General features: G+C 44.4%; 6 protein-coding genes and 1 long non-coding RNA gene across 13 annotated transcripts; 3 read left to right on the top strand and 4 right to left on the bottom strand.

Annotated features, from left to right (window-relative positions):
• Positions 1-2,741: 2,741 nt before the first annotated feature.
• Positions 2,742-30,779, bottom strand: LOC129861130 (transketolase-like). 2 transcript variants are annotated; one of them, XM_055932280.1, is made up of 14 exons: positions 30,428-30,776; positions 28,561-28,678; positions 26,263-26,376; positions 24,724-24,821; positions 13,269-13,460; positions 13,029-13,147; positions 12,051-12,247; positions 11,682-11,846; positions 8,619-8,775; positions 7,873-8,003; positions 5,316-5,399; positions 5,070-5,163; positions 4,497-4,619; positions 2,742-3,359 (listed from the first exon to the last, which is right to left on the bottom strand). In XM_055932280.1, the coding sequence occupies exons 1-14, from the start codon at positions 30,532-30,534 to the stop codon at positions 3,172-3,174; spliced, it is 1,887 nt and encodes a 628-aa protein (XP_055788255.1). In that variant the 5' UTR covers positions 30,535-30,776; the 3' UTR covers positions 2,742-3,171. The 2 variants fall into 2 exon arrangements, 1 of the variants encoding a protein (XP_055788255.1); XR_008760512.1 differs by lacking the exon at positions 2,742-3,359 and adding an exon at positions 8,151-8,287 and having other exon boundaries at positions 4,530-4,619; positions 30,428-30,779.
• Positions 30,780-32,211: 1,432 nt separating this feature from the next.
• LOC129861129 (mRNA-decapping enzyme 1A-like) lies at positions 32,212-50,759 on the bottom strand. 2 transcript variants are annotated; one of them, XM_055932278.1, is made up of 10 exons: positions 50,570-50,759; positions 46,449-46,489; positions 46,046-46,173; positions 37,755-37,821; positions 37,440-37,569; positions 37,010-37,126; positions 36,285-36,857; positions 36,137-36,196; positions 35,798-36,034; positions 32,212-35,509 (listed from the first exon to the last, which is right to left on the bottom strand). In XM_055932278.1, exons 1-10 carry the CDS (start codon positions 50,690-50,692, stop codon positions 35,429-35,431), a joined length of 1,557 nt encoding a protein of 518 aa, XP_055788253.1. In that variant the 5' UTR covers positions 50,693-50,759; the 3' UTR covers positions 32,212-35,428. The 2 variants fall into 2 exon arrangements, with proteins under 2 accessions (XP_055788253.1, XP_055788254.1); XM_055932279.1 differs by lacking the exon at positions 46,449-46,489 and having other exon boundaries at positions 50,570-50,663.
• Positions 50,760-58,843: 8,084 nt separating this feature from the next.
• On the top strand, positions 58,844-197,829 carry LOC129861127 (voltage-dependent L-type calcium channel subunit alpha-1D-like). The gene is made up of 48 exons (XM_055932277.1): positions 58,844-59,121; positions 61,876-61,981; positions 100,093-100,232; positions 103,477-103,616; positions 104,598-104,750; positions 106,821-107,017; positions 117,146-117,249; positions 117,433-117,605; positions 156,256-156,343; positions 156,484-156,510; positions 156,868-157,028; positions 157,326-157,551; positions 157,791-157,998; positions 158,265-158,385; positions 158,717-158,831; positions 158,939-158,996; positions 159,189-159,243; positions 159,338-159,482; positions 163,131-163,260; positions 163,693-163,752; positions 165,020-165,126; positions 165,245-165,332; positions 165,514-165,621; positions 165,783-165,835; positions 165,971-166,117; positions 166,515-166,716; positions 168,208-168,366; positions 169,053-169,163; positions 170,027-170,110; positions 171,131-171,166; positions 171,745-171,873; positions 176,676-176,741; positions 176,830-176,921; positions 177,180-177,339; positions 177,700-177,827; positions 178,311-178,407; positions 178,528-178,630; positions 179,062-179,163; positions 182,319-182,455; positions 183,112-183,228; positions 183,970-184,331; positions 185,099-185,125; positions 185,264-185,404; positions 190,559-190,719; positions 191,210-191,334; positions 191,531-191,665; positions 191,752-191,937; positions 192,020-197,829. The coding sequence occupies exons 1-48, from the start codon at positions 58,931-58,933 to the stop codon at positions 192,314-192,316; spliced, it is 6,258 nt and encodes a 2,085-aa protein (XP_055788252.1). The 5' UTR covers positions 58,844-58,930; the 3' UTR covers positions 192,317-197,829.
• A 14,148-nt stretch (positions 197,830-211,977) lies between these two features.
• On the top strand, positions 211,978-225,544 carry LOC129861125 (uncharacterized). Of its 3 annotated transcripts, none has more exons than XM_055932273.1 (9): positions 211,978-212,140; positions 212,218-212,245; positions 212,574-212,702; positions 212,823-212,908; positions 213,070-213,190; positions 222,754-222,774; positions 222,866-222,913; positions 224,450-224,554; positions 224,648-225,544. In XM_055932273.1, the coding sequence occupies exons 1-9, from the start codon at positions 212,078-212,080 to the stop codon at positions 225,322-225,324; spliced, it is 1,278 nt and encodes a 425-aa protein (XP_055788248.1). In that variant the 5' UTR covers positions 211,978-212,077; the 3' UTR covers positions 225,325-225,544. The 3 variants fall into 3 exon arrangements, with proteins under 3 accessions (XP_055788248.1, XP_055788247.1, XP_055788249.1); XM_055932272.1 differs by having other exon boundaries at positions 212,802-212,908; positions 224,648-225,543; XM_055932274.1 differs by lacking the exon at positions 222,754-222,774 and having other exon boundaries at positions 212,802-212,908; positions 224,648-225,543.
• A 2,357-nt stretch (positions 225,545-227,901) lies between these two features.
• LOC129861126 (putative nuclease HARBI1) lies at positions 227,902-228,902 on the bottom strand. The gene is made up of 2 exons (XM_055932275.1): positions 228,738-228,902; positions 227,902-228,643 (listed from the first exon to the last, which is right to left on the bottom strand). Exons 1-2 carry the CDS (start codon positions 228,847-228,849, stop codon positions 228,273-228,275), a joined length of 483 nt encoding a protein of 160 aa, XP_055788250.1. The 5' UTR covers positions 228,850-228,902; the 3' UTR covers positions 227,902-228,272.
• Positions 228,903-245,508: 16,606 nt separating this feature from the next.
• Positions 245,509-264,938, top strand: actr8 (actin related protein 8). 2 transcript variants are annotated; one of them, XM_055932270.1, is made up of 13 exons: positions 245,511-245,765; positions 246,100-246,270; positions 249,990-250,100; positions 251,251-251,355; positions 251,514-251,687; positions 256,792-256,885; positions 258,046-258,178; positions 260,187-260,340; positions 263,101-263,196; positions 263,338-263,478; positions 263,610-263,883; positions 264,128-264,291; positions 264,460-264,938. In XM_055932270.1, exons 1-13 carry the CDS (start codon positions 245,622-245,624, stop codon positions 264,601-264,603), a joined length of 1,905 nt encoding a protein of 634 aa, XP_055788245.1. In that variant the 5' UTR covers positions 245,511-245,621; the 3' UTR covers positions 264,604-264,938. The 2 variants fall into 2 exon arrangements, with proteins under 2 accessions (XP_055788246.1, XP_055788245.1); XM_055932271.1 differs by lacking the exons at positions 246,100-246,270; positions 249,990-250,100 and having other exon boundaries at positions 245,509-245,765.
• Positions 264,939-266,321: 1,383 nt separating this feature from the next.
• On the bottom strand, positions 266,322-269,748 carry LOC129861128 (uncharacterized). 2 transcript variants are annotated; one of them, XR_008760510.1, is made up of 3 exons: positions 267,109-269,748; positions 266,740-266,857; positions 266,322-266,615 (listed from the first exon to the last, which is right to left on the bottom strand). It is a non-coding gene; the product is annotated as an uncharacterized LOC129861128 (long non-coding RNA). The 2 variants fall into 2 exon arrangements; XR_008760511.1 differs by having other exon boundaries at positions 266,740-267,306; positions 269,402-269,748.
• Between the last annotated feature and the right edge of the window lie 6,458 nt (positions 269,749-276,206).

Here is a 276,206-nt window from a genome sequence, read left to right as displayed (position 1 = left end):
GGCCGCACAGCCCTCCATGTGCTCACCAGAGGTAGCCTGACTGCCATTAGGTACCGAGATGAGATCCTCAGACCCCTTGTGAGACCATATGCTGACACATGCACATTTGTGGCCTGCTGGAGGTCATTTTGCAGGGCTCTGGCAGTGCACCTCCTTGCACAAAGGCGGAGGTAGCGGTCCTGCTGCTGGGTTGTTGCCCTCCTACGGCCTCCTCCACGTCTCCTGATGTACTGGCCTGTCTCCTGGTAGCGCCTGCATGCTCTGGACACTACGCTGACAGACACAGCAAACCTTTTTGCCACAGTTCGCATTGATGTGCCATCCTGGATGAACTGCACTACCTGAGCCACTTGTGTGGGTTGTAGACTCCGTCTCATGCTACCATTAGAGTGAGAGCACCGCCAGCATTCAAAAGTGACCAAAACATCAGCCAGGAAGCATAGGAACTGAGAAGGGGTCTGTGGTCACCACCTGCAGAATCACTCCTGTTTTGGGGGGTGTCTTGCTAATTGCCTATAATTTCCACCTTTTGTCTATTCCATTTGCACAACAGCATGTGAAATTTATTGTCAATCAGTGTTGCTTCCTAAGTGGACAGTTTGATTTCACAGAAGTGTGATTGACTTGGAGTTACATTGTGTTGTTTAAGTGTTCCCTTTATTTTTTTGAGCAGTGTATATTTTGTGATATGAATACCAATTATGTCTACTTCACCATCAGCCCATTTTATAGGTAAACTGCAGGGTAATGTAAAAGTTGTATTTTCTAAAGATCCAATACATAATTAGGTTCAAATTCAGAGAGGTCAGAAAAGTGAACTAGATCTTCAATGAGACATTGCAGGGATCTCGCTTGCGGACTAGTTACATGGATACTTATGTTTTTACGCCTTGGATTTATAATCATCTAATGTTGTTATTTGATCTGATTTTAATACCTCTTTAGGATCTGACCCTTTTTTTCAATTTTCGCCTTAAATGACATACCCAAATTTAACTGCCCGTAGCTCAGGACCTGTAGCAAGTATATACATATTCTTGATACCATTTGAATGGAAACACTTAAGTTTGTGGAAATGCGAAATTAATGTAGGAGAATACAACACATTAGATCTGGTAAAAGATAATACAAATATTATTTTTTTTGTACCATCATTTTGAAACGCAGGAGAAAGGCCATAATGCATTATTCCAGCCCAGGCACAATTTACATTTTGACCACTAAATGGCAGCAGTGTATGTGCAAAGTTTTAGACTGATCCAACTAACCATATCTGTTCAAAATGTTCTATCAAGACTGCCCAAATGTTCCTAATTGGTTTATCAGTACATTTTCAAGTTCATAATTGTGCTGAAACAATAGCATGGTATTATTTCACTGTAACAGCTACTGTATATTGGACAGTGCAGTTAGATGAACACGAATGTAAGCTTTCTGCCCATATCATATATGTCATATATGTAGCGCAACTGGCCCACGGGGGGACACGGATCCCGTAGAGGTTTTGATAGCTAACATTTCGATGGCCATAATGAATAGATATGATGAGTGTGGACGCTGTTGTTTAACTCCAACAGTTAAAACTCTCTGAGAAGAAACCGCTATTGCACCTGGGGTTGCTACACATTACTTTTATCCATTGAATAAGAGACTCACCGAAATAAAACAAATCCAGGCATTTATAAATAAAATCTAGTCTTACTTTATCAAAGGCTTTTACAAAATCTGATATTATTACCAAGCCTGACTTCTTAGATGTTTCATGGTGTTCTATTATTTCTAGTAGTTGTCGTATATTATCTCCAAAGTATTGTCCATGTAAAAAACGGTCTGATCAGGATGAACAATACCTGGTAAAACCTTTATAATTCTGAGTGCTATGCATTTCGCTAGTATTTTTGCATCACAACATTGAAGTGTAAGGGGCCTCCAGTTTTTTAGATAGACTGGATCTTTATATTTGCCATGTGGGTCTTGTTTTAATAATAGAGAAATCAGACCTTCCTGCTGAGTACCTGACAGACTACCATTTCTAAAGGAGTAGTAAAACAAGCTAATGATTAAGCTTTGAGAATATACAAAAAGGCTTGATTTACCGGTTTGCCATCAAGCCCTGAGGTTATTCCAGACAAAGGACTTAATAGCCTCAAACCGTTATTCCTCTGTAATTTGGCCTTCACGCTGATCTTTTTGTGCATTTGTTAATTTTTCATTTTTTGTATTATTTGAAAATAATTCCTTAAAGTAATCGTCATTCAGAGGGTGAGAATGAGATGGAAAAGAGAACATCTGCTTAAAATATTAAGCTTCCTCTTTTAAAATATAATTCGGAGAATCATGGATGACTCTCTTTAGTAACGAGTTTCTGCTAATTATTTTTGGTAGCGTTCCTGTGTTGGAGATTCAGGAAGATTTTGGTGCATTTTTCTCCATATTCCATCTAGTTTTCTTTATTTTTGTAATAGATTAATTCAGCTATAAATTATTTTGGCTTAGTTAAGAATAAATTGTCCTCCAGTAGACTTTGACTACATTTCCAATATCCCCGTCCATGTGGAAATTCTGTTAGAGTTATGTGAAGGTTATATAGATGATGGTCCGATCGCATTCTGTCTCTTTTCTTTGTCTGTGTGTTGCCATGTAGGCTATGCTGTGTAGGTGTCTGTATGGTGGTATTTGATTATGGACATGAAATCATGAAAGAACAAGTCAATACGTATGAAACAACTATCAGACTGGAGGGGTGTGAAGAAACCATTCCTTTATTGGTGTGAAGTCCCAGTCAGGATGAGGGGTTAAAAACAGTGCTCTACGCCAGACCCATGTCCACTTACACACTCGCTCACGCGGGGTACAGGGTGTGTCGCATCAAAATGTGAGAGAATCAGACATTTTTTTTCTTAAAAAAAACATTCACCTCACTCAAACTATAGCAGTTCTCATTACTTTCTCTAGGATGGGGTCTATTGTGGGGGAGTGGAGTACTGAACTTACAAGGGGCCAACTCAGTGGGTGAAGGGTCAAAACCACATCAATGACAGTTAACACAAATACCATATTTGCTTTTTTAGAATCCTTTGATTCTTATTCTCGGAGAGCAGGTGTTGCCAGAAGTGTTTTCGGGTTGACATTTCCATGACAACGGCATGTTGCAGTGGCGCTGGTAGTGGTCTATTTGGCGTTGGCGGAGCTGCTGAGCATCTTGCGGACAGCCTGCGCAATGGCGTCACGGTCGATGCCGAAGATCTTGAGGAGCTCAGTGGGTTTGCCGCTGCGGGGGACGTGGGCCACGGCCATACGGTGCACGTTGAAGCCGGTCTCATTCACCACGGCAGAACACACCGCCTCCCCCAGGCCACCTAAAGAATTACAACCACATGTCAGACAATCACATCTATACAGCCTTTTTACAACTAAATAAAACCTAAAATGCAAGAGTGCAGAGCTCTATTTTCTGGGTCTTAGTATTTGTGCAGAAGTTTGTCCTAAGATTTCATATGTCACATCCACTCTCCTCTAACTCCTTTGAGCCCGTCTTGCTGAGCTGTCTTTGTTTGTGCAGTTTAGCCCCACTATGCTGTACAGAATGTACAGTAGCTGGCCAGTCAGTCCGATCTATACATCATCTTTGTCTTCCACCTCACTGACACTAACACTGTCACCTCCACAGCCCACTGAGTCTTGATGCTCCCTGACAGGCCAGCCACCACCTTCTCATTGACTGACCATCAGGCCGGCGGTGGCGAAGGGGGGCCGGGTGCAAGAGAGGGCGTTCCTCCACTCTACTTTAGTAGTCATCTGCACAATGGGGGTTCTTGAAGCCTGGGCCTCTCCATATAGCCCCCTCTAAGCCCCCTATCACAGCCTCCCCCCTTCCTCTCCCTCACACACCGTCTTCCCACCCCCTATGACTTTGAGTGGACGCCCAGCCCGCCCACGTCGCCCGTGCATGCACACCTGTCATAATGCACTATTCATGCTCATGTGTAGACAGGGAATGGGGGTGGGGGTTGGAGGTTGTCAGGGCATGGCTTCTGCTGGTTGGGGGTTAGTTAATGTTAAGATGCTGACTGTGGCATGGCTGTGCTTATTCTTTTCTTTGTTTAGTTCCTTCAACAGACAGTATAAATACCAAGGGACAAATAAGGCAACTGTGCCAAAATAAACACCCACACATTTTTGGACTTGCTGTTATCTAGGTCAGTGAATGCCCAATGGCCAGAGCAGAGCTGAAATTAAAAAAACATTGAGGGTTGATAGTCTCTTCTCCTCCTCCTGCACATGCTCAAATACTGCAGTCTTGACACTTCGCAATTTCAGAGAAATAATGAGTCTGCAGGCTTAGAGATTTAACAACTGATACAAATCACATGAATGTCTCGCAACTGCATAACTATCTAAAACTGCATACCTCAGTGCCCAGTGCTATATATTGTATTCCACTGGAATAAGATAACCTGAGTTCAGAAAGCAGCCTGTGTGTGCAGAGTACCCACCCTCGTAGTAGTGGTCCTCTACTGTGACTATGCGGCCCCTGGTGGCCTTGGCATGCTCGATGATGGTCTTGGAGTCCAGAGGCTTGATGGTGAAAGGATCAATCACTCGAATGTTGATCCTCTCTGAGAGAGAAACAGAGCATGTTATACAATACTCATAGTACAAATTTCTTCAGTTCGAACTATGGTGTTTCATCTATTCAGCCAACACCAGATAAACAGTAGAGATGAATCAACAGACTTCTACAGTGCTAGAGACAGATGCAAGAAGTACTCTGAATCTGTTGTTGGGGTGCACATGCTTATTAATAGAGTGCCACCATCAGCCACCACGGTTGACATTTAACCCCAGATCATGATGAATGGTCCAATGCCTTAGTGGGACAAGTCTCACAACAAAGTCTCAGTATGCGTGTGCATGTGTGTGTGTGTGTGTGCGTGCATTACTCGGATGACGTTGATGTCCATCAGTCCCTGGGTGACGAGCACATTTCCTGACAGCTAATGTAGAATATAGAATATTGAGTTCCAGTGAAGGATCTATGTAACTTTCCCGAAATGACTGTTCTGTACCTTTCTTTAGCATTTCAGCAGCTGCCAGTGCCTCATGTAGGGTCACGCCTGCTCCGATCACTGTCACATGATCATCGTTGGTCTTGTACACAACCTGACGGACATGGGATGGAGGTTTCTATTATCTAGGCATATTTCTATTTAAAATCATTTAGCATGGATGTTAGTACTATAAGAAAGTGATGTACTGTAAGACTTTCATTAGACATTGTGTATAGTACATCTCATATATCATTGTCTCCATACCTTCGCCTGTCCCACATGGAAGGCTTCGTTGCTGTTGTAAAGAACAGTGTTCTCTGGGCGACTGGTTCTGATGAAACACACACCCTGAAACAGAAATGAAACATGTCAATCAGCCTCTGGACTTTCATTACCTTGTCATTTATCAGACAGGTTTATTAAACAGCGACTCAGCCATACTCAGCAGCTGTGTGAACCAAAGATATTGTAAAGTGAGCACATAGCATGAGGCAGATGTGATAGAGAGGGTTCTGGGTGCAGGTTAGTATATTTTGTTACGAATATTGTTCTGAAGGCAACTCTGCAGAGTGGTTACTAGCTGGCACAGTCACGAAGTCACAGCTACAGGACTGTTTTGCTAGTACAGACTGGAATATGTTCCGGGATTCATACGATAGTGTTGAGGAGTATACAACATCAGTCACCAGCTTCATTAATAAGTGCATCGACGACGTCGTCCCCACAGTGACCTACGTACAGTACAAGTCCCAACCAGAAGCCATGGATTACAGGAAACATCTGCACTGAGCTAAAAGCTAGAGCTGCCGCTTTCAAGGAGCGGGACACTAATCCGGACGCTTATAAGAAATCCTGATAAACCCTCGGACAAATCATCAAACAGGCAAAGCGTCAATACAGGACTAAGATTGAATCCTACTACACCAGCTCTGATGCTCGTAGGATGGGGAAGGGCTTGCAAACTTCACAAATTATAAATGGAAACCCAGGAAAGCTAAATGCCTTCTATGCTAGCTTCTGTGCAAGCAACACGAAACCATGCATGAGAGCACCAGCTGTTCTGGAAGACTGTGTGATCATAACTGTATGTAGCCGATGTGAGTAAGACCATTAAGCAGGTGTAACAGTTTAACTTTACTACGTCCCTTCGCCCCGACCTCGGGCGCGAACCAGGGACCTTCTGCACACATCAACAACAGTCACCCACGAAGTATCGTTACCCATCGCTCCACAAAAGCCGCGGCCCTTGCAGAGCAAGGGGAAACCCTACTTCAAGTCTCAGAGCAAGTGACGTAACCGATTGAAACGCTATTAGCGCGTACCCGCTAACTAGCTAGCTATTTCACATCCGTTACACTCACCCCCCTTTCGACCTCCTCCTTTTCCGCAGCAACCAGTGATCTGGGTCAACAGCATCAATGTAACAGTTTAACTTTAGTACGTCCCTTCGCCCCGACCTCGGGCGCGAACCAGGGACCTTCTGCACACATCAACAACAGTCACCCACGAAGCATCGTTACCCATCGCTCCACAAAAGCCGCGGCCCTTGCAGAGCAAGGGGAAACCCTACTTCAAGTCTCAGAGCAAGTGATGTAACCGATTGAAACGCTATTAGCGCGTACCCGCTAACTAGCTAGCCATTTCACATCCGTTACACAGGTTCGAAGGGCTAGACAGATTACTAGGATGTGTACTCAGCGCATGCGCTGACCAGCTGTGTTCTTAGTCCCCTTCTGCACTCCCTGTTCATCCATGACTGAGTGGCCACGCACGTCTCCGACACCATCATTAAGTTTGTCAATGACAAAACGGTGGTAGGCCTGATCACCGACGACGATGAGACAGCCTATAGGGAGGAGGTCAGAGACTTGGCAGTGTGGTGCCAGGACAACAACAACAACCTCTCTTTCAACATGAGCAAGACAAATGAGCTGATCGTGAACTATAGGAAAAGGAGGGCTGAGCACACCCCCATTCACATTGACAGGGCTGTAGTGGATCGGGTAGAGAGCTTCAAGTTCCTTGGTGTCCACATCATTAAGGAACTATCATGGTCCAAACACACCAACACAGTTATGAAGAGGGCACGACAACACCTATTCCCCCTCAAAAAGTTATACAGCTGCACCATCGAGAGCATCCTGACTGGTTGCGTCACCGCTTGGTATGGCAACTGCTTGGCATCCGACTGTAAGATGCTATAGAGGGTAGTGCGCACGGCCCAGTACATCACTGGGGCCAAGCTTCCTGCCATCCAGGACCTCTATACCAGGCCCTAACAATTTCCACATACACACACTCTCGCTGCTGCTAATCTCTGTTTATTATCTATGCATAGTCACTTTACCCCTATCTACATGTACATATTATCTCAATTATCTTGACTAATCCGTACCCCTGCACATTGACTCAGTACCGGTACTCCTGGTATATAGCCTTGTTGTTGTTATTTTAATGTGTTACTATATTTCCTAGAGGTTTTTTTGCATATTTTTCTTACTTACTTTTTCAAAAACTCTGCATTGTTGGTTTAGGGCTCATAATTAAGTATTTATATTCAACACGTGACAAATAAAATTGTAATTGATCAAATCAGATTTTAAATCAAACCATAACCACACTGCTAACTCTGTTTAACCATAACCTTAAATTAAAACCAAAAAGCACATGTTTGTTTTCATTAATTTTTACAATATAGCAATTTACAATATAACTACAATATGGTTTAGGTTTTGCTGCCGGCCTATCTAAGGGGAAATCACTCAGTTCTGCCTCCAGGACAAAACTCATGACAATAAATGTCAACCTGTGTGCTGGGTACCTTTGTGTTGGCAGCCAGCTCCACAGCTTTCTCAGTGGAGACACCGTCGCTAGGGTAGAAAACAGTTGCCGTGGGAATGGCTCTGAACATGGCAATGTCTTCAAGGCCCATCTGAGAAGGTCCATCCTCTCCTAGAACACACACACATGCACACATACACACAAACACGCATGCAAGTCACACACAATAGCATTTGGGGTGTATGGGGCGGCTAAAAGTAAAATCTACAGGACTGGCATGCGTTCAGTGGGGTGAGTCGGCGTGGGCATGCAATGTACCTGAGGAACCAAAAGGAAACCTGGCCGCCCCGCCACCACCACGACACAGAGAGAGAGAGGGGGAGGGAGGAAACGAGTGCTGGCCGGAGCCACACTGATACAGTAGTAGATGGACGGAAGATGTGAAGAAACAAAATCTAAATTCAGGATTCAGGAAATAATACAGGATTACAAGACGTGAGGCCAACTACAAGGAAACGATTCAACCCACTGCAAGAGTGTTACAAACATTTGCAATCAAAACCAACTGAAGGCAAAGACCTTCCTCGACTAAACAGTGTTAGGGGAAGCACTGTGTTAACACTGTGTGACAGTGAGATAAGTCTTCTGCAGTGGGCTGAATCAGTCCAAGAGGAACAAGCGCTGAGAGCTACGTCAGGTTAGGATCACAGTGAGGAAGTCACGGGTTACTACACAGACAGGTCACCGGGGGTGGGGGGGTGGTCAAAGGTCAGTGGGCGGACTGACCGATGGACACGCCACAGTGGGAGCCACACAGATTGATGTTGCTCTCAGAGATGGCAGCCATCCGGAGCTGGTCGTAGGCACGTGTGAAGAAGGTGGCGAAGGTGCTGGCAAACACCACGTTACGATCCCGCGTGGCGCAGCCCACCGCAATGCTCACCTGACAGAAGAGGAGAGAGAGGATAGGCAAAGGAGAGTAAAAGCCTGAGTAACTTGTGTCTCACATTCCTTAGACACAAAAGGAGGGAGCCATCATCTTACAATTCATATGGGAGAAATGTGATGTTTGAGCCATTTCATTTCCTGTTAGCCCTGAGAAAGCCCTTTCCCCTGTTCCCCATGAGGCCCTGCTAAGGGGATGGGGCCCGTGTGAGTAGTTAACAACAATCATTGTCAGTGAGAGTTTTTACTCAATAAAATACACTTGTTTAAACAATACCATCTACAATAAGTACAGCTAGCATAGAGCATCATTGTTGTCGCTGACCAACAAGATACTTGAAAGCCAACAGAGCATTAAATGCCCCAATCCCTTAAAAACATATTGTGAATAGGGGAGCGCTGTTTTCACTTTGGAAAGAATCGTGCCCAAATTAAACGGCCTCGTACTCAGTTCTAGATCATAAAATATGCATATTATTATTACTATTGGATAGAAAACACTCTGAAGTTTCTAAAACTGTTTGAATTATATCTGTGAGTAAAACAGAACTCATTTGGCAGCAAACTTCCATACAGGAAGTGAAAAATCTGAAAACGAGGCTCTGTGTCAGGGCCTGCTTATTCAACTGGCTTTTATTTATCGATATGTATGCACTTCATACGCCTTCCACTAGATGTCAACAGGCAGTAGAAGGTTGAATGGGGTGTCTAGCTTGATCTGAGGCCGAATAAGAGCTTTTGGAGTGACAGGTCTGCCCTTTTGTCAGTTTTCGACGGCGCGCGGGCGAACTCGACATTGTCTTCTGAAAAGCGTTCGGTATACACGCCGAATTGCTCCGGCTCTGATTTTATTTGATACATATGAGAAAAACATCCTAAAGTAGGATTTTTCAACCGAGTTTGATCAGTTTATTCAACGTTTATTGGGAATTTTGGAATTTTTCGTTCCATGCGTCAAGAGATGATGGACACGTGAGCTCGACATGGCTAGCCAAAGTTGCTAATTCGACAGAAGAAATGGACATTCTAAAACCAAACAACAATTTATTCTGGACCTAGGACTCCTTGCACAACATTCTGATGGAAGAACAGCAAAAGTAAGACAACATTTATGATGTTATTTCGTATTTCTGTGTAATATGTTGACTCCAACACCGCGGAGAATAGCTGAGCGCTGTCTCACAATGCCTTATGTTGTGGTAAATTAATTAAGAACCAGTGTATCTTTCATTTGCCATACAACAAGTATTTTTATGTAAAGTTTATGATGAGTTCTTTGGTCAGATTAGGTGAGTGTCCAAAATATCTCTGGACATTCTGGTGAATTGTTGCTACGTATTCACAATGTATAATCACGATTTGCAGCTCTAAATATGCACACTTTCGAACAAAATATAAATGTATTGTATAACATGATGTTATAAGACTGTCATCTGATGAAGTTGTTCAAGGTTAGTGATTAATTTTATCTCTATTTTGTCGGTTTTGTGAAAGCTATTTTGGCGGGGAGTAAATGGCGTTGTGTGTTTGGCTATTGTAGTGAGCTAATAGAAATATATATTGTGTTTTCGCTGTAAAACACTTAAAAAAATCGGAAATATTGGCTGGATTCACAAGATGTTTATCTTTCATTTGCTGTACACCATGTATTTTTCATAAATGTTTTATGATGAGTATATATGTATTTCACGTTGCTCTCTGTAATTATTCTGGCTGCTTTGGTGCTATTTGTGACGGTGGCTGCAATGTAAAACTATGATTTATACCTCAAATATGCACATTTTTGAACAAAACAGAAATGTATTGTATAACATGATGTTATAAGACTGTCATGTGATGAAGTTGTTCAAGGTTAGTGATTCATTTTATCTCTATTTCTGGGTTTTGTGAAAGCTACCTATGCGGTGGAAACATGGTGAAAACATGGCGTTGTGTGTTTGGCTATTGTGGTTAGCTAATATAAATACATATTGTGTTTTCGCTGTAAAACATTTTTAAAATCGGAAATGATGGCTGGATTCACAAGATGTTTATCTTTCATTTGCTGTTATGGACTTGTGATTTCATGAAATTATATTATATGATATCCCTGTTCCGTTATGCTAGGCTATGCTAGTCAGCTTTTTTGATGAGGATGCTCCCGGATCTGGGATGGGTATCACTGAAAGGTTAACAATATTCATATCTGATGTGACAGCATGACTTGGGTAATTAATTCATCTAAATAACATCAGAACTATATTTGACTCCACTATTGTCTGTGTGGGAGTCACATTGAGACACAGGCCACAACACGGCTTCATTAAACCTGCTAATGATGCCTCAAAGAACTTCTACTGGAAACCTGCAGAGACATTACTAATGATGAGGAGGTCATGGCCCATATCCACAAAGCGTCTCAGAGTAGATGCTGATCTAGGATTTGTCCAATCTTATTCATTATGATCTAAAAGGCCAAAATGATCCTAAATCAGCACTCCTACTCTGAGACACTTTGTGGATACGGGACCTGGTCTCTTAGGCAACCAGGCAGGAGGAGTAGAAGGATTCATGCCCTAGAACTGAGGGGGTATCAGAGGTGTGTGATACTGTATGTGTCAGAGGTGAATAATTTAGATATAAGGGTGGAAAGAAGCAGAAAAAGCCGCTTTAGACTATAGTGATGGATAAAGTGGAATTAAATGTTTGTCATTCTACAGTGGTTCAAATACAAAGATGTAGGCCTACAGTATGAATGGAACTTTGATGGTCATTTTGGGTTGACGTCACATAGTGCTATCAACAACAGCTTATCATTGTTCTTTAGTACTTTTTTAAAAGATTTTGTGATCAGTACACTTTTGTTCACCCTACTAGACCTAGACTCAGGTCAGATATGTGGCACTGGGTGTCAGCTGAGCTTACCATGTTCTGCTCAGCGATGAAGCACTCAACGTAGCGTTCGGGGTGCTCGTTCTTAAAGAGCTCAGAGAAGGTGGAGTTCTTGGTGTCTCCATCCAGAGCCACCACATGCTCATTGTAGCGGCCCAGCTTAGCAAGAGCCATGCCATAGGCCTTCCGCGTGGCAATCTGCAGCCAAACACAACCAATGGGTTAGTTCATTTAAAACACAGTTCAATATAGCAGCCCACCACCATTCATGCTATCTGTCTTGGTCATGAGCAAGTCTATATACATTTTCCGTGTCTTGTTCCAGGACTTAAAGGATCTCTCTCAAACACTCTTGCTCTTTCTGTCAAGTACACAGATGAACGCGCACGTACACACACACACCTTCTCTCCGAGTTTGTAGTTGGGTGCATTGGGCATGCGGACGTTGCGCAGGCTGATTGGCGGTGAGTCCTCGGTGGGCGCTGCAGGGTACAGGCGCTTGGTGGTGTTCATGATGCGCGCCTGGATGTCCTTCATCACCCCCTCAGCCATCTCCTTGGGCAGGGGCTTCCCATGCCAGCCCATCTTGTCCTCTGCAGCTACAACACACACACAAAGAACATGATGAAATACATACACAGACAGAGACACACACACAGACATTTATCAGAGATGGCACACTTCCTCACGCATAGCAAATATACCTTTAGTATATCAACAATTAAAAAATTGGAGGAAATCTGCTTTTGTTTTATATCTAGTTGACATGATATCAGTATCAAAATGTCATAAGTTACATATTGCTCAACATTCCTCTCTCTCATCACAAAGCCTTACACGTGTGGTCATCAAATACCATTCTATAGGTCAGGGTTCCACTTCAAAAGCCATATGCTTATGACAATAGGCAGACAAAGGCCAGTGATCTGAGTATATACTACACATTCTGAGTGATTACTAGGCTGCTGCAGCAGAAGCTCTAAAACACTGCCTAGATTACCATAGGTTTAGGTGCCCTTCATAGAAAAGACAGGAGGGCTGAGTTGGGTCTATTAGACTTTACCCATTTTAAGGGACAGGCACAGACTAAACCTTTGTGATTTTAGGATTAGTGTGGTCTGGTAGTAGGTATTCATGACAAAGCAGCTCCGGAGCACCACAGATATGTTTGAATGTGAAGAGTAGAGGGGAGTCTGTCAGTATCACAATGAAGCTGTGCTGGTACATTTGTGTATGCATGAAAGGCGCTGCTGCTGGCATAGTATTAGGGCTTGGTTAGTCTCTGGGTGTACCTGTCTGTACTAGTGTATCAGTACATGTACCTATAGAGGAGCATGGGGTTGGGTACCTGTAGAAATGTGTGTGTGTTTCTGTAGGTACCTGAGATTCCCTTGCCCTTGATGGTTTTGGCAATGATGGCGGTGGGCTGGTGACGGGGTTGGCTCAGAACCTTGGTCAGCTCCTCCACACTGTGCCCGTCCACAATGATGGCATTCCACCTACACACACACACACACTTAATTTACTGGTGCCAATACCTAGTGGGAGTAATTTACACGCTCAGGCCCATAATCATGGTCTCTAGGCCACACATTTTCTAGGCTTTCTCCCAGTACCCACCCAAAGGCCTCGCAGCGTTTCTGGTACTTCTCCACATGGTGCTGCAGGGGAGCTGGGTCACTCTGACCCAGACGGTTGATGTCCAGGATGGCCACTAGGTTGTCCAGCTGGTAGTAAGAGGCGAAGGACATGGCCTCCCACACAGAGCCCTCAGACATCTCCCCATCACCCAGCAGGCAGTACACATTGTAGCTACAGAAGGACAAACAGACAGAGGGAAAAACAGACTGATAATTAGAGGCTTGCAACATCACAGCAGCTAAGCTTTCATAAAAAGTAATAAACAAGTTATGACTAATATAAATGACTAACCCACAACTTTCAATTCATTGCCACTTGATTGCCACCTAATGGCTAATGGGATGAAACGCAACACAACAGAGCAGAACAATAATAATAATAATCTCTCCCTCAAAATTGCCTCCCCTCGCAGAATAACATTTTCCACACAACCCCCTCCCTTCATCTTAAAAATGAGCCTCCCTCCCCGCACAGAAACAGTTGACCCCACCCTTGGCTCGGAGCTCCAATCATCCTGCATGGTAACAGGGTCTGACAGCTTTCCACTCAAATAGACACATTGTCATTAAAGCGAGAAGATAGACTGAGACATGGCGCATTATGGCACGGATTCCGAGCCAGACCGCTCGGGGAAAAAAGCATTCCAGAGCCCAGAGAGGGACCCACAAAACACCTGGTCCAGATCCCGCTTAACATCCCCTCTCCCGGTTATTCTCGCCGCAGCACCTCACACTACACAAAGACAGACTTCCCTGGACCAAAACACTGTTTAAACCTCTGAGCTGCAATTCAATTTGAATCAAATCAACACAATCTAATTGGCTACATGATGTTATTTGATACAATATCAGTGTGTTGACTGACTGCTTGCTATAAACATGAGTTGATGATAATGGTGATTATATAACTCATTAATTATATGGTAATGAAGGGCAAAAGTAGAAATCTAAATATGAATGGATAAATGACTGTTGTTCTATTGCTGTGGAGGAATGACACTGTTTAAAGAGATATTTATTAAGTCAAAAGCTGTGACGGAGGGGATCTGAGGTAACCCTTCAAATGTGCATACCGGTGAGTGTGTGTGTGGCTTAAAACAACACACACTGGGGAACGGATCCTACACATTCTGAGGGATTACTGGGCTGCTGCAGGTCTAAAGCACTGGCCGGATAAGGCCGGGTTTTGAGTGCCCTTTGTAACATGTGCCAGGATAACCATGCAGTTTAACCTATAATTTAAGCTTCTATTTAAAAAACAGGTACATACTTGAGATTAACCAATATTCATTCATTCACTCTCTCCTCTCCTTCATTCACTCTCTCCTCTCGCCAGGTGAGAATATTAGAGGTGAGAAGAGAACACATCATACTGACACCTCACACTGAGCCCTCATGCTCGTCTGGCTTACATAGAACCAATGAATGGGAAATGTCTTAAAAACACCCTCCTGAACCTGCGCCAAATTGTTTTACGTTCTGCTTTGATTTTGTTTAGCTAAAGCATGGATAATCATATTCAAACTCTCCATTTACTAAATCAAATAAACACAGTGAATTAAACAGGGTACTGTAAGCGTGAGGCTTTAAAGCTGTAATGATGTGGCATTTTCACTTGCTAATCCTCCTGCTAAGTGTATCTGACACATTCACTCATTTGATTCATAGAACACTCTCTTTATCTGGGACCCTGGCCTATGCATGTAGGGCTGTGGATTTTGGGGTCACGGACTGTAATAGGAAGATTGCTTTAATTAAAACAGTCATACATACAGACAAGTCACGGTTGGGGCTGGATGCTACAATAGCTCACTTTGACAAGCTGTTCTGAGCACTGGAGCACACTCACTCACTAATTACTCATTCCCAGAGAGAGACGCACTCAATTCAATTCAATTCAATTCAAGGAGCTTTATTGGCATGGGAAACATATGTTAACATTGCCAAAGCAAGTGAAGTAGATAACATACAAAAGTGAAATAAACAATAACAATGACCAGTAAACATTACACACAGAAGTTCCAAAAGAATAAAGACATTACAAATGTCATTATGTATATATACAGTGTTGTAACGATGTGCAAATGGTTAAAGTACAAAAGGGAAAATAAACAGAAATATGGGTTGTATTTATAATGGTGTTTGTTCTTCACTGGTTGCCCTTTTCCTGTGGCAACAGGTCACAAAATCAGGTTTGTTTTCAAATTCGTTGTGGATCTGTGTAATCTCTAATATGGTCATACATTTGGCAGGAGGTTAGGAAGTGCAGCTCAGTTTCCACCTCATTTTGTGGGCAGTGTGCACATAGCCTGTCTTCTCTTGAGAGCCAGGTCTGCCCACGGTGGCCTTTCTCAATAGCAAGGCTATGCCCACTGAGTCTGTACATAGTCAAAGCTGTCCTTAAGTGTGGGTCAGTCACAGTGGTCAGGTATTCTGCCACTGTGTACTCTCTGTTAAGGGCTAAATAGCATTCTAGTTTGCTCTGTTATTTTGTTAATTCTTTCCAATGTGTCAAGTAATTATCTTTTTGTTTTCTCATGATTTGGTTGGGTATAATTGTGTTGCTGTCCTGGGGCTCTGTGGGGTCTGTTTGTGTTTGTGAACAGAGCACAAGGACCAGCTTGCTTAGGAGACTCTTCTCCAGGTTTATCTCTCTGTAGGTGATGGCTTTGTTATGGAAGGTTTGGGAATCGCTTCTTTTGAGGTGGTTGTAGAATTGAATGTCTCTTTTCTGGATTTTGATAATTAGTGGGTATCGGCCGAATTCTGCTCTGCATGCATTATTTGGTGTTTTACGTTGTACACGGAGGACATATTTGCAGAATTCTGCATGCAGAGTCTCAATTTGGTGTTTGTCCCATTTTGTGAATTCTTGGTTGGTGAACGGTCCCCAAACCTCACAACCATAAAGGGCAATGGGTTCTATAACTGATTGAAGTATTTTTTGCCAGATCCTAATTGGTATGTCAAATTTTAATGTTCCTTTTGATGGCATAGAATGCCCTTCTTGCCTTGTCTCTCAGATCGCTCATAGCTTTGTGGAAGTTACCTGTGGCGCTGATGTTAAGGCCAAAGTATGTATAGTTTTTTGTGTGCTCTAGGGCAATGGTGTCTAGATGGAACTTGTATTTGTGGTTCTGGCGACTGGATCTTTTTTGGAACACCATTATTTTGGTCTTAATGAGATTTACTGTCAGGGCCCAGGTCGGATAAAATCTGTGCAGACGATCTAAGTGCTGCTGTAGGCCCTCCTTGATTGGTGACAGAAGCACCAGATCATCGGGTGCTGCAGCCTGTTCTAGTGCCCTCGCCAATTCGTTGATATATATGTTGAAGAGGGTGGGGCTTAAGCTGCATCCCTGTCTCACCCCACAGTCCTGTGGGAAGAAATGTGTTTTTTTGCCAATTTTACTGCACACTTGTTTGTATACATGGATTTTATAACGTTGTATGTTTTTCCCCCAACACCACTTTCCATCAATTTGTATAGCAGACCCTCATGCCAAATTTAGTCAAAGGCTTTTTTGAAATCAACAAAGCATGAGAAGACTTTGCCTTTGTTTTGGTTTGTTTGTTTGTCAAGTAGTTTGTGCAGGGTGAATACGTGGCGTGTCGTACGATAATTTGGTAAAAAGACAATTTGACATTTGCTCAGTACATTGTTTTCACTGAGGACATGTATGTGTCTGTTAATGATAATGCAGAGGATTTGATCAAGGTTGCTGTTGACGCATATCCCACGGTAGTTACTGGGGGCAAATTTGTCTCCACTTTTGTGGATTGGTGTGATCAGTCCTTGGTTTCAAACATTGAGGAAGAGGCCAGAGCTAAGGATGATGTTAAAGAGTTTTAGAATAGCCAATTGGAATTTGTTGTCTGTATATTTTATTATTTCATTGAGGATACCATCAACACCACAGGCCTTTTTGGGTTGGAGGGTTTTTATTTTGTCCTGTAGTTCATTCAAGGTAATTGGAGAATCCAGTGGGTTCCGGTAGTCTTTAATAGTTGATTCTAAGATTTGTATTTGATCATGTATATGTTTTTGCTGTTTGTTCTTTGTTATAGAACCAAAAAGATTGGAGAAGTGGTTTACCCATACATCTCCATTTTGGATAGATCATTCTTTGTGTTGTTGTTTGTTAAGTGTTTTCCAATTTTCCCAAAAGTGGTTAGAGTCTATGGATTCTTCAATTACATTGAGCTGATTTCTGACATGCTGTTCCTTCTTTTTTCCGTAGTGTATTTCTGTATTGTTTTAGTGATTCACCATAGTGAAGGCGTAGACTCAGGTTTTCTGGGTCTCTATGTTTTTGGTTGGATAGGTTCTCAATTACTTTCTTAGGTTTTTGCATTCTTCTTCAAACCATACAGCGGGTGAATGCAAGCATTTCGCGAGACCGGGCCTCAAAACCTAATGTCTACCTGGCCCACCACTCCACCCTGGACTTGAACAGCCTTTACAACCAGGTCCAACTCTACAAGGTAGCAATCACAAATTAAGCCAGAACGTTACCCTCAACCATAGCCCCAGCACCTCACAGAGGAGCAACAGAGTAATGGACACTCCTTCCAGACCTGCAAGACCCCTCCTGAAGGACCAGCACTGAGAGAACCCACGCCAAGGACCTACACCCAGACTACAGCATCACCAGCCACACACTAACCAGCTAAGACCATCCCAAGCAAACCCTGGCCACACCTTATATAGGCGCCTTCATATCAGACCTATGCCCCTTCTGCACACCCCATGCCCTCCACCCCTGCGGCAAGGAACTCAACAAAACAGAAGGACATACGGCCTGGCAGTGAGCAGAGCAACAGCCCCAACCCCCAGTATTACACCCGCCCAAGTCCCATCCTGCAACCTAAGAGGTATGTATCAGATGCTCAACATGCTCCGCTCACACCTACTGTGATGGTCAGGGCCTAAACCACACAAAACCAACACTAGACACTATGGAACACAATGATTTTACTATTTCATCCTGGAATATACAAGGTCTGAGGTCATCTGCCTTTCACCTAAATAGCAGGAACCCAGACTTCATCAAAGAAATTGGAAATAGAGACATTGTTATCCTACAAGAAACATGGTATAAAGGAGACGGACCCACTGATTGCCCTCTAGGTACAGAGAGGTGGTAGTCCCATCCACCAAACTACCAGGTGTGAAACAGGGAAGAAACTCAGGGGGTATGCTAATTTGGTATAGAGCAGACCTAACCCATTCTATTAAATTAGTCAAAACAGGAACATTTTACATCTGGCTAGAAATTAATACGGAAATGATCAACAGAAAATTGTCCTCATGTGTGCTACCTACATTGGGGAGAACAAGTATTTGATACACTGCCGATTTTGCAGGTTTTCCTACTTACATAACATGTAGAGGTCTGTAATTTGTTATCATAGGTACACTTCAACTGTGAGAGACGGAATCTAAAACAAAAATCCAGAAAATCACATTGTATGATCTTTAAGTAATTTAAGCCCATTCCTCCTGACAGAGCAGATGTAACAGAGTCTGTAGGTTTGTAGGCATCCTTGCTCGCACACACTTTTTCAGTTCTGCCCACAACATTTCTATAGGATTGAGGTCAGGGCTTTGTGATGGCCACTCCAATACCTTGACTTTGTTGTCCTTGAGCCATTTTGCCACAACGTTGGAAGAATGCTTGGGGTCATTGAAGAACAATTGCGACCAAGCTTTAACTTTGTGACTGATGTCTTGAGATGTTGCTTCAATATATCCACATAATTTTCCATCCTCATGATTCCATCTATTTTGTGAAGTGCACCAGTCCCTCCTGCAGCAAAGCACCCCCACAACATGACGCTGCCACCCCGTGCTTCATGGTTGGGATGGTGTTCTTTGGCTTGCAAGCCACCCCCTTTTTCCTCCAAACATAGCAATGGTCATTATGGCCAAACAGTTCTATTTTGTTTCATCAGACCAGAGGACATTTGTCCAAAAAGTACGATCTTTGTCCCCATGTGCATTTGCAAACTGTAGTCAGGCTTTTTTGGGCGGTTTTGGAACAGTGGCTTCTTACTTGCTAAGCGGCCTTTCAGGTTATGTCAATATAGGACTTGTTTTACTGTGGATATTATAGATACTTTTGTTCCAGTTTCCTCCAGCTTCTTCACAAGGTCCTTTGTTGTTGTTCTGGGATTGATTTGCACTTCTCGCACCAAAGTACGTTCATCTCTAGGAGACAGAACGCGTCTTCTTCCTGAGCGGAAGGCATGTGGGAGACTCCCCAAACATATGGAAGAAGGTACTCTGGTCAGATGAGACAAAAATGTAGCTTTTTGTCCATCAAGGAAAACGCTATGTCTGGCACAAATCCAACACCTTTCATTACTCCGAGAACACCATCCCCACAGTGAAGCATGGTGGTGGCAGCATCATGCTGTGGTGATGTTTTTCATCGGCAGGGACTGGGAAACTGGTCAGAATTGAAGGAATGATGGATGGCGCTAAATAGAGGGAAATACTTGAGGAAAACCTGTTTCAGTCTTCCAGAGATTTGAGACTGGGACGGATGTTCACCTTCCAGCAGGACAATGACCCTAAGCATACTGCTAAAGCAACACTTGAGTGTATATTAATATATTATTTTATTATTATTAATATAATAATTATTTTAGCAAAAATGTTTATTTTTAGTTTACAATCCGTGGAAGCTATGAGAATAGGAAGATTCAAATCTTTTGTGAAGCATCACAGCACAGTTGAAAAATATATGGCAAATAAAAATCCGAAATGGATGATGTTGGAAGATAGATGGGAAGGGTTGAGTGGAGCTGAAGGGTGGGACTAATAACAAGATAAACAATGTAGGGCATACGGGATCTGTGAAATGTGTATAGGTGCGGAGCTTTTGTGAAATAGCACAGTTACAAGTGGAAATCAAACTGGATGGACAACAGAAATAGAGGAAGGACTAAGAACAAACAAGAGAGAACTATTATAAAGTAGACTGTCTGTAAAATGTGTATAAGATGTATAAATTGAAGGTAAAAACAGAAATGTTTATCAGTTTACTCCAATTGGGGGATCGGTGGTAGGGTTTGCGGGGAATAATAATAAAGGTATACTCTTTAAAAAAGTATGTATGTCTATATAGGTATGTGTATGTATATATGTGTATATGTGTATATGTATGCATACGTGTATGGATATATATATTTACCCCCAAAAATATGGGGGATTGGAAATGATGCAGACAATTACATTGGAAGCAACATTCTTTCTGCAATATTAAGCTGATCCACCCCTAAAAAAATAATAAAAAATAAATTTAAAAAAAGCAACACTTGAGTGGTTTAAGGGGAAACATTTCAAATGTCTTGGAATGGCCTAGTCAAAGCCCAGACCTTAATCCAATTGAGGATCTGTGGTATGACTTAAAGATTACTGTACACCAGCAGGAACCCATCTAACTTGAAGAAGCTGGAGCAGTTTTGCCTTGAAGAATGGGCAAAAATCCCAGTGGCTAGATGTGCCAAGCTTATAGAGACATACCCCAAGAGACTTGCAGCTGTAATTGCTGCAAAAGGTGTCTCTACAAAGTATTGACTTTGGGGGGGGGTGAATAGTTATGCACGCTCAAGTTTTCCGTTTTTGTCTTATTTCTTGTTTGTTTCACAATAAAAAATTATTTGCATCTTCAAAGTGGTAGGCATGTTGTGCAAATCAAATGATACAAATCCCCCCAAAATCTATTTTTATTTCAGTTTAAGGCAATAAAATAGGAAAAATGCCAAGGGGGGTGAATACTTTCGCAAGGCACTGTACATGGAGGTGACAGCAAAAGGGCAAGTAATAATATGGGGAAGAGGTAGTCGGGTGTGCTATTTACAGATTGGCTGTGTACAGGTACAGTGATTGGTAAGCTGCTCAGACAACTGATGCTTAATGTTAGAGTGAGATATTCCGAGATGTTTTGCAATCCGTTCCAGTCATTGGCAGCAGAGAGCTGGAAGGAAAGGCGGCCAAAGGAAGTGTTGGCTCTGGGGATGGCAGCAATTAGTTGAAGAGCATGCACTTAGTTTTACTAGCATTTAAAAGAAGTTGGAGGCCACGGAAGGAGTGTTGTATAGCATTGAAGCTCGTTTTGAGGTTTGTTAGCACAGTGTCCAAAGAAGGGCCAGATGTATACAGAATGGTGTCGTCTGAGTAGAGGTTGATCAGAGAATCACCCGCAGTAAGAGCGACATCATTGATATATACAGAGAAAAGAGTCGGCCCGAGAATTGAACCCTGTGGCACCCCCATAGAGACTGCCAGAGGTCCGGACAACAGACCCTCCGATTTGACACACTGAACTCTATCTGAGAAGTAGTTGGTGAACCAGGCGAGGCAATCATTTGAGAAGCCAAGGCTATTGAGTCTGCCGATAAGAATGCGGTGATTGACAGTCGAAAGCCTTGGTCAGGTCGATGAAGACGGCTACACAGTACTATCTTTTATCGATTTCGGTTATGATATCGTTTATAACCTTAAGCGTGACTCAGGTGCACCCATGACCAGCTCGGAAACCATATTGCATAGTGGAGAAGGTACGGTGGCATTCTAAATGGTCTGTAACAGTTTGGATCTAGAGTGTCACCACCTTTGAAGAGGGGGTGACCGCGGCAGCTTTCCAATCTTTGGGGATCTCAAACGGTACGAAAGAGAGGTTGAATAGGCTAGTAATAGGGGTTGCAACAATTTAGGCGGATCATTTTAGAAAGAGGGTCCAGATTGTCTAGCCCAGCTGATTTGCAGGGATCCAGATTTTGCAGTTCTTTCAGAACATCAGCTCTCTGGGTTTGGGTGAAGGAGAAGCAGGGGGGGGGGCAGGTTGCTGCAGGGGGTGCTGAGATGTTGGCCAGGGTAGAGGTAGCCAGGTGGAAGGCATGGCCAGCCGGGAAAAATGCTTATTGAAATTATCGATTAGCGTAGATTTATCGGTGGTGACAGTGTTTCCTATCCTCAGTGCAGTGGGCAGCTGGGAAGAGGTGCTCTTATTCTCCATGGACTTTACAGTGCCCAAAACGTTTTGGAATTAGTGCAACAGGAAGCAAATTTCTGTTTAAAAAAGCTAGCCTAAGCTTTCCTAACTGACTGAGTATTACGCTCTCAGAGAGTTCACAGTCAGTCCACTGACACCCCTATCAGATCACAGCAAAAGCACACTACTTGAACAGAGTTTTTCTCAATCCTGAGGCATCAAAGCCAAAGTAACTGAATAATATTAAGAAATGCTATAGATGGAAGGAAAGTAGTGTGGAAATCTATCAAAAAAAAATTAGGCAACAACAAATTCAATCCCTTCTAGACAATTTCCTGGACAAAATGTTCCACTGTAATAGTGAAGGTGTAAACTTGGCAGTAGAAATCCTAAACAGTATATTTGACCTTTCAGCTTCCCTATCAAATCAAAAAATTGCAAGCAGACAACCTAAGAAAATTAACAACAATGACAAATGGTTTGATGACGCAAACACCATTGTAAATACAACCGATATTTATGTTGATTTACTTTCCCTTTTGTACTTTAACTATTTGCACATCATTACAACACTGTATATAAACCTAATAGGACATTTGAAATGTCTTTATTATTTTGGAACTTCTGTGAGTGTAATGTTTACTGTTAATTTTGATTGTTTATTTCACTTGCTTTGGCAAATGTAAACGTGTTTCCCATGCCAATAAAGCCCCTTAAATTGAATTGATATTTAATTGAGAGAGAGCGAGAGAGAGAGCGGGATATGGTGAGAGAGCGTGCGAGCGTGAGAGAGAAAGCGAGGGCGAGAGAGTGAGCGGGAGAGAGTGAGCGCGAGCGGGAGAGAGTGAGCGCGAGCGGGAGAGAGTGAGCGCGAGCGGGAGAGAGTGAGCGCGAGCGGGAGAGAGTGAGCGCAAGCGGGAGAGAGCGCGAGCGGGAGAGAGCGCGAGCGGGAGAGAGCGCGAGCGGGAGAGAGCGCGAGCGGGAGAGAGCGCGAGCGGGAGAGAGCGCGTGCGGGAGAGAGCACGTGCGGGAGAGAGCACGAGCGGGAGAGAGCACGTGCGGGAGAGAGCACGAGCGGGAGAGAGCACGTGCGGGAGAGAGCACGAGCGGGAGAGAGCACGTGCGGGAGAGAGCACATGCGAGAGCAGGCGAGAACGTGCGAGAGCAGGCGAGAACGTGCGAGAGCAGGCGAGAACGTACGAGAGCAGGCGAGAACGTGCGAGAGCAGGCGAGAACGTGCGAGAGCAGGCGAGAACGTGCGAGAGCAGGCGAGAACGTGCGAGAGCAGGCGAGAACGTGCGAGTGAGAGAGAGAGTGCAAGGAGGAGAGCAAGGGGATGTAGTGAGAGAAAAGAAGAGAGGTGGGGTTAAGAGCAAGAGAGGGAGAAGATGGCGGCTCTCTCGCAGCCCTGATTATTAGAGCAGAAAAATGGACTGAACACAAAATGCAGAGAAGGCGCAACCAACCCATCACACGTATACATTATACGTCAGACTGCTCTGTTATACGGACAAAAAATGAAACCAGAGAATAGCAACAACAACAAAAAATCCCAGTTTCTCTAATAAACCATTTTAAAGTATTTCCCTAACCCCAAAGTACAGCCCAGCTATCCTACTGTTATAGATTTGTATATGGATTCAGATATGAAGGTGAATCTGCTTGTCATATGCAGATTGCCATAGACAGCATTCCAGGCTCCATTGTTTGCCAGTGTTGCCACGTGGCCGTTCTAGAACAGACCTCGTTTCTCACAACAAAGACGCTGGCTTCCAAACCATATTCAGTGATGAAACAGCCAGCCAGCCTGTCTCCACGACATCACATACAAGATCAGCTATGGCTGTCAGCCTGCGTCTACTCTCCTGACAGGAGGTGAAACGTCAGATCTTCTTATTGTTTGCAACATGAGTATAGATGTGTGTATTGTGTACACGGTCCCGTGTGGCTCAGTTGGTAGAGCATGGCGCTTGCAACGCCAGGGTTGTGGGTTCATTTCCCACGGGGGGACCAGGGTTCAATTCCCACGGGGGGACCAGGATGAATATGTATGAACTTTCCAATTTGTAAGTCGCTCTGGATAAGAGCGTCTGCTAAATGACTTAAATGTAAATGTAAATGCAAGCTTTGTCTATGAATGGGTCTCTTTATGCCTATGTGTTGGAAAGTATCACTGTGCATGTTCATAGTAGGTGTGTCTGATTTATCTAATTGCACATATTTCCTTGTGCATACTCCCCTTTGTATATTCCCAATGCATGTCATTATTTGTGTTTGTGTGTTGGTCGATCTGTCTGTGTTCTGGTTTAGCCAGACAGCGTACGATCACACAACTAAAGCATGAACTTAGAAGGGTGTTAAGCATCTAATGGAGTCATGTGCTAAATTCCATATTATGTGCCGAGGTGTGTGTGTGGGAGAATGGTATTTCACCTGGCCTTGTCAAAGTATTTCCCAGTGTAGGCCATCCCACAGGCAGCACCCAGACCCTGTCCAAGAGAGCCGGTGGCCACATCCACAAACTGCTGCTTCTGTTAACACACGTAAACATACACAAATCTTAAGACACTACACAAACACGTGGCAGCACACACAACATGCATAAACATGCATTACACCATCAAAGACACATTACACAAACATTGCAGAAATTATGCCGTTAAACATTGCACAGACATCTATTTGCAAACAAAGATGAGCTACTCAGTCATAACACACCCACATTCAGTCTCTGGCACGCACATGATCATATACAAATCAAATGTTATTTGTCACATGCACCGAATACAGCTGGTGTAGACTTTACTGTGAAATGCTTAATACAATACAATTAAATCCACAAGAATGGAGCTACAGTATATAGAGGGAGTACAGTACCAGATCAATGTGGGGCTATATACAGGGAGTACCAGTACCAGATCAATGTGGAGCTATATACAGGGAGTACCAGTACCAGATCAATGTGGGGCTATATACAGGGAGTACCAGTACCAGATCAATGTGGAGCTATATAGAGGGAGTACCAAATCAATGTGGAGCTATATATAGGGAGTACCAGTACCAGATCAATGTGGAGCTATATACAGGGAGTACCAGTACCAGATCAATGTGGGGCTATATACAGGGAGTACCAGTACCAGATCAATGTGGAGCTATATAGAGGGAGTACCAAATCAATGTGGAGCTATATATAGGGAGTACCAGTACCAGATCAATGTGGAGCTATATACAGGGAGTACCAGTACCAGATCAATGTGGAGCTATATAGAGGGAGTACCAGTACCAGATCAATGTGGAGCTATATAGAGGGAGTACCAGTACCAGATCAATGTGGAGCTATATAGAGGGAGTACCAGTACCAGATCTATGTGTAGAAGTGGAAGGTATTTGAGGTAGATACTTTTCACAAAACACACACTTCCTCTCAAACACACTTCCTAAACATACATATTCATTCAGTGCTCATGGTAACTGCTCAACAGGGCAAATCAATGTGTAAGTATTAGGTGAATAGGCACTGAATCTTAGTTGAGGGAATCAGTGGGCTACTCGTGTGTGTGAACAGAGCATGGCATTACTGTGAAATTACTGTGCATTCAGACACAGGGCCTGGGACCGCATGTCTCTGTCACACAAACACATCTTTGTGACATACAGTCTACACCACAGTACATAGTGGGTCTTGTGTGCTCAGACTTCCTCTCTCCAACAAGGGAATTACCAGTGCCCTGAAAAAGGGACATGTCTGGCTTTGGAAATGAGGACAAATTTGACCCTGTTAGTTGTAGTTCATAAGAGACCACAGGTAACAAGCGGTAGCGGATGGACGGGTTTGTGAGGAACAAAGGGCTAAAGATAAACCAGGCTTGTGGAAGAGTGACACTCTGCGTTAATAGAGTTAAGAGGTTATTTGTGAACCAAACAGGCTTGTGTCTTGTGGATTGATAGGTCACTTCCTATTCCTGTTCTTACCGGCACAGGATGTCCCTCCAGGATGGAGTCGACCTTACGGAGGTTGAGCAGCTCGCTGTCCTTCAGGTAGCCTGCCTCAGCCCACACTGCATACAGCACCGGGGCCGCATGACCCTGGAGGAGAGAGAGAAAGAGCGAGAGGGACACAGTTAGAGAGAGAGAACGGTCTCACAGATAAAAGTCACTCTTAGACTTCATTGAGTAGTAGAAAGAGACTTTGTTACCATCACACAGACATGACCACATTCAGACAGAACATACACAATGGTGCCTTAGCTAATGCAAGCACACTTCAATCATTTACTACAACCACCTTTCATAGCAGAGCTGTTATTCCCTGTTACACTCTTACATACAGTATCACACTTTGTGCCTGGACCACTTTCAGTTCTGGGATTGGGAACATTATCCCAAACCTTCTTCCCTCCAAATGAATTAAACTCCAGTAGTCTGAATAGGATTACGTCCACGCCTCCCGGTCTGTCTCCTAAAGCAGTGGTTCCCAAACTGTGGAACTCAGTCAGGCTTTGAATTTACTCTTGAAAGTTGTAATAATATAATGCACAAGGTGCAATTTCAAAAGTGGTTAGTGCAACAGCAATATTCCTCGTCATGTCAATGATAGAGAGCTATTTATAACTTGTCAGAAATGTCCAGTTGACCATCTAGCTCATGTCAGCTAACGTTGATGCGGGATATTCCCCAATGATGAAAGGGGGACATGAGTGAAAAGGTTTGGGAAGCGTGTTCCCAAAGGATCCCAGATTACAGGCTTACTCTACATTGGGCCTTTAAGAACTGTAATCATATGGCTCGCTCTTCCCAGCACAGACTAGCCAAAGCAACCTGATTGGTTAAAATCCTATGAATATACAACTGTCCATCCATTCATCAGGTTTTTTTTTGAAAATGGGATTAGTTTGATACAATGCCCTAGTGCTTGCTAAGGGCCCTAACCACTCTCTCAAACTACTGAACGATCTGGCCTTAATGGCCATGTACTCTTATAATCTCCAGCCGACATAGCCAGAAGAGGACAGGCCACCCCTCTAGGTTTCTTCCTAAGTTCCAGCCTTTCTAGGGAGTTTTTCCAAGCCACTGTGCTTCTGCGTCACTTGCTCTCTGGGGTTTTAGGCTGGGTTTCTGTATAATCACTTTGTGACAACTGCTGACGTAAAAAGGGATTTTGATTGATTGACTGACAAACTTGATTAAACTGTATCTGAGGCCATTAGGGAAGAGGCAGGGCTGCTACAGTAGGTCTGACCTTAGAGGTGAACATGGATTTGGCTGACAGGACTGATTAAGGCAGGGGAATGAGACTGGTACGTCTAGACCCCTCAAACTCAACTTCGGACCTCAAAGCCAGTTCCACTGCATTTTTTAATTGTTCCCCTCTAATCAGGGACAGATTTAGACGTGGGACACCAGGTGTGTACAATTCATTATCAGGTAGAACAAAACAACAGCATGCTCCAGATCCTGAATACCCCTGGTCTCTAGACCATAGAAATATAATCCCCATTCAAGTCAATAATAATTATACACTGCTCAAAAAAATAAAGGGAACACTTAAACAACACAATGTAACTCCAAGTCAATCACACACAAGTGGGCTGTGGCAAGAAGGTTTGCTGTGTCTGTCAGCGTAGTGTCCACAGCAGGCCACAAATGTGCATGTGTCAGCATATGGTCTCACAAGGGGTCTGAGGATCTCATCTCGGTACCTAATGCCTGTCCTGCTGGAGGTCATTTTGCAGGGCTCTGGCAGTGCTCCTCCTTGCACAAAGGCGGAGGTAGCGGTCCTGCTGCTGGGTTGTTGCCCTCCTACGGCCTCCTCCACGTCTCCTGATGTACTGGCCTGTCTCCTGGTAGCGCCTCCATGCTCTGGACACTACGCTGACAGACACAGCAAACCTTCTTGCCACAGCTCGCATTGATGTGCCATCCTGGATGAGCTGCACTACCTGAGCCACTTGTGTGGGTTGTAGACTCCGTCTCATGCTACCACTAGAGTGAAAGTACCGCCAGCATTCAAAAGTGACCAAAACATCAGCCAGGAAGCATAGGAACTGAGAAGTGGTCTGTGGTCACCACCTGTGGTCACCACCACCATTTCCACCTTTTGTCTATTCCATTTGCACAACAGCATGTGAAATTTATTGTCAATCAGTGTTGCTTCCTAAGTGGACAGTTTGATTTCACAGAAGTGTGATTGACTTGGAGTTACATTGTGTTGTTTAAGTGTTCCCTTTATTTTTTTGAGCAGTGTATTTCTAGACAGGGTTAGAGTGGTACCTTGGAGAGGACGAAGCGGTCATTGTTGATGTTGCGGGGGTCCTCAGGGCGGTACTTCATGGTGTTGAAGAAGAGCACAGACATGATCTCTGCCACACTGCAGCATGATGTGGGGTGTCTGGAGGGCAGAGGACAGGCTGTCAGACCAGGGCTCGGACTGACACATACACACACATACCTCCATGCTCTCAGGACAATGCAGTGTAGAGCAAGAAAGTATAAACACACACACTCCCCATAAATTACCTACAATCAGTTTACTATAGACTATTTCATTGCCCTCCCATATATTCAGTAGACACACACACACAAAGTACTGAACAGACACTGTCCTGTGATGTCATTAGAGGAAACAAATCCATCTTCAATGGAACTTGATCATACAGACCTGAACGCTGATATTCATTCTTCATTTAGTGCAGGGGCTAGCCTATATTAGTCTGTCTGCCAACTGTAACCTTTATGTTGTGATAAAGCTTTAACACTCAATGCATGTGAAACGTGTTATTTTCGCTCTTTTGCCTTTGACTTCACATTAGTGAATTAATTCACAACAATCAATCTGCTGTCTGTTAGATAAGGCAGATCCTCTTCCATACATTCAGTCAGGGTTAGACAGTTCCTCAAGCAAAGAGCTGGAGAACAGCATTGTGATCATTTCATTGCACTTTAAAGTTGTATTATAGCAGACCACAAATACACTCCTTTCTTCTTTATTGCCAAAACTCCATGCTTGATGTTAAATGCAAAAGACATCAATATTTAAACAGTTTTTTAAAGAATCTATAACATATGAGATTCCAAACAGAGCATGCCTGTTGTAATATGTCACTATAACACAGGTGCCTGGTACCCACCAGAAACGGAAACGTTTTAAATCAACCTGAAACGGAAAGGTGGTCAAAATAGACAAAAAAAATAAATGAAATGTTGATTGGATGAAATAAACATTGAACAGATGAAAGAATGAACACATAAAAAGGTATAGTTTAATTGTGCCTTGGACTTATTTGTTGAGGTGGAAGTATACACATTTATTAAAAGGTTGTATCCTCAGACATTGTGGTTATTATGCGTCAATAGGATATTTTATTTGAGTGTTAACTATACTGTAATAAAAAAGAAATAAGAAAAAGAAATAAATTAATCTCTCAAAATATAAAGAACATTTATTCTACCCCTATACCAAGGACAAGCCTGAAAAATATTAATAAAAAGGGGAGCGCATTGGCCGGGGAGTGATTGTCCTGGTCGCGGTGGCCTGACGTATCATCAGCCCGTCGCAAATCGTTTCGCTCTGCGAAGAGGATGGAGGCTGAATTTACTCAGGAGCACCAGGAACGAGCGCGGTCTCTTCAGTTGCGGCGGACGCGGAGCCATTCCACATACTCAAAAGCCCACGTCGCCACCACGCGTAACGACCCATTCTCTACGGAATCATAATGAATGGGTTTGCTCTCAAAAAATGCATTCAAAAATAAATGGACATTAAGATACTGTACAATCGAAAATAATGCACCTGCTTCGAGTAGCCTAGTCTATTAGAACGTAAGAGGCTACGACATTATTAACAAAAGTTCACAATGTTATCTCTGCATATTTTATCTATATGGTATCTGCATGGTTTACATCCCATATTTAAGACGTGTCAATGATTAATGCCAAATGGATGACATTGAAAGGGCAGAATTAAGAATAGTAGTAGCCTGTTCTGGAACAATGCGTAATATGCGCATAAAATGGGCATACAATGTCCGAGCCATGGCTATTACGCATGTAAACCCATCACATAGCCTGCACGGATGGACACCTCATATTACAAATGTATTTTTCTTTTGAATTTAAAGCATTGAAGCATGGCGCTTACCCGCTGCCTGCAGCAGTTGTAGCCTTTATAGAGTTGATCCTGAGCCGGTTGGCTACGTTCCGAAGTGCCTGCAGAGTCTGCTGGTCGGGTTTGTGATAGTCCTCCATCTGTGCGCAATTATGTAAAAATTACACTTAAAAAATAAAATACTGTACAAACAATGTCAGGGTCAAGACTAGGAAATGTGTGCGGGGGATAGAGGCAGAGAGAATGACAGAGAGAGGGGCGTGTTAGTAAACCTATGATTGAATATGGCTAATCTAGAGCAAAAAGGAGATTGACAGCACACGGGCTCAACGAACAGAGAGGGAGGGTGCGTATGTAGGAGTGCAAAGTATGCTACATCCCAAACAGTTACGCATGGACGAAATGGGGGAGGCGGAGTTGCACAGGCCAAGTGGATTGGATTTTAACTGCCACGCCCCCGTCGCCACTACGCGTCACAGGCCTCCCCACAATGTCGCTCTTACGGCAGGGCCAGGGGACAGCAGGGGGCCGGCCATGTTGAGATGTAGGCTACTCTCTGCTAGTGCAGTCAAAGATCAGGGGAAAGTGGATGATTGCATACAGGTCTACTGTAGGTAATTACCTATAATATGGTCTCCATTGGTACAGTAGTAGTCAGATATTGTTGTTGATTTTGTTGTTGTAGGGGAAACAGTCAACTTCCTACAACTCTACACATTTTGACAAGGGGCAAAGAAAAACATTTTATAATCTCATGCTATTCTAAACATTTTGCCATGAGGCTGAGAGAAAATGTTCCACGTTTAAAGCAAATTTCCTGCAATTGTATACATATTGCCATTCGGCAGAGAGAAAATTGTGCAATTAAAAAAAAATCTGCAGTTTTAATGCTAATTTCCTGCTATTCTACACATTCTTGTCATTCTATTTTTATGACATGTTTGATACCATCTGGGGATAAGGGGGTGTTTTTTAAAATGGAATATTTTTGTATTTTTTTCCCCAGGGCTGTGTGGTATATAAAGTCCATTAGGTGTAGTCTATCATGGGATTGTAGAACTGCAGTGCTGAGGCTGTTAAGGATGGATAGGGGAGGGTTCACAAATTACACTGTACTAATCTAAAATAATTATTATCTATGCTCCCACAGCATTGACCTGACTCATTCAAATACACTACACAACTGTCCCAGCCATAACCAAAATCTGCCAACTGGCACCCCGGATGTCCATGCTCACTCTCTTCAGTCTTTCTGCTATGCGAAATGGGGAAGAACCTGTCAACAAAAGTGGCACCATATGCTGATTGAAAATGTGGCCACTACTATACAGTATAAAACAAAGGCTGGAAGAATGGGGCGTACCCTGTGTAGTGCGGTAAAGAACACTGGCATCTGGCGACTGGGACAGACATTGCAGTAGAAATGTAATTTTCTGAAGAAAAACAAAAAAAAGTAACCTTGCTGCCCTCTAGTGGCTTATTCAAGATATGCCTTGAGCTGCATCTCAATCATGCAAAATGGCCACCTCTCCTTGTCTCCACCTCTCCAAATGCTATGACACCCGGGGTGCATCTCAATAGTCCAAGGTGGTTTCTTCTCGTTTCCTTTCCTTCATTCTCACTGACATGAAAAACTGGTTAGGTTAAAGCGGATGGAGAGGAAACGAGGAGAAGAAACCACCTTGGAATACTGAAATGCACCCCTGGTGAAATAGCGTTTGCCTTTCAGTTTGACATTGCTGGGTGTAATGACTGCAATAGCCAAAACAGAAAATAATTAAAGAAAAGTAACTTATTTCAGCAAGAAATTGAAATCGTTTGAGAGAACTTCACTTAATCTTTAATATCACAAAATATATATAATAAACAAAAGCACAGTGACAGAAAAAAACTAAAAAATGACGTGGTTCATTAGACAAGTTAACTCATTAAACTGACACTGACAAATAAGAGGCATACTTTAACACAGTGTAAAATAACCTTAAAGACATTCTTTTTTTCCCTTCTTTTTTTATCTCTGGGCCTCATCTATTCTCTCATCCAGTATTGAGCCTGTGACTAAATAATATGTACACAGGGGAGTAAACGTTGATATGCTGTCTGAAAACACACCTATCAAACAACATGTATCATTGAGCCAATTAAACAGTGTTATAGAAGAAGAAAAAATATTATTGAGGAACCAAATTGACACAAACTACTCATGACCTGCTTTTTACTGACTGGGGTTTACTGACTGGGGTTTTACGTGAAAACAATGTGCATGAAGTAAGAGGTTCTCTTCTTACACTACGAAGAAACTTACATATACTTTCTGGCTGAAAGAAATCAAGAGACGAGGCCAAAAACAAAAATTCCTTTGACAACAATGTGTTGATCAGTTATTTGTTTAGATGAGGTTCTCAATTTCCTCCGTTGTCTATAGCTGAACTCCACCATTCTTGAAGTCTGTCAATCGAAATTAAATGTGTGATTGAGTGTAGCCAAACTGAAATACATACTGTGCGTGATCAAATCATGTGAACATGCACTGAGAACACAAAATATTGACACCTGCTCGTCCATCAGTGGTGTAAAGTACTTAAGTAAAAATACTTTAAAGTACTGTTTCTTTGGGGGTATCTGTACCGTACCATATATATTTTTGACAATTTCTACTTCTACTTCACTACATTCCTAAAGAAAATAATGTACTTTTTACTCCATACACTTTCCCTGAATGGGCAAGACAAAAGATTTAAGTGCCTTTGAACCGGGTATGGTAGTAGGTGCCAGTCACACCGGTTTGTGTCAAGAACTGCAATGCTGCTGTGTTTTTCCACACACAAAAAGTTCCCATCTGTATCCAGAATGGTCCACCACCCAAAGGGCATCCAGCCAACTTGACACAACTGTAGGAAGTACTGGAGTCAACATGGGCTAGCATCCCTGTGGAACGCTTTCCATGCACTGACTAATTGAGGCTGTTCTGAGGGCAAAAGGGGGGGTGCAACTCAATATTAGGAAGCTGTCCTTAATGTTATGTACACTCAGTGTAGATTGGCAGTGTGGCACATGGTCAGATGGGAGCGTGACGTTATCAAAAATATTAAAAACTGACTGACTGACCTACAAGATCAAAGATATACACATTGACTCAACCTGTCATGACATACTAGTCCCTTTCAGCTGTTGATTGCAGAGTGGAGAACAGAGAACGTGAGAGAGTATACTGTGTCTAATATACAGGTCCCTAAGCTGGGGGGGGGGGGGGGGGGGGGGGGGGATCTACTAAGCTATATGGAATTGTTTTAAGAAGGTCATACCAAGGATAATTTAACTATTTGATTAGAATTTAAAGACCCATTGAAGTATCAAAAACTAAATAAATACCCAAATTCTTTGATGAACATTTTTTGGGGTCTTACTGCTATTAGCCCATACAAACACATTGAATAACAGATTCACAACACGGAACAGATAGGCCCCCAAAATATCAAACGAAGTTTGTTTTGAAGTGTCTCTCCTATATCTGAGAGATATAAGAAATATCTTATTTAACTCCATATATTTGGTTAAACAGTCTCCATATATACTTCCATTCACACTAATATGACCAGGTGAAGCTGGTTGAGAGAATGCCAAGAATGTGCAAAGCTGTCATCAAGGCAAAGGGTGCATACTTTGCAGAAACTCAAATATAAAATATATTTTGATTTGTTTAACACTTTTGGTTACTACATGATTCCATATGTGATATTTAATAGATTAGATGTCTTCACTATTATTCTACAATGTAAAAAATAGTAAAAATAAAGAAAAATCCTTGAATAATTAGGTGTGTCCAAATCTTTGACTGGTACTGTATATGTTCGTGACAGTCTCACCTTTGCATAGAGGGGTCATATTAGTGTGTAGCCCAAACTGTTGGGACGCTACAGACAGAAGTTGTCAAATCATCTGTACCGACTTCAGACAAGTCTCCTGACACGTGTGGCGGGCAAAACGGAGAACACTATGGTGTTGGTGAGAGTATCCTTCCTTCATAGAGGGGTCACTGTTCGGACACTGCAGACCATTTTGTGAGAAGAACGATTTTCGGGATGTCTCATGATCTGACAAACACCGCTCTATCTCTGTCACCATTCACCAGACGCGGAAGTGCGATCTAGGCCGATGCAGTGGATCTCTAGCTTAAACTGACTGGTTTCTATGGTTTTTTAAAATTCAATTGGATTTCCACGGGGGCGTGGACATCAACCTTATTAAACAAGATTATGCTTTTGATGAATGCAGTTAGCTCAGGTACAGTCTTGCAGTAGCTTTTACTGCCTCACCCCACATAATAGGGCCTAAATGAATACAACAATTCTCTGTCTAAACCCTTGGGAAAAACACACTAAAGCCTGGTTATATAAAAAAACTATAATCTCCCAAAAGGCATTGCAATCTATTGCACACATCCCTCAACAGGCATAGTGACAGAGGCTGGTGGTCATGAATGGGGTGAGGGAATGACAGAAAAAAGGATCAAGAGAGATTGAGAAAGAGAGAGGGGAGAGAGCATGTGTGTAGAATCCCAGCTGTACTGAGGAAGAACAGGGAAGTGGACCTGGAGTTGAATGACGTTTGGCTTGCACAGCAAGTCCCTAAGCACTGACCCCACCAGAGAGGGCCGGAGGCTCTTTCCCAAGACATATGAGGGTTTATGGTTTACCCTAATCATCCTTCCCCAGGGGTTTATTTCTAATCAACAATATTTCTTAGAGTGCGTACTTGATTTGGCACTACTGTGACGTGTAACATCTCCCCATTCACCTTCTCCTCCACAAATGGTAGGAGAACCATGTGAGCCTCCTACATTCGAGTCCTGTCCTCCTCCTGCAGTCCCATAGCTGCTCCAGAGGTACAGAGCCAGTTTGTGCCTCAAGTTAGGAGTGTTTGTGTCTCTGCACATGGCCAGCAGTAACCCCCAGTGGTCCAGTACCTGTAGGTTAAGTTGGCTGGTGCCCCTGTCCAGGCGTGTCCAGGACCAGCCTCAGGTTTGGACTGAGACTATAGCTTGACGTGGCTCAGGTCCTTGGAAAGACTGTGGAGGTAGGCCTCATGGATGGCACTGAGAAACACTGGGTCATTCTGCACAAACACAGGAGAGAGAGGAGTTATCCTCCAGTCGTTTTGGATAACAGTAGCAAACAAGTTTCCAGACTTCACACAATTTCTTCAGTTCTCTTTTAAGTAAATACGTTTGGGTAACATTTAATTTGAAGGGCACATAGAGAAGGACTTCATAACCAGTTCATGAGCATTTTATAAATGTCAACAACCGCAAGTTGAAGTCTGCAGTATAAAACCCTGAACTTGACGAAGACTTCAAACACAAGGCTAGGGTCTGGGGCGAAAAGGCTTCAGCTCTCTCTCTACCTTGATGAGGTGGATGAGTGTGTCTTGTAACTGGATCTTGTTGTAGGAGGGTTGGGGGAGCTCCACCACCCCTGTGGCTGCGGGCGGAGGGGAGGGAGGGGCAGCTTTCCTCTGCAGTTCCGTTGTCTTGGCAACAGAATGCTGAAAGGCGCTTGGTGAGAGCAGAATGGAGTGCTTTGTCCCCGTAAGTGAAGTGCCCGCCACCGGTACCACAAGACCCACCTTCATAGGGACAGCCTTGGATGGTCGAGAGAAAGAGAGAGGGCAGGAAGATGACATAGTAAGATTTAATTTCAACTATCAAAGCCATCTATATCGTGATAACAAAATCATACTTACTGGCTGGGTTTTTGACAGTTTCTGAGATTGAGCGAACACATCCATTTCTTTACTCTGCAGCTGAGAAAGAAGAGAGTCCTTCAGACATGACAGATTACACTAAATACGCATCACAAAAAAATAACAGAAAAAAATAACAGCTGGTTACCTGCACACGGCCTGTGGGCATGCTGCCGAGGGCAGCGGGCTTGGTGATTGGCTCTCTGAAGCTCTGGGGTGTGGCCAGCGGGCTGGGCAAGACGCTAGGTGCGAGGGCGGGTTTGTGGAGATCAGAGGGGCTGGGTTTCAGGTAGGCCGGTTCCTTCCCCAAGTAGGCCGACAGAGGGCCAGGGGGAGGACCGCAAGCCTCAACCCCAGATGGCGTCACCAACAGCGGGGACACAGAGTGCTGGGGTTGGGGGTCCCCTGAAGGTCCACCGGGGAACACGGGGTAGAGGGCGTAGCCTGGGCCAGGGCCCCCTCTGGCCTCCATAAGGGAGATCAGACCAGGGGTGACGTGCCGGTTGTTTCTCACTGGGTCTGCTGTGAGGCAGGGGGTCAGTAAGGGCTGGAAGGGAATGGGTGGAGCGTAGCGCTGGGCCTGGTGGAAGCTGACGGGGGCCGTGGCAGCAGGGTCTGTGGAACTCTGGGTGGGCATGGCTGGCAGCAGGCTGGCCTCCTTCGGTAGAGAACTTCCAAACAGCTCCTCCACAGTGATCTGCCTCTGGCCAGAGTGGGAGCTCTGCAAATACAGTTACCACAGTCAATATGAAACATACTTATACAGTAAACATTCAATGACAAGTAACAGTCATTTCAGTCATGTGAGAGAACACTTGTTACAGGCAGCGTGTTATCAGACAGTGCAGTCATTTCAACTAGAGTGGTACGTACCTGTTCAGGCTGTGAGGCGCTGTGAGCGTGCTCTGTAGTGTCGCCGGCTGATTTCAGCGTCTCGGTGTTCATCCTCTGCTCAGCAGTAACAGACATCTCCGTTTTCCCCGCCTGAGTCTAGTTAACACAGACATATTTATTATTTTGACATTCCTACTAGTGTGTTCAGATGAATGGAAATTGGGAGGGGTGTGTGCAATCTCAGCAATTCAAACCAAGGAAAATCACTGTGCAGCAGGACTAAGATCTAAGGAAAGAGAGTGACATAAATAGAGAGTAACTAAGACAGACAGTGAGATGTTAACCGAGTAAGAGAAACACTCTTGTCCCTTATGTGTGTGTGGTTTTTTCTGGACTGTGGTCACGTGTCCGTGTGTGGCCAGATTTCCTGGGCGATGACTTGACTGTGAAGACTGCTCCCGTCTCTCACCCTGTGGAACTCATCCTTGGCCTTGCTGAGGAGCTCCAGGATGTCAATGGAGCAGCCATTGGTCCTCCCAGGGACGTCAGCCCTCTCTGGGCAGCCCCGGTGGGTTTGCAAGGCTTCCTGCTTCACAATCCTGGAGGACAGAGACACACCAAAAGAAACACATAATGAAGATACAAACACACTAGCAAATAGTGGGAAAACACAAATACACAACACAATCTCATGTCTGTAAAGTGATAAATGGCTCCCCCAGTGGTGTGGGTGATAAGTTTTCTTATCTGGGTTATAGGTTGTGTGTCACCGGGACATACTCACTTCACCATGAGCTGAGCGATGCGCTGGCAGTCCTTCTTATCGTAAAACCAGATGCTGTATATGCCCACTGTAGGAGGGACACCAAGACGAGAAGGAAATATGACTGACTAGAAGAGATAATGGGCAGTAGAAGGGATCACTGGAGCAGCATCCCTTAGGAAGAGGGATATTTAGTTGAAGAAAAAGTTCAGCAACTATTTTCTATGTATTATTTTGTCATTTAGCAGACACTCTTATCCAGAGCGACTTACAGTAGTGAGTGCATACATTTTCAGACTTTTTTCAAACTGGTCCAATGTGGGAATTGAACCCACCACCCTGGCGGGTTCAACACTTTCTGAAGATGCAGTGTGTGACAGGAGTTTCCCTCAGAGGCTAGTAACCTAGCAACAGTAGTGTTTCGTGCGCTACCTGGGGATCCCTGGGACGTATAAATGGGTATCTCTCTCTAAACAGGCCACATTCACATTCTCTAACCTGTTGAAGCACTGATACAACCCTCCACTAAGGGAAGGCAGGACACAAACCTTGGAATCATGGTAAACCGAATAAGTCACCATCCCTTCACGAGTCTCAAAGACAGCCAAGAACGCCATTTTCCAGGATAGTCTTGCATTCCCCCCCAGGGGCCTGCAGGCACTAGACGACTGAGGAGGAGTCACAGGGTTCCAGATAACGCTGCTCCTCTGGATGACTGGATCAGACACCTACAGAACTACCACTGAGAGCAGACGTGCTGTATCCATCCCATCCATGAGGTGGTTTCCAGGCAGCTCCGGGCCATAGAGACCCTTGGGCCTGGGAGACATACTTTCCCTCAGACTGAGCTCCTGTGCTGGGAAGAACCGCGTTAGCGTGAGGCCATGGGCGGAGGAGACCTATCAGAGGAGATGTTCCTGCTCACCATCAGCCTCAGCGTGACCTCCGGCACAAGGGGAAGGCCATCTTCCAGAGAACCCTGGGATGTTGTCTGCCGAGTACATTCAGAGGCAAGTCTGACTGGAGGGGTAGTGTGTGTGTCAATGTCTGTTTGGTAAATTTGTATGCATGTATATCTTTGCAGGGGTCAGCCTGGAAGGCGATTGAAGTGGTGAAATTATGGTTTAGGGGGCATGTGTAAATGTATGTTATTTTCCTGTATTTCTTTTTTGAATTCCACACAGTTTGACAGATTTTTATACATTTTTGTGGGGGAGGGTTCTATTTACCCCCTTTTATCCCCAATTTCGTGAAAGCCAATTGGTGGTTACAGTCTTGTCCCATCGCTGCAACTCCCGTATGAACTCAGGAGAGGCGAAGGTTGAGAGCCATGCGTCCTCCGAAACACAACCCTGCCTACTTCTTGACACACTGCTCACTTAACCCGGATGGCAGCTGCACAAATGTGTCGGAGGAAACACTGTACAACTGGCGACCGTGTCAGCGTGCATGCACCCGGCCCGCCACAGGAGTCGATAGAGCGTGATGGGACAAGGACATCCCGGCCGGGCAAACCCTCCCCTAACCCGGATGTGCCCCTAACCCTGTGCCGCCTCATGGGTCTCGAACCCGGATCTGTATTGACACCTCTAGCACTGCGATGCAGAGCTCCTGTGCTAGGTAGAATCGCATTAGCGTGAGGCCATGGGCGGAGGAGACCTATCAGAGGAGATGTGCCACTTCGGGAGGCCTGACAGATCTTTAATGCTTGTGTGCAAGCAGTGCTTTGCAACTTAATTCCAAAAATGTGCTTAGAAAACGTTGACAAACTTCCTTATTTATCTGGGGGAAAGTTACATAAATAGCACATTCAATGCTAAATTTAGCCTAGTAATACATAAGATGTACACCCGCAGCTCTTTTAATGGAAATATAGTTATGGGCAGTCTCACTTTAAAATGTATTCCAAACAAAAAACATTTATTTATACGTTTAACAAACCATACAATGACTACTTTGAACAATTCACACAGTAAAAATAAAATAAAAATCCCTGGAAAAAATGTGCAGGATTTTAGTTTCATTCCTATCAAACTTTGTATGTGTACAGTTCTTCCTGTAAATGTTTTTATTTTTTTATTTTTTTAGGTTTCAGTGGAAATTGTTAAAAATATTCCTTGTGCATAGAGTTGTATGGTTTGCTAAACTTTGAAATCAATGGCTTTTGTTTGGTGCACATTTTAAAGTGAAAAATGTGAGTCTCAGCATTCTTCTGTCACAATGGAATTGCCCTTATGTTTAGATAACCAACATTTTATGCTTTTATGGGTTAACTACTAATCTAAAAAGGAATTTTAACATGACCCTTCTTATTCCAACACTTTCTTCTCATCATTCCTGTAGATTAAATGCTGGATATAGAATATTATCTTCTAGATGTGCAAGCTAGTGGCGCGCGAGGGGCAGCTAGTGGCGTGCGAGGGGCAGCTTTGTTCATTCGAATCAGCGCGCAATTGTTAATAACCCATCCGCAACCTGCCGATATATACACTACCGGTCAAAAGTTTAAGAACACCTACTCATTCAAGGATTTCTCTTCGTTTTTACTATTTTCTACATTGTAGAATAATAGTGAAGACATCAAAACTATGAAATAACACATATGGAATCATGTAGTAACCAAAAAAGTATTAAACAAAACAAAATATTTCTTATATTTGATATTCTTCAAATAGCCATCCTTTGCCTAAATGACAGCTTTGCATACTCTTGGCATTCTCTCAATCAGCTTCATGAGGTGGACACCTAGAACACATTTCAATGAACAGGTGTGCCTTCTTAAAAGTTAATTTTGTGGAATTTCTTTCCTTCTTAATGCGTTTGAGCCAATCAATTATGTTGTGACAAGATAGGGGGGGTATACAGAAGATAGTCCTATTTGTTAAGACCAAGTCCATATTATGGCAAGAACAGCTCAAATAAGCTAAGGGAAACAACAGTCCATCATTACTTTAAGACATGAAGGTCAGTCAATACAGAACATGAAGAACTTTGAACGCTTCTTCAAGTGCAGTCGCAAAAATCATCAAGCGCTATGATGATACTGTCTATCATGATGACCGCCACAGGAAAGGAAGACTCAGTTACCTCTGCTGCAGAGGATAAGTTCATTAGAGTTACCAGCCTCAGAGATTGCAGCCCAAATAAATGCTTCAGAGTTCAAGTAACAGACACATCTCAACATCAACTGTTCAGAAAAGGTCGACTGATTAATCGGAATGGCCGATTAATTAGGGCCGATTTCAAGTTTTCATAACAATCGGAAATCGGTATTTTTGGATACTGATTTGGCCGTTTTTTTTACACCTTTATTTAACTAGGCAAGTCAGTTAAGAACACGTTCTTATTTTCAATGACGGCCTAGGAACGGTGGGTTAACTGCCTTGTTCAGGGGCAGAACGACAGACTTATACCTTGTCAGCTCGGGGACTCGTTTTTGCAACCTTCCGGTTACTAGTCCAACGCTCTAACCACCTGCCTTACATTGCACTCCATGAGGAGCCTGCGAGGCAGCTGACTACCTGTTACGCGAGGGCAGCAAGAAGCCACGGTAAGTTGCTAGCTAGCATTAAACTTATAAAAAAACAAATCAATCAATCTTCACCTAATCACTAGTTAACTACACATGGTTGATGATATTACTAGTTTATCTAGCGTGTCCTGCGTTGCATATAATCGATGCGGTACCTGTTCATTTCTCATCGAATCACAGCCTACTTCGCCAAACGGGTGATGATTTAGCACTGTCGTTGCACCAAACCTAACGATAAACATCAATGCCTTTCTTTAAATCAATACACAAGTATATATTTTTATACCTGCATATTTAGTTAATATTGCCTGCTAACATGAATTTCTTATAATTAGGGAAAATGTGTCACTTCTCTTTCGTTCCGTGCAAGCAGTCAGGGTATATGCAGCAGTTTGGGCCGCCTGGCTCGTTGCGAACTGTGTGAAATCCATTTATTCCTAACACAGACCGTAATTAATTTGCCAGAATTGTACATAATTATGACATAACATTGAAGGTTGTACAATGAAACAGCAATATTTAGACTTAGGGATGCCACCCGTTAGATAAAATACGGAACGGTTCCGTATTTCACTAAAAGAATAAACGTTTTGTTTTCGAAATTATAGTTTCCGGATTCGACCATATTAATGACCAAAGGCTCGTATTTCTGTGTGTTATTATGTTATAATTAAGTCTATGATTTGATAGAGCAGTCTGACTGAGCGATGGTAGGCAGCAGGCTCGTAAGCATTCATTCAAACAGCACTTTCGTGCGTTTGCCAGCAGCTCTTCGCAATGCTTCAAGCATTGAGCTGTTTATGACTTCAAGCCTATCAACTCCCGAGATTAGGCTGGTGTAACCGATGTGAAATGGCTAGCTACTTAGTGGGGTGCGTGCTAATAGCGTTTCAATCGGTGACGTCACTCGCTCTGAGACTTGGAGTAGCTGTTCCCCTTGCTCTGCAAGGGCCGCGGCTTTTGTGGAGCGATGGGTAACGATGCTTCGAGGGTGGCTGCTGTCGATGTGTTCCTGGTTCGAGCCCAGGTAGGGGCGAGGAGAGGGACGGAAGCTATACTGTTACACTGGCAATACTAAAGTGCCTATAAGAACATCCAATAGTCAAAGGTATATGAAATACAAATGGTATAGAGAGAAATAGTCCTATAATTCCTATAATAACTACAACCTAAAACTTCTTACCTGGGAATATTGAAGACTCATGTTAAAAGGAACCACCAGCTTTCATATGTTCTCATGTTCTGAGCAAGGAACTTAAACGTTAGCTTTTTTACATGGCACATATTGCACTTTTACTTTCTCCAACAGTTTGTTTTTGCATTATTTAAACCAAATTGAACATGTTTGAGGCTAAATTGATTTTATTGATGTATTATATTAAGTTAAAATAAGTGTTCATTCAGTATTGTTGTAATTGTCATTATTATTGCTTTTTTTGGTCCTCCAATAAATCGGGATCGGCATTGAAAAATCCTAAACAGTCGACTTCTAGTTCAGAGGAGACTGTGAATCAGGCCTTCAGGGTCGAAATGCTGCAAAGAAACAACTACTAAAGGACACCAATAATAAGACACATGCTTGGGCCAAGAAACACGAGCAATGGACAATAAACCGGTGGAAATTTGACCTTTGGTCTGGAGTCCAAATAGGAGATTTTTGGTTCCAACCGCCGTGTCTTTGTGAGACACGGTGTGGGTGAACGGATGATCTCCACATGTGTATTTCCAACTGTAAATCATGGAGGAGGTGGTGATATGGTGTGGGGTGCTTTGCTGGTGACACTGATTTATTTAGAATTCAAGGCATTCCGCAGCGATACGCCATTCCATCTGGTTTGGGCTTAGTGGGACTAAAAGTGTTTTTCAACAGGACAATCACCCAACACACCTCCAGGCTGTGTAAGGGCTATTTTACCAAGGAGAGTGATGGAGTACTGCATCAGATAACCTGGCCTCCACAATCCCCCGACCTCAACCAAATTGAGATGGTTTGGGATGAGCCAGACCGCGAGTGAAGGAAAAGCAGCCAGTGCTCAGCATATGTGGGAACTCCTTCAAGCTTGTTGGAAAATAATTCCAGGTAAAGCTGATTGAGAGAATGCCAAGAGTGTCCAAAGCTGTCATCAAGGCAAAGGGTGGCTATTTGAAGAATCTCAAATATAAAATGTATTTTGATTAGTTTAACCCTCTTTGGGTTACTACATGATTCCATATGTGTTATTTCATAGTTTTGAGGTCTTCACTATTATTCTACAATGTAGAAAATAGTAAAATAAAGAAAAACCCTTGAATGAGTAGGTGTTAACTTTTGACCAGGTAGTGTATGTGATAAAGTGAACATCTGAGGCCTGTACCCAACCCTAGCCCAATTTTTGGACAGGTGGTCATGGATTTTTTGTTGTTGTCTGATTTAGATATGTTTCGTCTTATAATTTCTGACATTTTGGTAATCCATTTGTAAGTCAACTTGTCTATAATTAGATACATGTAGCTTCTCTTTTGTCATTATATGTTACCCAAGAAGACTAAATAAACCCTTACTCAACCAAATAATGTAATTCATCGACAGAATGAATGCTTCAATATAGTTGACATCGGTGAGGGTCTCTCTTTCATCTTTCACGGAGCAAAGCCATTTTACGGACTGGGGAAAAAATACAATAAAAGCAACAAAAACAAACAAAAAGAAATTGTTCAAAATGTCCAAAAGAAAGCTGTGAAAACAACCCAACGTGTTTCTGATAAGATTTCAGTTTGGCTTCGGTGCATATATTTGATGTGGTTGAAACACTATAAGATTTTATGATGAAGACAGCACCTCCACAGATGGTATCTAACTGAGCATTGCATTCTCTCAAGATGCAGAAATAAATAAATCACATTTCTCCACTCCTGTTCCCAAGTCCAAATTTAGCCTACATTTGGTATATAAATTGACTGCAAGAAATGCTGTTATTCCAGATGAGCAATATTTTTTCATGATGCATTTGCCGATGTTCAAAACGTATAAATAATAGCATCCACTGGGAAAGTCAACACAAGTAGGCCCTTCATATATACATTTGTTACTCATTTCAGGAAACTAGGTGTATGTCACCCTTCACAAGAGCCATTTGAACATAAAAAAAATATTTTTTATCAAAATGCGTTTTTTGGCAGAAATGCCTTCTGGAACATGTGAACTTTCATGTGTCTTAATAACAAACTTGTACGCCATCTGTAAATACGAAGCCACTCCTCATTAAAAAGGCACATGACAGCCCGCTTGGAGTTCGCCAAAAGGCACCTAAAGACTCTCTGACCATGAGAAACAAGATTCTCTGGTCTGATGAAACCAAGATTGAACTCTTTTGCCTGAATGTCAAGAGTCATGACTAGAGGAAACCTGGAACCATCCCCACAGAAAAAGCATGGTCGTGGCAGCAACATGCTTTGGGGATGTTTTTCAGCGACAGGGACTGGGAGACTAGTCAGGATCGAGGGAAATATGAACGGAGAAAAGTACAGAGAGATCCTTGATGAAAACCTGCTCCAGAGCGCTCAGGTCCTCAGACTGGGGCGAAGGTTCACCTTCCAACAACGACCCTAAGCACACAGCCAAGACAACACAGGAATGGCTTCGAGACAAGTCTCTGGAATGTCCTTGAGTGGCCCAGCCAGAGCCCAGACTTGAATCCGATCGAACATCTCTGGCGAGATCTGAAAATAGCTGTGCATTAACACTAAAGAAGAATGGGAGAAAATCACCAAATACAGGTGTGCCAAAATTCAAAATCCTGGTTTAGCTTTGTCATTATGAGGTATTGTATGTGGATTGATGAGGGGGAAAAAACAATTTAATCAATTGTAGAATAAGTCTGCATTGTAACAAAATGTGGAAAAAGTCAAGGGGTCTGAATACTTTCTGAATGCACTGTAAGCTATGCGCAGGACTTCGTTCAATTTATCGAATCAGTTATTGTTTTATTGCTCAAGCTGCGAGCAACACCTGTCAAACTCAGACATTTCTCTCAAAACACAGGGATGTCGATTCGCACGGGACTAGTATTAACAGAGGACTTTGCAAAAAAAAAACAGTAGGTTATTCTGGTTAGTCAATGTCCAGACTTCAGTTTCGCTTTAACTCATCTAAACAGTAGGCTACAGTTCCCTTGACATGCCATAGGCCTATTTCAAGTCCCGTCTTGTCAAATTTGCATAGCGCCTCACAATCATCACACATAACATCGCTGACACTGCTATCATCCTCTTTTACCACTTCAACAAATCTTTCCTACACATGACTTTACTGGCCCTCCCTTGTCATTATTTTCATCTTTCCATTCACAGATTTTGTCTTAATGAATTAAAGTTAGACAATATCGTTTTTGCGTACCTTTTTTATGCCCTTCCCAAAAGCATTATTTGGCGATTGGCTTTGCAGGCTATTTGGCACATGTACAGTTAAACCCTAAAGTTTAGGTTCATGCAGTAATACGAGATAGCCTAAAAAAATTACAATAAATAAATGCAATGTAGCCTATATAAATTGCACAATAATTATACATTTAAGTTATTGTTTCTCTTTATTCAACACGCCTGCCACCCACCCGCCCTCCAGCCACACGATATAACCACGTGGACTGCGGATTATGAGTCAACCCGCACATCACTAGTGCAGGCTACATGGTATGGACAGTAACAAGAAAAAAATTTGCTCTATCTTTAAGTTATTGCAAAGCAGCCAATGGGGTAGAAATCTCAGACTGACTAGTGGACTATTATGGAATAGCCTACTCACAGTTAGCATTCCTGTACAGCAGGAAGGGGTCTTGGAGCTGAAACTCAAGGTCTTTGTTGATGGGCTCCACCAGATTCTCTGTGCTCAGGCGATTCATGATGGTGAAGCCATGATGAGGGGACGCACACCTGTGGACAGGTTATTGGAGAGCAATGGAGAAAGACTATTAGGCTAAATGTGTTTGTCACAAAAAAGAAAGAAATAAAAGCAAAAGAGTGTTGAAGTTGAAAAGAGCAACAGGGAGGGTGGAGGTGAGAGGAAGAGCTCAATTAGGGAAGCTTAGACATGAGAACAGGTGGTGAGACAACAACCACAGGTTAAGAAGGGGGTTAGGCTCTAGTTAGCTAGCTAAGTATCGTTGCAAGTGTCCCCTTCAAAAAAGGTCACCATAAAAATAAATTACCTGGCATAAACAAATAAGGTGCCTTCAATTTCGGTCTTTTCCTGAAATGGAAATAATGCAGAAAAATTACAACTTGAACTTGCTGAACACGAATCGATCATCATGTAAAAGAAGAAGAATCACAACAAGCAAAATTTAGTTGATATTTGGTCTGGGTGCTTTCAGTTCATTAAACGTTCTATGAGCTGAAAGGGTGCAAGCTGCCACCAGGAAGGTGTTGTTTAAACAGGTATAAAGAAAAGTTTGCCGATTTACTGCCACATGCAATTATGGAATGCTTGCTCAGGAGTATATTTCATTGGCTGATCCCTCCAGATGACCTGGATGGAATTATGTGATCCTTCCTTAACCAATAAGAAGTCCCACCCAGTTGATTACTTCAAAAAGGTAAAGTCCTCATTGGCGCTGCCCATGCTAAAACAGGCTTTTGGGCACTATCATTGGTCGTGTCCCCCTGCTCAGACATTACATGCATCAACCAATGGTTGCGTGCCACGTCATTGACTGACAGATTGCTATAACATATGTGGTTAGCTGATGCGTTAAATACCTATCCAGGCGTTGTAAGATCCGGCAGGCATCAGCAACGCCTGGGCAGAGGAACGTGCCCCTGCTCTTGGGTTGTGACCATTTGTATTTGAGACCACACAAACTGGTTGTTCAGAACAGCACAGTTTCCGTGGAATCAAACTTTGCACACCGTTGTGGCCTTCTGAACGTGGCCCTGATGTCTAGCTGGCTAGTTTACAGCGTTAGTACTAGTGGTACCCAGGGCTCTAAAAGATGTTGCTATGCACCCAGGAGTTTTATTTTGGGGGCACTGTGCAACTAGGATAACAACCTCCGAGATAATAATCGTTGTCATGTTGATAAGGCTTTGCTGTACCGTTGTTTGAGTGCCCTAGAGAAAAAAACGAGTGCAGATTCGATAGTGTCATGGTTGCACCATTACTACAGCGAAAACGGCTTGATTGTAGCCCAACCAGGTTGTAAAAAACTCTGTTCCTTTCAATTGGACTGGCTTTCAGACCTATCAATCACTTATGCCAACCAATCAGGGAACTTGGACACGCTCCAACCCTACACACCTTATTTTAAAGCGTGTTTTTCCGTCTTTAGAAAGAAGAACTGTTTGATGCTGACAGACTTCACATGCTGCCTTTCTACTGAAGTGCTCTTCGTCCATTGGCAATTGAGTGTTGGGAAAGTTAATGTGCTAATAGGGGGTGCAATAGTAGTGAGTTATGGTTACCTTATTGTGCAAAGTAACTGTGTAGATACGTTTGCAAGTAAGAAGTTAGTATTGTTTGCTAGTGCTCGGCTAATGTTAACTCTACTGTTTATTTAAATGTACCCCAACCAAGTAAGAAGTTAGAGTTCTCCCTCTCTGGCTGTATATTCTTCATGTAGATGCTATACTATTGTATTCATTGATATGTTTATATTATGACCGTTTTCTTATCTGCTTATTGTTGTATTGCATGCATATTTATTTCGTGTACTCTGAATCTTAATGATTGGCGACAGGCATCCTAGTGGTTAGAGCGTTGGGCCAGTAACCCGAAAGGTTGCTAGATCAAATCCCTGAGCTGACAAGGTGGTGACAAAGTGTAGTGAAGTTCTGATAGGACAACACTATAGTGTGCAGATTTTAGTGAATCAGCATTCGGTACTAGCGGGTGAGGGCATTCAAAGCTGACCACTCAGACAAGTTCCGGATAGACATTTTTACATGGTCCTTCGTATCTCCCGGATTCTGGCCTGCTATAGCTGAGATGTTGAGGTACCCCACCTCAGCCCACAACTCCACACAAAGCCGCCACGCACCCGAGGATGAGCTGCGAGGGCTTACACCCCTCTCTCATCCAAGATATTTCAAGCCCTGCTCCAGGCTTCCTCAGTGGCCATGGAGTGACCACACCCTCTCTAGTTGGGAGCTGCAGAGGGACTACGAGGAGCTGCTCTCTGAAAGGGAAGAGATCAGGAGGGCGTACTCTAGGCCCTCCAGGCAATAGGCACAGGAGCGCCAGGTCCGCTTCTGCTCTCCAGAGAGGCCCAGCTCCCCATCAGATGAAGACAACTCCAGAGAGCACAGACCAGAACACAAAGGTCTGCACCCCCCTCAGCAAGAGCTTTGACTAGCCATTGTTAAGGAGACCCCCACTCCAATCGTGGAGCCACAGCCAGCCGCTGCCATGGGGCCCATTCTGGTGGCGGGGTCATCCTGTCCTACCAGTGGGGATCCCCGACTGTCTGCTGCCCTGGAACCTTCTACAACCAAGGCAGCAGTTGATTCTTTGACCACTCCTAGGTTCATCACCTAGGAGCATCAGCCTGCAGATAACGTGGATGTCAAGTGCAGCCAGGACGTTGGGGCTTCTCCAGCCCTGCCTGCCAGTACCGTGCTAGTTCTGGGTCAGAGTCTCGTCCCCTTCCCGGTAAGGTCAGAGTCCCCTTTGAGTGTCCAGGCTTTGAGTGTCCTGCCCCTCAAGTAGGTCCAGTGTATCCAGCCCCCCGCGGTATGTCTAGAGTTCCCTGCCTTTCTGGAAGGTCCAGACTATCCTGGGTTGTTAGCTGCCCCGTTTGCAAGTCTGCAGTCTCCTGCCCATCTTCTTAGTCAAAAGGCTATAGCCTGTTATTGAACATGCAACTCCTTTAATGAAGCAGCTAATAAAACATAATTTTCAAACATTTGCCAAAATGCAATTTGTGGTAAACACTGTTCTAAACAGCACACCTAATACAAGCAGTTCCATATGTGACAGAGATGAACACTGTTAGAAACTCAGAAAGAGGGGGAATCTAATAGCAACAACTATGTTGGGTTGCTAATATGACTAGAATTGCCTTTGGATTCTGGACAAAGTTGATATGAAAACCAATAGAACAGGAGAAAAATGCTGGTTAATTGCATGAGGAAGTTTTTATAAAAGAATTGCCTCCAAGTTTCTATGGATGGATTTTCACAAAGTTAGTTTGAAGCAAGGTAAGACATGCCTCATTATTTGAAGTAAAGTAAAACTTTCAGGTTTCAAACACTTCTACTGCCTCAAGCTCACATTGCAAAGTAGTCAAGTGGTGGGTGACGTGCTGATAGTTAACGGTAGGCAGGCTAAGGGTGCAACCCTATGCAGCCGAATGGGAGGCGCGCCTTAATTTACCAGTCGAGATTGATAAATAAAAATAGCTCCTTTTAAATCGTTGCCACCAACGTTTGTAACACTATAGGGAGCAGATCTTAGTACTAGCGGGTGAGGGCATTCAAAGCCGACCGCTCAGACGAGCTCCAGCTAGCCGTTTTTACACAGATCTGAACCATATTGCCGGCGCACTTTTTTTTCTTCCTATAACGGATCACCGCGACAGCATTTTACATTCATAAAACATTATTATTATTTTTTTTAGGTATTTCAACTTTACCAGTATATGCAAACATTTGGGGGCATAGAAAGAAAGGAAAAGGGATAGCTTCTTCAGGAGATCAATGATCACATGGTGCTTTCAAGGCAACTGGTAACTCGGAAAAGTATGAGGTCAAATCATGACGTCAGTTATCTTCTGGTAGGAGCTCTACATGTGTAATGATCAAGCTGTTTAATCATCTTATTGATATCTCACCCGTCAGGTGGATGGATTATCTTGGCAAAAGAGAAATACTCACAAATTTGTGCACACATTGAGAAATAAGCTTTTTGTGCTTATGGAACATTTCTGGGATCTTTTATTTCAGCTCATGAAACTAACACTTTACCTGTTGCGTTTATATTATTGGTCAGTGTTGCTAGTATAACATGACTAGCTGAAGTGGCATAATAACGACGTAACGAACTAGCCCAGATAGCTAGTTAAGTTGCTAAGTGTTAGTTAGTTAAATAGCGAAGTTAGTAGCCCAACTAACGTTACAACAAAAGACTCGCATACTGTTTTATGACTCGCAAACTATCTTTGTTACACAATCCCACAGGGACACGCTTGATATAGCTCGCTAACTAGTATGCTACTGTACTAGATTGGTAATAATAAACTAAATCAGATATGGTAAAGTTAGCTCGCTAGTTAACGTTACGTTGCTGCTATCGCGCTAACTACCTTCAATAAACAGAAGAAACCGGCGAGCTTACCCATTCATTTGCTTTGGAATTAAAGGTGTACAGTGCTACCTGTCCGGTAACATCGAGGAGTTTGTTGATATACGGATCTTGTTGTTGTAGAGCTGCTAGGCTCATTTTACTGGCGGTCTCCATCTTGAATACAATGCTTACCGCACGGACCAACTTCTATGAACACTCCATTTCCAGTGTCCGCGGGTGGTGCACGTCGGTAGTCATGGACCGAATGCCTTATAGTTCCGCCTCACTTTTTGTTTCACAATTATTTGGAGTGAATAATTATTGCTTGTTCACGAGTAGGTTACAATGAATTTTAGAGGTTGCTATTTTGCTATGGCCTGTCTATCCATGTAGGCCAGGGATGGGAAACTGGCGGTCCGTGGCCCCCCTTCAGTCGGGGGCCCCAATTTACTATTGAGTTGGAATAATAGAATACACAAGGTGTAATTTCAAAATTTGGTTGTGCATCAGCCCATGTCAGCAAAATGTTGGGGGATTGCAAAATGAGTCTAGCAGCCAGCTATCTAAACTTGTAGTAAGCATGGTCGAATTACCAACCAGGGTGGGCCCATTGATCATTAGTTATCATATTAAAAACTGCCAACATTTGCCTCCACCCTATGGAAAAATGTGTTGAATTTTTGGAAATTAGTTATACAATTGCAAAATATATTCTTTCCGCCCCATGGCAAACAACGTAATGAATAAAAATATATTCCATTTTTTTTGTGATCAAATTGTGTTTCAATCAGTGGTGTAAAGTACAAAAAAATACTTGAAAGTACTACTAAAGTAGTTTTTTTGGCATACTTTGCTTTACTGTTTATATTTTTGACAACTTTTTACTTCACTACATTCCTAAAGAAAACGATGTAGTTTTTACTCCATACATTTTCCCTGACACACAAAAGTACTCATTACATTTTGAATGCAAAGCAGGACAGGAAAACTGTCTAATTCACACACTTATCAAGAGAAAATCGCAGGTCATCACTACTGGGGGCCGGAGAGGATGGCTGCCGTTTTATTGGCTCTTAACCAACCTGGCTATTTTGTTCGTTTTTTTGCATTGTGTGTAACTTATTTTGTACATAAAGTTTCTGCTACCGTCTCGTGTGACCGAAAAAAGCTTCTGGACAGCAGAACAGCAATTACTCACTTTGAATTGGATGAATCATTTTTCTTTAATAATTCGAATGAGAGGAATTTACTCCAGACACCCATTTACAAGAGAAAGAGACGGAAGAGGTATCGCGGAAGGAGAACGGGGTACCTTGTGAGGATCCGACGACTAGTGGCTAATCTGCCTTTGACATTGGTCCTATTGGCCAACGTACAATCTCTGGATAATAAATTGGAAGAACTAAAAGCACGTATGTTCTACCAACGGGACATTTATTTTTATATCTTATGTTTCACTGAGTCGTGGCTGAACGACGACATGAATAACACACAGCTGGCGGGTTATACACTGTATCGGCAGGATAGAACAGCAGCCTCTGGTAAGATAAGGGGTGAGGGTCTATGTATATTTGTAAACAACAGCTGGTGCATGATACTTAAGTACGTCTCAAGGTTTTACTCTACCTCAGGCAAGCATCTCATGATAAGCTGTAGACCACACTATCTACCTAGAGAGTTTTCATCTGTATTTTTCGTAGCTTTCTACATACCACCACAGACCGATGCTGGCACTAAGACCACACTCAATGAGCTGTATACCGCCATAAGCAAACAGGAAAACTCTCATCCAGAGGCGGCGCTCCTAGTGGCCAGGGACTTTAATGCAGGGAAACTTAAATCTGTTTTACCTCATTTCCACCAGCATGTTAAATGTGCAACCAGAGGGAAAACACTCTAGACCACCTTTACTCCACACACAGAGACGCGTACAAAGCTCTCCCTCGCCCTCCATTTGACAAATCTGATCATAATTCTATTCTCCTCATTCCTGCTAACAAGCAAAAATTAAAGCAGGAAGCACCAGTGACTTGGTCATTAAAGTGGTCAGATGAAGCAGATGCTAAGCCACTGCTAGCACAGACTGGAATATGTTCCAGGATTCTTCCGATGGCATTGAGGAGAACACCACATCAGTCAATGGCTTCATCAATAAGTGCATTGATGACGTTATACCCACAGTGACGTACGTACATACCCCAACTAGATGGAATGGATTACAGGCAACTGAGCTAAAGGGTAGAGCTGCCGATTTCAAGGAGTGGGACTCTATTCCAGAATCTTATAAGAAATCCTGCTATGCCGAACCATCCAACAGGCAAAGAATCAATACAGGACTAAGATCAAATTGTACTACACCGGCTCTGATGATCGTCGGACGTGGCAGGGCTTGCAAACTATTACAGACTATAAAGAGAAGCACGGCCGAGAGCTGCCCAGTGACACGAGCCTACCAGAGGAGCTAAATTACTTCTATGCTCGCTTCGAGGCAAGTAACACTGAAACATGCATGAGAGCATCAGCTGTTCCGGACGACTGTGTAATCACGCTCTCTGCAGCCGATGTGAATAACTTTCACAAGGCCAGGATGTATACTCTGAGCATGCGCTGACCAACTGGCAAGTGTCTTCACTGACATTTTCAACCTCTCCCGGTCTGAGTCTGTAATACCAACATGTTTCAAGCAGACCACCATAGTCTCTGTGCCCAAGAACACTAAGATAACCTGCCTAAATGACTACCGACCCATGGCACTCACATCTGTAGCCATGTAGCTCACATCTGTAGCATTGAAAGGCTGGTCATGGCTCACATCCAACACCATTATCCCAGAAACCCTAGACCCACTCCAATTTGCATACCGCCCCAACAGATCCAAAGATGATGCAATCTCTATTGCACTCCACACTCCCCTTTCACACTAGGACAAAAGGAACACCTACATGTGAATGCTAGTTATTGACTACAGCTCAGTGTTCAACACCATAGTTCCCTCAAAGCTCATCACTAAGCTAAGGACCCTGGGACTAAACACCTCCATCTGCAACTGGATCCTGGACTTCCTGACGGGCCCCCCCCAGGTGGTAAGGGTAGGTAACAACACATCCGCCACACTGATCCTCAATACGGGGCCCCTCAGGGGTGCGTGCTCAGTCCCCTCCTGTACTCCCTGTTCACTCATGACTGCACCATCATTAAGTTTGCAGATGACACAACAGTGGTAGGCCTGATCACCGACAACGATGAGACAGTCTACAGGGAGGAAGTCAGAGACCTGACCGTGTGATGCAAGGACAACAACCTCTCCCTCAACGTGATCAAGACAAAGGAGATGATTGTGGGCTACAGGAAAAGGAGGACCGAGCACGCCCCAATTCTCATCGACAGGGTTGTAGTGGAGCAGGTTGAGAGCTTCAAGTTCCTTGGCATCCACATCACCAACAAACTAACATGGTCCAAGCACACCAAGACAGTTGTGAAGAGGGCATGATAAAACATATTCCCCCTCAGGAGACTGAAAAGACTTGGCATGGGTCCTCAGATCCTCAAAAGGTTCTACAGCTGCACCATCAAGAGCATCCTAACGGGTTACATCACTGCCTGGTAGGGAAACTGCTTGGCCTCCGACAGCACTAGAGAGGGTAGTGCGTACGGCCCAGTGCATCACTGGGGCCAAGCTTCCTGCCATCCAGGACCTCTATACCAGGCGGTGTCAGAGGAAGGCCCTAAATTGTCAGAGTCCAGCCACCCTAGTCATAGACTGTTCTCTCTGCTACCGCACGGCAAGCGGTACCTGAGCGCCAAGTCTAGGTCCAAGAGGCTTCTAAACAGCTTCTACCCCCAAAACATAAGACTCCTGATCATCTAATCAAATGGCTACCCAGACTATTTGCACTTTTAGCAATTACATTTACTTTTGATACTTAAGTATATTTAAAACCACATACTTTGAGACTAGTAGTAGTATTTTACTGGGTGACTTAAATTTTTTTTTTGTCATTTTCTAATACGGTATCTTTACTTTTACTCAAGTATAAAAATTAGGTACTTTTAACACCACTGGTTTTAATTAGAAATAATAATTGTCAGCAAACATACATACATACATACATACATACATACATACATACATACATACATACAAAATGAAGTTACACCCCAATCCCACCCCACCCGAGGACCTAAGGGATCAAATTAAATAAACATAATTCAAAATAATAAAATAAATAACAACAAAACAAAGCAACATTGACGGATAGTGAGTGTTGAGGCATCATACTGCAATCATTTTTCACAAACAATGATTAAAAAACACCACCTATCCTGCTGTCAGATGAAAAGAATGACTACACCAACCAAATTCATACATTTCTTTCAGATCTCGGAAAAGTGTTAGGGTGGAAGTGTTTATTTGGGACAGCGGCGGCAGGTAGCCTAGTGGTTAGAGTTTTGGGCCAGTAACCAAAAGGTTGCTGGGTCGAATTCCCCAGCTGACAAGGTACAAATCTGTCCTGCCACTGTTCCAAATAACAATTTGTTCTTCAAATTAAAAATGTTATTTTTCCCTCAGGGCCAAGTCCTATGAAGACTGTATTATTTACTAATCACCACACGGTGGCATTGCTGCAATATATTTCAACGACACCCATAATCCGTGTGGCGACACTTTTGTAATTTGGAGCTACAGGTGACACTCAACCATGTGAAATCTAACGCCTCTTTTAGCATAGGGAAGACAGTTTAAAAAAATAAACTAAACACCAATGCGAGGTTGGGCAAAGGCTACTCTCAGTAAAATAGATAGGCCTACCTGATCTGTAAATAGGTATACCGCTATTAGTGATAAATGAGTGACATGGGCGTCCAAAACCATAAACCATATACTAGGCCAGCATATGAAATTGATATTGAAACTATTTCATTAGTTTGCTGAAGTAGTCTATAATGCCAGTTAGGCCAACAACATCATTTGCTTCAGTGAGGAACATAGGGATTATAATTGAGGGATTATAGCTGCTGTGAAACAGTTATCCGGCTGCAGGTAGATGTAGGCTAATCCAATAACCGGTAACCTTCCAACATAGGCCCTGCGAAAGGCTAGCGTCCTGTCCAGGGGGTGTACCTGTACATCAAACTGCCTCACGCTACATACATTGAAACGGGAGATAGGCTCTTGCTCCTATGAGCAATTCCGGCTCACACAAACCAAGGCTCGTGCAAGGCAATTTACTTACTACTTACTTTCTTACTGTCGTACTTTCAATACACATACACTACCTGTTGATTGGTTGTAGAATGTGTACACTAAACGGCGTCGAGTGGCCTCAAAGAAGAGAGAGATGATATGGCGTTCACTGTCGGGGTTCGAAGACACCGGGGTAAGTCATGGGAAAGGGAAACAATCTTTTCACGCCACTTCGATAACAAAGTGACTTTTTAGTAGCAGGTTATGAGAATTTACGCAGCAGGTTAGGATAATTAGCGTATCAGGTTAGGAGGTTACGGTTAGGAAAGGGTTTAGGGTTAGCGAAAATTACTATCGAAGTGACGTGAAAAGAGTGTGTCCCTCATGGGGATAGACGTTTACGCAATGTATGTTGCCTAACGACCTCTTGCTGACGTCCGGCACCGTTAGAGAAAACAGCCAACAATGCATGAGTAAAGTGTACGTCTAACCTACGAGCTAATTTAAAGTCATATAGGGCTACTGTGTATGTGCATAAAGCTGATGTCCTCCCCACGAGCGTGCGTTACTATATTTATGTTATTTTAGAATGGAATAGATGTGACAGATTTATGTCACCCCAGGCCTATTTGGAGGAGGATTTTAAGAGCCAGCTGTGTATAATAATACTTTTTAGTTTTTTTAGGCTGAAAAGTATTGAGTTTATATTACCTTTAAGTTTTACAATGCTATAGCCTCTTGAAAGACAACTCTTGAAAACCAAGTGATTGAACGAGAGTGACAGAATGGTGAAATGTAACCTGTTAAATGTGAACTTTGAAAGGTGTGAACAGCAGCTCTTCATGTCTGACATATCCATGCAGGGAATTGAATTATGTGAGAGAGAGAAATAATAATTTAATTTTAGAGCGTCATAGAGTTGCCTTAAGCTATAGCCTAAACACGAGGAAAAGGTGATTCGTTTTTGGGTTATAGAAATACATTTGTATCAAGCTCATTACACATTTATTGTCAGTTAGTGACTCTTATTAATCCTAAATCATGCATGTTTCATAATCGTGTGTGTGTGTGTTCGTGTGTGCATGTGGGTGTACGTGTCTGTGTGTGTGGTGCGACGACTTGTGTGTGTGCGTAATTTACGTTACCACAGGCACATTTGCCTCTGTGATTGCCCTGGGAAGTTATTGAGCAACAAATTGATTAACCTTAAACCTACACATGTTTAACAAAGTTATTACATCGCTGTCACAGTAATGTTAGTGCCATCATTTATTAGTTAGACTTATTCGTTTGAAATATTAGGGTTAATTGTATATGTTATTAGGCTATGGATGGCTTATATTGGATTGTTCGTCTCGAGACAGTCGCCCTAGTTGGAAAGGAAAGTCAGGTCGGTCAATGGTGACTATGTCATTTTAATTAATTGGCATTGGCCCAACTCCGAATCCGATTTATTTACAGCACACATCCCTGGCAGAGTACAGTAGAAGGCTATTCTATAGTATAAATGCTGTCTTTAAACGGATTACCATGGGATGCCAATCGTGCCCATGAGAGAGTGAACAGTGCCACTTTGCACACCTTGGACACAAGGTCCAAAATCACATCTTCGCTTCGTTCTTGAGAGAATGCTGTTGCCACGTTGCTTCAGTAGGCTAAACAAAAAACAATCAACAATCAAATGGACTTGTATGGACCACTGATCCAGGAAAGAATGTAGGCGTCTGTATTTTAGCCAGCTACGATCCATCATGTGAAACACCCGGATGTTGCATTTCGAGAATGTTTGTGGTAGGCTAAATCTCGGAGGTTCTGTGTACTTTATTAAATGTAGTAAAATAATTTTGATTTAACGTTTAGGCTATTATTCCACTTCTATTGTGTTGGGTTTAGAACGGAGTTTCAATGTGGATAAGATAATGCAAAAATCAGAGCAACAGCCCGAAGGTAAATACATCCCTATGATGCTTTTGACTAATTCGTCTCTGGAGCGCTGCGCTGTTGGGAAGAAGCTCGTGCGCTTTTCTATAGTCGTCTATCGGTGTTATCGCATGTGTCTGGTGTGACCTGGAGTCCTATGCTTTCCATTTGTTTTGTGCTGAGAACGTCTCAAATGTTCTTGTTTTTTATTAGCAGTATACTTCACTGATGTCTCAGTAATATATTTGAAAAATCAGCTGTACCTTAAACTTAGTCGTAAGAAAAGGTAGGTTTATTTGTGGATTCATTTGATGGATATTTGGACTATGAATTCTAGTCTAGTTGAGAGGAAACGGTGGAATTCTGTAGATGAAGTTGTATTTGTCAGTACATTTGATATTTTGTTATTTTAATCTTTATCTTTACTCTGCATTGTTGGAAAGGGACCCGTATTTAAGAATTTCACTGTTAGTCTACAGCAGTTTTCTACGATTGAATGTTATTTAAAATAATCTAGACTGACTCAGTTTTGCATCAACAGTTTGTGTACATGCATCCACGACAGACAATAAACAATAACAACATCACTATCCTGTCCAAGGATTTCATTGCTTTGATTACAGCTTGCCATTCTGATTAGCTCACCTCAAAATTCATGTTTGGGGATATAAATAACATTTAGTGGTTTTCTGAGATTTAAATTTTTTTTAAATGAAGAATTAGATACAACAATAACTAGGCGTACATACTAAATTAAGCACAATCGCTACACTTGTGGGCATTGTAATGTTTCTCTGTGATCTGCATGAAAACAAATGGCGTTAAATGGTTCATTTCGATATTTATGTGTCACATGGCGACTTGTTGGTTTAAAGCATGGCTAGAGGAGGGTTCTGCAGGTTTGGAGCTCTGAAATTCACTGCATAGACAGATCGACTGGTGAGGTCACTGTCACTGAATGTCACACAGTTTGTATTGATGCCTCTCTCCCTTCCTCTCTCTTTCCCCTGGTTCTCTCACCATTCTCTCACCTTCACCTTCCCCTTACTCTCTGGCTTACACCTTTCTCTGCTCACCGCCCCCCCCCCACCCCCTCCCCCACCCCTCTCTCTCTCACTCTCCCCCTTGTCATTCTCTCCTCAGGGGCACAATATGCCAGCAGCACCAGAGCCCCTCCCTCTGGTGATACGCCGGCCCTCTGGTCAGAAAACCCCTCCCAGCCCGAGTCCTGCCCTCAGACTGGCACTATCTCCTGGCAGGCCGAGATCCATGCTGCTCGTAACTCCCAGGGCGACGTCTCCCAGAGCATGAGCGCCCGCAACTCTGTCCCTGGGGCCACGCCTGCACCGGTAGGCTCGTTGTCACAGAGGAAGAGGCAACAGTACGCCAAGAGCAAGAAGCAGGGCGGCTCCACCAACAGCAGGCCGCCCAGGGCCCTGTTCTGCCTCACCCTCAACAATCCCATCCGCAGAGCCTGCATCAGCCTCGTGGAGTGGAAGTATCCTTTCTGGGGCTCTCAATGGAGATATACAGGGACTCTGTGTCCACACATGGAAAACACCTGTTGATGTCGGTCTATTAGTTTACAGGCGAAAGCAGTTCATAATAGTAATTATGGCACGTTTCATCACCCGATAGTTAGCGTCAGGCCCCCTTCCAAGCAACAAACAAACAAATTCAGTAACAAAATCATTTAGGTTGCAGTCTCCATAGTAAGTATTTTCTCTTCTTCAGCTGAAAACACTCTATCAGACCAGATCCCATCTGAAAAAACTCTATCAGACCAGACCCCAGGTGAAAACACTCTATCAGACCAGACCCCAGGTGAAAACACTCTATCAGACCAGACCCCAGGTGGAAACACTCTATCAGACCAGACCCCAGCTGAAAACACTCTATCAGACCAGACCCCAGCTTAAAACACTCCCAGCTGAAAACACTCTATCAGACCAGACCCCATCTGAAAACACTCCATCAGACCAGACCCCAGGTGGAAACACTCTATCAGACCAGACCCCAGCTTAAAACACTCCCAGCTGAAAACACTCTATTAGACCAGACCCCAGGTGAAAACACTCTATCAGACCAGACCCCAGCTGAAAACACTCTATCAGACCAGACCCCAGGTGGAAACACTCTGTCAGACCAGACCCCAGGTGGAAACACTCTATCAGACCAGACCCCAGCTGAAAACACTCTATCAGACCAGACCCCAGCTTAAAACACTCCCAGCTGAAAACACTCTATCAGACCAGACCCCAGCTGAAAACACTCTATCAGACCAGACCCCAGGTGAAAACACTGTCAGACCAGACCCCAGGTGAAAACACTCTATCAGACCAGACCCCAGGTGAAAACACTCTATCAGACCAGACCCCAGGTGAAAACACTCTATCAGACCAGACCCCAGGTGAAAACACTGTCAGACCAGACCCCAGGTGGAAACACTCTATCAGACCAGACCCCAGGTGAAAACACTCTATCAGACCAGACCCCAGGTGGAAACACTCTATCAGACCAGACCCCAGGTGGAAACACTCTATCAGACCAGACCCCAGGTGGAAACACTCTATCAGACCAGACCCCAGGTGGAAACACTCTATCAGACCAGACCCCAGCTGAAAACACTCTATCAGACCAGACCCCATGTGAAAACACTCTATCAGACCAGACCCCAGGTGGAAACACTCTATCAGACCAGACCCCAGGTGGAAACACTCTATCAGACCAGACCCCAGGTGGAAACACTCTATCAGACCAGACCCCAGGTGGAAACACTCTGTCAGAACAGACCCCAGGTGGAAACACTCTGTCAGACCAGACCCCAGGTGAAAACACTCTATCAGACCAGACCCCAGCTGAAAACACTCTATCAGACCAGACCCCATGTGAAAACACTCTATCAGACCAGACCCCAGGTGGAAACACTCTATCAGTCCAGACCCCAGGTGGAAACACTCTATCAGACCAGACCCCAGGTGGAAACACTCTATCAGACCAGACCCCAGGTGGAAACACTCTGTCAGAACAGACCCCAGGTGGAAACACTCTATCAGACCAGACCCCAGGTGAAAACACTCTGTCAGAACAGACCCCAAGTAGAAACACTATTTCAGACCAGACCCCAGGTGAAAACACTCGATCAGACCAGACCCCAGGTGGAAACACTCTGTCAGAACAGACCCCAGGTGGAAACACTCTATCAGAACAGACCCCAGGTGGAAACACTCTATCAGAACAGACCCCAGGTGGAAACACTCTATCAGACCAGACCCCAGGTGAAAACACTCTGTCAGAACAGACCCCAAGTAGAAACACTATTTCAGACCAGACCCCAGGTGAAAACACTCGATCAGACCAGACCCCAGGTGGAAACACTCTGTCAGAACAGACCCCAGGTGGAAACACTCTATCAGAACAGACCCCAGGTGGAAACACTCTATCAGAACAGACCCCAGGTGAAAACACTCTGTCAGAACAGACCCCAAGTAGAAACACTATTTCAGACCAGACCCCAGGTGAAAACACTCTATCAGACCAGACCCCAGGTGGAAACACTCTATCAGACCAGACCCCAGGTGGAAACACTCTGTCAGAACAGACCCCAGGTGGAAACACTCTATCAGAACAGACCCCAGGTGAAAACACTCTATCAGAACAGACCCCAGGTGGAAACACTCTGTCAGAACAGACCCCAAGTAGAAACACTATTTCAGACCAGACCCCAGGTGAAAACACTCTATCAGACCAGACCCCAGGTGGAAACACTCTATCAGACCAGACCCCAGGTGAAAACAGTCTATCAGAACAAACCCCAGGTGGAAACACTCTGTCAGACCAGACCCCAGGTGGAAACACTATTTCAGACCAGACCCCAGGTGGAAACACTCTATCAGAACAGACCCCAGGTGGAAACACTCTGTCAGACCAGACCCCAGGTGGAAACAGTCTAAAGAGTTCATTTGAGTTTAGTTCTGAAAGCAGCCATCACAGAACGTATCCAGTGTGTTTTCTAAAGATGATTAATTAAGACAATCCCATGATAAGGAGTCATTTCTCTACCATATATCAAAATTATGATGTTGCTGTATTTAAACATGTTTGCTTTGATCATTGTTTTTTTAATTTCATAAGATCCAAGATAATTTCTGGATTTCCCCCCTGCCTTTACATGACTGCAATGTGCTCTATCTATTTATGCTCACGTATTGACTGTGTACTTTGAACATTGTTCCTTGACCGTGTGCCTCAGACCCTTTGATATCTTTATACTGCTCTCTATTTTTGCCAACTGTGTGGCCTTAGCTGTTTACATCCCCTTCCCTGAGGACGACTCCAACTCCACCAACCACGACCTGGTGAGTAGTCTATTCAATCCTACAGTATAGCTGGGCTTCAGGAAGTGAAAATGGTCTATTGTATTTCTGTGATTCTTTTTTTCTTCTACTGAATACTGAATTGACCATGGCATGGATGGACCATGTTACACCTTCATCAGAGTACGTCTGTGGAATCAGGGTACATTCAGGAATTGCACTGTTTTATGGCTGAAACGCGTTGGTTCTACTTTTAATAATAAAGAAGCTTTTCATTTAATTCCATTGTCCTCCAAGAGTTTCTGAATCTCTTCTCTACTTCTGTACCCTGTATGGCATCAGGGGTTTCCTGACACCATATGGTAATGTGTCATGCTTCTTTTGTTGACATAAACGGTATGCTATGCTAGTCTGTTCTGGAGGTCATCTGTCCTATGTGTCACACCCAGTCTCTTCCACATACAGTAGTGACGGCTTGGAGATGAGAAACCCTGTTAGTTTGTTTATGGTGTTGATATAATCATACACACAGACTGTGTGTGCAGTGCAGCATAACAGCAACGAGTAATTTAAAATGATGAAATAGAATCATTTACAATGAGCAGTTATAATTATAATTAAAATTATAGTTCTATGACCATTTATATGTCAATCAACAGTCTTTAACAGTGATCAGAAAACAGATTATAATTATCTAGATGTAACAGGTGCCTGTCAAATGTCTTGTTCAATTCCATTTTGACACACAGAGCTGTATACTTGTGTGATAGATTGACCATCTATCTCAGTTCTATTCCATCTCCCAGCATGCACTGTATATCCAATGGCGTGCCAGTCTCTAGAAATAAACTACAAATCAATTTGATTGTCAGGCCTCTAACTGTTAGAATGTGAAAAGATGGCCGTCCTCTTTAGATGATTTATACTGGAAGACACATGCCCAGACACATCCCCATGATCCCTAAACAGATGGAGGAAACAGAGTATTAACGCTCACCAAGTCTCTAGTCAGCAGCATCTCATGTCCAACCTTTATTTGATGGAGTTCTCGTCAGAATAAGCAATAGCAGGAAGGAAATCATATAATTTAATGATGTTGTAAATTTCTTGTGGTATAAGTCTGTTTTGAACACATTTTGAGAGAGAAATGTACAGCGTCACCTCCTCTTGTTTCTTGTGTATGACTTGTATAGAAGCAGTAGGCAGTATTGTGTCGACAGTGGAAGACGCTGATTCCGCCATCAGGGTTATTATTGAAGTGAAAGCTAGAGTGAACTGAGTCACTGATTGGTTTTCCCTTAGTACAGTAGTTAGGTCAAATATTTCTAAAATTATATTATCATCATCTGAGGATTTCTACTGTGAAACCGTAGAGATTCAGGTGATTGGGACATGTTAACTTCCTGTCTTTGTTAAAGCAGATAGTTTATGGTATCTAAAGTCTTTCTGGGAAATGTGGTTTTAGATTTCTTTGAACCTGTTGTGTGAGTTGGCGTGAGTTAGCTACTTTCCAGTGTCTTTGCACGACAGACAGACAGACAGACAGACAGTTGCATCAAGACAGAGGAGCCTGCGTCATATGGCCTTTCCTTGTCTGCTCTCACAATAACATTACTGAACAGGGAGGGGTGTGTCTGTGTGTGATTAATATGCTAGCATGAATTAAACCTAAACTAACAGGTGTGTGTGTGTGTGTCTGTGAAAGGTCCTAATCTGTCAAAACCTTGAATACACTCTCTCTTAGGGGGTAATCGACATTGGAACACTGTAATGGATCAGTAAAAGTTCCGATCGGGAGCATGAATGAGTGTGTGTCTTGAGGAGGATTGAGTGTCCTGCTGTGTGATGGTCTCTTAGGGGCTTGAGACCTTCTCCCTCTCAGTGTGTATCATTGAGCATGACTACTCACGCCAGTGTGGCTCTTTATCTGTGGGAATATGTGCTAGGAATATCCTAGTTTGTGTGTGTGTGTGTGTGTGTGTGTGTGTGTGTGTGTGTGTGTGCGTGCATGCGTGCTCACACGTGTGATTGTGTGTGTGGCCAGGTTTGGAGGATTAAGCTGTGCTGTGGATTAGTGGGCAGTAGATGAGGATGGGGAGGGGGAGAGAAGGAGAGGTAAAAGGAGAAGGAGAGGGAGAGAGAGGGCAGGGTGTAGGCCGGGAGAGGGAGAGTGGGCAGGGTGTAGGCCGGGAGAGGGAGAAGGGGCAGGGTGTAGGCCAGGAGAGGCAGAGGGGGCAGGGTGTAGGCCGGAAGAGGCAGGCGGCAGGGTGTAGGCTGGGGCAGGGTGTAGGCCAGGAGAGGGGGCAGGGTGTAGGCCAGGAGAGGGAGAGGGGGAAGGGTGTAGGCCGGGAGAGGGAGAGTGGGCAGGGTGTAGGCCGGGAGAGGCAGAGGGGGCAGGGTGTAGGCCGGAAGAGGCAGAGGGGGCAGGGTGTAGGCTGGGGCAGGGTGTAGGCCAGGAGAGGGGGCAGGGTGTAGGCCAGGAGAGGGAGAGGGAGCAGGGTGTAGGCCAGGAGAGGGAGAGGGGGCAGGGTATAGGCCGGGGCAGGGTGTAGGCCAGGAGAGGTGGCAGGGTGTAGGCCAGGAGAGGGGGCAAGGTGTAGGCCGAGGCAGGGAGCAGGGTGTAGGCCAGGGCAGGGTGTAGGCCAGGAGAGACAGAGGGAGAGGGGGCAGGGTGTAGGCCAGGAGAGGGAGAGGGAGAGGGGGCAGGGTGTAGGCCAGGAGAGGGAGAGGGGGCAGGGTGTAGGCCGGGGCACGGTGTAGGCCGCGCGGGGGAGGTGGATCTGTGAAATGAAGGAGGGTTTAACAGTGGATAATGTGACTGTCTCTGTTTGGGTCTGACCCCTGCTGTGGCTCTGGCTGTGGCTGAATGATGATTAGGATCATATTGAGCTTGGCTATGATTTGGTGGGTACTTATACTTATGACATCTCCTTTGACCACTAGCATACTGCTTGGCCAATTCATATAATTCATAATCCAATGAGCGTGCCAGGAGCCAACAGTTACAGCATAAACAAACAGTATATGTATGTGTATATGTATGTACTGTATGTATGTGTATATGTACGTATATTTTTTACTGCTCTAGGGATATAATTATTGTTTGGCTAACCATATTTATTATTATGTATTGATTTTTATCAATTTAAAAACTTTTTATGCGATGCGCACTGCAGAGAACACCGGAAGAAGAATTATTATTGAATTATTCAGTTATCAGTGATTAATGTAATGTTTGGTTATTTGTCAATTAATCCCGTAAGGGATGTTTTGCCAACTGGCGATTTGACACAAAAATAAAATGTAATTCATTCATTTTTAAATAAACATTTAATTCAACAGTTCAATAACACTGGAAAGACAATCCAAATAAAACACCAGGGACTGATGTTTACTGTCCTTTGTGTTACTTTGTTTGGGGATTTTATTCCCCAGAGATACTTTTATGTAGAGAACAATTGTTTATGGGTGGTTTATTTGATTATGTGTTGTCAAGGTCTCAGTTTAGATGGGATAGGATGGCTGAATCCGTCCAATCACCAAATATTTATACCATATGTTAGTTGGGATCTGAGATAAAGCTTTTTTTAATGTTATTGTTACTCAATGAGTTGAAAGGGAGAGTGGCCCAGCAGTCTAAGGCACTGCATCTCAGTGCAAGAGGCTTCACTACAATCCCTGGTTCGAATCCAGGCTGTATCACATCCGGCCGTGATTGGGAGTCCCATAGGGTGGCGCACAATTGGCTCAGTGTTGTCCGGGGTAGGCCGTCATTGTAAATAAGAATTTGTTCTTATCTGACTTGCCGAGGTAAATAAATAAAAAGTAGGGGGTTTTGGGCTGCATTCCATTCTGAGCCTAACAGACATTGTCGTGGAGAAAAAGGCGTAAAGCCATGTTAGTGTTTTAAAAGGTTGTCCTGTCTTGCTTTTAGAACCAATTGTGTATATGTGTGTGTGTATATATGTATGTGTGTGTGTGTGTGTGTGTGTGTGTGTTTCCGTATAATATGTGTGTGTTATTCATGACATATTCAACAAACAGCATTCTGTGCAGACAAAATGTATTGTGTGTGTGTGTGTGTGTGTGTGTGTGTGTGTCTTTTTCCTGAAGAAAATGTCAGGTTGCGTCTTACTCTCTGTCAGGGATTAAAGGTTTTGCCACAAAGGAGAGTAAATGAGACTCAGGCTAAACAGCATACTGGCCATGTGCGTGTGTGTGTGCGTGTGTGTGTGCGTGTGTGTGTGCGTGTGTGTGTGCGTGTGTGTGTGCGTGTGTGTGTGTGCGTGTGTGTGTGTGTGCGTGTGTGTGTGTGTGTGTGCGTGTGTGTGTGCGTGTGTGCGTGTGTGTGTGCGCGTGTGTGTGTGCGTGTGTGTGACAGCGAGAGCGAGATAGAAAGATAGAGGCAGACTTTTTGTGAATGTGTTAAGAGGATTTCTTTATTCCACTGTAAGACTCTCTGTCTCCCAGTCTCACTGTTTATTTCTTTCTCTTGAAGTCTGATAGGTTGACTACCTACTAAAAACTTTAGTACTGGGTTGTAAAATCTATCTAATTTGAAAAATGGAAATGTTGGCTGAGAGAGTGGCCAGCTTGTGTACGAACACTACTTCCCCAGGATGGTGAGTTCTATTATTTTGGTGGGGTTCCCACTTTCCACTGTTTGGGTTGTGTTACTCAAATCAAATCAAAGTTTATTTGTCAAACTCACAGGTTACAGAATAGTATACTCAGTACAATGAAATGCTTACTTGTCAGCTCTCCTCTCATTAGTGCAACAGTTACAAAAGAAGTACAGTATAGTTGAGTGCATGGTTATAATGCTACTCTAAGAACACAGGTGTTAGTATGAAAGGTCTTATCCCCATTTGAGACCACGTACACGGAGTGTACAAAACATTAGGAACACCTGCTCTTTCCAGGACAGACTGACCAGGTGAATCCAGGTGAAAGCTATGATCCCTTATTGATGTCCCCTGTTACATTCACTTCAATCACTGTAGCTGAAGGGGAGGAGAAAGGTTAGAGAAGGATGTTTAAGCCGTGAGATAATTGCGACAAGGATTGTGTATGTGTGCCGTTCAGAGGGTGAATGGGCAAGACAAAAGATTGAAGTGCCTTTGAACAGGGTATGGTAGTAGGTGCTAGGCGCACCAGTTTGAGTGTGTCAAGAACTGCAATGCTGCTGGGTTTTTTCACACTCAACAGTTTCCCGTCTGTATCAAGAATGGTCCACCACTTGACACAACTGAGGGAAGTATTGGAGTCAACAGAGCCAGCATCCCTCTGTAACGATTTCAACACCTTGTAGAGTCCATGTCCTAACAAAGTGAGGCTCTTCTGAGGGCAAAAAGGGGTGCAACTCAATATTAGGAAGCTTGATGTTCATTGTTGTTCACTATAATAGCACAGTACAGTTTAAACTGTGGCTTGGGAGGGTGGCAGTGCTGAGAGCAGATATCCATTGATCGTATCATGCTCCCAGAGCTGTGTGGTGCGTGACAGGGTATGAGGCTGGGCGAGGCGTTGCACCCCAGGCAGCATTATTACAGCCTCATTTCAGCTTGCGCCTCATTACAAACAGGAAGTGCTCTGCTGTCCTGGGGGGAGCCGGCCGCTTCGAGACCAACACACTGAGCCTGGATGCTGGGCTTTAAAATTAGACACACACACACACGTAGTACACGTGCACCATGCAGACACACACACATGTAGTACACGTGCACCATGTAGACACACACGTAGTACACGTGCACCATGCGGACACACACACATGTAGTACACGTGCACCATGTAGACACACACGTAGTACACGTGCACCATGCGGACACAAACACGTACACAAATCCTAAATCTTAAGCACACGTGCACGTACACACACTTTGACACTATATTAATAGTTTAGGGAATGCTATAAATTTACCCTCACGCCAGAGGAAAACACTGTTCTCAGTCCCCTCACTAGATAACCTAAATGTTACCACAGCAGAGTATGTGGGCAGGCATCTTACAGCCGACTGGTCAGGGCTCAGAGCCAGCAGTCAGCAGTCAGAGACATGAATGGCAACAACAAAATGAAAACAACACACTGTGCAACACAATACAAAGACAGCCTCTCTCTTCCCCGGGTCTGTGGAGAACAGAAACAAATGTTTGCATGCAGAACTTGTTTACATTATCATTCATTTCAACTTAATGGTGTGAGAATGTTCTCCTTTTTCCAGTGTGGCTTTTGACGCTCTAAATAATTACAAGGTCAACACATATCCTTGTGTGTATCTGGATGAAATCGAGAGGAGGAGGAGGACCAGCACTTCCCTCCTGTTTTCCACAGTATTACCCTCACACTGTGATCACGCATGCAGTGTGTGTGTGTGTGTGTGTGTGTGTGTGTGTGTGTGTGTGTGTGTGTGTGTGTGTGTGTGTGTGTGTGTGTGGATTGTCAACAGAATTTTGTCCCGCAGAGTGGGTCTTGGGTCTGGGTGAGGTGTCAACAATTTTTCGTCACTGGTGCTTTTAGGTCTTGTGAAATGTCAACAGCAGTTGGCTTCACGCGTGTTAGTCTCATGTCACTTCTTTTGTTTTGTGAAATGTCAACAGAGGATCTGTAGCAGTCACTGTATGTCTAGGCCCTAAAGTGGTTTGTGTTTTAGATGTTTTATTGTCACATACGTGTGTGTGTGTGTGTGTATTCTATCCTATTGTTGCCTAAGAGTAAAAAAAAATACTTGTCAGATCCATCACATGACCATGTGGTCAAGCTGCCCTCATGGCTTTAGTTCCTCTGACAATAGTCATGTTCTGGTGGATGGGGATGTAGTGGCCCTGGTTCGGTCATTTTATCTCTGGTGGATGGGGATGTAGTGGCCCTGGTTCGGTCATTTTATCTCTCTGGTGGATGGGGATGTAGTGGCCCTGGTTCGGTCATTTTATCTCTCTGGTGGATGGGGATGTAGTGGCCCTGGTTCGGTCATTTTATCTCTCTGGTGGATGGGGATGTAGTGGCCCTGGTTCGGTCATTTTATCTCTCTGGTGGATGGGGATGTAGTGGCCCTGGTTCGGTCATTTTATCTCTCTGGTGGATGGGGATGTAGTGGCCCTGGTTCGGTCATTTTATCTCTCTGGTGGATGGGGATGTAGTGGCCCTGGTTCGGTCATTTTATCTCTCTGGTGGATGGGATGTAGTGGCCCTGGTTCGGTCATTTTATCTCTCTGGTGGATGGGATGTAGTGGCCCTGGTTCGGTCATTTTATCTCTCTGGTGGATGGGGATGTAGTGGCCCTGGTTCGGTCATTTTATCTCTCTGGTGGATGGGATGTAGTGGCCCTGGTTCGGTCATTTTATCTCTCTGGTGGATGGGGATGTAGTGGCCTTGGTTCGGTCATTTTATCTCTCTGGTGGATGGGATGTAGTGGCCTTGGTTCGGTCATTTTATCTCTCTGGTGGATGGGATGTAGTGGCCCTGGTTCGGTCATTTTATCTCTGGTGGATGGGGATGTAGTGGCCCTGGTTCGGTCATTTTATAATTTTATCTCTCTGGTGGATGAGGATGTAGTGGCCCTGGTTCGGTTATTTTATCTCTTTGTGAGATGGGGATGGGGGATAATGATAGGGATGATGAGGATGATGATGAAGACAGAGATGTTGAGTGATGATGATGTGGATGAGAATTCTGCTGCTGCTGCTGATGGTGACGATGATGATGATGATGGAATGGAAGGATCGTAAACAGTGTGCTAGCTGTGAGAGAGCTCGTTTGTTTTAATCCTGCCTTCTAAAGCCCAGTGAGAGCGGATTACTGCAGCCATGCCTGTGCAGCTGGAACGTGCCTGTCTGCCTGCAGCCTGATGCTTGTTACACCATTTTGTCATCAAATGTCCTCTGTCATCAATCTCTCTCTGTTGTCAGAGAATCATCCTCTCATTTCCTTTCTCAGCTGTTTCCTCACTCACTCAATCACAAAGTCACTTTTCTGGACCCATGATGATGGGTTATGGGGATAGAGAGATGGAGGGAGCAGTGATTAGGTTGGAATGGGTTTGACATGAGGATCGGGAGGGTTGATTTGATTTATTAGGATCCACATTAGCCGACGCTAATGGAGACAGCTAGTCTTACTGGGGTCCCATATTTAATGAAAAATACATTACAGACAAAATACTTTACAATTTACATACACACACTACATGTTCATGTTTTTAAATGTATCTATTAGTTCCACATACATGTCAGTACATACACACAACAAGTAGGTCACATGGGGGAGAGGCATTGTGCCGTGAGGTGTTGCTTTATTTGTTTTTTGAAACCAGGTTTTCTGTTCACTTGCGCAATATAACATGGAAGGGAGTTCCATTCAATCATGGTGCTGTATAATACCAAATGTTTCCTTGAATTTGTTCTGGATCTGGGGACTGTGAAAAGACCCCTGGTGGCATGTCTGGTAGGATAAGTGTGTGTATCAGTGCTGTGTGTAAGTTCACTACGCAAACAATTTGGAATATCTAACACATGAATGTTTCTTATAATAACAACAAGTAACGTAGTCAGTCTTTCCTCAACTCTTAGCCAAGAGAGACTGGAATGCAGAGGTTTATATCTGCCCTCTGATTACAATGTAGAGCAAGATGTTCTGCTCTGTTCTGGACCAGCTGCAGCTTAACTAGGTCTTTCTTTGTAGCACTTGACCATGTGATGACAATAATCAAGATAATTTAAACTAGAGCCTGCAGGACTTGCTTTGTGGTGTGGTGTCAAAAAAGCAGATAATCTCTTCATTACGGACAGACCATCTCCCCAACCATTGAATCTATATGTTTTGACCATGACAGTTTACAATCTAAGGTAATGGCAAGTAATTTAATCTCCTCACCTTGTTCATTACCAGATACAGCTGAGGTTTAGAACTTAGGGAATGATTTGTACCAAATGCAATGCTCTTAGTTTTAGAGATGTTCAGGACCAGTTTTTTACTGGCGACCCATTGCAAAACAGACTGCAACTCTTTGTTAAGGGTTTCCGTGACATCATTAGCTGTGGTTGCTGATGCATATATGGTTGAATCATCAGCATACATGGACACACATGCTTTGTTTAATGCCAGTGGCAGGTAATTGGTAAAAATAGAAAAGAGTAGAGGGCCTAGAGAGCTGCCCTGCGGTACACCACACTTTACATGTTTGACATTAGAGAAGCTTCCATTAAAGAACACTCTCTGAGTTGCATTAGATAGATAGTTCTGAATCCACGATATGGCAGACGTTGAAAAGCCATAACACATACGTTTTCTCAACAACATGTTATGGTCAATAATATCAAAGGCTGCAATGAAATCTAACAGTACATCTCCCACAATATTATTATTATGAATTTCTTTCAACCAATCATCAGTCATTTGTGTCAGTGCAGTACATGTTGAGTGCCCTTCTCTATAAGCATGCCAAAAGTCTGTTATTTTGTTTACAGAGAAATATCATTGTATTTGGTCAAACACATTTTTTTCCAAGTTTGCTAAGAGCTTGCAACAAGCTGATAGGTCTGTTGTTAGAACCAGTAAAGGCCGCTTTACCACTCTTGGGTTCCCTCCAGGCCTGAGGACAAAGACTTTCCTCTAGGCTCAGATTAAAGATATGACAGATAGGAGTGGCTACCAGATAGGAGTCAGCTGCCATCCTCAGTAGATTTCCATCTAAGTTGTCAATGCCAGGAGGTGTGTCATTATTGATCGATAACAATAATTTTCCCAGCTCTCCTACACTAACTTTACAAAATTCTAACTTGCAGTGCTTTTTTTCATTATTAGTTTTTTTATACACGAGTGACGATGGCTCACTGTTCGTTGCTGGAATTTCCTGCCTAAGTTTGCCCACGTTGCCAATGAAGTAATCATTAAAATAACTGGCAACATCAAATGGTTTTGTGATGAATAAGCCATCTGATTCAATGTAAGATGGAGTTGAATTTGTCTTTCTGAAGATAGCTTTTGTTTTTCCTCCTCTCTGGTCGTTAACCACATAAGGCCATCCACACAGGGTCAGTCACAGTCACGTGCTCCTCTCCTTCAGTCTTAAACCAGCTCCCCAATCCCCTGTGTTACTGATCCCATCGCCAAACGCACCCAGTGACCAGCCAAACTGATGTAATGTTGTGACATTAGGTGGCCTTGGGTCTGGGACTAAAACACCAGAATGTGACTTTAATAAGAGCAGGGCTTAACCCCTGTGTCACGAACGTCGTAGAGAGGAGACCAAGGCGCAGCGTGATTATAATACTGGATGCCCATTCTAGCCCGGCAAACGCGAGGAGCTGGAATAGAGCGCACCGGGCTAAGAATGCGAACTGGAGACACCGTGCGCATCTCTGCATAACACGGTGCCTGACCAGTTACACGCTCCCCACGGTAAGCAGGAGGAGTTGGCTCAGGTCTCCTACCTGACTCAGCCAATCTCCTCGTGTGCCCCCCCCCCCCCCCCCCCCCCCCCCCCCCCAATCTTGGGGCTCCCTCTCGGGCTTCCGCGCAAGCCGTGTTTCCTCATCTCGTCGCCGTTCCTCTATTCTCCGGCACTTCTCCTCGTAGTATCGCCTTTCTGCTTTCGCTGCCTCTATCTCTTCTTCAGAAAGGCGATACTCCCCCGGCTGTGTCCAGGGTCCTGCTCCATCTAATATCTCCTCCCAGGTCCATTTCCCCATTAAGCGCTGTTCATTTTTTTCACGCTGCTTGGTCCTTGTTTGGTGGGTTATTCTGTCACGAATGTCATAGAGAGGAGACCAAGGCACAGCGTGATTATAATACATACTTCTTTTAATAAAGAAATATACTGAACAAACTAATACAAAACAACAAATGAACGTGACCACTATAAACACTGAGTGCAGACATGCAACATCACATAGACAATAACCCACAAACCAAACTGGAAAATGGCAACCTAAATAGGATCCCCAATCAGAGACAACGATAAACAGCTGCCTCTGATTGGGAACCAATCTAGGCCACCATAGACCTAGATATGCCTAGACTACACACACACACCTAGACATACAAAAACCCTAGACAATACAAAACAATCATATCCACCCTTGTCACACCCTGACCTGACAAAAATAATACAGAAAACATAGAATACTAAGGTCAGCGCGTGACACCCTGTCCTCGCAGGCCGGCCAGGAAGCAGATGCCACGACCAGGTTGTCCAGCCTGTCCCTGTTGTCACGCCCGAGCAACAGAGGTTTAGGGTTAAACTGCAACAGCAAGTCAGTAGGCATTCTTTGGGACCTGGCTGGCACATTTCTCAGAGGTGTTATTTAACCTGTATTTTCCCCGTAACGTCAACAATTGAAAATAGTACATAAACGTTATTTAGACGAGGGAATTACATGTCAAAAGACAATTTACATTTGTCAAAAAGTTTGGTACGTACTTCTTTGTTTTTACATTTACTGATCATTTCAATCATTTCAGCTCTATGTTAAACAATTTAAAGAGGGTTATGAATAAATTATTTTCAGAGAAAAATAATAAAATTAACAATTAAATCATGGTCCATATCAGTTGGGTCAAAATCAAACTTAATATCAGTCTTCCAAATATACATTAACACTAATAACATTAACATTAAAGTCCGTATTTACGGCAATGTGATTTAAGTAAATGCAGTGGTTTAGTTACTGTGGTTAAGGATCAGAATGGAGTTTTGTAACGGGCGCTTGTATTGGTTGATATCTGCCCTTGCTTGTAGTATTTTATCTCTGTGATGAAGGGCTCAATGTCATAGGATCATACTGTAAAATGAGAAGTAGCTACAGATTAATAAACACACAGTACACAGACATACATAAACACACACAAACACACCGCACACACCACACAGACACAGAGCTTATTCCTCAATATACATGTGTTGGTTTTGAGCTTCTGTGTGTGTGTCTGTGTCTGTGTGGTGTGTGCGGTGTGTTTGTGTGTATGCGCGTCTGTGTTTATGTAAGTGTGTGTACTGTGTGTTTATTCATCTGTTGCTTCTTCTCATTTTACATAAAGTGTCCTGCTACCATGACAACTGTGTCCATGGAGACTTGAGGGTGTCTGGGAGGAAGTGCTTGCCTCTGAGACCCTCTTTAACCAGGAAGAGCGATGAAGTGAAGCTGCTCTATCTGCTGCTTGCCTGCCTGCACACTCACTCCACTCTGTCTTCTCCACAACATAACCTGGCTGTGCCGGTGCATAAATATATCAATCAATGAATCAATCAAATGTCACAAAGTGCTTTACAGAAACCAAGCCTAAAACCCCAAAGAGCAAGCAATGCAGATGCAGAAGTACAGTGGCTAGGAAAAACTCCCTAGAAGGAAGCAACCTAGGAAAAAAACCTAGAGAGGAACCAGGCTCCGAGGGGTGGCCAGTCCTCTTCTGCTCTTCTGACTGTATTGGATAGAGATTTAAAACCCATTTACGTCCTTATACTATATTTAGTACAATATCAAAATGCGCCACTGAACAAATTATGTTTGGTGTAATTGCATGCAATTTGGTGTCAAAGAGGACAGGCCACATTGAAATTGTAACATTGTTATTATCTATCATACTTTCAGTGTCAAACAAAATTGGGATTTTGAGAACATTTGAAAAAATCTTGAAATTTACATCAGCATATAAATTTTGAAATACATTTCATAATTAAATTGTTTAAAAACAACATGTTCGATTCTTAATAATTGTTTGGGCCAATATACAGTACCAGTCAAAGGTTTGGACACACTGTAACGGTTTTCCTCCTCCTCTTCATCCGATGAGGAGGAGCAGGGATTGAACCAAAATGCAGCGGAGTTTGAAGACATGATTTATTAAACAATACGGAAAAAACACGAACTTGACTAATAAACTAACAACACAACAAACGGTGTAGACAGACCTGGACGACGGACTCACATAACACGAATAACGCACGAACAGGGAAAATAGCCTACACATAAAAATGACGATGAACAAAACAAACCGAACAGTCCCGTATGGTGCGACAAACACTGACACAGGAGACAACCACCCACAACGAACACTGTGAAACAACCTACCTAAATATGACTCTTAATTAGAGGAACGCCAAACACCTGCCTCTAATTAAGAGCCATACCAGGCAACTCATAAACCAACATAGAAACAGAAAACATAGAATGCCCACCCAAACTCACGTCCTGACCAACTAACACATACAACAAACTAACAGAAATAGGTCAGGAACGTGACATAACCCCCCCCATAAGGTGCGAACTCCGGGCGCACCAGCACAAAGTCTAGGGGAATGTCTGGGTGGGCATCTGACCACGGTGGTGGCTCAGGCTCCGGGCGAGGTCCCCACCCCACCATAGTCAATCCCAGCTTACATTTCCCCCTATGAATGACCACCCTCATCTTACCCCCACTAAATCCTTTTGGTAACATCGACACCAGGGGCAGCACCGGGACAGAGGGATAGCTCAGGACAGAGGGATAGCTCAGAACAGAGGGATAGCTCAGGATAGCGAGGTAACTCAGGATAGAGAGGTAGCTCAGGATAGAGGGGCAACTCCGGACTGAAAGGCAGCTCCGGACAGAGAGACAGCTCTGGACGGAGGGGCAGTTCTGAATAAATAGCCGCTCTGGGCTAAGGGACAGCTCATGACTGGCTGACGGCTCTGGACGCTCATGGCTGGCTGACGGCTCTGGACGCTCATGGCTGGCTGACGGCTCTGGACGCTCATGGTTGGCTGACGGCTCTGGACGCTCATGGCTGGCTGATGGCTCTGGACGCTCATGGCTCACTGACGGCTCTGGCAGATCCTGTCTGGTTGGCGGCTCTGGCAGATCCTGTCTGGTTGGCGGCTCTGGCAGATCCTGTCTGGTTGGTGGCTCTGGCAGATCCTGTCTGGTTGGCGGCTCTGGCAGATCCTGACTGACGACTGGCTCTAGCGGCTCCTGACTGACTATCGACTCTAATGGCTCGGGACAGACGGATGGCTCAGACGGCGCTGGGGAGACGGATGGCTCAGACGGCGCTGGGGAGACGGATGGCTCAGATGGCGCTGCGGAGACGGATGGCTCAGACTGCTCCTGTCTGGCGGAAGGCTCTGGCTGCTCCTGTCTGGCGGAAGGCTCTGTAGGCTCATGGCAGACAGGCAGTTCATGCGCCGTTGGGCAGACGGCAGACTCTGGCCGGCTGAGACGCACTGTAGGCTTGGTGCGTGGTGCCGGAACTGGAGGCACCTGACTGGGGACACGCACTTCAAGCCTAGTGCGGGGAGCAGGGACAGGGCACACTGACCTCTCGAAGCGCACTATATGCCTGGTGCGTGGTACCGGACTGAGGGCACGCACCTCAGGACGAGTGCGGGGAGAAACAACAGTGTGCACAGGACTTAGGAGGCGCACATGTGGCTTATTGCGCGGTGCCGGAACTGGAGGCACTAGGCTGGAGACACGCACCATAGGGAGAGTGCGTGGAGGAGGAACAGAGCTCTGAAAACGCACTGGAAGCCTGGTGCGTAGTGTAGGCACTGGTGGTACTGGGCTGGGGCGGGGAGGTAGTGCCGGAAATACCGGACCGTGCAGGCGTACTGGCTCCCTTGAGCACCGAGCCTGCCCAACCTTACCTGGTTGAATGCTCCCCGTCGCCCGACCAGTGCGGGGAGGTGGAATAACCCGCACCGGGCTATGTAGGCGAACCGGGGACACCATGCGTAAGGCTGGTGCCATGTAAGCCGGCCCGAGGAGACGCACTAGAGACCAGACGCGTTGAGCCGGCCTCATGACACCTGGCTCAATGCCCAATCTAGCCCTACCAGTGCGGGGAGGTGGAATAACCCGCACTGGGCTATGCACTCGTACAGGAGACACCGTGCGCTCTACTGCGTAACACGGCGCCTGCCCGTACTCCCGCTCTCCACGGTAAGCCTGGGAAGTGGGCGCAGGTCTCCTACCTGCCCTCGGCCCACTACCTCTTAGCCGCCCCCCCCCAAGAAATTTTTGGGGTCTCCTCTCGGGCTTCCAGCCACGTCTCCTTGCTGCCTCCTCATACCACCGCTCTTGGGCTCTCGCTGCCTCCATCTCCTCACGAGCGCGGCGATATTCCCCAATGTGAGCCCAGTGTCCTTTACCCTCCAATACTTCCTCCCAAGTCCGTGATTCCTGTGTAGCAGGCCACTGCTCGACTTCACGCCGCTTGGTTCTGGATCGGTGGGTGGTTCTGTAACGGTTTTCCTCCTCCTCTTCATCCGATGAGGAGGAGCAGGGATTGAACCAAAATGCAGCGGAGTTTGAAGACATGATTTATTAAACAATACGGAAAAAACACGAACTTGACTAATAAACTAACAACACAACAAACGGTGTAGACAGACCTGGACGACGGACTCACATAACACAAATAACGCACGAACAGGGAAAATAGCCTACACATAAAAATGACGATGAACAAAACAAACCGAACAGTCCCGTATGGTGCGACAAACACTGACACAGGAGACAACCACCCACAACGAACACTGTGAAACAACCTACCTAAATATGACTCTTAATTAGAGGAACGCCAAACACCTGCCTCTAATTAAGAGCCATACCAGGCAACCCATAAACCAACATAGAAACAGAAAAAATAGAATGCCCACCCAAACTCACGTCCTGACCAACTAACACATACAACAAACTACCTGAAATAGTTTAGGAACGTGACATAACCCCCCCCATAAGGTGCGAACTCCGGGCGCACCAGCACAAAGTCTAGGGGAGGGTCTGGGTGGGCATCTGACCACGGTGGTGGCTCAGGCTCCGGGCGAGGTCCCCACCCCACCATAGTCAATCCCAGCTTACATTTCCCCCTATGAATGACCACCCTCATCTTACCCCCACTAAATCCTTTTGGTAACATCGACACCAGGGGCAGCACCGGGACAGAGGGATAGCTCAGGACAGAGGGATAGCTCAGAACAGAGGGATAGCTCAGGATAGCGAGGTAACTCAGGATAGAGAGGTAGCTCAGGATAGAGGGGCAACTCCGGACTGAAAGGCAGCTCCGGACAGAGAGACAGCTCTGGACGGAGGGGCAGTTCTGAATAAATAGCCGCTCTGGGCTAAGGGACAGCTCATGACTGGCTGACGGCTCTGGACGCTCATGGCTGGCTGACGGCTCTGGACGCTCATGGCTGGCTGACGGCTCTGGACGCTCATGGCTGGCTGACGGCTCTGGACGCTCATGGCTGGCTGACGGCTCTGGACGCTCATGGCTGGCTGACGGCTCTGGACGCTCATGGCTCACTGACGGCTCTGGCAGATCCTGTCTGGTTGGCGGCTCTGGCAGATCCTGTCTGGTTGGCGGCTCTGGCAGATCCTGTCTGGTTGGTGGCTCTGGCAGATCCTGTCTGGTTGGCGGCTATGGCAGATGCCCACCCAAACTCACGTCCTGACCAACTAACACATACAACAAACTAACAGAAATAGGTCAGGAACGTGACACACACCTACTCATTCAAGGGTTTTTTACTATTTTCTACATTGTAAAATAATAGTGAAGACATCAAAACTATGAAATAACACATATGGAATCATGTAGTAACCAAAAACGTGCTAAGCAAATCAAAATATATTTTTATTTTATTCAAAGTTGCCACCCTTTGCCTTGATGACAGCTTTGCACACTCTTGGCATTCTCTCAACCAGCTTCATGAGGTAGTCAATTAACAGGTGTGCCTTGTTAAAAGTTCATTTGTGGGAATTTCTTTCCTTCTTAATTGAGCCAATCAGTTGTGTTGTGACAAGCTAGGGGTGGTATACAGAAGATATCCCTATTTGGTAAAGACCAAGTCCATATTATGGCAAGAACAGCTCAAATAAGCTAAGCGGAACGACAGTCCATCATTACTTTAAAACATGAATGTCAGTCAATCCAGAACATTTCAAGAACTTTGAAAGTTTCTTCAAGTGCAGTTGCAAAAACCATCAAGCGCTATGATGAAACTGGCTCTCGTGAGGACCTCCACAGGAAAGGAAGACCCAGAGTTACCTCTGCTGAATAAACTGTGTAGTGCCAGTGCAAAAAACAGGGGGGGGGGGGGGGTCTTCCGTTCTTATGGATTGATTGAGGAGATTCAGCTATACCGTTTCTGTAATTTTTTTAATTGAAAGTTTATTTTCTGGGGTCATTTGAATTGGGTCAACCTCCCTCCCTTTTCACATTTTTCTGTTTCTTTCTTTCTCTCTCACACATACACACACACACACACACACACACACACACACACACACACACACACACACACACACACACACACACACACACACACACACACACACACACACACACACACACACACACACACACACACACACACACTCGTGACAATAGATGGATCTTCAGTTCTGCCTCAGGATTGGTTAACCCTCAGTGACTGCACTTCACAGCACATCACCATAACTCTGACCCACTCATCTCTCTGCCTGTTCTCTTTCATTATATGATATAATCAAACTATCTGTTATTAGTAATCATAATATAATCAAGCCTGTTATTCACTGTAAAGGACCATGTTCACAATCACTGCAAGGGTTTGTTAGCAGAAAAAATGTAATCTTTATCTGTTTTATTTCATTTTAATACCTTATTTATCTTTTGTCACTGTGCTTAATAATTCAGATGAATCCAAGTGAACAAATTATTGCATTATTAGTCTTGATCCATTTGGATGAATGGATCAAATAGCCCAGTTCATTAATACAATCACCCAGATCTGAGCTGGATGATGTTCAGTCATAATACTGGTTCTTCTCCTCATCTCAGGGCTCTGTTAGAACCCCTCTCAGCTGATATCACTAGTCAGCTCACTGCACACCTGGGTTCAAATACTATTTGAAATCAGTTTTAATACTTTATCTGTGCTTGGCTGAGCTTGGCTGGTTTAATCGATCAATTGAATAGTCCCAAATCTTGCACTCCAGGGAGGCTAGAGCGAACGCTCAAAGTATTTGAAAGATTTCAAATAGTATTTGAACCCTGGTGTGGCTCATTGTAGCTGAACCACAGAGAAGAGACTCAAACCAAACCATATCCTCTCATCACTTCTGGGTGTCACCGGAAAACAGAACAATCAATAAATGGGTACATAACCCGACGCACACCAGACAATAAGTACAAGCATTTACAATAAACAGTTCCGGACAAGGACATGGGGGGAACAGAGGGTTAAATACACAACATGTAGTTGATGGAATTGAAACCAGGTGTGAGGGAAGACAAGGCAAAACCAATGGAAAATGAAAGGTGGATCGGCGATGGCTAGAAGGCCGGTGACGTCGACCACCGAACGCTGCCCGAACTAGGAGAGGGACCGACTTCGGCGGAAGTCGTGACACTGGGCTGATGTACAGTATTGTAGATGGTAGAGAATAGGTTAAGAAGTTTACTGTGCAGAGTGCTTAGCCAATGAGGGGGAGGAAAGCAGAGTCCTTGACGATGTCAGATTCTTTATCTAATGCATATCTACTCCATCTCAGTCTTTTCCAAGGACCGGAGCATTGTTGACAAACAACAATAAGTCTCATTTGGAGGTAACAGAAATCCTGAACCTTCTTTTCAGAAGAGATCCTTTGCTTCTTGTCTGAGCTTCCATAGAACATTCATGTGGTAGTGTTGTAACTGTGGTTTAGTGTCATATCTGCCTGTATTGAGGTTTAGATAACTCTCTAGACTTGCCGTTTTTATAGCAAGTAGGAGGTAAATGGCTATGGGAGTGGTGTTAATGGTGGAGCTGTGGGGCTTCTCTGTTCAGCAGTCACTCTCTTCCTACTCTGTTCTGCTGTAATCTGCAGCACACTGTCCACCATTCTGGCTCTTATTTATTTCATGAGGGCAGTCAGTGGAGACCTAATAAGGCCTGATTACCCCCACGGCCTGTTAATGGACTACATCAGGTTCACTCTCTCTCTCTCTCTCTCTCTGTCTCTGTCTATTATTTATCATCCTCAGAGCAAATGTCCACAATGACCCATAAACGAGATGCTATCACCATAAGCCTATTGACTACTTGATCTAATAGTGAGTGTCTCCCCAACAAATCAAAATTGGTTCTGTGAACGTTCCCAGAACATTCGTTAGGTTGCGGCAAATGTTCTCATAACACAAAAACTGTCCAGTCATGCAGATGATTATACATATATACATTATACATTGTATAAAACATTCAACTGATGTTGCAAGAATATTCCCAGAACACATTTTGTCTGTTCTTTAAAGGTTCCCAGCAGCTGAAAATCTTTGCCAGTGTGTGTGCGGTGTAGGCTACCTGCCTGCTCCTCCGTGGGTACTGTTTCATTCTGTTGGCCTAATTCAAATGTCCTGCGCTTCAAGCCTCCTCCTCCAACCTCTCTCACTCTCTCCCCACCCGCAAAATTTCAGTCTCATCTCGCGCCCTACATTTGTCTGTCAAATGCATGTAACCAACTATAGCTTGCTCGCTCCTTGGCAAGCTGCTCTATCCGCACTGATTGGTGAAGTAATTGAATGTCCAGCTAAATGTAAAAAAAATGCAAGAATTTTGTGGGCACTATGGTGTTGAACGTTGAGCTGTAGTCAATGAACAGCATTCTCACATAGGTGTACCTTCTGTCCAGGTGTAAAAGGGCAGTGTGGAGTGTGATTGAGGTTGCGTCACCTGTGGATCTGTTGGGGTGGTATGTGAATTGAAGTGGGTCTATGGTATCCGGGATGATGCTGTTGATGTGAGCCAGGACCAGCCTTTCAAAGCACTTCATGGCTACCGACGTGAGTGCTACGGGTCGGTAGTCATTTAGGCAGGTTACCTTCTCTTTCTTGGGCACAGGGACTATGGTGGTCTGCTTGAAACATGTAGGTTTTTCAGACTCGGTCAGAGAGAGGTTGAAAATGTCAATGAAGACACTTGCCAGTTGGTCCATGCATGCTCTGGTGTTGTAGAATTCAATCTTTATGAGTTAGCATAGCGATTTAGCCGCTAGCCTGTTAGGTAGCTACTTGTGAACACTGTGTAGATGGCTGAGCTTGTGGCTGCTCCACTGCGCGCGTGCGGATCTCTCTCCTCTCACCCACATCTCCACTACAGTTAATTTGATTTGACATTGTTCAAATATGTTATTTTGATAAACACATGTATTGAGCTAGCTAGCTAGCTGCCATTCCGTGCATCACATGATACGCTAGCTACGTGAACACATCTAGCCCCAACATTCCTTCTGCAGTCAAGAGCTTGTGACCACAACCCACCATCTCTGAGAGTCAACAGTAGCCTCTCCGCTGGACCAATCCTGGAGTGGAAAGTAAATGCAAATAAGTTAGATATTAATTTGTGGTGAAGCAAAGTAATCAACTATCAACCACTGAGGTATATAGCTTGCTATGTATCAACGCTACTGTGATTGCCATGGTAGTACAATTTCACCAAATTAATCTGTTAAATTGCTGTCATTTATGTGATGAATTATCTCTATTGGCGTAATGTGGAACTGAAGACTCAACTTAGTTTCTTCCAGGTTTTTCTAGATAATGCCAAGGAGAAAAAAATACCTTCCTTGGTGTCCTTTGTCAGTTAATGGCCATATGCTTAATTCGTAGGTTGATGACAACAGAAATGAAATAGTGAAATATTTGGGTTAACAGATATTATTTCAGGTTATGTGGAAGAGACATTACAGGCTATCTGAAAGAAAACTATTAATTTTCCCCCTGGCAGGTATCAGAACAAAAGCTACAATTAATATAATCAATTCCCATGCCTCATAGTGATCTGGTGTATCAGTACACCCAGTCACTACAAAGATGCAGGCGTCCTTCCTAACTCAGTTGACAGAGTAAGGAAGCTGCTCAGGGATTTCACCATGAGGCCAATGGTGATTTGAAACAGTTACAGAGTTAAATGGCTGTAATAGGAGAAAACTGAGGATGGATGAACAACATTGTAGTTACTCCACAATACTAACCTAAATGTACAGAATACAAATATTCCAAATCATGCATTGTGTTTGAAACAAGGCACTAAAGTAATACTGCAATACAAAGCATTATGTTTGCGGCAAATCCAACACAACACATCCACTGGCGATTTTAGCATGTCATCAAGTCTGGCATTCTCTGGATTTATCACTTCATTGAATAGCAGGCTAATGTTAATGGTTGCTTTGCAATGCTTGCAGTTAGCCACGGATTCCTTACAAACCACTCATTGTTGAATTTGCGATTTCCAACTTGTTGTGTAATATTCATGGCCGATGAGCACCGATACATTTTTATCTATAATTTCTCTTCATTATTTCTCTTCATATGACAAGGATTAAAAAGGATTTGCTAGTAGATTGTCGACTTGATTCATGATGATGACTGCTAGCTAAGACTTTGAAAGTAAGATGTTGACATGATCAGTCCAATCAAAGCTACTGTACATATTACGTGATTTGACGTCATTTTATCTGTGGCCAATGACCTTGAGCCTTCTTGGAAGGGCACTTGTATTATAACTCTATGGCAGGACCCAAAGGGCTGACATTTTGGATGTCTACCCTTACTAAGGACTTAAACTTGGCAATGACGCAGTGTCCCCATGACTGACAGAACACTGAGCCAATCACGGCGCCATGCTCCTATTTTCTGCTGGCTCGACCCACCACCACAGAAAGCACTGAGCTAGGCTGAAACACCTGCATTTTAGAGCAGCTTTACTCAAGAAAACAAAAAAGGGACCATGTTTGTATGCGGCTTTATTAACTCAATGATATATATATTTATTTTTATTGTTTGCAAACTGATATGTGACACGTATTAATGCCAAAATAACATGCAAAACAGGCAAGCCCAAAAACATTTATTTATATATGTATTTTTAATTAATTATTTTTTTTTGCTAAAAATGTGGGGCTCAAAACAGGTGGGGCTCTGCCCCACGAGCCCTGAATGACGGGTCGCCACTGAACACATCACCGTGCCTACACTCTTCATATTTTCAAGCATGGTGGTTGCATCATGTTTTTGGGTATGCTTGTTATCGGCAAGGACTAGGGAGTTTTTTTTAATAAAAAGGAAAAGAATAGAGCTATGCACAGCTTAGAATGAAGGTCCAAATATACACTGGAGTTACACTATATATACCAAAGCATGTGGACACTCCTTCAAATTAGACAATTCGGCTATTTCAGCCACACCAGTTGCTGAAGTGTATAAAATCGAGTACACAGCTATGCAATCTCCATAGACAAACATTGGCAGTAGAATGACCTTACGGAAGAGCTCAGGGACTTTCAATGTGGCACCGTCATAGGAAGCTACCTTTCCTACAAGTCAGTTCGTACAATTTCTGCCCTGCTAGAGCTGCCCTGGTTACCTGTAAGTGCTGTTATTGTGAAGTGGAAACGTCTATGAGCCATATCAGCTCAGCCACGAAGTGGTAGGTCACAAAAGCTCCCAGAATGGGACCATCAAGCGCTGAAGCACGTAGCACGTAAAAATCGTCTGTCCTCTGTTGCAACACTCACTACCGAGTTCCAAACTGCCTCTGAAACCAACGTTAGCACAAGAACTGTTCGCCGGGAAGTTCATGAAAGGGGTTTCCATGGCCGAGCAGTTGCACACAAGCCTAAGATCACCATGCGCAATGCCAAGCGTCGGCTGGAGTGGTGTAAAGTTCGCCGCCAGTGGACTCTGGAGCAGTGGAAACGTGTTCTCTGTCCGACAGACAAATCTGGGTTTGGCGGATGCCAGGAGAACACTACCTGTCCCAATGCATAGTGGCAACTGTAAAGTTTGGTGGAGGATGAATAATGGTCTGGGCTGTTTTTCATGGTTCGAGTTAGGCCCCTTAGTTCCACTAAAGGGAAATCTTAATGCGAAAGTATACAATGACATTCTAGACGATGATTCTGTGCTTCCAACTTTGCGGCAACAGTTCGGGGAAGTCCCTTTCCTGTTTCAGTATGACAATGATTAATTGGAGCGCTGACTGCGAGCCAGGCCTAATTGCACAACATCAGTGCTCAAACTCACTAATGCTCTTGTGGATGAATGGAAGCAAGTCCCCGCAGGAATGTTGCAACATCTAGTGGAAATCCTTCCCAGAAGAGTTGAGTCCACAGGTGTTCACATACCTTTGGTCACGTAGTGTACTTATCAAGACATTGAATGTTCCTGAGTGGCCTAGATACAGTTTTGATCAACATCCAACTTGACAGAGCTTGAATATTTTTTTAAGAATAATGGGAAAATATTGTACTATCCAGGTTTGCAAAGCTCTTAGAGATTTACCAAGAATGACTCTCAGCTGTTATCGCTGCCAAAGGTAATTCTGCCATGTATGGACTCATAGGGTTGAATAACTATCTAATCAAAATAAATTTGTGATTTATTTTCCATTTAAAAAAAGTAACATTTTCTTTCCACTTTGACATTACAGCGAATTTTGTGTATGTGGAAAAAAGAGTGTGAATACTTTCTGAAGGCACTGAATCTCTTGTAATGTACCCACACTGTTTCCACAACCTATTGAAATGTTCTGACAACCTTTAATGAACTCTTATGCTTTAAGGAACTAGACATTTGCATGCTGAGAAAGTTCTTGAAATGTTCTGAGGACCTCCAAGACAAGGTCAAATGTATATTGTGTGAACATCAATGGAAAATTATGTTACACCTAAAATAAATATGTGACAGATGTAGGATCTTAATTTGAGTCAGTTTGCCTTTTTAAACCTCGAATACACAACAAGTTTGCATTTCCTACTGTGCAGGAAAGTTCTCAGCAACAAAATAGTGATCAAATTAAGATCGTACATCTGGATGAATGTCCATATAAACTGACTTTTTTGGAAATTGTGGAACATTGTACAACATTGTGAGAATGTTCTCTGCAACCTCTTAAGTACAATATGTGAATATCACAAGAATACGCTTGCAACATCCCAGACAACTCCCATTTTTGTGTTTTGGGAACCTATCTCTTGTCATATCGCCACAATGTTCTCAAAACCTAAAGTAATGTTTTAGGAACTTTTAAAGAACAGAAAAATGTGTTCTGCGAACGTTCTTGTAACAGGTGAATGTTTTTAGCACCCTAAAAGAAACATTGTATAATCATCTGCACAACTGGACAGTTCACCACCAGACTGTTCCCACAACCCAGTGAAGCATTACGGTAACCTTTAAAGAACAGACTAAAAGTATTATGGGAATGGTTTTGCAACATCAGGCAAATGTTGTATACAAACATTGTATAATTATCAGCATGACTGGACAGTTTTTGTGTTATGAGACAATTTGCCGCAACTTAACAAACGTTCTGGGAACTTTCACAGTACCAATTTTGGTTTGCTGGGAACATTTTAGTAAATGTTGGATGAACATTTTCCCGTTTTGCTGGGTCTGTTACTAACGTCATGTTGTCATCATGTGACACCGTCTCTCTGCCATTGTGACAACACCTAGCCCTGGTCACACAGAGTGCATGCTGGGAAGATAGGAACTCGGGAGGTAGGGACCATGTGACCCAAGGTGGGGGTTGTTGTGGTTTGTGTTCATCCAAACGGCATTGAGTCTGTCCACTCTGATCAGCGTCAGCTGCTCTGGTGGCATGTCATGAACCCTCTCTGGTACACCAACCACTCCACTGCTGTTCCCAGCTGATCCATCTAGCAGGACATGCGTGAGGCTGCCCACCCAACCCTGCCAACCGATCAATCCGAAACACACAGAAAAGTAGAGAGAGGGAGGGAAAGAGAGAGAGACCGACTGAGTAGAAAGCACAGCGACCTGTCCCCCCCAGCGATAGGTACCATGCAGGCTGCACAGCAGAAGTAGCAGCACAGCACATACAACTGATTATACTGTACACAGTATCTCTCTATGTCCGATTAACATGAATCAATTTGACTGGCTCGCCCCTGTGTAGTTGGTTTATACAGTGTGATCTCCCCCATGCTCTCTCTCGCTCTGTCCTCTCTATTTCTCTTTCTCTCTTCTACCGCTTTCTCTACCGCCCCTATCTCTCTGTACAGTGAGAATATAACATGAATGGCAGAACTGGGTTAGATCTGTACATTTGCAGTGGTTGTTTGGGCCAGTGAGCAGCAGCAGTTGTGTGCTGTATGGAGTCAGGCCTTAATCCGGCAGTAATGTCCTCACTCCTTTTTCATGCTATCTCACTAAGCACCATGCCCCTACAGAGCATGCACACTCGTGTGTGTGTGTGTGTGTGTGTGTGTGTGTGTGTGTGTGTGTGTGTGTGTGTGTGTGTGTGTGTGTGTGTGTGTGTGTGTGTGTGTGTGTGTGTGTGTGTGTGTGTGGATGTGTCTTACATGTAAGTGTGTGTATGCATTTGTGGGCATGCGTATGTGGTCCTTCTAAGCCTGTGAAGCCGTGGCTAAGCCTTGCTGACTCATGGTCTATACCTCAGGCTAATGCTAACACGAGCGTAGCTAGCTAGCGTCTCAGCCCAAGCACCGAGGAGAGAAGAAGGCCAGTGGCGGGGAGGCAGCAGACGTCTGAAATAAAGACTGTCTAATTGATTGGCTTCATCCCATGTGAATGCCTTGATAAACAGATTTGCCTCTATTCACAGCCATCACAGCTTCTTAAAATGAACATAGACTAATGGGAGTTACTTCATCCCTTCAGGCTAGATTTGGCTGAAAGAACAAAGAAATTAATAAAAGATTGCACAGACATTTGTCTGCCTCTAGCCCACACACCCACAGTTTAACAGAGGATACCTCAGATACACTGAGGAAACTGAAATCTTTCCAATCCAGACTTCCTGTCAGGATTTGGGTCAATTCAGTTTTCAATTCAATCCATTCTTAGGTTGAATTTCAATTCACTTTCTGGATTGATTCCTGGGATCGAAGGGGGCTCCACCTCTGTCCACCTGAATAGACAGACAGGGTAGCAGGTAGCCTAGCGGTTAGAGCGTTGGGCAAGTATCCCGAAAGTTCATAAATTCGAATTCCTGAGCCGACAAGGTGAAAGATCTGGCTGTGCCCTTAGGAGCAATTTGACGCTTAGACCTAATTTCTCCAGTGTCAAAGGGGATTATGGGAGACCCTGGCCATGACCCAACTCTCCGAGGTTGGATTTGGGATATGCAAAAAACACATTTTTAATTCACTCGTGTACATGTGTGAAATTGGACAAATATACGCACCCACCACATTATTATTATTATTATTACGAATCATCAATCTGTCAACTCCATGTTGCCATGTTGAGTTATTGGTTTATTTGGTGGGATGATAGATTGTTCTGTGTACATAGCTAGATTATGATGAGTGATCTGAGCAGCTCAGGCCTTGGGGGCTAGGGCAGGGGAAGTGGGTGACAGACAGGATTACAGTGAAGAGAGGAGCACACTCTCTGTCTCACACAGCTGCTCTCTCTCCTCCAGTGTCTTTCCTCCAGTGTCTCTCCTCCAGTCTTTCTCCTCCATCTCTTATTCACTTTCGCTTTTTCTATCTCTTTCTCTATCTCTCTTTCTCACACAAATATTTATCTCGCACTTTCTCCCTCAGTCTCTCACTTGCCCTTGAAAGATGACACTTGTGACAGCCATTTATTGATGGAGAGATACCTTTTCCTGTATTGGTCACTGGGTATTGGCTGTACATTAGGAGAGTGACGTTCTCCTGTACTGGTCACTGGGCTATGGACTGTACATTAGGAGAGCTCCCTCTCCTTCCCTGTCAAAAGACAAACACTCTACACTAAACACTACAAGACTAAAGAGATAAAGAACATTGTCCTAGCGGTGTAAATAAATTGGTTACAGCAACAATCATTCATTTGTTGTAGAAAGGACTGGATGTTTTATTTGAGTTCTCAATTCAATTTAGATTGGTTCATTTAGATGCCTCAGAAAAATAGAGGGTTTGGGTTCAGAAAGAGTTCACTGAGAGAGTCGTGCTCTATGTTCCTTTTCCATGTCCTATGGGTTCAACCCTCAGGACTCTACCTGTGTCTGTTTACCTGGGAATGTTGAAAACAAAAACTCTCATTTCTATATGCAGGAAATCCTTTTTTAATAATGGGCATGGTAAGAATTGACGACCAAAGTGCGAGTCATAATTCCCATGACACCTTCTAGCAAAATCTGAAAAGCGGTTCCTTCATTTATTCCATAGGATATTTTTAGATTCACTTAGAATAAGGTCTGTGTTTCGTGTAGGCTTACACCGCCTTGCCAATTTTATAACTGTGTAGATATCCATAGGACAAGGTAACTCTGATCAATATTGGCTAAATATAAGCAAAGATACTTTTTTTTGTAGAGTGTATTTATGAAAATATGTTGACAAACGTTACCTTATCCTAGTGAGATTTACACAGGTATCAAAACGTTGAGGCGGTTAAAGCCTGCACGAAACACAGACCTTATTTGAAGTAGATCAAGACATTCTCTATGGAAGACATGAACGGTAAAATAACGAAGGAATCCCTGTCAAGTTCAGCCGCAAGTTATTACAGGAATTATAACGCGTCGACTATTTCTCTCTAAACCATATACCTTTGACTAATCCGGAAACTATCACCTCAAAAACAAAACGTTTATTCCATTCCGTATTTTATCTAACGGGTGGCATCCATGAGTCTAAATATTCCTGTTACATTGCACAACCTTTAATGTTATGTCATAATTACGTAAAATTCTGGCAAATTAGTTCGCAAAGAGCCAGGCGGCCCAAACTGTTGCATATACCCTGACTCTGCGTGCAATGAACGCAAGAGGAATGACACAATTTCACCTGGTTAATATTGCCTGCTAACCTGGATTTCTTTTAGCTAAATATGCAGGTTTAAAAATATATACTTGTGTATTGATTTTAAGAAAGGCATTGATGTTTATGGTTAAGTACACATTGGAGCAATGACAGTCATTGATTGATTGTTTTTTATAAGATAAGTTTAATGCTAGCTAGCAACTTACCTTAGCTTACTGCATTCACAGGCAGGCTCCTCGTGGAGTGCAATGTAATCAGTGTTAGAGCGTTGGACTAGTTAACTGTAAGGTTGCAAGATTGGATCCCCCGAGCTGACAAGGTTAAAAATCTGTCTTTCTGCCCCTGAACGAGGCAGAACGTTCCTAGGCTGTCATTGAAAATAAGAATGTGTTCTTAACTGACTTGCCTAGTTAAATAAAGATTAAATAAAGGTGAAAAAAATAAATAAATACGATTTCCGATTGTTATGAAAACTTGAAATCGGCCCCGATTCATTGGCCATTCCAATTAACCGGCCGACCTCTATATAGAAGTGGCCATCACAAAGCTCTGACCTCAATCCCATAGAAAATTTGTGGGCAGAACTGAAAAAGCGTGTGCGAGCAAGGAGGCCTACAAACCTGACTCAGTACACCAGCTCTGTCAGGAGGAATGGGCCAAAATTCACCCAACTTATTGTGGGAAGCTTGTGGAAGCCTACCCGAAACGTTTGACCCAAGTTAAACAATTTAAAGTCAATGCTACCAAATACTATTTGAGTGTATGTAAACTTCCGACTTCAAATGTATGTACTCAATAAATGAATGTTTACGTTGTGAGACAAAACTGAAACATAAGTCCATTTAGAGTCTTCTCTATGCAAACACATAATGCCAACCCTCAGTGAGTTTAGTATATTCCTTAATAAGGAGAACGTAGCCTACCATGTATTAAGACAGATGACGACCAGACTAGTCAAAAGGACCACAAAGATGTTGATTAGTGGACTGAATCCAAAAACGTCACTTTAGGGTTGGACCCAAATGTGGGGATTTAATCTTATGGTCTAGTAGTCCAAAGTCAATGGGGCGGCAGGTAGCCTAGTGGTTAGAGCGTTGCTATATCGAATCCCCGAGCTGACAAGGTAAAAGTCTGTTGTTCTGCCCCTGTTCCTAGGCTGTCATTGTAAGTAACAATTTGTTCTTAACTGACTTGCCTAGCTAAATAACGGTTACCATTTTTTTTTTGAATTAAGCAATCCTTTGACAGTGATTTGGGTCATGCCTCACTCTCATCCTGTGATTTGGCCAGTCACAGTGGCTACCAGGGACCTGTTTCGGAAGGAATTTTAGGATACTATTCCACTCTACTGAATGATGTGCTTAAAGTGCTTTACATTAGGGGAAACATCTCATCCACTACCAACGGATGAAGAGTTCAACCTCTTGGCACCCCTTCATCATCACTTGGCTCTCTCACACTGGAGCTGTTCTCACCCTAGAGCTGTTTTCACACTGGATCTGTTCTCATACTGGAGCTGTTCTCACACTGGATCTGGTCTCACACTGGAGCTTTTTTCACACTGGAGCTGTTTTCACACTGGAGCTGTTCTCACACTGGATCTGTTCTCACACTGGAGCTGTTCTCACACTGGAGCTCTTCTCTTCTCAGTATTATTAACTGATGTTCCATAAATCTCAGCAGTACTATAATTTTTTATGTATATACTGAATATTTGAAACATACAATATACTTGCAGTGAAGCCGCTCAACAACTACATCACATTAGTAATCTAACAGACTCACATCCAGAGCGACACACAGACGCAACCAGGGTCAATGCCCTGCTCAAGGGCACGTCAACAGATCTCCCACAAGGTCAAAAACGGGGACCCGAACCAGCGATCCTTCAGCCACTGGTCCGAGCCCCCAACCGCCAGGCCACCAGCCCTCCAAGATCCCACCCACAGTTCCCCAAGAGCTGCCCCTCAACCATCCAAGACCTCTCCCCCCACAGCCCCCCGTACAGATAAAAAATATATATATATATATATTATAACAATTCCATTCCCCACCCCCAAGACCCCCTCATGCACCAACAACCAACTAAATGAACAAAATAGAAAGACAAAGGAAAACAGAAAAGAACAATGCAAAAAACAAAAGACATCAAGGGCAGCTAAAATCATAACCGCAAGACCAAGTGAATATGTTTGAGTGCATGTATTGCACTATTTACATGTATGTGTGTCCGTGTATGTGCACATGTGTGAATTTGAATGAGATTGTGTGTATATACATGTGTACAAACACCTGCACGGCATCAGCCCCAAGCAAACCGGCATTAGCTGTAAAAACACTGGCCCTCAGTGTCATTCAAACATACTTTTTATTATGTTTTATTTTGACTTTTATCTTTGACCATCTTTCTATCTCCCGCCCAGCAACTCCACTCCCACTTGTCTCCCATTCCACATCCCAACCCTCAGCTTCCCTCAGCCCATCCCACCTATCTCTGCTGGCCACCCTCTTCGGATTTCTACGCAGTGGTACTATAAAACTGATGTTCTATAAATCTCAGTGGTACTATTAACTGATGTTCTATAAATCTCAGTGGTACTATATAACTGATGTTCTATAAATCTCAGTGGTACTATTAACTGATGTTCTATAAATCTCAGTGGTACTATAAAACTGATGTTCTATAGATCTCAGTGGTAGTATTAACTGATGTTCTATAAATCTCAGTGGTACTATTAACTGATGTTCTATAAATCTCAGTGGTACTATTAACTGATGTTCTATAAATCTCAGTGGTACTATAAAACTGATGTTCTATAAATCTCAGCGGTACTATTAACTGATGTTCTATAAATCTCAGTGGTACTATAAAACTGATGTTCTATAAATCTCAGTGGTACTATTAACTGATGTTCTATAAATCTCAGTGGTACTATAAAACTGATGTTCTATAAATCTCAGTGGTACTATTAACTGATGTTCTATAAATCTCAGTGGTACTATAAAACTGATGTTCTATAAATCTCAGTGGTACTATTAACTGATGCTCTATAAATCTCAGTGGTACTATTAAATGATGTTCTATAAATCTCAGTGGTACTATTAACTGATGTTCTATAAATCTCAGTGGTACTATAAAACTGATGTTCTATAAATCTCAGTGGTACTATTAACTGATGTTCTATAAATCTCAGTGGTACTATTAACTGATGTTCTATAAATCTCAGTGGTACTATAAAACTGATGTTCTATAAATCTCAGTGGTACTATTAACTGATGTTCTATAAATCTCAGTGGTACTATAAAACTGATGTTCTATAAATCTCAGTGGTACTATTAACTGATGTTTCATAGATCTCAGCGGTACTATAAAACTGATGTTCTATAAATCTCAGTGGTACTATTAACTGATGTTTCATAGATCTCAGCGGTACTATAAAACTGATGTTCTATAAATCTCAGTGGTACTATTAACTGATGTTTCATAGATCTCAGTGGTACTATTAACTGATGTTCTATAAATCTCAGCGGTACTATTAACTGATGTTCTATAAATCTCAGTGGTACTATTAAACTGATGTTCTATAAATCTCAGTGGTACTATTAACTGATGTTCTATAAATCTCAGCGGTACTATTAACTGATGTTCTATAAATCTCAGTGGTACTATTAACTGATGTTCTATAAATCTCAGTGGTACTATTAACTGATGTTCCATCTGTTGGCTGGCTGTTCACAATGGCTTTCTAGTGAGAGATGCTGCTCCCCTCCTCCCACTCCTGATTACACCTTCTGTCTCTTTTGTCACCTGTAATATCTCCTCTTCAGGCCCTTCCCCTTCCATGTCTGTTCTGTTACAAAGCAGGTGGTTGTAGGAGGGAGGCACGCAGGTGCACACAAACACACACACGCACGCACGCACGCACGCACGCACGCACGCACGCACGCACGCACGCACGCACGCACGCACACACACACACACACACACACACACACACACACACACACACACACACACACACACACACACACACACACACACACACACACACACAGTGACTTAAGGCCACAAAGGCAGCAGCAGGGTGGATTTGGCCTACGTGGCTGCCACAGCGTCAGAGCTCTACTAAGTGCCTTCATTCAGACGTGATTATTAAAGAGGTAGTCGGCAGGTCTGCTTTGTCAGCTGTTGACAGAGCACAAAAGGGGACATTTCAGACCAAAATAAACACAGGGGACAGGGGTGAGGGAGGGGACACACATTCAAGCAGTTACATATTTTTTTAATCGCTCTGGTACTATTTTCACCAGTATGTAGTAAATTTCACAACTCTTAGTACAAAACTCAAAACAGATCATCAAAAAGGCATTTCTTTTTCAAACTTTAAGCAGATTTTCAATTTACTAAGTACAACACACAAAATCACACAGTAACTTTTTCACCAAACCTAATCAGTGTTTTATCTAGAAATACCTTTCATATAAAGTAATTGCCTTTCACAATGCAATGCTTACAATACTTTTCATATGATTCTCTTCTCATTTGTTTAAATACATTTGACCATCACTTAATCCAACTGCACTTAACGGTTAATCACTTAACCGTTTGGTAAACCTATAGATTTTAAACTGCCTTGTCAACTATATATAGATTTTAAACTGGTTTGTATACTATATATGGATTTTAAACTGGTTTGTCTACTATATATAGATTTCAATCAAATCAAATTGTATTTGTCAGATCACATGGTTAGCAGATGTTAATGCGAGTGTAGCGAAATGCTTGTGCTTCTAGTTCCGACAATGCAGTAATAATCAACTAGTAATCTAACCTAACAATTCCACAACTACTACCTTATACACACAAGTGTAAAGGGATAAAGAATATGTACATAAAGATATATGAATGAGTGATGGTACAGAACGGCATAGGCAAGATGCAGTAGATGGTATAGAGTACAGTATATACATATGAGATGAGTAATGTAGGGTATGTAAACATAAAAGTGCATAGTTTAAAGTGGCTAGTGGTACATGTATTACATAAAGATGGCAAGATGCAGTAGATGATATAGAGTACAGTATATATATATACATTATATTAAGTGGCATTGTTCTACTATATATGGATTTTAAACTGGTTTGTCTACTATATATAGTTTTTAAACTGGTTTGTCTACTATATATGGATTTTATACTGGTTTGTCTACTATATATGTGTCACGACCGTCTATGGGTGAGAGAGAGGACCAAGGCGCAGCGTGTGAGAAATACATCTTCTTTTATTAAAGATGACGAAACACGAAACAAACACTTTTACAAAACATAACAACAAACGATCGTGAAGCTATAGACGTAAGTGCACACACAAGCTACAAACGTACAACATAGACAATTACCCACATTAACCTGTAATTTACAGTACTGTAGCATATTACTTTCAGCACTTCTAAGGGTGATTTGAAACACGTAACTTGCATTGTTTGCTATTCGATTAACTGGTAGTTAAAACAACTAAATTGAAAAGTGATTAAACCAATGTTCTCATTACATTTTACAATAAACATATATTTTGAATCAATGGTTGTGTGGTGAGAGATGTTTACAATCCAAATGAATGCACAATGACAGAGCTCTTATGAGTGTGAAGCAGCTAGCGCTGACTCAATCTCTGACCCCACAAGGTCTTCACTTGGAGATGCATCAGCTGCCCACTTCAAAGACTACTGTGTGTCTGTTGAAAACCTATGGCCTGGATGTGTGGTGGCTGAGGTTTACTTTTAAGCACTTGTTAGGTTTCTCACCTCTTCCAGACTTCTGTAATCTCACCCACCAGCCGGCTCTCTCTTGGGGACGAGGATAATACTTATGTAGCTGGTTGTCTATTTTCTAATTTTCTCCATGTCCTTTGTCATTCCTCTTTTGTTTCCTCTGTGAAGCATGCTTGTTTTGTTATAAAGCAGCTTCCTCTAGCCATCCAGTTATTTCTTTATTTTATTTATTGAACCTTTATTTAACCAGGCAAGTCAGTTAAGAACAAATTCTTATTTTCAATGACGGCCTAGGAACAGCCATTTAGCCATTCATCGTATGAATAGATTATTTACCCACATTGTTGTCATCCTATCAGCCTCACAGGTTAATTTGCTCTATCTCTGTATTACTCTGCATTAGCTAATCCCTGTGTGAAAATGTCTGCTGTCTGGCTGCCTGCCTTTTATTGCTCTGTGAATATCAGTAGCATTACGTCCTGTACTGTACTGAATCAACATTGAGGCAGAGAAGCAGAGGCTGCCTGGCTGGCTTTATGTCTCTTTAAAATCTGCTGTTGAATTATAAGAACATACGGGTTGAATGATGTGGACATCTCTCCCAGATAAAGGGATATGCTCTCTGACCACTATTACTGTGTACGTGTAAAACTCATGCTGTTACCCAGGTAACATTTGAATTACGCAACAAACGGGAGATAGCATTTCCTGATGTTGACTTTGTGCACGACGTTGTATGACAGTCATTTCTGTCCGGTGTCTTGTGCAAGCCATCCTGCTTTGTTGAGTATATTGTTACCGAGCCCAAGTCCAGACATCATGTCCTGTCACCCGACAATCATCTGTCTGTGTGGCGCTGCACCATCATCATCGATCATCGTATAAATTACATTAATGTTGTTTTCACAGACCTTTTATCTGTCTATCTGGATTAACAACCTGTTCTCTCTCTCTCTCTCTTCCCCAGTACAGTTTAAACCTGTTCTCTCTCTCTTCCCCAGTACAGTTTAAACCTGTCCTCTCTCTCTCTCTTCCCCAGTACAGTTTAAACCTGTCGTCTCTCTCTCTCTCTCTCTTCCCCAGTACAGTTTAAACCTGTTCTCTCTCTCTTCCCCAGTACAGTTTAAAGCTGTTCTCTCTCTCTCTCTCTTCCCCAGTACAGTTTAAACCTGTTCTCTCTCTCTTCCCCAGTACAGTTTAAACCTGTCCTCTCTCTCTCTCTCTCTTCCCCAGTACAGTTTAAACCTGTCCTCTCTCTCTCCCTCTCTCTTCCCCAGTACAGTTTAAACCTGTCCTCTCTCTCTCTCTCTTCCCCAGTACAGTTTAAACCTGTTCTCTCTCTCTCTCTTCCCCAGTACAGTTTAAACCTGTCGTCTCTCTCTCTCTCTCTCTTCCCCAGTACAGTTTAAACCTGTTCTCTCTCTCTTCCCCAGTACAGTTTAAAGCTGTTCTCTCTCTCTCTCTCTTCCCCAGTACAGTTTAAACCTGTTCTATCTCTCTTCCCCAGTACAGTTTAAACCTGTTCTCTCTCTCTCTCTTCCCCAGTACAGTTTAAAGCTGTTCTCTCTCTCTTCCCCAGTACAGTTTAAAGCTGTTCTCGCTCTCTCTCTCTCTCTCTTCCCCAGTACAGTTTAAACATGTTCTCTCTCTCTTCCCCAGTACAGTTTAAATCTGTTCTCTCTCTCTCTCTCTTCCCCAGTACAGTTTAAAGCTGTTCTCGCTCTCTCTCTCTCTCTCTCTCTTCCCCAGTACAGTTTAAACATGTTCTCTCTCTCTTCCCCAGTACAGTTTAAACCTGTTCTCTCTCTCTCTCTCTCTCTTCCCCAGTACAGTTTAAACCTGTTCTCTCTCTCTTCCCCAGTACAGTTTAAACCTGTTCTCTCTCTCTTCCCCAGTACAGTTTAAACCTGTTCTCTCTCTCTCTCTTCCCCAGTACAGTTTAAACCTGTTCTCTCTCTCTTCCCCAGTACAGTTTAAACCTGTTCTCTCTCTCTTCCCCAGTACAGTTTAAACCTGTTCTCTCTCTCTTCCCCAGTACAGTTTAAACCTGTTCTCTCTCTCTCTCTTCCCCAGTACAGTTTAAACCTGTTCTCTCTCTCTTCCCCAGTACAGTTTAAACCTGTTCTCTCTCTCTTCCCCAGTACAGTTTAAACCTGTTCTCTCTCTCTTCCCCAGTACAGTTTAAACCTGTTCTCTCTCTCTCTCTTCCCCAGTACAGTTTAAACCTGTTCTCTCTCTCTCTCTTCCCCAGTACAGTTTAAACCTGTTCTCTCTCTCTCTATTCCCCAGTACAGTTAAAACCTGTTCTCTCTCTCTCTCTCTCTCTCTCTCTCTCTCTCTCTCTCTCTCTCTCTCTCTCTCTCTTCCCCAGTACAGTTTAAACCTGTTCTCTCTCTCTTCCCCAGTACAGTTTAAACCTGTTCTCTCTCTCTCTCTCTACCCCAGTACAGTTTAAACCTGTTCTCTCTCTCTCTCTCTTCCCCAGTACAGTTTAAACCTGTCCTCTCTCTCTCTTCCCCAGTACAGTTTAAACCTGTTCTCTCTCTTCCCCAGTACAGTTTAAACCTGTTCTCTCTCTCTCTCTCTTCCCCAGTACAGTTTAAACCTGTTCTCTCTCTCTCTTCCCCAGTACAGTTTAAACCTGTTCTCTCTCTCTCTCTCTCACTTCCCCAGTACAGTTTAAACCTGTTCTCTCTCTCTCTCTCTCTTCCCCAGTACAGTTTAAAGCTGTTCTTTCTCTCTCTTCCCCAGTACAGTTTAAACCTGTCCTCTCTCTTTCTCTCTCTTCCCCAGTACAGTTTAAACCTGTTCTCTCTCTCTTCCCCAGTACAGTTTAAACCTGTTCTCTCTCTCTCTCTTCCCCAGTACAGTTTAAACCTGTTCTCTCTCTCTTCCCCAGTACAGTTTAAACCTGTTCTCTCTCTCTCTCTCTTCCCCAGTACAGTTTAAACCTGTTCTCTCTCTCTTCCCCAGTACAGTTTAAACCTGTTCTCTATCTCTCTCTCTTCCCCAGTACAGTTTAAACCCGTTCTCTCTCTCTTCCCCAGTACAGTTTAAACCTGTTCTCTCTCTCTTCCCCAGTACAGTTTAAACTTGTTATCTCTCTCTTCCCCAGTACAGTTTAAACCTGTTCTCTCTCTCTCTCTCTCTCTCTTCCCCAGTACAGTTTAAACCTGTTATCTCTCTCTCTCTCTCTCTCTTCCCCAGTACAGTTTAAACCTGTTCTCTCTCTCTCTCTCTCTCTCTCTTCCCCAGTACAGTTTAAACATGTTCTCTCTCTCTTCCCCAGTACAGTTTAAACCTGTTATCTCTCTCTCTTCCCCAGTACAGTTTAAACCTGTTATCTCTCTCTCTTCCCCAGTACAGTTTAAACCTGTTCTCTCTCTCTTCCCCAGTACAGTTTAAACCTGTTATCTCTCTCTCTTCCCCAGTACAGTTTAAACCTGTTCTCTCTCTCTTCCCCAGTACAGTTTAAACCTGTTATCTCTCTCTTCCCCAGTACAGTTTAAACCTGTTCTCTCTCTCTCTCTCTTCCCCAGTACAGTTTAAACCTGTTATCTCTCTCTCTTCCCCAGTACAGTTTAAACCTGTTCTCTCTCTCTTCCCCAGTACAGTTTAAACTTGTTCTCTCTCTCACTTCCCCAGTACAGTTTAAACCTGTTCTCTCTCTCTTCCCCAGTACAGTTTAAACCTGTTCTCTCTCTCTTCCCCAGTACAGTTTAAACCTGTCCTCTCTCTCTCTCTCTCTCTCTCTCTTCCCCAGTACAGTTTAAAGCTGTTCTTTCTCTCTCTTCCCCAGTACAGTTTAAACCTGTTCTCTCTCTCTCTCTCTCTTCCCCAGTACAGTTTAACCTGTTCTCTCTCTCTTCCCCAGTACAGTTTAAACCTGTTCTCTCTCTCACTTCCCCAGTACAGTTTAAACCTGTTCTCTCTCTCTCTTCCCCAGTACAGTTTAAACCTGTTCTCTCTCTCTTCCCCAGTACAGTTTAAATCTGTTCTCTCTCTCTCTCTCTTCCCCAGTACAGTTTAAATATGTTCTCTCTCTCTCTCTCTCCCTCTCTCTTCCCCAGTACAGTTTAACCTGTTCTCTCTCTCTTCCCCAGTACAGTTTAAACCTGTTCTCTCTCTCTTCCCGAGTACAGTTTAAACCTGTTCTCTCTCTCTCTTCCCCAGTACAGTTTAAACCTGTTCTCTCTCTCTTCCCCAGTACAGTTTAAACCTGTTCTCTCTCTCTTCCCCAGTACAGTTTAAATCTGTTCTCTCTCTCTCTCTCTTCCCCAGTACAGTTTAAATCTGTTCTCTCTCTCTCTCTCTTCCCCAGTACAGTTTAAATCTGTTCTCTCTCTCTCTCTCTCTTCCCCAGTACAGTTGAAATCTGTTGGCTCAACCATTACTTCCTGCTTACTGCACAATGAACCAATCAGACTTCTTTCTTTAAAGAGTATTTGTTGCTTTTATTTATGCACTGTTTCCTCTATATTGTAAATTATGGCCGCCATCGCTCACCACACCCCCACCTTCGCTAATTCTGCCACCGCTGCTGAAAGAAAATCTAAGGGAAACACTGTTATTATTCACATCTGTGATGGTCTTTTTTTCTTCTTTTTTTTCTCACCCTCTCTTTCCCCCCCTCCCCACAGGAAACAGTAGAATATGCCTTCCTGATCATCTTTACGATAGAGACCTTTCTGAAGATCATAGCGTATGGTTTAGTCATGCATCAGAACTCCTACGTAAGGAACGGCTGGAACATGCTAGATTTTGTCATTGTTATAGTAGGGTAAGTACCACGTTCCTCCTAGACAGAGTCATACACACATGCATGTACTCACACACACACACTCAAGCGCGCACACACACTCAGGCGCGCACACACACACGCACGCACGCACGCATGTACACACATGACTATGTCAGATCCTGCTGATGCCCAAGGCCCAAAATAAAGCCCAATCTGGAACACTGAAAGGTTACAAAAATGTTAACATAAACACAAGAATGTTGTAAGATGTTATGTAATGAACAACACTGTAGAACACACAAACACACAGCAACATATTCAGAGGGAAAACACACATGCAACAATTCACCCTCCCTGTGTATCAGTCTCTATTTGATCAAGAAGGATCATCGGCTTAAGACTCTTCATCACATCCAGTAACAACAAGAGGCTCTGGCAATCACAAACACACACACACACACACACACACACACACACACACACACACACACACACACACACACACACACACACACACACACACACACACACACACACACACACACACACACACACACACACACACACACACACACACACACACACACACACACAGTAGTACCTCTGTGAATTACCTGAGATCCTGTCGTCTGTCACATGGTTTTAGAATTTGGGTTCGGGTCAAGAGGAAGTCACACACTCGCTTCTGATTTTAAAAAAGGAAATGGGAAAAAATACTTAGTGTAGTCTACAACATAATGCTTGATCCCATGATACAGTACCAGTCAAAAGTTTGGGCACTGTCACACCCTGACCTTAGAGAGCCTTTTTATGTCTCTATTTGGTTTGGTCAGGGTGTGATTTGGGGTGGGCATTCTTGTTTTCTATGATTTTGTGTTTCTAAGTTTTGGCCGGGTATGGTTCTCAATAAGGGACAGCTGTCTATCGTTGTCTCTGATTGGGAACCATACTTAGGTAGCCCTTTTTCCCTCCTTTCGTTGTGGGTATTTAACTTTGTTTGTGGCACTATAGCCCTGTAAGCTTCACGGTTGTCTTTCGTTTGTTGTTTTGTTGGCGTCACTTTTCTATAATAAAAGGAATATGTACGCTCACCACGCTGCACCTTGGTCCACTTCTTACAACGGCCGTGACAGGCACACCTACTCATTCAAGGGTGTTTCTTTATTTTGACTATTTTCTACACTGTAGAATATAAGTGAAGACATCAAAACTATGAAATAACACACATGGAATCATGTAGTAACCAAAACAAAGTTTTAACAAATCTTAAATGTATTTTATATTTGAGAGTCTTCACACTCTTGGCATTCTCTCAACCAGCTTCACCTGGAATGCTTTTCCAACAGTCTTGAAGGAGTTCCCACATATGCAGAGCCCTTGTTGGCTGCTGTTCCTTCACTCTGCGGTCCAACTCATCCCAACCATCTCAATTGGTTTGATCATTTGGCCTGGTCATCTGATGCAGCACTCCATCACTCTCCTTCCTGGTCAAATAGCCCTTACACAGTCTGGAGGTGTGTTGGGTCATTGTCCTGTTGAAAAACAAATGATAGTCCCACTAAGTGCAAACCAGATTTGATGGCGTATCGCTGCAGAATGCTGTGGTATCCATGCTGGTCAAGTGTGCCTTGAATTCTAAATAAATCACAGACATTTTCACCAACAAAGCACCCCCACATCATCACACCTCCTCCTCTATGCTTCATGGTGGGAACCACACATGCAGAGATAATTTGTTCGCCTACTCTGCATCTCACAAAGACACACTGCGGTTGGAACCAAAAATCTCAAATTTGTATCAGACCAGAGGACAGATTTCCACCGGTCTAATGTCCATTGCTCGTGTTTCTTGGCCCAAGCAAGTCTCTTCTTATTATTGGTGTCCTTTAGCAGTGGTTTCTTTGAAGCATTCAACCACGAAGGCCTGATTCATGCAGTCTCCTCTGAACAGTTGATGTTGAGATGTGTCTGTTATTTGAATTCTGTGAAGTATTTTCTGAGGCTGGCAGCTCTAATGAACTTATCCCCTGCAGCAAATGTAACTCTGGATCTTCCTTTCCTGTTGTGGTCCTCGTGAGAGCCAGTTTCATCATAGCGCTTGATGGTTTTTGCGACTGCACACGAAGAAACTTTCATATTTCTTTACATTTTCTGCATTGACTGACCTTCATTTCTTAAAGTAATGATGGACTATCATTTCTCTTTGCTTATATGACCTGTTTTTGCCACCCCTACCTTGTCACAACACAACTGATTGACTCAAACGCATTAAGAAGGAAATAAATTAACTTTTAACAAGGCACACCTATTAATTGAAATGCATTCCAGGTGACTACCTCATGAAGCTGGTTGAGAGAATGCCAAGAGTGTGCAAAGCTGTCATCAAGGCAAAGGGTGGCTACTTTGAAGAATCTCAAATATAAAATATATTTTGATTTGTTTAACACTTTTTGGGTTACTACATGATTCCATGTGTGTTATTTCATAGTTTTGATGTCTTCACTATTATTCTACAATGTAGAAATAGTAACAATAGAGAAAAACCCTTGAATGAGTAGGTGTGTCCAATTTTTGGACTGGTACTGTATATCTGGGAAGAGCTGAGCCTTCCTTGAAGGGTATTCTTCTCGTTATTTTCTCTCCTTTTAGTGGCTTTCTGTAATGGTAGTTGATATCATTTGAATTATATTTTCATACACTCATTATTGACAGAAATATATAATTATATTGAGGGGTGTGTTGGCAGACAGACTCTGGGGTGTGTTAATCAGTTGAAACACACACACATACACACACACACACACACATATAGAGAGAGACCTTGTGTGGTGGTCAGGGTGACGTTTATGTCCTGCACAGCTTCCCCGTGGGGCTCCAGTGTAAACTGAGGACGAGGTGTGAAACACTGAATGTAAACATAGAGAGATAAAGGTGAATTAAACAACACGTTTCACTGCACCTGTTTGGTGTATGTGACAATAAAACACACACACCCATACACACTACAGTAGATGGCCCAGAAAATACCATTAAGATAAATCAAAGCTCTGTCACCTCATTCTCAGAAAGCCTTATGACTCAGGGCTGTATGTTACAATTATGTCATCTATTTCTCTGTGTGTCTGACCTTTGTGATATCTCTCTCTCTCTCTCTCTCTCTCTCTCTCTCTCTCTCTCTCTCTCTCTCTCTCTCTCTCTCTCTCTCTCTCTCTCTCTCTCTCTCTCTCTCTCTCTCCCTCACCCTTTCTCTTTATCTCTCTTTCCCCTCTCTCCTCCCGCACAGGTTGTTCAGTGTAGTTCTGGAGGTGATAACCAAAGAGGGTGATGCGGGGGCTCAGGGGGGTAAACCAGGAGCCTTTGACGTCAAGGCCCTCCGAGCATTCCGTGTGCTCCGCCCCCTCCGTCTTGTCTCAGGAGTACCCAGTGAGTCGCCATTGCGCCAGAACATGTCTTCACTATGGAGATATGTTACCATGTTTATACCATATGAAGAGTTTATTTCTAAAATGCCAAACACCAATTTTTCACATTTGTGTTTTTTCAACTTTTGAAAATATTGCTCATGTGTGTCAAACATTACTATTCTCAGATAATTCATTTATAGATTTTAGATGTGTATGAAAATGTTTTTTTGGGCGGGCAAAATGCTATATATCCATTGTTTAGCTAGAATGGAATATTTGATTGTGATAATTGTTTGCCTCACCTAGCTATCTTAAGATGAATGCACTTACTCGAAGTCACTCTGGATAAGAGTTTCTGCTAAATGACTAACATGTCAAATGTTTTACATACAGATCTCATATTAATGTATTGAATTATAATTACAAAAATAAAATATATATTGATGTCACAAATGTATCATTTGTACATTGCTTTATTTAAATGTAGTTATTTGTTACATTTGACTGTGTAAAACCTAGCAGTACTACTTATGTCACTGTGAGTGAGGTGGATATATAGCATTTTAGAAAAAATATGATTATTTGTCTCTGAAATGAAACCATCAAGTGATAGACTTAAAACAAATACATGTCTGTCATTGAATAACCCCGTTACATAATTAGATTGGTGTGTTTTTTCACTCTCTCTCTCATCATTTCTTTCAGCAATAAAAGCTCATTTACCTGCATTTCTGAAAATAAATATATTGCATTTTGGAATTAAAATATTCATATGTCTCTAGTTCAATATGACGTTTTCATTGATACACGTGTACAGTCTGAAATCCATAGGCATAAACATCAATAAATAGTTTAGAATTAGGTTCGCTGTCCTCATAGCATTATACTGTGTGTGAGTGCGTGTTTGTGTGTGTGTGTGTGTGTGTGTGTGTGTGTGTGTGTGTGTGTGTGTGTGTGTGTGTGTGTGTGTATCTGAGCCCTCTCTCTCGGTCTCTGTCAGGTTTACAGGTAGTGTTGAACGCCATCATTAAAGCCATGGTTCCTCTGCTCCACATCGCTCTGCTAGTCCTCTTCGTCATCATCATCTATGCCATCATCGGCTTGGAACTCTTCATCGGCAAGATGCACGCCACCTGCTACCTGGCAGGCACCGGTAAGGACCTGCGCCCATAATCTGTCCATCTCAGTCCTCCTCTGCCTGTCACAAGTTAAACTCTTTCCAGATGTTGATGCATGTCAGCTCTACAGACAAAAGTTATGCTGCATTTAGATGATGGATGCAAAAAAACGTCCTACTAGTCGGAATAGCAGGACAAGAAAGCAAGAAAGATGGTGACGGAAAAAGCAAGCCTGCACAATGGTATGTGTTGCTATAGTGATTTCAGTAAACAATCAGTGCAAATCAACATCCGGTAGAAAACAATGCTATGGCAGACGGTTTTAATACGTTTTAATATTTTAACTCTGGCGGCAAGTCCCATCTACCGTGGTGGCTGAAGGCATTCACCGCCAGCCCTCAGCGGCATTTACGTCGCTCTCTCATTGAAACCAATGGCATCCGGTTTGCCGTCTACCTCGTGCATCTAAACGCAGCATTACTGATAACCAATACTGTAGAAAAACACAGGTTCAATTCTTTTTTGACTGATATGAATCATCTGTCTGTACGAACCCTAAGACCTCAGTCACTCACTAGTTGGAATCGGCTTTGATTCAATATTTCATCTGCTGACAATCATGACCCTTATTCTAGCACTCAGGCCCTGAATATGAATTAATATACAATGAATATTACTTACAGTCAATCGGGGGATCTATATGAAACATGTATATGAAAGCTAGATGACATTGTTTCATTTCTCAGCTACAATAATCTGGTTTTATAGTGGGGAGTTTATGGACAACGTGTGTATGTATTGCCCTCTCTCTTTGTTACTTGATTGTTTACATCCCTGTGGTAGTTTAGAAGCAGCAATACAGGGCAGTTCAGGGCAGAGTAGACCCAGATCTCTGCTAGCTGTAATCCGGGGCTCTATGCTGATGTTTGCCCTTGAGAAAGGCACTTACCTGGGACTCAGACTCCTTCTCATCATCATGCTATTAGAAGTGATTATGGATGAAAGGAGATGTAAGCCATGTCAGTTGAGCAGATGAAGTGGAACTGCAGGGGGTGTTTATGAATGTAATGTATGTGTGATTATGAATGTAATGTATGTGTGATTATGAATGTAATGTGTGTGTGATTATGAATGTAATGTGTGTGTGATTATGAATGTAATGTGTGTGTGATTATGAATGTAATGTGTGTGTGTGTGTGTGTGTGTGTGCATGTGTGTGTGTGATTATGAATGTAATGTGTGTGATGATGAATGTAATGTGTGTGATTATGAATGTAATGTGTGTGATTATGAATGTAATGTATGTGTGATTATGAATGTAATGTGTGTGATGATGAATGTAATGTGTGTGATGATGAATGTAATGTGTGTGATTATGAATGTAATGTATGTGTGATTATGAATGTAATGTGTGTGCGATTATGAATGTAATGTGTGTGTGATTATGAATGTAATGTGTGTGTGATTATGAATGTAATGTGTGTGTGTGTGTGTGTGTGTGTGCATGTGTGTGTGTGATTATGAATGTAATGTGTGTGATGATGAATGTAATGTGTGTGATTATGAATGTAATGTGTGTGATTATGAATGTAATGTGTGTGATTATGAATGTAATGTGTGTGTGTGTGTGTGTGTGTGTGTGTGTGTGTGTGTGTGTGTGTGTGTGTGTGTGTGTGTGTGTGTGTGTGTGTGTGTGTGTGTGTGTGTGTGTGTGTGTGTGTGTGAAAAAGAGAAAAATAGCCTCTGATGTGCTAGTGTGCTATAAGAATGATGTGTTAAACACTGTACTGTACACTATACATGTATACATATGAAATGTGTATCTTTAAACAAGAGTATGTGAGCAAAACTAGACAAAATAGTTTGCTTTATAAGGGAATAAAGCCACACTTTTCTGTGCGTCCGAGTGTCTTTTCACACCACTGAATGTATTTGATATTCTCGTTGCCCTCTGATGTTTTGTGTCATTGTTTACTCAGCTGTTGTCAGGCATTCCATGCTGTGCATTATTGTTGTCCATGTTTAGTAACTTCTAACTATTCTCCTTCCCTCTTTCTCCCATATCTCTCCCTTCCCTCCCCCTCTCTCTCTCTATATCCCTGTAGGCATTTTGGCAGAGGAGGAGCCTGTTCCGTGTGCAATGTCAGGCCATGGGCGCCAGTGCATGATGAATGGGACTGTGTGTAGAGAGGGATGGCATGGCCCCAACAGTGGCATCACCAACTTTGACAACTTCCTGTTTGCCATGCTTACTGTTTTCCAGTGTATCACCATGGAGGGCTGGACTGATGTTCTCTACTGGGTGAGGCTGCTGCTTTATGAACCACACCCAGCTAGCAACTAGTTAGCCATCTCTACTCACAGTAACACAGAGGTTTCAACAGGGTTAGCTTAGCGTCATCGCTAATACTGGATGAGCTCCAATCAAATCCAACCTATAGAACCTATAAAATGTCAGACTAGAGGTCTCCAACTTTTTGGACCCGTACCAAAATGAACCTGGGACTTTCCCATTCGGACCCGATATGCATGAATACATTTTTAAAATATAGAAGACGTTCCGAACGGACCCGAGGACAACTAGACTTGTATAGACCTAGTCGGATCCAGAACCGCATCAAATCCGAGTGAGGGAAGCAGCAGAAAAGTGTTAAGCTACTTTATTAACCAGAGTTGATAAAGTGTGAGGTAGATAGAGGTGACGCTCTAGCAGGGGCTGTGCTGTGTGTAGGCTACCGTGAATGTGAGCGAGTGACACAGGGAGGAGGGAGGGAGAGACGAGAGGGCAATCAACCAAGCCCGGCTTGTGCTATAGTATACTAATAGCTGCCATATCTAGGTTATTTATCATTCAATGCGATTATGTAGTACTCGTCTTGACTGTATCAAATTGGGAGAAGCTAATTACGCTAGCTAGATAGGTAGCTAAGCTAATTGAGGCTGCATGCACTCGTCCTACACACTTAAACAGACATCAGCTCCATTCAGAATATAAAGTAGCAGCCTACCTGTTCTTGGTTGATGTAGCCTATCCTTTTCCCTCTCCCTCTTTCTTTCTCTCTGTCTCGCTTTCTCTCTCTCTTTCTCTCTCTCTCTCTCTCTCTCTCTCTCTCTCTCTCTCTCTCTCTCTCTCTGTCTCTCTCTGTCTCTCTCTCTCTCTCTCGCTTTGTCTCTCACTTTCTCTCTCACTTTCTGTCTCACTTTCTTTCTCTCTCTCTCCCCCTCTCTCTCTCTCTCTCTCTCTCTCTCTCTGTCTCTCTCTCTCTCTCTCTAAATTCAATTCAATTCAATTTGCTTTATTGGCATGACGTACCAATGTACATATTGCCAAAGCTTACTTTGGATATTTACAATATGAAAATAATCAGAATCAAAATTGTCAACGGGACAACAGTAACAACAATATCCAAGGGTCAAAATAACCATATTTTGAACAATAACAATAAGCATACAGTAGAGTACATGTGCAGGTTGATTGGTCTGTCAGACACTGTCCCTCAACTTATGGCAGGCAGCAATGTAGTGCGCTGCCAACCCACAGTTCTCTGCGTCCTCCCCCAACAGGACGGGTAGCCTACTCTCACCAGAGAGGTCTTTGAAACCTTGAATAAGAGTTTCAAATTTGGGGAAATGACACTCTAATTGTTTTATATTTTTCACATTTTGTCAGGAAATCTCTCTCTCTCTACTGCAGCAGTCACGTTAGGATCCGAACAAGCCAATTAAAATGACACATACTCTAGACCTGTGACAATCATATCAGATTATCAGATTGTTTAGAATGCTGGATCCGGACCCGCTCGGCTCCCGGATCGGGTCATGGGTATTCGGGTACAGGTGGATCGGTGAAGACCTCTATGTCAGACATACACAAACATAGTCCACCCTTTCCTCTCGCTTTCACCTCCCTCTTTCTTCCCCTATACTTCCCTCTCTCTGTCCCTGAACCCTACCCCTGAACCCTACCCTATGTCCCTGGACCCTACCCCTTTCCCTGAACCATAGCCCTGTCCCTGAACCCTGTCCCCTAACCCTAACCCTAATCCTGTCCCTGGACCCTACTCCTTTCCCTGAACCATACCCCTGTCCCTGAACCCTGTCCCCTAACCCTAACCCTAATCCTGTCCCTGGACCCTACTCCTTTCCCTGAACCATACCCCTGTCCCTGAACCCTGTCCCCTAACCCTAACCCTAATCCTGTCCCTGAACCCTATCCCTGTCCCTGAACCATACCCCTGTCCCTGAACCCTGTCCCCTAACCCTACCACTGTCCCTGAACCCTGAACCCTATTCCTGTCCCTGAACCCTACCCCTGAACCCTATTCCTGTCCCCGAACCCCATTCCTGTTTCTGAACCCTATTCCTGAACCCTATTCCTGTCCCTGAACCCTACCCCTGAACCCTATTCCTGTCCCTGAACCATACCCCTGTCCCTGAACCCTGTCCCCTAACCCTACCACTGTCCCTGAACCCTGAACCCTACCCGTGTCGCTGAACCCTATTCCTATTCCTGTCCCTGAACCCTGAACCCTACCCCTGTCCCTGAACCCTATTGCTGTCCCTGAACCCTATTGCTGTCCCTGAACCCTATTCCTGTCCCTGAACCATACCCCTGTCCCTGAACCCTATTCCTGTCCCTGAACCATACCCCTGAACCCTATTCCTGTACCTGAACCCTACCCCTGAACCCTATTCCTGTCCCTGAACCATACCCCTGTCCCTGAACCCTACCCCTGAACCCTATTCCTGTCCCTGAACCCTATTCCTATTCCTGTCCCTGAACCCTACCCCTGAACCCTATTCCTGTCCCTGAACCCTACCCCTACCCCTGAACCCTACCCCTGTCCCTGAACCCTATTCCTGTCCCTGAACCCTATTCCTGTCCCTGAACCCTATTCCTGTCTCTGAACCCTATTCCTGTCTCTGAACCCTACCCCTGTCCCTGAACCCTACCCCTGTCCCTGAACCCTATTCCTGTCCCTGAACCCTATTCCTGTCACTGAACCCTATTCCAGTCCCTGAACCCTATTCCTGTCTCTGAACCCTATTCCTGTCCCTGAACCCTATTCCTGTCCCTGAACCCTATTCCTGTCCCTGAACCATACCCCTGAACCCTATTCCTGTCCCTGAACCCTACCCCTGAACCCTATTCCTGTCCCTGAACCATACCCCTGTCCCTGAATCCTATTCCTGTCCCTGAACCCTACCCCTGAACCCTATTCCTGTCCCTGAACCCTATTCCTATTCCTGTCCCTGAACCCTACCCCTGAACCCTATTCCTGTCCCTGAACCCTACCCCTACCCCTGAACCCTACCCCTGTCCCTGAACCCTATTCCTGTCCCTGAACCCTATTCCTGTCTCTGAACCCTATTCCTGTCTCTGAACCCTACCCCTGTCCCTGAACCCTACCACTGTCCCTGAACCCTATTCCTGTCCCTGAACCCTATTCCTGTCACTGAACCCTATTCCAGTCCCTGAACCCTATTCCTGTCTCTGAACCCTATTCCTGTCCCTGAACCCTACCCCTGAACCCTATTCCTGTCCCTGAACCCTATTTCTGTCCCTGAACCATACCCCTGAACCCTACCCCTGTCCATGAACCCTACCCCTGTCCCTGAACCCTATTCCTGTCCCTGAACCCTATTCCTGTCCCTGAACCCTATTCCTGTCCCTGAACCCTATTCCTGTCCCTGAACCCTATTCCTGTCCCTGAACCCTATTCCTGTCCCTGAACCCTATTCCTGTCCCTGAACCCTACCCCTGTCCCTGAACCCTATTCCTGTCCCTGAACCCTATTCCTGTCCCTGAACCCTATTCCTGTCCCTGAACCCTATTCCTGTCCCTGAACCCTATTCCTGTCCCTGAACCCTACCCCTGTCCCTGAACCCTATTCCTGTCCCTGAACCCTACCCCTGAACCCTATTCCTATTCCTATTCCTGTCCCTGAACCCTATTCCTGTCCCTGGACCATACCCCTGAACCCTACCCCTGTCCCTGAACCCTACCCCTGTCCCTGAACCCTATTCCTGTCCCTGAACCCTATTCCTGTCCCTGAACCCTATTCCTGTCCCTGAACCCTATTCCTGTCCCTGAACCCTACCCCTGTCCCTGAACCCTATTCCTGTCCCTGAATCCTATTCCTGTCCCTGAACCCTATTCCTGTCCCTGAACCCTATTCCTGTCCCTGAACCCTATTCCTGTCCCTGAACCCTATTCCTGTCCCTGAACCCTATTCCTGTCTCTGAACCCTATTCCTGTCCCTGAACCCTATTCCTGTCCCTGAACCCTATTCCTGTCCCTGAACCCTATTCCTGTCCCTGAACCATATTCCTGTCCCTGAACCCTATTCCTGTCCCTGAACCCTATTCCTGTCCCTGAACCCTATTCCTGTCTCTGAACCCTATTCCTGTCCCTGAACCCTATTCCTGTCTCTGAACCCTATTCCTGTCCCTGAACCCTATTCCTGTCCCTGAACCCTATTCCTGTCCCTGAACCCTATTCCTGCTCCATCTCTTCTTTCCTCTTCCTTTCTTGCTTTCTCTTCTCTCTTGACTGACTCTCCCTCCCGCTCTATCAGTACTGCCCTCTCTTTTTTTCCGTTCATGTACCAGTTACCATGGTGATGCGATGCTAATGAGGCCATGGATGGGGTGAAGGTGACAATGCGAGTGGAGGAAAGATGCAGCCACTCAACAGACATGAAAGAGAGGGAGTGGGAGCTGAACACAGAGGAGGAATGGAGAGATGATTGGCAGTTGTTTGACCTCCCCTCCCCTCTATCTATGGTCTGCTCACACATCTACCCCCTCCTGTGTGTAGTGTCCTGAGAGACAGATTCTTTAGAACAGTGGTGGGAAATCTTTTCTGCGCTGTGGGCGCAGGATTTTACTCCAGCCAACTGTAACACAACCTGATTCATAGTCTTCATCAACAAATGAGCTGTGTTACTGTTTTGGTTGAAGTTAAAGCCTGCACCCACACTAGTCTTAAAGAGAGAGTCACTGAAAAGAGGAAATAACACAACTTAGTGTATGTAAACTTCTGACCTACTAGAAATGTGATACAGTGAATTATACGTGTATTAATCTGCCTGTAAACAATTGTTGGAAAAATGACTTGTGTCATACACAATGTAGATGTCCTAACCGACTTGATAAAAATATAGTTTGTTAACAAGAAATTTGTGGAGTGGTTGAAAAACGATTTTTTTTATTTTTATTTTTTTATTTTTTTTGTTTGTTTTTTTGGGGTGGATCAGCTTAATATTGCGGAAAGAATGTTGCTTCCAATGTAATTGTCTGCATCATTTCCAATCCCCCATATTTTTTGGGGTAAATATATATATCCATTCACGTATGCATACATATACACATATATACATACACATACCTACATAGACATACATACTTTTTTTAAAGAGTATACCTTTATTATTATTCCCCGCAAACCCTACCACCGATCCCCCAATTGGAGTAAACTGATAAACATTTCTGTTTTTACCTTCAATTTATACATCTTATACACATTTTACAGACACAGTCTACTTTATAATAGTTCTCTCTTGTTTGTTCTTAGTCCTTCCTCTATTTCTGTTGTCCATCCAGTTTGATTTCCACTTGTAACTGTGCTATTTCACAATAGCTCCGCACCTATACACATTTCACAGATCCCGTATGCCCTACATTGTTTATCTTGTTATTAGTCCCACCCTTCAGCTCCACTCAACCTTTCCCATCTATCTTCCAACATCATCCATTTCGGATTTTTATTTGCCATATATTTTTCAACTGTGCTGTGATGCTTCACAAAAGATTTGAATCTTCCTATTCTCATAGCTTCCACGGATTGTAAATTAAAAATAAACATTTTTGCTAAAATAATTATTATATTATTGATTGATTGACTATGGCTTTTCAAATCCCCCAGTATTGCTATCTGTAGCGTTAGTTCTACGCAAATGTTGCAATTCTTCAACCATTCCTGGACCTGTGACCAAAAACGAGCTACATGCGGACAATACCAAAATAAATGGTCTAATGACTCTGCCTCCTCACAGCAGAATCTACAGAGCTGGGAAGATTGTATCCCCCATATATATAACATTCTATTAGTTGCAAGAATTTTGTACAATAATTTAAATTGAAAAATTCGAAGTTTTGAATCCGGCGTTGTTTTGCGTATCAATTCATAAACCATGTGCCATGGAATGGGTACATCGAAAATCTCTTCCCAACTATTTTGCAATTTATATGGCACAGCTGTAAGTTTTTTGGTCCTTAAATGAAATTGGTATATGTTTTTATTTATCACACTTTTCTTTAACCATTTATGTTCTTTAATATAAGGCCGACATACAAGTTCCTTACTTTTATCCCCTTCCACCTGCCTCTTCCATTTTTGTGGTAATGCCGCAATTAATTGGTTGTAATTTTGGGTAGAGCAGACATTTCCATATGTCTGTGTTAGCTGCATGTGTGACATTACTCCACCAGTCCTATTTATGATATCATTCACAAAAATTATACCTTTTTTAAACATTTCTTCGATAAATACAGTTTTTTTATCAATTACTATATTTGAATTTAACCACAAGATTTGTTGTACTATTTGTTCCGTCCTTTCAGGTGGATTAAACTGAAATTGCAACCAACTTTCTAAGGCTTGTTTAAAAAATAAAGATATTTTGGAAATTATTTCCTTTTCAAGCAACCGAAAGTGAGCAGGTGTAATCTGAATAAAGGGAAAAAGGCCCTTCTTGAACATAGGATGAGACATTCGTACCAATCTACTAGAGAACCAGTTTGGATTTAAGTATAACTTTTGTATGACTGATGCCTTTAGTGAGAGGTCTAATGCTTTAATATTTAATAATTTCTGCCCTCCGAATTCATATTCGTTATATAAATAGGCCCTTTTAATTTTATCTGGCTTGCCGTTCCAAATAAAATTGAATATTTTTTGTTCATATAATTTAAAAAGCAGGTCACTAGGTGTAGGCAAAACCATAAGCAAATAGGTAAACTGTGATATGATTAAAGAGTTAATCAGGGTGATTTTCCCACAAATAGACAGGTATTTTCCTTTCCATGGTAGCAAGATCTTATCTATTTTTGCTAACTTTCTATAAAAATTTATTGGAGTGAGATCATTTCTTTCTTTTGGGATTTGTATACCGAGTATGTCCACATCACCGTCAGACCATTTAATTGGTAAACTACATGGCAATGTAAAATGTGTATTTTTTAGTGATCCAATACGTAATATGGTACATTTATCATAATTTGGTTTTAATCCAGAGAGGATAGCAAATGTATCTAGATCCTCTAAGAGGCCGTGGAGAGTTTCTAGTTGTGGTTTTAAAAGAAAACATGAATCATCAGCGTACAATGACACCTTAGTTTTTAGGCCCTGGATTTCTAATCCCTTAATATTAATGTTTGATCTAATTTTAACAGCTAACATTTCGATGGCAATAATAAATAGATATGCCGATAGTGGACAACCTTGTTTTACTCCTCTAGATAGTTTAAAACTTTCTGAGATGTAGCCATTATTTACTATTTTACACCTAGGGTTACTATACATAATCTTTACCCATTTTATAAGAGATTCCCCAAAATTGAAATATTCTAGGCATTTATATATAAACTCCAGTCGTACTTTATCAAAAGCCTTTTCAAAATCAGCTATGAAAACCAGGCCTGGTGTCCCCGATATTTCATAGTGTTCCATTGTTTCCAGTACTTGCCTTATATTATCTCCAATGTATCGTCCATGTAAAAAACCTGTCTGATTAGGATGAATAATATCTGACAAAACTTTTTTTATTCTATGCGCCAAGCATTTTGCTAGGATTTTTGCATCACAACACTGAATTGTAAGAGGTCTCCAATTTTTTAAATGGACTGGATCTTTATATATACCACTTGGGTCCTGTTTCAGTAATAATGATATCACACCTTCTTGTTGCGTGTCTGATAATCTATCATTTATATAGGAGTGGTTAAAACAAGCTAATAATGGTCCTTTGAGTATATCAAAAAAATGTTTGTATACTTCCACTGGTATGCCATCCAGTCCTGGAGTTTTCCCATCCTTAAAGGCCCCAATTGCATCAAGTAGTTCCTCCTCTGTAATTAGGCCTTCACATGAGTCTTTCTGTACAGATGTTAATTTTACATTATTATTAGGGAAAAAATCCATACAATTAGTTTCAGTTAGTGGAGATGGAGGAGCCTGAAACGAAAATATATTCTTAAAGTACTTTACTTCCTCTTTCAAAATATCATTTGGTGAATCATGCGTGACTCCATCATTTGTAACAAGTTTTAATACGTTTTTTTTGGTAGCATTTCTATATTGACGATTGAAAAAGAATTTGGTGCATTTTTCCCCATATTCCATCCAGTTCGCTTTATTTTTGTAATATATTACACTGGATCTTTCTTGAATAAGTTCCTCCATTTCTTTTTGTTTTTCCTCTAACTTATTCTGTGCCTCTATGATACCGTTTTTATTGTTATCTAACTGTACTGTTAGTCCTTCAATTTCCTTTGTTAATATGGACTCTTTTGATCGAAATTGCTTTTGTTTTATAGATGAGTACTGAATTGCATGGCCTCTAAAGGCACACTTAAAAGTGTCCCATACAATATGGGGATCTGCTGTACCTATGTTATGTCTAAAAAAGTCAGTTATAAATTCTTCTGTCCTAGTTCTAAACAATTTATCATCTAGTAGGCTTTGATTAAATTTCCAATATCCTCGCCCACGTGGAAATTCTGTAAGAGTAATATATATGGCAATTATGTGATGGTCCGACCGCATTCTGTCCCCTATCAAACACTTTTTAACTTTTGGTGCCAGAGAGAATGATATAAGAAAGTAGTCAAGGCGACTAGCTTGATTAAGCCTCCGCCATGTATATCTCACTAGGTCAGGGTATTTAAGTCTCCATATATCCACTAATTCCAATACATCCATGACATTCCTGATTTCCTTAAGTGCCTGAGGGTGATAGTTTGTAGTGTGATTTCCTTTCCGGTCCATAGAGGTATTTAAGACCGTATTAAAATCTCCCACTATAATAATAGAGTCTAGTGTTGCTTGTAGAGTTGATACATTCTTATATATATTGTCAAAGAAGCTTGGATCATCATTATTCGGACCGTATAGGTTAATAAGCCATATATGTTTATTGTCCAATAACATATTTAAAATAATCCATCTACCTTGAGGATCTGTTTGGACAAGTTGCACATTTGGATCAAAATTATTGTTAATTAAAACCATCACCCCTTTTGAATTTCTTTGCCCATGGGAGAAATATATTTCGCCCCCCCAGTTCTTTTTCCACAAAACTTCATCTAAAACTGTCGAATGGGTTTCCTGTAAACAGTAGATATTATAATCCTTCTCTTTTAGCCAGGTAAATACTGATCGTCTTTTCTTATTATCTGCTAAGCCATTACAATTGTAACTGGCTATACTTATTTCACCACTTACCATAATGAGACACACCTTTCAATTATTTTTATCAAAATATATGTTTGTAAACGTCCTATTAAAAAGTAACATAATGATTGAGTGTCTATATAGTTGTACCATGACATTTGCATCTCCACTAAGCAAACCTCCAATTGGTCCCCACTATTCCACCCGCCAAAAGCCCCCATCTCGAGTTGGGTTGTCATCCCAATGCCCGGCAGACCACCCCCGACCCCCCGCATCGCACAGCCCCGGACCGACTGGGATCCATCCTTCGAAAAGTGCACACAGCACCATCCACCGAACCGAAGCAGATCCATTGCCAAATGCATTTCCATCGCCCTCACCTCGATTTTTATTACATATTGCTGTGAATCATCCTCTATAGTCCCTAACATCTTTTACTTCTTCCTTCGCAACAGTTGTGGGATACACACATACACCCACACACATTCAGCCCTTACCCCCACACAACCATAAGCTCACCCTCTCAACAATTGCACCATCCCAGAGCCTAACTCAAGATGGGTCATGATTTACAAATGTACTTGCAGTTGCAGCTGCATGAGAAGGCCTGCAAGACCGCGCAAAAAATGAGCATAAATGTAGAGATTTATTTACCATTGTCACATCCTAGATGATGGAGGTCAAATGTACACCTTCTTCCTGAAACACCCACAATACGGTCATCCATTTTGACCATGTTCCCAAGCATCTCCATGCAGTCCGATTGGTTTTGTGCCACCAGGGCCACAATAATATACCCCCTCTCTGAATGTCCGAGTGTGACCCCCTCCCCATGGGTTAAAAAAACGAGTTTTAATGACTCCAACCTAAGTGTATGTAAACTTCCGACTTCAACTGTAGGTAGGCTGATCTAGTTTTCCCAGGAACTTCTGGATTGTCCTCTAAAGCTAACTGTGACTGTTTTTGTTGTTTCAGATGAATGATGCCATGGGCTTTGAGCTACCCTGGGTCTACTTCGTCAGTCTGGTCATCTTCGGCTCCTTCTTCGTTCTCAACCTAGTTCTGGGAGTGTTGAGCGGGTAAGACATTAGACTCATCAATGTCCTATATACTGTACATATGCACGTACACACGCACAGTTGCACACATACACACGCACGAGAGTGCACACACAGAAATACACACATAGAGGGAACAGGTTTCTGAGTTTTTTTCTTTGTGTGTGTGTGTGCGTGCGTGTGTCTGTGTGTGTCCGTCCACAGAGAGTTTTCCAAGGAGAGAGAGAAGGCCAAGGCTCGTGGAGACTTCCAGAAGCTGAGAGAGAAGCAGCAGCTGGAGGAGGATCTGAAGGGCTACCTGGACTGGATCACTCAGGCCGAGGACATCGACCCTGAGAATGACGAGGAGGGAGACGAGGAGGGGGTCAAACGCAACCGTGAGTCCTCCTACCTCACCACCCCCTTCACATCTCATTCCCCTCTGTTCTACTACCTCACCACCCCCTTCACATCTCATTCCCCTCTGTTCTACTACCTCACCACCCCCTTCACATCTCATTCCCCTCTGTTCTACTACCTCACCACCCCCTTCACATCTCATTCCTCTCTGTTCTACTACCTCACCACCCCTTCACATCTCATTCCCCTCTGTTCTACTACCTCACCACCCCCTTCACATCTCATTCCCCTCTGTTCTACTACCTCACCACCCCCTTCACATCTCATTCCCCTCTGTTCTACTACCTCACCACCCCCTTCACATGTCATTCCTCTCTGTTCTACTACCTCACCACCCCTTCACATCTCATTCCCCTCTGTTCTACTACCTCACCACCCCCTTCACATCTCATTCCCCTCTGTTCTACTACCTCACCACCCCCTTCACATCTCATTCCCCTCTGTTCTACTACCTCACCACCCCCTTCACATCTCATTCCCCTCTGTTCTACTACCTCACCACCCCCTTCACATCTCATTCCCCTCTGTTCTACTACCTCACCACCCCCTTCACATCTCATTCCCCTCTGTTCTACTACCTCACCACCCCCTTCACATCTCATTCTCCTCTGTTCTACTACCTCACCACCCATTTACATCTCATTCCCCTCTGTTCTACTACCTCACCACCTCCTTCATATCTCATTCCCCTCTGTTCTACTACCTCACCACCCCCTTCACATCTCATTCCCCTCTGTTCTACTACCTCACCACCCCCTTCACATCTCATTCCCCTCTGTTCTACTACCTCACCACCCCCTTCACATCTCATTCCCCTCTGTTCTACTACCTCACCACCCCCTTCACATCTCATTCCTCTCTGTTCTACTACCTCACCACCCCTTCACATCTCATTCCCCTCTGTTCTACTACCTCACCACCCCCTTCACATCTCATTCCCCTCTGTTCTACTACCTCACCACCCCCTTCACATCTCATTCCCCTCTGTTCTACTACCTCACCACCCCCTTCACATGTCATTCCTCTCTGTTCTACTACCTCACCACCCCTTCACATCTCATTCCCCTCTGTTCTACTACCTCACCACCCCCTTCACATCTCATTCCCCTCTGTTCTACTACCTCACCACCCCCTTCACATCTCATTCCCCTCTGTTCTACTACCTCACCACCCCCTTCACATCTCATTCCCCTCTGTTCTACTACCTCACCACCCCCTTCACATCTCATTCCCCTCTGTTCTACTACCTCACCACCCCCTTCACATCTCATTCCCCTCTGTTCTACTACCTCACCACCCCCTTCACATCTCATTCTCCTCTGTTCTACTACCTCACCACCCCCTTCACATCTCATTCCCCTCTGTTCTACTACCTCACCACCCCCTTCACATCTCATTCCCCTCTGTTCTACTACCTCACCACCCCCTTCACATCTCATTCCCCTCTGTTCTACTACCTCACCACCCCCTTCACATCTCATTCCCCTCTGTTCTACTACCTCACCACCCCCTTCACATCTCATTCCTCTCTGTTCTACTACCTTACCACCCCCGTCATATCTCATTCCCCTCTGTTCTACTACCTCACCACCCCCTTCACATCTCATTCCCCTCTGTTCTACTACCTCACCACCCTTTCACATCTCATTCCCCTCTGTTCTACTACCTCACCACCCCCTTCACATCTCATTCCCCTCTGTTCTACTACCTCACCACCCCCTTCACATCTCATTCCCCTCTGTTCTACTACCTCACCACCCCCTTCACATCTCATTCCCCTCTGTTCTACTACCTCACCACCCCCTTCACATCTCATTCCCCTCTGTTCTACTACCTCACCACATCCTTCACATCTCATTCCTCTCTGTTCTACTACCTCACCACCCATTTACATCTCATTCCCCTCTGTTCTACTACCTCACCACCTCCTTCATATCTCATTCCCCTCTGTTCTACTACCTCACCACCCTTTCACATCTCATTCCCCTCTGTTCTACTACCTCACCACCCCCTTCACATCTCATTCCCCTCTGTTCTACTACCTCACCACCCCCTTCACATCTCATTCCTCTCTGTTCTACTACCTTACCACCCCCGTCATATCTCATTCCCCTCTGTTCTACTACCTCACCACCCCCTTCACATCTCATTCCCCTCTGTTCTACTACCTCACCACCCTTTCACATCTCATTCCCCTCTGTTCTACTACCTCACCACCCCCTTCACATCTCATTCCCCTCTGTTCTACTACCTCACCACCCCCTTCACATCTCATTCCCCTCTGTTCTACTACCTCACCACCCCCTTCACATCTCATTCCCCTCTGTTCTACTACCTCACCACCCCCTTCACATCTCATTCCTCTCTGTTCTACTACCTCACCACCCATTTACATCTCATTCCCCTCTGTTCTACTACCTCACCACCTCCTTCATATCTCATTCCCCTCTGTTCTACTACCTCACCACCCTTTCACATCTCATTCCCCTCTGTTCTACTACCTCACCACCCCCTTCACATCTCATTCCTCTCTGTTCTACTACCTCACCACCCCCTTCACATCTCATTCCCCTCTGTTCTACCACCTCACCATCCCCTTCACATCTCATTCCCCTCTGTTCTACTACCTCACCACCCCCTTCACATCTCATTCCCCTCTGTTCTACTACCCCACCACCCCCTTCACATCTCATTCCCCTCTGTTCTACTACCTCACCACCCCCTTCACATGTCATTCCCCTCTGTTCTACTACCTCACCACCCTCTTCACATCTCATTCCACTCTGTTCTACTACCTCACCACCCCCTTCACATCTCATTCCCCTCTGTTCTACTACCTCACCACCCCCTTCACATGTCATTCCCCTCTGTTCTACTACCTCACCACCCTCTTCACATCTCATTCCACTCTGTTCTACTACCTCACCACCCCTTCACATCTCATTCCTCTCTGTTCTACTACCTCACCACCCCCTTCACATCTCATTCCCCTCTGTTCTACTACCTCAACACCCCTTCACTTCTCATTCCCTACTGTTCTACTACCTCACCACCCCTTCACAACTCACTCCCCTCTGTTCTACTACCTCACCACCCCTTCACATCTCATTCCCCTCTGTTCTACTACCTCACCACCCCTTCACATCTCATTCCCCTCTGTTCTACTACCTCACCACCCCCTTCACATCTCATTCCCCTCTATTCTACTACCTCACCACCCCTTCACATCTCATTCCCCTCTGTTCTACTACCTCACCACCCCTTCACAACTCACTCCCCTCTGTTCTACTACCTCACCACCCCTTCACATCTCATTCCCCTCTGTTCTACTACCTCACCACCCCTTCACATCTCATTCCCCTCTGTTCTACTACCTCAACACTCCCTTCACATCTCATTCCCTACTGTTCTACTACCTCACCACCCCCTTCACATCTCATTCCCCTCTATTCTACTACCTCAACACTCCCTTCACATCTCATTCCCTACTGTTCTACTACCTCAACACCTCTTCACATCTCATTCCCTACTGTTCTACTACCTCAACACCCCTTCACATCTCATTCCCTACTGTTCTACTACCTCACCACCCCTTCACAACTCACTCCCCTCTGTTCTACTACCTCACCACCCCTTCACATCTCATTCCCCTCTGTTCTACTACCTCACCACCCCTTCACATCTCATTCCCCTCTGTTCTACTACCTCACCACCCCCTTCACATCTCATTCCCCTCTATTCTACTACCTCAACACTCCCTTCACATCTCATTCCCTACTGTTCTACTACCTCACCACCCCCTTCACATCTCATTCCCCTCTATTCTACTACCTCAACACTCCCTTCACATCTCATTCCCTACTGTTCTACTACCTCACCACCCCTTCACAACTCATTCCCCTCTGTTCTACCACTTTACCACCCCCTTCATATCTCATTCCCCTCTGTTCTACTACCTCACCACCCCCTTCACATCTCATTCCCCTCTGTTCTACTACCTCACCACCCCCTTCACATCTCATTCCCCTCTGTTCTACTACATCACCACCCCCTTCACATCTCATTCCACTCTGTTCTACTACCTCACCACCCCCTTCACATCTCATTCCCCTCTGTTCTACTACCTCACCACCCCTTCACATCTCATTCCCCTCTGTTCTACTACCTCACCACCCCCTTCACATCTCATTCCCCTCTGTTCTACTACCTCACCACCCCCTTCACATCTCATTCCACTCTGTTCTACTACCTCACCACCCCCTTCACATCTCATTCCCCTCTGTTTTACTACCTCACCACCCCTTCACATCTCATTCCCCTCTGTTCTACTACCTCACCACCCCCTTCACATCTCATTCCCCTCTGTTCTACTACCTCACCACCCCCTTCACATCTCATTCCCCTCTGTTCTACTACCTCACCACCCCCTTCACATCTCACTCCCCTCTGTTCTACTACCTCACCACCCCCTTCACATCTCACTCCCCTCTGTTCTACTACCTCACCACCCTTTCACATCTCATTCCCCTCTGTTCTACTACCTCACCACCCCTTTACATCTCATTCCCCTCTGTTCTACTACCTCACCACCCCCTTCACATCTCATTCCCCTCTGTTCTACTAACTCACCACCCTCTTCACATCTCATTCCTCTCTGTTCTACTACCTCACCACCCCCTTCACATCTCATTCCCCTCTGTTCTACAAACTCACCACCCTCTTCACATCTCATTCCTCTCTGTTCTACTACCTCACCACCCCTTCACATCTCATTCCCCTCTGTTCTACTACCTCACCACCCCCTTCACATCTCATTCCCCTCTGTTCTACTACCTCAACACCCTCTTCACATCTCATTCCCCTCTGTTCTACTACCTCACCACCCCCTTCACATCTCATTCCTCTCTGTTCTACTACCTCACCACCCCCTTCACATCTCATTCCCCTCTGTTCTACTACCTCACCACCCCTTCATATCTCATTCCCCTCTGTTCTACTACCTCACCACCCCCTTCACATCTCATTCCCCTCTGTTCTACTACCTCACCACCCCTTCATATCTCACTCCCCTCTGTTCTACTACCTCACCACCCCCTTCACATCTCATTCCCCTCTGTTCTACTACCTCACCACCCCCTTCACATCTCATTCCCCTCTGTTCTACTACCTCACCACCCCTTCATATCTCATTCCCCTCTGTTCTACTACCTCACCACCCCCTTCACATCTCATTCCCCTCTGTTCTACTACCTCACCACCCCCTTCACATCTCATTCCACTCTGTTCTACTACCTCACCACCCCCTTCACATCTCATTCCCCTCTGTTCTACTACCTCACCACCCCTTCATATCTCATTCCCCTCTGTTCTACTACCTCACCACCCCCTTCACATCTCATTCCTCTCTGTTCTACTACCTCACCACCCCTTCACATCTCACTCCCCTCTGTTCTACTACCTCACCACCCCCTTCACATCTCATTCCCCTCTGTTCTACTACCTCACCACCCTCTTCACATCTCATTCCTCTCTGTTCTACTACCTCACCACCCCCTTCACATCTCATTCCCCTCTGTTCTACTACCTCACCACCCCCTTCACATCTCACTCCCCTCTGTTCTACTACCTCACCACCCCTTATATCTCATTCCCCTCTGTTCTACTACCTCACCACCCCTTCACATCTCACTCCCCTCTGTTCTACTACCTCACCACCCCCTTCACATGTCATTCCCCTCTGTTCTACTACCTCACCACCCTCTTCACATCTCATTCCTCTCTGTTCTACTACCTCACCACCCCCTTCACATCTCATTCCCCTCTGTTCTACTACCTCAACACCCCTTCACATCTCATTCCCTACTGTTCTACTACCTCACCACCCCTTCACAACTCACTCCCCTCTGTTCTACTACCTCACCACCCCTTCACATCTCATTCCCCTCTGTTCTACTACCTCACCACCCCTTCACATCTCATTCCCCTCTGTTCTACTACCTCACCACCCCCTTCACATCTCATTCCCCTCTATTCTACTACCTCAACACTCCCTTCACATCTCATTCCCTACTGTTCTACTACCTCACCACCCCTTCACAACTCATTCCCCTCTGTTCTACCACCTTACCACCCCCTTCATATCTCATTCCCCTCTGTTCTACTACTTCACCACCCCCTTCACATCTCATTCCCCTCTATTCTACTACCTCAACACTCCCTTCACATCTCATTCCCTACTGTTCTACTACCTCACCACCCCTTCACAACTCATTCCCCTCTGTTCTACCCCCTTACCACCCCCTTCATATCTCATTCCCTACTGTTCTACTACCTCACCACCCCTTCACAACTCACTCCACTCTGTTCTACTACCTCACCACCCCTTCACATCTCATTCCCCTCTGTTCTACTACCTCACCACCCCTTCACATCTCATTCCCCTCTGTTCTACTACTTCACCACCCCCTTCACATCTCATTCCCCTCTATTCTACTACCTCAACACTCCCTTCACATCTCATTCCCTACTGTTCTACTACCTCACCACCCCTTCACAACTCATTCCCCTCTGTTCTACCACCTTACCACCCCCTTCATATCTCATTCCCCTCTGTTCTACTACCTCACCACCCCCTTCACTTCTCATTCCCCTCTGTTCTACTACCTCACCACCCCTTCACATCTCATTCCCCTCTGTTCTACTACCTCACCACCCCCTTCACATCTCATTCCCCTCTGTTCTACTACCTCACCACCCCCTTCACATCTCATTCCCCTCTGTTCTACTACCTCACCACCCCCTTCACATCTCATTCCACTCTGTTCTACTACCTCACCACCCCCTTCACATCTCATTCCCCTCTGTTCTACTACCTCACCACCCCTTCATATCTCATTCCCCTCTGTTCTACTACCTCACCACCCTCTTCACATCTCATTCCTCTCTGTTCTACTACCTCACCACCCCTTCATATCTCATTCCCCTCTGTTCTACTACCTCACCACCCCCTTCACATCTCATTCCCCTCTGTTCTACTACCTCACCACCCCTTCACATCTCACTCCCCTCTGTTCTACTACCTCACCACCCCCTTCACATCTCATTCCCCTCTGTTCTACTACCTCACCACCCTCTTCACATCTCATTCCTCTCTGTTCTACTACCTCACCACCCCCTTCACATCTCACTCCCTACTGTTCTACTACCTCACCACCCCTTCACATCTCATTCCCCTCTGTTCTACTACCTCACCACCCCTTCACATCTCATTCCTCTCTGTTCTACTACCTCACCACCCCTTCACATCTCATTCCCCTCTGTTCTACTACCTCACCACCCCTTCACATCTCATTCCCCTCTGTTCTACTACCTCACCACCCCTTCACATCTCATTCCCCTCTGTTCTACTACCTCACCACCCCCTTCACATCTCATTCCCCTCTGTTCTACTACCTCACCACCCTCTTCACATCTCATTCCTCTCTGTTCTACTACCTCACCACCCCCTTCACATCTCATTCCCCTCTGTTCTACTACCTCAACACCCCTTCACATCTCATTCCCTACTGTTCTACTACCTCACCACCCCTTCACAACTCACTCCCCTCTGTTCTACTACCTCACCACCCCTTCACATCTCATTCCCCTCTGTTCTACTACCTCACCACCCCTTCACATCTCATTCCCCTCTGTTCTACTACCTCACCACCCTCTTCACATCTCATTCCTCTCTGTTCTACTACCTCACCACCCCCTTCACATCTCACTCCCTACTGTTCTACTACCTCACCACCCCCTTCACAACTCATTCCCCTCTGTTCTACTACCTCACCACCCCCTTCACATCTCATTCCCCTCTGTTCTACTACCTCACCACCCCTTCACATCTCATTCCCCTCTGTTCTACTACCTCACCACCCCCTTCACATCTCATTCCCCTCTGTTCTACTACCTCACCACCCCTTCACATCTCATTCCCCTCTGTTCTACTACCTCACCACCCCCTTCACATCTCATTCCTCTCTGTTCTACTACCTCACCACCCCTTCACATCTCATTCCCCTCTGTTCTACTACCTCACCACCCCCTTCACATCTCATTCCCCTCTGTTCTACTACCTCACCACCCCTTCACATCTCACTCCCCTCTGTTCTACTACCTCACCACCCCCTTCACATCTCATTCCCCTCTGTTCTACTACCTCACCACCCTCTTCACATCTCATTCCTCTCTGTTCTACTACCTCACCACCCCCTTCACATCTCATTCCCTCTGTTCTACTACCTCACCACCCCTTCACATCTCATTCCCCTCTGTTCTACTACCTCACCACCCCCTTCACATCTCATTCCCCTCTGTTCTACTACCTCACCACCCCTTCACATCTCATTCCCCTCTGTTCTACTACCTCACCACCCCTTCACATCTCATTCCCCTCTGTTCTACTACCTCACCACCCCTTCACATCTCATTCCCCTCTGTTCTACTACCTCACCACCCCCTTCACATCTCATTCCCCTCTGTTCTACTACCTCACCACCCCCTTCACATCTCATTCCCCTCTGTTCTACTACCTCAACACCCCTTCACATCTCATTCCCTACTGTTCTACTACCTCACCACCCCTTCACAACTCACTCCCCTCTGTTCTACTACCTCACCACCCCTTCACATCTCATTCCCCTCTGTTCTACTACCTCACCACCCCTTCACATCTCATTCCCCTCTGTTCTACTACCTCACCACCCCCTTCACATCTCATTCCCCTCTGTTCTACTACCTCACCACCCCCTTCACATCTCATTCCCTACTGTTCTACTACCTCACCACCCCCTTCACAACTCATTCCCCTCTGTTCTACTACCTCACCACCCCCTTCACATCTCATTCCCCTCTGTTCTACTACCTCACCACCCCTTCACATCTCATTCCCCTCTGTTCTACTACCTCACCACCCCCTTCACATCTCATTCCCCTCTGTTCTACTACCTCACCACCCTCTTCACATCTCATTCCCCTCTGTTCTACTACCTCACCACCCCTTCACATCTCATTCCCTACTGTTCTACTACCTCACCACCCCTTCACAACTCACTCCCCTCTGTTCTACTACCTCACCACCCCTTCACATCTCATTCCCCTCTGTTCTACTACCTCACCACCCCTTCACATCTCATTCCCCTCTGTTCTACTACCTCACCACCCCTTCACATCTCATTCCCCTCTGTTCTACTACCTCACCACCCCCTTCACATCTCATTCCCTACTGTTCTACTACCTCACCACCCCCTTCACATCTCATTCCCCTCTGTTCTACTACCTCACCACCCCCTTCACATCTCATTCCCCTCTGTTCTACTACCTCACCACCCCTTCACATCTCATTCCCCTCTGTTCTACTACCTCACCACCCCCTTCACATCTCATTCCCCTCTGTTCTACTACCTCACCACCCCCTTCACATCTCATTCCCCTCTGTTCTACTACCTCACCACCCCCTTCACATCTCATTCCACTCTGTTCTACTACCTCACCACCCCCTTCACATCTCATTCCCCTCTGTTCTACTACCTCACCACCCCTTCATATCTCATTCCCCTCTGTTCTACTACCTCACCACCCCCTTCACATCTCATTCCCCTCTGTTCTACTACCTCACCACCCTCTTCACATCTCATTCCTCTCTGTTCTACTACCTCACCACCCCTTCATATCTCATTCCCCTCTGTTCTACTACCTCACCACCCCCTTCACATCTCATTCCCCTCTGTTCTACTACCTCACCACCCCTTCATATCTCACTCCCCTCTGTTCTACTACCTCACCACCCCCTTCACATCTCATTCCCCTCTGTTCTACTACCTCACCACCCTCTTCACATCTCATTCCTCTCTGTTCTACTACCTCACCACCCCCTTCACATCTCACTCCCTACTGTTCTACTACCTCACCACCCCTTCACATCTCATTCCCCTCTGTTCTACTACCTCACCACCCCTTCACATCTCATTCCTCTCTGTTCTACTACCTCACCACCCCTTCACATCTCATTCCCCTCTGTTTTACTACCTCACCACCCCTTCACATCTCATTCCCCTCTGTTCTACTACCTCACCACCCCTTCACATCTCACTCCCCTCTGTTCTACTACCTCACCACCCCCTTCACATCTCATTCCCCTCTGTTCTACTACCTCACCACCCTCTTCACATCTCATTCCTCTCTGTTCTACTACCTCACCACCCCCTTCACATCTCATTCCCCTCTGTTCTACTACCTCAACACCCCTTCACATCTCATTCCCTACTGTTCTACTACCTCACCACCCCTTCACAACTCACTCCCCTCTGTTCTACTACCTCACCACCCCTTCACATCTCATTCCCCTCTGTTCTACTACCTCACCACCCCTTCACATCTCATTCCCCTCTGTTCTACTACCTCACCACCCCCTTCACATCTCATTCCCCTCTATTCTACTACCTCAACACTCCCTTCACATCTCATTCCCCTCTGTTCTACTACCTCACCACCCCCTTCACATCTCATTCCTCTCTGTTCTACTACCTCACCACCCCTTCACATCTCATTCCCCTCTGTTCTACTACCTCACCACCCCCTTCACATCTCATTCCCCTCTATTCTACTACCTCAACACTCCCTTCACATCTCATTCCCTACTGTTCTACTACCTCACCACCCCTTCACATCTCATTCCCCTCTGTTCTACTACCTCACCACCCCTTCACATCTCATTCCTCTCTGTTCTACTACCTCAACACCCCTTCACATCTCATTCCCCTCTGTTCTACTACCTCACCACCCCTTCACATCTCATTCCCCTCTGTTCTACTACCTCACCACCCCCTTCACATCTCATTCCCCTCTGTTCTACTACCTCACCACCCCCTTCACATCTCATTCCCCTCTGTTCTACTACCTCACCACCCCTTCACATCTCATTCCCCTCTGTTCTACTACCTCACCACCCCCTTCACATCTCATTCCCCTCTGTTCTACTACCTCACCACCCCTTCACATCTCACTCCCCTCTGTTCTACTACCTCACCACCCCCTTCACATCTCATTCCCCTCTGTTCTACTACCTCACCACCCTCTTCACATCTCATTCCTCTCTGTTCTACTACCTCACCACCCCCTTCACATCTCATTCCCTACTGTTCTACTACCTCACCACCCCTTCACATCTCATTCCCCTCTGTTCTACTACCTCACCACCCCTTCACATCTCATTCCTCTCTGTTCTACTACCTCACCACCCCTTCACATCTCATTCCCCTCTGTTTTACTACCTCACCACCCCTTCACATCTCATTCCCCTCTGTTCTACTACCTCACCACCCCTTCACATCTCACTCCCCTCTGTTCTACTACCTCACCACCCCCTTCACATCTCATTCCCCTCTGTTCTACTACCTCACCACCCTCTTCACATCTCATTCCTCTCTGTTCTACTACCTCACCACCCCCTTCACATCTCATTCCCCTCTGTTCTACTACCTCAACACCCCTTCACATCTCATTCCCTACTGTTCTACTACCTCACCACCCCTTCACAACTCACTCCCCTCTGTTCTACTACCTCACCACCCCTTCACATCTCATTCCCCTCTGTTCTACTACCTCACCACCCCTTCACATCTCATTCCCCTCTGTTCTACTACCTCACCACCCCCTTCACATCTCATTCCCCTCTGTTCTACTACCTCACCACCCCCTTCACATCTCATTCCCCTCTGTTCTACTACCTCACCACCCCCTTCACATCTCATTCCCCTCTGTTCTACTACCTCACCACCCCTTCACATCTCATTCCCCTCTGTTCTACTACCTCACCACCCCCTTCACATCTCATTCCCCTCTGTTCTACTACCTCACCACCCCTTCACATCTCATTCCCTCTGTTCTACTACCTCACCACCCCTTCACATCTCATTCCCCTCTGTTCTACTACCTCACCACCCCTTCACATCTCATTCCCCTCTGTTCTACTACCTCACCACCCCTTCACATCTCATTCCCCTCTGTTCTACTACCTCACCACCCCTTCACATCTCATTCCCCTCTGTTCTACTACCTCACCACCCCCTTCACATCTCATTCCCCTCTGTTCTACTACCTCACCACCCCCTTCACATCTCATTCCCCTCTGTTCTACTACCTCACCACCCCCTTCACATCTCATTCCCCTCTGTTCTACTACCTCACCACCCCCTTCACATCTCATTCCCCTCTGTTCTACTACCTCACCACCCTCTTCACATCTCATTCCTCTCTGTTCTACTACCTCACCACCCCTTCACATCTCATTCCCCTCTGTTCTACTACCTCACCACCCCCTTCACATCTCATTCCCCTCTGTTCTACTACCTCACCACCCCTTCACATCTCACTCCCCTCTGTTCTACTACCTCACCACCCCCTTCACATCTCATTCCCCTCTGTTCTACTACCTCACCACCCTCTTCACATCTCATTCCTCTCTGTTCTACTACCTCACCACCCCCTTCACATCTCACTCCCTACTGTTCTACTACCTCACCACCCCTTCACATCTCATTCCCCTCTGTTCTACTACCTCACCACCCCCTTCACATCTCATTCCCCTCTGTTCTACTACCTCACCACCCCTTCACATCTCATTCCCCTCTGTTCTACTACCTCACCACCCCCTTCACATCTCATTCCCCTCTGTTCTACTACCTCACCACCCCTTCATATCTCATTCCCCTCTGTTCTACTACCTCACCACCCCCTTCACATCTCATTCCCCTCTGTTCTACTACCTCACCACCCTCTTCACATCTCATTCCTCTCTGTTCTACTACCTCACCACCCCTTCATATCTCATTCCCCTCTGTTCTACTACCTCACCACCCCCTTCACATCTCATTCCCCTCTGTTCTACTACCTCACCACCCCTTCATATCTCACTCCCCTCTGTTCTACTACCTCACCACCCCCTTCACATCTCATTCCCCTCTGTTCTACTACCTCACCACCCTCTTCACATCTCATTCCTCTCTGTTCTACTACCTCACCACCCCCTTCACATCTCACTCCCTACTGTTCTACTACCTCACCACCCCTTCACATCTCATTCCCCTCTGTTCTACTACCTCACCACCCCTTCACATCTCATTCCTCTCTGTTCTACTACCTCACCACCCCTTCACATCTCACTCCCCTCTGTTCTACTACCTCACCACCCCTTCACATCTCATTCCCCTCTGTTCTACTACCTCACCACCCCTTCACATCTCACTCCCCTCTGTTCTACTACCTCACCACCCCCTTCACATCTCATTCCCCTCTGTTCTACTACCTCACCACCCTCTTCACATCTCATTCCTCTCTGTTCTACTACCTCACCACCCCCTTCACATCTCATTCCCCTCTGTTCTACTACCTCAACACCCCTTCACATCTCATTCCCTACTGTTCTACTACCTCACCACCCCTTCACAACTCACTCCCCTCTGTTCTACTACCTCACCACCCCTTCACATCTCATTCCCCTCTGTTCTACTACCTCACCACCCCTTCACATCTCATTCCCCTCTGTTCTACTACCTCACCACCCCCTTCACATCTCATTCCCCTCTATTCTACTACCTCAACACTCCCTTCACATCTCATTCCCCTCTGTTCTACTACCTCACCACCCCCTTCACATCTCATTCCTCTCTGTTCTACTACCTCACCACCCCTTCACATCTCATTCCCCTCTGTTCTACTACCTCACCACCCCCTTCACATCTCATTCCCCTCTATTCTACTACCTCAACACTCCCTTCACATTTCATTCCCTACTGTTCTACTACCTCACCACCCTTTCACATCTCATTCCCCTCTGTTCTACTACCTCACCACCCCTTCACATCTCATTATCTTCTGTTCTACTACTTCAACACCCCTTCACATCTCATTCCCCTCTGTTCTACTACCTCACCACCCCCTTCACATCTCATTCCCCTCTGTTCTACTACCTCACCACCCTCTTCACATCTCATTCCTCTCTGTTCTACTACCTCACCACCCCTTCACATCTCATTCCCCTCTGTTCTACTACCTCACCACCCCCTTCACATCTCATTCCCCTCTGTTCTACTACCTCACCACCCCCTTCACATCTCATTCCCCTCTGTTCTACTACCTCACCACCCCCTTCACATCTCATTCCCCTCTGTTCTACTACCTCACCACCCCCTTCACATCTCATTCCCCTCTGTTCTACTACCTCACCACCCTCTTCACATCTCATTCCTCTCTGTTCTACTACCTCACCACCCCTTCACATCTCATTCCCCTCTATTCTACTACCTCACCACTCCCTTCACATCTCATTCCCCTCTGTTCTACTACCTCACCACCCCCTTCACATCTCATTCCTCTCTGTTCTACTACCTCACCACCCCTTCACATCTCATTCCCCTCTGTTCTACTACCTCACCACCCCCTTCACATCTCATTCCCCTCTATTCTACTACCTCAACACTCCCTTCACATCTCATTCCCTACTGTTCTACTACCTCACCACCCCTTCACATCTCATTCCCCTCTGTTCTACTACCTCACCACCCCTTCACATCTCATTCCTCTCTGTTCTACTACCTCACCACCCCTTCACATCTCATTCCCCTCTGTTCTACTACCTCACCACCCCCTTCACATCTCATTCCCCTCTGTTCTACTACCTCACCACCCCTTCACATCTCATTCCCCTCTGTTCTACTACCTCACCACCCCTTCACATCTCATTCCCCTCTGTTCTACTACCTCACCACCCCCTTCACATCTCATTCCCCTCTGTTCTACTACCTCACCACCCCCTTCACATCTCATTCCCCTCTGTTCTACTACCTCACCACCCCCTTCACATCTCACTCCCCTCTGTTCTACTACCTCACCACCCCCTTCACATCTCATTCCCCTCTGTTCTACTACCTCACCACCCTCTTCACATCTCATTCCTCTCTGTTCTACTACCTCACCACCCCCTTCACATCTCACTCCCTACTGTTCTACTACCTCACCACCCCTTCACATCTCATTCCCCTCTGTTCTACTACCTCACCACCCCCTTCACATCTCATTCCCCTCTGTTCTACTACCTCACCACCCCTTCACATCTCATTCCCCTCTGTTCTACTACCTCACCACCCCCTTCACATCTCATTCCCCTCTGTTCTACTACCTCACCACCCCTTCATATCTCATTCCCCTCTGTTCTACTACCTCACCACCCCCTTCACATCTCATTCCCCTCTGTTCTACTACCTCACCACCCTCTTCACATCTCATTCCTCTCTGTTCTACTACCTCACCACCCCTTCATATCTCATTCCCCTCTGTTCTACTACCTCACCACCCCCTTCACATCTCATTCCCCTCTGTTCTACTACCTCACCACCCCTTCATATCTCACTCCCCTCTGTTCTACTACCTCACCACCCCCTTCACATCTCATTCCCCTCTGTTCTACTACCTCACCACCCTCTTCACATCTCATTCCTCTCTGTTCTACTACCTCACCACCCCCTTCACATCTCACTCCCTACTGTTCTACTACCTCACCACCCCTTCACATCTCATTCCCCTCTGTTCTACTACCTCACCACCCCTTCACATCTCATTCCTCTCTGTTCTACTACCTCACCACCCCTTCACATCTCACTCCCCTCTGTTCTACTACCTCACCACCCCTTCACATCTCATTCCCCTCTGTTCTACTACCTCACCACCCCTTCACATCTCACTCCCCTCTGTTCTACTACCTCACCACCCCCTTCACATCTCATTCCCCTCTGTTCTACTACCTCACCACCCTCTTCACATCTCATTCCTCTCTGTTCTACTACCTCACCACCCCCTTCACATCTCATTCCCCTCTGTTCTACTACCTCAACACCCCTTCACATCTCATTCCCTACTGTTCTACTACCTCACCACCCCTTCACAACTCACTCCCCTCTGTTCTACTACCTCACCACCCCTTCACATCTCATTCCCCTCTGTTCTACTACCTCACCACCCCTTCACATCTCATTCCCCTCTGTTCTACTACCTCACCACCCCCTTCACATCTCATTCCCCTCTATTCTACTACCTCAACACTCCCTTCACATCTCATTCCCCTCTGTTCTACTACCTCACCACCCCCTTCACATCTCATTCCTCTCTGTTCTACTACCTCACCACCCCTTCACATCTCATTCCCCTCTGTTCTACTACCTCACCACCCCCTTCACATCTCATTCCCCTCTATTCTACTACCTCAACACTCCCTTCACATTTCATTCCCTACTGTTCTACTACCTCACCACCCTTTCACATCTCATTCCCCTCTGTTCTACTACCTCACCACCCCTTCACATCTCATTATCTTCTGTTCTACTACTTCAACACCCCTTCACATCTCATTCCCCTCTGTTCTACTACCTCACCACCCCCTTCACATCTCATTCCCCTCTGTTCTACTACCTCACCACCCTCTTCACATCTCATTCCTCTCTGTTCTACTACCTCACCACCCCTTCACATCTCATTCCCCTCTGTTCTACTACCTCACCACCCCCTTCACATCTCATTCCCCTCTGTTCTACTACCTCACCACCCCCTTCACATCTCATTCCCCTCTGTTCTACTACCTCACCACCCCCTTCACATCTCATTCCCCTCTGTTCTACTACCTCACCACCCCCTTCACATCTCATTCCCCTCTGTTCTACTACCTCACCACCCTCTTCACATCTCATTCCTCTCTGTTCTACTACCTCACCACCCCTTCATATCTCATTCCCCTCTATTCTACTACCTCAACACTCCCTTCACATCTCATTCCCCTCTGTTCTACTACCTCACCACCCCCTTCACATCTCATTCCTCTCTGTTCTACTACCTCACCACCCCTTCACATCTCATTCCCCTCTGTTCTACTACCTCACCACCCCCTTCACATCTCATTCCCCTCTATTCTACTACCTCAACACTCCCTTCACATTTCATTCCCTACTGTTCTACTACCTCACCACCCTTTCACATCTCATTCCCCTCTGTTCTACTACCTCACCACCCCTTCACATCTCATTATCTTCTGTTCTACTACTTCAACACCCCTTCACATCTCATTCCCCTCTGTTCTACTACCTCACCACCCCCTTCACATCTCATTCCCCTCTGTTCTACTACCTCACCACCCTCTTCACATCTCATTCCTCTCTGTTCTACTACCTCACCACCCCTTCACATCTCATTCCCCTCTGTTCTACTACCTCACCACCCCCTTCACATCTCATTCCCCTCTGTTCTACTACCTCACCACCCCCTTCACATCTCATTCCCCTCTGTTCTACTACCTCACCACCCCCTTCACATCTCATTCCCCTCTGTTCTACTACCTCACCACCCCCTTCACATCTCATTCCCCTCTGTTCTACTACCTCACCACCCCCTTCACATCTCATTCCTCTCTGTTCTACTACCTCACCACCCCTTCATATCTCATTCCCCTCTGTTCTACTACCTCACCACCCCCTTCACATCTCATTCCCCTCTGTTCTACTACCTCACCACCCCTTCACATCTCACTCCCCTCTGTTCTACTACCTCACCACCCCCTTCACATCTCATTCCCCTCTGTTCTACTACCTCACCACCCCTTCACATCTCATTCCCTACTGTTCTACTACCTCACCACCCCTTCACAACTCACTCCCCTCTGTTCTACTACCTCACCACCCCTTCACATCTCATTCCCCTCTGTTCTACTACCTCACCACCCCTTCACATCTCATTCCCCTCTGTTCTACTACCTCACCACCCCCTTCACATCTCATTCCCCTCTATTCTACTACCTCAACACTCCCTTCACATCTCATTCCCCTCTGTTCTACTACCTCACCACCCCCTTCACATCTCATTCCTCTCTGTTCTACTACCTCACCACCCCTTCACATCTCATTCCCCTCTGTTCTACTACCTCACCACCCCCTTCACATCTCATTCCCCTCTATTCTACTACCTCAACACTCCCTTCACATTTCATTCCCTACTGTTCTACTACCTCACCACCCTTTCACATCTCATTCCCCTCTGTTCTACTACCTCACCACCCCTTCACATCTCATTATCTTCTGTTCTACTACTTCAACACCCCTTCACATCTCATTCCCCTCTGTTCTACTACCTCACCACCCCCTTCACATCTCATTCCCCTCTGTTCTACTACCTCACCACCCTCTTCACATCTCATTCCTCTCTGTTCTACTACCTCACCACCCCTTCACATCTCATTCCCCTCTGTTCTACTACCTCACCACCCCCTTCACATCTCATTCCCCTCTGTTCTACTACCTCACCACCCCCTTCACATCTCATTCCCCTCTGTTCTACTACCTCACCACCCCCTTCACATCTCATTCCCCTCTGTTCTACTACCTCACCACCCCCTTCACATCTCATTCCCCTCTGTTCTACTACCTCACCACCCTCTTCACATCTCATTCCTCTCTGTTCTACTACCTCACCACCCCTTCATATCTCATTCCCCTCTGTTCTACTACCTCACCACCCCCTTCACATCTCATTCCCCTCTGTTCTACTACCTCACCACCCCTTCATATCTCACTCCCCTCTGTTCTACTACCTCACCACCCCCTTCACATCTCATTCCCCTCTGTTCTACTACCTCACCACCCTCTTCACATCTCATTCCTCTCTGTTCTACTACCTCACCACCCCCTTCACATCTCACTCCCTACTGTTCTACTACCTCACCACCCCTTCACATCTCATTCCCCTCTGTTCTACTACCTCACCACCCCTTCACATCTCATTCCTCTCTGTTCTACTACCTCACCACCCCTTCACATCTCACTCCCCTCTGTTCTACTACCTCACCACCCCTTCACATCTCATTCCCCTCTGTTCTACTACCTCACCACCCCTTCACATCTCACTCCCCTCTGTTCTACTACCTCACCACCCCCTTCACATCTCATTCCCCTCTGTTCTACTACCTCACCACCCTCTTCACATCTCATTCCTCTCTGTTCTACTACCTCACCACCCCCTTCACATCTCATTCCCCTCTGTTCTACTACCTCAACACCCCTTCACATCTCATTCCCTACTGTTCTACTACCTCACCACCCCTTCACAACTCACTCCCCTCTGTTCTACTACCTCACCACCCCTTCACATCTCATTCCCCTCTGTTCTACTACCTCACCACCCCTTCACATCTCATTCCCCTCTGTTCTACTACCTCACCACCCCCTTCACATCTCATTCCCCTCTATTCTACTACCTCAACACTCCCTTCACATTTCATTCCCTACTGTTCTACTACCTCACCACCCCTTCACATCTCATTCCCCTCTATTCTACTACCTCAACACTCCCTTCACATTTCATTCCCTACTGTTCTACTACCTCACCACCCCCTTCACATCTCATTCCCCTCTGTTCTACTACCTCACCACCCCTTCACATCTCATTCCCCTCTGTTCTACTACCTCACCACCCCCTTCACATCTCATTCCTCTCTGTTCTACTACCTCACCACCCCTTCATATCTCATTATCTTCTGTTCTACTACTTCAACACCCCTTCACATCTCATTCCCCTCTGTTCTACTACCTCACCACCCCCTTCACATCTCATTCCCCTCTGTTCTACTACCTCACCACCCTCTTCACATCTCATTCCTCTCTGTTCTACTACCTCACCACCCCTTCACATCTCATTCCAGTCTGTTCTACTACCTCACCACCCCCTTCACATCTCATTCCCCTCTGTTCTACTACCTCACCACCCTCTTCACATCTCATTCCTCTCTGTTCTACTACCTCACCACCCCTTCACATCTCATTCCCCTCTGTTCTACTACCTCACCACCCCCTTCACATCTCATTCCCCTCTGTTCTACTACCTCACCACCCCCTTCATATCTCACTCCCCTCTGTTCTACTACCTCACCACCCCCTTCACATCTCATTCCCCTCTGTTCTACTACCTCACCACCCTCTTCACATCTCATTCCCCTCTGTTCTACTACCTCACCACCCCTTCACATCTCATTCCCCTCTGTTCTACTACCTCACCACCCCCTTCACATCTCACTCCCTACTGTTCTACTACCTCACCACCCCCTTCACATCTCATTCCCCTCTGTTCTACTACCTCACCACCCTCTTCACATCTCATTCCCATCTGTTCTACTACCTCACCACCCCCTTCACATCTCATTCCCCTCTGTTCTACTAACTCACCACCCCCTTCACATCTAATTTCCCTCTGTTCTACTACCTCACCACCCCCTTTACATCTAATTCCCATCTGTTCTACTACCTCACCACCCCCTTCACATCTCATTCCCCTCTGTTCTACTACCTCACCACCCTCTTCACATCTCATTCCTCTCTGTTCTACTACCTCACCACCCCTTCACATCTCATTCCAGTCTGTTCTACTACCTCACCACCCCCTTCACATCTCATTCCCCTCTGTTCTACTACCTCACCACCCTCTTCACATCTCATTCCTCTCTGTTCTACTACCTCACCACCCCTTCACATCTCATTCCCCTCTGTTCTACTACCTCACCACCCCCTTCACATCTCATTCCCCTCTGTTCTACTACCTCACCACCCCCTTCATATCTCACTCCCCTCTGTTCTACTACCTCACCACCCCCTTCACATCTCATTCCCCTCTGTTCTACTACCTCACCACCCTCTTCACATCTCATTCCCCTCTGTTCTACTACCTCACCACCCCTTCACATCTCATTCCCCTCTGTTCTACTACCTCACCACCCCCTTCACATCTCACTCCCTACTGTTCTACTACCTCACCACCCCCTTCACATCTCATTCCCCTCTGTTCTACTACCTCACCACCCTCTTCACATCTCATTCCCATCTGTTCTACTACCTCACCACCCCCTTCACATCTCATTCCCCTCTGTTCTACTACCTCACCACCCCCTTCACATCTAATTTCCCTCTGTTCTACTACCTCACCACCCCCTTTACATCTAATTCCCATCTGTTCTACTACCTCACCACCCCCTTCACATCTCATTCCCCTCTGTTCTACTACCTCACCACCCTCTTCACATCTCATTCCCCTCTGTTCTACTACCTCAACACCCCCTTCACATCTCATTCCCCTCTGTTCTACTACCTCACCACCCCTTCACATCTCATTCCCATCTGTTCTACTACCTCACCACCCCTTCACATCTCATTCCCCTCTGTTCTACTACCTCATCACCCCTTCATATCTCATTCCTCTCTGTTCTACTACCTCACCACCCCCTTCACATCTCATTCCCCTCTGTTCTACTACCTCACCACCCTCTACACATCTCATTCCCCTCTGTTCTACTACCTCACCACCCCTTCACATCTCATTCCCCTCTGTTCTACTTAGGTTTAGATGTTATTAGGATCCCCATTATCCGAAGTCAATGGTGACGTCTTACTGGGGTCAGACGCATAACGGAGAAGACATACCAAATAGAATTCATTAACATTGACATACATTTAAAACATTAACATGTATTGTGTGTGTGCATCTATTAGTTCCACATACATGTCAGTACATACACACAACAAGTAGGTCACATGGGGGAGAGGCATTGTGCCGTGAGGTGTTGCTTTATTTGTTTTTTGAAACCAGGTTTTCTGTTCACTTGCGCTATATAACATGGATTGGAGTTCCATTCAATCATGGCACTGTATAATATTGTATGTTTCTTTGAATTTGTTCTGGACCTGGGGACTGTGAAAAGACCCCTGGTGGCATGTCTGGTAGGATAAGTGTGTGTATCAGTGCTGTGTATAAGTTCACTACGCAAACAATTTGGAATTTCCAACACATTCGTGTTTCTTATAAAAACATCAAGTGACGCAGGCCTTGCTTTGTGTGTGGTGTCAAAAAGCAGAGCATCTCTTATAGACAGACCTCTCCCCATCTCCCCAACCATTGAATCAATATGTTTTGACCATGACAGTTTACAATCTAAGGTCAAACCAAGTAATTTAGTCTCTTCAACTTGCTCAACAGCCACACCATTCATTACCAGATTCAGCTGAGGTCTAGAACTTAGGGAATTATTTGTACCAAATACAATGCTCTTAGTTTTAGAGATGTTCAGGACCAGTTTATTACTGGCCACTAGGCCTTACCCCATTTAGTCGACTGGTCGATTGTTTGGTCGATAGGCTGTTGGTCGACCGAGATTACTTTAGTTGAGCAGCCAAAATGTTCTTATTTTTTCATGGTGCACAAGACACCTGTCTGATTCTCAGTGGACTAATCCATTGCGTAGGCCACGAGGATGGTACAGTCCATCACACTAAGACATGTGATACTGAAACTGTATATGGCTATATTATGTAAAAATAATGGTGCAAATCTAATATTTAGAATATTATTTTATAACAAATGCGATTTCTCCTGCGTTGGATACAGTCGCTGTCCATAGTTCTGAAACGTAATGTTCAGTGCGCCGTAGAATTGTCGTTTTTCCCTATGCATAATAGCAAAGTTAACCAGCATTTTGGGATTGGCCAACAATGCGGCGGAGGCAGCAGCAGCAGCAGAGACAAGGAAACAGCCCTTGCTTTAGCCTAATTGTCTAAGAAAATTAGGAGAGGAGAGAGACCAACTTAATTAGGTCTATAATCAATAGCCTAACTGTTTAATGTGCCTGGCTTTATAAATCATCCATATACATTGTATCTACAGAAATGAGACAGATCTTGCTTCTGTTGCCTGTTTGAGTATTTGTTTAATTAATAGCCTGCTGATTCCGTGAACACCAAGCCTGTAACGTCAGGAGAATGATGGGTGTAGAGTCAGGCGCAGAGAGCAGAAGTTTCAAGGGAACAAACGCTTTAATGTCCACAGACAAACAGGAACAGGTACAAAAGGGGTGACGCCAAAACACTGGCGCAAACACAACCCAAAGACCAACTGTTTAAAATAAACTGGACAGCGAAAACCCAAAATCAATAATCCACCTCCGACGTAACATGACAACCAATAAGCCCGCACAAACACTAGCGGGCGAAATGAACCTAAATAGTACACCTCCCAACACCCCAACAAGGAACAGGTGAAAACAATTAGACAAACATAAACGAAAAGGAAAAAGGGATCGGTGGCAGCTAGTAGACCGGCGACGACGACCGCCGAGCGCCACCCGAACGGGAAGGGGAGCCACCTTCGGTAGTATTCGTGACAGTACCCCCCTCCTGACGCGCGGCCCGGGCAGCGCGCCGACACCGGCCTCGGGGACGACCCCGGGGGCGAGGTGCAGGACGGTCCGGATGGAGGCGATGGAATTCCCTTAGTAGACTTGGATCCAATATATCCCCCACCGGGACCCAGCACCTCTCCTCCGGCCCGTACCCCTCCCAGTCCACGAGGTACTGCAGGCCCCTCACCTGGCGTCTGGAGTCCAGAATGGACTGTATCGTGTACGCCGGGGACCCCTCAATGTCCAGAGGGGGCGGAGGGACCTCCGGAACCTCACCTTCTTGCATGGGACCAGCTACCACCGGCTTGAGGAGAGACACATGAAACGAGGGGTTAATACGATAATACGAAGGAAGTAACAATCGATAACACACCTCGTTTATTCTCCTCAGGACTTTAAATGGCCCTACACACTGCATACCCAGCTTCCGGCAGGGCAGGCGGAGGGGCAGGTTTCGGGTCGAGAGCCAGACCCTGTCCCCCGGTGCAAACACGGGGGCCTCACTGCGGTGACGGTCAGCGCTCTCCTTCTGCCGTCCACTCGCCTGACGCAGAGACTCCTGGACGGCTCTCCAGGTCTCCTTAGAGCGCTGCACCCACTCCTCCACCGCAGGAGCCTCGGTCTGACTCTGATGCCATGGTGCCAGAACCGGCTGGTACCCCAACACACACTCAAATGGTGACATGTTGGTAGAGGAGTGGCTTATTGAGTTCTGGGCAATCTCTGCCCAGGGGATGTATCTTGACCACTCCCCTGGCCGGTCCTGGCAATACGACCGCAGAAACCTACCCACCTCCTGGTTCACTCTCTCCACCTGCCCATTACTCTCCGGGTGATACCCCGAGGTCAGGCTGACCGAGACCCCCAGATGCTCCATAAACGCCTTCCATACTCTGGAAGTGAACTGGGGACCCCGATCAGAAACGATATCCTCGGGCACCCCGTAGTGCCGGAAGACATGGGTAAATAGTGCCCCCGCAGTCTGCAGGGCCGTAGGGAGACCGGGCAACGGGATAAGACGGCAGGACTTAGAGAACCGATCCACAACGACCAGGATCGTCGTGTTCCCCTGAGACAAGGGAAGATCAGTAATAAAATCCACCGATAGATGGGACCACGGCCGTTGTGGAACGGGGAGGGGTTGTAATTTCCCTTGTGGCAAATGTCTAGGAGCCTTACTCTGAGCGCAAACCGAACAGGAGGAGACATAGAATCGCACGTCTCTCACCAAGGTAGGCCACCAGTACTTCCCTCTAAGACTTCGCACTGTCCTTGAAATACCCGGGTGACCTGAGGGTAGACTATGAGCCCATCGAATCAATTGATCACGAACAGCGAGCGGCACATACCTACGACCCTCCGGGCACTGTGGAGGCGCAGGTTCCGCCCTTAGTGCCCGCTCGATGTCCGTGTCCACCTCCCATACTACCGGTGCTACCAGCTTGGCCGCCGGAATGATGGGAGTAGGATCGATGGACCGGTCATCAGTGTCGTATAGTCGGGACAGCGCGTCGGCCTTAGTATTGAGGGAACCTGGTCGATACGAAATCGTAAAACGAAATCGGGTAAAGTAAATGGCCCACCTTGCCTGACGAGGATTCAGTCTCCTAGCTGATCGGATATACTCCAGATTCTGGTGGTCGGTCCAGATGAGAAAAGGGTGCTTAGCCCCCTCAAGCCAGTTTCTCCACACCTCCATGGCCAACAACTCCCTATCCCCCACATCATAATTCCGCTCCGCTGGCCCGAGCTTCTTCGAAAAAAAAGCACAGGGGCGGAGCTTCGGTGGCGTCCCGAGCGCTGGGAGAGCACAGCCCCAACCCCAGCCTCGGATGCGTCCACCTCAACTATGAACGCCAAAGAGGGGTCAGGATGCGCCAACACTGGCGCGTCGGTGAACAGCGCCTTCAAACGACGGAAAGCTCCCTCCGCCTCTGCGGACCACTGCAAGCGCACCGGGCCCCCGTTCAGCAGTGAGGTAATAGGGGCCGCCACCTGACCAAAACCCCGGATAAACCTCCGGTAGTAATTGGCAAACCCTAAGAACCGCTGCACCTCCTTTACCGTGGTCGGAGTTGGCCAATTACGCACGGCTTTTACGCGGTCATCCTCCATTACCATCCCCGAGGTGGAAATGCGATAACCCAGGAAGGAAACGGCTCGTTTGGAAAACTCACATTTCTCTGCCTTCACATACAGGTCATGCTCCAGCAGTCACCCAAGAACCTTGCGCACCAGAGACACATGCTCGGCGCGTGTAGCGGAGTAGATCAAGATGTCATCAATATACACCACTACACCCTGTCCGTGCAGGTCTCTGAGAATCTCATCAATGAAGGATTGAAAGATGGCTGGAGCATTCTTCAACCCGTACGTCATGACGAGGTACTCATAATGGCCAGATGTGGTACTAAACGCGGTTTTCCACTCATCTCCCTCCCGAATACGCACCAGATTATACGCGCTCCTGAGGTCCAATTTTGTGAAGAATCGCGCCCCGTAAAATGATTCCACCGCCGTAGCGATGAGAGGTAGTGGGTAACTAAAACCCACAGTGATGGAATTTAGACCTCGATAATCAATACATGGACGCAAACCACCCTCCTTTTTCTTCACAAAAAAGAAACTTGAGGAGACGGGTGACATGGAGGGCCGAATGGACCCCTGTCCCAGAGCCTCCGTGATGTATGTCTCCATAGCCAACGTCCTGGGACAACGGATACACGTGACTCCTGGGGAGTGCAGCGTTTACCTGGAGGTTTATCACGCAATCCCCCTGTCGATGGGGAGGTAATAGGGTCGCCTTCCTCTTACTGAAGGCGATAGCCAAATCGGCATACTCAGCAGGAATGCGCACGGTGGAAACCTGGTCTGGACTCTCCACCGTTGTCGCACCGATGGAAACTCCTAAACACCTGCCTGAAAACTCATCAGACCACCCCTGGAGAGCTCCCTGTCTCCACGAAATAGTAGGATTGTGAATAGCCAGCCAGGGAATCCCTAACACCACCGGAAACGCAGGTGAATCAATAAGGAACAGACTAATCCGCTCCTTATGATTTCCCTGCCTCATCATCTCCAGAGCTATCGTGGCCTCCCTGACCAGCCCTGACCCTAATGGTCGACTATCTAAGGAGTGCACGGGGAAAGGGGGGTCTACCTTGACTAATGGAATCCTCAACCTCTGGGCGAGTCCGCGATCAATAAAATTCCCCGCTGCGCCTGAATCGACTAGCGCCTTATGCTGGAGAGATGGGAAAAATAGATTAACAAAAACATGTGACCAGCAGGAAGCTCTGGGAGAGTGTGGTGCTGACTCACCTGGGGTGACCGAGGAGTGTTCTGCCTGCCCTCTCGACTCCCAGATGGACTCCTCCAGCACCGACCGGAAGTGTGCCCTCTCCGGCCACAATGGGTACAGGAGGAGCCTCCTCCTCCGGTCTCCCTAGACGCAGCCCCTCCTAGCTCCATAGGAATGGGAGCGGGGGGGGGGGGCAGGAGGTGGAACTGACAGGACCCTTTCAGAACGTCCGCGAGCAGCCAGCAGATGGTCTAGTCGGATTGACATTTCAATCAGCTCATCCAAGCTGAGCGTAGCGTCCCGACAAGCCAGCTCTCTGCGGACGTCCTCCCTTAGGCTACACCTGTAATGGCCTATCAGGGCCCTGTTGTTCCACCCTGCTCCAGCAGCCAAGGTACGGAAGTCCAATGCAAAATCCTGCGCGCTCCTCGTCCCCTGCCGGAGATGGAACAACCTCTCACTCGCCGCTCGGCCATCCGGGGGATGATCGAACACAGCCCGGAAACGGCGGGTGAACTCCAGGTAGTGACCCCTCGCTGAGTCGGGTCCATTCCATACGGCGTTGGCCCACTCCAGGGCCCTACCCGACAGGCAGGAAACGAGGACACTCACGCTCTCCTCGTCCGAGGGAACAGGCCGAATGGTGGCCAGGTAGAGGTCAAGTTAGAGTAGAAATCCCTGGCACCCGGCCGCTGCTCCATCGTACACCCTCGGAGGCGTGATGCGCAGGACGCTGACACTGGCTCCCGCTGGAGGAGATGGTAAAGTTGCTGGTGGGAGGGTAGGTGGGGTAGTAGGGAGACCACTCCTCTCCCAACGATCCATCCTCTCCATCATCTGATCTATTGCTGAACCAATGCGATGGAGGATGGACGTATGATGCAGGACTCTCTCCTCCATCGTGGGAAGAGGGGTGGTCGCTGCTCCTGCTGACTCCATCGGGAAGGTGCGGGCTTCTGTAACGTCAGGAGAATGATGGGTGTAGAGTCAGGCGCAGAGAGCAGAAGTTTCAAGGGAAAAAACGCTTTAACCTGTCTAGGCTGAGGGTGCCGCTAGCGGCACTCCCCCCCCACCCCCACTGAAAAGGCAGAGCCGCGAAATTCAAAAAAAATATATTTTTTAAATATTTAACTTTCACACATTAAAGTCCAATACAGCTAATGAAAGACACCGATCTTGTGAATCCAGCCAACATGTCCGATTTTTAAAATGTTTTACAGGGAAGACACAATATGTAAAGATGTAAATCTATTACCTAAAAACACATTAGCATAATCCACCATCTTTTATTTGTCCACCAACACCAGTAGCTATCACCAATTCGGCTAAACTAAGATATTTATAGCCCCTAACCAAGAAAAAAACTAATCAGATGACAGTCTGATAACATATTTATGGTATGGGATAGGTTTTGTTAGAAAAATGTGCATATTTCAGGTAGATGGCATAGGTTACAATTGCACCCACCGTCACAAATGGACTAGAATAACTACATAGAGCAACGTGTTTACCTACTTACTAATCATCAAACATTTCGTAAAAATACACAGCATACACGAATCGAAAGACACAGATCCTGTGAATACAGACAATATTTCAGATTTTCTAAGTGTCTTACAGCGAAAACACAATAAATCGTTATATTAGCATAGCACATAGCACATAGCAGCCCAGCATTGATTCTAGCCAAAGTGAGCGATAACGTCAACATCGCCAAAATATATTATTTTTTTCACTAACCTTCTCAGAATTCTTCAGATGACACCCCTGTAACATCACATTACAACATACATATACAGTTTGTTCGAAAATGTGCATATTTAGCCACCAAAATCATGGTTAGACAATGTGAAATGTAGCCCAGCTGGTGAGAAAATGTCCGTGCGCCATATTAGACAGTGATCTACTCTTATACATAAATACTCATAAACGTGACTAAAAAATATAGGGTGGACAGGGATTGATAGACAATTTAATTCTTAATACAATCGCGGAATTACATTTTTTAAATTATCCTTACTTTTCAATACAGTTTGCGCCAAGCGAAGCTACGTCAAAAAACATGGCGTCCTAAGCCACTAACATTTTTCGACAGAAACACGATTTATCATAATAAAAATGTCCTACTTTGAGCTGTTCTTCCATCAGTATCTTGGGCAAAGGATCCTTTCTTGGGTCCTCTTGCCATGTGGAAACGCAGCTCCAAAAGACTTACTAGCTACAGGGTTTTACAGGGTGCCTGTGAACGCGCAATCGACCCCATTCAAATCGTCATCACGTAAAGGCATCCAGGGGAAGACGTAAGCAGTGTCCGTATACTCATAGCAATAACAGTGGCCTTTTAACTGACTCCAGATCAGGGGCCAACATTTCTGAAATCTGACTCCATGTCAGGGAAATTGCTGTAGAATGGGTTCTGTTCCACTTAGAGACAAAATTTCAACTCCTATAGAAACTATAGACTGTTTTCTATCCAATAATAATAATAATATGCATATTGTACGATCAAGAATTTTGTGGGAAGCCGTTTCAAAAATTACACGATTAGCATAAATAGTGACAACAGCGCCCCCAGCCTCAACAGGTTAATGTCCACAGACAAACAGGAACAGGTACAAAAGGGATGACGCCAAAACACAGGCGCAAACACAACCCAAAGACCACTGTGAAATAAACTGGACAGCGAAAACCCAAAATCAATAATCCACCTCCGACGTAACATTTATTGACAACCAATTAGCCCGCACAAACACTAGCGGGCGAAATGAACCTAAATAGTACACCTCCCAACACCCCAACAAGGAACAGGTGAAAACAATTAGACAAACATAAACGAAAAGGGAAAAGGGATCGGTGGCAGCTAGTAGACCGGCGACGACGACCGCCGAGCGCCACCCGAACGGGAAGGGGAGCCACCTTCGGTAGTATTCGTGACAAAGCCTCATGCAATGGCAAAATGTCGGATAAAGCAATTTCACAGATTCGGCTGTTTTTAATATTTGCTATGCTGTAATAAAGCCCTAAAACAATTGTTACAACAGACTGGTACTGCTTTTAATATATTTAGTGTTGTTTACACTGTTCCAAACAGGCAGAAAAATGATTGTAACGGTGGTTCTCCTCCTCTTCAACCGAAGAGGAAGAGTAGTGACTGAACCAAGGCGCAGCGGGTTGTGAATACATAATTTATTTAAAGAAAAGACGAAAAAACACGAACTTCACTATAACTAACAAAACAACAAACGGAGTAGACAGACCTGGACGACGAACTTACATTTAACACGAAGAACGCACGAACAGGGAAAATAGACTACACAAAATGACGATGTACAAAAACAAACCGAACAGTCCCGTATGGTGCGACAAACACTGACACAGGAGACAACCACCCACAACGAACACTGTGAAACAACCTACCTAAATATGACTCTCAATTAGAGGAACGCCAAACACCTGCCTCTAATTAAGAGCCATACCAGGCAACCCTAAACCAACATAGAAACAGACAACATAGAATGCCCACCCAAACTCACGTCCTGACCAACTAACACATACAACAAACTAACAGAAATAGGTCAGGAACGTGACATAACCCCCCCCATAAGGTGCGAACTCCGGGCGCACCAGCACAAAGTCTAGGGGAGGGTCTGGGTGGGCATCTGACCACGGTGGTGGCTCAGGCTCAGGGCGAGGTCCCCACCCCACCATAGTCAATCCCAGCTTACATCTCCCCCTACAAATGACCACCCTCATCTTACACCCACTAAATCTTTTAGGTAACATCGACACAAGGGGCAGCACCAGGATAGAGGGATAGCTCAGGACAGAGGGATAGCTCAGGACAGAGGGATAGCTCAGGACAGAGGGATAGCTCAGGATAGAGAGGTAGCTCAGGATAGAGGGGCAACTCCGGACTGAAAGGCAGCTCGGGACAGAGAGACAGCTCTGGACTGAGGGGCAGTTCTGGATAAATAGCCGCTCTGGGCTGAGGGACAGCTCATGACTGGCTGACGGCTCTGGACGCTCATGGCTGGCTGACGGCTCTGGACGCTCATGGCTGGCTGACGGCTCTGGACGCTCATGGCTCGCTGACGGCTCTGGCAGATCCTGTCTGGTTGGCGGCTCTGGCAGATCCTGTCTGGTTGGCGGCTCTGGCAGATCCTGACTGACGAATGGCTCTAGCGGCTCCTGACTGACTAACGGCTCTGACGGCTCGGGACAGACGGGCGGCTCTAATGGCTCGGGACAGACGGATGGCTCAGACGGCGCTGGGGAGACGGATGGCTCAGATGGCGCTGCGGAGACGGATGGCTCAGATGGCGCTGCGGAGACGGATGGCTCAGACTGATCCTGTCTGGCGGAAGGCTTTGGCTGCTCCTGTCTGGCGGAAGGCTCTGTAGGCTCATGGCAGACGGGCAGTTCATATGGCGCTTGGCAGACGGACAGTTCAGGCGCCGTTGGACAGACGGCAGACTCTGGCCGGCTGAGACGCACTGTAGGCCTGGTGCGTGGTGCCGGAACTGGAGGCACCGGACTGGAGACACGCACTTCAAGCCTAGTGCGGGGAGCAGGGACAGGGCACACTGGACTCTCAAAACGTACTATATGCCTGGTGCGTGGTACCGGCACTGGTGGCACCGGGCTGAGTGCACGCACTTCAGGACGAGTACGGGGAGAAGGAACAGTGTGTACAGGGCTCTGGAGACGCACAGGTGGCTTAGTGCGTGGTGCCGGAACTGGTGGTACTGGGCTGGGGCGGGGAGGTAGCGCCGGAAATACCGGACCGTGCAGGCGTACTGGCTCCCTTGAGCACCGAGCCTGCCCAACCTTACCTGGTTGAATGCTCCCCGTCGCCCGACCAGTGCGGGGAGGTGGAATATCCCGCACCGGGCTATGCACACGTACAGGAGACACCGTGCGCTCTACTGCGTAACACGGCGTCTGCCCGTACTCCCGCTCTCCACGGTTAGCCTGGGAAGTGGGCACAGTTCTCCTACCTGCCCTTGGCCCACTACCTCTTAGCCACCCCCCTAAGAAATTTTTGGGTGGTACTCACGGGCTTTTCGGGCTTCCATGCTAGACGCGTCCCCTCATAACGCCGGTTCCCTTCTCCGATTGCCTCTGCTCTCCTCAGTGCCTCCAGCTGTTCCCATGTGAGGCGATCCCTTCCAGCCAGGATCTCCTCCCATGTGTAGCAACCTTTACCGTCCAAAACATCGTCCCAAGTCCATTCCTCCTTCTTGCGCTGTCCCTTCCTCTGATTACACCGCTGCTTGATTCTGGATTGGTGGGTGGTTCTGTAACGGTGGTTCTCCTCCTCTTCAACCGAAGAGGAAGAGTAGTGACTGAACCAAGGCGCAGCGAGTTGTGAATAGATAATTTATTTAAAGAAAAGACGAAAAAACGCGAACTTCACTATAACTAACAAAACAACAAACGGAGTAGACAGACCTGGACGACGAACTTACATTTAACACGAAGAACGCACGAACAGGGAAAATAGACTACACAAAATGACGATGTACAAAAACAAACCGAACAGTCCCGTATGGTGCGACAAACACTGACACAGGAGACAACCACCCACAACGAACACTGTGAAACAACCTACCTAAATATGACTCTCAATTAGAGGAACGCCAAACACCTGCCTCTAATTAAGAGCCATACCAGGCAACCCTAAACCAACATAGAAACAGACAACATAGAATGCCCACCCAAACTCACGTCCTGACCAACTAACACATACAACAAACTAACAGAAATAGGTCAGGAACGTGACAATGATATTGTAATCTAACAGCACCTGTTTGTCACATATAATAAGCACGCAGCTCTCGCTCCTATACATTCATTTTTTGAAATCAAGCATTTTAGTTTTAAAATTAAATAACAAAGGGAACATTGAATAAATAGCCTAAACAATAAATTAAACACCATTCACAAATGCATGCAACTGTTTTTAGTCTGCTGTAATAAAGGCTTTCTTTATATTTTTCTCTCGTTATAACAGACTCTTTGAAATACTTATTTATTTTGTGTTGTTTACATTGTTCCAAATGGTTTGAAAAAAATATTGTAATCTAACAGCAACTGTTTGGCACACATAATATTCACACAGTGCTTGCACAACCAAGTCAAATGTCTTCCACACATCTGACTTCCCTTTCCCTCCTGAGCAACCAGTAAACATTAGACCGTTTCTAGTTCTTTTTCACGTCCTCAGCAACCATTTTGCTGTCACGTATTATTGTGTTTGGAGTTTGTTATAACCAATTTATTGATGTGATTATGATAGGCTATAGGTCAGGCCCTATTGGTCACATGCATGCGATGCTTACATGTTTCATATAAAAGAGAGCAAGAGTTGAGGGAATAAACAAATTCTGGATTTCGGTAAAATAACTTTTCAGTCAGAAACGAAATGGCTGTAATGATGTTGCAGCTTCAGCAATGACAATAAACACTTGCTGTGCTGTTATTTTTTTTAACACTGTGTGACCATCTGGCTCTTTCTTGAGTCATTTGTGTGTCTTTTATTTAATCAAACAGTGTGCTTAAAGCATCAGACAAGCTCAGTGAATATGTAGTTGATTTTATTCAAACAGATAGGGTGTGCCTGTCTATATATGGGAAAATAAGTTTAAACATTTAGACCAATCGATTGGTCGAAAGAACAGGACGACTCTCGGTCTACCAAGATTTTTTGTTAGTTTGGGACAACCCTACTGGCCACTCATTCTAAAACTGACGGCAACTCTTTCTTTAGAGTTGCAGTGACTTCACTAGCTGTGTTTGCTGGCGCTTGTAGGGTTGAATCATCAGCATACATGGACACACAGGCTTTGTTTAATGCCAGTGGCAGGTCATTGGGAAAAATAGAAAAGAGTAGAGGGTCAGGAGAGCTGCCCTGCGGTACACCACACTTTTTAACATTAGAGAAGCTTTAATTAAAGAAAACCCTATGTGTTCTATTAAATAAATATCTCTGAATCCAAAATATGGGAGAGATTGAAAAGCCATAACACATACGTTTTTTCAACAACATGTTATGGTCAATAACATCAAAGGCTGCACTGAAATCTAACAGTACAGCTCCAACAACCTTCTTATATGTTCAACCAATCATCAGTCATTTGTGTCAGTGCAGTACATGTTGAGTGCTCTTCTCTAAAAGCATACCGAAAGTCATGCTGAAAGTCTACTCTACCCTGTTACCAGCACCTGGCCAGCTGTGTGGTTCAGAGACAGAGGTCTTGGTTTTAAACAGGTTTTAAATAAATCTGTTTTTGGAATGCAATAATGGGTGTTTGTACCCTGTTGGTTCTACCACCTGTTCCTGTGATGTTATGTCACCGGATCATATTGCTATTGATCCCAGGACTTCCTGAGAAATTGTTATCATTCTGGGTAAATCAAATAAAAGTGAATGTCATGTCCGCTGCTTCAGCTGTAACACACACACACACACACACACACACACACACACACACACACACACACACACACACACACACACACACACACACACACACACACACACACACACACACACACACACACACACACACACACACACACACACACACACACACACACACACACACACACACACACACACACACACAGACACACACACACAGAGGAATGATGATGATATGACTTATGTGGAAGAAGGAGACAGTAATCCAAATCCTCTTTATGTAAGCGTGTGCAGCATGAAGCATGACGACACAGTGCTTCCTGTTGGGATGAGACACTTGCTACTATATATACAGAAGTATGTGGACACCCCTTCAAATTAGTGGATCCAGCTATTTCAGCCACACGTGTTGCTGACAGGTGTATAAAATTTAGCACACAGCCATTCAATCTCAATAGACAAACATTGGCAGTAGAATGGCCTTACTGAAGAGCTCAGTGACTTTCAACATGGCACCGTCATAGGATGCCACCTTTCCAACAATTCAGTTCGTCAAATTTCTGCCCTGCTGGAGCTGCCCTAGTCATCTGTAAGTGCTGTTATTGTGAAGTGGAAATGTCTAGAAGCAACAACTGCTCGGCTGCAAAGTGATAGACCACACAACCTCACAGAATGGGACCGCCGAGTGCTGAAGCTCGTAGTGTGTATAAATCGTATGTCCTCGGTTGCAACACTCAATACCGAGTTCCAAACTGCCTCTGGAAGCAACGCCAGCACAATAACTGTTTGTCGGGAGCTTCATGAAATGGGTTTCCATGGCCGAGCAGCCACACACAAAGCCTAAGATCACCATGTGCAATGCCAATGCTAGAGTGGTGTTAAGCTCTCCGCCATTGGATTCCGGAGCAGTGGAAACATGTTCTCTGGAGTGATGAATCACGCTTCACCATCTGGCAGTCCGACGGACAAATCTGGGTTTGGCGGATGCCAGGACAACACTACCTGCCCCAATGCATAGTGCCAACTGTAAAGTTTGGTGGAGGAGGAATAATGGTCTGGGGCTGTTTTTCATGTTTCGGGCTAGGCCCCTTAGTTCCAGTGAAGGGAAATCTTAACGCTACAACATACAATAACATTCTGGACGATTCTGTGCTTCCGACTTTATGGGAACATTTTGGGGAAGGCCCTTTGCTGTTTCAGCATGACAATGCCCCCGTGCACAAAGCGAGATCCAATCAGAAATGGTTTGTCGAGATTGGTGTGGAAGAACTTGACTGGCCTGCACAGAACCCTGACCTCAACCCCATTGAACACCTTTGGGAGGAATTGGAATGCCGACTGCAAGCCAGTCCTAATTGCCCAACATCAGTGCCCGACCTCACTAATGCTCTTGTGGCTGAACGGAAGCAAGTCCCTGCAGCAATGTTCCAACATGTAGTGGAAAGCCTTCGCAGAAGAGTTGAGTCTGTTATAGCAGCAAAGGGGGGACCAACTCCATATTAATGGCCATCATAGTGTATGTAGACTGACTGACTGACTGACTGACAGACTGTGTGTGCATGCATGGATGCACGTTTTAGTGTGCAGAGAGAGAGAGAGAGAGATATTGGCTGTAGTATCCATCTCATCTGGGCAATTTTTAGTAGACATAATAGGCACATCAGTGATGCTATTGTTCTATTTTTGTCTCCCCCGTCATTAACTGTAAAGCCTGGGAGATCCAGAGAGTTAGACTAATGCATGCCGGTAGGTTTGAGTGCCTCATCTACGGTATCAGCAGTACTCTCACTTTTGGGCTCTACGTGGTAGCTATGTATTGATGTACTGTTTCTCATTGAGTTTGTATGGGACATTAGTTGAGCTGGTTGCTATTGTAAACAAAAAGCAGTAAATACTACAGCAGTGTCTTATCATGATCAGGTTAACCCAAACAAACTCCATCCTCAATAATGTAAGGTTTATATTTGAACATTTCATTTCAGATACTGTATTTATACATGTTCAGTAGCAGTGTTGCAAATGCTTTGGCTTACAGCCAGTGAAAGTAATGTTAGGCTGTGATTGTGAATGGGGTTCTTGGCAAACATGACTCAGTGGTAGAATCCCTTGAGGCCTTGAGGTGTCTGTGTGAGTCTGTTTAAAAAGAGATGATTGTGCCTCCCATGTGGCGCAGTGGTCTAAGACACTGCATCGCAGAGCTAGCCGTGCCACTAGAGATTCTGGGTTTGAGTCCAGGCTCTGTTGCAGCCGGCCGCGACCGGGAGACCCATGGGGCGGCACACAATTGGCCCAGCGTCGTCCGGGTTAGGGGAGGGTTTGCAGGGATGTACTTATCCCATCATGCACTAGCGACTCCTATGGGCCGGGCGCAGTGCATACTGACACGGTAGCCAGGTGTACGGTGTTTCCTCTGACACATTGGTGCGGCTGGCTTCTGGGTTAAGTGGGCATTGTGTTAAGAAGCAGTGCGGGTTGGTTGGGTTGTGTTTTGGAGGACGCACGGCTCTCTACCTTCACTTCTCCTGAGTCTGTACGGGAGTTGCAGCGATGAGACAAGACTGTAACTACCAATTGGATACCGTAAAAAAAGGGGTACAAAAATAAATAATTACAACCCCTCCCAAAAATTATATGATTGTTTCTAGAAAAGCCTCTCCCACAGCTCTGCCTGGCACTGCCGCAGCCCTAGCTCTATCCATTTACCCACTGGTTTTAGGTCTCCACAGAAAGCTTTATTAGTGCATATCTGTGTAGTGTATAATCTGTCATTGTGTTAGACTATTAGCCCCCTCTATGTCAGTTGTTAATGTGTGGTGTCTAGGTACCATACTTTACCAACCCTCTTTCCTTAATGTACATGTTTTGTTCTGCGTAGAGTTCAACTCTGTGTGGCCCACTAGCTGCTACTAATTGATGTCCTTCTTCTTCTTCTCTCCTCTGCTCTACAACTGCTTCTTCTTCTCTCCTTCTTTTATGCCTTCCAGTTATTGGCTCCTCTTCTCTTTTGTCTCTTATGTTTTGTTTAGTGCTTCTCTAGTCTCTCCCTAACTGCTTATATAGTAGTAGACATCTGTTCTCTCTTGTTCTCTACTGACTCACTGCTCCCTCTGCTGTCTAAATGCATATACTGCATGCCTTTAAAACACCAAGGCGTGACACTGGCTGACCTAACGGAGAAGAAGAAAGGGAAGTTTGGCTGGTTCAGCCAGTCCACAGAGACACAGGGTAATTTGGGTTGTGTGTGTGTGTGTGTGTTTTGCCCTCCCTCCTTTGCTTGCTTGTGCTTTGCTACTAGTTTGATGTGTGCTTGTCCAATTGTTGTGTTCAATCCTCTCTACTAATACTCTTCATTTCACTCAATCAGCCTCTTTCTTAGATCTGTGTCCTCATTTTGTCCCGACTCTTTGGTAAAGTAGGACAAGCAGTGAGTGGGTGGATTTGTGAATCAAACATCAGTATTTTGAGACACAACCAGCAGGTTTAAGGCTTCTAGAGGTTACGAGAGATCATGTGCATGTTGTACTGTAACCTAGAATTCTCCGGAACTGGACCATAAGTGAATAAGGGATATATTGTCTGCAAATGTGAACACATTGATATGTTGATAATGGAAAGGGTATGCATATTTGTAAACAATCAAAATAGATAGATTGCCTTGTAGACATGCATTGTGAGGTCATTTTGAGTCATTCATTGCCATTTCTTTTATTTAGTTCATTTTTATAAGCCTTGTTTTTTTACTCCATTCCTGTGCACTGTGATTTGGATTTTTCCTTGAGATATTTTGTGGAGTATTTTTGACCTTGTACTTACTTATTCATAAGGTTTGTACAGCATCTGCACAGATCCACTACTAGTATAACGTTTCTAACCCTATCAGAAACCACACTATTGTTATCCCATTCACATACTAAACAGCATGGATGATATGTGCAGGTTCTGCAATCAACCCTCTGTATTCTGACTGTCAATGATGGTCCTCAAAGAGCCCTATACTGAATGATGAGGATATGAAATCATGCCATTTTTACTAGATTTGAACTACCCAAAAAACTCAACCATAAGTAGGATTGGGTTGGTTACTTTTTAAATGTAATCTGTTACAGTTACTAGATACCTGTCCAAAATTGTAATCAGTAATGTAACCTTTGGATTACTCAAACTCGGTAACGTAATCTGGTAACTTTCGGTTACTTTTGGATTACTTTCCCCTTAAAAGGCATTAGAGAGAGACAAAAAGGATCCATCAAAGACATTTGACGTGTCATCCTAGTGGTCTCTGACTTGTGGTCAAACTTTTTTCAATGCTGAATTGAATGTCATTGAGAAAACAAAAAGGTGTCGTCATGTATTTTTTCGCAAACATCCTTTCTGAATTTAAATGTAATCCAAGAAGTAATCATCTAGTTTTTCAAAAGTATCTGTATTCTGATTACAATATTTTTACTGGTAACGTAACCGATTACAGTTATAGTCTTTTTAAAATCAGATTACATGTACATGTAATCAGTTACTCCCCAAACCTGATCATAAGGGTTCTTTAGGTTGGAAAGTCAGAGCCATAGTTTGACTGGATCTCACCTTACGTCCTGTGTTTGTGTGATGTCACAGCAAGCAAGCCCGCCAGCGAGACAGAGTCTGTGAACACTGACAACCCCAATGGAGAGGACGATAAGGCTAACTGCTGTGGACCACTCTGGTGAGTCTGTCTGTCTGTCTCTGTATGTCTGTCAAGGTTCAAGGTTTCTTTCTACCTAAATAGACAATTGGCTTAAAAAGCTACTGTAATACGCCATTCATGCAAATGGATATTAACAATATGATTCTTCATTTCTTCAGTCAAAAAATGATAAAATCAAAGTACAGGTCAGTCGTCTGTCAATACTATGTGTCATTAGTTTGTTTGCATGGCCCTGATGCACATTGTGGAAATTCATCGTCACTCGCTTGTGTTTTTCCCCCACACACACTCTGTCCATCCTGATCAGTCACTGCACTCCTGCTCATGTCCTCTTCATCATCATCACATCTTCATCATCCTCACCATGTCTGCCTTTTGTTTATTCTGTGACCCTGACATTGTTTAAGATCTTCTGTCTAACATGCATGATTTCATTACAGTTCACAATTAACCTGTGCATTAAATCCTGTGATGATCAACCGGTATGTAACACAACTTCCTGATTCGAGTCAGATTGTGACATAATTTCTTCTCTCTTGAAGTCGGCGATGGCGTCGCTGGAACCGGTTCTGCCGCAGGAAGTGTCGTGTTGCTGTGAAGTCAGTGTCTTTCTATTGGCTGGTGATCATTCTGGTGTTTCTCAACACGCTCACCATCTCCTCAGAGCACTACAACCAGCCTAACTGGCTCACGGAAGTCCAGGGTGGGTAGCGGGTCAAAATGTTATTTCCCAATCACATAGTTTTAGTATAATGTGTACTATACAGTGTCCTTCTCAGAAACACACAGGATACATACTATGTTATCGTTCAATCTTACAATCTACAATGCCATTGTACTACAGTAGTGCCCTTGATAATCAGACAATACCTATGACTTACCCAGATACTGTGTCTGCTGCATAGAGTAACCCTTCCTACCAGATCCCCATAGCAGTGATCTTTATAACTGGAAAATGTTGTACTGTAATGTCTACATGCTGATGTCCGCTGCTCTCCAGATGTGGCCAACAAGGTTCTGCTGGCTCTGTTTACGTGTGAAATGCTGGTGAAGATGTATAGTCTGGGCCTGCAGGCCTACTTCGTGTCTCTGTTCAACCGCTTCGACTGCTTCGTGGTGTGTGGCGGCATCGTGGAGACCATCCTGGTGGAGCTGGCCATCATGTCTCCCCTGGGCATCTCTGTGTTCCGTTGTGTCCGTCTGCTACGCATCTTCAAGGTCACACGGTGAGACTGGGAGACTTCAGGAGAGGCTGGACATAGACTGACGTGGTGGAGGTGTAATTTTGGCAAAATGTTTACCTCTGATACATTCACGTCACATCTCTTTCTTTGCTCACTTGTTTTGATGTATCATATACTGTTGGAAGAATGTTTATCAGTCTCTCGGTATGTGTGCTTGCACGCTTCCGTATGGGTTGTTTGTGCATTCATCTTGTCCTTCTCTTTCTCTCTCTGCCCTTTAGCCACTGGGCATCTCTCAGTAACCTGGTGGCATCGCTGCTCAACTCCATGAAGTCCATCGCCTCCCTCCTGCTCCTGCTCTTCCTCTTCATCATCATCTTCTCTCTGTTGGGCATGCAGCTCTTCGGGGGCAAGTTCAACTTCGACGAGACGATAACTAAGAGGAGCACCTTCGACAACTTCCCCCAGGCGCTACTCACAGTGTTTCAGGTAGGACAACTCTACCTGTTCCTGGCTTCTCTCACAATGATTATTGACATCATGAAAATGTGATGACTTTATAATGGCGTTGTAATATTGTTGTGATATGACGTTGTAATGACATTGTGATATGTTGTTGTAATAACATTGTGATATGACGTTGTGATAACATTGTGATGACTTGTAATAATGTAATAATAATATTGTAATAATGTCGTGATGGCGTTGTACTAACGTTGGGATGATGTTGTGTTACACTGTGTTGTGTGACTCAGATCCTGACAGGCGAGGATTGGAATGCTGTGATGTATGACGGCATCATGGCGTACGGTGGACCCTTCTCCTCAGGCATGGTCGTCTGCATCTACTTCATAATCCTCTTTGTCTGTGGAAACTGTATCCTGTTTTTAAAACATGTAGAACACATGGCTTCATCTGCCCCTAGTCCTATAGCATTTAGATCAGTATTATCCACTGGTTCAAGAGAGACGCAATATGTGCAGGCTTTTGTTCCAGCCCAGCACTAACACATTTGACTCAGCTAGTCATGAGTAGCTTTTGATGAGTAGTTTCTTTGTTTGTTGAATCAAATATGTTAGTTCTGAGCTGGAACGATAGCCGGTACACATTGCTAGCCCACAGGACCAGGAGTGAAGAACAGTGCATTACACTCAAACGTTAGGTCAATGTTGTATCTCCGTTGCCCTTAAGTCCAGTTTGTAATCAGACATCCTGCTGAACGTCTTCTTGGCCATCGCCGTTGACAACCTGGCAGATGCAGAGAGCCTGAACACAGCCCAGAAGGAGGAAGAGGAGGAGAAGGAGAGGAAGAAAAGTGCCAGGTAACGTCAGCACTGTTTTACTGAAAGAGAGGATGGTCTGTATTTTTCTGTTGTTCTACCTGACCTGTCGGGATGTTGTCTTGTGTTTGGGCTCTTTTTTTTTACAGAGATGACACTGATAAGATGGAGGAGCTGAAACCTGAGGGCCAGGATGGGGATCTCAAGGTAATCGGAGTAGCTTTTAGATTGGGGTTTTAGAAAGTCAGAGAAGAGCAATCCATAACCACACAGAGGCGCCATTAGACAAAAGATTTTGGAATGGTGGCCCACTTAGAATGATACAGTGAGTTAAAACCATATGGCATTCATAACAGTACTGATACACTGCTGATATGTCATTTGTGTCTTGGAATGTAGGTTCCACTGGAGGAGGAAGAGGAGAAGGAGCCGTATCCCACTCCAGACACTCCAGGTAACCTAATCTGTTCTGAGATCAGTGTCCTAGCTTTGTTGCCATAGCTTCCATGGCCTGGCACTGCCTTATCTCTGATCCTGGTTTTCCCCAGTTGGTGATGATGACAATGATAATGATAATCTGCCAGAGGTTCCAGTTGGGCCACGCCCTCAAAGGCTGTCAGACCTCAGCATCAAGGAGAAGACTCCGCCCATCCCTGAGGGCAGTGCATTCTTCATCTTCAGCAACACTAACCCGTAAGTATAGTGGCTTGCGAAAGTATTCACCCCCCTTGGCGTTCTTCCTATTTTGTTGCCTTACAACCTGGAATTAAAATAGATTTTTGGGGGGTTTGTATCATTTGATTTACACAACATGCCTACCACTTTGAAGATGCAAAATATTTTTATGGTGAAACAAACAAGAAATGCGACAAAAAAACTGAAAACCTGAGCATGCGTAACTATTCACCCCCACAAAGTCAATACTTTGTAGAGCCACCTTTTTCAGCAATTACAGCTGCAAGTCTCTTGGGGTATGTCTCTATAAACTTGGCACATCTGGCCACTGGGATTTTTGCCTATTCTTCAAGGCAAAACTGCTCCAGCTCCTTCAAGTTGGATGGGTTGGTGTACTGGTGCTGGTGTACAGCAATCTTTAAGTCATACCACAGATTCTCAATTGGATTGACGTCTTGGCTTTGACTAGGCCATTCCAAGACATTTTAAATGTTTCCCCTTAAACCACTCGAGTGTTGCTTTAGCAGTATGCTTAGGGTCATTGTCCTGCTGGAAGGTGAACCTTCCTCCCAGTCTCAAATCTCTGGAAGACTGAAACAGGTTTCCCTCAAGAATTTCCCTGTATTTAGCGGCATCCATCATTCCTTCAATTCTGACCAGTTTCCCAGTCCCTGCTGATGAAAACATCCCCACAGCATGATGCTGCCACCACCATGCTTCACTGTGGGGATGGTGTTCTCGGGGTGATGAGAGGTGTTGGGTTTGCGCCAGACATAGCGTTTTCCTAGATGGCCAAAAAGCTCAATTTTAGTCTCATCTGACCAGAGTACCTTCTTCCATATGTTTGTGGAGTCTTTTGGCAAATACCAAACGTGCTTATTTTGCTTATTTTTTTCTTTAAGCAATGGCTTTTTTCTGGCCACTCTTCCGTAACGACCAGCTCTGTGGTGTGTACGGCTTAAAGTGGTCCTATGGAGCTTTGCAGCTCCTTCAGGGTTATCTTTGGTCTCTTTGTTGCCTCTCTGATCAATGCCCTCCTTGCCTGGTCCGTGAGTTTTGGTGGGAGGCTCTTTCTTGGCAGGTTTGTTGTGGTGCCTTATTCTTTCAAATGTTTAATAATAGATTTAATGGTGCTCCGTGGGATGTTCAAAGTTTCATATATTTTTTTATAACCTAACCCTGATCTGTACTTCTCCACAACTTTGTCCCTGACCTGTTTGGAGAGCTCCTTGGTCTTCATGGTGTCGCTTGCTTAGTGGTGTTGCAGACTCTGGGGCCTTTCAGAACAGGTGAAGTTGGAAGGTCACATACACTTAGGTTGGAGTCATTAAAACTCGTTTTTCAACCACTCCCCAAATTTCTTGTTAACAAACTATAGTTTAGGCAACTCGGTTAGGACATCTACTTTCTGCATGACAGAAGTACATTTTCTTACAATTGTTTACAGACACATTATTTCACTTATAATTCACTGTATCACAATTCCAGTGGGTCAGAAGTTTACATACACTAAGTTGACTGTATGGAAAATTCCAGAAAATGATGTCATGGCTCTAGAAGCTTCTGATAGGCTAATTGACATAATTTGCGTCAATTGGAGGTGTACCTGTGGATGTATTTCAAGGCCTACCTTCAAACTCAGTGCTTCTTTGCTTGACATCATGGGAAAATAAAATAAAATCAACCAAGACCTCAGAAAAAATTGTATACCTCCACAAGTCTGGTTCATCCTTGGGAGCAATTTCCAAACGCCTGAAGGTACCACGTTCATCCCTACAAACAATACTACACAAGTATAAACACCATGGGACGACGCAGCCGTCATACCGCTCAAGAAGGAGACGCGTTCTGTCTCATAGAGATGAACGTCCTTGGTGCGAAAAGTGCAAATCAATCCCAGAACAACAGCAAAGGACCTTGTGAAGATGCTGGAGGAAACGGGAACAAAAGTATCTATATCCACAGTAAAAGTTCTATATCAACATAACCTGAAAGGCCACTTAGCAAGGAAGAAGCCGCTGCTCCAAAATCGCCATAAAAAAGCCAGACTACGGTTTGCAACTGCACATGGGGACAAAGATCGTACTTTTTGGAGAAATGTCCTCTGGTCTGATGAAACAAAAATAGAACTGTTTGGCTATAATGACCATCATTATGTTTGGAGGAAAAAGGGGGAGGCTTGCAAGCCAAAGTTTACCATCCCAACCATGAAACACGGGGGTGGCAGCATCATGTTGTGGGGGTGCTTTGCTGCGGGAGGGTCTGGTGCACTTCACAAAATAGATGGCATCATGAGAAGGAAAATTATGTGGATATATTGAAGCAACCTCTCAAGACATCAGTCAGGAAGTTAAAGCTTGGTCGCAAATGGGTCTTCGAAATGGACAATGACCCCAAGCATACCTCCAAAGTTGTGGCAAAATGGCTTAAGGACAACAAAGTCAAGGTATTGGAGTGGCCATCACAAAGCCCTGACCTCAATCCTATAGAAAATTTGTGGGCAGATCTGAAAAAGCATGTGCGAGCAAAGGAGGCCTACAAACCTGACTCAGTTACACCAGCTCTGTCAGAAGGAATGGGCCAAAATTCACCCAACTTATTGTGGGAAGCTTGTGGAAGGCTACCCGAAATGTTTGACCCAAGTTAAACAATTTAAAGGCAATGCTACCAAATACTAATTGAGTGTATGTGTAACAGTTCTCGTGGGCTGAAGGAAGAGTGGACCAAGGTGTAGCGTTTAAAGTGTTCATGATTTCATCCAAAAAAACAAATCGAACAAAAACAACAAACAGGAGAACGAAAGCGAAACAGTTCTGTCTGGTGCAGACAGAAAACAGAAAACAACTACCCACAAAACACAGGTGGGAAAAGGCTACCTAAGTATGGATCTCAATCAGAGACAACGATAGACAGCTGCCGCTGATTGAGAACCACACTCGGCCAAACACATAGAAATAGACAACATAGAACAAAAACATAGAATGCCCACCCCAACTCACGCCCTGACCATCCAAAATAGAGACATAAAAATGATCTCTAAGGTCAGGGCGTGACAGTATGTAAACTTCTGACCCACTGGGAATGTGATGAAAGAAATACAAGCTGAAATAAATCATTCTCTCTACTATTATTCTGACATTTCACATTCTTAAAATAAAGTGGTGATCCTAACTGACCTAAGACTTGGAATTTTTACTATGATTAAATGTCAGGAATTGTGAAAAAACAGAGTTTAAATGTATTTGGCTAAGGTGTATGTAAACTTCCGACTTGAACTGTATACTGAGATCATGTGACAGATCATGTGACTCTTAGAATGCACAGGTGGACTTTATTTAAGTAATTATGTGACTTCTGAAGGTATTTGGTTGCACCAGACCTTATTTAGGGGCTTCATAGCAAAGGGGTGAATACATATACACCCACCACTTTTCAGTTCTACATTTCTTTACATTTTTTGAAACAAGTTCTTTTTTTCATTTCACTTCACCAATTTGGACTATTTTGTGTATGTCCATTACATGAAATCCAAATAAAAATCAATTTAAAATATAGGTTGTAATGCAACAAAATAGGAGAAACGCCAAGCGTAGGTCTCAGTACTCAACATATGTTATAATGCACGCACTCAAAAATAATGTGTGATTTCATGGCTTTTTTTCTCAGGGTTCGGGTGGCCTGCCACAAGCTGATCAACCACCACATCTTCACCAACCTCATCCTGGTTTTCATCATGCTGAGCTCTGTGTCTCTGGCTGCTGAGGACCCCATACGGAACTTCTCTGCACGCAACATCGTATGTTTACTGCAGCAGCCGTTTCTCTTACATAGAAATAACATTTGATAGCATCAAGATAATCTTTACTTCCATGAAAGTAATTTGACTGTAATTTTACAGTAATGACACTGTCATGATAATGTCTAATAGTGGTAGGAAATATCTGTGTTAAAAATAACTAAAAACCTCAAAACTATACTTAATTGGAGTAGTAATCAATTTAGGACTGTTGATGCATTCTGAAGTTGTTGATATCATGTCATGTGTTGATGCCTTGAACTCTGTTAAACTTTCACATTGCTTTTTGCAGATACTTGGTTATTTTGACTATGCTTTCACGGCAATCTTTACTGTTGAGATCCTATTGAAGGTAAATGCTCTCCCCCTGTGTGTGTGTGCTGTGCTCTAGTGCTTGTGTAGTAACGCTCAGACCTTCTCGTTGCTTTCCAGATCCTAGGCTATGCAGATTATGTCTTCACTAGTATATTTACCTTTGAGATCCTGTTGAAGGTAACCAGGTTTCTATGACAACCATAGTCTTGCTACACTCCCCCGTCTACTGTATGTCGCCTGTTTTTAATTGGCGCCTGTTTTTTTCTGCTTGTCTGTCAGCAACCATCACGGCACCTCTTTTAACCACAAACCCATTTGGAGCCAAAAGAGGGGAAAATATGTATTGTTGTATGTTTTTGAGTGTAGCATGGATCACTCCAGTAGCATGAATCACTGCCTTGTTATTGTGTCCAGTTTTAACTGCACCCTGTAAAGATGAGGGTTCATTGTAGGTCACCTCTTTGTGAACCTTACCTTGGTCTGTTTGTACTTTAGCCAACAACTCCTTTGTCATTGTCAGTTTGGCTTATGCTAAAGCACAAACAGACCTGGCAACCAGGTTAGGAGATCCTTGACATGCTTCCCAGAGCCAATTCTCTTCTGCTGTTCAGCCTCCAGCTGTGTGTTCTCTTTGCTTCATGTGAGGGCTCACATCTGCATCCATTTCTATCGGTCATACGCTTGTTTTGATATGATTGTTTTGAGTACTTCCACAGAGTATGCATGAAACCATGACACATGAATGACTCTGAAGCAATTAGACTCTACTTTTTTGAATGCAACCTCCCCCCTCTCTGGTTTGGGAGGCTTTCATACACTTCTGTACCTCTCCACTGATGCAAATCCCATGTTTTGTGTTTTAAGCCCGGGCTTAAATATGCAAATGACAGAACCAATAGATTACCTGTAGATTCAAGGAAAATGGGTTGAGCTTTGTTCTAACCTTTACAGGAAATGAATAGCATATCTCTGAAATAATGTTTTATTTTTTGTTGTGTTCGTTGGTTGCTGTAAAAACCTGTTTTTGTTCCATTGAAATACCCTTCATGTCTTATTGAGCAGAATGTGTAGGAGTTTGAGTAAGATTAGAAGGAACTAGATCTGTATCAGTGTGTGTAGGTGTGTCTGTCTGCCCACTGAGAAAGAGCTTGTGTCAACAGATGTAGAATCTTATCTTGATCATCCTGTTGCAGGAGACTTTTAAAACTTGTAGTGTATTTGAGGTTTAAAAGGAATCAAACCCCACAAAAATGTCCATTAATTATAATCCACATAATAATTCACATTTCCTGTTACTATTTTCCTGCTGTAGCAAACTGGCTCAAATTAAGATCCTACATGTCTAGCTCATCTACAGTTGTAGCTGAACCTGTTGTGTGTCTGGTATGAGATGGCCTAGTGTATAGTGCAGTATATCTGATGCCGGTCTCCCTGTACTCTCCAGATGACAGCTTTTGGGGCTTTCCTCCATAAAGGAGCCTTCTGCAGGAACTACTTCAACCTGCTGGACCTACTGGTGGTTGGAGTCTCTCTGGTGTCCTTTGGCATTCAGTACGTAAAAATGAATCAATTGGTTGATTGATCGATTGATCGATCCTTCAAGCAAGAAATAAATAAATAATTAAATCAGTCAGCGATGTGGCCATAACTGTCTGTGTTTGGTGTTCAGGTCATCTGCCATCTCTGTGGTGAAGATCTTGCGTGTGTTGAGGGTGTTGCGACCCCTGAGGGCCATCAACAGAGCCAAGGGCCTCAAGGTGAGACGGGGGGCCAGTGGGCCACAGTGTAACAACTGTTTAACAACATACCCTCAAGATAACTGACTACTGAAGTCGCCTGTTTGTAAATCATCAGGCTAAGGGTACAGGGTCCAATAAGGTCATTCATCCCTGACCTTTTCTCTCTTGTCTCCTCTGTTTTTGACCCTTGACCCTGCAGCATGTGGTCCAGTGTGTATTTGTGGCCATCAGGACCATTGGCAACATCATGATCGTCACCACGCTGTTACAGTTCATGTTCGCCTGCATAGGAGTGCAGCTATTCAAGGTGCCTACCGCCACTACAGTGTTAACACTCATAAAGTATTGTCTGTAGTCTATGCATGATGCAGTAGTTATATGTGTGGTTATGTGTGTGGTTATGTGTGTGGTTATGTGTGTGTAATATATGTGACAGAAGGGCAGCTGTTAAACGTTCTGTTCTCTCAGGGCAAGTTCTATCGCTGCACAGACGAGGCCAAGTCCAGCCCAGAGGAATGCAAGTGAGTTTGATTGCTCTTTGTTCAAACATAAGGACTGGAGTTCTGAGACCCAGATATGTGTCTGTGTCTGTTTGAAAATACGGATGATTATGTAGATACATGGATTTAGATGTATAACTCCTCTCTCTCTTGTAGAGGCACATACATCCTGTATAAGGATGGAGACACAGCGTTGCCTGCAGTTAGGGAGAGGATCTGGTACAACAGTGACTTCAACTTTGACAACGTCCTCATGGCCATGATGGCTCTGTTCACCGTCTCTACATTTGAAGGCTGGCCTGCGTAAGAGCCTCTCACAGATGCGCGCATGCGCACACACACACGCACACACACACACACACACACACACACACACACACACACACACACACACACACACACACACACACACACACACACACACACACACACACACACACACACACACACACACACACACACACACACACACACACACACACACACACACACACAAACAAACACTCATGCACGTGCACACACACACACACACACACACACACACACACACACACACACACACACACACACACACACACACACACACACACACAGCAAATGCACACGTGAATATGCACACTTCCACGTATGCATATCCAGACAGACATACATTTTGACGAACCACCTCACTGATTAGTGTGTGTTTGTTTCTGTGTCTCAGTCTGCTCTACAAGGCCATCGACTCCAACAGAGAGAATATGGGTCCCATCTACAACTACCGCGTGGAGATCTCCATCTTCTTCATCATCTACATCATCATCATCGCCTTCTTCATGATGAACATCTTTGTCGGTTTCGTCATCGTCACCTTCCAGGAGCAGGGAGAGAAAGAGTACAAGAACTGTGAGCTGGACAAGAACCAGGTAACAACCTAGTTAGTGTTAGTGTGTGTGTGCGTGATTGCGTGTATGTGTGTTGTGTGTTGTGTGTATGTGAACATAAATATGTACAGTACTGTGCAAAAGTTTTAGGCAGGTGTGAAAAAATGCTTTAAGTAAGAATGCTTTCAGAAATAGACATGTTAATAGATTATATTTATAAATTAACTAAATGCAAAGTGAGTGAACTGAAGCTAAATCTAAGTCAAATCTATATTTCGGTGTGACCACCCTTTGCCTTCAAAACAGCATCAATTCTTCTAGGTGCACTTGTACAAAGTCAGGGATTTTGTAGGCATTTAGTCAGGTCTATGATTTAACAGTTATACCAAACAGGTGCTAATGATCATCAATTCAATATGTAGGTTGAAACACAATCATTAACTCCGATGTGGGAACAAGGCCAAGCGACTCAACTATGCACCAAAACACAGGAACTGGGGTGCAGAAACATGGCTGCAGGTACTCTGGACTGAAATATTTGTCTGTAGCAGAAGGCAGCTTGTTCGCCGAAGGGCTGGAGAGCGGTACACAAATTAGTGTCTGCAGGCAACAGTGGAGCATTGTGGAGGTTCCTTGCAAGTTTGGGACTACATTTCTGCAAATGGAGTTGGTGATTTGGACAGAATTAATGGCATCCTCAATGCTGAGAACTACAGGCATATTGTCACGTTCCTGACCTGTTTTCCGTTGTTTTTGAAATTTGTTTAGTTGGTCAGGACGTGAGCTGGGTGGGTAGTTTATGTTATGTGTTTCTATGTTGGGTTAAATGTGTTGCCTGATATGGTTCTCAATTAGGGGCAGGTGTTTGACGTTTCCTCTGATTGAGAACCATATTAAGGTAGTCTGTTCTCACTGTTTGTTTGTGGGTGATTGTTCCTGTGTCTGTGAACATGAGGAACATGACGAACTTTACACATATACTTATCCATCATGCAATACCATCAGGGAGGCATCTGATTGGCCCCAAATCTATTCTGCAGCATGACAACGACCCCAAACATACAGCGATAGGAACTATCTTCAGCGTAAAGAAGAACAAGGAGTCCTAGAAGTGATGGTATGGCCCCCACAGAGCCCTGACCGCAACATCATTGAGTCTGTCTGGGATTACATGAAGAGAAAGAAGCACCTGAGGCTGACTAAATCCACAGAAGAACTGTGGTTAGTTCTCCAAGATGTTTGGGCCAACCTACCTGCCGAATTCCTTCAAAAACTGTGTCCAAGTGTACCTGGAAGAATTGATGCTGTTTTGAAGGCAAATGGTAGTCACACCAAATATTGATTTGATGTAGATTTTTCTTCGTTTCACTCACTTTGCATTTAGTTAATTGATAAATATAAACTATCAACATGTCTATTTTTGAAAGCATTCTTACTTTACAGCATTTTTTCACACCTGCATAAAACTTTTTCAAAGCACTGTATGTGTGTGTATTTCAGTGTATTACTGTGTGTTTTATCTCCCCTCTCTAGCGTCAGTGTGTGGAGTATGCTCTGAAGGCTCGTCCACTGAGAAGGTACATCCCTAAGAACCCCTACCAGTATAAGTTCTGGTATGTGGTCAACTCCACAGGCTTTGAGTACGTCATGTTCGTCCTCATCATCCTCAACACACTGTGTCTGGCCATCCAGGTGAGTCCCTTTCCTGCCATACATTTATAGTCCTATCTCTGTCTCTCTCTATGTCTCTATATCCGGGTCTCTCTCTCTGTCTCTCTCTGTGTCTCTGTATCCTGGTCTCTCTCTGTCTCTCTCTGTGTCTCTGTATTCTGGTCTCTCTGTCTCTCTCTGTCTCTCTCTGTGTCTCTGTATCCTGGTCTCTCTCTGTCTCTCTCTGTGTCTCTGTATCCTGGTCTCTCTCTGTCTCTCTCTGTGTCTCTGTATTCTGGTCTCTCTGTCTCTCTCTGTGTCTCTGTATCTTGGTCTATCTCTGTCTCTCTCTGTGTCTCTGTATTCTGGTCTCTCTGTCTCTCTCTGTGTCTCTGTATCTTGGTCTATCTCTGTCTCTCTCTGTGTCTCTGTATCCGGGTCTATCTCTGTCTCTCTCTGTGTCTCTGTATCCGGGTCTATCTCTGTCTCTCTCTATGTCTCTATATCCAAGTGTATCTCTCTGTACCGCTATGCCTCTCTGTCTCTCTGTTCTGCATTTCGTAAACTGTATATTTATTTTTCTGTCTATCTCCTCATCCTTCTTTCTGTTCTTCTTATTCCCCGTATCTTCCCCCTTTCTCTTTCTCCTACCCTCTCTCTCCCTCTTCTCCTACCCTCTCTCTCCCTCTTCTCTCTCCATCTCTTTCCCACTCTCTCCATTTCCTCAGCACTATGGCCAGTCTCACCTGTTCAACTATGCCATGGACATCCTCAACATGGTCTTCACTGGCGTCTTCACTGTGGAGATGATCTTTAAACTCATCGCCTTCAAACCCAGGGTGAGTCAGTCTGTCTGCCTGCCTCTCAACTCGCACCATAGACCAGTTATCTCACCCCCTCACCCCACTCCCTCTACCAAGTATCTTCCCCTGCAATATTACCTTAACCATCCCTCCTCACCCTTTCCCTCCCTACTTCTTACTCTCACTGACCCCCCCCCCCCCCCCCCCCACCCCACCCACCCACCCACCCACCCACCCACACACCCATGCTGGGCTCCGTACCTTGGCCTGTAGGGGTATTTTGGGGATGCCTGGAACGTCTTCGATGCTCTGGTGGTGATCGGCAGCGTAGTAGACATCATTCTCACTCAGGTAGAGTATTATAGTAGACCTGCCCTCACCCCTGCCTCCAATCTTCATCCCTTGCTTTCTTATTTCCTTCCCTCACCTTTTTCTAGAATCACTCAAACCCCTCTCTGGTCCTAAAGCCAGTCTGTTGGCTCCTTGTCCTACTGTGGGACCTCTGTCAGGGCTGGCCACCATAGGTATGATGAATTACCTATGCTGGACTGGTATTGGGTCTAGGTCTATGGTGGCCAGTTACTCAGCACTGTGTAGGCACTGTATCAGTGAGAGACTTATAACACCTTATACAGTAGAGGGTTGTAGAGGGTTCATAGCAGATCATAGTCAGAACTTCATTCACTGTTTCATATGTAAAGTTGGGCTACTTAGAGGCATGCATAAATTTTGTATTCTCCCAGACACAGTGCCACTCAGACTCTTTTTTTTCCTGCTGTATATTTTCATGTTTTGTCTGTATTTTCACATCTCTCTCTATCCTTCTCTTTCTCTTTTTCTGTCTCTGTTCTCTCTCTGTTCTCTCCCATCTCTTTGTGTCCTTGGGCTGGCGCTTACAGCACTATTTCGCCGATGCATGGAACACATTTGATGCCTTAATTGTTGTTGGTAGCGTCGTTGACATTGCAATCACAGAGATCAATGTAAGTAGCCATCTTCATGCTCCCTGTTCTGTAGCACTATCAGAGGGAATGCATTACAAATATATCAGGGTTACATTCAAGATCCCAACATGTTTTCATGTCCCAAACATGTTCATTAACTATGCTAGCTAGAGCAATAGCTTTCCAAGGAGCTATCTAGCTGTTAAGTAGCGTCCACCGGGTTGGAGTAATGTTGTAATCTTGAATGCAACCCAGTGAGCCTTGGAGATCAAATGGCATGTGACATCTATATAAATATGATGACAACTGAGTCAGATCTTTACCAGATTTGTATGATTTTCTAATGATAGGACAGTTTCAAAACACTCCCAGGGTTATTGCAAGGCCTTCCTCCAATATGCTGTCTAGATTAGTGATCCCATGCTTGGTGCTGTTCTGTGACTTTGTGCCATCATGAAGTTTGTGTGCCTCTGCTTTTTCCCTTTTTTGGAATTACAAATCTTAACACACATATGGACTTACACACATATACATGCAGAGATTGTCTCACTACGTGGTATATTTCAAGTTTACTACATGAAACAATATACATAGTTATTTGATATCAATTAAACCAAGTTTGTCTTTCTGGGATGTCCTTATTTTCTGGTGCTGATCAAAGTTGTACTGCATTATATTGGTGTTTTCTTTCTTCACATGTGTACGATTGTATGTCATGTTTGATGTACTGAATGTACTACTGTGTGTGGTAATCAGTACTAAGCTTCTGTGGTCGTGCTTTGCATAAGAGGCAGATGATGTTTTGTCTTCAGTGTCAATACGGTTGCTTATGTAACACGTCTGTAATGGTTGTTCTCTGATTCCTTTTGTTGAAGACGTTTCAATAATGCCGTGGATGGTTGATTGAATCAACAATAAAGAAATGTAATCACATTCTGAACTAGTTGTTAGATAAGTAATTATGTCAATAACTATGTCAATGACTAATTGCTGACTTCAATGATATGAGGGACAAAGAAGTGAAGATGTTAGTGGTTAACCCAGACCTTTGGTTTCAAGGCCATCCCAGTGGTGAAGGTGATTGTGGACCCAGGGGTAAGAAGCCCCTTCCAGTACCTCACTCTTCCTCATCGTCATCGTCATCTCCGCACAGAGCTGTTTACGTTGTTCGCATGAAATATCCTGTTCTGAACCATATACTGTGTTGAGGTTTTGTCTTGCCTGTTTTGTGGGCTGGTTCCAAGGACAAGATCAGTTCTGGTTTGGGATCTTGCGCGTGTTGAGCATCATCTCATTATCAATCTTTTTTGTGTTGTTTTGTTCGTGTTTGACCTGGATCATACTGCAGATGTTGTGGGTTTGTCCAGGTTTGCTTGTGTCTGGACATCCTGGAGATGGGAGTGGAGGGTCTCTGTATGACTCCTAGGAGTGGGGACACTTGTCTTGTGTAGCTACTGTATGTGTGTGGGACGTGTCTGCATCGCATTCACACAAGTTAAGGACTGTTGCATGTTCCTCTACCTGAATGTGTACACACATGCACAGAGGTGGTTGAACACACGTGCACGTACGTACACATGCACACACTGCGTGTTGATCTCTGGCCTGCTCCTAGCTGTGTGTTAAAGTAGCACTGTGGGTGTTCCACCTATCTCTCTCCCTCTCCCTCTCAGAACACTGAGGACAGCGCTCGCATCTCCATCACATTCTTCCGTCTGTTTCGAGTCATGCGATTGGTCAAGCTGCTCAGCAGAGGGGAGGGCATCCGAACGCTCCTGTGGACCTTCATTAAGTCCTTCCAGGTGAGAGAAGAAATGCTCAGGTATAGGGTTGCCAAACTACCGGTAATTTACCAAAGTTACCAGAATCTTCGGTAATGTTGGTTATTAACAGGTCATTTATGATAACATTGGTAATTTATACTTGAATAACTTAATTTTTATATATATATATATATATATATATATATATATATATTCATACAGTATTTTTTTTTTTATATCTGTGTCATTTTGTCCACGCGTTTCTAGTAGATAGACCATATGGTTCAAGAGAAAATTGCCTAATTAATGAAAAATGCATCTAACCAACCTTATTATTTCCAATAAACTCTGCCAACTATTAACTTTTTTCACAACTGCCACCATTTTGACGCCAAAACATTTACAACCAAGACATATTGATATAATAAAATACATTTAAGTGTGTAAAAATATATGTCATCGAGTGTATAAGAGGCGAAGTCAGGTGCAGGAGAGTAGAGGGATGTAAACAGGCACACTTTTATTTTAGTTCCAAAACGAGATCACTACATAAATCAAACGCGCTCAAAACACGGAACATAACAAAAGTAAAGCGCGTAATAAAACACCACAATAACATAAAACAATTACACACAAACATGATGGGAAACAGAGGGTAGTAATACAAGTAGATTGATTGGGGAAAAGAAAACCAGGTGTGTATGGAAACAAGACAAGACAAATGGACATGTGAAAAATGGAGCGGTGATGACTAGAAAGCCGGTGACGTCGAACCCTCATATTATACACCAATGGTATTCACTAAGTTGATGGTTTATATTTAGAATAAAGTTTTGATTCATGAGCTGAAATAAAAGATCCCAGAAATGTTCCAAAACCACAAAAGCTTATTTCTCTCAAATGTTGTGCACAAATTTTTATTTGTTTAATCCCTGTTAGTGAGCATTTCTCCTTTGCCAAGACAATCAATCCTTACCTCTGCTTGCTGTGTTTCTCTGCACCTGGGGTCGAGTTCGTACTAGCATTATTGTCACGCTCTGACCATAGAGAGCTTTTTATTCTCTATGTTGGTTAGGTCAGGGTGTGACTAGGGTGGGTTATCTAGGTGATTATAATTTAATGTTGGCCTGGTATGGTTCCCAATCAGAGGCAGCTGTTTATCGTTGTCTCTGGTTGGGGATCATATTTAGGCAGCCATTTTCCCATTGTGCTTTGTGGGATCTTGTCTATGTATAGTTACCTGCAAGCACTACATTAGCGTCACGTTTTGTTTTGCGCTTTATTGTTTTCTGTGAGTTTCACTTCCAAATAAAGAGGATGGAACCATACCACGCTGCATGTTGGTCCACTCATTATAACGATCGTGACAATTATTGTCACACAATCAAGAAGCTAATTAAACAGCATGATCATTACACATATGCACCTTGTTCTGGGGACAATAAAAGGCCACTCTAAAATGTGCAGTTTTGTCACGTAACACAATACCATAGATGTCTCAAGTTTGTTTTGAGGGAGTGTGGAATTGGCATGCTGACTGCAGGAATGTCCACCAGAGCTTTTGCCAGAGAATTGAATGTTAATTTCTCTAACATAAGCCACCTCAAATGTCGTTTTAGAGAATTTGTCAGTACGTCCAACCGGCCTCACAACTACAGAACACGTGTAACCACGCCAGCCTAGGACTTCCACATCTGGCTTCTGCACTTGTGGGATTGTCTGACACCAGCCACCCGGACAGCTGGGGAAACTGGGTTTGCACAACCAGAAATTTTCTGCACAAACTGACAGAAACCGTCTCAGGGAAGCTCATCTGCGTGCTCGTCGTCCTCCCCAGCGTCTTGACCTGACTGCAGTTTGGCGTCTTAACCGACTTCAGTGTGCAAATGCTCACCTTCAATGGCCACTGGCACGCTGTACCGCTTGTATGGCATCATGTGGGCGAGTGGTTTGCTCATGTCAACGTTGTGAACAAAGTGCCCCATGGTGGCGGTGGGGTTATGGTATGGGCAGGCATAAGCTACGGACAACAAACACAATTGCATTTTATCAATGTCAATTTGAATGCACAAAAATACCGTGATGAAATCCTTAGGCCTATTGTTACGCCCATTACTTTCAGTTACTTTTAGATTACTTTCCTTTTAAGAGACATTAGAAGAAGACAAAAATGTATATTACCAATTGAAAAATATGTAATACAAGATAAATCAATGTTATAGTTTACATAGCTGGCCATAATGGATGTTGCATTTTACTTTATGGATTACATTACGCTCTAACCGTAGGCTTCTTGTAACCCAGTTCTTTCTACTTCAATACAGATAGTAATATGATAAGGCTACATCTTTACATTAAAAACCAACGTCTGTCAGATTTCCAGTCATTTAAATTAATTTAATACCCCTTGATCTTCAAGAATAGGACTTGGAAATACAAAAATATAGATTAGCCAAATAGTTTTACCTGAGCAAGGACTTATTAGCCTACTCTGTTAAATGCTGTTCTCATAGAATGCCATGCTTTGAGTACTACTGAAAAGTGCTATTTGCATTAGAAAAATGATTGCCATATGTTGCATTTGCTAAAGGCCTGTTGTTTATGTTTCTTTTGGTGGTGACACTTTGTTATCTCGATAATTTGCAGCTTCTTAAGTTTATCAAAAGTGTGCGAGTGTAACGGCTGTCTTTCGGTGAGTTAGTAGACCAAGGCGCAGCGGGTTGTGAATACATAATGACTTTATTGCAAGACGAAGAACAGACACGAAATACACTTGACTAATTTACAAAATAACAAAACGAACTAGACAGACCTAAACTACGAACTTACATGAAACGAAGAACACATGAACAGGAACGACCGAACGAACGAGACGAGATGAGACAGTACCGTGTGGTGCAATAAACACAGACACAGCGACAATCACCCACAAACAAACAGTGAGAACAACCTACCTTAATATGACTCTCAATTAGAGGAAAACGCAAAACACCTGCCTCTAATTAAGAGCCATACCAGGCAACCCAAAACCAACATAGAAACAGAAAACATAGACTGCCCACCCAAAACTCACGCCCTGACTATCAAACACATACAAAACAACAGAAAACAGGTCAGGAACGTGACAGAACCCCCCCCCTCAAGGTGCGAACTCCGGGCGCACCCCTAAAACTCAAGGGGAGGGTCTGGGTGGGCATCTGTCCGCGGTGGCGGCTCCGGCGGTGGACGAGGACACCACTCCACCACTGTCTTTGTCCCCCTCCTTAGCGTCCCTTGAGTGGCGACCCTCGCCCCCAACCATGGTCCAGGAACCTTTACTAAGGCCCCTCCAACATAGAGGAGACAGCTCAGGACAGAGAGGTAGCTCAGGACAGAGAGGTAGCTCCGGACAGAGGGACAGCTTAGGACAGAGGGACAACTCTGTACTAATGGCAGCTCCGGACTGAGTGGCAGCTCCGGACTGAGTGGCAGCTCCGGACTGAGTGGCAGCTCATGACTGAGTGGCAGCTCATGACTGTAGGGCAGCTCATGACTGTAGGGCAGCTCATGACTGTAGGGCAGCTCATGACTGTAGGGCAGCTCATGACTGTTGGGCAGCTCATGACTGGAGGGCAGCTCATGACTGGAGGGCAGCTCATGACTGGAGGGCAGCTCATGACTGGAGGGCAGCTCATGACTGGAGTGCAGCTCATGACTGGAGGGCAGCTCCTGACTGTAGGGCAGCTCCTGACTGGCTGGCGGCTCTGGCAGCTCCTGACTGGCTGGCGGCTCTGGCAGCTCCTGACTGGCTGGCGGCTCTGGCAGCTCCTGACTGTTGGACGGCTCTAGCGGCTCCTGACTGACGGACGGCTCTAGCGGCTCCTGACTGACGGACGGCTCTAATGGCTCGGGACAGACGGGCGGCTCTAATGGCTCGGGACAGACGGGCGGCTCTAATGGCTCGTGGCAGACGGATGGCTCAGAAGGCGCTGGGCAGACGGATGGCTCAGAAGGCGCTGGGCAGACGGATGGCTCAGAAGGCGCTGGGCAGACAGATGGCTCAGACGGCGCTGGGCAGACAGATGGCTCAGACGGCGCTGGGCAGACAGATGGCTCAGACGGCGCTGGGCAGACAGATGGCTCAGACGGCGCTGGGCAGACAGATGGCTCAGACGGCGCTGGGCAGACAGATGGCTCAGACGGCGCTGGGCAGACAGGCAGTGCAGAAGGCGTTGGGCAGACGGCCGACTCTGCCCTGCTGAGGCGCACAGTAGGCCTGGTGCGTGGTGCCAGAACTGGAGGTACCGGGATGACGGCACGTACTTCAAGGCTAGTGCGGGGAGCAGGCACAGGGCACACTGAACCCAAAACCAACATAGAAACAGAAAACATAGACTGCCCACCCAAAACTCACGCCCTGACCATCACACACATACAAAACAACAGAAAACAGGTCAGGAACGTGACAGCGAGTTTGAACATATGTCCATTAAGTCTATGGATTATTTTTTGTTGTTGCACAAATTAGAGCCCCTTCTTAACAAACTCCTTCTTAAATTAAACTTGTTTTTGACTGTATGTGTAGCACAATACCACAGAGAAGCGTAGAAGGGAGAAACTCCCTCAAAGTTTTATTCCATCCCCCTGGGCACAGACATCAGTTCCAAAAGAAACTTGAATGTTACCAAAATTCTGTCAGTTTACTGGTAAACTTTGAAAGTTTCCAGTGATACCCTCCCTCTGCAACCCTACTGGGGTAACAGTGGAGCCATACAGGTCAGAGTGTAACATACAGGTGAAGGTGCACCTTCCCTTGCTGAGTCAATCTACTAAAACTATCTTTCTCTCTCTGGCATGCCTAGGCTCTTCCCTATGTTGCCCTTCTGATAGCCATGTTATTCTTCATCTATGCTGTTATTGGAATGCAGGTAACTGAAAGACATTTATTTTGGAAATGTTGAAGTTACAATATGATTAGCATTTATTTCTTCTATAACACACTGTGCTGTGTTTCAGGTGTTTGGAAAGATTGCCTTGGTAGACCACACACAGATTAACCGAAACAACAACTTCCAGACCTTTCCTCAAGCTGTCCTGATGCTCTTCAGGTATGTGTGTGTGTGTGTGTGTGTGTGTGTGTGTGTGTGTGTGTGTGTGTGTGTGTGTGTGTGTGTGTGTGTGTGTGTGTGTGTGTGCGTGCGTGCGTGCGTGCGTGCGTGCGTGCGTGCGTGCGTGCGTGCGTGCGTGCGTGCGTGCGTGCGTGCGTGCGTGCGTGCGTGTGTGTGTGACTAGTTGATTTATTATTATGGATGGTGAAAAGTTGTGGCCATTGTAGTCCTAATATTACTGTTGTTGATGCTTCTCAGGTGTGCTACAGGTGAGGCGTGGCAGGAGATCATGCTGGCATGTCTGCCAGGGAAGCTGTGTGACTCAGAGTCAGACTACAACCCCGGAGAGGAGAAAACATGTGGCAGCGGATTCGCCATTATCTACTTCATCAGCTTCTACATGCTCTGCGCCTTCCTGGTATACACACACATAATCGCAGCATGTACACACACCCACATACACACACACACAGGTTAGGTAGGTCACTTTCTAAGTGTAATCCATTACAGTTACTAGTTACCTTTTCAAAATTGTACTCAGTAACATAACTTTTGGATTTCCCAAACTCAGTAATGTAATCTGATGAGTTACTTTTGAATTACTTTCCTCTTAAGAGGCATTAGAAGAAGACAAAAAGGATCCATCAAAGTAGTCTCTGACGTGTGGTCAGACTTGTCCAGGTGGAACAAACTTAAACGTTTTTCAATGCTGAATGGAATGTCATTGAGAAAACAGAAAGGTGATCCCTTACTGACACACTGTATACCTCTGTTTTAGATCATCAACTTGTTTGTTGCTGTCATCATGGATAACTTTGACTATCTGACGCGTGATTGGTCCATTCTGGGCCCTCACCACCTGGATGAGTTTAAAAGGATCTGGTCTGAGTACGACCCTGAGGCCAAGTGAGTCTGCATTACCATCTGTACATAGAGTACACAAATACATACACACACACACACATACACAAACACACACCCCTGCAGTCATTCATTTACATTGGTTCTCACTGTGTGTTGTTTCTGTATTTGGTGTCTCTTTCAGAATTGTGTTGGTTTCAGTGTCTGTGTCACTGTGTCTCTTTCAGGATTGTGTTGGTTTCAGTGTCTGTGTCACTGTGTCTCTTTCAGTAGTGTGTTGGTTTCAGTGTCTGTGTCACTGTGTCTCTTTCAGTAGTGTGTTGGTTTCAGTGTCTGTGTCACTGTGTCTCTTTCAGTAGTGTGTTGGTTTCAGTGTCTGTGTCACTGTGTCTCTTTCAGTAGTGTGTTGGTTTCAGTGTCTGTGTCACTGTGTCTCTTTCAGGATTGTGTTGGTTTCAGTGTCTGTGTCACTGTGTCTCTTTCAGTAGTGTGTTGGTTTCAGTGTCTGTGTCACTGTGTCTCTTTCAGGGGCAGGATAAAGCATCTGGATGTGGTGACCTTGCTGAGACGCATCCAGCCTCCTCTAGGCTTCGGCAAGCTGTGTCCACACAGAGTGGCCTGCAAGGTGTGTCTGAACACCCAAACAGCACAAACACACATTACACATATTACATAAGGTGTTCATATTGTGAGCTCAGTCTTGCCCTGGTTAACTCATATGTTGCATGACCGTAACTCCTTTTAGAGACTGGTTGCCATGAACATGCCCCTGAACAGTGATGGCACAGTCATGTTCAATGCCACTCTGTTTGCCTTGGTGAGGACCGCTCTGAAGATCAAAACTGAAGGTGAGCACTGGGAGCTAACACAGTGATGTCTGAATGAGGACATACTATGAAGTCTATCGGACAGACTCATCACACAGTATCTCTGATGGCGACTTTCCACTAAGGACTTACCCCAGTGTTTTAACCAAAACGATCAGATTTTTGTGTGTCCACCGCCACGACCAGGCTCCAGTTTCTCACTGGCCCATGTCCTCAGTAGACCTGCTCTGACTTAAAGCCAAGGTTCACAAGTTCTCAGTGTCAGTCTTAGCTATATGGAAACACAGTTCCCCCAAAAATAACATTAGAGCCCACATTACCATAATCACTGTCAACACACTGGGGCTGTAATGGAAACACCCAATGAATGTACTCAAAATACTCTTATACAGTGGCCTGCTCAATAGCTGTCTTGATTGGTCCAACTCATTCACCAAGTGTTGGTTTCCTAGGCAACTTGGAACAGGCCAATGAGGAGTTGCGAGCGGTCATCAAGAAGATCTGGAAGAGGACCAGCATGAAGCTGCTGGACCAAGTGGTGCCCCCTGCAGGCGGTCAGTAAAATGGCTCCCGCCTCCATGTATCTGTGGTGTCTGTCAACAGTAACTGTACAGTAGATTCTACCTCATGGCTAGCGTGGCTAAAGAGAGACTTCCTCATGTCAGACTGCCCTGTATACCTGCACATGCTCAATTGTTATGTACACTTTAAACATACAAATGCGCTGTGCAAAACTACATAGAATAGCAGTGTTATTACTTATGTACTGTGTGTGTATTCACGGTGGCGATCCTACGCTCCAGGCTGACCTTTAACAAGGTTTTCCCTCAGCAGTGGTATTACACAGGATCAATAGGTGGAACTCAAAGCATATACTCAGCAGTCACACCTTGAAAATAAACAAATTCATTGACATTAGTGATCCATGGCCTTGCTAACCTTGTGAAACAGTTTGCTTCGACAAATTATTGACAGACAGTTGAGTCTTCACTTCCTGTTTTGAGTGTGAATAGCTGTAAAAGTCACAGATAAGAGCAGGATCAGATAGGGGATGAGACAGAAACTGCAGACTGTCACTTAAGTTCGGCGAAACTCACCTTATCTCACTCTCTTTTTCCCTCCACAGTGTGCTCACATGCTCATTACAGCCTAACTCTGGGGCTTCCTATTGATACTCAGGCCAGGCTCAATCTTATATGGCTCCCTATTCACATCATTGTGCACTAAGCAGTGTACTCTATAGGAGGGGGATATCGCAGCACCCATGTGTTTCTGTGAAATGCCATGCAGAACTGTTGTTCTGTATACTGCTTGGTTGACCTGAGCCATACTGACCTATACAGTCTGTGGTGTTGTGCTGTGTTGTACTATGCTGATGATGACCAACCTGTAGTGTTCTTCACTGTGCCATAGTTTGCTGAAACCATTATTTGTGGTATTTCATTTTCATTGTTATCCTTTGCTGCACAAAACGTTCTGCTTTAGCTCTGATGCTTGGCTTGTTCTAGCATTGCATGTTCTGCTGTAGTTTACTAACTCCTCTTGATCTCTCTCTTTCTGGCCAAGCTTCTCTCCTCCACAGCTTTCCCTCCTCTTCTTTCCACTCTTCCATAGTCTCTTCTGCTCTCTCCCTCTCTCTGCTGTCCGGAATTTCCTGCAGCAGTTCTGTTTTTGGCCGGTGGCATGGAACTAGAGTTGCCTCTCTCTCCTGTGCCCTAGCTGTCCCCAGTCTGCTTACTAACTAGCTGAGTGACACAGATCGCGGCTTCTCTGTTCTGTACTGCTTCCCTGTTCTGTACTGCTTCCCTGTTCTGTACTGCTTCCCTGTTCTGTACTGCTTCCCTGTTCTGTACTGCTTCCCTGTTCTGTACTGCTTCTCTGTTCTGTACTGCTTCCCTGTTCTGTATTGCTTCCCTGTTCTGTACTGCTTCCCTGTTCTGTACTGCTTCCCTGTTCTGTACTGCTTCCCTGTTCTGTACTGCTTCCCTGTTCTGTACTGCTTCTCTGTTCTGTACTGCTTCCCTGTTCTGTACTGCTTCCCTGTTCTGTACTGCTTCCCTGTTCTGTACTGCTTCCCTGTTCTGTACTGCTTCTCTGTTCTGTACTGCTTCTCTGTTCTGTACTGCTTCCCTGTTCTGTACTGCTTCTCTGTTCTGTACTGCTTCTCTGTTCTGTACTGCTTCTCTGTTCTGTACTGCTTCCCTGTTCTGTACTGCTTCTCTGTTCTGTACTGCTTCCCTGTTCTGTACTGCTTCTCTGTTCTGTACTGCTTCTCTGTTCTGTACTGCTTCCCGGGTCTGTACTGCTTCTCTGTTCTGTACTGCTTCCCTGTTCTGTACTGCTTCCCTGTTCTGTACTGCTTCCCTGTTCTGTACTGCTTCCCTGTTCTGTACTGCTTCCCGGGTCTGTACTGCTTCCCTGTTCTGTACTGCTTCTCTGTTCTGTACTGCTTCCCTGTTCTGTACTGCTTCCCTGTTCTGTACTGCTTCCCTGTTCTGTACTGCTTCCCTGTTCTGTACTGCTTCTCTGTTCTGTACTGCTTCCCTGTTCTGTACTGCTTCCCTGTTCTGTACTGCTTCCCTGTTCTGTACTGCTTCCCTGTTCTGTACTGCTTCTCTGTTCTGTACTGCTTCCCTGTTCTGTACTGCTTCCCTGTTCTGTACTGCTTCCCTGTTCTGTACTGCTTCCCTGGCCTGTACTGCTTCCCTGTTCTGTACTGCTTCCCTGGCCTGCACGTCTCTTAACAGTTTAGATATTCTTCTCTTTCTGCTGTAGTCTTCTTGTTAGGTGCTTCTAACTGTGGCAGTATCCCTGTACTGTAGCTAAGCCTTAGATACTGTAGGTGGATGTGTAGCTGTTTGATAGACTCGTATGTTTAGTAAGATGTGGTTGTGTTGGTTTGTGGTATGATGACTGTATTGAGTTGAGGCTACTTTCGGTTTGGCTATTTACAATTCTATGTTTCAGAACTGTTCATATTTTGATAATACCAGATACTCTAGTGCAAGGATGGGCAACTTTGATCGGGTGGGGTCCACAAAAAATCTGAACTCATCATGAGGAGCCGCAGTGGCTAGCTGGTCTGCTTACCGACATCCATATATACAGTACCAGTCAAAAGTTTGGACACACCTACTCATTCAAGGGTTTTTCTTTATTTTTACTATTTTCTACATTGTAAAATAATAGAGAAGACATCAAAACTATGAAATAACACATATGGAATCATGTAGTAACCAAAAATATGAAAGCCAAGAGTGTGCAAAGCTGTCATGAAGGCAAAGGGTGGCTACTTTGAAGAATCTCTAATATAAAATATATTTAGATTTTTTAAACACTTTTTTGGTTACTACATGATTCCATATGTGTTATTTCATAGTTTTAAAGTCTTCTCTATTATTTTACAATGTAGAAAATAGTAAAAAACCCTTGAATGAGTAGGTGTGTCCAAACTTCTGACTAGTCCTGTATACTGTATATTAAAAAAAAATTGTTGGGTTTCTGCGGAATATCAGTTATTCAAAACAGACTCATGATAACGACAGCATACATGTATAGGATATTCAGCCGATTGTTGGAGTGCTCTGAAGAGTTCGTATAGGAGAGGTAGAGTACCATTATGTCTTTGGGCCTAGTGTTATTTCCCAGGATGCTGTGCGGCGTGGTGAGGTGCTGACAGTGGAGGCGTTTGTGTGGTCTGTTCACTCAGATGACGAGGTAACCGTGGGGAAGTTCTATGCCACCTTCCTGATACAGGACTACTTCAGGAAATTCAAGAAACGCAAAGAGCAAGGCCTGGTGGGAAGACACTCATTCTCCAGCCTGAACTCCACCATCGCCCTCCAGGTGAGTCTCAACTGCTGTACTGTTCTGTACTGGACTGTACCATTCCACCTCCTCAGAGTTGTCAATAGTTACCAAACTCACACTATTATGGCCAATCTGTGTACACTGTAACACAACAAGTCAATTTATTTGAACTGCAGATACCTGTACAATTTAAAAGATAATAACCTTTGAAACTAACTGATAGGACTTACAAACCAAAATATGTGGCTAATTTAGTAAGATTATAATACATTAATATGGGTAAACAATATGTAACTGCTAGTTAGTGATTGGTTGAATCACACTTTGTCCAGTCACCACTGGACATCTGCAAAGCAGCAGGCCACTGCACCTGAACACAATGTTGCTTCTTTGGCCTGCACTTTGCTATGTCACCTCTAGCCATGCGTACATCTGCGGGCTCTTTCTTATCTGCTTCTGGAAACAATCAGAGATAAAGAGAATGTTGTTCCTCAGAAATGATTTAGTCTGATTTAGTTGATTTAGTCAACTCTGGATTAGCAGTGCTGTGCACACTCACCCTGATTAACAAAGCACCTCCTCAGTCTGATTTGTCTGTGTGTACTGTATGTGTCTGACCTTATGCTTCAGTTCATGTGTGTGTGTGTATGTGTTCCTGCCAGCTCTCAGCTGCTCTCTTGTCATCGTTGCAGGCTGGCCTCCGCACACTGCATGATATTGGGCCCGAAATTCGCCGAGTCATATCGTGTGACCTGCAAGACGAGGGCCTTGTAGACATGAATGCAGAAGAAGATGACGAGGTGTCTAGGGTAAATCACTGTCCCAGTTCATTCAATAGATGCGCTTGATTTAACTCACCCGACACGTAGAATTAGTTTTTTACAGCCAATGGAATGGCCCCAAACTCAGTTCACGTGGTTGCTAGCTGAGCTAAATCAAGTGCCCCAATTTAAAACAGTTACTTTGTTGGTCCACTCTTTGGCTAGTGGGAAGAGCTTGCTTGCCTATTGACTCAGTCACAACAGATATTTCACTCTGAGATGTTGACAATAATGTAATTTCCATTGTATGATTTACAGAGAGGAATCAAGTCTCGTTGAGCCTAGTTTAAAGATGATAACACTCACATTGCCTGATAACCCAGAACACACAGTAGATGATACTTATTCAACCCAGTGGTTTTAAAGATGATAACACTCATATTGCCTGATAACCCAGAACACACAGTAGATGATACTTATTCAACCCAGTGGATTTAAATATGATAACACTCATATTGCCTGATAACCCAGAACACACAGTAGATGATACTTATTCAACCCAGTGGTTTTAAAGATACTCCACTTACATAAAATGTTTTGCACACACACTTTCACTAAATGCACTGTTAATTTAATACCCTCATTATCTGTTGAACATAATTTAGTGAAGATCGTAATTAAAACCTCAATGACCGTGCCTTACCACCAGGACAGACCCAAAGCCAGTGGTTAAGTTTGGTCACTGTGTTTTTATGGTCGCCTGTACTGACCCGAGTGTTGTCTCTACAGAGGAACGGCGTGCTGTTCGCCAACCACACCAATCACGTTAACGGGGACCACCGGGGTTCTGTCACCCAGCGGCCCCTCCAGGTCCCGCCTCCTTCCTGCCACGCATTCGTGGAGCCCTCTCAGGTTGGCTCTGAGGAAGGGGCTGGGGACCCCCACCCCTACAACCACTACTACCCCAAATCCCCCATGGCCTCCAACGCCAACCTCAACAACGCCAACATCCCCACTGTGCCCTCCCTGACCAAAGGGGGGCAGAGGTGCTGCCTCCGCCGTGAGCACTCGTCTGCTAATGGGGCACCCTCCTCCAGCTCGCAACGCAAGAGTGTTGACTTCGACACCCTCACCACGGTCCAGTCTGCAAGGTAACTTAGGATGCTGCTTTCTTGGCTAGGTCTCCCTGGTAAAAGAGCTCTCTTAACCTCAAAGGTTACTTCCTGGTTAAAGGTTACATAATATTATGGTTCTCTCCATTTTTAATGCAGTAGTCAATGAATGTATGCACTGTAAAAAAGAAGATGTTGATTCAATGTACAATTGTAAGGCAACAAGGTGCAATAAGATAGTGAATTCACTCAACAACATTTTCACACAAAAAAAGTGTTTTCTCAACCAATATTTTTGGAGTAAGCTGCCAATACTATTGCAGCTGGTTGCCTTACACTTGTACGTTGAATCAACATCTTCTTTTTACAGTGTGGTAATGAACTAGGGGATTAGGTTTGAATTCAGGTGTGATGAGAACAGTGGTTACTTGCTTGCGTAAGGTCTACGAGCTGTGGAGCTCAATGAGATGAACCCAATGACAACAGATGTGGATCTGAATAGGGCGTTGGGTTTTGAAGTTGTTGCCCCATCACATCCTTACCACAGCTATGTCTTTCACATATCCTGGCCTTTCAAAGAATGGATCTTTTCTGCACCGTTCATTCTTGCACCACTAAGAGCTCTTTATGTTGAAATCCTGGTATTGTGTGTATCTATCAGTAACACACACACACACTCCAGACCCATTCATTTTATGACAAGGATTATTATTTCTGTTTGTCTCACAATGTCTTTGTCATTGCATGCCCTTCCCTTCCCCTCTCCTGTCCCAAATACACATTTCCTTGACCACAACGTGCTTCAGGAGGCTCTACTATGAGACCTACATTAGGTATGTGTGTGAAACTACTGTTTCACCCTTTAATGACTCCAATCTCGCATTGGTTTATATGATCTGCTTTACTGAGATACTATACCTCAATCACCCCTTAAAAAGGCTTCTGGTTGAACTTTGACCCTTTGACCCTAGGTCAGAATCAGGGGGTGTTCTGTACCCAACCATCCGCAGAGAGAAGCTAGGGGGAGCAGACAGTGATGATGACAAGGGCTCAGGAGAATACTTCAGTGGCGAGGAGTATCAGGAGGATGACCTCATGTTGCACAAAGACAGGTATCACCTGGAAACCACTTCTCCTCTCCTCTACTGTACTCTACTGTATTCTCCTCTACTCCCCTCTCCTCTACTGTACTCTCTACTGTATTCTCCTCTACTCTCCTCTCCTCTACTGTACTCTCTACTGTATTCTCCTCTACTCTCCTCTCCTCTACTGTACTCTCTACTGTATTCTCCTCTACTCTCCTCTCCTGTACTCTCTACTGTATTCTCCTCTCCTCTCCTCTCCTCTACTGTACTCTCTACTGTATTCTCCTCTCCTCTACTGTACGCTCTACTGTATTCTACTCTCCTCTCCTCTACTGTACTTTCTACTGTATTCTCCTCTACTCTCCTCTCCTCTACTGTACTCTCTACTGTATTCTACTCTCCTCTCCTCTACTGTACTCTCTACTGTATTCTACTCTCCTCTCCTCTACTGTACTCTCTACTGTATTCTACTCTCCTCTCCTCTACTGTACTCTACTGTATTCTCCTCGACTCTCCTCTCCTCTACTGTACTCTCTACTGTATTCTCCTCTACTCTCCTCTCCTCTACAGTACTCTCTACTGTATTCTCCTCTCCTCTACTGTACTCTCTACTGTATTCTCCTCTACTCTCCTCTCCTCTACTGTACTCTCTACTGTATTCTCATCTACTGTACTCTACTGTATTCTCCTCTACTCTCCTCTCCTCTACTGTACTCTCTACTGTATTCTCCTCTCCTCTCCTCTACTGTACTTTCTACTGTATTCTCCTCTACTCTCCTCTCCTCTACTGTACTCTCTACTGTATTCTCCTCTACTCTCATCTACTGTACTCTCTACTGTATTCTCCTCTACTCTCCTCTCCTCTACTGTACTCTCTACTATATTCTCTTCTACTCTCCTCTCCTATACTGTACTCTCTACTGTATTCTCCTCTACTCTCCTCTCCTCTACTGTACTCTACTGTATTCTCCTCTACTCTCCTCTCCTCTACTGTACTCTCTACTGTATTCTCCTCTACTCTCCTCTCCTCTACTGTACTCTCTACTATATTCTCCTCTCCTCTACTGTACTCTTTACTGTATTATCCTCTACTCTCCTCTCCTCTACTGTATTCTCCTCTACTCTCCTCTCCTCTACTGTACTCTCTACTGTATTCTCCTCTACTCTCCTCTCCTCTACTGTACTCTCTACTGTATTGTCTTCTACTCTCCTCTCCTCTACTGTACTCTCTACTGTATTCTCCTCTACTCTCCTCTCCTCTACTGTACTCTCTACTATATTCTCTTCTCCTCTACTGTACTCTCTACTGTATTCTCCTCTACTCTCCTCTCCTCTACTGTACTCTCTACTGTATTCTCCTCTACTCTCCTCTCCTCTACTGTACTCTCTACTGTATTCTCCTCTACTCTCCTCTCCTCTACTGTACTCTCTACTGTATTGTCTTCTACTCTCCTCTCCTCTACTGTACTCTCTACTGTATTCTGCTCTACTCTACTGTACTCTCTACTGTATTCTCCTCTCCTCTACTGTACTCTCTACTGTATTCTCCTCTCCTCTACTGTACTCTCTACTGTATTCTCCTCTCCTCTACTGTACTCTCTACTGTATTCTCCTCTACTCTCCTCTCCTCTACTGTAATCTATACTGTATTCTCCTCTACTCTCCTCTCCTCTACTGTACTCTCTACTGTATTCTCCTCTCCTCTACTGTATTCTCTACTGTATTCTCCTCTACTCTCCTCTCCTCTACTGTACTCTCTACTGTATTCTCCTCTCCTCTACTGTACTCTCTACTGTATTCTCCTCTACTCTCCTCTCCTCTACTGTACTCTCTACTGTATTCTCCTCTACTCTCCTCTCCTCTACTGTACTCTCTACTGTATTCTACTCTCCTCTACTGTACTCTCTACTGTATTCTCCTCTACTCTCCTCTCCTCTACTGTACTCTCTACTGTATTCTCCTCTCCTCTCCTCTACTGTACTCTCTACTGTATTCTCCTCTCCTCTACTGTACTCTCTACTGTATTCTCCTCTACTCTACTCTCTACTGTATTCTCCTCTCCTCTCCTCTACTGTACTCTCTACTGTATTCTCATCTACTCTCCTCTCCTCTACTGTACTCTCTACTGTATTATCCTCTACTCTCCTCTCCTCTATTGTACTCTCTACTGTATTCTCCTCTCCTCTACTCTCCTCTCCTCTACTGTACTCTCTACTGTATTCTCCTCTACTCTCCTCTCCTCTACTGTACTCTCTACTGTATTCTCCTATACTCTCCTCTCCTCTACTGTACTCTCTACTGTATTCTCCTCTACTCTCCTCTCCTCTACTGTACTCTCTACTGTATTCCCCTCTACTCTCCTCTCCTCTACTGTACTCTCTACTGTATTCTCCTCTACTCTCCTCTCCTCTACTGTACTCTCTACTGTATTCCCCTCTACTCTCCTCTCCTCTACTGTACTCTCTACTGTATTCTCCTCTACTCTCCTCTCCTCTACTGTACTCTCTACTGTATTCTCCTCTACTCTCCTCTCCTCTACTGTACTCTCTACTGTATTCTCCTCTACTCTCTTCTCCTCTACTGTACTCTCTACTGTATTCTCCTCTACTCTCCTCTCCTCTACTGTACTCTCTACTGTATTCTCCTCTCCTCTCCTCTACTGTACTCTCTACTGTATTCTCCTCTCCTCTCCTCTACTGTACTCTCTACTGTATTCTCCTCTACTCTCCTCTCCTCTACTGTACTCTCTACTGTATTCTCCTCTCCTCTACTGCATTCTCTACTGTATTCTACTCTCCTCTACTGTACTCTCTACTGTATTCTTCTCTACTCTCCTCTCCTCTTCTGTACTCTCTACTGTATTCTCCTCTACTCTCCTCTCCTCTAATGTACTCTCTACTGTATTCTACTCTCCTCTCCTCTCCTTTACTATACTCTATACTGTATTCTACTCTCCTCTCCTATACTGTACTCTCTACTGTATTCTCCTCTACTCTCCTCTCCTCTACTGTACTCTCTACTGTATTCTCCTCTACTCTCCTCTCCTCTACTGTACTCTCTACTGTATTCTCCTCTACTCTCCTCTACTGTACTGTACTCTCTACTGTATTCTCCTCTACTCTCCTCTCCTCTACTGTACTCTCTACTGTATTCTACTCTCCTCTCCTCTACTGTACTCTCTACTGTATTCTCCTCTACTCTCCTCTACTGTACTGTACTCTCTACTGTATTCTCCTCTACTCTCCTCTCCTACTGTACTCTACTGTATTCTACTCTCCTCTACTGTACTCTCTACTGTATTCTACTCTCCTCTCTTCTACTGTACTCTCTACTGTATTCTCCTCTACTCTCCTCTCCTCTACTGTACTCTCTACTGTATTCTCCTCTACACTCCTCTCCTCTACTGTACTCTCTACTGTATTCTCCTCTACTCTTCTCTCCTCTACTGTACTCACTACTGTATTCTCCTCTACTCTCCTCTCCTCTACTGTACTCTCTACTGTATTCTCCTCTACTGTACTCTCCTCTACTGTACTCTCCTCTATTCTCCTCTACTGTACTCTCCTCTCCTCTACTGTACTCTCCTCTATTCTCCTCTACTGTACTCTCCTCTCCTCTACTGTACCCTCCTCTATTCTCCTCTACTGTACTCTCCTCTCCTCTACTGTACTCTCCTCTATTTTCCTCTACTGTACTCTCCTCTCCTCTGCTGTACCCTCCTCTATTCTCCTCTACTGTACTCTCCTCTCCTCTATTGTACTCTCCTCTATTTTCCTCTACTGTACTCTCCTCTCCTCTACTGTACTCTCCTCTCCTCTATTCTCCTCTCCTCTATTCTCCTCTACTGTACTCTCCTCTTCTCTACTGTACTCTCCTCTACTGTACTCTCCTCTATTCTCCTCTACTGTACTCTCCTCTATTCTCCTCTACTGTACTCTCCTCTCCTCTACTGTACTCCCCTCTATTCTCCTCTACTGTACTCTCCTCTCCTCTACTGTTATCTCCTCTCCTCTACTGTACTCTCCTCTATTCTCCTCTCCTCTACTGTACTCTCCTCTATTCTCCTCTCCTCTACTGTACTCTCCTCTCCTCTACTGTACTCTCCTCTATTCTCCTCTACTGTACCCTCCTCTCCTCTACTGTACCCTCCTCTATTCTCATCTACTGTACTCTCCTCTCCTCTACTGTACTCTCCTCTATTCTCCTCTACTGTACTCTCCTCTCCTCTACTGTACCCTCCTCTTATCTCATCTACTGTACTCTCCTCTCCTCTACTGTACTCTCCTCTTTTCTCCTCTACTGTACTCTCCTCTATTCTCCTCTACTGTACTCTCCTCTCCTCTACTGTACTCTCCTCTCCTCTACTGTACTCTCCTCTCCTCTACTGTACTCTCCTCTATTCTCATCTACTGTACTCTGCTCTGTTCTCCTCTACTCTCCTCTCCTCTACTGTACTCTCCCCTATTCTCATCTACTGTACTCTCCTCTCCTCTACTGTACTCTCCTCTATTCTCCTCTACTGTACTCTCCTCTCTTCTACTGTTCCCCCCTCTATTCTCCTCTACTGTACTCTCCTCTCCTCTACTGTACTCTCCTCTCCTCTACTGTACTCTCCTCTATTCTCATATACTGTACTCTCCTCTATTCTATTCTCCTCTCCTCTCCTCTCCTCTCCTCTACTGTACTCTCCCCTATTCTCATCTACTGTACTCTCCTCTCCTCTACTGTACTCTCCTCTATTTTCCTCTACTGTACTCTCCTCTCCTCTACTGTACTCTCCTCTATTCTCATCTACTGTACTCTCCTCTACTGTACTCCCCTCTATTCTCCTCTACTGTACTCTTCTCTATTCTCCTCTACTGTACTATCCTCTACTGTACTCTCCTCTCCTCTACTGTACTCTCCTCTCCTCTACTGTACTCTCCTCTCCTCTACTGTACTCTCCTCTATTCTCCTCTACTGTACTCTCATCTATTCTCCTCTACTGTACTCTCCTCTATTCTCCTTTACTGTACTCTCCTCTATTCTCCTCTACTGTACTCTCCTCTCCTCTCTTCTCCTCCTCCTCCTCCTTCTCTTCTCTTCCACTCTACTGCACTCTACTCTATCAGTACCTGTCCAGATGTGGCTGCTGTTGACAAGGTGGTTGTTTACTGATGTTGTTGTCTGGTTGTTGCTCAGGATGCCCCATAAGGAGTTTCAAGACCTTCAAACTGACTTGGACACAAATGCATCGAGGGGTTACCATCAACCTGATAGTCTCTATGACGACGACCAGCAACCCATTTACCAAGATGGTGGGCGGTCGCCAAAGCGACGGTTGTTCCCCTCTACACCACAGGGTGAGGTCCCTTGGTTACCATAGTGATTAAATCAGGGGTGTCACTGATTGGCTGATAAAGATGATGGAACACTCAAAGGGCTTTACATTGTAATGAGATCCATAGATGTAAATGATAGGTGTCTCTCCTGTGTTTAAACCTCCAGCACCCCACAGACCCTCCTTCAACTTTCTCTCCTCTGTTTAAACCTCCAGCACCCCACAGACCCTCCTTCAACTTTCTCTCCTCTGTTTAAACCTCCAGCACCCCACAGACCCTCCTTCAACTTTCTCTCCTCTGTTTAAACCTCCAGCACCCCACAGACCCTCCTTCAACTTTCTCTCCTCTGTTTAAACCTCCAGCACCCCACAGACCCTCCTTCAACTTTCTCTCCTCTGTTTAAACCTCCAGCACCCCACTGACCCTCCTTCAACTTTCTCTCCTCTGTTTAAACCTCCAGCACCCCACAGACCCTCCTTCAACTTTGTCCATCCTGTGTTTAAACCTCCAGCACCCCACAGACCCTCCTTCAACTTTGAGTGTTTGCGGAGACATAGCAGTCAGGATGATGACATCCCCTTGACCCCTTCCGTTCCCCATCGAACAGCTCTACCCCTGCATCTGATGCAGCAACAGGTGGGTACCACTGAACCAAACTGATGGCTACCCATTTGCACTGAAAAACTTACTCTCACACAATTAGCTTACAAAATATTGACACAACTCACTGCACATACACACAAACATGCGTGAGTCTTAATTTAGGCAATGAATTAAAGGTATGTCTATGTGGTTTGACCTCCTTGACCCCTACTCTTCTCCTGTTGCCTAGGTGATGGCAGTGGCTGGCCTGGACTCAAGCAGAGTCCAGCGTCTCTCTCCATCACGCTCTCTACGTTCCTGGGCCACGCCCCCCACCTCCCCCATTAGCAGGGACCACTCCCCCTACTACACCCCCCTCATCCAGGTAAGTGTGTGTGTGTGTGCATTTATGAATGTAAATGTGTTGATACATTTGTGTGTGTGTGTGTGTGTGTGTTTGTGTGTATCCAGGTGGACTGGCGTGGTCCCGGCAGTGTGAGCAGCACCCCTGGCTCTGTGAGAAGAAGCTCCTGGTACACTGACGCCCCGGAAGCCCCTTTGAGCCTCACCTACTCCCCCTCACAGCTCCAGATCCCCCCAGAGTACCGCAGGCAGTACCACCAGAAGATAGGCAGTGCCAACAGCCTAGTAGAGGCCGTGAGTAGCCCTGACACACACACACACACACACACACACTTTGATTGATTGATTAATGATTTCCCCCTTTTTCCTGTTTCAGGTGTTGATTTCAGAAGGACTGGGGAAATACGCCAAGGACCCCAAATTTGTGGCAGCGACGAAGCATGAGATCGCGGACGCCTGCGAGATGACCATTGATGAGATGGAGAGTGCCGCCAGCAACCTGCTGAATGGCAGTATGGGTAATGGAGCGGGGGCAACCGGGGCCACGGACAAAGTGACGGCCACGAGCCTCAGGGACCGTAATCTCCATGACTACAGTGATGAGGAGCCGGACACGAGTGTGAAATGTGAAGAAGATCTGACTGATGAGATGATATGCATCAGCACCCTATAACAGTCAGTCACATAGTCTGACATGGCACCCTATAGCAGTCAGTCACATAGGCTGACATGGCACTCTATAGTAGTCAGTCACATAGGCTGACATGGCACTCTATAGTAGTCAGTCACATAGGCTGACATGGCACTCTATAGTAGTCAGTCACATAGGCTGACATGGCACCCTATAGCAGTCAGTCACATAGGCTGACATGGCACCCTATCAGCCTATGTCAGTCACATAGGCTGCGTCTGACATGGCACCCTATAGCAGTCAGTCACATAGGCTGCGTCTGACATGGCTCCCTATAGCAGTCAGTCACATAGGCTGCGTCTGACATGGCACCCTATACCGTATGAAGTGCACTTGTGCACTATATAGGGGGAGATGTGCCTTTTGGAGTGCCTTTCTTTCTGTGGAATGAATAGATGGATGGAAACACTGCCAGCTGGAGAGGACTGGAGGGATGGAAGGACATGCTAAGGATCTAACTACAGAGGAGTGGAAAGAGGGAGGGACACGCTAGGGATCCAACTACAGAGGACTGGAGGGATGGAAGGACATGCTAAGGATCCAACTACAGAGGAGTGGAAGGAGGGAGGGACACGCTAGGGATCCAACTACAGAATGGAGGGATGGAAGGACATGCTAAGTATCCAACTACAGAGGAGTGGAGGGATGGAGGGACATGCTAAGGATCCAACTACAGAGGAGTGGAGGGATGGAGGGACACGCTAAGGATCTAACTACAGAGGAGTGGAGGGATGGAGGGACACGCTAAGGATCCAACTACAGAGGAGTGGAGGGATGGAGGGACACGCTAAGGATCTAACTACAGAGGAGTGTAGGGATGGAGGGGAACGCTAAGGATCCAACTACAGAGGAGTGGAGGGATGGAGGGACACGCTAAGGATCCAACTACAGAGGAGTGGAGAGATGGAAGGACATGCTAAGGATCTAACTACAGAGGAGTGGAGGGATGGAGGGACACGCTAAGGATCCAACTACAGAGGAGTGGAGGGATGGAGGGACACGCTAAGGATCTAACTACAGAGGAGTGGAGGGATGGAGGGACACGCTAAGGATCCAACTACAGAGGAGTGGAGGGATGGAGGGACATGCTAAGGATCCAACTACAGAGGAGTGGAGGGATGGAGGGATACGCTAAGGATCCAACTACAGAGGAGTGGAGAGATGGAGGAACATGCTAAGGATCCAACTACAGAGGAGTGTAGGGATGGAGGGGAACGCTAAGGATCCAACTACAGAGGAGTGGAGGGATGGAGGGGCACGCTAAGGATCCAACTACAGAGGAGTGGAGGGATGGAGGGGCACGCTAAGGATCCAACTACAGAGGAGTGGAGAGATGGAAGGACATGCTAAGGATCTAACTACAGAAGAGTTTCACCCAACTCTCTTTCTCTCTGTCTGGCAACACCCAGTGAACCGGAGAGTGAGATATAGGTAGGGGTTGTCCCTTAGGGGATGCAGTAATGCTAGGTTTGCCGTGCACTCAGGATGAGTAGGATTAGTGTCACCGCCACAATGACTTCATACAGAAATCACATATCAGTGACATCACGTTCCAGTCCTCAGGCATATCCCCCCTGCCTCCCATTTGCCTTACCCTCTGCACAGAGATACTGAGAATAGTGAGTCATAGTTGTAGTGGTGGCCATTTTACAGACCGCTTTTTGAAACTGTGAACAACCAACACACAAGAAAACAGTGTACTCTAATATCACACACTCATTCCTGCCCAACCAATCAATCTTCAGGGATGACAGGGTTCCGATCGATAGACACATGTACAGGTACAGACACTAGAAGCCATGTTGTTTTGTGAAAGGAAAAAGCTATTAAGTTGTAGATATTTTTTAAACACTGTAAGAAAAATAAACTATAGAAAATAGATGCTTTGTATTTAGTTAATTATGAATCGTTACATGTATAGCAATATCGTCCCCATGCCTATGTTTTATTCGTGAATTAATATGAAATTATATTTTATAATCTTGTCGCCTTTTCTCCCGCTAGAATGCATTATGTTTAAGCATAGCAGTTTAAGGAGGATAATGTTGATTTAGAATGACTATGATGTCAAACAGAGCTGCTTTCACTGAAGTGTACGTACAGTATGGCTGTACAGAAGGAGGGTTTACCATTTACCAGCTTAGCTCACTGCCAACAGAAATATATAGTTTCAGGTTACATTGAGGACAACTGTTTTTCATTGTGTATTGTACAGCACTAGAGCAGTTTAACTGTTTACTTTGTCACTGTGCTTCTTCTTCAACTGCGTACTGTCATGGAAATGTGTTCATTTCCTGTCAACCTTTACAGTATGTGCAATGAAAGGGCTCCTTCGAAAAAACACCAAAAGGGAAAATCTTTGCTTAGAAGACACATAGCTGTGGCCAATAAAGCTGTATGACTAATATGCATTTTCCAAACGTGTAAAGTCAAGTTCAACATAAACGCATGTCATGTCAGGGATCTTTGTGAAATGTAAATTCCTTAACAATGGAATATAGTGTTTACAACTACTAGAGTTTCCTCAGCATCACTAACATCTTTCTCTCAACACAAAACACTGCTCTCAGTTCAACACATGAATGATGGAAGGCATGAAAGATGGCATAGTGATGGCCACTCAGTGGGGTTTTATTTAGAAGGGATAATACAGCTTTGGTCAAAATGTACTTTTTATATAGCAGGTTAGGAGAAATAGGTTAAGGTTAGGAAAAGCGTTAAGGTTAGCTAAAAGTAATTGAAAAAATAACTTTTGACGTCAATTTGACAAAAGTTGTATCCCATCTAGAAATGACCACTCAGTGAGTGTTTAGACTCAGTGGGGTTCAAATCCTGACATGACGGTATGCATGCATGCCTTCCAGGACCGGTAATGATAACTACTGCACCAGAGGTTATATCATTGGCTCAAAATGTCTTTGAGATGGTGACACTGTACTTTTCCTGGGGCTATGTACAGTTGAACTCAAAGTTTACATACACTTAGGTTGGAGTCATTAAAACTCCTTTTTCAACCACTCCACAAATTTCTTGTTAACAAACTATAGTTTTGGCAAGTCGGTTAGGACATCTACTTTGTGCATGACACAAGTAATTTTTCCAACAATTGTTTACAGACAGATTATTTCACTTATAATTCACTGTATCACAATTCCAGTGGGTCAGAAGTTTACATACACTAAGTTGACTGTGCCTTCAAACAGCTTGGAAAATTCCAGAAAATTATGTCATGGCTTTAGAAGCTTCTGATAGGCTAACTGACATAATTTGAGTCAATTGGAGGTGTACTTGTGGATGTATTTCAAGGCCTACCTTCAAACTCAGTGCCTCTTTGTTTGACATCATGGGAAAATCTAAATAAATCAGCCAAGACCTCAGAAAAAAAATGTAGACCTCAAAAATTCTGGTTCATTCTTGGGAGCAATTTCCAAATGCCTGAAGGTACCACGTTCATCTGTACAAACAATAGTACACAAGTATTAACACCATGGGACCACGCAGCCGTCATACCGCTCAGGAAGGAGACACGTTCTGTCTCCTAGAGATGAACTTACTTTGGTGCGAAAAGTGCAAATCAATCCCAGAACAACAGCAAAGGACTTTGTGAAGATGCTGGAGGTACAAAAGTATCTATATTCACAGTAAAACGAGTTCTATATCGACATAACCTGAAAGGCCGCTCAGCAAGGAAGAAGCCACTGCTCCAAAACCTCCATAAAAAAGCCAGACTACGGTTTGCAACTGCACATGGGGACAAAAATCGTTCTTTTTGGAGAAATGTTCTCTGGTCTGATGAAACAAAAATAGAACTGTTGGGACATAATGACCATCGTTATGTTTGGAAGAAAAAGGGGGAGGCTTGCAAGCCGAAGAACACTATCCCAACCGTGAAGCACAGGGGTGGCAGCACTTCAACAATATAGATGAAATGATGAAGAAGGAAAATGATGTGGATATATTGAAGCAACATCTCAAGACATCAGTCAGGAAGTTAAAGCTTGGTCGCAAATGGGTCTTCCAAATGGACAATGGCCCCAAGCATACTTCCAAAGTTGTGGCAAAATGGCTTAAGGACAACAAAGTGAAGATATTGGAGTGGCCATCACAAAGCCCTGACCTCAATCCTATAGAAAATGTGTGGGCAGAACTGAAAAAGCGTGTGTGAGCACGGAGGTCTACAAACCTGACTCAGTTAAACCAGCTCTGTCAGGAGGAATGGGCCAACATTCACCCAACTTATTGTGGGGAGCTTGTGGAAGGCTACCTGAAATGTTTGACCCATTTGCTACCAAATACTAATTAAGTGTATGTAAACATCTGACCCACTGGGAATGTGATGAAAGAAATACAAGCTGAAATAAATAATTCTCTCTACTATTATTCTGACATTTCACATTCTTAAAATAAAGTGGTGATCCTAACTGACCTACGACAGGGAAATTTTACTCGGATTAAATGTCAGGAATTGTGAAAACTGAGTTTAAATGTATTTGGCTAAGGTGTATGTAAACTTCTGACTTCAACTGTATGTGATTACAGAGACCTTTGAGTCAGAGATCTGCCAAGTGATATGTGAAGGTAAATTCCACTAAATTGAATCATCTTTAATTATACTGTTTGCAAGTGAGAAAAACAAAAACTACATTGAGAAACAAAAGGTTCGTTATACAGCTTGTGCAATTCACAGCTGAATTGTTTGTACTGCTTCCGTTGTGTAAGAACCTGTGCAGAATGTGAAGGTTAATGTGATTCACTGTACTTGAAGAATCCTGCTTTCTACCCGCTAACGTTACAGCTCATTCCACTTTGTAGCAGATTAGTTTTACCTTCAGATTTTATACTGTTGAAACCCCTTTTTTGTACAGTTCCTTTATTCTTTTGAATATTTGCCTGGAATGCTGATGATTTTGTAACGATCACAACTGAATAAACTCTCCAAGTCACTCAATGGCTCCAGATGACAGTATCTGTGTTAAATGTACTCGGCGGCAGGAATTTGCCAAACAAAAAATATGGACTTTGCATATGATCAAAACAATTACCATCACAGCTGTTAGTGAGTGTGTAAAACGCAGGGTGCAAAGTGATGATGGAAGAGTTCGCTAATATTCCTAATTTAAAACGTAGTCAAAAGCTAACACTAACATGGTGGTTAATAATACTTTCCGAATGCACTGTACACGTGACTGTGAACGTGTTGAAACTAGAGAGTACATTTGTGTGGGATCATTATGTCTTATCTAGGCTCAGTTGTACAGCTTCAGTGAATTTCTCTAGAAATGTCATAAATGTGACTGGAACATTGCCCATTGTGATGTTTGGCTAGCTGGCAGCTGTTGATTAAGTACCAACATTTCCATAGAAATCATAAGAGCAATAGATTCCGAGGAATTGAGATATGCAAACAATGTGTTGTTACCCCCATTCAAAACAATGGATTGGATTAGGTAAAAAGACAGATAGAAAAGGTTCAGTAAAATGTAAGTGCTGGTGATATGCAGTACCAGTCAAAAGTTTGGACACACCTACTCATTCTTGGGTTTTTCTTTATTTTTACTATTTCCCACGTTGTAGAATAATAGTGAAGACATCAAAACTATAAAAATAACACATATGGAATCATGTAGTAACCAAACAAGTGTTAAACAAATATATTTTATATAGTAGCCACCCTTTGCCTTCATGACAGCTTTGTACGCTCTTAGCATTCTCTCAACCAGCTTCATGAGGTAGTCACCTAGAATGCATTTCAATTAACAGGTGTATCTTGTTAAAAGTTAATTTGTGGAATTTCTTTCCTTAATGCGTTAATGCCAATCAGTTGTGTTGTGACAAGTTAGGGGTTAGGGTTGGCTCACATGAGGACCGCCACAGGAAAGGAAGACCCAGAGTACCTATGCTGCAGAGGATAAGTTCATTAGAGTTACCAGCATCAGAAATTGCAGCCCAAATAAATGCTTCACAGAGTTCAAGTAACAGATCCATCTCAACATCAACTGTTCAGAGGAGCCTGCGTGAATCAGGCCTTCATGGTCGAATTGCTGCAAAGAAACCACTACTAAAGGACACCAATAATAAAAAGAGACTTGCTTGGGGCAAGAAACCCAAGCAACGGACATTAGACCGGTGGAAATCGGTCCTTTGGTCTGATGAGTCCAAGTTTTAGATTTTTGGTTCCAACCGCCATGTCTTTGTGAGACGCAGAGTAGGTGAACGGATGATATCCACATGTGTGGTTCCCACCATGAAGCATGGAGGAGGAGGTGTGATGGTGTAGGGGTGCTTTGCTGGTGACAATGTCTGTGATTTATTTAGAATTCAAGGCACACTTAACCAGCATGGCTACCACAGCTTTCTGCAGCAATACGCCATCCCATCTGGTTTGCGCTTAGTGGGACTATCATTTGTTTTTCATCAGGACAATGACCCAACACACCTCCAGGATGTGTAATGTCTATTTGACCAAGAAGGAGAGTGAGATGGTTTGAGTGTTCAGTATATGTGGGAACTCCTTCAAGACTGTTGGAAAAGCATTTCTCATGAAACTGGTTGAGAGAATGCCAAGAGTGTGCAAAGCTGTCATGAAGGCAAAGGGTGGCTACTTTTTTGGTTACTACATGATTCCATGTAGTATTATTTCATTGTTGTGATGTCTTCGCTATTATTGTACATTGTAGACAATAGTAAAAATAAAGAAAACCCCTTGAATGAGTAGGTGTGTCCAAACTTTTGGCTGGTACGGTATGTATTTGGGCTCCCGAGTGGCGCAGCAGTCTAAGGCACTGCATCGGACAATTTCTTTGGCCACCATACCTATTTTGACAATTGGCCTGGTTTACCACACGGAGCCCTGCTGATCCGTCTGCCGACGTAATAGCATGAGGGGGCCACAACAGACTTTTGTCCGTCGCGACGTACCTCCAAGGCCCTTTCTGCTTGCTTGCAAGCCCCGGCCCGCTAACTGCCTGAAGCCACTCACTGGACTCCTATGATTCACTCGTTTACGCATGCCTCTCGCTAACGTCAATATACCTTGTCCATTGCTGTTTTGGTTAGTAATTATTGCCTTATTTAACTGTAGAGCCTCTAGCCCTGCTCAATACGCCTTATCTAACACTTTGATTCCACCTATAACACATGCGATGACATCACCTGGTTTAAATTATATTTCTAGAGACAATATCTCTTTCATCGTCACTCTATGCACAGGTTTACCCCCACTGTATTCACATCCTACCATACCTTTGTCTGTACATTATGCCTTAAATCTACTCTACCGTGCCCAGAAATCTTCTCCTTTTACTCTCTGTTCTGAATGTACTAGGCGACCAGTTATTTTAGCCTTTAGCCGTACCCTTATCCTACTCCTCCTCTGTTCCTCTGGTGATGTGGAGGTTAATCCAGGCCCTGCAGTGCCTAGCTCCACTCCCACTCCCCAGGCTCTATCATTTGTTGACTTCTGTAACCGTAAAAGCCTTGGTTTCATGCATGTTAACATTAAAAGCCTCCTCCCTAAGTTTGTTTTATTCACTACCCTAGCACACTCTACCAACCCGGATGTCCTAGCCGTGTCTGAATCCTGGCTCAGGGAAACCACCGTAAACCCTGAAAATTCCATCCCTAACTATAACATTTTCCGACAAGATAGAACTGCCAAAGAGGCGGAGTGGCAATCTACTGCAGAGATAACCTGCAGAGTTCTGTCTTACTATCCAGGTCTGTATCCAAACAATTCGAGCTTCTAGAAACAAGTCTCTCACCGTTTCCGCCTGCTATAGACCACCCTCTTCCCCCAGCTGTGCCCTGGACACAATATGTGAACTGATTGCCCCCCCATCTATCTTCAGAGCTCGTGCTGCTAGGTGATCTAAACTGGTACATGCTTAATAACACCCCAGCCATCCTACAATCTAAGCTTGATGCCCTCCATCTCACACAAATTATCAAAGACCCCACCAGGTACAACCCCAAATCCATAAACATCGGCACCCTCATAGATATGATCCTAACAGACTTGCCCTCCAAATACACCTCTGCTGTTTTCAACCAAGATCTCAGCAATCACTGCCTCATTGCCTGCATCCGTAACGGGTCTGCGGTCAAATGACCACCCCTCATCACTGTCAAACGCTCCCAGGCCTTTCTAATCGACCTGGCCCGGGTATGCTGAAAGGATATTGACCTCATCCCGTCAGTAGAGGATGCCTGTTCTTTCTTTAAAAGTGCCTTCTTCACCATCTTAAATAAGCATGCCCCTTTCAAAAAATGTAGAACCAGGAACAGATATAGCCCTTGGTTCTCTCCAGACCTGACTGCCCTTGACCAGTACAAAAACATCCTCCTGCGTTCTGCATTAGCATCGAATAGCCCACGTGATATGCAACTTTTCAGGGAAGTTAGGAACCAATATACACAGGCAGTTAGGAAAGCTAAGGCTAGCTTTTTCAAGCAGAAATTTGCATCCTGTAGCACAAACTCAAAAATATTCTGGGACACTGTAATGGCCATGGAGAATAAGAGCACCTCCTCCCAGCTGCCCACTGCACTGAGGCTAGGAAACACTGTCACCACCGATAAATCCACTATAATTGAGAATTTCAATAAGCATTTTTCTACGGCTGGCCATGCTTTCAGCCTAGCTACCCCTACCAGGGTCAACAGCCCTGCACTCCCCACAGCAACTCGCCCAACCCTCCCCCATTTCTCCTTCACCCAAATCCAGATAGCTGATGTTCTGAAAGAGCTGCAAAATCTGGACCCCTACAAATCAGCCGGGCTAGACAATCTAGACCCTCTCTTTCTAAAATGATCTGCCGAAATTGTTGCAACCCCTATCTCTAGCCTGTTCAACCTCTCTTTCGTATCGTCTGAGATTCCCAAAGATTGGAAAGCTGCCGCAATCATCCCCCTCTTCAAAGGGGGAGACACTCTAGAACCAAACTGCTACAGACCTATATCTATTCTACCCTGACTCTCTACCCTGCCTCTCCTTCCTTTTGAAGGAAAGCCATGTTAACAACAGATTACTGACCATTTAGAATCCCACCGTACCTTCTCCGCTATGCAATCTGGTTTCAGAGCTGGTCATGGGTGCACCTCAGCCACGCTCAAGGTCCTAAATGATATCATAATCCTCATCGATAAAAGACATTACTGTGCAGCCGTATTCATCGACCTGGCCAAGGCTTTCTACTCTGTCAATCACCACATTCTTATTGGCAGCCTCAACAGCCTTGGTTTCTCAAATGATTGCCTCTCCTGGTTCACCAACTACTTCTCTGATAGAGTTCAGTGTGTCAAATTGGAGGGCCTGTTGTCCGGACCTCTGGCAGTCTCTATGGGGGTGCCACAGGGTTCAATTCTCGGGCCGACTCTCTTCTCTGTATACATCAATGATGTCGCTCTTGCTGCTGGTGATTCTCTGATACACCTCTACGCAGACGACACCATTTTGTATACTTCTGGCCCTTCTTTGGATACTGTGTTAACCTGTTTGGCGTGCAAGCCCGACGTCGGTACACTTATGACAACAGCCAGCTCAAAGTGCAGGGCGCGAAATTCAGAAGATATTTTTTTTTTATATTTAACTTTCACACATTAACAAGTCCAAGGCACCAGATGAAAGGTACACATCTTGTGAATCCAGCCAACATGTCCGATTTTTAAAATGTTTTACAGGGAAGACACAGTATGTAAATCTATTAGCTAACCACGTTAGCAAAAGACACCACTATTTTTACTCCATCAGTTTTTTACTACATCAGTAGCTATCAGAAATTCGACTAAATAAAGATATTAATAGCCACTAACCAAGAAACAACTTCATCAGATGACAGTCTGATAACATATTTATTGTATAGCATATGTTTTGTTAGAATAATGTGCATATTTCAGGTATAAATCATAGTTTACATTGCAGCTACAGTCAGAAATTGCACCGAAAGCAGACAGAAAAATTACAGACACCAACGCCAAATAACTAAATACTCATCATAAAACATTTCTGAAAAATACATAGTGTACAGCAATTGAAAGACAGGCATCTTGTGATTCCAGACAATATTTCTGATTTATCAAGTGTTTTACAGCGAAAACACAATATAGCGTTATATTAGCTTAGCACAATAGCAAACATAACAACAGCATTGATTCAAGGCAAACGTATAACGTATAACGTATAACAAACCTATAACGTATAAACCACCAAAATATATTAATTGTTTCACTAACCTTCTCAGAATTCTTCAGATGACAGTCCTGTAACATCATATTACACAATGCATATAGAGTTTGTTCGAAAATGTGCATATTTAGCGGCACAAATCGTGCTTAGACAATGAGAATAGTGTCCATAACGTCAAGCAATCTGTCCGGCGCCATCTTGTAAAGGCAACTTTTCTTATCAAATACTATTCATAAACTTGACTAACAAAATACAGGTTGGACAGCAATTGAAAGACAAATTAGTTCTTAATGCAATCGCTGAATTACATTTTTAAAATTAACCTTACTGCGCAATACAGGCTGCGATAACGCAAGGCTACACTGCAGGAAATGGCGTCTTATGCATTTGACATTTTTCAACAGAACAATGAATTATCAGCATAAATAGTTCTTACTTTTCGAAGAACTCCCATCAGAATCTTGGGAAATGTGTCCTTTGTCCAAAAGAATCATTGCTAGGTTGGAGAACTTCGTCTTCAACGTTGCAATTAGCAGTAAACAATAGCCATGTGGGCCAGAGATACCGAACTTCCTAAAACGTCACGAAAAATAAATACCCGAAAATCGCAATATACTGACATAAACTGATATAATTCGGTTTAAAATAACAACATTACGATATATTCAACACCTATATCGAATAAAAACAGAGCCGGATATCTAGGAGCTAATACGGGAGCTTCTAAAATGACATGCCTGTAACGGTGGTTCTTCAACCAAAGAGGAGGAGTAGTGATTGAACCAAGGCGCAGCGGGTTGTGAATACATAATTTAATAAAGACACGACAAAACAATGAAGACAGAAAACGACCTAGACTTGAATAAACTACAAAATAACAAAACCGAAATGTATAGACAGACCTGAACAATACGAACTTACAAATAACGTGAAGAACGCACAAACAGGTAAAAATAGACTACACAAAATGACGATGTACAAAACAAACCGAACAGTCCCGTATGGTGCGACAAACACTGACACAGGAGACAACCACCCACAACGAACACTGTGAAACAACCTACCTAAATATGACTCCCAATTAGAGGAACGCCAAACACCTGCCTCTAATTAAGAGCCATACCAGGCAACCCTAAACCAACATAGAAACAGACAACATAGAATGCCCACCCAAACTCACGTCCTGACCAACTAACACATACAACAAACTAACAGAAATAGGTCAGGAACGTGACAATGCCAAGACCCTTCCTGCGTCAGAGCGAAGAGTGGAAAGATGGGACACTTCGGTTCAAAGCAATTTATAACCTTTGGGACCTACGTAGAAACTCCATTTCAACTCTCCCTATTCGCTGACACCCAATGGAAGGCGTATGCAGTGCATCTCAACCAATAGAGGACAGGCAAATTAATACACATATCTCAGAACAGCCAGCAAAATTCTGCATTCTGACATACACATAGGAAAATTGCTCTAAGTCCAGTTCTGTTTCACCCACAGATATAATTCAAACGGTTTTAGAAACTAGAGAGTGTTTTCTATCCAATAGTAATAATAATATGCATATTGTACGAGCAAGAATTGATTACGAGGCCTTTTTGAAATGGGCACCTTTTATCTGCGCACTCAATACTGCCCCTTGAGCCCAAAGAGGTTAACAAACCTCCAGACAAGTTTCAATGCCATACAACTCTCCTTCCGTGGCCTCCAACTGCTCTTAAATGCAAGTGAAACTAAATGCATGCTCTTCAACCAATCACTGCCCGCACCTGCCCACCCGTCCAACACCACTACTCTGGACGGTTCTGACTTAGAATACGTGGACAACTACAAATACCTAGGTGTCTGGTTAGACTGTAAACTCTCCTTCCAGACTCACATTAAGCATCTCCAATCCAGAATTAAATCTAGAATCGGCTTCCTATTTCGCAACAAAGCCTCCTTCCCTCATGCTGCCAAACATACCCTTGTAAAACTGACTATCCTATCGATCCTTGACTTCGGCGATGTCATTTATAAAATAGGCTCCAACACTCTACTCAACAAATTGGATGCAGTCTATCACAGTGCCTTCCGTTTTGTCACCAAAGCCCCACATACTACCCACCACTGTGACATGTACGCTCTTGTTGGCTGGCCCTCGCTTCATATTCGTCGCCAAACCCACTGGCTCCAGGTCATCTACAAGTCTCTGCTAAGTAAAGCCCCACCTTATCTCAGCTCACTGGTCACCATAGCAGCACCCACTCGTAGCACGCGCTCCAGCAGGTATATTTCACTGGTCACCCCCAAAGCCAATTACTCCTTTGGTCACCTTTCCTTCCAGTTCTCTGCTGCCAATGACTGGAACGAACTGCAAAAATCACTGAAGCTGGAGACTCATATCTCCCTCACTAGCTTTAAGCACCAGGTGTCTGGGCAGCTCACAGATCACTGCACCTGTACATAGCCCATCTGTAAACAGCCCATCCAACTACCTCATCCCCATACTGTATTTATTTATTTATCTTGCTCCTTTGCACCCCAGTATCTCTACTTGCACATTCACAGTCAGCACCTTAGGAGTAAATGTCAGTTGGCTTTTCATAGCCGATCATTAAGAGTATCTCTACCGCTCCTGCGGTCTCTAGAGAGTTGAAAACAGCAGGTTTGGGACAGGTAGCACGTCCGGTGAACAGGTCAGGGTTCCATAGCCGCAGGCAGAACAGTTGAAACTGGAACAGCAGCACGGCCAGGTGGAATGGGGACAGCAAGGAGTCATCATGCCAGGTAGTCTTGAGGCATGGTCCTAGGGCTCAGGTCCTCCGAGAGAGAGAAAGAAAGAGAGAAAGAGAGAATTAGAGAGAGCATACTTAAATTCACACAGGACACCGGATAAGACAGGAGAAGTACTCCAGATATAACAAACTGACCCTAGCCCCCCGACACATAAACTACTGCAGCATAAATACTGGAGGCTGAGACAGGAGGGGTCAGGAGACACTGTGGCCCCATCCGATGATACCCCCGGACAGGGCCAAACAGGAAGGATATAACCCCACCCACTTTGCCAAAGCACAGCCCCCACACCACTAGAGGGATATCTTCAACCACCAACTTACCATCCTGAGACAAGGCCGAGTATAGCCCACAAAGATCTCCGCCACGGCACAATCCAAGGGGGGGCGCCAACCCAGACAGGAAGATCACGTCAGTGACTCAACCCACTCAAGTGACGCACCCCTCCTAGGGACGGCATGAAAGAGCACCAGTAAGCCTCTGTAATAGGGTTAGAGGCAGAGAATCCCAGTGGAGAGAGGGGAACCGGCCAGGCAGAGACAGCAAGGGCGGTTCGTTGCTCCAGAGCCTTTCCGTTCACCTTCACACTCTTGGGCCAGGCTACACTCAATCATATGACCCACTGAAGAGATGAGTCTTCAGTAAAGACTTAAAAGTTGAGACCGAGTCTGCGTCTCTCACATGGGTAGGCAGACCATTCCATAAAAATGGAGATCTATAGGAGAAAGCCCTGCCTCCAGCTGTTTGCTTAGAAATTCTAGGGACAATTAGGAAGCCTGCGTCTTGTGACCGTAGCGTACGTGTAGGTATGTACGGCAGGACCAAATCGGAAAGATAGGCAATAGAATATGCTTTCAAATGATGCCTATCTGACCCAGATTGCGATTTATAATGGACCGTTTTTGGATTTTGTAAACAGCAACAGTAATAGTGTGATGGTGGGGACAGAGGGCTATGTCCAAACAAAAAAACTACAAGTGTGGGTGCTTCATTTCCTCAACAGTACAGCTACAAGCTCAAAAAAGCACCTAATAGTTGAAGGCTCTTTCCTTAAGTCCTCAAAGTGCATTAAAATGACGTACGAACTGTGCACAATTTGGAGACACCAGTTAGACCTCTCAGTCAAACACTTGTCATTGTTTTGTCTGTGCACCTACCCCAAATGTTCCATGAATATTCTTATTATGTCACTGAATGTGTCCAGAGTATTTTCAGATATCGTTGTCAACACATGCTACGAAAAGTACAGTAAATATAAAATGCACATAAAATCAATGTTTGGGTTCAGTCTTGTGTTAGGTGAACTGTTGTGTCCTCACCTTTGGTCTATTAATTTCCTCATAATCTCCAAACTGTTCCCTTTCAATTGTTACCATGATTATGCACGTCATCACATCATTCAAGTGCAATTTTTCTTTTTATTGCTTTTTTCAAGTAAAAGTGAAAGTCACTCAGTAAAATACTACTTGAGTAAAAGTCTAAAAGTATTTGGTTTTAATATACTTAAGTATCTGTCACGCCCTGAAGATAGTTAGCTGTTTTTTCTCTGTGTTGGTTGGGGCGTGATGGTGACTTGGGTGGGTTATCTAGGTGAATTTGTATGTCTATGGTGGTTTCGTCTGGAAACGCTGCGCCTCACGAACCTGTTTCCCTATTCCCCAGCTGAGTGCCGTCGCCAGGCATGAAGGATGGTCTCGGGTTCTGGGGGTGTAGCCGTGGGGCTATAGTGGTGTGACAGAGCATCCTGCTTGACATTCTTGGATCCCGGTCAGTAAGGAAGGGAGAAGTTGAACCGGGTGAAAAGCAAGGCCCACTTAGCTGGCCTGGAATTGAGATGCTTTGCGGTGCGGAGATATTCCAAGTTCTTGTGGTTTGTCCACACAATGAACGGATGTTCAAGGCCTCCACTCCTCCCAACGACCTTTTCACAGCGAAAAGCTCTCAATTCCCCACATCGTAGTTCTTCTCCATTGCGTTGAGGCGAGAGGAGAAGAAGGCGCAGAGATGTAACTTGAGGTCCAGGGCAGAACGCTGGGACATGACAGCCCACACTCTGACATCCGAAACATCGGCCTCCACCACGAACTGGCGGGACGGGTCACGATGAACCAAGATGGGAGCTGTGGTGAAACGGTGTTTGTGATCCCGGAACGCCCAGTCAGCAGCTGTGGACCACGTGAACGGAACCTTGGGAGAGGTGAGTGCAGACAGGGGGGAAGCCAGGGTGCTGCTGAAGGCCACGTTGAAGGCAGTCTTCCACTTGTCCCGTCCTGTATCCGCACCAGGTGGTAGACATTCCGTAGGTCCAGCTTGAAGAACACGGTGGCCCCCTGGAGCGGCTCAAAGGCTGCGGAGATGAGTGGTAGCGGGTAGCAGTTCTTCACCGTGATGTCGTTGAGGCCTCGGTAGTCGATGCATGGGCTCAGGGTTTTGTCCATGTTCTCCACAAAGAAAAACCCTGTGCCGGTGGGGGAGGCAGGAGGACGGACCCTGCAGCTAGGGAGTCCTCAATGTAGGTCTCCATAGCCTTGGTCTCCGGACCCAACAGAGAGTACAGTTGTCCCCGGGGCGGAGTGGTGCCTGGGAGAAGGTTGATCCTGCAGTCACAGGGTCGGTGCGGCGGACGCAAAGTGGCCCAGGCCTTACTGAACACCTCCCAGAGGTCCTGGTACTCCGTGGGAATGGCGGAGAGGTCCGGGGCAAGCCCCCAGGATTACGTCCCGGGGCAGGCTGATCTGACTTCAAGCAATGAGCATGGCAGAACGGGCTCCAGCCCATGATAGCACCAGCAGACCAGTCAATAAGGGGATTGAGAATCCCAATACCACGGGAACCTGATGAGACTTAATAAGCATTGTGGGTGACCCGGCCAATAGAGCGCTCGTCCAGTGCTCTAACATCCATGGGAATGGAGAGTGGAGATGTCCAGCCCGGACTCCAGGGTAGCGTCCATAAAGCTCTCATCGGCCCCGGAGTCGATGAGTACACGAAGAGATTTAGACTGGTTTCCCCACAGCAAGATGGCATGAAAAGGGTGCGAGTAAGGGGAGAGGACAAGTTCTCCATATTGCCCACCAGAGTACTCGCTCCTACCGGTGAGCCTGGTCTTTTAGTGGACAGGTGGAGACGAAATTACCAGTAGTCCCGCAATACAGGCAACTCTTAGTGTGAAACCTGTATAGCCATTCAGCTGGGGACAGCCTGGCTCTGCCTAGTTGCATCGGCTCGGGAAGAGGTGAATTGGCAGACTTCGGAGACTCTCGGGGAAACTCGGGTAGCCTCGGGTTCTCTCGGCAACGGAGCCGTCGGGGACTTCCGGGATGTCTTGGAGGCCAGGTGGAAGCCTTAGGCTGGTGAAGCCTTGGGCTCCTTCCTTCGCTCCCATAGTCGCCCATCGATCCGAATAGTCAAGGCAATGAGTGAGTCGAGATCCGTTGGTAGTTCCCGGGCTCCAAGCTCGTCCTTTACTTCCTCCGATACTCTGTGCAGGAAAATGTCGAACAGTGCTTCCGGGTTCCAGGAACTCTTAGCTGCCAACGTGCAGAAATCCACCTCATAATCTGTCACACTGCGGGAGTCTTGCCGAAGCTGGAGTAACTTCTGGGCAGCCTCTCTCCCGGACAATGGAGCATCGAACTTTCTTCACCTCCGCCGCAAACTCCTCCAGACTGAAGCATACAGCCGACTGTTCCCATACTGCCATTGCCCAGGCGGGAGCCCTCCCGGACATCATCGTGATGAGGTACGCTATCTTAGAGCAGTCCGAGGGGAAGGAGGAGGGCTGCAGCTCGATGATGAGGGAACACTGAGCAAGAAACGCCCGACAGGTGCCCGACTCTCCATCGAAGCATTCCGGGGGAGTTAAGCGGGGTTCCCGAGAAATTGGTGTGGCCAGGGAGGCGGCGCTGCTAACAGCCGGGTTACTGAGGGGCTGGGAAGTTATCATCGTGGTAGGCTGCCAAACAGACAACCGGTGGAATTGCTCCAGCAATGTGTTCAATGCTCTGTCATGGCGTTCGGCCAAGGTCTGGAACCCTTCCATAAGATCATGAAGCAAGACCTTGTGCCTTCCAATGGTGGCTCCTTGGGAGGAGATGGCGTTGCAGAACTGGTCCGAGTCTGCTGGGTCAGTTAGGAGAAGACACAGATGCAGATAGTGGCAAAACGACAGGTCAAGGGCAGGCAGAGATCAGAAAATCCAGATCAGAGTCAATCAATCAATCAAATGTATTTATAAAGCCCTTTTTACATCAGCTGATGTCACAAAGTGCTGTACAGAAACCCAGCCTAAAACACCAAACAGCAAGCAATGCAGATGTAGAAGCACGGGAGCCCATAAGGTATAGAACGGCAGGCAGTCTCGGTTCAGGGCAGGCAGAAGTCAATAATCCAGGGTGGTGTGATAAGGTACAGCATGGCAGGCAGGCTCAGGGCAGGCAGAATGGTTAAAACCGGGAAAACTAGTAAACAGGAACTAGAAAAAGACAGAAGCAAGCGGAAAAACGCTGGTAGGCTTGACGAACAAAACGAACTGGTAACAAACAAACAGAGAACACAGGTATAAATACACTGGGGATAATAGGGAAGATAGGCAACACCTGGAGGGGGGTGGAGACAAGCACAAAGACAGGTAAAACAGATCAGGGCGTGACAGTAATAAGCAACTTTGCTCTTTTTTATCTGTGCATGGTATTTTGACATAAATCAATCTAGATTTAGGCCAAGGCACAGCATTATCACAGCAACAACATTAGTTGTTAATTATGTTGTCAATTATGTTGTCTTTGTTTGTGGACCTGTCAAAAGTGTTTCATACTGTTGATCATGCTATTTTATTGAACAAGTTGTCCTCAATTGGCCTAAGTTCTGACGCCTGCTCGTGGTTTCATGGTTATTTTAGTAACAGAACTCAGGCCATTGTGATTGAAGAGGTTAAGTACGAATTTATTGAAGTACCTAAAGGTGTTCCGCAGGGGTTGATACTAGGACCTGCTCTTTTCACTATTCATATAAATGCTATTGGTTAATCTGTTAAAAAATGTACAGTATGTACACAATTTCCCCGACGGCTGATCTGGGTGTGACAAGGCTACAGTCCAATTTTGCAGCTGTGCAGGAAGCCCTTAGTGATTTATAACTCGTACTTAATACGGGCAAAACTAAATACATGTTGTTTTCAAGTTCTCGTAAGATTGTCTCATATGGATTACATCTTCACTCATCGGATGGTTCTATAATCAAACTAATCCCTGCATACAAATGTGTTGGTATTTGGATTGACAATGATTTAACATTAAAAAAAGATACGAATGAGCTTGTTAAGTAGCTAAGATTTAAAGCAGCCTTTTTTATACATAAACAGATTGCCTCTTTCTAGTTAGCATGTAGATCACATCATTACACTATTTTTGTTTACAAAGCCCTGCTCCACAAGCTTCCAATTTACCTAACTCCACTGTTAAAATGACAAGGGTTGGTTAACTCTGGAAACTCCTTCGGTGTCTACAGAGTTAGGTAAATCAGCCTTTAACTTCCTTGCACCCAATGTTTGGAATAATCTCCAAAAGATGTTTCCATTGGATGCTTTGGTATCCCTAGAGCAATTCAGACAGCGGACAGGATTTTTACATTTACATTTTAGTCATTTAGCAGATGCTCTTATCCAGAGCGACTTACAGTAGAGTGCATACATTTTATTACATTTTACATACTGAGACAAGGATATCCCTACCGGCCAAACCCTCCCTAACCACGCTATGCCAATTGTGCGTCGCCCCACTGACCTCCCGGTTGCGGCCAGATGTGACAGAGCCTGGGCGTGAACCCAGAGACTCTGGTGGCGCAGCTAGCCTAGACCACTGCGCCACCCGGGAGGCCTTCATTTTTATAATGAAGAATATTTTTGTTTTAATTGACAGTGTTTTGTATCTTAATGTGTATTTCATGTGTATATTTTGTGTATATTTATTTTGTATTTACTTTATTTAACCTTTATTTAACTAGGCAAGTTTATACTTGTCTATTAATGTGTTTGTTTTTGTATTGTGCAGGACTCATTTGCAAGAGACTATTCTCAATATGACTTCTCTGTTGAAATTAAGGTAAATAAATATAGTAGCCTATCATACATTTCTAGTCTATGAGAATCATGTAGCCTATATGGACTTTATGCACTATACTGGGAGGCGGCTATAAAGGGAGTCAACCGTCAACGCTTTCATTCTCGAGTTTCAGTTTCAACATATCAAACAATTTCAACCTTTTAAAAAAGCGAGAAATGTTTGCAACATCATCTATATTTTCTGTGATATTTTTTAAAACTTTTAAATTCACCTGTCTATGAAAACACAGATAACGTCTCTGTTATGATAAATAAAAAAATGCAGGCAATAACACTAAAACTGGAGTGGGGTCACAGCAGGCAATGCAGAAAATGGCATAGGTCTTCGAACTGTGGTTCAAATTTCGAAACAATCAACTTCGATCAGATTATGTGGTTTTCTATAGAAATGACATCTTAAAAAACAGGTTTGCTTATCATTATTCTTGACCGTATCGAACGATCTTTGAATTCTGTCCCACCATGACACCCTACAATCCAGCGCGCTGGGTGCCTCGCGCACGTAGCCTATCCAACCTATATAACCAAGTGGTTCAGAGAGTGATTGTCAGTAGGCGGAAGGATTTGGTGTTCTCAACAGTTTATTATAGGGCAAACCCTTTCACTGGATATTTAGCCATTTTGCAACTACAGATGAATATGTGATAATTGTTTTCAGTCATGAGGACCTTGCTGTTGATTATATTCTCTAAATTACTTACTGCTCAGCCGTCACCCACAATTGTAAGTTTTTATTTATCCTATAATAATTGTTAAGTTGGGAGATGCATCCTTTTAATTGTTCATTATGTTATCCACAGAGTGTTACCTGTGAGGAATCAGAATATGGTGAGTTAGCCCAGGGATGGTTCACTCAGATTACAATATTATTTATTTGTTTTCTTACCTTGAATTATGGTGACAAGGATAGACTGTAATTCACAAGCTGTCAAATCAGTCTACTAATCCATAGACTGCTTTCAGGGTGAGGAAATAATATTTTAATGACCTGTGCCAAGGTATGCTCATTGCAATCTTCCTTAAGTTAATAAGGGTTACCTTATTCCTACTAAAGCAGTGGTTAGCAAGTTTGTGTTTTGTAGACCTGCTGCTGTTCGCTACATTGGTGTCAGGAGTGGGATGCTGTAATTTATTGATGGGGTATTTATTCCCAAAGGGATACCACCGGAATGGATAGAGATTCCTCAGGCCAGTCCTTCTAATCTGCTCGCACTCAAAGTTGCTGTTCTGCCTGAAGACTTTGGGGACATTCGGCTGAACATAAGTTGGGCCATCAACATCGACAGTAGGGGAAGCCTTATCGTAATGAATTGCATGTTAATAGAAATAGATTTGGAAAAATAACAGTGATGCATATAATACCAACACTTCAAATATTTTGCAGAAAGCATTTACTATCTCACAGGAACTTGGATCGATATAGGTGATGATAAATACCGCTGTCGGTATGAACCACCTTTCGAAGAAGTTGACCTCAGGGGTCTCGAACAGGTGGGCCTACTGGAGCCTATTCCTTTACAACAAACTTCAAATCCCAATCAGTGTCTATATTGCTGATAATTGCCATAGTTAAAAAAGGTATATTTGCAAACGTCTAACTCTTTTTGTATTATTCAGGTAAGGCTCATTGAGATAATGTCTTTTTCCTACAGCTGTGGTTCTATTACCTTGCACCTGCAGAACCAGGGTCCCACCGGATCATCACTGCTTACAATCTCCCGAATCCGCCAGAGGGCGAATTTTCCAAGTTTACGACATATAATGTACCGTATCGTAAGTACGTTTAAAAAAAATGAATTGATATGTTTTTATAAGGATATTAGTTAAATAAAAAAGAAGAAGAATACTAATAATTAGCATATCTTACTGAAATTTATACTCTAGTATATAAGACTATACCTGCAGTGGCGTAGCGCAGAATTGTGGGGCCCCGCAAGGTCAGAGCAAGGCCCCCAACCCCTGGGACAGAAAGAGTTATATAGCTAAACTCATGCTATTTTACACATTTTGACATTAGGCTGAGAGAACATGTTGCTGTTTTAGAGCTCAGGGATTCTTGAAAGACAGAACAGTCTTAACTTATTTTTGTAACGTCCTGACCAGAGTTCTTATGTGTTTTGCTTGTTTAGTGTTGGTCAGGATGTGAGGTGGGTGGTTGTTTCCTGTCTTTGTGTTTTGTCTGCACCAGCTAGGACTGTGACGGTTAGTTTGTTTTGTCATTTTGTATAGTGTCTTGTTTTGTGTTAATTAAATCATGGAAAATTACCACGCTGCACATTGGTCCTCAGATCCTTCTCGCCTCTCCTCGTCTGAGGAGGAGGACGACTTAGACTGCCGTTACAATTTTTCACAAATATTTGTCTTAATATAAAAAATGATATATATATTTTGATAGACCAAAGTATCAACTATCGCACCATGTAAAGGAACAACTTCTTTTTGTTTTGTTTTATAGCCCTATTCAATGCTCCAGGGCTAATTTCATTTAGATCAATATTTAGCACAGAAAATAACATTTATAAAGCAAATATTACCCCTTAGGTCCAGGAAATACTTCAATTGTTTAAGCATATGTTGCAAAACAGTGATGCAAATTATTTGTTCAGAATATTGACAAAACAAATCGATCATAAGGCGGCTAACATCAATGACAGATATTACAAACCACTGACGTAATTAGCAGATACTCAAAACACATATTTTAGCCTCTAAAAATAAAAGTTCAATACAAATATTTGGAAAATTTGGAAAATGATTCATTTGAAAATCCCCAATAAAAACATAACATTCTATCAGATCTGTCAGCACTCTTACGGAGTTGACGTCAGACACAAATCTGATGGAGTTAATGTTTAACGGAGTTGACAAAATTGGCATTTTTCTTCTTCATTCAAGTGGAATACACAGTAGCAATTGTGTTTTTCCTCATTTGCTTTATGACTCTAAAATCTAATATAGCATATTCTATCTTAATATATCAGGCTGATGAAGTTGACAGTTTATGGTTTTGAACATGGTGATTCCAATAGTGTTTGTTTAAATCTATCAAAAGTAAAGAACTTGCCAGACCATGAGTGGACCCTGCTCATTCCTGATTCATTTTAGACAAATCTGACAGAGTTGACCAAATCTCAGGACCAGTGACGATTATAGCATTTACATCTTGGTGGGGCAAACTCTCCCAATTTCAAATCAAATCAAATTGTATTTGTCACATACAACAGGTGTAAACCTTACAGTGAAATGCTTACTTACAAGCCCTTAACAACAATGCAGTTGTAAAAAAAAGTGTTAAGTAAAAAAATAAAGAGGGGGGAGGCAATGCAAATAGTCTGGGTAGCCATTTGATTAGCTGTTCAGGAGTCTTATGGCTTGGAGGTAGAAGCTGTTAAGAAGCCTTTTGGATCTAGACTTGGCGCTCCGGTACCACTTGCCGTGCGGTAGCTAAGAGAACAGTCTATGACTAGGGTAGCTGTAGTCTTTGACAATTTCGAGTTCTTAGGAAACTATGCAGTATTTAGTTTTTTTATGTATTATTTCTTACATTGTTACCCCAAGATATCTTAAATCTTATTACATACAGCCGGGAAGAGCTATTGGATATTAGAGCAACGTCAACTTACCAACATTACGACCAGGAATACGACTTTCCCTGTTCAGACCACCACCCAGGACAATGGATCAAATCCCAGTAGCCGACCCGAAACAAGCGGCCTTCTGGTCAGGCTCCATAGACGTGCACATTGCTCACTGCTCCTGAGTATACTACTCGCCAATGTCCAGTCTCTTGACAACAAGGTAGACAAAATTTGAGCAAGGGTTGGCCTCCAGAGAGACATCAGAGATTGTAACATTTTCTGTTTCATGGAAACATAGCTCTCTCGGGATATGTTGTCGGAATCGGTTCAGCCACTGGGCTTCTCCATGCATCGCTCCGACAGATATAAACATCTCTCTGGGAAGGGCGGGGTTGTATGCTTTATGATTAACGACTCATGGTGTAATCATAACAACATACAGGAACTCAAGTCCTTCTGCTCACCCGACCTAGAATTCCCTCCAATCAAATGCCAGCCATTTTACCTACCAATAGAATTCTCGTCAGTTATAGTCACAGCTGTGTACATTCCCCCTCAAGAAGACACCAAGACGGCCCTCAAGGAACTTCACTGAACTCTATGTAAACTGGAAACTATACTATATCCGGAGGCTGCATTTATTGTCGCTAGGGATTTTAACAAAGCAAATTTGATAACAAGGCTACCTAAATTCTATCAGCATATTGATTGCACGATGCGCAGGGGTAATACTCTCGGCCACTGCTACTCTAACTTCCGCGATGCATACAAAGCCCTCCCCCACCCCCCCGTTGGCAAATCCGACCACGAAGCCATCTTACTCGCACCGTCTTATAGGAAGAAACTCAAACAGGATGTACCAGTGACGAGAACCATTCAATGCTGGTCTGACCAATCGGAAGCCAAGCTTCAAGATTGTTTTGATCACGCGGACTGGTATATGTTCCGATCAGCCTCAGAGAACAACATTGACCTATACGCTGACTCGTGAGTGAGTTTATAAAGAAGTGCATTGGAGATATTGTACCCACTGTGACTATTAAAACCTACCCTAACCAGAAACCGTGGATGGATGCCGGCATTCGCACAAAACTGAAAGCGCAATCCACCACATTTAACCATGTAAAGAGGTCTGGAAATATGGCTGAATATAAACAGTGTAGTTTTTCCCTCCACAAGGCAATCAAACAATCAAAATGCCTGTACAGGGACAAGGTGGAGTTGTAATTTAACGGCTCAGACACGAGAAGTATGTGGCAGGGTCTACAGGAAATCAAGGACTACAAAAATAAAACAGCCACGTCACGGACACCGACGTCACGTTTCCAAACAAATTAAACACCTTCTTTGCCCGCTTTGAGGATGATACAGTGCCACCGTCGCGGCTCGCTAACAAGGACTGCGACCCCCCCCTTTCCTTCTCCGTGGCCGACGTGAGTAAAACATTTAATCGCGTTAACCCTCACAAGGCTGCTGGCCCAGACGGCATCCCTAGCCGCGTCCTCAGACCAGCTGGCTGGTGTGTTTACGGACATATTCAATCTCTCCCTATCCCAGTCTATTGTCCCCACATGCTTCAAGATGGCTACCATTGTTCCTGTACCCAAGAAGGCAAAGATAACTGAACTAAATTACTACCGCCCCGTAGCACTCACTTCTGTCATCATGAAGTGCTTTGGGAGGCTAGTCAAGGATCATATCACCTCCACCTTACCGGCTGCCCTAGACCCACTTCAGTTTGCATACCGCCCCAACAGGTCCACAGATGACACAATCGCCATCACACAGCACACTGCCCTTTCCCATCTGGACAAAAATAATACCTACAGTTGAAGTCGGAAGATTACATACACCTTAGCCAAATACATTTAAACACAGTTTTTTCACAATTCCTAACATTTAATCAGAGTAAAATTTCCCTGTCAGGTCAGTTAGGATCACCACTTTATTTTAAGAATGTGAAGTGTCAGAATAATAGTAGAGAGAATGATTAATTTCAGCTTTTATTTCTTTCATAACATTCCCAGTGTGTTCAGAAGTTTACATACACTCAATTAGTATTTGGTGGCATTGTCTTTCAATTATTTAACTTGGGTCAAAGGTTTCGGGTAGCCTTCCACAAGCTTCCCACAATAAGTTGGGTGAATTTTGGCCCATTCCTTCTGACAGAGCTGGTGAAACTGAGTCAGGTTTGTAGGCCTCCTTGGTTGCACATGCTTTTTTAGTTCTGCCCACAAATTTTCTATAGGATTGAGGTCAGGGCTTGGGGATGGCCACTCCATACCTTGACTTTGTTGTCCTTAAGCCATTTTGCCACAACTTTGGAGGTATGCTTGGGGTCATTGTCCATTTGGAAGACCCATTTGCGACCAAGCTTTAACTTCCTGACTGATGTCTTGAGATGTTGCTTCAATATATCCACATCATTTTCCATCCTCTTTATGCCATCTATTTTATGAAGAGCACCAGTCCCTCCTGCAGCAAATCACCCCCACAACATGATGCTGCTACCCCAGTGCTCCACGGTTGGGATGGTGTTCTTCGGCTTGCAAGCCTCCCCCTTTTTCCTCTAAACATAACGATGGTCATTATGGCCAAACAGTTCTATTTTTGTTTCATCAGACAAGAGGACATTTCTCCAAAAAGAACGATCTTTGTCCCTATGGGCAGTTGCAATCTGTAGTCTGGCTTTTTTATGGAGGTTTTGGAGCAGTGGCTTCTACCTTGCTGAGCGACATAGGACTCGTTTTACTGTGGATATAGATACTTTTCTATCTGTTTCCTCCAGCATCTTCACAAAGTCATTTGCTGTTGTTCTGGGATTGATTTGCACTTTTCGCACCAAAGTACGTTCATCTCTATGAGACAGAACGTGTCTCCTTCCTGAGCGGTATGACAGCTGCGTGGTCCCATGGGGTTTATACTTGCATATTACTGTTTGTACAGATGAACGTGGTGTTTGGAAATTGCTCCCAAGGATGAACCAGAATTGTGGAGGTCTACAATTTTTTTCTGAGGTCTTGGCTGATTTCTTTTGATTTTCCAATGATGTCAAGCAAAGAGACACTGAGTGTGAAGGTAGGCCTTGAAATACATCCACAGATACACCTACAATGGACTCAAATTATGTAATTTAGCCTATCAGAAGCTTCTAAAGCCATGACATCATTTTCTGGAATTTTCCAAACTGTTTAAAGGCACTGTCAACTTAGTGTATATAAACTTCTGACCCACTGGAATTGTGATACAGTGAATTACAAGTGAAATACTATGTTTGTAAACAATTGCTAGAAAAATTACTTTTGTCATGCACAAAGTAGATGCCCTAACCAACTTGCCAAAACTATAGATTGTTCACAAGAAATTTGTGGAGTGGTTAAAAAACTAGTTTAAATGACTCCAACCTAAGTGTATGTAAACTTCCGACTTTAACTGCCTGTAAGAATGCTGTTCATTGACTACAGCTCAGCATTCAACACCATAGTACCCTCCAAGGTCATCATCAAGCTGGAGGCCCTGGGTCTCATCTCCACCCTGTGCAATTGTGTCCTGGACTTTCCGACGGGCCGCCCCCAGCTGGTGAAGGTAGGCAATAACATCTCCACTTCGCTGACCTTCAACACAGGGGCCCCACAAGGGTGCATGCTCAGCCCTTTCCTGTATTCCCTGTTCACCCACGACTGCGTGGCAATGCTCGCCTCCAACTCAATCATCAAGTTTGCCTACAGGGAGGTGTTGAGTGCACTCGGAGTGTGTTATCAGAAAAACAACCTCTCGCTCAACGTCAACAAAACAAAGGAGATGATCGTGGACTTCAGGAAACAGCAAAGGGAGCACCCCCCTATCCACATAGAAGGGACAGCAGTGGAGAAGGTGGAAAGTTTGAAGTTCCTCGTTGTTCACATCACTGACAAACTGAAATGGTTCACCCACACAGACAGTGTGGTGAAGAAGGTGCAACAGCGCCTCTTCAATCTCAGGAGGCTGAAGAAATGTGTCTTGTCACCCAAAACCCTGACAAACTTTTACAGATGCACAATCGAGAGCATCCTGTCGGGCTGTATCACAGCCCTGTACGGCAACTGCACCACCCTCAACCGCAAGGCTCTCCAGAGGGTGGTGCGGTTTGCACAACGCATCACAGGGGCAAACTACCTGCCCTCCATGACACCTACAGCACCCGATGTCACAGGAAAGCCAAAAAAGATCATCCTGAGCCACTGAGCCACTGCCTGTTCACACCGCTATCATCCAGAAGGCGAGGTCAGTACAGGTGCATCAAAGCTGGGACCGAGAGAATGAAAAACAGCTTTTATCTCAAGGCCATCAGACTACTAAACAGCAATCACTAACTCAGAGAGGCCGCTGCCTACATTGAGACCCAATCACTAGACACTTTAATAAATGGATCACTAGTCACTTTAAACAATGCCGCTTTAAATAATGGCACTTTAATAATGTTTACATGTCTTACATTACTTATATCACATGTATGTACTGTATTTTATACCATCTATTGCACCTTGCCTATGCCGCTCTGCCATCGCTCATCCATATACTTATATGTACATATTCTCATTCACCCCTTTATATTTGTGTGTATTAGCTCAAATAATGCCTTAAAATCTTATTTTTTTTCAACTATAAAAACTAAAGTTTACCTGTCGGACAAGGATTGTCCTTACTTTCAAGAATCCCTGAACAAATTTCCTGCTATTCTACACATTTTGTCACGAAGCTGAGAGAAACTGTAGCATATTTATATATTTTTTTTTAAAGCTTTAATGTCGTGCACAATTGCAGTGAAATGCCTTTCTTGCAATCTCTGTTCTGAAGTGTCTGTCATATATCTGAGAGATAATACAGTGCATTTGGGAAGTATTCAGATCCCTTGACTTTTTCCTAATTTTGTTGCATTACAGCCATATTCTACAATGGATTAAATAGTCGCGCCCCCCCCCCCCCCCCCATCAATCTACACACAATACCATGCCGCTAATGACAAAGCAAAAACGGGTTTTTAAAAAATATCACATTTACATAAGTATTCAGACCCTTTACTCAGTACTTATTTGAAGCACCTTTGTCAGCAATTGCAGCCTTGAGTCTTCTTGGGTATGATGCTACAAGCTTGGCACACCTGTATTTGGGGAGTTTCTCCCATTCTTCTCTGCAGATCCTCTCCAGCTCTGTCAGGTCGGATGGGGAGCGTTGCTGTACTACTATTTTCATGTCTCTCCAGAGATGTTCGATCGGGTTCAAGTCCGGGCTCTGGCTGGGCCGCTCAAGGACATTCAGAGACTTGTCTGGAAGCCACTCCTGCGTTGTCTTGGCTGTGTGCTATTGTAGAAATTCTAGTCAAATGGAAGAGAGACTGCAGATTTTTTCAAACTATTTTTTTATAAGATTAGGAAAAATTAAGCAATCAACCATCACTGAGAATAGTCAGAGTTGAAAGTTCCACGAACGGAGTTGTCTCTCTCCTCTTATAGAAAAAGTACAACCTATTTTGTCTACATGGCAGTTTAGCAGATGGGTGGAAACAGGGACGGAACATGTGTAAAAAACTATTTCGTTTGTCTGTGCAGATTAAGATGCAGATTAAGATGCAGATTAAGATGCATGTTTCCGAATATCTAAATTCCTGTAGATTGTGAAAACAGGATGTCACATACTGCAGTCGCACGGCTCTTATCTGTATGCCCAGACTTATGACTAAGTCACACAAGACAAGCCTGTACCAGCAAAATACTGACATATAATCTCTAAGTAAAAACAGCATAGTAGGTCTAATTAAACAGTATAGTATGTAGTGACTATTACATTTCCACCACAGTGCTTAGGGTTGTTGTCCTGTTGGAAGGTGAACCTTCGCCCTAGTCTGATGCCCAGACCGCTCTGGAGCAGGTATTCATCAAGGATCTCTCTGTACTTTGCTCCGTTCATCTTTCCCTCGATCCTGACTAGTCTCCAACTCCCTGCTGCTGAAAAACATCCCCACATCATGATGCCGCCATCACCATGCTTCACCGTAGGGATGGTGCCAGGTTTCCTCTTGACGTGAACTTTGGCATTCAGCCCAAAGAGTTCAATCTTGGTTTCATCAGACCAGGAAATCTTGTTTGTCATGGTCTGAGAGTCCTTTAGGTGCCTTTTGGCAAACTCAAAGTGGGATGTCACGTCCCTTTTATTGAGGAGTGGCTTCCTTATTGGAGTAGTGCTGCAGAGATGGTTGTCCTTCTGGAAGGTTCTCCCATTTCCACAGAGGAACTCTGGAGCTCTGTCAGAGTGACCATTGGGTTCTTGGTCACCTCCCTGACCAAGGCCCTTCTCCTCCGATTGCTCAGTTTAGCCGGGCGGCCAACTCCAGGAAGATTCTTGGTGGTTCCAAACTTCTTACATTTAAGTATGGACAATCTTGTCTCGGAGCTCTACAGACAATTCCTTCGACCTCATGGCTTGTTTTTGCTCTGACATGCACTGTCAACTGTTGGACCCTATATAGACAGGTGTGTGCCTTTCCAAATCATGTCCAGTCAATTGAATTTACCACAGGTGGTCCCCAATCAAGTTGTAGAAACATCTCAAGGATGATTGATGGAAACAGGATGCACGTGAGCTCAATTTCGAGTCGCATAGCAAAGGGTCTGAATAAGTATAAATATAAGTAAATAAACCTGTTTTCACTTTGTCATTATGTGGTATTGATGAGGGGGAAAAATATTTAATACATTTTAGAATAAGGCTGTCACATAACAAAATGTGGAAAAATGGAAGGGGTCTGAATACTTTCTGAAGGCACTGTATAAGAAAAATAAATACATAATTTTTATAATGGAATTACTCGTATACCTTTTATGTGGAAACGCCCTATTCACTTCAATACATTTTTCAGCCGGCACCAGGTTACCTTCAGACGAGTGCCGTGAAACATGTCGGAGTCGTGGAGCAAAACAGAGAATACCAACTTGTTCATGAGTCTAATCTTTCTGTAGCGAGGTCATATTAATGTGTAGCAGAAACCGTTCACACGCTACAGACTTTTTTGTGAGAACATCAATTTTCAGGATGTCTGATAAACACTGCTGTAGCTCTGCCACCTTCCATTGTTGTCACTAGTTAACACAGCCACAAAGTCAAAATGGGCTATGTCATAAAAAGTAATGAAAACAAAAATGAGTTTTTTGGTATTTTTGGTTAGGGTTAGGCATAAGGTTAGCAGTCTGGTTAAGGTTAGGGTTAGGCTTATAATCAGATTTTAAGTAGATCAATTTGAAAAATAGGCAGGGTTTAGCCATAATTATGATTTTGTGGCTGTGGGAACTAGTGACGACGGATGCGGTGGATTGACAACAAACAAACAAAAACAGAGTGGAACATGGGGGGGCTTCAAGTGGAGATTTGTTTTTTTTTATGCCCAGCTCATGAGGCCCCTTGATGATGTGAGGCCTGAGGCAATTGTCTCTTCTGTCTAATTGCCTCTTCTTCCAGTGTGTTCATGGCTTATGATGTGTGCATATGCTATCTACAGGCCGACCTCAGGGGGAACCCCAATCCCCCACCCCCCCCCCCCAAATGGAGGGAGGTTGGGGGTCCCCATTGTAGGGGCTGCGGCTGTGTGTGCCACGTCACTGTACACCTGAGATCATGGTGCTGAGATGTTTTTCTTTATAGCTCGCACCTCATGTTCAATCATTTCTATATTTGTATATTAAAGTGGCGGGCTTTGTTTAACCATTCCATTCTATTTCATTCCAGCGACATCAAATGACCACACAGGTCAGCAATCTGATTCATTTGACACATCTGATTTGAAGTGCAGGGATTCCTATGTATTTGATAGGTGGTATTTGTTCATTTTTCTTTTAAGCTGAGTTGACCAGGCCTACTTCAAACCCCACTGTGACGCCCAACTCTGGTAAGATCTTTAAGTCTTTTGAGTGTCTGAACATCTGTGATCTATTTGACATGCTGGTGCCTCCCACCACTCTGTGATGGCAACAATATTCCTGGTTGGACAAGCTTTGAATGTCTGCCCTGGACCAACTGCCTTGCTTAGATTGTCATTCTGAATGTCCTCCCTGCCAGACAGTCAGGTTCCTCCCAGGCCTACCTTGGAAGCTTTTCCTTGCTACTGCCTCTGCTTGCTCTTTGTAGCTTTAGGCCTTGGTTTCTGTAACACTTTGTGACAAATGTATTAGCAAAATGGATATACAAACACAATTTCTATGATTTATCATAATGTATTTGACATGAACTGTGTTCCCTTGTAATATACCTCTCCAAGTAGATAAATAGGGAGATTCTGTCCATGAGATTGATTAGCATTTAGTTTTTTATTAGGATATCCATTAGCTGCTGTTAAAGCAGTAGCCACTCTTCCTGGGGTCCACACAAAACATAAAACATGACATAATACAGAACATTAATAGTCAAGAACAGCTCAAGGACAGAACTAAGTAAATGTAAAATAAGACATACACTTTCACTATTCCGTTCTCCTGACGTGAACATAGCAGTGTCTCATGAATCATGTAAAGTTATTGAAGTTCACTCCTGGCTCAGCTCTCCTGACGTGAACATAGCCACATTAATGCTAAGATCCCCTGAAGTGACCATACAGTACCTACATATCATACCTACATATCATAGGGCCCCACTGAAAATCCTTTGCTCTCGCTAAATTCCCCTGACGTGAATAAAGCTACATTGTCATTTACAGGTACCACCTGTAATGGGTCTCCTGGGGTAAAATGTAGTCTTATTACAGTTACCACCCATAATGGGTCTCCTGGGGTAAAATATAGGGTTATTACATCCACCACCCATAATGGGTCTCCTGGGGTAAAATATAGGGTTATTACATCCACCACCCGTAATGGGTCTTCTGGGGTAAAATGTAGTATAATTACAGTAACCACCCGTAATGGGTCTCCTGGGGTAAAATATAGGGTTATTACATCCACCACCCATAATGGGTCTCCTGGGGTAAAATATAGGGTTATTACATCCACCACCTGTAATGGGGCTCCTGGGGTAAAATGTAGTATAATTACAGTAACCACCCGTAATGGGTCTCCTGGGGTAAAATATAGGGTTATTACATCCACCACCCGTAATGGGGCTCCTGGGGTAAAATGTAGTCTTATTACAGTAACCACCCGTAATGGGTATCCTGGTGTAAAATATAGCGTTATTACACCCACCACCCGTAATGGGTCTCCTGGGGTAAAATGTAGTCTTATTACAGTTTCCACCCGTAATGGGAGCTGGGGTAAAATGTAGGGTTATTACAGTTACCACCTGTAATGGGTCTCCTGGGGTAAAATGTAGTCTTATTACAGTAACCACCCATAATGGGTCTACTGGGGTAAAATGTAGTCTTATTACAGTACCCACCCGTAATGGGTCTCCTGGGGTAAAATGTAATCTTCTGGAGTTTTTTGCATTACAGTTCCCACCCGTAATGATGATGAGGGGAAACCAGCAAGCCTTCTAATAGTCTATCTTGGATTCTTAGCTGGGCTCGTCGCACTGGTGGCCTGCTTTCTCACTCTGTGTAAGCTGAACAGGATCTCTTTAAATTCAGGAATCAACATTGAACAAACTCTTTGTTTTGAAGTAACTATCTCCTCTCTTATTTCTTTTCCAGATCAAATGTATGGAATGCACTCAAATTCCCACTTCACTGAGCTGCCGAAGGCAACTGAGGTCACTGTGTCAGTGCTGGTGGTGTACCCTGCAGAAAACCCTGTCTTCCAGAGAGCTGTGCTAGCTTTTGCTGAGTTCCTCCAGTGGCATGGTGGCTGCCAGGTGGCTATCGACATGTGGCAGCGTGGCAGGCTGGCAGAGCAGGGCCCGATGCGCTGGCTAGCAGATCAAGCCAAATCCGTAGCCAGGGTGATGGTTGTAAGCCCGCAGCCCAACCACTGCCACACTGGCCCAGGGGAACACACAGTACCAGCCGCGGCTCATGACCTGTTTCCTCTGGTGCTCAACATGGTGGCAAGCCACACTCAAAGCCCCAACGAGCTGGCCAAGTTCTGGTTGGTGCACCTAGGCACGGCCCCGGAGAGGAGCGGCCTACCTGTGGAATTGACATCCTGTAGGGAATTTAGTCTGAACAGGGACTTGGAGAAACTGTGTAGACACTTGCATCAGCAGGGCTCCAAAAGACCAGGGTTAATGTTCAGATCAGGGTTGGCCTATGGGGAGAAGGCGACAGGGAAGCTAAAGGAGGCTGTGCAGCAGTTAGAAGCATGGCAATGCTCTCAGCCAGGAGGTGCAGGGGAGGCAACTCCTTTGACCAAATTGATGGCTAGACTGTAAGAACCTGATGATGCTGGTGTGATGACAAACCCAGAGCTCTTTGACCACTTGTAAAGCAATGGGACTGCAAAAATGAGGGCATGCTAACTTTTCTCACTTAGCTTTAAAATTACTCTTTAAATAGTTTAATATGTTATTTTTCATCAAATGTTTCTGTTTTGGAAATGAAACAAATATTCTATGGCGTTGACATTTCTTATATACTTATTGAATGTTTTGTTTATGTAAATAAATACTTTAATCTAATTATTGACTAACTTTAATGAGTATACAATATTACACTGTATTTTTTCTCTATAAAGCTTTGTAGTATCACATTTTTATAAGATGCGCATTTTCACACACTGAATTAAATGGAAAATCAGATCAAAGACCATGGTTTCAAAGACAATGGTTATCATGGTTTGTGATATTTTTCACTTCATCTTACTCAAAAACAACATATGGATTTCACATGCTTATAAATATGTGTCTATAATTGTTTACTACGGAATTACTTTTCCCCTGATTTCTACTGAACAAAAATATAAATGCAACATGCAACAATTTCAAAGATTTTACTAAGTTACAGATCATATGAGGAAATCAGTCAATTGAAATAAATGTTTTTGTCACGTCTGCTCCCGCTCCCCCTCTCTGGCGCTCGAGGTCGCCAGGCTGCTTATCATTATGTCGCCAGGCTGCTTATCACACCTGTCACCATTGTTACGCGAATCAGCGCTTCATCGGACTCACCTGGACTCTACGACGTTATGAATTACCCCCCCTATGTCTGTCACTGCCTCAGTTTCTTTCCCAAGCCAGCATTAATGTCGTTATGTGTCCCTTGTACAGACACTGTTCGTGTTATGTTTCCAGTCTATTTATTCATTAAATATTCACTCCCTGTACTTGTTTCTCATCTCCCAGCATCTGTCCTTACAGTATTAGGGTATAATCTATGGATTTCATGACTGGGAATGCAGATATGCATCTGTTGGTCACAGATACCTTTAAAAAAAATGGGCCTCAGGATTTTGTCACTGTATTTTTGTGCATTCAAACTGCCATCGATAAAATGCAATTGTGTTCATTGTCCGTAGCTTATGCCTGCCCATACCATAACCCCACCGCCACCATGGGGCACACTGTTCACAACGTTGACATCACCAAACCGCTCGCCCACACAACGCCATACACATGGTATGCAGTTGTGAGGCCGGTTAGACGTACTGCCAAATTCTCTAAAACAATGTTGGAGGTAGCTTATGGTAGAGAAATTAACATTGAATTCTCTGGCAACAGCTCTGGTGCCGGATAATTAAATGTTAATTTCTCTACCATAAGCTGCCTCCAACATTGTTTTAGAAAAAATGGCAGCATCCTCCCTCAACTTGAGAGATCTGCGGCATTATGTTGTATGACAAAACTACTTATTTTAGAGTGGCCATTTATAGTCCCCAGCACAAGGTGCACCTATGGAATGATCATGGTGTTTAATCAGCTTCTTGATATGCCACACCTATCAGGTAGATGGATTATCTTGGAAAATAAGATTTTTGTGTGTATGGAACATTTCCGGGATCTTTTATTTCAGCTCATGAAACACGTTTACATGTTGCGTTTATATTTTTGTTCAGTATACATACAGAACACCACTGTCATCTCTTTCTCTCTTTGTGATGTCATATGGTGTTCCTGTTTATGCACCAGGCCAGCTGAGTGCAGGTGGGCTCTCCGTCAACACAAGGCTCTTGCTGGTCCCACCCCAAGTACACACAGGTACACACATACACAGGTACACAGGTACACAGGTACACACACAAACCACTATGTTTCCAACATGACCAGGGGCCTGTTGCACAAAACTAGGATAAGGGATTAAGCCAGGATATCTTGGTGATCCTGGCTCAATTGATCCGTAATCCGGTTGCACTAAAGATGGATAGGGGGCAGGAGGATATGTTATGGTATAAATTACCATGGAGATTTATTCTGTGGAGCTAGCCTGCTCCAGACCAGGCTAAATTCCAGGATCTATTTAATCTCATCCCTAATGTCAGTCAGCAGTCACCACAAATGGAAACCAATAGTTATTTCACTGCTCACTATACATTGTTATCACATATAACTAGACCCACTGTCATTATTTAAACGTTTGTGATCATTAATTTCAATGATTTTGGATAATTTTTAGATGATGTTGCTATCATTAGATAATTTACAGTTTCCCATAGACTATAAGGCTATATATAAAATGATAGAATATTAGGGCCACAGAGGGGAAAAAAACACAAGTAATAATATTGTAACCAGATGTTTTAAAGGAGGACAGTTAAAATGACAGATGTGGGGCATTTCGTGAAATTGTACTTCAGTATGGTTTCATAAACAAAGACATGCTGATGTGCCAGAATATTAAGTATCACATTGTCATAAGTATCAAAACTGTAAAAACAATATGTAGCTTTTCTGCAGAAAGAACCAGCCTCATAAATGTATGACTTTATCCTTTTTCTTCAGTGTGGCCCTAGTACTCTGTCATATAAACAAATACACATTCCATATGAATATAAAAACACAATGTGTAACATTATGTTCCTTTATTGAATAAAGACAAAACAAAGCAGGTAAACCGTCAGCTCCTTTCGAAACTGAAGTCACAGTGACTCTACAAGATGGAAAGCACAGAATCCAAGCATATTATACAAAATGATACATACACATTCAAAGGTCTGTATATAACACACCCTGCATGTCTGCACACTAAAATAAATGCAGGACAAATCCATACACATCAACTGAACAGACAAATGAATGGATGCAGTAGCCTCCCTGCAGCCTTGTATTACACACAGTATACCGCACAAACATCATAAGAGGCCAAATTCGTAAAAAAACAAACCCCAAAAAAACCAAATTCCTCTGCCACCGCAGGACATATTTAACCAAAATTAAAAGCACACATACTAACTAAAATAATTCAACACATATTGGTCCCTCAGCAGCCGACCACTGTCGTCATCAGGGAAGATTGCCGGATTGTCCCAGTCCATGGCTGGTGGCACTCTGGGGGCCCTCTCCTTCCTCAGGCAGGCCACATTGTGGAGGACAGCACAAGCCACAGTAATATCACATGCCCTAACAGGGCTGACCCTTAATTTGTGAAGGCAGTGAAAGCGTGCCTTCAGGAGGCCAAAGGTCATTTCAACTCTGGCCTTGGTCCTGGCATGGGCATGGTTGTAGGCCTGCTGTGCTTCCTGGGGGTCTGTGAAAGGTGTCAGGAGAAAAGGCTGGCAGCCATACCCCCTGTCTCCCAGCAACACACCAGAGAATTCACCTGTCAACACAAAATCTCATCATTACTACCTCATAAACACAGTGATATTCTTGACACAGCCATGATGGTTATAAATAGGGGTTGTGTGGCTTACTTTGTGATAGGCACTGATAGATTTCAGAGGCCCGAAAGATTCTGGAGTCATGGACTGAGCCAGGCCATTTTGCCACAACATTGCTGATCACACAGTCAGCATTGCAGACCATCTGAAATCATAAGATGAGGAATATTACACCAATCAATGCACATCACTGGCAATGCAGAGTGTTCGTCAATGGACAATATCAAAAAGTTATGTTCACCTGAACATTAATGCTGTGAAAGGATTTCCTATTCACAAAATCGGCCTCATGGGCACCTGAGGGGGCTTTTATCCTTATGTGTGTGCAGTCCACTGCACCAATGACATTGGGGAAACCTGTCACACAAAGTAATGAGTATCCTACTATGTGTTAACAGTTGTCCTGTAATTTGTAGATCCTCTTACCTGCAATCCTATAGAACTCCTCTTTGATGTCACAGAGTCTTCTGTGGCCAGGGAAGGAGATGAAGACATCTGCTAATGCTTTGATAGCCAGACACACACTCCTTATTGTGCGGCAAATTGTGGCCTTGTTCAGCTGTTCTGCATCCCCCACTGAGTACAGGAAGGCTCCACTAGCAAAAAAGCGCAAGGCCACACAAACCATTTGCTCCACACTCAGTGCATGGCTCCGTGCAGTGCGGTGCTTAATCCTGGGACCCAGTAGTCTGCATAGATACCTGATGCCATCTGCAGAAACCCTGTATCTTTCATATAGATGGTCATCAGGGAAGGCCAGTGGGTCCAACCGGTCCCTGAAGACCCTTTCTCGCCTGAAGGCTCTCCTCAGCACAAGTGCTTCTTCATCCACCACATCTCGCACGAATGGGCATGCCATTGTCAGAGCAGAAAGGAACACACAATTTTGGGCCTTCATATAGGCTAGTGGCCACACCTGGTGCTGGGGGGGTGGGCAAAAGAGGGCGATGCCTTATAACGATGACTTGGTTGTACTGATTGCTGGGAAAATAAAAAAAACCTTAGAAAGATGCCACCGTCCTGTGTGCTCACAATAAGAGCTCATATGTCATGGCTCACTTGACTTTACGAGAATATACCTAATTTTTATTTTGAGCTGTGTCATCTTCTTGGAGCTGGGGGAGGAAAGAAAAATAATGATTAATACATTTGTGTTACAGTTAGCATACAGTGTACATTGAAGGTATATCTCACCTCCCTCTCAAGTTTTTTTATTTCAAGGTCCAGTTTCCTAATTGTCCTCTTTTTTATTTCGGACTCCAGTGCAAGATTTTCCATCTTTTTCTTCTTGTACTGAATGTCTATGTCTGCCAGTTCTATTTGGTGCCGGAGGTGGTTGCCATACAACTTTCTGATAGCTTGTGAGCTCTGTGAACACAATACAATTAGCGCAGCTTGAATTTGGCAGGATGTGGTGTCATTTTATTAATACGCACTATGTTGCCAGGCTGGTTTTCCCACTGTATAGCATCTGGGTCCTGTAAAAGAAATTAGATTTTTTGATTTTGATGAGGACTCCTCACCATTGTAGAGTAAATAGTACTTTCACAGTCTTAACATGATACCTCATGCCTTCTGGAATCCAGAGAGATGGTCTCCTCCTCATCATCGTCTCCATCATGTGCTGTTGCTGCTGCACTGGGGCCTTCACCCTATCACATTTAATCGGATTCATATTGAAGCTAGTAGACAAGACATGCCAGGCCTACAGTATGCCTTTGATGGAGTACTCACTGGATCAGCATCGTCTGGTGCTTGTGGCTCTAACAGGAACACAGTGCTGCCAGACACTGCAAGGCAATAGGTAAATCAAAGTCAGACAGTCCAAATTGATTCAATATGAATGTGGTTGTATCCCATGTAGAGATGGAAGGACATACCTTGAATGAAGCGGGTGGCATCTTGGGAGGAACCTATGCTCGTCTCTTTCCCCCCAGGGATCCCCTCTAAGACGGGCCTGCCTTTATTTAGCTCCAAGGCCATGTCCTCTGCTGGGGTAAGGTCAACCTTTGGTGACCCACCACCCGTGCCTTGTCTGTGGGTATTCTTTTTCACTGCTAAAACAGTACAGACAATATGTGAACAGGCACCTTCTGGGTACAATATATGCTTGTGCTTTGTTAAATATTAGTCAGGGACCATACCATTCTGCAGAATGTTCTTGTATTTGATTTTGACCTGCTGCCATGTCCGTTTTGGCCCGTTCATGTTTAATCTACACACACACACACACACACACACACACACACACATTTAATGGAGTCACACTGCAAAAAATTACTTGGTATTTTTGTCTTGTTTTCAGTAAAAATATCAAAAATTTTATCATAGCTTTATACAGTGTGATGGAGTTACTTTACACAATTTCACTCATATCTGCAGTGCATTTCAATTAAAAATTTAACCGTTTCATAATTACAGTACAACTGCATTTTTGGAGATGTGAATTAAATATTTGAATTGTAATTGTGATGTTTCAGCGGAGCGGTGACTGTGTAATTGTGCACTACTTACGCATTCAGGCGGTCTGCAATACTTTGCCACGCTTTTTCTCTTTGCTTTATCACTGTGGCGGTGTTGCCTTTCTTCTTAATTATATCTTTTACCTCCTCGTATGCCTCCATGAGGATTTGTGCTTCCGACGGGGAAAAGTACGCGGCTCTAGTTGCCATGGTAAATCAGTTAATCTGTGATCTGTGGCGGGGTCTATTTGAGTGAGCCGTGAGCGCGCACCTATCCAGGATTGGTTTCACCTGGCATAATGAATCCGTGTCTGCTCATCCTGGCTTGGTCTTTGTGCAACCAATTAAGCCTGGACGCACATGTTTTGGCTTCATTGAGCTCAGCTGAGTCATTTATCCCGGATGTCTTAATTCTACTTTTGTGCAACAGGCCCCTGACGTCTGTGTGTGTGTGTGTTACAGGGGGAGTTGAAGGGGAAGCATGCCTCGTACCTGCGGCATCACCCAGAGCTCCACGCCATGATGGGCGACTTCTTGCAGTTCCTGTTACTACGAAAACCGAGCGACGTCATCATGTTCACACAGGAGGACTTCTTCGCCTCCCGCCAACCCTCGGGGAGCACCTTTAACATCTCCTCACCTTAAGGAAACACACTGTGGCTGCGTCTGTGTCTCAATAGTCTAGTAGCTTCCTTTCACAGGCACTTTAGTGAGGACAAAACTATTCTGGTTAGCGCTTGTCACTAGCATGTACAGAGGCTCTCGAGATCTAGAGTATTGATAAAATATGAATGCTTTTATGGATGTTTTGTTTTTTATTTTGTGATACTGTTTTTACTGTCTTGTTTGTATGAGGTCCACTGAACCAAATTCCAATCAACTCTGTTGATCGCAAGAGTTACAGTTATGTCAGTTGGTGTCAATGAAAATAATGTTTTACTCCTTGTCTTATATGTTTCCCATGCTTATGTAACGGATGTGAAATGGCTAGCTAGTTAGTGGGTACGCGCTAATAGCATTTCAATCGGTTACGTCACTTGCTCTGAGACCTGAAGTAGGGTTTCCCCTTGCTCTGCAAGAGCCGTGGCCTTTGTGGAGCGATGGGTAACGATGCTTCGTGGGTGACTGTTGTTGATGTGTGCAGAGGGTCCCTGGTTTGCGCCCGAGGTCGGGGTGAGGGGATGGTTTAAAGTTATACTGTTACACTTAATTTCTGTTAATCACTTTACCCTTTAGTGGGAATTCCAGTTACTGCTACTTCGCTTTGGCTCTGATGTGATCAACCCACACATTTTTTAAGAATAAAGTTATAAAATGGCAGAAAGACAAAATGGTCATTTATTGGAAGGCAGAGGACACATCTCAAACCGTTTGAGTGCAAATGAAAAATAACATTTCATACATGTATGCACTGGAACTTCAATGCACTCAAGAGGTAGCGTTAACTTAGTGGGGACAGGTCAGGATATTGAGCACACACCAGATACAGCATCATTACAATCTTGTACTATAAGTTTTCTACATGTTTTTTTAAGTTTTAGGGAACATATTATGGCCTAGAAACAAACGTGAGCCACCGGGAAGGGGACCTGAGTCAAAATGTACTGTAGCCTACTCCAAAGTCTGATGAACCACTGTCTTTTTTATTTGGTGTGATCAGTCTTCAACAACAAAATAATTTAAAATTAAAATACATTTGTGGTTTTGTGAAATAAGAGGATTACAGTTTCCAGAATACATCTGATGTTACCAAGCTAAGTCTGCATCTCAATGGTCCAAGTGGTTCATCAGACCTATCTACCTACCTGGTCGGACCTAGCTATCTGGACGGTTGGCCGGACCTAGCTATCTGGCCCGCCGGCCGGACCGAGCTACCTGGCCAGCTGGCTGGACCGACCTACCTACCTAGTCGGACCTATCTATCTGGCCAGTTGGCTGGACCTGGCACCCTCCCTACAGTGAAGCACAGTGGTGGCAGCATCATGCTGTGGGGATGTTTTTCAGCGGCAGGGACTGGTAGACAAGTCAGGATCGAGCAAAGTACAGAGAGATCCTTGATGAAAACCTGCTCCAGATGTAGCAGTGTGATGTTGTTCCCCTAGATTACGCACCAAATTGCACACAAGGACCAATTCAAATAGGCCAGGTCAAGAGGGGATGTTAATAATCTGATAATAATAATAATAATAATTCAGTGTATTTTTTTATTTAATTACAGCTGCATAGCTAATGTTTTTATTTGGTGTACAAACACTTTTTCATACCAATATTGTACATACAAGTGATTGTAAAAGTTTTGTATATTTTGGTTTGGCCCATCGCGGGTTATCTGTATCCCCATACCACTTTATCGTTCTCTTTTGCCTGACCCTCGGCTAGCAAGGTATGTTGTCCTTGGCTCCGAAACTGTTTAATATGGAACCGTCATAAGGTTATACAATGTACTGTTTTGCAACCATACGTTTGTTATAGTGTGGACAGTGTAGGAATTTATGTTAACAAGTTTCACAGAGCTCACTGACTGGGGTATCTGTTGTAACTTCTAAGTACTTGTGACAGTGGTTGAGTGAGTGTACATGTGCTCGCGCAGGTGCCGGAGAGCTGTGACTGCACCAAGGGTAATGTGTGTGTTGTCTCTTCGTGTGCAGGTATGTCTTTTATTTTGTCAGAATTATGTTCTGTATAGTTTTACTTGTATATGCTGTTGTGCAGCGAGTGTGCACGCAGCACCTGTTAATTCCTTTTGGCGCTCTTTTGCCTGACCCTCGGCTAGCAAGGTGCCGGAGAGCTGTGACTGCACCAAGGGTAACGTGTGTGTTGTCTCTTCGTGTGCAGGGCAAATAAAAAGATTTCAACGAGCAGACCATCAGTTGTGGCAGCGTCTTCATTAAGAATTACACAACGCAGAACGAACCACGCTACAAACTGGTGCCGCGACCTGCCGACTGGTTAGCTCAAGCTGACCACCGGAGCTGTGCATGTGGAGGAGATGCGCGACCCGCGCATGCGCACTTGTTGATGGTTTGCTATAAGTGAATGTATACTGTAAATAGTGAAGGTGAATGTAGCATATTCACTAGATAATTGTATTGGCGTTTATTTGCATGTTTTGAGGGAATTTGTTTATTGCATTTTTTTTTGTATTTGTATGCAGTAAATTACATTGTAGTTTAGTTCTCTATTGAGCCATGGAAGACTCTCAAGTCCATAAGATGAGTTATGCTGGGGATTTTGGTGTGGTTAGTGTGGGTAGAGGGAGGGGTGTCCATGCATTTACACCATTGGTACAGTCAGCTCCTGGGAGTAGAGTGGCTGCTAGTCCTGAGTTTACAAGCACTGGGAGGGGTAGGCTGTTTACTCCACCTGACCAGGGTATCCCACCTCTGTCTCTTGATGTACCATTGTCCCCAGTCCTCAGTAATAATGGGACACCGAGTCAGCTTAGTGACCTTATTAAGCAGATTGGTTCAGAGATAGGAGAATCTATCAGAGCGAGTTTACTGCAGCCTGGGGCTTCAAGTCTTTCTCCTGCCCATTCCCCTGACCAATCCCAGCAGTTTCCCCTGCCTCAACAATGTGGGTCAACTTTAATTGATGCGTCCAAGCTGAATCTGGTTGTGAAGTCAGAGGTTAGTGCTCCACCTTTCTTCAGGGGTGATGGCTCAGATAAGTACTCTGTCCTGGAGTGGGAGGAGCTAATGGGAGTCTACCTAGAGAAGAGGGGTTACACTGGGTCTGAGAATGTTGGGGAGGTGATGTCTAGGCTCATGGGGAGGGCACGGGATGTGACCAAAGTCTGGATGCGTAACAACCCTGTTGTCACAGATGTTAAGGCAGTGTTCAGTGTTCTCAAGCAACACTTTGGGGATACTGTCTACTCAGGTATGCCATTAGCTGACTTCTATTCAATGAGACCATATGCTAATGAGGGTCCACTAGATTTCTGGATTAGGCTTAACAAAGCTGCAGAAGCAGCTGAACAGTACCTTGTAAGTGAGGGTAGAACCTTGCCCAATCAGTGCTCAGAGTTGGCAGTCATGTTTGTACGTAACTGTCCTGATAAAGAGTTGGCCCAAGTGTTCAAATGCAAACCCCTTCGTGACTGGACAGCCAGTGAGGTACAGGATCGTTTGGATGAACTGTTAAGGGAGCGTAAAGCATGTAGAACACAACTTTCACAGCAGGTGGCTGCTGTCTTCGACTCCCCCCAGGAGGAAGTGGATCCTGAGAGCAGACCTAATGTGTCATCTTTTTCTCGATGTGGCCGTGAACCAGAACAGGCCCAATCTGTATCTGAGGGTGGGACATTAGAGAAGGTTTTGAGTATGCTAGAGAAGGCTCTTGTCAGCAATACTCAGTCTGTGAACAGAGGGCCCCGTAAACAGTTCCCCAAACGTGAGCGTGAGTGCGCTGTCTGTGGAAGCACTAATCACTGGACCAAAGCTCACTGTCAGATGCACCAGCTGTGTTTCAAGTGCTTCTCTCCTGGCCACATGAGCTTTGACTGTAGTGAGACTGGGAAGCGAAAGAGCCCTGTATGTGGGCAGACTGGCAGGTCTCAGGAAAACTAGAAAGTCTCCATTCTGAGGAGGGCAATGTGAGGCAGTCTAATTTTTCCTCCACTGATGATGATATCCAATCTGTTTATTCTTATTTTTGTGAGTCAGTACCCAAGAACAACACAGTAATTTTTCAGAACACAATGAGAATTTCTCAGAATGACAGTTTGTTTTACACCACCGTGCTAGTACAGGATAAAGTTGAGCTGAAGGGGATGTTAGATAGTGGGTCCATGGCTACTACTCTGCGCGCAGATATTGTACCTCGGTTGAGGGAGGCAGGAGTGGTAGAGGGGAACTTTCTAGCTCCTTCAGACATCATACTGGTGGGTTGTGGTGGGACGCAAACTAGCCCAGTGGGCATGTGTGACTTGAAACTACAGCTTTATGGCTTCAGTTATGTAGTCCCAGTGCTGATTGTAGATGGGCAGGTTGATGAACTCATTGTTGGCACTAACGTGTTGAAGTCTCTGATTAGACAGTTCAAATCAAATGACAGCTACTGGCAGGTGGTGGGTACGCCAGGTCCCTCTGGACAGTGTGAGGACAGCCAGTTCCTGCGTCTCCTATCAAATCTGGAGAGATGGAGAGGAGACTCCATCCCAGATAAAGTGGGCACCATTAAGTTGAAGAGGGCAGTAACGCTCCAACCCATGAGTGAGCATCTTGTGTGGGGCCGCTTACCCCCAAAGACAAAACTCTCTGTGGGCAGTACTGTTGTTGTCGAACCCAGCACGTCTCGTTGTGTGAATCGACACATACTAGTAGGGAGAGTAGTTACGCCTCTGTGGGGGGATGGATGGCTCCCTGTGAAGATTGTGAATCCAACAACTTCGCCAGTTACCCTGAGACGAAATGCTAAAGTGGCAGATGTGTACCCTTGTATTGCATTGGAGGATTTTGATGATGTCAAGCAGAAAGCTGCTTACCAGAACGTGGCAAAAGCACAATGTGACAGCTCACATGGCAGTCTTACAGCCAAGAGTTCAGTTGATGGCAGTGTAGTTAATGGAAACAGTACACTGAGCAATCTTGGACTTCAAGGCCTGTCGGTTGAGGAGTGTCCAGTCTCACAGTTCTGGAAAGACAAACTTGTCGGTTTAATTGAGAAGTATGACACGGTGTTCTCTAGACATAGCCTGGATTGTGGAGAGGCAAAAGAGTTCTGCCATCGCATACGGCTGACTGATGACCGCCCATTTCGATTACCTTATCGTAGGCTTTCTCCAGCTGATTACCAAAAACTCAGGGAAACACTGGATGATATGGAGGAAAAGGAAATCGTCAGAAAATCCAGCAGCGAGTATGCCTCACCATTGGTGCTGGTATGGAAAAAGAATGGGGACTTGCGTCTATGTACTGACTTTAGGTGGTTAAACGCCCGCACAGTGAAGGATGCTCATCCCCTGCCTCATCAGGCTGATGTACTGGCGGCGCTGGGAGGTAATGCCTTCTTCAGCACAATGGACTTGACATCAGGGTACTACAATGTGCCACTGCATGAAGAGGATAAGAAATACACTGCCTTTTCCTCTCCTTTAGGTCTGCACGAGTACAATCGTTTGCCTCAGGGCCTTTGCAACAGCCCGGCTACGTTTATGAGAATGATGCTGACCATCTTTGGGGACCAAAACTTTCTAAGTCTCCTTTGCTATTTGGATGATCTGATGGTTTTTGCTAAGACGGAGGAAGAGAGTCTGCAGAGACTTGAGATGGTTTTCCAGCGGTTGCAGGAGCACAATCTTAAACTGTCTCCGTCTAAGTGCAAGTTTTTGAGGAGGTCTGTTAAGTTTTTGGGCCACATCATTTCTCAGGAGGGCGTAGCCACTGATCCTGCTAAGATTCAAACCATTTTGAATGTGACTGAGAGTGAGATGATGGAAGCTGATGGTGTCACTCCGTCTCCTAGCAAAATCCGTTCTTTCCTTGGTATGGTAGTATACTATCAACACTACATTGAGAATTGTTCCATGGTTGCTAGGCCATTGTTTCAGCTGACTACAGGTCAGAAGAAGCCTAGGAGAGGCAAGGGCAGAAAGAGGCCTGGTCCCTCTCGCAGGCTCACTGCTGCAGACTGGACTGCCGAGTGTCAACTCGCTTTTGAAGCTTTGAAAGCAGCACTAGTTGACCAGGCACTGCTGGCTCATCCAGATTTTTCTCAGCCATTTTTGCTTTCTGTTGATGCATCTACTAGTGGTTTGGGAGCTGTACTATCCCATGTGCAAGATGGGAAGGCCATAGCCAGGCCAATAGCTTTTGCTAGTAAATCTCTTAATCATGCACAATCCAAGTATCCTGCTCACCGGCTGGAATTTCTAGCCATGAAATGGGCCATTCATGATAAGTTCAGCCATTGGCTGCGAGGGCATAAGTTTACGGTGTGGACCGACAACAATCCACTCAAATATATTCTTACAAAGCCGAGACTTGATGCATGTGAGCAGAGATGGGTTGCAAAGCTGGCACCTTTTGATTTTGATATCCAGTACATACCAGGGCCCAAGAATGTCGTTGCTGATGCTTTGAGCAGAGAGCCATTTGTCCGCCCCAAAGTTCTGCACCGACTGACAAGAATTCCATATGATGTCCTGCTGGAGGAAGCCAGAGGTCTTCGACTGGATGATGTACAAGACATGTTCCGTCTCTCCTGTGAGCAGCCCGAGGCTGGCTGTGGAACGTCTATGGCTCCTGGGAGTGAGTTGAGTAGAGCTGGAGACGATGTCAGTGGGTTGGTTTCCTGTGAAGAGGTGTCTGCTGTCCTCCAAGCCCATCGCCGATGGGATGATGGTGCCACAGTGAGGTCCGTTTCACATGTGCAGCACCTTGAGAAGTTGATGTCCATGGGTCAGAGCCCTTTACCTGTCCTTACACACAAGGAGCTGTATGATAACCAGTCACTGGATCCTATCATCAGCAGAGTAATGTTCTTTGTAGATAGAGGCCGGCGCCCATCTAGGAGAGAGCGAGTCTTTGAAGCTAAAGAAACAGTTTATACTCTAAGACAGTGGGGGAAACTCACCACGCGGTTAGGGATTCTGTATCGTGTCTCAAAACACCCAGTGAGTAAGAAGAAAATATTCCAGTATGTCGTACCTGTGTCTTTGAGAGGCCTTGTGTTGAAGGGAGTTCATGATGATGCTGGTCATCAGGGTCAGCAGCGCACATTGTGGCTCACGAGACAGCGGTTTTACTGGGAATCTATGGAGAAGGATGTCAAGGAATATGTGGCCCACTGTAAGAGATGTGTGTTGAGTAAAGCACCTGAGCCTGAAGCAAGAGCCCCACTTGTCTCCATTGTGACAACGGCACCTTTAGAACTTGTGTGTATTGATTTCTGGACTGCCGAAGATTCAAACAACAAGTCTATTGATGTGTTAGTAGTGACTGATCACTTTACTAAGCTGGCCTGTGCGTATCCATGTCCAAACCAGTCTGCTAAGACTGTTGCTCGTGTTCTCTGGAATAATTTCTTCTGCATTTATGGGTTCGCTGATTGCATCCATTCTGACAGGGGTGCAAACTTCGAGAGTTTACTTATTGCAGAATTACTTCAGTTATCTGGTGTTGAAAAGTCCCACACCACACCTTATCATCCCGTGGGTAACGGTCAAGCAGAACGTCTGAATCGCACACTGGGTGGGATGATTAGAGCTCTGCCAGCTAGGTCTAAGGCTAAATGGCCTCAGATGTTGAACACATTGACATTCTCCTATAACTGCACTGTTCATGAGACTACTGGGTTTCCACCCTTCTTCTTGATGTTCGGACGCACCCCTAGGTTGCCGGTAGATGTTATGTTTGAAAGTGTGCTGTTGGATGGGGACACAGTAGATGTGGATAAGTATGTCCAGTCTCTGGGTGAGGATCTGAGAGAGGCCATGACATTGGCCCAGCAGCATGCCAGTAAGCAACAAAAGAGACAAGCCGAGGTCTACAACAGACGGTCTAAGGGTCACTCGGTGCAGAAGGGAGATAGAGTTCTACTTGCTAACAAGGGGGAGAGGGGCAAGAAGAAACTGGCTGATCGCTGGGAGAGTGTGGTGTACATAGTGGTTGCAAAGAACAGCTCACTGAACACATATCGTATCCAACACCCTACCACTGGACGCATCAAAACTGTGCATAGGAACCTGATTATGCCAGTCAACTTTCTGCCTTTACCTTCGTGGGAGGAACCTGAGGGTCACGGATCTCTATCGAGTGGTGACGTGATCTCTGAGATGTCTGCAATGTCCAGCCAAATGGATGGGAGTGACGCCAGGACTGTCCACTGGGTAGCAGGCCTTCCTGAGTCTTCTGGGAGGATACTCCAAGAGGATGGTGAAGTCCCGGCTGATGGAAGTGAGGTGGAACAACCGTATGAAGTCCCCTTAAGTGAGGTGTGCTCAGCAGAAGTGGACCAGAGAGATATCCCCGAAGCCTACAAGAGTTCTGATTGCGAAACTCCATTCAGTGTGGATGATGTTACCTTGGTTGAAGATGCTTCGTCAGTGTGGTCTGTGACAATCTACCAGGATTCTGATCAGTCGTCTGACACTACTAGTGTTGAGTCGGTAACTGAAAGTGTGCTGGCTCCGGAGATGCGGATCTGTAGTACTCCCCATCCTGAGGTTAGACCTCTGAGCAGGGTTAGTGCTGTCTGTGACATTCCTGCTAGGTTTGTGGGTGAGGGTGTTCGGACTAGACTGGGTAGACTTATTAAGCCAGTGGATAGGTTAATCCAAACTATGTCTACACAGGAAATGAAACAGTTCTTGTTTTCTCAGTGACGGTAGGATATTGCCTACCTTTTCTTTTGTAGGAATGTAGGAAATCTAAGCATGTCTTAGAATGATTTGTGGGTTTGTCTAATATATTTGACAATTCATGTAACTTTGTGTGTAGTCCATCGGCATAAAATGTATATGGCATTTTTCGTATACGGTTGAATAAGGGATTAGCTACCCCTTATTTTTCCTAATCCTTCGCGGGATAGCTTTTCAGCTGATCGACCATTTGTGGGTCTAGAATTAAGGGACTACACTGGGTTACTCTGTCGCCCTGTGGGTGTGAATTTTTTTTTCTTTCTTTGCTTTGTTACCTTTGAGGTAATGTGTTTTGTTTTGGGTCTATAATCTAGTGTAAAACAGTGGGGGTGAATGTAGCAGTGTGATGTTGTTCCCCTAGATTACGCACCAAATTGCACACAAGGACCAATTCAAATAGGCCAGGTCAAGAGGGGATGTTAATAATCTGATAATAATAATAATAATTCAGTGTATTTTTTTATTTAATTACAGCTGCATAGCTAATGTTTTTATTTGGTGTACAAACACTTTTTCATACCAATATTGTACATACAAGTGATTGTAAAAGTTTTGTATATTTTGGTTTGGCCCATCGCGGGTTATCTGTATCCCCATACCACTTTATCGTTCTCTTTTGCCTGACCCTCGGCTAGCAAGGTATGTTGTCCTTGGCTCCGAAACTGTTTAATATGGAACCGTCATAAGGTTATACAATGTACTGTTTTGCAACCATACGTTTGTTATAGTGTGGACAGTGTAGGAATTTATGTTAACAAGTTTCACAGAGCTCACTGACTGGGGTATCTGTTGTAACTTCTAAGTACTTGTGACAGTGGTTGAGTGAGTGTACATGTGCTCGCGCAGGTGCCGGAGAGCTGTGACTGCACCAAGGGTAACGTGTGTGTTGTCTCTTCGTGTGCAGGTATGTCTTTTATTTTGTCAGAATTATGTTCTGTATAGTTTTACTTGTATATGCTGTTGTGCAGCGAGTGTGCACGCAGCACCTGTTAATTCCTTTTGGCGCTCTTTTGCCTGACCCTCGGCTAGCAAGGTGCCGGAGAGCTGTGACTGCACCAAGGGTAACGTGTGTGTTGTCTCTTCGTGTGCAGGGCAAATAAAAAGATTTCAACGAGCAGACCATCAGTTGTGGCAGCGTCTTCATTAAGAATTACACAACGCAGAACGAACCACGCTACACAGAGCACTCAGGACCTCAGACTGGGGTGAAGGTTCACCTTCCAACAGGACAACGACCCTAAGCACACAGCCAAGACAACGCAGGAGTGGCTTCCAGACAAGTCTCTGAATGTCCTTGAGTGGCCCAGCCAGAGCCCGGACTTGAACCCGATCGAACATTTCTGGAGAGGCCTGAAAAGAGCTGTGCAGCGACGCTCTCCATCCAATCTGACAGAGCTTGAGAAGATCTGCAGAGAAGAATGGGAGAAACTCCCCAAATACAGGTATGCCAAGCTTGTAGCGTCATACCCAAGAAAACAGATGCTGTAATCGCTGCCAAAGGTGCTTTAACAAAGGAATTTATTTTCTTCTTAATGCGTTTGAGACAATCAGTTCTGTTGTGACAAGGTGGGGGTGGTATACAGAAGATAGCCCTATTTGGTAAAAGACCAAGTCCATATTATGCCAAGAAACGCTCAAATAAGCAAAGAGAAACGAAAGTCCATCATTCCTTTAAGACATGAAGGTCAATCAATACGGAAAATCTCAAGAACTTTGAAAGTTTCTTCAAGTGCAGTCGCAAAAACTATCAAGCGCTATGATGAAATTGACTCTCATGAGGACGGCCACAGGAAAGGAAGACCCAGAGTTACCTCTGCTGCAGAGGATAAGTTCACTAGAGTTACCAACCTCAGAAGTTGCAGCCCAAATAAATGCTTCACAGAGTTCAGGTAACATTCACATCTCAACAGCAACTGTTCAGAGGAGACTGCATGAATCAGGCCTTCGTGATCGAATTTCTGCAAAGAAACCACTAGTAAAGGACACCAATAATAAGAAGAGACTTGCTTGGGCCAAGAAACACGAGCAATGGACATTTGACCAGTGGAAATCTGTCATTTGGTCTGATGAGTTCAAATTTGAGATTTTTGGTTCCAACCGCCTTGTCTTTGTGAGACGCAGAGTAGGTGAACGGATGATCTCTGCATGTGTTGTTCCCACCGTGAAGCATGGAGGAGTTGTGATGATGCTTTGCTGGTGACACTGTCAGTGACTTATTTAGAATTCAAGGCACACTTAACCAGCATGGCTACCACTGCATTCTGCAGCGATACGCCATCAAATCTGGTTTGCGCTTAGTGGGACTATCATTTGTTTTTCAATGACCTAACACACCTCCAGGCTGTGTAAGGGCTATTTGACCAAGAAGGAGAGTGATGGAGTGCTGCATCAGATGACCTGGCCTCCACAATCACCCAACCTCAACCCAATTGATATGGTTGGGTATGAGTTGGACCGCAGAGTGAAGGAAAAGCAGCCAACAAGTGCTCAGCATATGTGGGAACTCCTTCAAGACTGTTGGAAAAGCATTCCATGTGAAGCTGGTTGAGAGAATGCCAAGAGTGTGCAGAGCTGTCATCAAGGCAAAGGATGGCTACTTTGAAGAATCTAAAATATTTGTTATTTGTTTAACACTTTTTTGATTCCTACATGATTCCATGTGTTATTTCATAGTTTTGATGTTTTCACTATTATTCTACAATGTAGAAAATATGACAAATTAAGAAAATCCCTTCAATGAGTAGATGTGTCCAAACTTTTGACTGGTACTGTATGTAACCTTCGTGCCCGGGAAAAAGGGAGACAGATCGGGCAAGCACGGTGCTTAATCGAAAGCTTGAAATATGATGGCAGCTAGTATGGTGAACCCGCTAGCAACTCATTTTACTGTATAATTTAGCTTGATCAACAAGTTTTGTGCCTTTGTCAAATTTTAAGAGGACTTGAGTGTATAGTTAGTCCACTAAAAGCTGCTTGCTTACAACTAGTCATCATCTCTTACACACATTTTACACCAATCAGAGTATCTCCACTGTGTGATCTCCAGAGATGGATGAAGCCCACTTGCTTGCTCAACCCCTCCAGTACTGTTACACTATGTACACCATATTTGCTTGACTCAATACATTTAATGATACTTCATATGTGTTCATTGATTTTTCATGCCTGTGCCATACCAATTACTCTGAACATTTAACCATCACAGGTGATATTGTAACCCGGGAACCTGTGACAGAGACATTGTCTAAAGCTTACACAGTCAATTTTGTCCTACAAAATGACTGGTGTTCAAGAAACAGGATATAATTTACTTAAGTAATGTGCAACTAGGTTTCCTTGAATATGGTTTCCAACATAAGATTGCCAGAACTTTACTGAAGAGCAAGTGCATTACTGTATTGTAATTATTTTTTACAGAATACATTATTCACCTATGACTAGTGGCTGCAAACAAAGTAGCACTGGTAATTATGACTGAACAGTTTTAGCAGTGTAGCAACAACTTCAGTACACTTAGTTTTATTCAATTGGTTCAGGGTAGTACTGCATCAGTGAGAACGCAATGAAATCAAAAGGGTTCCAGTATTAGATATTTATGTAACGGATGTGAAATGGCTAGCTAGTTAGCGGGTACGCGCTAGTAGCATTTCAATCAGTTACGTCACTTGCTCTGAGACATTAAGTAGGGTTGCCCCTTGCTCTGCAAGGGCCGCGGCTTTTGTGGAGCGATGGGTAACGACGCTTCGTGGGTGACTGTTGTTGATGTGTGCAGAGGGTCCCTGGTTCGCGCCCGTGTCGGGGCGAGGGGACGCCGTAAAGTTATACTGTTACATTTGTTACACTGACAAAACAGGAATACAGAGGCACATGAGGGGTTTGAATGGAGGGGTTGGAGTGGAGGCTTAGAAGTTCTTGTTTCAAGTCCTGTAGGATGGCTGTGGTAGGTAGGAAGGTTTGTTTCCTGGAAGGGAGATAAAAGTGCATATTAGGATATACATAATATAAAAAGTACATGAATTATAAAGTTGTGGCAAATATAGTGATTAATATGTAGGGGGTGTGTCAGAACTGAGCATAACTGAAAAATAGTGGACCCAAAGTTACCCAAAATGGGAATGAAGAGGATCGTAAATTGTAGGGAACAAATCCCTCTCTGGACTACCAACCAACGACATTGAGCCCAATGTTCAATGAAAAAAGCATTGCATTGTATTTGCAGAGTCTGAACTATTTACAGTTTATTCTAGGTTTGATAGTCTGGACTTTAATACTGAGAAGGATGAGCTGCAGTGTGACCTCATCATTAGCACAAGAGGAAAATAGATTTTGTAATAGAAGAAGTATTGTTGCATTAAAGGGGCCATAAGAAGTTACTCAATACATTTTTTAAACTTAGATTTAAATGTTGTTTAAATGATGTTTACTGACACGGTCAGATTCAACTGGTGTTGTGCATTTGTAAATTCATCAGTTATCTGACACTCTCAGACAAGAATGCTCTGAAATCAGAGTAGATAGACAAATGCACACTAAATATTTCGATGTGTAGCGAATTTTAAAATATTTCACTGTGGGGATTGAACTTTATAATAATAAAGACATTTTGTTAATTTTACATAGCTTTCTAGGGGAGACCACAGTGCTTTTGGCACCGGTAGGCTGCTGCGCACTAGCAGAACTCATGACTTCAAGCTCCAGACCTGACACCGGCGGCCTGGAACTAATAGGTAAATATCCACACTTGTAAACCATATAGATATATAGAATATTTATAACCCCACTTCTGACACCAGTGTAATGAAACAGGCAGGGAGCAGGTCTCGAACCCTCGACCTTCTAGCCCGAAGTCCAGCGCGCTATTGGCTCCGCGTTTATAAACCCAGGGTCATTACACGACATTGCTTCTTTCTTTGGTGTGCTAAGTGTAGATATTGGACGATCTTTTTCCTGTTACTTTTTATGGTCGGCCACCCAATTAAAATCATGGGAATAGTCATGGTTGTCCAGCAAACTGATGTTATGTTAGAAGCCACTAACGTAGAAACTGTGATACAGATTTGGTTTTAGCTTTATTGACCACGACACTCCACAATGACACAAGCGGAGAGAGAGCAAGAAAACGGCAAAGAGAAAGAAAAGGAAAAGGAGCGAGAGAAGGAGAAAGAGAAAGAAAAGGAACAGCGTGGTATCAAAAGACCAATCGCGCCACCGGTTATCCCAGAGCCTCTTCAAGAAGTAAGTTGCAAAACAACGTTAAAAGGGCCAAGGATTGATATTAGATTCGAATACCAACATATTAAATAATTATATGGGAATAATGTTGTTTAGTTTGCACAAAGACTGCTATGGCAGCTCCACATGGGCTAATGTTAGCTAGCTAGCAGCTTGCCGACTTAACGATTTAGGAAGGCGTTGAGTGGGCAATACTAACTGGCGGACTGGAACTCCGACGTCACATTTAACAAATAAAAAAACAGATTTCAGAACCCAAAGAATAGCCCACAATTACACACTACAATGTCAATGTTACACTGTCTTGAAGTCCCCGTACTGTTTGCTTCCTTCACAGCAAATTCAGAGCAACTTTATCGTTGTGTTACACCCTGGATCGAAAACGTTGAGAATTGGTAGAGCAACCGACACGCTTCCTGCGACTGTCCCGCACGTCATAGCCCGCAGACATAAACAAACGTGCCAGCCCCGATATGAGGATGAATGGCTGGTGAGAGAAGGCCTGAATGTGAGTCAAAAATGACCAACATATATGGGGTCAATTTCACGCCATATGTATTGAATTAAAAATAGAATAAATCGTGAACATGAAAAATAAAGTTGAGAATGTAAACATATTGTAGCGACCCGCACAGGCAGCTGTGTGTTATGTGTTAGACTATTAGTTGGTTGTGTTATACTTACCAGTACCCAGTGTTCGCAGGGTCATGCCAGGGACATGCCAATCACGGGAATGCCAGGAATGTTCTGATGCAGGGCGTCCTGGTGGTTGGCGGAGTGGCGTGGAGGGGGGTTGGGCAGGGGGATGGAGCATTGGAAGTTAAGACCAGGTTTAGCCATTGTTCTTCCTCTTATGTCTTTTCTTCACAAGAGAAGGTTCCGGTTGGTTTGTAGGTTATCTTTCATTTATTTGGCGTGGGCTACGGCCAAACAGTAGCCTGTGTAAAGTTGGGTTAATAAACCGTCAATTCGTTAACTCAAACCTCTGTCTGGACAATTGTTCCTTTATGATCTAGTCTAGTCATTACAATATTTTTGAGGACGGGTGAAATTGATGTTGAAATCAAAACCAAACAATTGAAAGCAAAATGAATAGAATTGTAAAAAAAATACATCAAAACTGGAAAGCAAATAATTTTAAAGCGAGAGCAAAACTCTGCCAATTATTAAAGGAAAATATTTGAAAACGAATGCAATAATCGTTTTCGTTTCAACTTTCCCAGCAACTAATCCAATTGAATACGTTTTGCCTATGCATGTACTACCTTTTGGTTACGCTTACTCGTATCTTTGCTTTTGATGTCTGTTGCTTTGCTATTGTAACAGTATAACTTTAAACCGTCCCCTCGCCCCGACACGGGCGCGAACCAGGGACCCTCTGCACACATCAACAACAGTCACCCACGAAGCGTCGTTACCCATCGCTCCACAAAAGCCGCGGCCCTTGCAGAGCAAGGGGCAACCCTACTTAATGTCTCAGAGCAAGTGACGTAACTGATTGAAATGCTACTAGCGCGCACCCGCTAACTAGCTAGCCATTTCACATCCGTTACACTATCACTGCCAGTCTTTTCGATTGCGAGTTTTAGTATTATTTTTCGTGAAGGGTGGGGTTTAGATGGAGGCGTAGACAATGAGTCTCCATTGGCCCGCTAGTTTTGGAGTGACGTTTCGTCTTAACCCAATCAATGATTTGATGTGTCACTGGCTCTGACCCTTCTAACTACTTAGATAAACGTATGGATTACCTTTTGCACAATGTTCGGCCAGGTGTTGGTAACTCGTTCGCCATGTTCAGAACATGCGGGCACGCATCTTTCTTTCCCCCAACGCAGTTAAGCCAAAACCACGCCCCGTTATTCAGAGAGGCGTTCTTCAAGGCTTTGACCGCTCTCCAAGTCCGGAAGTGAATATCACGTAGCGCGAAATTTCAGTCACTGATTAATAATGTTTGCCCTTGTATTTCAACATTGAAAAATATAATAACATAATGTCCCTAAAGGTCAAAGACAGATTCAATGGCTGTAGCATAGCGTATTCGACTGAATGATTAGCTAATAAATAGGGAAATTATGTCGCGTAGTGTTGACGTCAGACCGTCTACTTAGACAGGCTTTTTTTCTATTGCCTACTTATCATGTTCATTGATTGGATTAACCTGTTTGGGATAGGAGGCAGCATTTTCACGTTTGGATGAAAAGCGTGCCCAGAGTAAAACTGCCTGCTATTCAGTCTCAGTTGCTAATATATGTATATTATTAGTAGATTTGGATAGAAAACACTCTGAAGTTTCTAAAACTGTTTGAATGATGTCTGTGAGTATAACAGAACTCATATGGCAGGTGAAAACCTGAGAAAAATCTAACCAGGAAGTGGGAAATCTGAGGTTTGTAGTTTTTCAACTCTTTGCCTGAGAAAAATCCAGCCAGGAAGTGGGAAATCTGAGGTTTGTAGTTTTTCAACTCTTTGCCTATCGAATATACAGTGTCTATGGGGTCAAATTGCACTTCCCAAGGCTTCCACTAGATGTCAACAGTCTTTAGAACATTGTTTGATGCTTCTATTGTAAAGGAGGGGGGGATGAGAGGGGATTGAGTCAGTGGTCTGGCAGAGTGCCAAGAGCTGACCATGCACATTCACGTGAGAGTTAGCTTGAGTTCCATTGCATTTCTGCAGACAAAGGAATTCTCCGGTTGGAACATTATTGAAGATTTATGATAAAAACATCCTAAAGATTGATTCTATACTTCGTTTGACATGTTTCTACAAACTGTAATTTGACTTTTTTGAATTTTCATCTGAACTAAGTGATCGTGTATTGAGCATTTGGATTACTGGGCTAAACGCGTGAACAAAACGGAGGTATTTGGACATAAATTCTGGACGTTATCGAACAAATCAAACATTTGTTGTGGAACTGGGATTCCTGGGAGTGCATTCAGATGAAGTTAATCAAAGGTAAGTGAATATTTATAATGCTATTTCTGACTTCTGTTGACTTCGCAACATGGCGGGTGTATGTTTGGCTTGTTTTGGTCTCTGAGCGCCGTACTCAGATTATTGCATGGTTTGCTTTTTCCGTAAAGCTTTTTTGAAATATGACAAAGCGGTTGCATTAAGGAGAAGTATATCTATAATTCTGTGCATAATACTTGTATCTTTTATCAAAATGTATTATGAGTATTTCTGTAAATTGATGTGGCTCTGTGCAAATTCACGGGATGTTTTGGAGGCAAAGCCAAATGTAAACGGAGGTTTTTGGATATAAATATGAACTTGATCGAACAAAACATACATGTTTTGTGTAACATGTTGTCCCAGGAGTGTCATCTGATGAAGAATATCAAAGGTTAGTGATTAATTTTATCTCTATTTCTGCTTTTTGTGACTCCTCTCTTTGGTTGGAAAATGGCTGTATGCTTTCTGTGACTAGTTGCTGACCTAACATAATGATATGTGGTGCTTTCTCCCGAAAAGCCTTTTTGAAATCGGACACTGGTTGGATTAACGAGAAGTTTATCTTTAAAATAGTGTCTAATACTTGTATGTTTGAGAAATTTGAATTATGAGATTTCTGTTGATTGAATTTGGCGCCCTGCAATTTCATTGGCTGTTGGCGAGTGGAACCCCGTTCCCAGACAGGTTAAGACAAACCCTCACTCCAAAAATAGCGGACCAATGGAGACTCATTGTCTACTCCTCCCTCTATACCCCGCCCTTCACGGAAAAATAATGCCAAAACTCGCAATCGAAAAGACTGGCAGTGACAGCAAAGAAACCGACATCGAAAGCAAAGTAGCGTAATGAAAAGGCAGTACATGCAGGCAAGAGCGTAGGCAAAATGTATTCAATAGGATTGGTTGCTGGGAAAGTTTAACCGAAAACGATTTTTGCATTCATTTTAAAATATATTTTTTAATCATTTGTCATAGTTTTGCTCTCGCTTTAAAATGATTTGCTTACAAGTTTTTAGGTTTTGCTTTTGATGTCTTATTTTTTGTTTACAATTCTATACATTTTGCTTTCAAATGTTTGGTTTTTGATTTCAACGTCATTATCTCACCCGTCCTCAAAAATATGTTTACATTCTCAACTTTATTTTTCATGTTCACAATTTATTTTATTTTGAATTCAAAACATATGGTGTGAAATTGACCCCCTACCAACACACACATATACACACTGTTGCCCTTATAATCCTCCAATGTGTACTCTCTCTCAACAAAGAAACCAGAGAGTAATGAACAGAGGCAGAATGGTCTCAAAATGGTTGACCAGGCGATCTGGTCAAAGAAGATGTCCAATGGCGTACGGAGGACGCCAGTGTCTGCTGAACAGGTGTGTGTAGTTGTATGTGCAGGGCTCTACATATCTTTACCTATGTAGCCTGTGTGTATGTCTGTTCTGCAGCACAATCAGGTGACCGCATGTCCCTGATTGTGCGGGACAGTCCCAGATTTTGTTCTACAAACAATCATGTCCTGCATTTTATCAACAAATTCAAACACCACTAATGTACTTTTTTTGTTGTTGATTTGTTCCGTATTTCAGTCTGACATTACAACCTGTCTCTTACAGTCACTGCGCTGTTTCTGCGTCACCAAATTTTGCTCATGGCAAAAAAGTAGGATAAGTGTGCTTCAATTAGCTTGTTCGGTGCAGCGGTAGCAGGGGGTGCAGCGGTAGCAGGGGGTGCAGCGGGAGCAGGGGGTGCAGCGGGAGCAGGGGTGTAGTGCTGCCAGAACGTTGCTCCGACACTTTTCACAATGTTTTTCGTTTAGTGAAGTTAGACCAAAGATAAATCAATGCCTTGGAATATTACATACAGATTAATTCGTGTTCTACATAACCAAAAGAAATAGCATAGTGTAACATTATTGTTACACCAAAACACTACCGTAGTCATATATTTTTAGGATGGTTAGCAGAATATTCACATTGTTTTTCTTATGCGGCCAAAACTCAACAGTGCGCGGCACTAGGCAGAAATTGCTTGGATTGAAAAAAATACAGGAATGCAGAGTGGTTTAACACTATATGCTCTAATTTACAACAAAAAAGTACTGGTAGAAGCTCAATGCATATTCCCATAAAACTGATTGAGATCAAATGATTGGCATGCAGATGCAGTTTGAATGTTTCACAGGTAAAACCTGAAGAATTATCATCATTCACGATTGACAGTAGTGATGGCCTATTTTGAAAGTATGTATGCCTAACTGGGTATTAAAAATATAAAATTTTCTTGAGACAATATGTGTGGGCAAACATTGCAATTGGAGGATGTATGTTCTGTAATGATATTCAATAAGCAACTTATGTCGGTGCAAACTTTGAGCATTTATGACAACATTTTGTATTCATATAGGCTATACTGTCTTGCCAAAATCATCCTGTTGTCCCGCATTTGGGTATTTTAAATGTGGTCACCCTATCGGCAGCTCGTAAACGACGGTTTGATAGTCTGTTTGGGTGTGTTGTCTTGCAGGCCAGGTCTTATAACAGACTGATTCGACCAGCAGGTCTGGACACTAGCTCCAGGATGAAGTGGACCAACACAGCACACCATCCAGAGCACCTGGTGGGAGAGGAGGTGAGGGAGTACAGCACATCTGGACACAATGCATGCATGTTAAAGAGCAGGTTACTTTCAGAAATTGTTTTTAGTATATTAGTCCTTTGTCGATTTTGTCAATCATTGATTTCTCCCTCCTCTCTCGCTTTGTTTTCTCCCCTCTGTCCTAACGGCAGGCATTGTATGTAAACCCCACTGACTGTTACAACGTGCACTGGCCCATCAGCAGGGGGCAGCTCAACGTGCACAGCGGTGCAGGGGGTTCTCTGACTGCTGTCCTGGCCGATTTGGAGGCCATCTGGAGCCACGTCATCCAGAAACAACTGGAAATCCCCCTAAAAGACCTCAAGGTACAGGACAGACAATTGGCTCACTTCACACTACAGTGCCTGAAAATTACAAGTCAAAAATTTGGACACACCTACTCATTCAAGGGTTTTTCTTTATTTTTACTATTTTCTACATTGTAGAATAATAGTGAAGACATCAAAACTATGAAATATCACATATGGAATCATGTAGGAACACCATAAACGTGTTACACAAATCAAAATATATGTTTTATATATGAGATACTTCAAAGTAGCCACCCTTTGCCTTGAAGACAGCTTTGCACACTCTTGGCATTCTCCAGCTTCTCCAGCTTCACCTGGAATGCTTTTCCAACAGTCTTGAAGGAGTTCCCATATATGCTGAGCACTTGTTGGCTACTTTTCCTTCACTCTGTGGTCCAACTCATCCCAAACCATCTCAATTGGGTTGAGGTCAGGTGATTGTGGAGGCCAGGTCATCTGACTTACTCCATCACTCTCCTTTATGGTCAAATAGCCCTTACACAGCCTGGAGGTGTGTTGGGTCATTTTCCTGTTGAAAACAAATGATAATGCCACTAAGCGCAAACCAGATTGGATGGCGTATCGCTGTGGTAGCCATGCTGGTTAAGTGTGCCATGAATTCTAAATAAATCACTGACAGTGTCACCAGCAAAGCACCATCACTCCTCCTCCATGCTTCGCGGTGGGAACCACACATGCAGAGGTCACCCGTTCACCTACTCTGCGTTTCACAAAGACGGTTGGAACCAAAAATCTCAAATTTGGATTCATCAGACCAGTCTGATGTTTATTGCTCGTGTTTCTTGGCCCAAGCAAGTCTCTTATTATTATTGGTGTCCTTTAGTAGTGGTTTCTTTGCCATAATTTGACCAGGAAGGCCTGATTCACGCAGTGTCCTCTGAACAGTTGATGTTGAGATGTCTGTTACTTAAACTCTGTGAAGCATTTATTTGGGCTGCAATCTGAGGCTGGTAACTCTAATGAACTTATCCTCTGCAGCAGAGGTAACTCTGGGTCTTCCTTTCCTATTGCGGCCCTCATTTATAGATAAAATTTTTAAAAAAAATCTTTATTTAACTAGGAAGGGCTCATTGAGATTTGATATCTCTTTTTCAAGAGCACCCTGGCCAAGATAGGCAGCACTAAGTAATTACACAATTTCAGACAGACAACAAGAAAAACTACAGGTAATCTAGTAAAAACCCATATCATTCACAAGAGTATAACAAAATCATAAAACAGCAAATTAACAACATTGACAGGTCAGGGAATCAGCCTCAAAATCCTTCATCAATGATTTAAAAACACCAATCGTTTAAAAGTATTTTGTAAGGCGTTCCCAGCCGATGGCGCAGAGTACATAAAACCCCTTTTACCAAATTCAGTTGGGACATTTGGAACAGTTAGCAGGATAAAGTCCAGTGAACGAAGAGAGTACCCACCACATTTCTGAACAATAAAAATGCCCAAATAAAATGGTAGTAACCCCAAAATGGCTTTGTAAATAAAAGTATACTAGTGAGTGAGCCTACGATTGACTGGAGAAGGCCAGCCAACCCTGGTTTATAAAGTGCAGTGGTGCGTAAGGGTTTTGCAGTTTAAAATAAATCTCAATGCTCCATGGTAAAGGCTGTCAATTGATCTCAAACTCTGAGCGGAAGCATTCATATATAACATATGGTCATAGTTTAGTATAGGCATAAATGTAGCTGATACCCCCTGGAGGTCATTTTGCAGGGCTCTGGCAGTGCACCTCCTTGCACAAAGGCGGAGGTAGCGGTCCTGCTGCTGGGTTGTTGCCCTCCTACGGCCTCCTCCACGTCTCCTGATGTACTGGCCTGTCTCCTGGTAGCGCCTCCATGCTCTGGACATTACGCTGACAGACACAGCAAACCTTTTTGCCACAGCTTGCATTGATGTGCCATCCTGGATGAACTGCACTACCTGAGCCACTTGTGTGGGTTGTAGACTCCGTCTCATGCTACCACTAGAGTGAGAGCACCGCCAGCATTCAAAAGTGACCAAAACATCAGCCAGGAAGCATAGGAAATAGACCCCCCCTCTGCTCTCTGTGATGCATTTTCTTCTCTGATGCACCTTATGTCTAAACTTCTTCACAGTGAAATGATCTTGATTGGTGATCTCAACTGGTGTTGGTTAAAGCCGGTGTCTGATGATTTTAATTTTTTTTGTAATTCTATGAATCTTACCCAGTTCATTAACTCTCCCACCCACCCACACACCCAAATCTCCAGAGAAATCTACCCTGATTGATTTGATATTGACAAATGTTCCACATAAATATTCTGCGGTTGGTGTTTTTTGTAATGATTTAAGCGACCATTGCGCTGTTGTTGCTTTTAGAAATACTAAAGTTCCTAAGACAACACCCACGCTTTATTCGTAAGATAAATTTATTTTAAGAGTTTAATACGCAGGCTTTCTTTCATGATTTGTTTTATTTTGACTGGAGCAAGATTGAGCTTATCCCTGTGGAAACTGCCTGGAAATTCTTTCATGACGTTTTCTTCCAAATAGGAAGCAAACATGCCCCATTCCACAGGTTCAGAGTTAAAGGGCGGGAAAATCCATAGTTTTCTTCTGAGCTGTCTTGTATTATTCAGCAACGTAATCTAGCCTGGGCTAAAGCAAGGAAATCATGTTCTGATGCTGATTGGCTTATTTTTAGGCAGCTACAAAACAAGTGTTATTTTCTTCTCAGGAAGGCCAAGTCTGAATATTTTATGTCTGTTACCACTGATAACCTGAATGACCCTAGAAAGATTTGGAAGGCTATTAAGTCTATGTCAGGTAATGGTAATGTTAATGAATTACCGTCATGTGTTTTGCTGTATATGACAAAACTGAAATGCTGAATTGTTTCAATGCGCACTTTGAATTATCTGGTAGGCTGTTTGATTCAGTATCCTCTGTCTCTGTACAACCCTGTGTGGATGAACCAGTGTGAGCTGGTCAAACTTTTAGCTTTTTGCCATTCTCAGTGCAAGTGGTACAAAAAGCCCTGAAATCCTTAGATCAGAGAAAGCCTGCAGGTCCTGATCTTCTTGATCCCTGTTTTTTAAATCTGGCAGCTGATTTCATAGCTGAACCACTACATATCTGTTCAATTTAACTTTGTAATGTAATGAAATTCCAAAGATCTAGAAATCAGCATTTGTCCTACCACTTTTAAAAAGGGGAAGATCAACTCTTTTAAATAAGTATAGGTCAATCTCAAAGCGGTCACCCCTAGTGAAAATACTTGAAACCCTTGTTAGTGAACAGCTAAAAGAGTTTTTATATACTAACTATTTTATCAATGTACCAATCGGGCTTCAGGGAGAAGCATAGCACAATTACAGCAGCCATGAAGGTTTTAAATGATATCACTGAAGCCTTTGACAAAAAACAGCACTGTGTCTCACTTTTTATTGATCTCTAAGGCTTTTGATACAATTGATCATGCTATACTGAGGCAGAGATTGTCAGGCGTAGGTCTTTCGGCACATGCAGTTGCATGGTTTGCTATCTATCTGTATAATAGAACTCAGTGCACTCAATTTGATGGGCTCATGTCTGTTAAATTGTCTGTCTGTAATGGTGTGCCCCAGGGCTCTATACTTGGTCCCCTCTTATTCACTATTAATATAAATAATTTAGACAACAATGTGCAAAATGCGCAACTTCTCCTTTATGCTGATGATACTGTTATTTATTGTTGTGCTTCGTCTTTCAGAAAAGATTTCCAGAAGTTCAAACTGCTTTTTATACTGTTCAAACTGCTGGAGGTCATTTTGCAGGGCTCTGGCAGTTCACCTCCTTGCACAAAGGCGGAGGTAGCGGTCCTGCTGCTGGTTTGTTGCCCTCCTACGGCCTCCTCCACGTCTCCTGATGTACTGGCCTGTCTCCTGGTAGCGCCTCCATGCTCTGGACACTACGCTGACAGACACAGCAAACCTTTTTGCCACAGCTCGCATTGATGTGCCATCCTGGATGAACTGCACTACCTGAGCCACTTGTGTGGGTTGTAGACTCCGTCTCATGCTACCACTAGAGTGAGAGCACCGCCAGCATTCAAAAGTGACCAAAACATCAGCCAGGAAGCATAGGAACTGAGAAGTGGTCTGTGGTCACCACCTGCAGAATCACTCCTTTATTGGGGGTGTCTTGCTAATTGCCTATAATTTCCACCTTTTGTCTATTCCATTTGCACAACAGCATGTGAAATTTATTGTCAATCAGTGTTGCTTCCTAATTGGACAGTTTGATTTCACAGAAGTGTGATTGACTTGGAGTTACATTGTGTTGTTTAAGTGTTCCCTTTATTTTTTTGAGCAGTGTAGTTTCAGACTTTGCCGCATTTACAAGGAATTTAGTCTTCACTTATAGCCACACCCCCACCTTTCTTAACTCGATCAGTGTGATATACATTGTAACCATTTATACAAATATCCTTATCATGAGAGCCAGTTTCATCATAGCGCTTGATGGTTTTTGCGTGCGGCTGCGCTTGAAGAAACGTTCAAAGTTATTGACATTTTCTGGATTGACTGACCTTCATGTCTTAAAGTAATGATGGAATGTTGTTTCTCTTTGCTTATTTGAGCTGTTCTTGCCATAAATAGGGCTATCTTCTGTATACCACCCCAACCTTGTCACAACAAAACTGATTGGCTCAAATGCATTAAGAAGGAAAGAAATTCCACAAATGAACTTTTAACAAGGCACACCTGTTAATTAAAATCATTCCAGGTGACTACCTCATGAAGCTGGTTGAGAGAATGCCAAAAGTGTGCAAAGCTGTCATCAAGGCAGAGGGTGGCTACTTTGAAGAATCTCAAATATAAATATATTTTGATTTGGTTTCTACATGATTCCATATGTGTTATTTCATAGATATGATGTCTTCACTATTATTCTACAATGTAGAAAATAGTAAAAATTAAGAAAAACCCTTGAATGAGTAGGTGTGTCCAAACTTTTGGCTGGTACTGTATATACTTTTTTTTACCTGACTACACCTAACAAATTATAACATGTAGCAGAGACAATGTTGTGGTCAGCTGTCCGTTTTATTTTGTACTCTGATCTAATCGCCTCTTGTTTGTTGGGTTGGCAGTATTACAGATGTATCCTTTTAGTCCCTGACATCTATAACAGGCATCACATCAAGGAACTGGTCAACATGCTGCTGCTCAACATGGGCTTTTCAGGTACAATACACACTAAATGGCTACACGGACTACCTGAGTTGACCCTTGTATTATTCATGTTTTTTTGTTGCACTGTCTATGCACACTTACAGGGCCCTTCACACATACACTCACTTCATCATTTGCTCACACACATAATATGCACAAACATTTATACTGACTTTACACACACCCACTCAAATACAATCATCATATACGCTGCTGTTTATCATATCCTGATGCCTAGTCACCTTTCCCTTATACATATTTACTTCTGCGCTTAGTTTTACCCACATACTCATATCCGTAAGGGGACATTTAATAGTCGGATCGGATGATACTCCTGATCTGAAAAAAATGAAGTGTTAAGTAGATTTTGGCAATGTACCTCCCTGCACGTTCTCACTGTAAAAAAAGCTGCAGATTAGGAGCAGCGGGCAGAGAAGTGTGTCTGTGTCCTCAACTTGCAACAGGCAGCCACGTTTGCTGTTACTCAGTCAGAATGCGCATCAGTGTTTCATTTTTTTTCTTATCCATACTGCTTGTTAGATATTATGCGCATTGATAGCTTTATAGCAAATGTCCTTGCGATGTGATTTATCATAGTAGTAGCCAGGCAGCAGCAATCTGAATGATCAGACCAAAAACATGCAAGGAAAATTGATCTGGGGAAATTATGAACCGAGTGGATGGAGAAATACAGCTTCACTCTTATCCAATCAGAGCAGCAGGATCAAAGTACAGCCCGCCCTTCTCTTTAGACAGCCAGTGGTGTTATTTAGCCAATGTAGAACCTCTCACATTACTGACTGACATGAGAAAGATGCGTGCAGAAAATATATATTTTTTCCATCACGTATCATTACGAAAAATAGTTGGACCATAATTTGATCCATAAATTTGCCCATATCTGTTAGGATACTTGTTTTGTCTGGCTACTCGGCACACCCCTAGTAAATATGGTACTGGAACTGATCCTGTATATAGTATGCTTGCTTGCTTTCTTTTTTTTGTTATTTTTATTTCTATTTCTTGTGTTTGTGTTCTACATTGTTATGTTTAGTATAACATTGTTATTGATTACTGCATTGTTGGGTTTAGAGCTGGCCAGAAATGCATTTAGCTGTACTTGTACTTGTGTATGTGACTTTGAAACTTGATTGTCACTCCTTGGTCTGCAGCGATCGTAGTCCACCAGGAGTCTGTGTGTGCTACCTTCGGCAGTGGCCTGAGCAGTGCCTGTGTGGTGGATGTGGGCGACCAGAAGACCAGTCTGTGTTGTGTGGAGGACGGGGTGTCTCACCGCAACTCCAGGTGTGTATATTGCATCATGCATCTCATATGTATATATTGTACTCTATACTATGCCACTGTATCTTAGTCCAATGCCGCTCTGACATATATGTATATATATTCTTAATACATTCCTAACTTAGAGTTACGTGTATTTTGCTTATATGTTGTGAAACTGTTAGATATTACTGCACTGTCAGAGCTGGAAGCACAAGCATTTCGCTACATCCGCAATAACATCTGCTAAACATGTGTATGTGACCAATAAAATTTGATTTGAGTAGAAGTGTGCACTCCCTCCCTGGTTGTCTGTGAAGGTTTTGAACTGAAGTGTACACACTAGGTTTGAACTTTCCACTGAGGAATTGAAGGGTGCACAGTAGGGGTGTATCGAAGTAAAAAAATGTATCTGTAACATATCAGTCTGGTAATAAAGATGCTCTGTGTACAGTCGTGGCCAGAAGTTTTGAAAATGACACAAATATTAATTTTCACAAAGTCTGCTGCCTCAGTTTGTATGATGGCAATTTGCATATACTCCAGAATGTTATGAAGAGTGATCAGATGAATTGCAATTAATTGCAAAGTCCCTCTTTGCCATGCAAATGAACTGAATCCCGAAAAACATTTCCACTGCATTTCAGCCCTGCCACACCAGCTGACATCATGTCAGTGATTCTCTCGTTAGCACAGGTGTGAGTGTTGACGAGGACAAGGCTGGAGATCACTCTGTCATGCTGATTGAGTTCGAATAACAGACTGGAAGCTTCAAAAGGAGGGTGGTGCTTGGAATCATTGTTCTTCCTCTGTCAACCATGGTTACCTGCAAGGAAACACGTGCCGTCATCATTGCTTTGCACAAAAATGGCTTCACAGGCAAGGATATTGCTGCCAGTAAGATTGCACCTAAATCAACCATTTATCGGATCATCAAGAACTTCAAGTAGAGCGGTTCAATTGTTGTGAAGAAGGCTTCAGGGCGCCCAAGAAAGTCCAGCAAGCTCCAGGACCGTCTCCTAAAGTTGATTCAGCTGCGGGATCGGGACACCACCAGTACAGAGCTTGCTCAGGAATGGCAGCAGGCAGGTGTGAGTGCATCTCCACCCACAGTGAGGTGAAGACTTTTGGAGGATGGCCTGGTGTCAAGAAGGGCAGGAAAGAAGCCACTTCTCTCCAGGAAAAACATCAGGGACAGACTGATATTCTGCAAAAGGTACAGGGATTGGACTGCTGAGGACTGGGGTAAAGTCATTTTCTCTGATGAATCCCCTTTCCGATTGTTGTGGTATCCGGAAAAAAGCTTGTCCGGAGAAGACAAGATGAGCGCTACCATCAGTCCTGTGTCATGCCAACAGGAAAAAGCATCCTGAGACCATTCATGTGTGGGGTTGCTTCTCAGCCAAGGGAGTGGGCTCACTCACAATTTTGCCTAAGAACACAGCCATGAATAAAGAATGGTACCAACACATCCTCCGAGAGCAACTTCTCCCAACCATCCAGGAACAGTTTGGTGACGAACAATGCCTTTTCCAGCATGATGGAGCAACTTGCCATAAGGCAAAAGTGATAACTAAGTGGCTCGGGGAACAAAACATCAATACTTTGGGTCCATGGCCAGGAAACTCCCCAGACCTTAATCCCAGTGAGAACTTGTGGTCAATCCTCAAGAGGCTGGTGGACAAACAAAACCCCACAAATTCTGACCAACTCCAAGCATTGATTATTCAAGAATGGGCTGCCATCAGTCAGATTGTGGCCCAGAAGGTAATTGACAGCATGCCAGGGCGGATTGCAGAGGTCTTGAAAAGGGGTCAACACTGCAAATATTGACTCTTTGCATCAACTTCATGTAATTGTCAATAAAAGCCTTTGACACTTATGAAATGCTTGTAATTATACGTCAGTATTCCATAGTAACATCTGACAAAAATATCTAAAGACACTGAGGCAGCAGACTTTGTGAAAATTAATATTTGTATCATTCTCAAAACTTTTAGCCATGACTGTACATGTGTCTGTCCTCCTGCAGGCTGTGTCTGGCATACGGGGGCGCTGATGTTACCCGCTGTTTCTTCTGGCTCCTGCAGAGGGCAGGCTTCCCCTACAGGGAGTGTCAGCTCTCCAATAGGGTGGACTGCATCCTGCTGCAGCAGCTCAAAGAGACCTTCTGCCACCTTGACCAGGTACTTAAACATCAAATTCATAAGGCATCAATCAGGAAGAAAACAGCCTGAAATAGGGATATGCTTCTTTAACTTGTCCATTTTAAGAAACAGTTATTTTTACTGAATTTCTATCAACATGTTAAATGTGCAACCAGAGGTAAAACAATACCACCTCCAAAGCTCTCCCTCGCCCTCCATTTGGCAAGTCTGACCATAACTCTATCCTCCTGATTCCTGTTTACAAGCAAAAATGAAAACAGGAAGCACCAGTGAATCGGTCTATAAAAAAGTGGTAAGATGAAGCAGATGCTAAGCTACAGGACTGTTTTGCTAGCACAGACTGGAATATGTTCCGGGATTCTTCCGATGGCATTGAGGAGTACACCACATCAGTCACTGGCTTTATCAATAAGTGCATAGAGGACATCGTCCCCACAGTGACTGTACGTACATACCCCAACCAGAAGCCATGGATTACAGGTAACATTCGCACTGAGCTAAAGGGCAGAGCTGCCGCTTTCAAGGAGCGGGACTCTAACCCGGAAGCTTATAAGTTTATGCCCTCCGACGAACCATCTAACAGGCAAAGCGTCAATACAGGACTAAGATCGAATCATACTACACAGACTCTGATGCTTGTCGGATGTGGCAGGGCCTGCAAACTATTGCAGACTACAAAGGGAAGTACAGCCGAGAGCTGCCCAGTGACACGAGCCTACCAGATGAGCTAAATAAATTCTATGCTCGCTTTGAGGCAAGCAACACTGAAATATGCATGAGAGCATCAACTGTTCCGGATGACTGTGTGATCACGCTCTCCGCATCCGATGTGAGTAGGACCTTCAAATAGGTCAACATTCACAAGGCCGCTGGGCCAGACGGATTACCAGGACGTGTACTCCGAGCATGCGCTGACCAACTGGCAAGTATCTTCACTGACATTTTCAACCTGTCCCTGTCTGAGTCTGTAATACCAACATGTTTCAAGCAGACCACCATGGTCCCTGTGCCCAAGAACACTAAGGTAACCTGCCTAAATGACTACCGACCCGTAGCACTCATGTCTGTAGCCAAGAAATGCTTTGAAAGGCTGGTTATGGCTCACATCAACACTATTATCCCAGAAACCCTAGACCCACTCCAATTTGCATACCGCACCAACAGATCCACAGATGATGCAATCTCTATTGCACTCCACACTGCCCTTTCACACCTGGACAAAAGGAACACCTATGTGAGAATGCTGTTCATTGACTAAAGCTCAGCGTTCAACGCCATAGTACTCTCAAAGCTCATCACTAAGCTAAGGAGCCTGGGACTAAACACCTCCCTCTGCAACTGGATCCTAAACTTCCTGACGGGCCACCACCAGGTAGCAAGGGTAGACAACAATACATCCACCACGCTGATCCACAACACGCGGGCCCCTCAGGGGTGCGTGGTCATTCCCCTGCAGTACTCCCTGCTCACTCATGACTGCACAGCCAGGCACGACTCCAACACCATCATTAAGTTTGCTGATGACACAACAGTGTTTGGCCTGATCACCGACAATGATGAGACAGCCTACAGGGAGGAGGTCAGAGACCTGATCATGTGGTTCAAGACAAAGGAGTTGATTGTGGACCTCAGGATAAAGACGACCGAGCACGCCCCCATTCTCATTGACGGGGCTGTAGTGGAGCAGGTTGGGCGTTTCAAGTTCCTTGGTGTCCACATCACCAACAAACTAACATGGTCCAAGCACACCAAGACTGTCGTGAAGGGGGCACAACAAAACCTATTCCCCCTCAGGAGACTGAAAAGATTTGGCATGGTCCTCAGATCCCCAAAACGTACTACAGCTGCACCATCAAGAGCATCCTGACAGGTTGTTTCATTGCCTGGTATGGCAACTGTTCAGCCTCTGACCGCAAGGCACTACAGAGGGTAGTGCATACGGCCCAGTCCATCACCGGGGCCAAGCCTCCTGCCATCCAGGACCTCAAAACCAGGCGGTGTCAGAGGAAGGCCCTAAATATCGTCAGACTCCAGCCACCCCAGTCATAGACTGTTCTCTCTGCTACTGCACGGCAAGCGGTACCTGAGCGCCAAGTCTAGGTCCAAAAGGCTTCTAAACAGCTTCTACCCCCAAAACATAAGACTCCCGAACAGCTAATCAAATGGCTACCCAGACTATTTGCACCCCCCCTTTGCTACTACTCTCTGTTTATTTTCTATGCATAGTCACTTATACATGCAGGTAGGTTTGTTTATCTCAATTACCTCGACACCGGTGCCCCCGCACATTGACACTGTACCTGTTCCCCCTGTATATAGCCGCCCTATTGTTATTTACTGCTGCTCTTTAATTACTTGTTTTTCTTATCGCTTATTTTTTAGGTATTTTCTTAACTGCGTTGTTGGTTAAGGGCTTGTAATTAAGCATTTCACTGTAAGGTCTACTACACCTGTTGTATTTGGCGCATGTGACAAGTAAAATTTGATTTAGTTTCTTCTATGGTGTGCCCTAATAACTAAGTCTCTGGTGTACTTTTCAACGTAAGGACTCTCCAACCCTGGTCTTGAAGTGCGAACTGTATGGTTATGGTTATGGCTTTTATTTCATTACATCACAACATGCCAGTTTCAAATGGCCAACTAATGAATCATGGTCTTCCATCTGGGCTATAAGGCCATAGCTGATATAAGGTGTGTTACTGAAGAAGGGGGACTTAGGAATAAAAGGTGATAGATACCCCTTTTCTACATGCTCAGCTCTTTCCCCTTTTTCTCCAGGACATCTCTGGGCTTCAAGACCACGAGTTCCGCACCCGTTTCCCAGAGTCCCCTGCACTTCTTTACCAGGTTCGACTTGGTGATGAGAAACTGCAGGTATGTATACACACCCAGTCAGGGAAGGGCTGTCAGTGGTAAAGCGGATGATTGTGGTTTTGAAGCCCAATTTTTATATTGAAGATGACTATAAATATGACATAATAAATGCTGTCACAATGTGTCATTTGTGTACCTCAGGCTCCTATGGCCCTGTTCTACCCCACCACGTTCGGGATAGTGGGCCAGAAGATGACCTCCTTGCAGCACAGATCTCAGGGTGACCCAGAGGACCCACATGATGAACACTACCTACTGGGAACCCAGAGCAAGCAGGACCAGGTAGTCTAGGAACACCTGACTCCATCCTATTAGAACTATCTGATTGGCTGATACTCCCTCTCTGTTTCCATCTCTCCCTTCCTTTTCCTCCTCTCTCCATCTCATCCTCCCTCTCCCATTATTATGCTCAGTCCTCTAAAGCCTCAGCAGAGCGTAAATCCCTTCCCAAGCCGCCTGGGTTTGAGGGGGAGTTGAGCAGCCAGGGTGGGGACCCCTCAGAACGTGGAGGTGGTGCCCATGGCCAGGATGTGGAGCTGGGACACTCCCAGAACGACTGCCTGATGGGGGGAGCAGAGATGGAGGAGCCTCCCTCAGCACTCCTCTCCAGGAAGACTGCCATGACCCAGTTTGAGGGCAAAGCGCTAGGCTTGGACAAAGCCATCCTGCACAGCATCGATTGCTGTGGTAAGCAAATTACCCTGCTTCAAACTCTGTCCTATAATACAGTATCTTGTTTTATTCTACCATAAACACGAGGTAACATACACTAAATAATAAACATAAGATATAGATAAAACATTATTGGACATGATATTCATTATTCTGTTATGAAGTGAGGGTAAATTGTGAATTCTAAGCAGTGGTTTCCAAATGTTGGATGTTTTGATAGGGGAATGTTAGGTTTTGTGTGTATTTTGTTTGTGCCCAGCATCTGACGAGACCAAGAGGAAGATGTACAGCTCCATCCTGGTGGTGGGGGGAGGCCTGCTGTTTCACAGGGCCCAGGAGTTCCTGCAGCACCGCATCCTCAACAAGATGCCCCCCTCCTTCCGCAGGGTGGTGGAGAGCGTGGAGGTCATCACACGACCCAAGGTACACTGGCTTCTACGTACACTGGCTTTACAGTGGACTAACATGGTCTTGAGGCATGCAGAAGACCAGGTGTTTATATCTAGTCTAACACAGTGGGTATAAAATGCAATCCTGCAGGAGTTTGTGTGTCGCTCCAAGCAGAGGTGTTTTAATGGCTGTGTTTTCCAGGACATGGACCCTCGCCTGATCTCGTGGAAAGGGGGAGCGGTGCTTGCCTGCCTGGACACCACCCAGGAGATGTGGATCCACCAGAGGGAGTGGCAGCGCTTTGGTGTGCGCATGCTGAGGGAGAGGGCTGCGTTTGTCTGGTGAACCACCCCAGACTACATCCCACTGGAACAAGGGAGCACAGAGGGAGAAGCCCATTACTTTAGACAGTAAAACACTGGCACAGGTACTACTCACAGAGAAAGACTGCCGGACACACAATATACGGCAAATACTTAACCTGGGCACTGACCCTCGTAGGCTTCAAACATCTCTCTCTTGGTACCTTATATTGTGTAGTGTAACGTGTACTGCATATCTTTCTCACAGTTTAACTGGTGCCTGTGTGGGAGATGGTTTAAATAGTTGTTTTGTTCCCAGTTTCTTTCTTCTGGCATTGTGGATGTTACATTTGATTAAAAACGTACTTATTTCTTGAAGGACTTACTGTTTTGACATTTCTTATAGACCTTATGTAGGTTGGAAGAAATTTGATACGAGACATTTAATGGTAAAATGTTATGAACGTGTACCTATCCTACTTCACAATTAGCTAAGACGCCACGTGTGTTTGCGAAGCAGAGGATCTGAGATCGAGCACCAGTAAGGACGCTATACTTAAACAATCAGTGACGCTTGTCACAGTTAAATGCTATGACTAACTCCTGTAGTGTCATTCATCATACCCCTAGTAAATCAAATTTAATTTCAACATACACTACATGACCAAAAGTATGTGGACACCTGCTTGTCAAACATCTCATTATAAAATCATGGTCATTAATATGGAGTTGGTCCCCCCTTTGCTGCTATAACAGCCTCCACTCTTCTGGGAAGACTTTCCACTGGATGTTGGAACATTGTTGCGGGACTTGCTTCCATTCAGCCACAAGATTATTTGCGAGGTTGGGCGATTAGGCCTGGCTCGCAGTCTGCGTTCCAATCTTGACAAACCATTTCTGTATGGACCTCGCTTTGTGCACGGGGGCATTGTCATGCTGAAACTGTTGCCACAAAGTTGGAAGGACAGAATCATCTAGAATGTCATTGTATGCTGTAGCGTTAAGATTTCCCTTCACTGGAACTAAGGGGCCTAGTCTGAACTATGAAAAACAGCCCCAGACCATTATTCCTCCTCCGCCAAACTTTACAGTTGACACTGCATTGGGGCAGTTAACATTCTCCTGGTATCTTCCAAACCCAGATTCGTACGTCGGACTGCCAGATGGTGAAGCGGGATTCATCACTCCAGAGTCCAATGGCGGCGAGCTTTACACCACTCCAGCCGACGCTTGGCATTGTGCATGGTGATCTTAGCCTTGTGTGCGGCTGCTCGCCCATGGAAACCAATTTCATGAAGCTCCAGACGTACCGTTGTGCTGATGTTGCTTCCCGAGTCAGTTTGGAACACAGTAGTGAGTGTTGCCACCGAGGACAGAAGCTTTTAACGTGCTTCAGCAGTCCCGTTCTGTGAGCTTGTGTGGCCTACCACTTCGCGGCTAAGCCGTTGTTGCTACTAGACGTTTCACAATAACAGCACTTACAGTTGACCGGGGAAGCTCTAGCAGGGCAGAAAGTGGACAAATTGACTTGTTGGAAAGGTGGCATTCTATGACTGCCATGTTGAAAGTCACTGAGCTCTTCAGTATGGACATTCCTCGGCCAATGTTTGTCTATGGAAATTGCATGGCTGTGTGCTCAATTTTACACATCTGTCAGCAATGGGTGTGGCTGAAATAGCCGAATCCACTAATTTGAAGGTGTCCACTTACTTTTGTATATATAGTGTAACATTGCACTGAAGTCTTTAAAAATGACATGTATACAGCACAGGAGTTTATTGAACAGTGGGATACAAAAAAGAGCAGATTTTTAGAGGAGGCAGGAGAGTGATGTGAAATGATTTACAATGGGAAAGGAAGAGGGATCAGAAACGTATTGGCCACCCTGGCCCCTACGTGTAGGAATTCCCAGAGCAGCGTCAGGAGTCTGGTGAGCAGAGGCAGCCAGAGAGGAGGGGGTTGCCCCACATGAATATCGTTGCAGCCTAAATTAGGCTACACGTCTGCAGTCAGTTTGCCACACCCCATGCCTATACAAAAGGTGTAGGCGTTTACCTATGGAGAGGAACATAAGACGAGACAATGTAGTTATGTTCTACACCACCACAGATGAACATGAGTCACAGTAGAATTATATGACCTAACTGTGCTCTGGAATCAGAAGTTTGATGCACCTCACCTTCATCATCCTCACCCCATGGAAGGGGCCCCCACGTGGTTTGTCCTCCACATCTGCCAGGGGGGCTGATGGGAGACAGACAGCCATGGGAGTGTTGGAACACTGGAACATTTGTCCACTGTCATGATGAAATCAGTCAACCTTTGCTCTGTTTCAACATGACAAGTCTAGCCCCGACCTCTAGCTAGCACCTACCCTTAGCCCAAAGATGGCACTGATGGAGATGGCAGCTTCGATTTTGTCCTTAGGAAACCGTGCAGTATTTTGTTTTTGTATGTATTATTTCTTACATTGTTAGCCCAGAAAACCTTAAGTGTTATTACATACAACCGGGAAGAAATATTGGCTATCAGAGAGACATCAACTTACCAGCATTACGACCAGGAATACAACTTTCCCAAAGCGGAGCCTTTGTCTGCACCTCCCAGGGCATTTGATCTGATTCCAGAGGCCGACCCAAAACAACGCCGTCGGAGGAGAGGGTGCCGGAGCGGTCTTCTAGTGAGGCTTCGGATGCGCACACACCACCCACCACTTCCCAGTATATTACTCTCTAATGTCCAGTCCCTAGGTAACAAAGTCGACAAAATCAGGCCAAGAGTTGCTTTCCAAAGAGATATCCGGGATTGTAACATACTCTGTCTCAATGAAACATGGCTAGCTGGGAACATGCTGTCGGAGTCCATACAGCCAACGTGATTTTCAGTGCATTGCGCCAACAGGAATAAACATCTCTCTGGTAAGAAGAAGGGCGGGGGTGTATGTTTCATGATTAACGACTCATGGTGTAATTGTAACAACATACAGGAATTCAAGTCCTTTTGTTCACCTTCCTCACAATCAAATGCCTACCGTATTATCTCCCAAGAGAACTCGTCTCGGTTATCGTCACAGCCGTGTACATCCCCACGCAGGTGGATACCAAGACGGCCATCAAGGAACTTTACTGGACTTTATGCAAACTGGAAACCATATACAGTTGAAGTCGGAAGTTTACATAGACTTAGGTAGGAGTCTTTAAAACTTGTTTTTCAACCACTCCACAAATTTCTTGTTAACAAACTATAGTTTTGGCAAGTCGGTTAGGACATCTAGTGCTGTCTTTATTACTTATCATTAATGCTGTCTTTGGGCTTGTCAACGCACAAGCACTTTTTTACCCACACCATCACCATTTTCTTTCATAAGTGTTGTTGTGTGAAGTTTAAAATGCATTCTGTCATTACTGAATGTGTAATGTGATATTTTAACATAACACAAACATTTGATTAATAAAATGTTTAATTAGTCATCTTCTGCAAATGAAGGGGATGACACAATCTTTGCTAGAGTGAGGGAATTTGACTTGTCTTCAACTTGTGGCTCTGTCATTTCATTCAGGGAAGGGGAGTTAGCCTGCCCCGGAGCAGGTTAGTTCTGAAGGATTCGTTGCCATAGAAATGTACCTGGCTAAAAGGTGAGACACTCTCTTATGACCGGTTATCCTGAGTTGAACTAAGTTTACCAAAGTTACCTCGCTAACTGCGAGACCCTGCTTTGTAGGATACCCCTCTAGATATGCACTGGGAGTGTTTTGAGACTGCCACATCATCCTGACATGAGGGGAAAGTAAGCTGCCTCTCTGTTTTGAACCAAGGGACTAGGTAAGGACTAGCCCTTTATCATGACTCCGTTCCATTACATTACACATAAGTCATTGGATGAAGGCTTCTGTATGAAGTAGTTTTGTTAAGAGCCCTGACGCTCGGTCTGAACATTAACTCCCATCGTTTGCGGTATGGTTTTGGAAGCATAAGGACCTTTTCTTTCATATCAGCAAGAAATTATTTTCAAAAAACTGGGTTACATTGATACACACCTTTTATAGGGTTAGTGTTCCCACACGGCCATATCTCCATGCTACCCCACTTGTTTATGGAAGACATATCTCCATGCTACCCCACTTGTTTATGGAAGACATATCTCCATGCTACCCCACTTGTTTATGGAAGACGGAGGGAACAACTGCTAATTAGGCATCTAGTGTAACAGTATAACTTTAAACCGTCACGGGCGCGAACCAGTGACCTTCTGCACACATCAACAACGGTCGCCCACGAAGCATCGTTACCCATCGCGCCACAAAGGCCGCGGGCCTTGCTGAGCAAGGGGAAACCCTACTTCAGGTCTCAGAGCAAGTGACGTAACCGATTGAAATGCTATTAGCGCGTACCCGCTAACTAGCTAGCCATTTCACATCCGTTACACTCACCCCCCTTTCAACCTCCTCCTTTTCCGCAGCAACCAGGGTCAACAACATCAATGTAACAGTATAACTTTAAACTGTCCCCTCGCCCCGACATGGGCGCGAACCAGGTACCTTCTGCACACATCAACAACGGTCGCCCACGAAGCATCGTTACCCATCGCGCTGTTGGCTGCAACTGTCAGCCAACAGTATTTTTCAGTGACAATACGCTTCTGGCGGCCTGCTGTTACACACAAGTGTTCGGAGCATGCTAGTGTAACGGGAGCCCGAGTAGTGCAGCGGTCTGTTTCATCTGACTCTTCAACTAAGACATATTTATTCCTTCGTCAAACACTTGTCACGTGTCCAAAGTTATTACAATTGTAACACTACAGCGGCTTCTGTACATACAGTCTAACCGCATATCTCACATACCCAAGTTTTACGTAAGTCGGGAGAACCACTTCATCAAACTTCTTCTTCGGTGGTGTTTATTGGCGTTTGGCATGCAACGTTATGGGGCATTACCACCACCTACTGTACTGGAGTGTGGGCTAAAGACAGAGGGACTAAATCCTACCTGCCAGCCCCGTTTCTCTTAAAAAAGATGCTAACAAAAAATATTTGAGACTGTATCTAATGACGTTCTACTCAATATACTCTTTAAACTAATTTCCTGTATACACTCCCTCATACTAGATCTCAGCCTCTTTCCCTCTCATACTGCACACACTATATCAATGCATGCCCCACTATCTCTGTTTCCTGGCAATAATCACACTTTCCTGTTGGATGCTTTCCTATCACATTTAAAGTCTTATTCAATCTTGCAAAAATAGTCTCCTTTCTTCTGTCCCTTCCTACTGTCCTCCCCGACTTTCTTCTGTACTTGAAATAAATGCCTGACATTGGTATCGCTATTCCACAGCTCTTGCCATCTCTGCACACTCACTGTTCATATTAGGATTATTGCCTCTGCCTTGCTCATTGAAACTACAACATCAACATCCACATGACTAAGTGCTTGTTTAGCCAGTACTTCAACTGCCTCGTTCCCCTCCACTCCCACATGGGCTGGGTCCCAAGTAACTCTTATCTGTATACCCCTCTGTCTTATCCTGCCATGGGTTTGTAGTACATAATAAAGCAGGTTTTGTCTGCTACATGAGCTAAAGGACTGCAGACTCATCAACACTGCACATCAATCAGAGCAAATAACTACTCTGTCTGGCTTGACTTTCTCCGCCCACTGCAAGGCCAACAGTGTGGCCATCAGCTCCACCGTATATACAGCCAGATGATTTGTCATATGTTTCCTGACTGTCACTCCACATTCCTGCACTACAAATGCTGACCCAGTACGTCCTGTCCGTGGGTCTATTGAACCATCTGTGTAAATGGATCAACACCCTCCCTATCTTTCCGTAGTCTCTCCAACACTTCTAGATCAACTACTGGAGGCAGGAGTAGCCATGGTGGGTTTACAGGAATAGCTACTGTTGGACTAAACTCCCTTTCATACAGTCCCATCTCTCTCGTCTGAGTATTACCCACCCGCCCAAAACATGTGTTGTGTCCTTGCTCATGTTCCCAGCATGCCTGTAAAATCCCTTTTGCAGGATGAGACACCCCATGTCCCTGTAGGTTGATCCAATAATAATTTGCCAGCTGCTGTCTCATAATCTGCAATGGCATATCCCCCATCTCCACCTGTAGTGCAGCTACTGGGGAGGTCCAAAAAGCCCCACTACATGTTCTGAGTCCTTGCCCCTGTATGACATCTAGCCCTTCCAATGAGGTCCGGGCTGCTGAATCCCCACATGAATGCCCACCGCTCTACCTCAGTTGCTTCCTGTACCTTCCTGCCTATGTAGGGCACATTTCTTACCCTTGTTGGGTTCTGAGAATAGGAAATATACTTATTCATGTCACTGAGGGAGAGAGGGTAATGTATAATGTTTACATTATGTCAGGATATGTTATTGTTAGCCATCAGGGATCCTCTGGGAGGAGAAGAGACACAGTCTGGTACCAATCACCATGACAGCCGTGAGTTGGGGAGGAGTGAGCACTTTGGGGCAGAGGTCAGATGAAGTGAGGAAGAACAGATATCACTAAAGGTTCTGTCTAGCAACAGAGATGCATTGGCTGTTCAGATGTGTAGGAGGAGACTCAGCATAGGAGAAAGGGTTAAATACTAGTGCTCATGTGAATATGTTTTTATCAATTCAGCTGTTCGATTCTTTGGGAAGAATAAACTTGGTTTAAGCTTTGACAGTGTCCGAGTTCTTACTCTAATAATTATAACCTAACACCCTCTTCCATAAGGCCCCATCATCTGCAAATAACCACCTCCCAATATCCGTCCGTACCTGAGAGTAAACATCATTGATCATGATTGAGAACAACAGAGGACTAATCATGCTCCCATGCAGTGTACAAATATCCACCAGGTAGCTGTCTGTGCATGCTTCAAGTGGTAGAACTCGGAAAGCACTACCAGCACTTTGAAAAGTTGATGTAATTACACTTTCCTGTGCATATATTGTCTCACATTCCTACCTGAAAAATGACTAACCACACGGACAAACGATAAATAAAGTTAAAATGTACGTTTATTAAACATTTTGGCTTCTAGAGCTTGTGAGAGGAATTTTTCCAAATAAATGTATAGCATTAATCTCAGACTGTGAACCAGAGCTGTCCAGTCTGCTTGTCAGGCAATGATTAGGCATGATCTTAAATGTCTCTTTTTGCGGTGTATATTTCTTGTCAGACTATGATACATTCTATACATCATAGATGTGTTTTCTGGATCTATTATACGTTTTCTGAGCCTGAATAGGCCTACCTTCTAAGTCATGTTTGAAGTTGCTTTCTCACTTTGCACCACTGTCTAAGTCACATGGTACTGTATTCATATCATTGCTTGTTGCACTGCTGTTAAAGTTCCCCTACTTACAAGTGAGACATTTGTATTTGCACAAAAGGTTGTGGATGTTTTAAATAGGCTTTTTAAAACAATGTCAACAAAGGCTTTCATATTATAATTTGAATGTTTCTCACATTCCTATACCCATTTGGTGAAGTAACCTATGGCTGTATTGAAAGCAGTCAATGTCCACTAGATGGCAGTCCATGCCTATTCTTTTTTTAAACTATTGATGCTCCTCTGTATGTTACCCACTGTAGAGTCAAGTGGCTGCTTAGAGATGGAAAAATGTCTCTTCTGCAGGTAGACAGCCATCATATCAATCCATGTTTTACTGAGATATAGGTGATATTAGTATTATCATTATTACCATTCTAATGAACTTTGTTGCCTTTTCAATCTTCCAAGAGATTCACATCATTGCACACTTTCTCATTTTCTTCCTCTCACACAAAACACAACCCACTCTATCTCTATGAATTTATGTCTTCATATGTCCACAAACAGTCACCATCATTGTGCTCGGCTAATTGTGCAAGTCTGTTTGGGACTCATTTATAGAAAAAGGAAGCAAGGGAATTCAAGGAATGAGAAGGGCAAGGAAAGCGAGAGAACTACACACTTTCATTCAGGCACCAGCAGGGAAGAAAATACTCTTTTTTACAGTTATAAGCCCCCATGAAACACATTCAGGCCAATGCAGCTGCTGCCTCGTGAAGTGGGTGTGGTGTGAGGTCATCACAGAGCGCAGGGTGTCAGAGACAATGGAGGAGCCAAGTGTGGGGGAAACCAGTATCTATGCAGCAATAGTCTATGTGCTGGGGGGGCTAGGGTCAGTCTGTTATATCTGGTGTAATTCTTCTGTCTTTTATGTTGTCATGTGTGAATTTAAGTAGGCTCCCTCTAATTATCTCTCCCTCCCTCCCCCTCCCAGAGGACCTGAGCCCTAGGACATGCCTCAAGATTACCTGACCTGATGACTCCTGGCTGTCCCCAGTCCACCTGGTCGTGCTGTTGCTCCAGTTTTAACTGTTCTGCCTGCGGCTATGGAACCCTGACCTGTTCACCAGACGTGCTACCTTATCCCGGACCTGATGTTTTCCCCTCTCTCTCTCTACCGCACCTGCTGTCTCTAACTCTGAATCTTCGAGTATGAAAAGCCAACTGACATTTACTCCTGAGGTACTGACCTGTTGCACCCTCTACAACCCTGCTGATCATCTAACGTTTGAACATCTTGATGAACAATCTGGCCTTAATGGTCATGTACTGTTATAATCTCCACTCGGCACAGCCAGAAGAGGACTGGCCAGCCATCAGAGCCTGGTTCCTCTCTAGGTGTCTTCCTAGGTTTCTGCTATTCTAGGGAGTTTTTCCTAGCCACTGTGCTTCTACATCTGCATTGCTTGCTCTTTGGGGTTTTAGGCTTGATTTCTGTATAGCACTGTGTGACATCAGCTGATGTAAAAGGGGCTTTATAAATACATTTGATTGATTGATCTTCTCTGTCCTAGTAATGTTATACGTGAGCAGGGGGACACTGGGTGTTTTCTATCAGGTGCACAAAGAGCCATTGAAGTGGGTTTGTTCTTCTACTTCCCCTTCTGCCTCACACAGACCAGGGCTGGGCCCTCCTCTAGGCCTGCATAGATCTACACAGAGTAACAGCTGGGCTACAGCCTAGGCTGTGAAGTGTGACTTGTGCATCTCAAGTAGGCCTCCAGTGATGTGCCGTGGTCAATTCCGTGATGCTTACACCATCAATATCAAACCTTGACCAACGTAGCCCATTGGAGCAGATGTAGCTTATCGGAGGCCCTTATATTGAGCGCAGAGCTCCCATTGGGTTACTTACGACTTGTGTTGAAAACATTGGGTAATACTTGTGTGGGATTTAGAGGCCTTTAACTGGTTTTATACCCAGAAAAGCAGCAGTCTCTGAACTGTAGAACATCTTCCACCCCTACACCTCTGCCTGCCTGGCATCCCCTCTCCCCGCCACTGAAGTCCAGTGCCAGAACTCTTAGAGACAGTGGATGAGAATGGGAGGGGTGGACAGAGGAAGTGTGTATGTGTGTGTGTGTGGGGTATGGTGATTCTTTCAGAGATGGTGAATGGCGTAGGGAGGGGGAGGGTATGGTGAATGGCCTATGGTGGGGAGGGGTGTGGCGTTATTGTGGGCATTTCTATAAAGCCGAGGCTTAAACTACAGCATCCTGCTCATTCTGTCCCGTCCCCCTGTGCTCTTCCTGTCTTTTATTCTATCCCTTTTGTATTTTGTCTTTGTCTTCCCGTCTTCCTCCAGAGTTAACATTGTGTGTGTGCACAGTGCTATTCATAAGCCAATGAACAAAAAGCTAACAACACAGCCAATTTTTACCAGGTTTCTTTTGATTAATTCTTTCACGGTTAAAGTTTGTTTGAACAAACTTTGTTTGTGTAAAGAGAGCTCTCTGTAGTGTGACCTTTACAGTGCTGTCCTCTCTGCCCCCCGCCTTTTTGTCCTGAGAGAGTTGGATTGTCTCTGTAGTCCATTCTATGAATGAGTACCAATAGATTCCAGGGAGACTGCTTACATCTTTGTGGCTGAATACAGGTGGATCTGTTGTCATCAGTGGAATAATACAGTATTGTAAAGTAATGGATGAATCATTTAATACTTCCTAGAAGTGGTGTGTGGGAAGAAGAAAAGAAGGAGGAAGGAAGAAATGTAGGAATGGGTTGGGATTGTATGTGTGTGTGTGTTATCCATTTATTAGACAAGAGGAGATGTGGAGTCATTCTTCAGAAGAGCATCTTGTTCTGAAGATGCACCAGAAGAACAATGGAATGATCTGCAACATCTTTCTTCTCTCACTCCCTGTGAGAGCATTCTGAACCCTGTCCCACGTCACAGTTAAACCCTGCATAGCCAGTACGGTTTCATCTTTCACACGTTGTTCCCCTTTCTCAGTCCAACTGGCAAGGCATCTTTGTTTTGTCATGTTGATTAGCCCTCTCCCAAGCTGTGGCTTGGGTTCCAGTTGTACCAGTGCCATATTGGGTCGGTATGTCTTGGCCCCTTTTGGATCTCTTTTCGCCAAGCTGTAAGACGTCCCATGTTGACAATTTACATTTACCCTTGTTGTTTTTCCATTGCTATGTTTGTCCCGGTAGCCATTATGCTCCTCTGTAGTTATGTATCTCACACCTGTTGATTGATGGTGTTCCAGAGATGGGAAAATGTAGGGGGAGTGGGCATGGGGGGTTGGGGGAGGCTTAGGGGGCATAGCTAGCTCCTAAATAATGAGAGCTAGGATTAGTGAATAAACTCTAAAGATATTGAAGAGGTATGTTAAAGCCAGAGGCTGTCTCTCTGTCTTCAGAGATGAGGTAGTTACTGGAGATCAACACCATGTAGAGCTAGCAAGAAAGACATTTTACCAGACTTGTACATTTGACATTAAAACTTGAAACCTCTTCACCCTCCCTTAAAAATCACGTGGATGAAGTCACCTCCTCTCACTCTGTCTGTTTGTGACCCCATGGCTCTAACATAACTAATCTCTGCCATGATCTTTCACCATCCATAACCTCCGGTATTTCTGAGACATGGAGTCTTTCCCTGTGTGTCAGCTCCAGGTGTCATATGGTGTTATGGCATAATGGATGTCCTGTGCCGTACAGGTCAGGGAGGCAGTCTTTTGTACAGCAGGTTCAAAGTCCTCTGAGAGAGTGCCGTCACCATCCCCGCCATGCCCCACCATGCCCTTCACCCTACTGGCGTCAGTCTGTTGTGGTACTGGGCTTTAAAATGTGAACTCTGTGAGTCTGGATGACAGATATTCATATAGCACTCCCATGTCGGCCATAGGGCTTGAGGGTTAAGGGCTTTGAACTGCGTTCAACTGTGTTGAGCTCTGCGAGGGTGTTGAGTGTGTTAGTGTGTAAACAGCATGCTACAGGGCTATTACTGACCATGCCTGGCGTGTCCGTCTGTCTGTATGTCTGTCTGTCTACAGACCAGGGCTCTTATGACTTCCACTTCCCTGATCAAATGAATAATTGACCAGCCATATTTCTGGTTGCCAGGGTTACCGCCGGCCGTTTGCACAGTGGCAGATGATGCATTGATCTGTGCCGTGATAGGGCTGGAGGAAGGGCGGGGCGTTTTTGTTTGTGCCATGGAAAATAGAGTGAAAAGATTTGGTAAGTAAAGAGAACAGTTAAGCTACTGTCTGATGAAACCTGACATGGAGATGTCTGATAAGACTGGTCCTGGGAACAGTCACGTTTAGTGTTAACAAGTAGGTAAGGGGATAGCTCTGA

The sequence above is a fragment of the Salvelinus fontinalis genome, chromosome 8, assembly GCF_029448725.1.
Source record: "Salvelinus fontinalis isolate EN_2023a chromosome 8, ASM2944872v1, whole genome shotgun sequence".
Taxonomy (NCBI): Eukaryota; Metazoa; Chordata; class Actinopteri; order Salmoniformes; family Salmonidae; genus Salvelinus; species Salvelinus fontinalis.
This window is presented reverse-complemented; position numbering and strand designations above follow the sequence as displayed.

Excerpts from the sequence above, each read along its gene's own strand:
- LOC129861129 (XM_055932278.1), bottom strand. The coding sequence starts at position 50,692 with ATGGAGACCGCCAGTAAAATGAGCCTAGCAGCTCTACAACAACAAGAT. Across the intron at positions 46,490-50,569 it reads ATTCCAAAGCAAATGAATGG|GAAAAGACCGAAATTGAAGG; the intron begins GTAAGCTCGCCG and ends TTTCCATTTCAG. Across the intron at positions 37,127-37,439 it reads CCAAGGATGAGTTCCACAGG|ACTCAGGCGGGGAAAACGGA; the intron begins GTGAGAGACGGG and ends TGTGTTAACTAG.
- LOC129861127 (XM_055932277.1), top strand. The coding sequence starts at position 58,931 with ATGAGCGCCCGCAACTCTGTCCCTGGGGCCACGCCTGCACCGGTAGGC. Across the intron at positions 59,122-61,875 it reads ATCAGCCTCGTGGAGTGGAA|ACCCTTTGATATCTTTATAC; the intron begins GTATCCTTTCTG and ends CGTGTGCCTCAG. Across the intron at positions 107,018-117,145 it reads GGACTGATGTTCTCTACTGG|ATGAATGATGCCATGGGCTT; the intron begins GTGAGGCTGCTG and ends TTGTTGTTTCAG.
- actr8 (XM_055932270.1), top strand. The coding sequence starts at position 245,622 with ATGACACAAGCGGAGAGAGAGCAAGAAAACGGCAAAGAGAAAGAAAAG. Across the intron at positions 246,271-249,989 it reads TGGTGAGAGAAGGCCTGAAT|AAACCAGAGAGTAATGAACA; the intron begins GTGAGTCAAAAA and ends CTCTCAACAAAG. Across the intron at positions 250,101-251,250 it reads CGCCAGTGTCTGCTGAACAG|GCCAGGTCTTATAACAGACT; the intron begins GTGTGTGTAGTT and ends GTTGTCTTGCAG.
- LOC129861125 (XM_055932272.1), top strand. The coding sequence starts at position 212,078 with ATGAGGACCTTGCTGTTGATTATATTCTCTAAATTACTTACTGCTCAG. Across the intron at positions 222,775-222,865 it reads GACATCAAATGACCACACAG|CTGAGTTGACCAGGCCTACT; the intron begins GTCAGCAATCTG and ends TTTTCTTTTAAG. Across the intron at positions 222,914-224,449 it reads CACTGTGACGCCCAACTCTG|TTCCCACCCGTAATGATGAT; the intron begins GTAAGATCTTTA and ends TTTGCATTACAG.
- LOC129861130 (XM_055932280.1), bottom strand. The coding sequence starts at position 30,534 with ATGGAGGACTATCACAAACCCGACCAGCAGACTCTGCAGGCACTTCGG. Across the intron at positions 24,822-26,262 it reads TGGAGGGACATCCTGTGCCG|AAGCAGCAGTTTGTGGATGT; the intron begins GTAAGAACAGGA and ends GTGTGTTAACAG. Across the intron at positions 13,461-24,723 it reads AAATACTTTGACAAGGCCAG|CTACAATGTGTACTGCCTGC; the intron begins GTGAAATACCAT and ends GTCCTTCTGTAG.
- LOC129861126 (XM_055932275.1), bottom strand. The coding sequence starts at position 228,849 with ATGGTCTGCAATGCTGACTGTGTGATCAGCAATGTTGTGGCAAAATGG. Across the intron at positions 228,644-228,737 it reads CTATCAGTGCCTATCACAAA|GTGAATTCTCTGGTGTGTTG; the intron begins GTAAGCCACACA and ends TTGTGTTGACAG.